Source organism: Phlebotomus papatasi, chromosome 2 (genome assembly GCF_024763615.1).
Source record: "Phlebotomus papatasi isolate M1 chromosome 2, Ppap_2.1, whole genome shotgun sequence".
NCBI lineage: Eukaryota > Metazoa > Arthropoda > Insecta > Diptera > Psychodidae > Phlebotomus > Phlebotomus papatasi.
The window spans coordinates 78,047,329-78,335,686 of NC_077223.1; the positions used below are offsets into that span (position 1 = coordinate 78,047,329).

Genomic DNA, 288,358 nt, shown 5'->3' on the forward strand with positions numbered 1-288,358 from the left:
TATATACTATCATGAACAAAAAATCCTATTTTATGGAAGGAATATTTTTAAAATTAAATATTTTAAAGTCATACTAGACATCTTTAGAAAAACTACGCAGATCAATCACAAAACGGTAAAAAGTATATTTAAGACATGCACAGTTCAAGCATAAAACGATTAACCCTGTGGTACAAATAGCTCAAGTATAAAAATTGTAAAAAAAAACGCTAAAAATACGCTCTGCTCAATCATAAAACAGTAAATGCGTTTCAAATCACGCACAACTCCATCGTAAAACGGTAATGTGCTTAAAATCACGCAAAACTCTATCTCAAAACGTTAAATTCGCTTAAAATCTGCACAGCTGAATCACAAAACATTAATATGCTTAAAATCACGCACAATTCCATTATAAAACGAATAATGCGCATAAAATTACCCATAGCTTAAACGTAAAACGGTAAATGCGCTTAAAATCACACACTGGTGAATCATAAAACGGTAAATGTGCTTAAAATCACGCACAGCTGAATCATGAAACGGTAAATACGCTTAAAATCACGAGCTTGATCATAAAACGGTAAATTCGCTTAAAATCACGCACAGCTGAATGATAAGACGGTAAATGTGCTTAAAATCACGCACATCTTGATCATGAAACAGTAAATACGCTTAAAATTACACACAGATCAATCATAAAACAGTTAAGAATGCGCTTTTTTATGCGCAATCCCAAGCGTTTCGTGATTGATCTGTATGTAATGACAAGTACATTAAAAAGTACCGTTTTATGATTGAGCTGTGCGTGATTGTAATATTTTTAATTAAACCTTTTTAATATTGAGCTATGCATGATTTTAAGCGCATTTACGGTTTTATGATTCAACTGTTCGTGATTTTAAGCGTATTTACCATTTTATGATTCAGCTGTGCGTGATTTTAAGCACATTTACCGTTTTATGATTCAGCAGTGCGTAATTTTAAGCGCATATACCTTTTTATTATTGAGCTATGCATGATTTTAAGCGCATTTACCGTTTTATGATTCAACTGTTCGTGATTTTAAGCGTATTTACCATTTTATGATTCAGCTGTGCGTGATTTTAAGCACATTTACCGTTTTATGATTCAGCAGTGCGTAATTTTAAGCGCATATACCTTTTTATTATTGAGCTATGCATGATTTTAAGCGCATTTACCGTTTTATGATTCAGCTGTGCGTGATTTTAAGCGTATTTACCGTTTTATAATGGTGTTGTGCGTGATTTCAAGCGCATTTATTCCTTTATGATTCAGCTGTGCGTGATTTTAAGCGTATTTACCGTTTTGTCATTGAGCTATGCGTGGTTTTAAGCGCATTCACCGTTTTATGATTCAGTTGTTCGTGATTTTAAGTGTATTTACCGTTTTATAATGGTGTTGTGCGTGATTTCAAGCGCATTTATCGTTTTATGATTCAGCTGTGCGTGATTTTAAGCGCCATTACCGTTTTATGATTCAGCAATGCGTAATCTTATGCGCTCGATAACCAAAAGGTCACAATTAAATTTCGTGGGAATGCTCTATAATCTCTGACACGTAGTGTGATGTCATCATACCGTAAATTCTTTGCTACCAATCTTCTTTTGCCAACACTGTTTCTTTTTTCTTAAGTAGTGCGTGTTTTATACTAATTCTGGAGCATTTTCATTAATGTTTGAGGAATTCTATTCAATCCAGCTGAGTTTTTTTACACTTTAAAGTACCAGAGGCTTTATATTGTTTAAACATAGTTTTTGTTTGGTAATTGTTTCAAAATAAGACATTCTTTTACTAAAGCTAGAGAAGTACGAGAAAAAAATCCCTAGACTCGTTTTTCTATTTTTACGATTATTCCGGTTGCCGCATAGCTGCAATTCTATTGGAGTGATAGCGACAGAGAAGAAAAAGTAAGATCACACCGATACACATTCGGCTGTTCAATTTTCTTTACTACATAGGTTATGGAAAATTTTATCTGATACATTTTACAATGTTAGGTGAGATTTTTACTATCTACTTTCGGCTCCACTGTCTATGGGGTTTGAACATATAAAAAAAATGCCAGGTATAGTCACCATGTGGTTGAACTCAGAACTGATCATTTCTGTTAGAAAAATCAAGAAAAAGCAGAAGAATTTCCTGTCTAAAACAATTTTGGTGATGGTCATCATGTGGATGGACCTAGAATCCGAACAGTTCTGGAAGAAAAGTCAGGAGAAGCAAAAGAATGTTCTGTCCAGAACAATTCTGGGGATAGTCATCATGTGGATAAAGAAGATCTGAATTTTAGAAAAATTATGAAAATGTTGTATTATCTTAAAAAATCAGAAATCGCTTTTCGATTCAAAATTGAACTCAGTTACAGTCTGAGAAATTCGTGTTGAATGGTTTTTTTTACTGCCCAATTTTATGTAGCCGCGTTTTGCTGTCTAAATTTCTGGGGAGGTGTTTTGATGTCACCACTGGACATACAGGGCTTTTGCTATGAGTGACTCATATATCCGTCAGGACAACGTCGAAAGCATGTGACAATGAAAACTATTTGATGAGTAGTTTTCGAAACCGAAAAACACGTTTTTAAGAGAAGAGAAGGGGTGGAGGGAAAATGAAAGTCACAGTTAGATTTCCAAAATCAACATATAGGGGGATCACTCGAAGACCCCATGGTTCTATTTCCAACCTTCTGTCTGCTATGGCCAAAATTATAAATTTTGAACCCCAACTTCACCCCCTATAGCGGGGGATACGAGTTTTTTCGAAGTTTTTTACTATCATCATTGAGCCCTCCAATTCCCTTCAGACTTTTCGACTTATGATGACTTATGATATGGGTTGATTTTGAATCCTAAAAAGTCTCAAACTATTGTAATTTCTAAAAAAGGAGTTTCCCTTGATTTCTATCCATTACACCTTTATGGTGAAATTATTCCTTTTTCTGATCAGGTGGAAAACATGGGCATAATCTTCAATGCAACTCTCTAATGGTCTGATCAGGCCATATCTATTTGCCGAAAGATCAACTATTCTCTGTATACCCTTAGAGCTTCCGGGACATCACGCCCTATAACACTCGTTTGATTCTCGAGCCAGCGCTTCATCTTCCTTTTTTTAATTACGGAGTAGAGCTATTTTTACGACGGATAGTGACACAATTCTTCGGCTGACGGTTTCCTTTAATGATTGAGTCAGGTATATTTGCGGCATAAACCGCCGGGATCACATCACTCCATACCGAAACGTTTTCAGTGGATGTGATTTAACATCCCTTTTGGAAATGAGAGCTGTACTGTTTCTGTTTCATCTATTGATTTCTGGATGTCCCGAGTACCTGCCGAGTCTTCTGGTTAAGGGCGTCACTGCTTTTAATAGTGTCCCGAATGACAGGCGCTCTTCTGCAGCTGCCATTCGAAATTTTTTCCAAGACAAAGCCAAAGGAGCTTAGGAATTTTTCTTTACTTTCTTTTTCTTTTATTTTTCTTTACATTTTCTTTTCATTCGTATCTTAATTTAAACTCCTGAATTTGTTAATTTCTTTTTTTTCTCATTTTTTTTCCTTTTTTTTCTTTCACAATTGTAAAAGGGATGATCCTATTTTTGTGAATAAATATATTATTATTATTATTATTATTATTAACTTGGCATGCCAAAATTATTATTAACTTGGCATGCCAAAATTAGGTAATTTGTAAAGTTGCATCAATGAATTCAGTAATGTGTCTGAGAACCCCGAGAACCTCTAAGCGTATGACAGAAAAAATATTCTCCAAATGTGTGAATTTATAATTTTATTCTGACTCTCTTGATCGAAGGAAAATATTTTAGATTATTAACATACGTATATGAGAATATTTTATATTTTTGTGCTCTAACCCTTTAACGACGAGACAGTTTTTGCGGACCGAAAATCAGCAATAAAAATGAAACCGATAAACAAAATTAGTAAAAAGGCTTACATCTAACCTTAGAAAATGCATCAGAATCTGATTCGGTGTATTTCTGACCTCTATGAGCGATAGGGACAAAAATAGCCAAAAAATTTAAGTAAATTTTCTGACAATACCAATGGCAGATAATTTTCACTCTAACGAAAAATATTATGTTTGATATTGTAGTTTCTTTTTCCCAAACGGTTTCGCTTAAAAAAATTGAAAGTATAAAAGAAATTTAAAATTAATTTTCATTATGAGAATATAAAAATTCGTCATTTTTACATTAAAAATTTACTATAATTGCAAATAGCTGGAGACTTGCAAAAAATATTCTAGATTCTTTCAACCTTGTACTTTGCAATTACGTACTAACATAATAAAAATAACTTTAAGTAGTCAGGAAAAATTATTTTCTTTATGGGACACCGGTGTTCCAATCGTTCTTAAAGGGTTAAAGTGTGACAAACATAATAAACATGTTTTGTAATCTTCTAAAGAGATATTTGTGATCTTTAATTAAGAAAATTTTTATAGTTAATCTGAGAACTTTTCCTGTTCTCAAATTACCATAATAATCTTCCCAACTAAAAGGAACCTCACTAAAAATAATTGACGAATACATGTTTATTACGAGTATCACAATTAAAAGGACAAATATTACAAAATAATAACATACGTATCGCTCCTTGGAAATTACAAGGAGCCAACTCACTTTTTTGCGATTTTGAGATTTTAATACACTTAGAAAGAGAATTTAATAAATTTTCGGATGATATAAGTCATTAAATTTCGTTATTAGAAAAGTTTTTCAAAATTTTAAACTTTCTGATTGCTTGCGCAATTTCGTTTGAAGTAAAGGGGCACAAAATAGATTTATCGTTCAATTTTTTGTGAAACAAAGGACTAACTCAAGCAAGTTGATCCTTCCTTGTTCTAATTTCAGCAAAATTTGTGGATCATTTAGAATCACAAGGACCTAACTCGTAAAAATACATATTTTAAAAGCTGAAAATTTATATGTTTCGATGTTTATATTAATGCTCATACAAATAGAAAAGAAATAAATTGTTTTTGGTCGGTCATTGAACTGAGATAATTACTTACACAAAGTTAAATCTTTCATGCTGGCTTCTGAAAAATTGCCGAAAGTGAGTTAACCCCTTGTAATTTCCAAAGAGCGATATGGAAATATTCTCTAATGGTTTTTAATAAATTTATTTATTTACTTTATTGAATTATTTTTAATCGGTTACTTTTCCCTTTCCCTTTTACCATGTATTTTTTTTTACTTTTGTATTATCTGTTTGCTTATCCAGTATATAATAATTCTAATACGAAAATTACACTACAAGAAACCAAATGATATAATTTCTCTAACATTTCACCATTTTCAGCACTATTTAGACTGGTTCTAAAAGCTTTACATATTAGATGGGTTTTATTTTTATTCAATTCAATTAAGATTTAAGTGAGAAAGATAAAAATTTTGAGGTATTAGAAAATCAATGGATTACATTATTTTTCTTCCACACTGTAGAGATCGAGCAATTCACAAGATGTACTGTGTGAGTGGTGAGAGTGTTATTTTTTCCTTTCGCACTGCCGTTTGATACTTGCGAGTGCGAGCGAGTAAACTTGAGCGGCGGAATTTGATTTAAGTGTATGTGTTGCTGTGTGAACTGCGCGCGCCAGAGTATTTTTCTCTCCTCTTTCGATCTCCCGCTTTGAACTCGCAGGAGTGATGGAGAGAAAAAGTATCGCGCGCAGTTAATGTTTCGTTGTGTGGCGTGGCTGAAAGGCACGCTGAGACAACTTTTTGCATTTTTCTATTGGAGCGACGGAGAAAAATATACATGAGAGGATGAAATGAAATAACATTGGGTGGGAACATTATTCATTCATAAAAACTTATTCTGGACACAAAGTGAAACTGCTGTCATCTACTGCGATTATGACCAAGTAGGTCATTACTTGACTGTTGTTTTTTAGACTGTGCTAATATCCATACTGAAATATTTTTGCCGCAAGATGACTCTAGCTGCACTCGTCTAAAATGAGTTTCTTTAGAAAACATCCACTGGTAAAAAATAATCGCATTGAATTTCAAATAATTTTCATTAAAATTGATAAATAATGAATAAAACAGCAAATCTTAAAGTAGTGGAAGTTCTTAGGACTAAAAAAAATGAACTATGACATTATTTCATGCGAAAATCATTCAAAAACCTCTTGATAAATTAGTTTCCCAATGCTATTTTAAGTGTAGAAACGGTTAATTAGAAAGTGGTACAAAAGAACTTGCCAATGCAAACTTCAGTGTGGTGGATGAGTTGTGTGTGGAAAAATATCAGGAAATTAATTAAATTAGAGAGTTGACAAGTTGCAGAGGGAAATACGCAGAGAAAAGTGACCACGGAGTGACCATCCGCGGTGGCAGTGTCGTGAGTGGACGTGAAAAGCGGAAAATGTTGGTGGATTGTTGTGTGTGACCTAAAAAAAAAGAGCCAAAGTGTATTTTGTGTTGCTGAGAGGCAGCAAAAGAAAATACGCCTTTTTCTCTTTTGGCGTTTTTTTTTCTTCTCACCGCCTTCCTCTTTCATCGCCCCTTGGCTCACTAGGCGGATGAGATTTGTGATCGTGTGAAGGTGATTCCCTGTCCCATTCGAAGAGGACCCCCAAAGTGACTTCAGTGGGCATAAAAAGACGCGGATAGAGTGAGAGTTCTTGCAATTTTGCACCCCGAGGTGTGTTGCTGTCAATGGTGTTTACAAATTTTCCCATTTGTGTATTTATGTCATCCACCGAGGAAGGTGGAAGAGCGGGACGCGCACATCTTGGGCATCGGGGAGGGCAGTGAGTGTGAAAGAGAACCAGGAGGTCTCAGAGTGGAAGATTTTCGGAGCAATTGCAGGAGACTCCGCGAGGCTTTTTTTCTCGCCTTGTGGGAGAATATTTTGCGTGGAAAATTCGCTCTCGCTACACTGCTAAAAAGGCGTCATGTGAGGCAGTGTAGTAGTTTTCCAAGGAGCAACAGACGCCCAATTGGAATTACAGTGGGAGACAAAAGTAAGTGGACAGTTAATTTTCCAAACAATATTGAAGAATTCAGAAAATAAGTCGTCTTTTTAAAATATTTGTTAAAATGATAGAAATACTATTATAAATATTTAAATTTTAAAATATCATTAATTCTTTATTTAGAAAAAAGTTTCTAAATGAGCTTTGAAAAATAAAATAAAGAAATTTCTATCTTTAAATACAACTGGAATTTACCGTAGAATTATTTAGCCTTAGAAACCGAATATAAAGCAAAATTACATGATAAGGCTTAGGGCCCAAATAGATTCAGTCTGATCCTCGAGAATATTTAGCCTGCAAAATTCGACAGTAGAGATTTATCCGAAACTGATATATAGGGGGAGGCTTTGATCGTTCGCACATACGCTACCTTCAAACACTTCATATTTCTCCCATATTCCTTTATGAATCTCACATATGACTATATATTGTAATAACTAGCCTTAAATCCCATATTTCCTGAAATCTAATCTAATCTTTTTTCCTAGTTTCAGGAAGCAAAAAATAAAAACAGGTCCAAAACTGTAATTTTGCTGTGCAATACTTCATACGATTGTGCACAAATAATATCACTTTTCTTAAAAACTACTACAGTGACTACAGTAGAGTCTCCTAAGTTCGAACGCTCGGGGGGTATTTTTGACATTTCTCACCTCCCAAATTCGAACGATTTGTTCAAAACCAACGAAATTTACCTGAGATTAAATTGTACTTTGAATCAAATTCTCGTACTTTCTCGCAAATTTTAGTGATAACATACTTCCTTTTCATTTTATACGATAATTATGTATGTAAACATTCGGGAAAAAGCACATAAATATGATTTTCATTCACCGAGAATACGAACTTTCCAACATAACCTCACAATTGACATTTTGAATCCAAACGGCGTTCGAATTTTAGAGATTCAGATTTGAGAGACTCTACTGTATCACAGAGGGTAGAAGGGTTATTAGGGTTCAGATTTATGTGAAAATCTTTTAGGCTGAAGAGGCACTTTTTGTGGGTGGAAGAAAATTCACAAACTTGACTCACATTCATCGATCGCACATAGAAGACATTGCTTTTTCAGACAATTTCCAGGAAACTTCATTATAGATACGATCCCTCATATTCACATCTATTGTAATCTACCGATTTAATCCATCATTATAAAGTAAAACTTAAAAATCTTAAAGTTGATAAACAAGAAATGATTTGTCTCAAATAGATCGCAGTTGAGTATTTTTTAATCAATTTTGCATTCAATTTTTTACAAGCAATTTTTGCACGTCTACAATAAGCTCACACAGTTTACAACTGGTTTTTTGACAATCTTTGACATAACCTCACTTTTGTGTTGTTTTTCATGTCAAAGAAAAAAAATTGTCCGTGAGAAGCTGTTTTGTGAAAATTTTAGCCTGTTCACCTGCTGAAGCTCAATATCTGTGCTAAATCCCGATTCCTGCAGCTGCAGGAACAGATAAATCTTCAATGATGCGCATTCAAACGTTTTTGAGCATATCCGGGAGGAATGGTGGAATCTTGTGTGGTCTTCTCACTTGCAGAGTTTTAGTCAATTTTTAGCTTTAAAAACTTATTGATTCGTGTAAATTTGGTGATATTTGGACTTTTCAAGAAAATAATTCATTAGATTCAACCGTTTCCGGAGTGAAATTCTCATAGAATCGAGCAAAAAATGGTTTTTAGTGTCAATAAAACATCTCTCAGAAAAGTTCCAAAAATGTGATATTAAAATGTTTTATTCCTTGTACAAACGGTTTAATCAAGTAGATTAGAGTTCCTTTTAAACAATGATGTGCAACTTTTAGTGTCCGGTGCAAAATTTGCGGTGAAAATGGGGTGTTCAATGATGGCGTGAATCGTGTGCGATGATAGAAACTTGATTGATCTATCGGACAAATCGCCATTAAATTTTCATTTTCTTCTGGAGGAAAATCTAAGGATTTCCGAGGATTTTGTGGGGTGGGATTATGAACCTTATAAGTAAGACATTTTTTGGCATAGTTGGAGAATCCATACGGTTTCCATGGTAGTCAGAAAAAATCACTGAACTTGAACATCATTTTTGTGTGCGAAAGTTCAAAGCCTCCCCCTACTGTGGGCTTGGGATCATCGACTAGAAGTACTTTGCATAAATTTCCTCTACTTAATCCTTTACTGCTAAATTTTACAGGCTAAATATTCTCAAGGATCAGCCTGAGTATTTAGCCCCTTATGTCCTGGACACACTTACGACCAAAGTCTAGAAACGACTAATTTCGTTCATAGAACATAATTTTCGTGGGTCTTTATGCAGATATTTCTACTGAAATGTACTAGTAATCCTTTGAAAATGAAACTACTTTTAAATTTACTTCACAATTCACGTATAACAAGAAGAATTATTCACTAGAATCACCAAAATTGGCTTAAGTCGCGAGTTAAATTCTACCTTACAAATAATTGTATTTAACAATAATTATTGCACGTGTACTGAGACATGAATTCACAAATGTTTCATTTTCAGAGGAGTATTAGTGCATTTCAGTAGAAATATCCGCATAAAAACCCAGGAAAGTTATGTTTTGTGGATACCAGTAAATACTACGCCTCATTTGAAGTGTGTCAGGAACTGAATTGGGTATGAACTAGCTTAGTCGTCTCTGGACTTTAGTCGTAAGTGTGTCTAGGGCATTAGATTAATTTAAAAATAGAAAGAAAAAGCCTATTTAAAGGTACCCCAATTCAACCTCTCCAAAAGTTAGGCCCCGCCTACTTTATAATTTAAAGGCAAATAGTATTTAAAACAGTTATACGTAATATACAAATTCTCTAATAATATTTTTAACACTAAATCTACCGAGATTTTTATATACCTTACTCCTACCATAACCGGTCAAATTCACCGGTACTGAAAAATTTTATTAGTATTGGTGTATAAGGAAGAATTGTGTGCCTTGACTACCTCTAAAACATATCCAAAAATTAAAGGAATCGATAAATTAGTTTTTGAGATATTTCCAAAAGAGTAGTTCCTGGAGGTCAAAGAGTGCGATGAGAAAAAAATCCATATGATATTTGGATTCCTTGTATTAACTTTAGGGGAGGTTGTCAGAACATTCTAAGCTCTATTACTTTAGTCAAAAAATAAATTAGAAGAAATTCTACCCTTCTGAACAAATTGTTACCATCTGGAGGAAGGAGGGGTTGGTCTTCTTTGCTGCAAATGGATGAAATGGCCTCTAGGAGACTCTCTAAACTATCCAAGACTGAAAGTAGGTGATAGTATATAGTCTTTGATTATCTATTTCAATTTCGGTCAAATTGACCGGTCGTGGTAGATAAAGCACATGAAAAAAATTTCTCGATAAAGACAAAACAAAATAGAAAACAAATAATCAAAAATATATCACATGGACATATTGAGAAAAACCATGCACTTAGGTAGTGGCAATTGAACGTTTAAGTCTACGCAAATATTGGAAATATGTCCAAAAGGTCAATTTAACCGAGCTCGGTAGGTTTAGTGTTAAAGAAACAGTTAATTGTTTACAGTAAAGGGTTTAGCAATTTATGCTTTTAAAGAATTAATTTGAAAAGCACTTGGTTTACGATGTAATAGGTTTTGTTTTAAGTTAAATCCCCTGATTACATAAAAGATAACCCAAAATAGCTTAAGAGTAATGCATTCGATTTTCGAAAAAAAATGCATAACAATTCATTATCAGTTTATAACTTTATTTATAACGGTTTATAACCGATTGAGACCGTGTTAGTCATATTAGGAATTCAAAGACCTTTCCTCGGTTGAGGAATAGGCTGTTTAGAGTCATTTTAATCTTTGATCTTGAAAAACCGTTTGTTAAGAACGATTCAATAATATTTTCATATAACGATGAAATTTTCGTCTCGGTAACCTCTAAAATAGATCCAAAAATAAAAAAAATCCACAACGCGTTTTCGAGCAATTCTAAAGAAAATCATGGTTTTTGGCGAGGAATGGGAGGGATGGGAGAAAATGAGGGGCATGTAAACGGTCCTTGGTTCGACTTAGAGGGTTCCTCACAACAACCAAGTCGTTATTCTTAACTGTTTGGTTTTTAAAGCTAGTCGCGCTGATGAGAGACAAACCACGTGACGCCATTTCTCATAAATCATTTAAAATACAAAGATATGCTGACAAAAGTGAGCATTTTTGAACAGACTTCAGTTCACTTAATATGTAATCCCCAGAATTTTTGTGCTTTTGCACAAAGAGAGGCAACAATCAGGACTAGTGATGCTCAACTCCACAAATTTCACTCAAATAAAGAGAAGAAAAAATCCTGCCTCCACCCAGGCTGGAACGGGTGGTCTTTCATGTTAACAAAAGTACTCTTTGAAAGGGGAAGGGTGGAAGGTTGAAATTGGGGGGGGGGGTAAGATTAAGATTTGTCTATGGTTCGGTTAAAACCTTTATCGGTTCCGCTGCATCCAGACCACTAATTTGGGCCCATTATGCACTCCCCATTTCCATTCTATCTTCACCCCCAAGGCGGTCCTCCAACTCCATATCTCGGCTTCTGTATGCCTGAGGTACACACACAGTGGCGTTTTTATATTATGGAAGACCAGCCTTGGTTGAATCAGTTGCAGTGAATGTGTATTTGTACCGAAAGATCTCTTTATGCCGAACTGGTTTTTGTACCAGCCTTTCTTGTTTAGGCGGTTCATTGTCAATGCATAAAAATTACTTTTTCATCCATTCACTGGACTAATTCGATACGGCTGCTGAAAAATCTGCAGCTTCCGAGTTTCGAATTCGAGACCTCACAATCAGGCTACTCTACTAACTGATCCACTGAGGCTCTCCCTTAAAAAAATGGGTTAAAAAATCAAGAATATACAGCTCCCTCTGTAGAACTCGAGTAGTAAAAAATTACATGCAGGGAAAATGAGGCATCTTTCAAAAATATCCCTTTTTTCCTAAAGCTAATTTTGATCTTATAAACATGCTGACTTCACCATTTCCGCTCCTTTGATTTACCAATCGTATCAAGATTTTTATTACACTGTATGACTTGTGGCTATAAGTTTCAAAAATCTTTCTCAGCTGCATGTGGATCTTTAGAATACCTTTCCAAAAATCAGAGAGGGATTCTTTTGTATTTTGCGAATAAAATCAATTACAGTGATATTCTCTGCGTTTAAATCACACATCTTTAAGACCTCAAAAATTTTTGGTGAATTAAAAAGGATTTGAACTCAAGATACTTACATCACTATACCCCTCAAACCATTCTCAACGCTTCAAATTTTGAAGTGCTTAGAGTAATGAAAAAAAAATGTTATTTTTTTAAATTTCCCCTATTATTGTAAGCAGAAGCGTCAATTTTTTTAAAGGGCAATTTTTGACGAAAATTGCTTCTAGTGTGTAGGCCCCATAAGAGAAAATGTAGAGTTCGATGTGCTAATACACTGAGAAAAAAAGAGGGTGCGATTAACTTTTTTTCCTCATAATTTTAACACTTTTTGGGTGTAAACATATCGTCGGTTGCGTCTACCTCTGTCGTATCTGCGTTTCTTTTGTGTCAGCATTTCACGCAAGAGGGGACGTCTGTATTGTAGTTGCTCCGAATGCAGATACAAAACAAATGCAGATACGACAGAGGTAGCCGCAACCAACGATATATCAACATTTTTTAATGTTAATTTTACACCTTTTCAAGGGTAAAATTAACATGAAAAAGGGTACATTTAACCCCTAATACACCTAAAAAGCATAATATTTACACCGATTTCGGATCAATAATGCAGGGTAAAATTAACATTTCCGGAATGTTATTTTAACGTTTTCGGATTTCTCTCAGTGTATATAAACTGTCGTGACTTCATGTGTTATTATCGTGACTTCACAAAATTTTCCTTACACAGCATTTCTAATGATCTCAAAGGAAAATGCTACATATTCAAATTTGTATTGCACGAAGGAAGAAACTGATATTCTTGATAGGTTATAGGTTATACTTTCAAGTCATTTTTATAAATAAAAGTTCCGATTTTATTTTATGAAAAAAAATAACCTGTTAGATATTTCTTTGTTTGAACATGACAAATGAAAAATAAAGTGTAATTCACTCAGTTTACAGATATTCGGATGATATTGGGACTGAAAATGACAGTCCCAATTTGTCAGTTTGACAGGTGTCATTCAAATATCCAAAAGCTTTGTAAAGGAAAAATTTAAACTATTTTAAATCCTTGTAGATTTTTTTATTGCAAATTTGGTTCTCCTTTAATGTTAAAAATGTATTTAAAGATAAAGTATATTACAAAGACGATTTTTTTCTGAACTTCAAATTAAACTGTCCTGATACTTTTGTGCCTCACTGTCTTTCTCCCAAATGGATCATCTCAGAGCAAAGTGAGTGTGAGTGTTATAAATCTCTCTTGGATTCTCTCACAGTTGACAGATTACGCGCGCAAAGTGAGACAGTTTTTTGCATCTCCCTCCCACATCATTGGACAATGTAAATCATCTGCACAGAAGTCGGTGTGTGCGTGGTGAATTCCCAAAGTGTTTGTTTATTTTGTCAATGGAGCAGGACTCAAAAGTAGAATCCCGAATGGCTGTGCCATCGTCTTTGACCACGGATGTCGTGGTGCCAGTAAAAGAGGAGGAAAATCTCCTGAACAAATCTCCAGTTTCCCAATTATCTGATCCCCAACCATCCTCGTCCAGTCAGCTGGACGAAGCGATGGATGTGAAACAGGAGATCGATCGAGTTGATTTTATGCCTCAGCCATCCTCAAGCACATCCCCATCTACGGGCGAGGGAAGTGTCAGAGAGGAGAAAGACATTAAAGTGAAGACGTCCAAGGACAGTGGACAACAAAGGAATAGTGCTAAGTCGAAGGGTCCCACGTCCGGGAAAGGAGACAGTGTGAGGTCATATGCTAATGGAAGTCTTCAGCCACCAACGGGTGGGAAACCTCTCATGGCTGCCCTCACTAAGAAGCTTTCAAAGCCTCGTGGTAGACCAAAGCGGAAGGCTCTTGTAAAAATGTATCAGAGTGAGGTGAGTTGTTTTTTAATTTCATACTCTCCATAAAATTATTTCCTTATTTATTATTATAAAATTAATATATAATATTTCATTAAGAAGAAATATTCCAGTTTTTTAATCGTTTTTGATGCCCTCGTAAAAGAGCTTTCATAAAATATATTTGTCCGATAAATTATTGAGTCCTTTATTTTATTAAATTTAAAAGTTTAAACTTTAAAGGTTGTTTTAGATCCATTATCTGCAAGTCCTAATCTGGCTTTATAGGCTTACATTTTCTTTATTTATTAAAATCTAATATATTGAAATAATTTTATAAAAACTCCTTGAAATACTTGAAAAAAAAGTAGGAAAGTCGATTAAAGACCGCTTAAGAACTAACTAGGGGAAAGTACTCTCCCTTCGAACGTTCATGCCTCCCAATAAAGTGAATTTTCTTTTAGTTTTCCTAAGAGACTTACACGTTTCTATTAAATATTTGTTGGCTTATCATCAATTGTTGATAATTCCATGGTAATTTAGTTGCAAATCTTACAAAAAACAGAAGAAATTCACATTATTCGAAAGGCATGAACGTTCGAAGGGAGAGCACTTTCCCCTACTATACTGCAGTTACTACTGTTTCTGCGTGTAATTAAAGATCTTTCTTTTCTACGTTGACATAATTTTATAAATAAATCTACAAATTATGGCGAAAATACAAGAAAACGAGAAGCTGACAACCCCTGTCTTAAGATTACGAATCGATGTGTTTTCCAAGCTCTTTTTAAAATACACTCTTTAATCGTAAGTTAACGGCTAACTTAACTTCTTAAAAATAATCACAAAATAAGAATTAATAAACTTTTGATTGAAAATTAATTTAGTTGAATTTTGATCAAGTTTTGAGTGAGGTGTCCCATATTTCACACTGGTTGGTCCCTTTCAGAGCTGTCCCATGCCCCATACCTTCCAAATTTTATCCTTAGTTGGATAAATAATAAGTTCGAACAATATAACGTGTGTTTGAATTGAATGCTTGTAAAAGAAATATGGCCAAAAGAAAAAATGTTTAGCCCAGTTTAAGAAGGCTTCAAGGTCCTAATTAACAACCAATTTTATTCGTTTATCATAATCTAATATATCATTTGGAGCACTCAATGGGTCAACTGGTAGAGTTATCGCTCAATGACGCAAGTGTCCTGGGTTCGAATTCTCATTAGGTTCCCAGGAATTTTTCTGGCATTAAAGGTGTCCGAATTACATCCAGTTAGCTTCATTGCACTTGAATCCACAGGGCATGGGACTGACAACCCCATCGTTGTATAAGAAAAAATAATAATATAAGGCTTAAGCTCCTCTATGGAACCACCATTATTGTTGTGCCACCATTATTAATTAATAATAGATCATTTGCTCTTAATAATCCAATCTTAAATCAAAATTTTCCAAAAAATCTTGACTGATAAGAATTTAAAGATGTTAATCCATGTGGCTTAACATTAGGTCTGAAGCCCCTATAAGGGTCCAAAAAGACTCGGTTTGATCCTCAAGAATATTTAGTCTGTAAAATTTGGAAGTAAAGATTTATTAGATTTATTCCAAACCATCATACACTAAGGGGTTAATATCATCAATTAGATGTCCTTTGGTCCTTTGCGAAAAATTTTCTTCATCTGATCCTTTACTACTAAATTTTACAGGCTAAACATTCTCAAGATTCAACCTGGGTGTATTTTTGTCCTAATGTCCTGGACACACTTAATAAGGTTGATTCAACATTTTTGGTGAGGAGAGAAAATAAAAGATCACTCCAGCACCAGTTCAGGATATCGAATGCCGTTCTTTATTGAATACAATTTCAAAGAGACTGTGTGGTACAAATAATGATCAATGATTGATTTACGGTCATGTCCCAAAAAATGTTTCACAACACAATTACATCTTAAGCTTAGAGACGGTTTAACGTAATTATAATCAAAATAATGATTAGATTACTGAGAAACGGCTTAGTTAGTAGAAAACTGATGGGAATTTGCCAAATTACTATTTTGATTTACACAGTAAAAAATTGTGTGAGAAATAAAGTTGTGTATGGGAAAAGTTGTGTAAATTCACAAGCACTATGGTTGTAAATTGTAAAATTACTATCATATTGGTGGTACGATACTAACATAATGCTAGTAAAATTATGCATTGTGTAATGAAATTTGTGTATGGGAAAATTTGTGTGAGAACTGTCAAAATTTCATTGTTTACTATTGCAATTTTTCTAAGATTTCAGATAGATTTTGCATTTTTAACTGCCTAATTGTCTTCTGGAATCATTCATTGGATTCTTAAAATGTGCCTCAGTCGTGAAAAATTAGGAATAATTATGTAATAACAGAAAACAGAGGAAGCATCATGTAAATTAGAAAAATTGACGATGCAACTCTTGGCCATTTGCTGAAGAGAAGTAAGCAAGTCGGTAGCGCAGGCAGAAAACACGAGACCATCAACGCAAAGATTATGGGTTCAAGTCTCAGACACTCTCTTATTTTTTTTCCTTTTTTTATTCTTTTTTCTTTTTTTTTCTTAGTTTAATACCGAGACATATCACAGATAATACAAATAAACCGAACAAAATTGCTCTACAATCAAAATTGTAGACAGGAAGCCATTTTATAAAATTTAAAATACACAACTTTGCCAATACACAACATTGCCAATACACAAAACTTACAACCATAGCGCTCGTACAAAAATTACCAATCGTAGTGGTTGTAAAATTTTTTACTGTGTACATTAACTCTTTCGCGTCCCACTTTTATTCAGCAGATGAATTCATGCAAAATTGAGTTTTTCCTAATGCTTTATGATCAAATATAATAGTTCAGAGAGGAAAAAAAAATTCCATTGCGTGAAAACTCGGAAAAACCCCGGGTCATATATGACCCTGTTGTCCTCAAGGGAAGTGTATTTACCATTTTCAAAATCTATATCACGGGCTTTTTAAGAGTTTTTTTGCTTGAAATTGTTAATTTGGCCAAAACCTTGGCAAACTGGATTGTTTTGATGAACACTGTACTCCTGGTGTTCAAGGAATCTTCCTGGAAATCCCTTGAACAGTCACTGTCACAATATTTTGAGTGGTATTTGGCAAGAATAAACTTATCCACATATTTATTCACACACAATACAATTGCACAATATGAGACGCTTGCAGAATACTCTAAAATATTGCAAAATATGTTATAATTCATCAGATATAAGATGAAATGTCCAGGAGCAAGATGTCCCACCTGCATTTCACAAAGAAAAACAATGTCCCAACTACATTTCGCTGCAGGTTTGGGACGAAAACACTGTTACCCTTGGGGACTATAGGGTCATATATGACCCGGAAAATTCTACACGCTTTTCTGGAAAATTGAGAGTAGTTTACTATATCAAAATATGCAATATACAATCTTTGGATATTCTATTTTGTATTTCTAAAGAACTTTTTGCTGAAAAAAATAAATGAATATAAAAAATTTTGAAAAAGAAAAGTCATTTCACAAAGTTCGAAATTCGTGATTTTTGATCTTAAATATTTTCTTTTCCTGAATATCTGGAGTCTTGAGAAAATTAGGCAAGAATCTCACATCCTTCTATAATGATGTCGTGCACAAACCGATAGATTTCAATTAATGTAAATAGTCAAAAGAAATTGTTTTTTCCCCGGGTCATATATGACCCTAATGACGCGAAAGAGTTAAGCCATCTCTCGACTTAAGTTGTAAGCGTGTCCAACACATAAGGGTTCGTAAAAATCTGAGGATTAAAGAAAGACGGCTTAGGCGTTTGTAAGGGCCTATATAGATTCAGGCTGATCTTCGAGAATATTTAACATTTAAAATTTCGTAGTTGCAGATTAAGTAAAGCAAATTTGTGCAAAGGACCTCTAATCGATGATCAAGAGCCCAGTGTATGTGACACTGTGGGATAAATCTTTCCTGCCAATTTTTACAGGCTAAATATTTTCGCCTCCACATTAGAGAAATGTATGCCCATATTGAAGCAAATTTCCTACGCTTGGGTAGTAAAAACTCTTCAATATGGACACAAATTTCTCTAGCGTGTAGACGCCATTAGTCTATTTGGACCCTAACATCACAAAGACAGAAAAACGAACAAGAATTGTTTTCTTTTTCTTTTTTTTTTGAAAAATATTCTGCTGTACATAATCAATCAAAAACCTAACCCTTTGGGAATAGAAAAAGATATACAGTAGACTCTTGCTCAATCGGCACTTTTTCAATCGGGAGCAAAATTTTGTTGACAATTTTCACGCTGGATTTTAAATAAAATTTGTTTAAATTCACTGTAGTTCCTCTTATTTTATCATGATTCTTTATAATCGAGCGCTTTTTGTGTAAGTTACAATGACTGATGCCCGAATCTCTCGGTAATTTAGATGACATTTTGCCCCATTTGCCCGATTGAGAGAGAGTCTACTGTCTTGAAAGTTGAAAGTATTGAGGTAAAGGGTAAATGGTGGAAAGCGAGACACTTAAGAAAAAAATTCAATTTCAAATGCATTTTTAAACTGAATAAATAATTATTTTTTACCATTTTTTTGTATTATGGGATTCTTTGACAAACATTTTAACAGAATCTTAACAGTTGTTTTTAAATATTGCAACCGAATAATTGGAAAATTCACGGAAATTAAAAAAAATAACACATTTTGAAAAGATGGACAAAATTTTGGAAAGTTGGACAAAAACTTTTAGAAAGTTGGACATAATGATATTAATGACAAAATATCATACAAAATATGTAGAAAATCAAATGTTGAGGGTTTTCTCTGTATACTTGCACATTTGATGGTTATTCTAATCTCTCCTTTATGTCCGAGTAACGCTAAGTCCGAGGAGCGCTAATTACCAAGAACTTTCTCGACGTCCAAACAAAAAGGGGTTCTGTAAATTTCACAGACGCCTCGCGCTGTCCAGCAGTTATAGCTTTAAAACGGATGCAATTTTTAGCCCATTTCAATTCCCCATCCGATTAAATCCTTTTCCACTTGCTTTGAGAGTTCTGTAGAGGCTCCTATTTGTCTTTCTTCAGGAGTTTTTGCGATATTTACTATCCATTTTGTCAGAAAAAGTGGTCTTTGGAATCTGGAAATCTTTGCAGCCTTTTCCAGATTTTCTCCTTATCAGCTGCTAACTGCTGTTGCAATTATTTTTCCGGATACTTAAGGATCTTTGTCGTTCCTGTTAATATGATTTCAGTGCACAAAACCACCAAATTCATTCACAAAATGAACTTGTCCAAGATTTCATAAAACTTGTTTTGAAAGCAACACGAAATTAAATCACTTTTCTCTCCTTTTTAAATGTAATATTTCACAAATATTTTTTATTCACCTTTTAAATGGATGTATGTCCTTCGATTTTCACTGCGGACTTAACAATATTTCACAAATTATGCCGAAAAATCAAACAAAACACTTTGATATTTTCCCAGCAATTTCTATATGAAACGGAGATAATTTCAATGGGTCCCGGTCAAAATCCCGAAAGCCAAAATCCCGAATAGGCCAAAATCTCGAAAGCCAAAATCCCGAATTCTTAAAAGTATCATAGCTACTCCCACGATTGCACTCGCGCTTGCTGGAGGCAAAGGGAAATCTTCTGTGCCTTGGGAAATTATTCTAAACATTTTCCTCCATATAATTTCATTCCCTTTCAGGATTTTAAAAATTCGGGATTTTGGCTTTCGCGATTTTGGCTTTCGGGATTTTGGCCTTTTCGGGATTTTGGCTTTCGGGATTTTGGCTGCCACCGAATTTCAATTCAATTTTTTCAATTCAATTCAATTTATTTTCATCTCATTACGTCTTTTTACCCCCCTTCCCATGCGTCCATCGCCGTCTTAGCGTTGATTCCAGTCTCCAGGACTAAACGATGGAAACGTCCTTTCACAGACTGTATGTTATTTGTTACAAAGTCATTGTTACAATTACATTGGAAATAGGCCAGACATAAGAGAGAGTAGTAAAACCACTTCCGAGCCAAAAGGCTGTTTGGAAAAGTGGGTGTTTTTTATACTAAAAAAAACTACAAAAAAAAATTAACAAAAAATATCAATAACTATTAACTAAAATAGCTAATCACCGTAAAGCTGGGTCAAAAAAAGAGCCGGGAGTGAGGCACCACAAAAGTTCAAAAAGTCAAAAAATTTCAAAAGTTCAGAAATCAGCACTTCACTAGAGAAACACCTCCTAATGCACATATCTAGAGTATAAAATGTCATTCAGAACTGGAACCCCACCATCTAGAAAATGTCTAACAGCTTTTAAGTTCATTGGGTTCACTAATCTCCGGAGATTGTTGATAATGACAACTACCGTGTCAAAAGGTTATAAATATCACGCATGCAATACATTTTTTAAATTCTTCTTGCAAGTCACCCTTTGATTGTTTTATAATGATTTTTGCATTTTTAACTTCTCAAATAATCATAAAATTAAGTTTAATAATCTTTTTATCGAAAATTTAAATATTTAATTGATTTATTATCAAGTTTTTAAGGATGTGTCTCACATTCCACACTGCTTTGTCCAACTTTCCAAACTGTCTCGTTTTAGGCAAACGACCCTAATATTGAAAAATCGGAAGATGGTGCAATTTGCATACTAAGCATAGTCTAAGAAAAAAAAAATTCAGAATTCTATTGCAATTATCATAGTTTTCATACATTTCAGGGTCCGTTAGTGCAATTTTTGATTTTTTTGATCAATAATATGTGCAATTAAACTGTTTTACCTAATTTATTATATAATTTGTGGTTCCGAGAATAGCAGAAATAGGAAACAATAAGTACCTAAGTCTGTAAGTGACATGTGTTAATTATCATTTTTAGATAAGTGACAACAAGTTGGGCATCAAGTTGTGCATCAAGAAATCCGATGCGCCAACAATCAAGCAAAAGAGCAGCCGAAAACGTTCGCGAAAGTCCAAAGCACGGAGGGCGTCAGACAGTGATGATTCGGATTATGAGAAAAAGAGGCGGAAGGAATTGATTAAGCAACGAGCAAATAATAACACGGACAAGGATAAGAAGGATGCAGATGAATTTGTGGAACCAGAAGAGCAGAGTTGCTGGGGTTCAACGCTGCCCAAAAATGTCCTGCATACCATTTTCCTCTATGCCGTCCAGGAGGAGGGTTGCCTGCCCACGCTCATTAATTTGGGCAAGGTGTGTTCGCTGTGGTATGAAGTGTCCCTAAATTCAGCCCTCTGGCATACGTTGGATTTGAGTGCGTGGGTGAAGGATCGTTTCAAGACTGAGCTGAAGCTCAAGTGGTTCATTGAGAATCGGTTCAGAGGTTGTCAGGATGTCAATGTGTCCAATTGGAAGGTGACAAATGTTCAGTGTGTGCTGGAGAAGATGGTGGATGCATGTCCGAATTTGGTGGGAATTACTCTGGCTGGATGGAAGTTTCTGCTGTGTGACCATCTTAGCTATATTGTTGAGAACTTCAAGAAACTCCAGCGACTGGATCTGAGCTCGATTAATCTCGAGGCAAATGCCAATAAAACTGCCGTTGGTTTCACATCCCTATGCAATGCCATACAAGGACTCAATGAACGGCTGACGCATTTACTGTTGGCACACAATAAATTGGGTGGACTTCCGCAAATTATTTCGGCACTTTCCGTAAGTAGCATTACACGGTAAAAAATTTCGGCACGTATTTGTTCCAAAAATTAGCTCGTCCACGGACACCATAATTTTTGGCATAATCTTGTTCATTTTATGAGACTCAAAAAGATACCCAATATTAGTAACGAATTTGTTCCAAATTGTAGCTCGTCCACGGACACCATAATTTTTGGAACAAATTTGTACCTTCTAGGAGGAACAAAAAGATACCCAATATTAGTTATGAATTTGTTCCAATAAATAGCTCCCTCCTCTCACGCTCAGTCACCCGTCACCGAAGTGAAGAGGACGCCAAATCTGTGGCAATTTTCGTGCTACATGGTTTCACTTTTTTAATTCGCGATTCCCTTCCCCTCTTGCTGCCAGCACTCGCATATGATGTCGTCATGCACGCGTCTGTATAAAACACTCTTAAGTTGATTCTTATTTGATGTTCCTTATGAACTTTCGCCACCTAAATCCATCTCGACTGAAGTATAGGCCTTAATTGTAAGACGAAATCACTTACACGGATTTATTCCCGACAATTGGAACAAAAAGATTCCCCATATGAGTAACAATTTTGTTCCAAAAATTACCTCGTCCACGGACATCGAAAATTTTTGGAACAAATATGTTACAGATGTAGGAATAATATTGTTATAAAAAATATGTACCAATTTGTGCCAGAGAGTGGGAACAAAACAGCCGAGTGCAACAAATTCTGTTCCAAATTTCGGGAACAAATTTGTATAAAACGAAATCAACTTAAATTTGTAGACATTCCACTGTATCAAAACGGTTCCAAAAACAACTCTAACAAAATTGTAACTGTATTTTGTAACGAAACTGTAAAGAAAACTTCTTGGAACAAACAAATATCTTCTCTAGGTACAAATTGATTCCAAAAAAATTTGTTCCAAGGAAAACTTGTTCCAATATTTTGGTCAGTGTCCAAAAGTTTTTACCGTGTACTTTGCCTTCACTGAGAAAAAAAAAACGGGGGTTCGATCAACTTTTTTTCTCTCATAACTTTAACACTTTTTAAGTGTAAAAATATATCAACAATTTTTAATGTTAATTTTACACCTTTTTAAGGGTAAAATTAACATGAAAAAGGGTAAATTTAATCCCTATTACATCTAAAAAGGGTAATATTTACACCGATTTCGGATCAATACTGCAGGATAAAATAAAAATTTCCGGAATGTTATTTTAACTCTTTCGGATTTCTCTCTCAGTCAGTGTTAAAGCTTTGTGTAGGGGAAAAGTTTTTGAGAAAAAAATGTTTTTGTCGTTTGCAGACTCATTGTCCAAATTTGGTTCTCCTGGACTTTTCCAACATCTGTACTCTGGCCATGTCTCATGCCATCCTGCATATTGAGAAATTGCAGCACGGTTGTCCCAAGCTCAAGGTGCTTCGGATAACAAATGCCCAAATTACTCTCAGTCAAATATCTCTGCAAGAGCAGGTAAGAATTTTGCAAGAAGATGGATGTTGTATGATCAGAGAATCATGATATCTGTGACTTTCAGATGGACTCACCAGGATTCCCGGAATTGGAAGAACTGAGTGTGGCCTCTCTGGCAGAATCTCGTCTTATCAATGACGAATTTGTCCAGAGAATCCTGAAGACAAGTACAAAACTGAAGTTACTGGACGTTCGCGGTTGTGCAAGACTCACCCATGACAGTCTCATCAGACTTCCGGCATGGGATCTCAAGCATCTGTTCCTCTCGGGTTGCTGTGTAACAAGGGATTTGGGGTGAGTAATTATATGCCTTGTTTAACCCTTCAACGACGAGACACTTCTTACGGACTGAAAATCAACAATAAAAATTAAACTGAGAAACATAATCAATGATAAATCTTACATCTAACCTTTGAAAGTCCAACAGAGTCTGATTTTGTGCTTTTTTAACCTGTATGAGCGATAGGGACAAAAATAGCCCAAAAATTTAAGTAATTTTTCTGACAATACCAATGAATAATAATTTTCAGTCTAACTAAAAATATTATGTATGAGTATCGTAGTTTCTTTTTCCAAAACGGGTTTGTTTAAAAAAGAAAATTGAAAGTATAAAAAATAATTAAAATAATTTTTCAATATGGGAATTTAAAAATTCGTCATTTTTAACCCTTTAAGGATGAGAAGATTTGCGCAAAGCGTAATTAAATGAAATCAATTTTCCCTCGATATTTTAGCCTAAATAACAGATTTATGGTTAGAAAAAAAAATTTCCTATCCCTAGAAGTCCTAGAAAAATATGGCTCATATATAACCCAATCGTCCATAAAGGCAAAAAAGCAGAAAATTTTCCAAACGACTAGTTTACTCGTTTGCTCTGTTATTTTTGTAGGAGGAATAACTTGAATATATTTGTGATAATAAAAAGAGTTATTTAGAGTACGAGTAAAAATTAAAACGATCAAAAATTAATTTAAAAAAATATCTCATTCAATTTTTGGTCTCAAAGAATCTTGAATAGTGGTACACTAAAACAATAATTTTTATTATAAAAATGTATTAATGTTTACTTCATTTTTTATTTTTATGATATTCATCGAAACAATTTCGAGTACTGGTAACACAGAGATAAATGTCGCATGCCTCACAAATACAATTGGTCTTATAATCCTTTTTTCTAATAGCACCATGTGCACCTGCGCCTTTCCTCAGTTTTCTTCAAAACATGTTTCATGGTAATGGGTAGATGCAATGCGTGCAATGTTAGTTGTATCTGCGGATTTCAGACGTAGTTGCACATTGCTGTAAATCCGGGAGTTCTTCCGGCGTTGATGCGTTCTCGATGAAGACTTCAAAGTCCACTTCATCCACGTCTTGTTCCAAGTATATTGTGTCGCTTTCGTTCAGGATAAAATTGTCGTCTAGGCATTATGATTTCGTGGTCATTGATCTTGAAAATCTTTTTTCCATTTTTGAAGTCATCTACAAGAGTAAAAATATATGAATTTACAACATTTACGTAGAAGTAGTCTATAAATTATCAAAATATTACCTGCTTCAGTCAGTATTTCACTGGGAAATCTCAGCTAAATGATATTATCACACAATATTACACGAATAATTGACTATTTTGCGCATACATAAACAAAAACATGAAACATTCTGATCTCAAAACTTGGAAAATCCATTCGGTATTTTTTACCTTTATGGACGATTGGGTCATATATGACCCATGAAAATTATAAAGCTTTCCTAAAAATACCAATAAACTATAATTTTTACTTTGTTGAGAAATATTATGTATAGTTATTACAATTTCTAGTCCCAAGAGGTTTTTGCTTTTAAAAAATTAGAAATATTAAAAATATTAAAATTCAAGCACCAATGTGAAAATTTGAAAATTCGTCATTTTTGAGCTTAAATATTTTTTATATAGCAAGTAGCTGGAGATTTGCAAAAAATATCCTAGATTCCTACATCTTTCTACTTTGTGATTAGGCATAAACATTAGAAAGATATAGAGGAAAGGCTCATAATTTTGTCCAGTTTCTTATTTTGGACACTTTGAGGATAACATTGGACACTAAAAATAAATTGATTAAAATGATGGATTTTTATTCCAATATTTGATGAATAATGAATTCTATCTAAATATTTGTTCTTTTTGGAAGATTTAAACACTAAATACGTTAAATTGTCAAGTTGGACAAATTAATAAACAAGTTGTCCAAAATAAGAGCCAAAGTCACCTCTACATATCAATTCTTTTTTAAACGTATTAAAACTAATTTTAATAAAAATAAGACGATAAATAGCTTTCCAAGTTTCTAAACAACCCTTCTGAAAAGAGAGTAACAAGAACTGTCAATTAGTATTGAAAATATCGCACTTCAAACTTGGAACTTCGATGCTTATAAGCAGACTGTCCAAAATTATGAGCCCTTACCCTAAATACAAAATTTGTATAATTTCACGAATTTGATTCAAAATAACTGAATGGCGTCCCCCAACTTCAGCTCTAAATCGAATTTGCATGCATTTCGAGTTAGCTCACGTTAAGAATCTCACCTACATAAGCCGGTTAGGATTATCTGTCCCTTTTTTCGAAATAATTGAAAGACCAAAGTAGCGAAAAATCTATTCTCGACAGAAATTCGGACATCAATTGCGCAGAAATGATAAAAAATTGTCTATTTTTTGATTAATATATTAATCGATGGGTACGAATGGGTTAAGTAAACTCACCAATAATTTTTTTAATTTCAGTTCTGGTTTGGAGTTGATCGCCTCAAAGTGGGCACACAGTTTGACTGAGATTGATCTGGCTTGGGCAAATGTCCAAGGACCTCTGGACAATGCCTTGAAAGCGTTGGCCGAGAAGAAGTCTGAATCTCCTCTCAGGTAATTAAGGCGTGGACTGTTGTCTTTCTAATTCACAGGAAAGTTTCTGTATTGAATAATTTATTTCTCTGTAGCCACTTGAATTTGTGCGGTTCATCAGTTTCTTTGGAGGCTGTTAAGGAGATTCTGAGTAATTGTCCTCAGTTGAGTTCTATCAATTTGTCCTCTTGCCGTGGACTTCCGCGTGGTTTTAAGCGACTTCTCCAGGGACCAACGGAGATATCGGAATTGCGTGAGAATCTCGGTGCACCGTTGCAAGTGGTTAAAAAGGATGAAAGTACATTGGAATAAAAAAATTGACAAAGTGCAAAGTAAGTGAATTCAATGGCAATTTTAGTGTGTGAATCACTTTAAAAAGTTTAATTCTGGAGCCGAGTGATCAAATGGGTTTGAAAGGTGAAACAGAATGTGTCTGGGACAGAAAAGAAAACAGACTATTTGGTGTGTGCATGAGAGAATTGTAATACTTTCTTCTATAACTACGTAAATATGAATTAAAAATGAGATAAAAATACAATTTTATTTGGGGTGAAATGATTATTAACACAGAGAATTAAGAAATTAAAAGAAAACACATTTTTACACAAATTGTAGTAAATAAAATATAAATAATAAAAGAGAAGAGAAATCACACAAATAAGAGAATTTTGTGATAAAGATAAAAAAAGAACAAGATTTATTTGTTGAATGCAATTGAGGAACAATTATTGTGTCGCATGAGATACACTATTTTAGAATTTTTAAGGAACAAAAAAGAAACACCTTAGAATTAAGAATTGTGTATAGTTTTTTTCATTTGGTGTTGCAAAAGAATTATTAACAAAGGAGAAATTAACAAAATTTTAATCGTATGTGATAAAAAAAAAATTGAACAGCAAATAAGGCTTCTTTTGATCACACTCAGCTTTTTGATAAGTTGACAATTTGGTACAAATTTTTTATTGATTCTCGTTTTCTTGTGAATCAAAATCGAATAACAGCTCTGTCGAAAAAAAAATGAAGAAACTTCCGAATGATCTTTTCTGTGAAGCAGCATTTTCTTGATCTCAATCTCAAATAGAATTGTTTATGAGAAAAGCAATAGAAAGGTTCTAATGTTCTAAATTCTTTTATTTTTCTATTTTTTCGCAAAAAAAACACTCGGTTTATTTAGAGATTATTTTATTAGAAGGTTTGGATCAACTTGATTTTATGAGACCTTTTTTTACATTGGATATTTGCAAATATGTACACTGAACTCTTCGATTTTCGGGTGATTGGGACCGAAAATGACAGACAGAAACCCATGCGAGAAGGAAGCGTTTGACAGCTGTCATCCGAAGTGTAGGCTCTATAGAACAGAGGTGTGCAAGAACCGTTTGAAACCGAATAAACGTCAAAATAAGTTTGTTCAAGTAGTGTTTTGACCATTGACGTACAAGTTTCTTTTGACGTTTATTCGGTTTCAAACCGTTCTTGCACTCCTCTGCATAGAAGCAAAAATCTTAAGTTCTTTTCGAGTCGGTTATATCTACCTTTATCCTATCTTCCTTTTCTATTTTACTAGAATTTGATACCATAAGCGATTTTTGTATCGTCGTTTGCGTCATATGCAAATACTATACCAGTCGATGCAACTGACGATATTTCAGCGTCTCTTGAAGACAATTAACTATAGGGTAAATGTCCTAATTCAAAACCATTTCCAGACGCTTTAATTTTGACAGAAGATTCAACACTAAGTTCATATTTTTTCTGAAGAGAATTACATAAATTTGCTCCTTGACTCTTCTAGAATATTACTGTTTAGTGAAAATTCTTTAGATATAATTTGAAAACATCTTAAATACAAGAAAAATACGCGAGCGTAAAATGCTTCTATTGGAAACAAATTAATCCAAATGGAGGCAAGGGAAAGTTTCTAATTGGAGACAAACAGTGTAATGGCCTCTACACATTGGGAGCAATTTTTGTCAAAAATTGCTTTTTTGAAGGAAATTCCCTGCAGCGTTGCAGGGGGAAACGTCAAATTTCTGTCAAAAACGCAATTTTTGACGAAAATTGCTCCCAATGTGTAGACGCCTTAAGTGAAACCACGACGAAAGGCTTCCAAAACCTTGTTGAGTTGCTCCTGAGTGCAAGATTTGTTCTTATTCCTGATCTTTTCTCCTTTCTCATCTAAAACAATAAGAAAATCTCCCCAAAAAATCATATTTCCGGGGTTTCCTATTGAAGCATTTGCAGGCACTTCAGAAAAACCCTTTTTGTTCACGAAATAAGGTAATTATTTCATTTGTAAACTTCACGTACCGTTACCAATGAAGATTAGCACTTAATTTAACTAAAATTAGCCAGAAATATGACATAAATGTTAAACAAAACGAATAAACAAAAGCCACCTTATTGTGTTTTTCATTGGAAAACATGGTCGATCTATCAAAAATTCGATGGTGAAAAGGTACACTTTCAATTTTTCTGAGAAATTAACAAATTAAAATTTGTGAATATGAATGGATTTTCGCTTTATTTGAAGCAAAATTAACTAAATAATGAAACTGAGGTATGGAAAATATATAAATATAATAATTTAGTGCTGTTTTTATCATGAAAACAGTGATGTTTCCTTTTGGAATAGCGAAAAATTTCCATTTGGAGCAGGTTTTGAATTAGCTTAATTTACCCTATCGGAACTATCGTTCGACAAAGCTAATTAAAAAGAAGTAAAGACGAATAAAAAGAATCAAATATTGAGGGATTGTGGCAAATCTCAGACAGCTTGCAATATCGGACATTTCTTTTATTTCTCAAAAATCCACAAATGTTTAGTTTTTATATTTTTTAGAAGTTGTAAAATGTTAAAGAAACGAAAGAAAATCCTTTCAAGAGTTCCGGAAGGATAAGAAAATTTGATAAACTTGATGTCCGATATTACACACAAATTAATATCTGTATTTTTTATTCAATTTCAAATGAATTGCAGTAGACTCTCGCTAATTCGGTTCCTTTAACATCGGGCTACTTTTGAATTCGGGCAGCAGTTAAATTTGAAAAAAGTTTGTTGACATTTTTCAAGTTCGATTATGATTACCGAACGAACCAAATTTGCCATGTTTTGTCTCAGTTGTGATGGGATTTTGCATTATAAAGGGGCTTTCATGAAATTTATAATTAATATGAGTATGTAAACATAATATGAGTATGCAGGTAAACAAAAGATCGTTGTATTTCAAACACTGTGATGCCCGAATTTCTCTCTAGTTCGGGTGACATTTCTGTCCCAAATGGCTGAATTTGAAAGAGTCTACTGTATAATAATTTAGTGATTCTGTAGATCTTTATGATATTCTATTGTGGATCTTTTTCATTAGGACCCAAACACAATTCGCTATCATTTTTGGATTTCCCCTTCCTTGATAGCGCTTTTTCTTCTTTTTGCAAGGTGAAATCTTTCACCGTGCTCATTGCTTTGTGCACTAAGGTTGTCTGGGAATATTTTGAGATGAAAATGCAAAAAAGTGCATTTTCAAGGGCTTTTTACATCTCATCTCCTCAGAAAGTAAATTATATCATATCAGACAAAATTCTACTTTAAAACTGATCACTAGATGCTTATCAAGAGATTTTTTTTTAATTTCCAATTTGAAATTTTGGTATTTCCCCACTGTACTTCATGGGCTTTTTCTCTTTTGCCAATTTAAAAAAATTAATAAAATCTCAAAATTACAAATTGGAAAAGATTTCAAAATACCTAAATTTATCCTTTGCAATTATATTATATAATTATTAAACAAATTAATAATAGTGTCCAATATTGCAAACTGTCCGAAATTTGACACAGTTCCCCTAAATAAGATTAAAATGATGTCTCCTTGTTAAAAATCAAGAAATTTAAAGTATAGTCATACCACTTGACCCATTGAGTGCCCAGACCGAGAGTTACCGAAACCCAAGTCAAAAAGAACTCAGTCCTTGGGAAATTAACGATATCCTTCTGAAAATTCACAAATTCGCTGCAATACAGCCCTGATGGCTCAATGTTTATTAGGCAAATGTATTCTCCCTTTGAACGTTCATGCCTTCGAATAATGTGAATTTCTTTTATTTTTCCTAAGAGACTTATATATAATTATCAATGTATTGATAAATCTAACTAATGTTTATTAGAAATATATCAGTCTCCTAGGAAAAATAAAAGAAAATTTACATTATTCGAAGGCATAAACTGAACGTTCGAAGGGAGAGTACTCTTTCCGTATAAGTTCAAAATTTTTGTTCGCATATTATAGATATACAGATTTATTTCTCACCGTTTTTCCCATTAAAATTAAGAAATAACACTTCTATTTCTTTAATTAGAACGAATTTAGTGAAATTCTTGAACAGAAAGTGAACCCTATTGAAAGAGACGACGAGACTTCCCGCACACACGTCCATATAAAATGAATGGAATATCGAGTCCTAAGTTTACAGGATATAGGTTTCTGGCTAAATCATTTATCTCACGCTGATCAGGAGATGTGATTTATCGATGTCAGTTGTGCAAGTAAATTCCGTGCCCGTGACGTTCCTTTTCTTATATACAAAATCGATCTACTCAGGGGGGTGACATTAGCTCTGAAAAATGCGACCAGTTTTAGTGTAATTTTTTTCCTATTTTCGTTCACATTTCACGAGATATCTCCGAAACTACGTGGGTTGCCAATTTGGGGTTTTCGGTTGTCCATTCTATATTAAATTGGCTTTTATTTTGTATTTGTATTTTTTGCTAATTAATTCCACAATGATAGAAAACACCGAATAAACTCCAAAGTTTTTTCGGCACGCTAGAAACATATGGCAAACATAGGAAACGTCATGCCCCTGGATCTACTTATGTTTGTGAACTGCTTGTATTCAATGCTTGAGCATCTCTTAACCCTTTAAGGACAATTGGGTCACCGGTGACTCAAAAATGAAATGTTTTCTATGACCTTCTAAAGTTCGGTTTTGCACTTAAAAGTCAGAAAAAGTAATTTTTTCTGACCCCTAATTATTGACCCTCTCGTCCTTAAAGGGTTAAGGCCTCTACACATTCTCAAAAATTTTGATCAAAAGGGCATTTTGACCCATTTTAATACGGTACGCACATGTACAAACTATTTACCTCAAAATGCTCCATTTTGTGGAAAATTTTCCACAATGTTTTGACTTCTTTCAAAATTTAGAATAAAAAAAGGTCTCATAAAACAAAAGCGTTCAAATTCAGAGTTTTTAAAGAGATATTCTTAATAAATACGTCAATATTTCCTTATTCAATATTGACCAATAAAAGAAAACAAACAAAAAATAATAATTTGACATATTTTGTACAAAAACGTGTACAGAAAGTACATAGGATTAAATTTAAATAAAAAAAATGATTGAATTATATTTAGCGAGTAAAATTGTGTTACAAGTAGAAAAAAATAACTTTTTCCTAACTGTTGTGTGCTTCTTAATTTCCTCGCCTGATAAAAAAAAATTGGTAGCTGATAAAATGCCTCTTGTAGCTTTTTAAAACGCCAGAAAAGGAAATTTTAATAACAAAACAACCTGAAATCGTCCTTTTCAAATTGGTGTGTTTTGTAAGAAAAAGAAAATTACTAAAGTTTCTATATTATATTGCTTAATTCTTAAAAAGAAAATAAATACTATACATTCACATCTAACCCATTGAGCGCGCACTTGTTTTCGTTGCAGAACCGAAAGAAAAAAAATTGGAATAAAATAAACTCAAATTTTACCAAGAGAAAATCTTCACCATTGAAAATAAGATTTTTGTGGTACAAAAGTGTCAAATTATTTACCACATAATTGTTGACCTTCCAATGATGTTTTAATGTAAAATAAAAGATATAAGAAAATTAATGTACAAAAATATTTCACTATCAAATAGGTTTTTTTTAACAACTTTCAAAGCAATTTCACTACCTTTTTTTGTTTTAAGCTGATAAAAAAGTTCATCATGCAAAACTCATTCTAAAAAAAAACAATCTCACTCGTATCTGCAAAAATTTGCTTAAACGGAAGAAATTGAAAGTTATACAGAATAAGATAAATGTATAAAAAAAGAGGAAAACGTAATTTGTGCACAAATAGAAAGTGAAAAAATACAGTATAGAAAGGATAGTGTTAAAGAAAAACTAATAAATTAATGAGGAAATTTGAGAAATAATCAATATTATTAGTAAGAAATACAGAAAAAAATCACACAATTTTAAATAAAATGAAAAATTATATAAGATCTAGTATTTAATACTTAAAAAAATAAAAAAAAACATTATATTTAAGAATTGTATAGAAACATTATACACGTTAATGAGACAGAAAAGAATAAAAAAAATCCCGAGTTAATTTTAATTTCTGCTTTGTTTTAATATTTCAAACGTTTCTATTTTTATCCTCAGAATCAATTTTTTCGATGAATGTACTTTACGATGAATTCGAATCGGAAGCAGAGTATTTTCCTAACTTTATAAAATTTCAGAATTTAATGCTATTTGAATTTTTTTCTCCAAAAAAAAATAGTGAAAAAAATTAGTAGGGCATAATTAAATAATAAGGTAAATTTAAATAAATTAGTAAACTATAAATAAGCAAAAGTGTGCCTCTTACTAGGGTTCTTTTACATAGACTCTCAGTTAGTAATTTTCATTTAGGTAAGGCTAGAGAAAAATTTGCCAAATCGAAAATTTCAAAATTCAATAATAGCTATACCGTAAGAGAGAACGAAGGCTTCAAAATTTTTCCAAAGATAGTCTTCATGAACCTTCTTAATCTTACAATGTTTTAAGAGATTCGAAAAAGAACTAGCGTAAAGTGATACAAGTTGGACATAGTGTTACAAGTTGGACAATTCGCCGGTACAAGTTGGACAGGGATTTTTTCTTGATAAATACAGTACAAAATTTGTGTTTAAGCACAAGGAACCAAATTATAAAAATAAAGCATTGAAAATTTACAAATAAAAATGAAGTACTAAATTTATTAAGAAGAAACCCTGTCCAACTTATAGCACTTTACGCACTTTACGCTATAAGGAATAAAAGAAAAAGATTGATATTTTGGGCCCTAGTCGTAGAGTCCGTAGAGTAGTTTCCTTTCAGGAAGTATCAGTGGTATCAGTAGTCATGAGATACTTTGACTAAAAAGTATAATGCATTACGCACAACATCCCATATAAGGCAATAGAGAATACCCTGATGGTTTTACCGTACATCAAAATTTAACTTATTTAGGGTAAGTGTACCAAATTCCGTCCAGCTTGCAATTCCGGCCACATTGTTTGTTCCTCAAATTCCCATGATTTTTTAGGTTTTGCATACTATAGAGATAATACAATGCAAAAGAATAACAAAAAATGTAGCTTCGACAAACGAGATGACGTGAAAAAGATATTGGAAGAATTCCCGAAGGGCAAGGAACTATGAGAATGAAGGTGGCCGGAATAGACCACCAATGCTACATCAACATTTTTATTCATTTTAAAATGTATTAAGAATGATTTTAGAGAAAATAAAGACGATAAACTGTTTATAAGGTTTGGAGTAATACACTCCTTAAAAAGAAGTAATAAAGAAATCAATTTGTATTAATAACATTACATTTCAAACTTGAGGCTTTGGCGCTTGCATGCAACTATGCCGAAATTTGGCACACTTACCCTTAGGTGGCTGCAACGTTCTTTTAAGGAGCTCGCACTTATCTCCTCTGATCCTGGCGTAAAGTCCGTCCTATAGGAGGTTTCTTGCAAATTTTCATAACAATCTTGCTTTTACGGGGAAGAGTTGTTAGCCCCTCGTCCAATCCTCTCTAGAAGAAGGACCAGATCTCAGATCCTTTGTTCGTTAGCCTCAGGTTTGTGACTTCCCACTGGGATTTGTTACCCAATCTCCTATTACTCACCGGAGCCTACCAGGCATCTAGCCCGCTTGGAAGTGTACGTATGAATTTATGGGAAGAAGCTACCCAACTAACATTTTCTTCTCTATAATGATCTTGAAGCAAGGAGTAACTCATTTCCATTTTTCTGACAAGGGTTTCTGATTTCTCGGATTTCGCGATGCAAAGAGTGGGTTTCTCGGGTTTCGCGATGAAGAAATTGGGTTTCTCGGGTCTCGCGATCCAAAAATTGAGTTTCTCACAAGGGAACTACTCGAGTCATCAAATTCATATAAATCTGAGGCTTTGCTCAACTACGCAGAAAGGCATCAAATTAAATGTAGTATATTCAAAATGTGCGAAATTTGGTTAATTTTTTTGTTAAATTCCCCAAAGTTGAAAATATGCAGCACATAATAAAGAAAATTCGAATGAGACTGCATGCAGTGGTGGATCAGCGGTACAGCGCAGGACATTCAACGGGAGTGCCGCGGGTTCGATCCCTGGCTCCGTCTTTTTTTTTCATTTTAATATCTTTTTTTTTTCATTTTAATATCTTTTTCAATAAAAAATTCTATTCTTTAGTAAGTAGTATTATTGTTGTGTAAATTGCTTATAGTTCCGAATGAAAATCCTCAACAAATTTTGAAAAGCGATGAAAGTGCATCGCATAATTTATCGAATTATCAAAATTGGCTTTTTTAAAAAATCCTGACGTTTCTGCCTACAAGGATAGGGGAAATTTTCTTTAAAAAGGCATTTTTTAAAGAAATTTCTTCTAGTGTGTAGAGGCCATAAGACTATACAGAAAAAATCACTACTATTATGAGAATTCTATAACATATTTTCAATATTGTCTCAAATTCTACTCATAGAGTTCTTCTGTGATAATTATAAAAGTACTGACATGAGAAATGGTAATGGAAATAGGAAGATGAAAACTTCCTCCGATTGCGTCAGGGTTATTTATCCTTTCAGGACAAGAAAAACACGTAGAGATCTTTGTCATCTGACGCAACCGCGGGAAGTTTTCATCTTCCTATTTCCATTACTTCTGTGATAATGCAGAATTCTCAATATATTTTTATTTGACACGTTTCATGTGTTTTGGGCTATTATAGGGGTCTAATTTCAAATAATGGGTGCATAAAATATTGAAGCCAATCAGCTTAATTTGTAAAGTTGAATATCATTTAACATATTTTTTGAGAAATATTTTCTTATAAAGAGCGTTTTATAGAATCATGTTATGCTTTTCATGAGACTTTTAAATCTTTATTCCATAATTCCCGCTATCATCTTCGTATGAGGTCACTAAAAGTCTTTTGGTTTTATAATGCAGTTAATTTGTTAGTTTTGTGGTAATTATACCGTTTTTTTTTGCTTCAAAGTTTTAAGAATCCTTCAAGCACTTAAAAAATATATTTAAAACTCTTTTCCTCGTTTACTTGTAGAATTTCGTAAAAGTTTCCTTATCAAACCTTATATCAATATCAGGATTCAGGATCAGGATCTTTGTCAATAATGCTACATCTGAATCTGTTGTAAATGAAGAGAAAAATGTTTCTTGGGTATTGAATTCGGGTAGGAGTTGCAGCCAACTTCAAGTCCCAATTTAACGGTAAGAATTTCAAATTGCCCGAATTGCCACTCCATGTAGTTGTACTCCATGAAGCCAAAGGTAATTTCATCATCTCTCATCGTGATGTATTAATTAAATATTTTTATTGTGATAATTCTGCATGTAGTGACACTGTGAGATGGCAAAAACGGGTCTCCTCATCACATCCAGTTTATCTCGAGTACCTAGTGTCCTCCAGGCAGCTCGGAAGCATGTTTTCAAGACCCTGTACATTCAGATTGAACCCAAAAACACCAACATCCAGAGCATTCCTGTCTACTGCTCAGCCATAAATCGCATCTATGCCTCATCTAGTGTCCACTGCAACAATCTGGATGTTCGGGTATTGATCAGCAACCTCCGAGGACAGCGAGTACAGAAGCTGAGCGAGCAGGTAGATGTGCTAATGTTTGATGCTGCTGTTCCCCAATCTGAGGCCACTCTGCTGGCTGAGGGTCTCCGAGCACCCAGTGTGGTTCAACTGGGACAGCTGGACAGTGTTCCGGACACGGGGGTATTTGAGGAAGTTGACGCAAAAGACAATTTTAAGATGCATGACAATGTTGTTCTGGGAGGAACTTTCGATCGTCTCCATTTAGGCCACAAAATCCTCCTGTCCAATGCTGTTTTGCGCACCAAGAAGCGCCTTGTGGTGGGAGTGACTGATGTCAATATGGTTAAATGTGAGAAAATTGCCCAAAGATAAGTTTCCGGTAGATTGAGATTCCTAACCTCACTTCTTTTTTTGTTCAGCAAAGAAACTTCCTGAATTGATTCTGTCCGTGGATCAGAGAATAGACGATGTTACCAATTTCCTGAAAGACATTGATCACTCCCTGAAGTACGAAGTGGTACCCATTGCTGATCCTTTTGGTCCAACGGCAAGTGATCCTGACTTGGATTTGATTGTAGTGAGCCAGGAGACTCTCCGGGGAGGTGAGAAGGTCAATGAGCTGAGACAGAAGAATAATTTGAATATTCTCGATATCTACTGCCTCAAGTTGTTAGAATTGGAGCCGGATGTTGGGGATAAAGAGACCAAGATCAGTTCCAGCAATCAGAGGATGGATATTCTGGGAACACGAATCAGAGATCCAGAGCCGAGACCAAATCTGCATCAACGTCCGTATCTCATTGGGCTAGTGGGAGGGATTGCATCAGGCAAGAGCATAATGTGTGAGCGTCTGAAGAGATTTGGGGCCACTGTGATTGATTGCGATAAACTTGCCCATTCGCTCTATGAGCCAGGAACTGACTGCTTCAATGCCCTGAAGTCGCACTTTGGGATTGGGATTGTGGGTGGTGATGGGAAAATTGATAGAAAAGTCCTTGGATCTATTGTGTTCAAGCACAAGGATAAATTGGAGGAACTCAATGGGATTGTCTGGCCGAGATTGCTGGAGGCTGTCAGGGAGAAAGTGGCAGATATTCGGCAAAAGGGAGAGTACCAAGTGGTTGTCATTGAGGCAGCAGTCCTGATCAAGGCAGGCTGGCAGAAGGAAGTACACGAAGTATGGTCACTAATTATCCCACCAGAAGAAGCAATCCGGAGGCTCAGAGAGCGCAATAATTTGACTGAGGACGAGGCCAAGATGCGTATTGAATCCCAACTGAGCAATCAGGCCATCGTGGAGCATTCCAATGTTGTATTCTCCTCGCTCTGGAGCTACGAGTTCACTGAGAAGCAGGCCATCAAGGCCTGGAATATCCTCCAGAAGGATCTCAACACCGAAGTCACATCGAAGATTTGATGAATTCATTGGGATTTACAGGTATCACAGAACATTTATTGTTACCTTTATTGATTGTTGAAAAGAAAAGTTTTTATTTAAAAAAAGGTCGTTTTGATGCATCCAGAACTCCGTAAACATTTAACCTTGCAAGAATCTAGAACAGCAATCTTGGTAAAAATTTAAAAATGAAGCAGATAACAAATGATTATTTATAGATTAGAACATTTCAAGCCTGTGCTGATTAGATATTTCTGGAGAGATATTTAATTGCAAAGATAATTAGCAAAACTTTGACCTTTGATAACAAAGAACGCTTCTTAAATTTATTTAAGAATGCCCTGTAGCTTCTTAAAAAAATATTTTAATTTTCTCTGAGGTCAGTAGGGAAATTTTCTAAAAGTCGGACAGCGCAGAAAGTCGGACACCGAAAACTAAATGGGGACTAAGCGAAAGATTCATCGAAAAAAATATTAAAATATCTCTGAAAATGCGTTAAAAATTAATATTTTTATTTATTTTTAGTACTTAAATAGGGTAAGTGTGCCAAATTCCGCCCAACTTGCAATTTCGGGCACCTTTTTTGTTCCTCGAATTTCCATGACTTTTTAGTTTTTGCATACTCTAGAGATCATTGCAAAAGAAGAACAAAAAATATCGCTTCGACGAGCAAGATGGTCTAAAAAGGCATTGGAAGAATTCCTGAAGGGCAAGGAACTATGAGAATTAAGGTGGCCGAAATAGGGCACCAAAGCTATGTCTACATTTTTATTCATTTTAAAATGTATTAAAAATGATTTTAGAGAAAAAAAACGATAAACTGTCTACAAGGTTCTAAGCAACACTCCTTAGAAAGAAGTAATTAAAAAAAAATCAATTTGTATTAAAAATATTATACATTTCAAACTTGAGACTTTGGCGCTTGCATGCAACTATGCCGAAATTTGGCACACTTAGGGTGGAATTGAATTGAATTGAATTGAATTTTATTATCATCTCTGTTTTTCCCACCCCCCATGCGGCCATCGCCGTCTTAGTGTCGATTCCAACCTCCGGGATGAAAACGATGGAAAATCCCTTCATTGGTTGTATATTTCGGGACCGTACATATGCACGTAGGTCACTTATATGGGAGATGGGTATGCTCACAGAGAGAGGTTTGAAAAACCTAGCCAATAAGGCTGTTTGGTTTTCTATCTGACTAAAATAAAATAAATAACTAAGTATATAAAGGAATCACCAGTTCTCGCCAGTGCCCCACTTCTCGCCACTTACATTGAAATCGCTATTTTTCGCAATTTATGAAATAAATGAGTCGCATTTTTTTTGTATTGTTTCTGCTTCTACGCATAGAATCGAAAAATAATAATTATTCGTTTTGGATTCACGATTTTGATTACTTTTTAGAGCAATATTTTAAGCAAGTGCATCGAATTCAACATCTCTTACCAAATGTACTAAGTGTCATCAAATTTTCATCAGGCCAAAAATACCTATTTGGGTAAATAATTTGTTTATTGAATATTTAATTGCACTTGTGGAATGCATAAAATTTGTATTTAGTCAATTAATATTTCATTTTATATTATTTTTGTATAAAAATGAGGCATGGCGAGAAGTGGTAATATTCTGGAATTGATTTTACCACCTGTCGCCATATCTTTTCAATAGGCGACGCTAACTTCACTTCGTACATTCTCAGTTGTCAAATCTGCATTGTTTATTTTCTGCAAAAGCCCCATACAGTAGACTCTCACTCAATCGGCTCTTTTTCAATCGGGCGACAAATTTTGTTAACAATTTTCACGTTTAATTATGAAGCTAATTCGCTCAAATTCTCTGTAGTTCTTCCTATTTTATCGATATTCTTTATAATTGAGCGCTTTTTGTGGAATTTACAAAGGCTTTGACGCTCAATTCTATCGCTAAACCGGATGACATTTTGCCCCATATTCCCGATTGAGAGAGAGTCTACTGTAATTTGATTTCTCAAAGAAAAGTGAAGAAAAATCATTTAAAGAGAGTAATAATAAAGTGATCACAAGGAAAGAGAAATGGTGAATGTATTCTTTTCATAGCATTGCCTAAAATAAACGAGTGTGGTTCTTTTCAAGTGGGTGGCGAGAAGTGGTTACAAATTTTACAAAACTGGCGAAAAGTGGTAAAAAGTGGCGACGAAATGGTTATTTTTGCATTATTAATAAAAATCAGTTTTTTAAGTAGTCCAGCGTTATGTTCTAGGATTATTGTTTTCACGTATCTAGAGCCAATACATCTAAGTAACTTTGTGTCAAATTTGACTTATCTTGTAACAAGGATTCAAAAGTTATGATTAAATGAATTTAATTTTTTCCTAAACATGGCGATAGCCGATTATTCCACCCTACCCTATATTTATATGAAGTTGAATTGTTTCTTAAATAATCCGCCTTTTCAAAATTAGTCTATGAAGTAATGCCTTAGACACCTAGACACTTACGACTTAAGCCGAGAGACGGTTTAACGTAATTATAATCAAAATAGTGATAATCAAAATAATAATGTGAACTGATTTATAAATTACTAAGAACATTGCCCGAAACACCTTAGAAATACCGTAAATATTTAGAATCCATAAATATTTTATGGATTCTGACTGTACTGAAATAGATGGCTGAAAATCTGGTCTCAGCATTACGGAGTGCTCGAACTCACGAAAAAGAACTCTCCGTGTAATTATCTTTTCGAAAGATTTTCGGGTGCTGCATACCGATTTACTATCGATTTAATTGATTTATAGATTTAAAAAACCCGCGAGTGTATCCGAGAAAGGTATAACCTTTAGAGGTACATTACCAGTCCAATTTAACCGGGATTTTTCAAAAAAAATCTAAATTTTAAGCAAATTAGTTGAAAAATAGGCCCTTCAATTGAAAGTGGTTAAATTAAACCGGTTAAACTTTGATCTTAGAAAATTTTGAAACATTTTTCGAACATAGGTGTCTAAGCACGATATATTCACGAAAAAACCTAAGTGCCGTTTTTGAAATGAACCAAAAATAATGTTCACTTATGGGAGGGGGGGTCGTCGAAAACCGCAAGTTGATATCTTCAATCGTTTAGCCTCTAGTCGTATTTTTTTTCAGAAAGTAATGTATGTGTACACCGCCGTCCAACCAAAAGGAAGAAAAGCACTTTTCGGCTTGAAATCTCTTCACTGAGAGAAATCCGAAAAAGTTAAAATAACATTCCGGAAATGTTTATTTTACCTTGCAGTATTGATCCAAAATTCGTGTAAATATTTTGATTTTTAGGTGTATTAGGTGTTAAAGTTACACTTTTTCATGTTAATTTTACCCTTAAAAAGGTGTAAAATTACCATAAAAAAATGTTGATATATTTTTACACCTAAAAAGTGTTAAAGTTATGGGGAAAAAAAGTTAATCGCAACCTCATTTTTTTTCTCAGTTTTGTACTCTTTTTCAAGTGTTAAGAGTTGTCCGTCTTTTCGAATTGATTAGGTTGCCTTTTTGTCTGACTAAAGCAGACCTGTGCTCGTTAAAAGTTGTGTAATATCGGAAATTTTTTTGTTGATAATTTTAATAGAAATTACAGATAGCCATACTGGTAACACTAATCCCGTTCATTCACGGTGCCATGATAAATATTTTTGCGCCAAAAAGACATAACAGACATAAAAACTCATATAGAAAAAATTATCTTCTTGATATCTTTGTCGGAAGACGGATAGCTGTTCACTACAAACCCTTTTACTCCTTTTACTTGAATCTTCCAGAAATACAAAGAAATTAAATGCAAATAACCCAAATAACACTTCAAATGGAAAGTTCTTAAATCGCACGCAATTCAACAGTGAGAGAGAGATAGAGATACAAATAACTCACTTGACAAATGTCTGGCGGCGCTGCGGTTGCAAAAACTCTGAAATGCGACAAAATATTTTCTTCTCTATTTTATCCTTATTAGCAGGGTGTGTTCCTTCTTGTAATATGTACTTTTGCATTCCTTATTAACCAAAATAGTGTTGTACAAAAGGATTTTTCTCAAACCTATCCTGAATTTTGAGACAGCTCAAAAGAATATGAGTCTTCCAGCTCAAAATTTCATCCCAGTGTTTTTGTTGTAATATAGACAAGTATTTACAATTAACCCAAATAGCTGTATATTCAATTAAATTATAAAAAGGATTTTCTTGTGAAAATGACTTAACTCTAAGGAATTAAGCAATTTTCACATTAAAAAAAACCTCTCATTTTCTCTACGTGAATTTTCGCGGCATTTCGAAGAATGCCAACAGGCACCACCAAATTCACTTCGGTTTTCTTGCTCAGGGCTGGACTAAAGCAAAAATATTTTGTTGTTTTTGTTTCTTTAATGCGGTTTATGTTGCAGGTTTATCAATAATGGTTTAACTTTTCTAATTTTATATTGTAAAATTAAACTTTTGGAAAAATACCTATTTATTATGGTAAGATCAAATGAATTATCAGATGATGTTACTTGTAGATTAATTTTTTTTTTAGTAAACGCTCGAAAACTACTGGGCTAATCCGGGCTAAACCGGGCTAAACCCTAGTCTAGCCTAAATCGAAGGTGTGAAAACTGTCTAAGAGAGTTTTTATTTTATTTTCAGATGTTTTAGGTTACACCGTTCCACTTTTATTCTTTAACTGGTTAATTTGTATAATCTATTTTACTTTAAATCTGTTTAAAATGGTTTTATAATTTTTTATTATGTTTTTTTCAGTTTTCTTTTAACCTTTAAACGTCGAATTCAAATACTTACAGTGCTGCCTGCCTTTCTATGCTTTTTATCTCCATGGTCTTTGCACACGACCCGTTGGTTTCTCTGCGTTTTTGTCGATTAGGATCCCTCAAAAAAGCTTTCATCCGGTCCATTAATTAATTCGTGGTGTAATAGTCCAACGGAATCAGTTCTACCGATTGAATAATGTCAAGCACTGCAGGAAAAGTGAGTAAAACACCTGAATTTTTCATTTGAATCTTCCAATGAAGCACTGAAATCTTCCCCAAGGTCATCAAATGCCGGGCAGCTGTGTCATGGGCTGCGAAGAAACCACTGGTCATCGAGGAGATTGAGGTAGATCCACCCAAGGCTCATGAAGTGCGCATAAAGATTGTGTCCACGGGAGTCTGTCACACAGACGCCTACACTCTTGGGGGCTTTGATTCCGAGGGTGTGTTTCCGGTGATTCTGGGTCATGAGGGTGCTGGAATTGTGGAGAGTGTTGGTGAGGGAGTAACGGGATTCAAGGAGGGTGATCATGTCATTCCTCTGTACGTTCCCCAGTGCAACGAGTGCAAGTTCTGCAAATCTGGGAAGACCAATCTTTGTCAGAAGATTCGGGCTACTCAGGGGCGTGGCGTGATGCCTGACGGTTCTACCCGTTTCCGTTGCCGTGGTGAGAAACTCTTTCACTTCATGGGAACGTCTACTTTCTCCGAATACACCGTGGTGGCTGATATTTCTCTGTGCCGAGTAGATCGCGCAGCTCCTCTGGATAAGGTTTGTCTGCTGGGCTGTGGCATTCCCACGGGCTACGGAGCTGCTCTCAATACCGCCAGAGTGGAACAGGGCTCTACATGTGCTGTCTTTGGGCTGGGCTGTGTAGGACTGGCCGTAGCAATGGGCTGCAAAAAGGCTGGAGCCAGCAGGATTATTGGAGTGGACATAAATCCAGCTAAATTCGATGTAGCTCGTACTTTTGGGTGCACAGAATTCGTCAATCCCAAAGATCATGCTCGTCCAATTCAAGATGTCTTGGTGGAACTCACCGATGGGGGCTTGGATTACACCTTTGAGTGCATTGGGAATGTTACTACGATGCGGGCTGCCCTGGAGTCATGTTGCAAAGGCTGGGGCACTTCGGTGATTATTGGTGTGGCTGCTGCAGGAACAGAGATCAGCACTAAGCCATTTATGTTGGTCACCGGAAGAACTTGGAAGGGCAGTGCCTTTGGTGGATGGAAGAGTATCGACAGTGTGCCAATGCTCGTGGGAGAGTATCTCAACAAGGAGTTGCTAATTGATGAATTTGTAACGCACACAATGGGTTTGGACAAGATCAATGAAGCATTCGATCTCATGCATGAAGGAAAGAGCATCAGAAGCGTTATCAATTTCTAAAAAAAAGTTACTTTTGAAAATGTTACCCAGTTTTTGTACTCTTCTTTTGCTAAACCAATCTTAAATACACTCGAAAGTTTTTGGAATATCTTTTGACTTTTTTTCTGATAAGCTAATCTGATTTTTCTGATTAGCAAGTCCAGCAGCAGCGAGCGTAAATTTATTTTTAGATGAAAATGGATTCAATATAATCAATGGAACTGTAATTATGCCACTGAAGTCAATAATATAGCAATTCATCTCTAAAAGAAACTGTTATCGAGCTGATAATACATTGCTAACAATGAAGAATTGTTGAATGATAATTGCTGATAGAAAGGACGATGTCGGTTGTAGTGAATAAAATGTCGCAAAAATTTACTTAAAAGTGGCTGCAGGCAGATGCAACGTCCCTTTAACTCTTCGCGTCACACTTTTATTCAGCAAGTGAATTCATGTAAAATTGAGTTTTTCCTAATGCTTTATGATCAAATATAATAGTTCAGAGAGGAAAAAAAAAATTCCAGTACGTGAAAACTCGGAAAAACCCCGGGTCACATATGACCCTATTGTCCTCAAGGGAAGTGTACATACAATTTTCAAAATCTATATCACGGGCTTTCTAAGAGTTTTTTTGCTTGAAGTTACTAATTTAGTCAAAACCATGGCAAATTGGATTGTCTTGATGAACACTGTACTCCTGGTGTTCAAGGAATCTTCCTGGTAATCCCTTAAACAGTCACTGTCACAATATTTTGAGTGGTACAGTAGACTCTCTCTCAATCGTGAATATGGGGCAAAATGTCATCCGGTTTAGCGATTGAATTTAGCGTCAAAGCCTTTGTAAATTCCACAAAAAGTGCTCAATTATAAAGAATCACGATAAAATAGGAAGAACTACAGCGAATTTGAGCAAATTAGCTTCATAATTAAGCGTGAAAACTGTCAACAAAATTTGACGCCCGATTGAGAAAGAGTCGATTGAGTGAGAGTCTACTGTACTTGGCAAAAATAAACTTACAGTAGACTCTCGCTAATTCGGCTCTTTTAAGATCGGGCTACACACGGCTCTTCGTTATCCGGCACTTCATTATCCGGGTGACAGCTGCCAAACACTGGCAGTTGATTATTCAAAATGATTTTTTACGAAACAATGCAGTTTGTCCAGAGTGAATTAATGTGTTATTTTCATTTTATCAAAGTTTTTGACACACAATCGTGCTACAAAATGAAACATGAACACACCACAAAGAAAATTCTATTGTTTTTTCGACAGAATACAAATTCTCACAGCAGAAATTATAAAAACGTTGACCAGATTCAAAAAAACCAAAATGTCATTTTGTCCCCACGTCAGCCGGATAACGAGTGTACTTCATAATTCGGGCAGCAGTTGAATTTGAAAAAAGTTTGTTGACAGTTTTCAAGCTTAATTATGATTATCAAATGAAGCAAATATTTTCAAATTTGACACGGTTTGTCTTAGTTTTGATGAGATATTGCATTATTAAGAGGTTTTCATGAAATTTATAATACCAATGAGCATATAAACTCAATATGAGTATGCAGGAACAAAAAATCTTGCATTTTAACCATTTTAAACAATTTGTTGCCCGAATTTCTCTCTACTTCAGTTGACATTTCGGTCCCAAATGCCCGAATTTGAGAACTGTATCTACAGTAGAGTCTTCTAAATTCGAACGCTCGGGGGGTATTTTTGACATTTCTCACCTCCCAAATTCGAACGATTTTTTCAATACTAACGATATTTGTGTGAAATTAAATTGTACTTTGAATCAAAATCTCGTACTTTCTCGCAAGTTTCATTGATAACATACTTCCTTTTCATTTTATACGATAATAATGTATGTAAACATTCAGGAAGAAGCACATAAATATGATTTTCATTTACCGAGAATACGAATTTTCCAACATAACCTCACAATTGACATTTTGAATCCAAACGGCGTTCGAATTTGAGAGATTCAGATTTGAGAGACTCTACTGTACATATTTATTCACACACAATACAATTGCACAATATGGGATGTTTGCAGAATACTTTAAAACAGAGGCGTGCAAGAACCGTTGAAACCGAATAAATGTCAAATGAAACATGTGTACGTCAATGGTGAAAACGATACCGGAACAAACTTATTTTGACATTTATTCGGTTTCAACGGTTCTTGCACACCTCTGCGTCTAAAATATTGCAAAATATGTTATAATTCATCAGATACAAGATGAAATGTCCAGGAGCAAGATATTTTCCTTCTGGATTTCACAAAGAAAAACAATGTCCCAACTGTCTCAACCACATTGTTGGCACTGTTGGCACGAAAATACTTTCATAAAATTTTACCCTTGCCGACAATAGGGTCATATATGACCCGGAAAATTCTACGCGCTTTTCTGGAAAATTGAGAGTAGTTTATTATTATCAAAATATGCAATATACAATCTTTGGATATTCTATTTTGTGTTTCTAAAGAACTTTTTGCTGAAAAAAATAAATTAATATAAAAAAATTTGAAAAAGAAAGTCATTACACAAAGTTCGAAATTAGTGATTTTTGATCTCAAATATTTTCTTTTCCTGAATATCTGGAGTCTTGAGAAAATTATCCAAAAATCTTACATCCTTCTATTATGATGTTGTGTACAAACCAATAGATTTCAATTAATGTAAATAGTCAAAAAAAATTGTTTTTTCCCCGGGTCATATATGACCCTAATGACGTGAAAGAGTTAACTCTTTCGTCTGCTTTGGGACTCTGGGTACCCATGGAAAAAAGAATTTTTTTGTACTATTTAGAATCGATAAAATTCCGTTTCTTGTGGATAATTACAAATTATAAGGATGTCCAAATCTAGGATATTTTTTGCAGGATCCTAATTAACTCCTGAGCTTAGATATTTTTGGTCAAAAATTGTGAATTTTCGATTTTCTGCTTCCTTGCAGATATTGTGACTTTTTTGATATTTCTTGACTCGAATAAGGAAAAACCTCTCGGGGACAATAAGTATGATAACTAACAATTACAGATTACATAAATTCGAAAAATAATTTCTTTTTAAATTTTCAAAAAACTTGTTCAAATTTTATGGGAACTCTCGTCCGCAAAAATCCCCGTCAAATAATTTCGTCAGATATCTTTAAGATTTCTGCAGAAAATATCTACACCTCTGCCGAAAATCTGCCGAGAAATCTGTAGATATTCCTACGAATTTTATTTGGGCTTGGGACAAAATTCGTCAGAATTTTTTGCAGATTTTCTGACGAATCCTGATGCATACTCTGACGAATTATTGTAGATATTTTGCCGGTTTTCTGTAGATTTTTCTACATTCCAGACTTTCCAGACAGTTGTGCCAGAAAAGATGGAATATTTTTCACTGAAGTTTGCAAAATTCAATAGAGTTATTCTTGGTGATATCACAGTGTTTATATAAAATAAAGAATTCTGCAACGTCGTGTTATAAGTAGAGAATAGAGAAGTGAAAACTTTAAGCAGAGTGTTTACCTAAATTTCGTGTTTTTGTATCATTCCATGGGTGATTTTTAAGAGATTAGTATTTTTGCTCGCATCTTTTTAGTTATCTAAAATGTGTACTCGGTAATGCTTGTTAAGCAGAGCATACCATTTTCTTTATAACTTCTACAGCTTCTTGATAAATCAACAATATTTTTGTGAAGTAGAGATGGTAAAATTTCAGAAATTTCACAGCAGTCGCCACCACCTACTTTAGGCGGAAATTCATGAAATTTCTTGAAATTTACCAACTCTATTGTGAAGTTATGGAGGTTATGTAGATTTTCTAGGGAGAAATTCTGCCGAAAATCTGCAGATTTTCGGAAGAATTTCTGCCAAAAATCTGCAGATTTTCTATGCAGAAATTCTGCCGAAAATCTACAGATTTTCTCTGAATGTACTAGAATATACCGTTACAATTCAAAAAACCTCAGAGTAAAATCGGCAGGTAGAGCAATGATTTGACGCGGGTCTATAAGGTTATCCCGCCAATGTCCGCCATTTGCTTTTTGACACCAACCTTGCAAGAAAATTCCAAGCGGGAGCGAAATTTTTGCCAATATGGCCGATAATTTTGACATTTAACAGCGAGGGAGATTGTTTTCAGGAAAGTTTTTCCTATTCTTCCAGATTTTGGTTAATTCTGATTGTCCAGGAAGTGTTTTTTTGGCTCTTGAGAAAGCTTAATGTGTCTGCAATAACATCGTGTTGAGAGAAATGTGTGTTAAAGTATTATTGTGTGAAATATTTTGAAGAATCTGTTGGCAAGCAGGAATTTGGTGTCTTCTTGACCACTTCCTGGACATCCCACAAGATACTGGTCAATAATTCTTCTGGTTTTAGTGATCAACATTGTAAAGGAGTCATTTGACACGCAAAAGTAATCCACAAAATTGATATTATTGGCTTTTGAGAAATTGAAGTTTGTCTCCTTTTCGTTCTTTTGTGGACGATAGTACCCATGAGTTTTCCAATTTCCCAGAGGCGGAAAAAATTCTTTCTCTGCAAAAGTATCATATTAGACCACTAAGACTTACAATAAAGTGAGTTTTACTGAAATTCGTTCGCTGGATATGTTGTGGTCCGGAAAGAGTTAAAAGAAAATTCAATAATTCTTTGATATTGTCGTAGTTCGTCTAAAACAAATTAATTGAATTATCTCGGCTACCGGGCAATCGATAAGATCAAGTTTTGGGGCAAAATTGTAGAGGAGATTCTGGTCTATATTCCACAATCATTTTTCTGACAGTTCATTTACATCCTAGATAATTTTGATTTAAATAAAAAGTTCGGAATTTTTCAGAATTTGATTCCAAATTGCTGTTATCTCATCTTTAGTTTCAAATCGAATTTGCATGCAATCCGAGTTTGCTTATGCAGGTTTCAGACTGGAGGTTTAGCCCAGTTTCCGAAGGTCTTATAAATCTAAATAGCAAGCAATTTTATTGATTTTTTATAATTTTATAATTTTTTTTAATTAATAAGAAAAGGAATTAGAGGAACTAAGCCATATGGCTAAACCGGCTAAACCTCGGGTCTGAAGTCTGAAGCCCATATTACGTTAAGACTCTCACCTATAATAAGCTTATCTGGGCTTATCACTGATTTTTTCTGTGCATAAGAAACTTACCGTTGTCCTACCAAACGTAAAAATATAATGCTTCTCTGAAGACTACAATCTCCTCTCAAATACTTATCTTCATCATTCCAACCAAGGCCAAGTTCACTTTTTTTTCCTTTATCGCTCTCCATGACTGGCAAGAAAAACAATGATTATGTAACCCGATTCCATAAGAAAAAATACCGTATTTATTGAAGAATGAATATTTATTGGCTTTCGATGCACAAAATTTTTTCAAGCATTTATTTTTTTTCTTTTTAAGCTTTCCTAAATTGCAATTGTTTTTCTTTTTGCGGAAAATTGTGCCTTACATCAAGCCATTTAATATTGTGAATACGATTAAATGCCATATACTTTAGGAAAGTGTTTAAAACAAACATATATATGGGGATTTATTTCTTATAAAATATAGAATTCTAACACACACTACGAAAATACGATGAAATTTTTGGGAAATGCAATCGAAGAAAAATAATAAGAAAAAAAAATTGACACTCACTTTTTGTGGCTTCTTCCTTCTTGATAAATTCAACATCGCACAATTTCATGTGCGATCGGACAGAAGGGTGAGTGGTTAAAGTTGCATTCCCAAGTGCAAAAAAATATATAATAATTTACCAAAAGACAATTTTTAGCCCCAGAAGATTTTCTTTTTGGCGAGGCGGAAAAACTAGCGGCAGAGCAGGGATGTTTTTGCTGGTTTTTTGAAGTTTGGAAGCTCTTTTAATTCTGGAAGAGCGTCCTTGTGAAATCTATATAATCCAGGGCACCAGCTACTGCATGTCCGGACTTGGGATCAATGTAGGGCTTCATTCTGTTGACACAGTAATCAGCCATGTCCTTGGTGAGGTTCTGCAAAGTAATTTTTTTTAAAAAAAAAAGAGGATTTTAAGCAATAAATTTCAGAAAAAAATTCCCATAATTCCTTTCTTACGCAATAGAGTTCTTCCTTGGTGACATATGGTCTATCGGAAGCTGTAATAGCTCTAAAGGCATTCTCAATTTCCTCATAACTCTGAACATTCTCCGTCTCTTTGGATATCATGAAGGCAATGTATTCCTGCAGTGAAACATATCCATCCCTATTTGGATCCACTACACTCAAAATATCCTCAAATTCTGGATCAGGTTGTCCCTCCTCCACCATCGGCAAATCATACCCCAGAGCCCTCAAGCACGACTTGAATTCCTGATGATTCAACTTGCCACTCTTGTCCTTGTCAAAGTGCTTGAACATCATGCTGAATTCCTTGAGTGAATCCTCAGACACTCCCGAATGATTGCGTGCCTGAATCTGTTGCTCCAAATTGTGCTGCATCCTCATGGACAACTGATCCAACTGATCCCATTGCTGTGCCAAACCCACAGTTGAGTGTTCCGTATAGCGATTGTCCAGGATCAGATGCTCCTCGAGCAGAGCACCCAATTCCTCAATCTTCTTCAAGTCCACTCGACGAGCACGCACTTCAATAGCCTTCACACGCAATGCCTCCAATTGTTGCTCCAAAGATCCCGATCCTTCCATCATTGAAGTCCTGCAAAATTGATTATTATTTTTTTTGTGGTTGATGTCCCCAAGAATAATGACCAAAATATTTATTTATTAGGAGAACTTGCACATCAGCATTAGGATTTACTTTTTGCTTTTTGGTTAATAAACATCAATGTGAAATTAAATGCTGAAACAGGGACATTTTATAAAGTATAATTCCATAAAAGTTTAGGTTAGTAAAACAAGGTCTATGGCCCTTATTTTACTGCTCGAGTTCAAAGAGAGAGCAGTTATATAATCTACTTTTTTTCAACTTGTGACACGGCTAGAGACCAAACGGTAAGAGATATCGACTTCCGGTCTTCGACGACCCTGCGCACCCATAGGTCAACATTAACTAGGACAGTCTTTTATTCCCCCATCCCCCTCTTACCCCTTCAAAACCATGTTTTTTTGGTTTTTATCGAAAACCGCTCATACGATTTTTTTCATTTTCGAATATGTTTTAGAGGTACTCTCATCATTCACAAGTAGATCCTGAAAAATTTCGAAGATCTATTTGAAAAGCCAAAAAAGAGACATTCTTACTTGTTACTTTCTCAAGATAGTTGAACTATACATACTGTTCGAATTTCGAAGTGCTCGAGTGTCAAAATTTGATGGTCTTCTTGTCGTGAAGACCACACACAAAGCAACTACGTTTATTCTTTCTGTCCCATTATTTAATCATTCTATAATCACTGAGTAATTCTTTTGCGAGCTTTTTCATTTCATAAATAAAGTGTTGATGCTCGAAGAATTCAAATTCAATTTCGAATTTTCATACTAAATTTTCGAACAAAGCGGGGAAAATTTATTTAATATCATACTAGAAAGCTGGCAAGAATTACTCAGTGATTTTGGAGTGATTAAATAATGGAACAAAAACAGTAAATGTCGTTGTTCTGTTTTTTTCGTCACATCAATAATGTGAAGACCGACAGATTTTGACACTTGAGCACTTTGAAATTCGAACAGGATGCATCTTAGTCAACTTGCGGAATTATCAAGAAGACCGTCTCTTTTTTTTTGCTATTCATCCTTGGACACATCTATGTTCGAAAACCATTTCAATATCAAATTTTCGAAGATCAAAGTTAAAATATTTTGGAGGGTATATTTTAGCTGGGATTCTTTACAATCTCAGTTTTGAGGTCCTAGGTGAAATTCGACCTCGTCAGATCGGGCCCAAGTTTTGGTTTTACACGTCTTGGCACCCATAGATCACGAATATTATATGCGCTAAAAACCGATTTTCGTAAACTTCTCATCCCATTCAACTGTACGTCATATAACCATTTCTGGAGAGAGAACGGAGAGATATCGACAAGCGGTTTTCGGCAAAGGTTAAATATAAATGGGCCGCTAGAAGTAGATGATGTTAGATCCACCCCACCTCTTCCTGCCGCCATTTCAGAACACCCCCAAATTTTGTTTTCTCAATAACTCAGACCCTATAGCATTGATCCATCTCAAATTCTAGTATGTTATATAGCTGGGCCTAAGAGCTTTCAATCAGTACCAAACTTAAGAGCCTCCGCACCCTTTACCCGAGCTATAAGGGGTCAAAAATTGAATTTTAAAATGGTCATATCTCCGGTTTTAATTATCGGAATTTGAAAAATTTTGGTGTTTTGAAAAGCTCTCGTGGAGATCTCGAGATCTTTCTAATGATGGGTCCCATCCGTCTCTACACCAACCCACTGTACTTCGATCCTTACTACACTGGTGAGAGAAATCCGAAAAAGTCAAAATAACATTCCGGAAATGTTGATTTTACCCTGCAATATTGATCCGAAATCGGTGTAAATATTACCCTTTTTAGGTGTATTATGGATTAAAGTTACCCTTTTTTCGTGTTGATTTTACCCTCAAAAGGTGTAAAATTAACACAAAAAATTTTGATATATTTTTACACCCGAAAAGTGTTAAATTTATGACGAAAAAAAGTTAATCGTATCCTCTTTTTTCTCAGTGTATATTCAAATGGACCGGACTCTATCTTTAATGTTTATTAACCCATTTCAATGAACTTTTTTTTCTTTTGTTGGCCTTCCCCACTCGGACTATTGAAAATAGAAAATGACCAGTGATAGGCCCAGATAAGCTTATGGTAGCTGCACTGAGAAAAAAATGGGGGTGCGATTAATTTTTTTCCTCATAACTTTAACACTTTTAAGGTGTAAAAATATATCAACATCTTTAATGTTAATTTTACATCTTTTTAAGGGTAAAATTAACATGAAAAAGGGTAACTTTAACCTCTAATACACCTAAAAAACATAATATTTACACCGATTTCGGATCAATACTGTAGGGTAAAATAAACATTTCCGGAATGTTATTTTAACTTTTTCGGATTTCTCATAGTAGTGGTTCTCTTACCTAGACGCTAAGAATTGCACGGGATCTCAGTGAAACGAAACTGTACTTCGAAAAGCATTGTTGATGAATAAATTTATCTATCTATCTATCTATCTTTATTCCGCGATTCATGCATTCCGAGTTGCACGCATTTCCAGATCACCTGTATATGAATAATGGGCCCTGTGGGCTATGAATAATGATCTTCTCAATCCGGGTAAATCTCAAGCATTGTTAATCACAAGTGTGAGACACCGTTCTTATGCATTTCCTCTTTACCTCAATGGTGAGGTTATACCTTACGTCCATAAAGCCCAAAATCTTGGAATTATTTTCAATGATTCTTTGGATTGGGACGACCATATTTCCTACATAAATAAAAGAGTTAACTTTTCCCTTTATACTTTATACCCTTAAACTTTAAGGCTTAAAGGCATCAATACTTCATTCCTCAAGATATTCGACTGCTATTAGTTCGTGCCCTGCTCCTTCCCCTTTTTTCCCATGGTGCTGAACTCTTTTTTTTTTCTTGTGAGGAATAGGGGATTTGATGTCAGTAAGTCCGCTTGCCATTGACGCGGCCCGTTTTTGGGGAAAACATGTGTAAATTTTATGTCTCGACACGATTAATAATACGGACATCCCGATATTGCTGCCTCCATCTGGGCCAAACAGTTGTGCTGGCTCGGTTATGTGAACCGAATGCCATATGATAAAATACCCAAGAGTCTACTGAAAGCGAAACCGGAAGAAATTCGTTCTAGAGGACGCCCCCGAAGTTAGTAAATTCTTAAACTTATATTTCCCATTAGTTCAAAGTTATTAATTTTAAAAGATCTATAAAAAAAATTACACTCCCCAAGAAACTCCTATTTTTTTTAATCATTCTTGCTTAAAAAATATAATAAAATAGAATTTATAATATATTCAAGTAGAATGAAAAATATTTTAAAAGATTCTTTTGGGTCATTATTGCAGTTTGAATAGTTGCATAATAATTTACATTCTTGCAAATACTAAATTGTTAGAAGCATTCACTTCTCAGAAAAGTTATTGCACTGTTCAGCCTACAACACCAATCACATCGTCAAAATAATTTTGCAATGCATTCCCTAAATTGCAGAAAGTTAAATTTTTAGATGTGATTTATCCGCTCTAGTTAAACTCTAGGCTAGAGCGTGATTAGAGTGCGCTTTAGAGCATTAGACAAAGCTAATGATAAATTCACAGCAATTTTTCTCTCATTTTACCCATTATTATCCCAGCCGAGAATAATATATCTATAAAAAATGAATCATGGGACAAAGTATTTATAAAATGACAAGAATAAGGAAAAATTATATGGTAGAAAATAAAGACCGTACCTTGTTTCTGTGAGCCACTGATGGAACAAATTGGCATGCTTGGCAAATTCTTTGCGCAATTTGTCATTTTCCTCCTGACGATGAGCCTCCTTGGCCAATTCACCGTCTCTCTCCTCAATAATCTTCTGCAAATTGCGCCAAGTATCCTCGAGAGCCTCCATTGTGAACCATGTGTATGGATTTGGTCCCACATTGAAGCTCTTAATCTTCTGATCAAGAGCTGCTAGTGCCTTGAAGTCAGCTTCAGCTGATGACAGTGATGCTTGGAACTGAGCATGAGCCTCGCGGAGAGCCTTAATCTCCTCAATGGAATTGCATCGGACGGGATCTGTGAGATCTTCTTCAGCATTCTCAAACCACGAATTGAAGGCAGATGCTTTCTTGGCAAAAGTCAAGTACAGCTCCTCAATTTGCCTGAATTGATCTTGCATGGAGAGAAGGCGGAATTTGCGAGCATCAGATGCTTCACGCAACTTCTGCCAACGAGCCAAAACATCCTCATGGCGCTTAATAATTGATGGTGATTGTGCGTGATTGGCGCCAATCAGTTGATCTTTGAGAGCTGTTATATTGTGAATTCCCTCCTGCTCAAAAGCCGTAAGACCTTAAATTATAACATTTAATCATTTTATTACTTCCAAAGGCAAAGACAGGTGAAACGCAGGATGATTTTTGCATCTGTGCCAAATTTCGGACAGCTGCTTTCAATATCGGACATTCAATTTCGAGACTTTTTTTAAAAAATTACTGAGAAGAGAAATAAAAGAATCTCGCCTCTACGAACTATAAACTAGATTTCGTAGAAAAAATTCTTGAGAGAGCTCCATAAAGACAAGGGCTGAAAAACTGTGTGTCCGATATAATAACACACAAAACATTATCTTCAAATTTAATTTGAAATGAATTGAGATTAATTTTAGAGAAAACAAACATGATAAACTATTATTTTTTTTAAAAATAAAAAAATAGTAACAAAAAAATAAAATTTGTATTAAAAAATTATTATACATTTGGAGAGAGCTTTGAGCATGTTATTCAATTATGTCCGAAATTTGGCGCAGTCCCCTACTTGGATAAGATCCACTCTCTTAAAAACTTTAGAATACGCCCTCACTGAAAACTACAGCTTAGTAAAACTCAAAAAGTTTTGAATATTACATGCTGACCAAAAAAAATAATAAATAAAAAAAATAAACCTAAACTAGGTTTTCGAGGTATTCCAAGTAAATATTGACCACGCCCCCTATGTTATTTGATAACTGTCTTCATACTAAGACAAAATATTTTCCCTGGGTTATCATGGGTTATTCCCTGGGCAACATATGGTTAGCATACACAGAAAAAAATATATTTTTTTTTAATTGTTCGTAAATGTTTGTGAATTCCTATGAGGGAGTTACAAAATGCTCGTGAATCGTATAACTCACAAACAAGTTCGTAAAATTTTGTATTTTTTCACAAACATTGTTCGTAAAATGATCATTTGACGAACATTTTTTGTACCTTTACAAACATTTGTTCGTAAATTTTCGTAAACACACAAAAAAAATTTTCGTAAAATTTTGTCATTTGTTCGTATTTGTTGTCTGGCAAATCGTATAACCCACAAACAAGTTCGTAAAAGTTTGTACTTTTTTAACAAACATTGTTCGTAACATTATCACTTGACGAGCATTTTTTGTACTTTTACAGACAAATGTCGTAAATGTTCGTAGACAAACAAAAAAATGTTCGTAAAACTTTGTCATTTGTTCGTAAAATGTTCGTAAGGCAAACAAAAATTTACGAATAAATGTTTGTAAAAGTACAAAAAATGCTCGTCAAGTGATGATGTTACGAACAATGTTTGTGAAAAAAGTACAAACTTTTACGAACTTGTTTGTGGGTTATACGATTCACGAGAATCTCGCAACTCCCCCATAGGAATTCACAAACATTTACGAACAATTTTATAAAACATTTTTTTCTGTGTAACGAAATATTTATTTCGCAATTTCAAATAAATCGCGAAATATAATTTTGCGGTTGTCCGAATAAAACTATTGAATTTCGAAATTCAAAAAAAGCTGGATGGTTGTAGTAATTTATATAGAAATTGTGAGTAACTTCAAAATAGAACTGACATACTCTAAATGAAAAGGTTTGTCATTTTTTGTGAAAAGTTTGTCAAAAGGATGTTGTTTCATATAAAATATGAAAAATTATCAAATCGATCGAGTCTCGAATCAATTGATTGAGTCTCGTTAAATTTGTTAAAAAAATGTTCTGTCCATGAAAAAGAAAGTTTTGTAAAATCGAAGAATAAAAATTCGTTTGACAAACTTTTTACAGTTTTAAGCCACTTTACAAACCTTTTCTTTCAGAATAGATTTCAATGATTTCATGCAAGAGCACTTTTAGTTAGACTCTCTCTCTCAATCGGGCAGTTGGGGCAAAATGTATCGATAGATTTGGGCGTAAAAATCATTGTAAATTCTAGAAAAAGCGATCAATTATAAAGAATCACGATAAATCAAGGGAAACTACAGCGAATTTGAACAAATTTGCTTCATAATTAAACGTGAAAATTGCCAACAAAATTTGTCGTCCGATTGAAAAAGAGCCGATTGAGCGAGAGTCTACTGTATAAGCTAAAAATGAACTGACTTGGAATTCGGCGACACTTCAGAAATGAACCTAGAATACTCTGAATGAAAAGGTTTGTCATTTTTTGTTAAAACTTTGCCAAAAGTCTATTCCACCATTGAAAAAAAGAAGTTTTGTAAAATTCAAGAATAAAATTCTTTTGACAAACTTTGAGCTGGAATTGGGCGTGACTTTAAAATGAAACTGGCATTACGCTTAAAGGTTCGTCAGTTTTTGTTAAAAGTTTGTCACACGAATATTTTCCCACATGGAATATGAACAAATCTGTGACCAATTGGATTTGGTTGTATTTGTCAAAAGGGGCTGTTGCTGTTCTTCAATTTAACAAAACTGTTTCGTTAGCCTCGTTTTGACAAACTTTTTGCAAAATCAAGTTAGCTACTTCACAAACTTTTCGTTCATAGTAAATTTTATTAGCATTGTTATAAAGGGTCCCGGTCAAAATCCCGAAAGCGAAAATCCCGAATTCTTAAAAATGTCATAGCTACTCTCACGATTGCACCTGCGCTTGCTGGAGGCAAAGGGAAATCTTCTGTATCTTAGGAAATTATTCTAAACATTTTCTTCCATATAATTTCAGCACTTTCACAATTTTGAACATTTGGGATTTTGGCTTTCGGGATTTTGGCCTTGGATTTTGGCTGCCACCGGTTTTAAAATATCTAAAAGTGAGCGTGTCTTCTAAAGGGCGTGTCATCTTCAAATTCCCCGTAAACCTTGGAATTTCAATTACTCTTTTACTGTCTTTTTGCTCTCTTCAAATATCTTTGATCAATTGAATTTGAATTTGAATGTTGCGACCGTGTATTGAAAGGAGCATTCTTTATCTTTTATTTCGGGATTTTTGGCCACGCCTACCATTTAAATGGCTATTGATTTTTCCTACTTACCAGCATCAAAGGTCTCCTGTTTTGTGAGCAGTGTCTGAACAGTGGATAAATCTCGTCCATATTCTTCGGATCTCACATAACTCTCCTTGTCGGCAATCCAACTTTCCACAACATCCGCCTTCCACATAAACTGCAAGTACGCAGAATTGTCCAGGAGAGCTGCCTTGCGCCTTGTAGCCAAGCTCGACAGATTGTCCAGTTTATTTTTCAACTGAGCACATCTCTGCTTAATGCTATCCTGATGGTGATTATTGTTGGCCACCAGTTTAGCACCATGCTCACAGATATCTGAGCATCTATCCCGATGGGCAGCAAAGTCCGTCTCGAAGGCATCGTGCTTCTTCAGTAATCCCTGAACAGCTGCCATGGAATCACCATAATCCTCAACGGACAGCAGTTGTTGCTTCTCCGTGATCCAGGCCTCCTCTTCCTCCACCTTGGCCAGGAATTGCTGATAGATGAGAGATTCATCGAGTTTCTGTCCACGCGTAGCTGCCAGACCTTTGAGTTCAGCCCAGGCTTGATTGAGTGCCTTGAGGCGTTGTTCAATTTCTGGTACTCCCAAATTCGAGACATCCATCAATTTCTCACCAGCCTCCTGAACAGCCTGAATTGCCGGCTCATGGGATGCCAATTCAGCCTCGAGACGCTTGTGCTTCTTCTTGAGATTTTGGACACCAGTCAAATCTCTGCCATAGTCGTCGCTGCCCACAAGAAGCTTCTTCTCCTTGATCCAACTCTCCTCATCGGCAATGTCACGGAAGAACTGATGCAGTGTCAGTGCTTCATTGAGACGAGCCTGACGATGAGCTGCCAAATTTCGGATTCTCTCATAGCGCTCATTGATCGATTGACGTTTCTCCTGGATTCCAGCACTGTCAAATTGTCCACTGTCAACAAGAGAATCTGCCTGTTGATTCATATCCTTGATACGATCCTCATGAGCTTGAATGTCAGCCTCCACGAGTTGCTGCTTTTTCATCAGATTCTGCACTGAGGCCAAATCCTTTCCGGCATCCTCAGATGTCAGTAGACTCTCAACTTCTCCAAGCCAAAAGTCCAAATCCTTAACAGCTGCAATGTAAGTCCTCTGTTTGTTGGCTTCCTTCAACTTCAGCGACTTCTCCGTGGTCTTCTGCGTCAGATATTCCCATTGATCGGCAATTGATGACAAACGCTTCTGTACGGCATCTTCAGAACCACTGCATTGTTTCTTATTAATCAAATTACCCCCCATGGCCAGGACACTCTGAATCCTATCTGCATTTGCAGCCAATTCAGCCTCGAAAGCCTGATGCTTCTGGTGCTTAGATTGAATGTTAGCTGGATCTTTGTAACTCTCTTCCGTGGCCAATTGCAACTTCTCAGCAATCCAATTTTCAATTTCATCAGCATCTCGACTGAATTGCTGAAGTGTCTGCTCATCTCCCAATCGGGATCTCTTTTCAATGAGTCCCTCCTTGAGATGGCGCCACCTCTCCAGGACCTGCTGCCTCTTGTCATCAATCTCCTTACTGGCATAGTGCTCCTGAGCTGTCAATTGATCAGCCAACACCTGAAGAGCTGCAATCTTCTCCTCATGCCCATTGATTGCCTTATCAAAGTCCTCATGCTTCTTAATCAAAGCCTCAACATTGTCTCCCTTCGAATCCACTTCTTCAGCATTGAGGAAAGCCTCACGAGCCGACATCCAATTCTCAGCCTGCTCACAATCCCTCAAGTACAGCTGCAAATCCAAATTCTGATCCAACTGCAAACGTCTAAGGGTCCATGCATTCTCCAATTCATCTCGTGCCTTGGCCAATCCATCGATCTTCTCCTGAATCTCCGGTGATGCATAGTGATTGGCCTGCAGCAATTCCGTTCCAAATTGCTCAAAAGCCGCAAATGTTCCAGCACGTGCATCAATTTCCGTGCGATGTTCCTACATTTCACGCAACATTAGACATTTTTGTTGTTGTTGATTGCTTTTTATCATTTTTTAATTGTTAGCAAATGAGCGTGTAAGAAGAATTTTGCTCGCAGAAAACAAACACAGTGAAAACATGCCAAATAATTTCACCAAGTGACAGTGAGTCAATGGAAAAAAATTGTTATTTTGCATTTCTTGCATTTTTTTTATATTAAAAACATTTCAAGAAATGCAAAATCACAGGATTATGATTAAAAAAATTTGAAGAAAAAAAGGAGTTATGAAAATCACACGAAGCTTTTGCACTGTTTTTTTTCTTGTTAATTATTCAATATAGAAATCTTCACTAGAATCCACGATTTCTATTTAAATCTGCTTGATTTTTTAAGAAAAGAAATTTTAATTACTAAAGAATAAAAAAAGTTTAGCTAATACAGAGAAATCCGAAAAAGTCAAAATAACATTCCGGAAATGTTAATTTTACCCTGCAGTATTGATCCGAAATCGGTATAAATATTATATTAACCTTTTTAGGTGTATTAGAGGTTAAAGTCACCCTTTTTCATGTTAATTTTACCCTTAAAAAGGTGTAAAATTAACATTAATAAATGTTGATATATTTTTACACCTAAACAGTGTTAAAGTTATGAGGAAAAAAATTAATGGCACACTTTTTTTCTCAGTGAAAGAATAAAAAAAGTTTAGCTCACACTGAGAGAAATCCGAAAAAGTCAAAATAATATTCCGGCAAAGTTAATTTTATCCTGCAGTATTGATCCAAAATCGGTGTAAATATTACCCTTTTTAGGTGTATTATGGGTTAAAGTTACCCTCTTTCATGTTAATTTTACCCTTAAAAAGGTGTAAAATTAACATTAAAAAATGTTGATATATTTTTACACCTAAACAGTGTTAAAGTTATGAGGAAAAAAATTAATGGCACCCTTTTTTTTCTCAGTGAAAGAATAAAAAAAGTTTAGCTCACACTGAGAGAAATCCGAAAAAGTCAAAATAATATTCCGGCAAAGTTAATTTTATCCTGCAGTATTGATCCAAAATCGGTGTAAATATTACCCTTTTTAGGTGTATTATGGGTTAAAGTTACCCTCTTTCATGTTAATTTTACACTTAAAAAGGTGTAAAATCAACATTAAATTTTATTATGATTTATTTTGATATACCGGGCTTTTTTTTGCCATTTTTTTTACATTTATCGGTTTACCGAAAAATGTAAAATGTAAAAAATGTAAAAACCGAAAAAACATAGTTTTGAAGGGCATAGAGGGATGGCGGGTGGAAAAAAACGTTTAGATATTGTTTTTTTATTGGGGGTTATCGAAGACCGGAAGTCGATAACTCTTACTGTATAAGCTCAAGGACCGTGGCAAGTTGATAAAAAGACGATTATATTATATAACTGCTCTCTCTTTGAGTTCGACCAGTAAAAAGGTTCCATGACGTCTTTTCAGGATTGAATGGGGTAAAAATTAGTCGAAAATGTGGTCCCGGTCAATATTCCGAAAAGCCAAAATCTCGAATGTCAAAACCCCAAAAAGTTAAAATACTAAATGGTATCAACAAAACGGATATCATAAATTGTAAATACCTATAACTTGTGTAACATTCTTGGCAAAGGGAAAACTAATGTTATCAATTTTATCAACCACCTTGGCACTTTTGGTATGATTTAAAGGTATGGCCAAAATTTAGTCTTTTTACTAATCATTTCAAATCAATTTAATTTTTTTACAAACTATCAACGAAAAGATATGGTTGATGAAAACTGACGATTTTAAAGTTTAGAATTTGAAATTAGATTTATTTAAATAACTGATTTTGATCCATATTCGGAATTTTGATCCTTTCGGGATTTCGAATTTCGACCCATTTGGGATTTTGGTTATCATTGTCAAAAGTTAAAAAACGTTAAGCGAAAAAATCACCCTGTTATAATCGTATAGTTTAGCCGAGACACTAACTTAACTGAATGCTTTAAAAATTTGTTTTTTGATGTAGTAAAATTTGCCATTTAGGGTAAGTGTACAAAATTCCGGCCAACTTGCAAATCCGGCCACATTTTTTGTTCCTCAAATTTCTATGAATTTTTAGTTTTTGCATACTCTAGAGATTATACAGTGTAAAAAAAAATAACAAAAAATATCGCTTCGACGAGCAAGATGATCTGGAAAAGGCATTGGAAGAATTCCGGAAGGAGAAAGAAAGTGGCCGGAATAGGCCACCAATGCTATGTCTACATTTTTATTCATTTCAAAATGTATTAAAAATGATTTGAGAGAAAATAAAGACCATAAACTGTCTACAAGGTTCCAAGCAACACTCCTTATAAAAAAGTAACAAAAAAAATCAATTTGTATTGAAATATTACATTTCAAACTTGAGACTTTGGCACTTGCATGTAACTGTGCCAAAATTTGTCACGCTTACCATATCTGGGAATTAAAATAAAAATCCGTAAATTATAAAGATTGAATTGGAATATAAATAATAGAGGCCGTATAGAAGCCTTCAACAAAATGGTAACTTCTTCCGGAATTCCGAAAATCCCGGGATCCTGAAAATCTCGAGACTTAGATAATCCCGGGACTTTAAAAATCCCAGTATTTCGAAAATGCCATGATCCGAAAAATTCCGAGATTATGAAAATCTCGATATCCTGAAAATCCCGGGATTTTGAAAAAAGCCGACTTCCGAAAATCTTGGGATTCTGAAAATCCTGAAACCCCGAATATCCCGGGATCCCGAAATTTCAGGATCTTAGTAATTAGGAATTTTCAATATTTGGTCTCGGGATTAATGGTGATTCCAAATTGTCGAAACCTTGGTATTTCGGGATTTCCGAAATAGCAACTGAGAGAAATCCGAAAAAGTTAAAACAACATTCCGGAAATGTTAATTTTACCCTGCAGTATTTATCCGAAAACAGTGTAAATATTACCCTTTTTAGGTGTATTGGGGGTTAAAGTTACCCTTTTTTCATGTTAATTTTACACTTAAAAAGGTGTAAAATTAACATTAAAAAATGTTGATATATTTTTACACCTAAAAAGTGTTAAAGTAATGACGGAAAAAAGTTAATCGCAGCCTCTTTTTTTTCTCAGTGTGGAAACCCTAATGGTAAGTATTTAATGGACACTATGATTATAACCTCTAAGCTCCTTTTATTTTAGAACTTTTTTCATCAGTAATCTAATTTTTGTAAAGCAGATAAATTGAAAATAACTGTAGATTTCTCTAGTGAAGCTTTCTAATGTGCGTAGCTCTCAGATCGTCTCACTGATCATCTTTTGCAGGCATTTCACAAAAAAAATCCACAAAGATTTTGCAGAAAAAATTTTGATGTCAAACAATAGAAGAAAATCGAATATTTAAATTTTGAAAATAAAGAAAAAACTGGTATTATGTCAAAAATTCCACAAGAACATTTAAAATTTAAGAAAAATTGTGTAAAAATGAAAAGGTAATAAGTCACAAATATCACGACACTGAAAATTATAAATTAAGGAAAAGAAAAAACCAATAAAGCCAGGACAATATGCTTTTTTTGCCCGATTGTGTATACCTGCGGGATACCGTAACGGAAATCAAATTCGGCTCGTTGATTCTATACACAGAGGACACAAGGAGGGACAAAATCAATGTGATCATGAAAGAAGAAAGAATGATTTTTTTTGATGAGAAAAAATAAGATGGGGGATGAATGAATTTTTCTCCTTCAAGATATCGTCGGTTGTCTCAGCAACTGTGCTAACTGCATTTGCTTTGTGTCAGCATTCGTTGTAAGCAACGCATCGCTGTGCGACGTTTGCAATGAATGCAGACACAAAGCAGATGCAGTTAGGACAGTTGCTGAGGCAATCGACGATATTGAAATTTTTTTTTGACACACTTACCTGATGACGCTCAATAAGAGCTTCAGCTCCAGTCACATCATTGGCCAATTCCTCAGATGTCACAAGACCCATCATTGAGCTGATCCACGCCATAAGATCACGGTAGTCACTGAGGAAGCGTTGCAGATCGTACGAATCCAAGAGTTTCTCTTTGCGTGCCGTTGCTTTTGTTGTGATCTGATCCCACATTTCGTTGATCTCCTTCTGCTTGGCATAAGTTTGCTCAGCACTTTCCGGATGACTCTGCATTAAGCGATTAGCTGTCTCGTCCAATTGACGGATTTTATCCCGAAGTGCTGCCAGATCTCTCTCCAAGCCCTCATGTTTGCGCTGGAGAGTTTGAACACTTCTCAAATCCTTTCCAAGATCATCATTATTGAGGGCATTTTCCTTCTCGGCAATCCAATCTTTCGTCTCATCAATATCCCGATGGAATCGTTGGACTTCATGAGCTGATCCAAGTTGAGAAGCCCTTTCTGTTGTCACTTGCTGAAGTGTAGCCCATTTCTCATTGAGATCTTGCATTTGAGTTTGAATTTTCAGAGCAGCTTCAGTTTGACCGAGTGAAGTTAGCTGAACTGCAATCTCATTCATATTGGCCAGACGAACTTCATTTGCTTTGAGGTCATCATTGAAATCATCAAATTTCTTCTGCATCACTTCGACTTCTTCGAGATCTTCTCCGACATCCTTGATCTGAGCATGATTTTCTTTGTCCTTGATCCAAGCAGCTAGATCTGCAGCTTCTCTTACTAGGACGTAAGCTTTTACCGTCTCATTCAACTTATTCTGCCGTTCCCTTGCCAATGCCAGAAGATTATCGTACTGAGCATTGATCTGTGCTTGTCTCTTGCCAATTGAATAGCCATCTACTAAATTCTGCTGACTTGCACTCAATCCAGCATCGATTTTCTTGATGTAGGCTGCTGGAACAAATCCCTGCCTGTCGTTCACTTCAACCTTCCACCAATCTTTGTTGTTGCTGTTGAGAAGGGTAAGAACATCTCCCTTCTTCATGGACACTTCCCTCGGAGACTTCTCTGTGTAGTCATAGAGAGCAACAACGCATTCCTTTCCTGTAATATCAACCACTGGAGTCTCCTGTTGACGACAATTCTTTGCTTGCTCCTGAAGTGACTGAATGGTATTACCGAATGCCTCAAGATCAGACACCAGAGCTTCATGCTTCTTCAGCAGAGCTTCTGAACTATCTTCATCTTTGCCATAGTCAGTACTGGAGACAATTGGTTCCTTCTCCTTCATCCACGATTCTGCCTCATTGGCATCGGCAAAGTATTGATGAGCCTGAAGTGAATCCTCTAGATCTTGTTTTCTCTGAAGTGCCTTCTCTTTCAAGTTACTCCATTGATCTTTCAATGCATCCAGCCTCTGTTTGATCCCCTCTCCGGCAAATGGCTGCTCGTTGACCATCACTTCACCATTTTTCACAACAGCTGCCAAACGACTTTCATGATTATTGATCTCAGCCAAAACAGCATGATGTTTTTTAATCAAATTCTGCACACCAATTAAATCCCTTCCACGATTAGTTGATCCAGCAATTGGTTCCTTCTCCCTAATCCATGCAGCTTCATCTTCGAGATCTCTGAACAACTGTTGCACTTGAAGTGAATCAAGCAGACGCTTCCTACGATCTCCCATTGGAGCTGCCAGGGCTGAATACCTCTTTGACAGAGCATTTTCCTTATTGTCAATATTCTCTGCGTCAAAATGTCCACTCTCAATGAACTTTCCTGCTGCCACTTTGATACTTTCAATCCGATCCTGATGCGCTTGAACGTCGGATTCCAACAGAGCATGCTTCTTCTGCAAATTCTGCACACTCGTCAAATCCTTCCCATAATCCTCCGACATCAATTGCCCCTCAATTTCACTCAACCAAAGTTCAATATCTTCAATGGTTCGATTGAATTGTTGCTGTTGCGATGCCTCCTGCAGTTTGCATCCCTTCTTATCTGAAGCCTGAATCAGTGTTTCCCACAGCGTTATGATCTCCTGCATGCGTGAATTAATCTGATCCGATGCATAGTGATTGCGATCAATCAATTCTGATCCAATTGTCGTGATATCTTCAATTCGGGATTTATTGGCATTGAGTTCTTGCTCAAAATTCTGATGTTTCTGCACTTTCCCATTGAGATTTGTTGGATCCAAGTAGCTATCATCAGTGGCAAATTTCAATTTTTCACTGATCCAACCTTTTGTCTCATCGCAATCCCTTTCAAATTGCTGCAATTTATTGGAATCCTCAAGCAACAGGCGTCGAGCACTTGACTTCTCCAGCAGGGCCGATCGTCTGGCCAGGAGCATTGCACGCCTCTGAGCTACATCATCAGCAGCATAGTGCTGCCCATCGATGAGTTTCGTCGCAAAGATATCCAGTGCTTTGATTTTTTCCTCCTGAGCTGCCAGACTCTTCTCAAAATCCTCATGCTTCTTGATCAGAGCCTCAACGGAATCCAATGAATCACCCAAATCTTCATTTGCCAGGAAAGCTTCCTGCTTAGCCATCCAAGTGTCAGCTTGCTCGGTATCGCGATAGAATAGCTGCAAATCCATGCATTGCTCATAGAGAATTCGACGATCTTCCCAGAGATTGTGCAGAGCTGTCTTTTCATTCTCCAACACTGTCAGCTTTTCCAGGACTTCCGATTCGGCATAGTGCTTTCGTTCTAGCAGTGAATTACCAGCCCTGGCTGTTAGCTTGAAGCTATCTTCACGTGCATCAATTTCCCCCTTGTGCTCCTGATGACGCTCCAACAGAGCTTCAGCACCAGCCACATCCTTAGCCAACTCATCTGCCGAAATGATAGCCTTCATGCCATTGATCCAGGAAATGAGATCGCGGAAATCAGCCAAAAACCGATGCAAAGAGTGTGATTCATCGAGTTTCTCCTTGCGATCCTTCGCCTTCGCCTTCAGTGATTCCCACGTTGCGGCAATTTCTGCCTGTTTCTCCCTAATCTGACCATCATGATCATCATGTGTACTACACAGACGTTGTGCCTCATCACTCAGTGTAGCTACTTTATCCTCAAGAGCTGCCAAATCACGCTCAACACCCTCATGCTTACGCTGAAGTGCCTGAACACTGGCTAAATCCCGTCCATGATCATCCGATGAAAGTACAACGTCTTTCTCAGCGATCCACGCAACAGTCTCATCGGCATCTCGATTGAAGCGCTGAATCTCATGAGCTCCAAAGAGCTTTTCCTGCCTCAAAATTGCCAATTGTTTTAGCCTCTGCCATGCCTCATTGAGTTCTTCCTTCTTCTTCGTGATAATATCACGCTCCGGATGACCATCCTGAATCAATTTATCCGCCATTTGATTCACCTCCGTCACACGATACTCCTGCGAAGCCATATCCTTCTGGAATTCATCAAATTTTCTCTGAAGAACCTCCACATGCTCCAAATCATGCCCAAACTCATCAGCTGTCACAAATGCCTCCTTGTCCTTAATCCAGAACATAACCTCCTCGCAATGACGAAGAAATTGCACCAACACCAAAGCCTGCTGCAATTTCATTCCCTTCTCAGCCAAACGCGACAGCAACAATTCCCAGAGACGATGCAACTCATCCAATCTCCTCTGAATTGTCTCAGATGCAAAATGCTGTTGATTGATCATCTCCTGTCCGGTATTATCCAGCGTCACAATGGCATTGCTATGCGCCGATACTTCAGCCTCAAAAGCCTGATGCTTCTGAATCTTGGCCTGAAGATTCGTCGGATCACGGTAGCTCTCTTCACTGGCAGCCTGAAGCTTCTCATGAATCCAACTCTCCAGTTCATCGGCATCGCGCTTGAAGTACTGAAAACGTCGAGAATCCTCGAGTTTCTCCCTCTTCTGACGCGTCTCAAGCTTAAAGTCATTGTAACGACCAAGCACTTGCTCACGACGTTCCTGGATATCCTCCACTGTCTCTAGAATTCTCACTTCTTTCGGTGTAAATTGCTCCATGATTTACTCTTTTCTTTCCCTTTTTTTCTTCTGTCACTGGGAATACTTTTTCCTCACTATAGAAATTCCTACACAACAAAAAAAAGAATCATAATGTAATGGATATTTTTAGATAATGTGGATTTTGCAAATATTTCAACATTGTATGCTTGTGCGATTAGATAAGGCCTTCCCCACTTCCCTTGATTTCTCACGTAACACGGCAAAAAAAAATTGCTTTATCAACATATTTTTTTGCGGGAAATCTTTAAAGCCAACAGAAATGCAAAAATAATACATATTTTTATTATGTTAGATTTAGATATCATAAAATATCACATTTCTTATTGGAATTTTTCAAGTTAGACTTATACAATTTCTGACCTCAATGTCAATCACTCTCAATGTCTCACTCAACGACACTCAATGGTACAAAATTATATCCTGTAGTGTAGAAGCAATAAAATTCGCCATAAGCAACAAAGGATCAGATATAGCAAAATTCCTGTTCTTTCGAGACAATATTCTCCAAGGGGGAGATATTAGGGTCGGAAGTGGTGTACAGCTAAAAATGAATTGCTTGGAAGTCTTTGGAAGTGGGAGTACTAGAATATAAAGTCTTTTCGGTCTAATTCTGTATTTTTCAGACTACGTTACTTTTAGTTGAGATTTTTAATTCTGGCGGCAGTATAAAATTTGAAAATGTTTTTTTTTTGAAATTTTCAAATTCGGCTTAGAGCAAATACGCTCAAATTTTTTATAGTTTAATTTGTGTCATAATTTTTCCGAGGAAAATATTCAGTTGAATAATAATTTTCCTTAATTTTCACAAGAATTTCAAATACATGTAGTGGCTCGCAAATAATGACATAGCTATTGCAGTTGACTTTAAATCAATTTGATATATATTTTTTTCTAATTTATCGTATTCGTGCGACTTTTTCGCGAATGTCGTTAAGCGGTATCCCATAGGTTACCTTTACCATTTTTTGTTTACCTGTTTGCATTTACTGGAAAGGTTTTAGTGTATTACATCTCATCAATGCCAAAAGTATTTGTCAAAAAAGTAGATTTGTGCTTTTGAGGACTATTACAAAATTAGAAACGAAAAGGTACATTTGTAATATTTAATATTATCCTAATAATTCGTGCCACATTCTTTCACTAAAAGGAATAAGGGGAACTTTGTGAATGTGGTCAGTTTTCTGGTGATAATATGTTGCGATAAAAAATCTTTTCTGGATCGATTGGCGACAGATGATGAGGAATTGATCTAATGCAACAATAGCGAAAAATGTCTTGGAAAAATAGCCAAACTTACTGCAAAAGTTGACTAATAATAATAATAATAATAATAATAATAATAATGCTGGCACAACATTCCATGAAGGAACTAGGCCTTCACACAAGGGGTTTTCTAGACATGCATTATTATTTTTTCTTGTACGGGATGAGGTTGTCAGTCCCATGCCCGTGGAATCAAGTGCAGTGAAGCTCACTGGATGCAATCCGAACACCTTTAATGCCAGAAAAATTCATGGTGACCTAAAAGGGATTCGAATCCGGAACACTTGCATCATAGAGCGAGTGCTCTACCACTTGACCCATTGAGTGCCCGCAAAAGTTGATTAAAAATCATAAAAAACCTTTCCCAAGAGTACAAAATGTTTTAATTTTAAAGGATTTTGAAAGTAGGGAAAGAATCAAGCTTAATAAAAGGTGAAGATACGTGTGAAGTACTGAATTACTTGTTGCACTCGTACTTTTAAACTCTTACAGGCTTTCCAGTACAGTTTCAATAATTATTACAAATGACAATACATTTTTTTTTGATATTCTATTTTCCAAAAGTAGCTTCACTGGTCTCTTATGAAAATTCAAAATATGTTGATAGCCCTTCGTAAAACGCAGATAATATTAAAATATTGAAAGTATGCAAGAATATCTGGCGCTAGAAATTCAAAATATTAGCAAAATGTTAAAAATATGTGTAAAAATAAATTTCTTGAGATTCTTTAAGAATATTTCTTATTAAATTTTTCATTCATATATTACCTCGGGCCAGGGAAGACCGAGGGCAAAGTGCGACCCGCCGTGGGAAAGCTCTTGACCTCAACTATAACTGTTATAAACATATTAAAATTTTATTAAAATTGAAAATGGAATTTCCGAAATATTCGACATCGGACCTTCGATTAAATCGGATGAAAATGGGACGTTAACATGGGCATTGAATAAACGAGCAGTAAAAAGTCAAATTTGGTCAGCAAAAAATTCAAAATGACCAGTAAAAAATAAAAAAGGGCAACAAAAAGGTAAAAAAGAGCAGTCAAAAAATTAAAAAATAGCAGTATTTTGTTAAAAGCTTACTGACCAAGTGAAACATGATCAGAAAAGATAAAAAGTGATCAGCAAAAAATAAAACATGATCAGTAAAAAGTAAAAAATGAAAAGTGGTCAGTAAAAAATTAAAAACGAGCAGTAAAAAATAAAAAAATGATCAGCAAAAAATTAAAAGTGAGCAGTAAAATATAAATGTGGCTAGTAAAAATAAAAATTGGTCAGCAAAATAATTAAAAATGAGCAGTAAAAATAAAATGTGGTCAGTAAAAAATAAAAAGTGGTCAATAAAAAATGAAAAGTTTTCAATAAAAAATTAAAAACGAGCAGTAAAAATATTCCAGGATCAATAAAAAATTAAAAAAATGATCAGCAAAGACTTAAAAACGAGCAGTAAAAAATAAAGTGGTCAGTAAAATATAAAAATTTTTCAGCGAAAAATTTAAAATGAGCAGTAAAAAATAAAATGTGGTCAGTAAAAAATTAAAAATGAACAGAAAAAATAAAAATTGGCTGCGGATTTTCGCGGACTGCGGAATTTTCCGCCGATTTTCGCGGATTTTCGCGAACCTTCAAATATTTCGAGGGTTTTCACGCACTGCATTTTCTTGCATTTTCACCTAATTTTCTTAATTTTCAAGTGAAATTTCGCACATCTTGAGCCTAAAGGAGACTCTGATGTGATGTAAAATTTGAGGCCTTTATCTCTCATAGATTCCGACATAATTGACTTCAAAGATTTCCAGACATTTTTGATCGTTTCTCACTTAATTTTCCTCATTCTCAAGTGAAATTTTATAGACGATTTCTAAAAGAAAGTCCTCACGTTGTTTGTCTGTCTGTCCGTCCGGCTATCACCAGCTCAGAGGCAAAAGGGTTACTGTGTTATCACACTTGCACATTAAAATTTTAATATGATTCACATTAATTGTCGCTGGTGAAAGTCCAAATGTGTAATTTGTGTGTTTGAATCATTTTATATTCAAAATTTGATCTATTTGTTGATAAAAAGGTAGACTTGGCCCGCAAAATTTGATATAAATTTATTTATAGCATTAATGCGAAAAATTAATGTGATTTTCTCTTTAATTTTTTAATGTGAAAAATATTTATGCTTTAGATAAATTTAAATTTATTTTTGCAGGCCAAGTCCACTTTTTTATCATTAAATAGAAAAACCCCAAATATTAAGTGACTCAAAGACACAAATAACATATTTGGACGCTCACAAGCGACAATTAATGTGAATCACATTAAAATTTTAATGTGTAACGGCGTTATCACACTTGCACATTAAAATTTTAATGTGATTCACATTAATTGTCGCTTGTGAGCGTCCAAATATGTTATTTGTGTCTTTGAGTCACTTAATATTTGGGGTTTTTCTATTTATTGATAAAGAAGTAGACTTGGCCTGCAAAAATAAGTTTAAATTCACCTAAAGCATAAATATTTTTCACATTAAAAAATTAAAGAGAAAATCGCATTAATTTTTCGCATTAATGCTATAAATCAATTTATATCAAATTTTACGGGCCAAGTCTACCTTTTTATCAACAAATAGATCAAATTTTGAATATAAAATGATTCAAATACAAAAATTACACATTTGGACTCTCACCAGCGACAATTAATGTGAATCATATTAAAATTTTAATGTGCAAGTGTGATAACACAGTAAGTGTGATAACGCCGTAGAGTTCAAAAATATCTTGCTCTAAAATCTCTAACAAGAATTCACGAACAATTTCCCTCAGCCCTCAAGCAGGTAGATAATTTCATCAGGATGATGCTAATTTGAAAAATGACTTCATTCTAATTACACATGCTTGCCTTATCAGCTTCCAATTCGAATGTCTCCGATTGAATCACATCATGAGAAATTATTCTACTGAGCTCCTTCATTGCAGAAATATTGATTTCTTGCCAAGGTCTTTATGCTAATTTGGTTCTCTCAGTCATTGGAGTAAAATTCAAACTTCCTTTTACTCCTAAACACCCTGAAATATTTACTTTCCTCACTTTCCTGCTGTTTATTGTTCTTAAATTCCCTCATAAATTCTTCGGTATCCAGTTTCATAAAACTAAAGGACTTTCTTATCGAACTTCAGAAGCGATATAGATTAACTTCCAGCTATGCTGGGTCTATAAATTACTCCCCTAATTCCCTATTTTATAAATAAAATGAATAAGTTATTGAGAAGAATTGGCACACCCTGAATTTATTTACTTTTTTTTAGAGTTGGAAAATTAACAAACATCGACCAAAAGTCACACACAGAAATTTCAATTGAAGAAGAGACTTCTCAATGTCAATTGGAATGTTTCAAGCATGAGTGTGAATCATGATTTTCTAGGCATTTAGCCTACAATTTGGAGCAGTGACTATTGCCTCTTTAGATGCTATTTCGAGTGGTACAATTAACAGAAAAAAAATCGGTGCTCTGGAACGTTTTAGAGAAATGCCGCGGTGCGGAGAATTAATTGATTTTTCCGGTCAAACACTCTCTGCAAGAACACACACATTCTCATGTCCCTGGAATCTTCACTCACACACATATGCCGCAAATTCAATTAATCGTGCTATCTTAAAATAGTCATGACGTAACACATCGGCAAAGATATCAAGGAAACCGGCTGAATTTCATGTTTTCTGCGGTTTTCCATGCACATTCTGCATTTTGAGAGTAGAAAGATGAAAGAAAGTAGAGCAATTTATGCTAAAAAGCCATTTGTTTTGGGAGAAATTGGGCCGTGGGTGTGGCAAAAAACACCAAAGAATTAAAGTAATTTTTCCCCATAAATTGGACAAATTCCCAATGAATTTTATTAAAAGTCCATACCTTGGGTTGTAATCTTCGCAATAGCACACAATTTCGCACTTTTCCGTGACTTTTTTCTCGATTTTTTGCACTTTTTCACGGATCAAATTTTTCTCGGTACTTTTTCGATAAATGGCGTCGTCAGTGGTGCCAGCTGTGAATTTTAGTTCATTGTTCAATGCCCCAGAGGGCCAATTGATCAGCTGTTTTTGTTGTCATCAGCTGTCACTTTGTTTTCCTTTGAGATTTCTGGGAATTTATTTTTAAGTTCTTATAATTTTATCACTAAACATGTTGAATTTGGAGAGGATTCCTGATCAAATAGGATACTTGGTCCTCACGGAGGATGGTGCAGTACAGGCATCCGGAGGAGATCTCGAGAACAATGAAGCAAAGGCAAATATAATCTCCGGAATGGTGAATCTCACTGAAAAGTAGGTTTTTTATTGCGTATTTCTCGTATTTCTCCAAGGAATTTAATAAAATTTTGGTTTTCAGCATTGATCCCAAGGTATTCAAGAAGAATGGATGCAAGAGAATATCAATTGTGTATGATGACTTCAGCTATACTATTTGCCTGTCCAATAAAAAGATCTACGTGGTAAAGAGGCGATTCCCATCAAACAATTAATTTCCTGTAATATTTACAATACTTTGCTTTATTATCAGTTATATTTGCTTATCAAAGAATACATTCTTTATATGTTGATCACACATCTTGCTGGTTTCCTCTGTAAAAGAAAAAGAAGTCTTGGTTTCTTGTGATTCTTTTTCGAGCAATTTGGGACTTACCAGCAATCTCCAGGAGGGTCGCATTTTTGTTGACTATGGCTATAAAATGCCTGGCATTGGATTTCTTGTGAGTTATCCAGAAATCACTGCACATTTTAACAACAGTCTCCTCACTAACATTGCTCCCATTGCGTTCTTCATAGAGATCAGCGATAACATTCATGATATCGCGGGAAACATTGGGATTTTTGTGCACATTTCGTCCCTCAGAAAAAAATGTCGTATCGTGCTGTAAACTGAATTCATTAAAATACAGGAATCTCGAAGAGAATCCATCTGAGAAGTCATTAATTTTCACAGAATTGCTTCCAGTGAAACTTTCGCTGATTTCCGATGAGATCGTTGTAAGTTGTGGCCCTATAAATGACTGGAGTTCACCGTACAGATCCTCCGAGAGAGTTGTGGAGTCTGAAAATTAAAAGCCAGTGATAAGCCTAGATCAGCTTATAGAGGTGCGATTCCTTCATTGCAAATTTGGATTGTGGCAAACCCGAACGATATTTATACACTTTATACATAAATAATGCAAATTTCGTTTAATAATTCTTAAACTGTATGTTAACATATTATCGTTATTAATAAGGAAAATTGGATGAGAAATTCATAAAAGTGTCTGAAAATCTTTAAAGTCGATTATCTCAGAAACTATGAGAGATAGAGGCCTCAACTTTACATTAATTGAGAACCTTTGTCAGCGACCCGAGAAAATCGCGCCTCGCGAAAATTAGCGAAAAAATTCGCGCACCGCGAAAATCCGCGAACAAAATTCGCTCCCTGCGAAAATCCGCGAAAAATTTCACGCCCCGCAAAAATCCGAGAAAAAATTCGCGCCGCGTCCCCCGAAAATTTGAGAAAAAAATTCGCGCCCTGCGAAAATTCGCGAAAAAATACCCGACCCGCGAAAATTCATGAAAAATACGCGACCCGCGAAAATCCGCGAAAAATTTCACAAATTTTCTTAAAATTGAAATATTTAATCCTTTAAGGACGACTAGGTCACCCGTGACGCCCGTGACCCATAGAAAAAATAATTTTTCCTGACTACCTGAAGTTATTTCTTTCTAATGTTTGTACATAATCACGAAGTAAAAAGATGTAGGAATCTAGGATATTTTTTGCAAATCTCCAGCTACTTGCAATATAAAAAATATTTAAGCTCAAAAATGACGAATTTTCAAATTTTCACATTGGTAGGGGAAAGTCGTCTGCCTTCAAACGAAAAATGGAGTTCGAAATTTAAGATTTTTTCTGAAGAATCCACAAAATGGATTTTATTTTCTACTACACCAAAAAATTCTCTTGTTCATTCGGCGTATATGATTACCTCATTCTGAGGAAATTAAAAAAGTGATGTCGATTTGTATGAAGGCAGCTGGCATAGTCAGCCTTTAAACGCGAGGCAGCTGCCTTTAAATGTTTTTTTTTCATTGAGAATATTGAATCAATAAAACTAAATGGGCTATAAATGATTAGGTTGAAGCCTAACGCACTCACTAAAATCATCACTGCAGTCAAAAGACATTACACAATAACTTTTCTTCACATTTTTCTGAAGCACTGTTTTGCACTTGAAAATTTGGAAGAAAAAGCCATTGAAGTTGACAATTGTCAACTTGAAACATCCCGGCCGGAGCAAGATAGCAGGTTATAAGTATTTATATGACACAGAGAGCGACAATCAGAACAAGTGATTCCCAACCACAATTTTAACCCAAGTAGAGACTGGAAACGTACCAAGCGAACAGAATTCTGTTCAATCACTTTCAAAAAAAATATTTATATGACGTTCGTCAGAGAAAAGTAGGAGTTCGATTTCACATGTTTTGATGTATGGAAAGATAGGATTTAAAGGCACACGACATTAGCATTTAAAGGCTGCTGCAGGGTGATATTTGCAAATTTTTGCCACCCACAAAAATTGTGTCATCTGAACCAAAATGTATTAACAGAAATATTAAGCCTGATTAACCTTCTATGTGTCACAATGGAAGATTTATTTGTAAAATGATTTTTACTATGAAAAATCACATGATTTGTGGAACATCAAAATTACAGTTTAGAGCTCATTTTCATTTTTTTTGATCTAGCATCTAGGAAATAGGAGCTAGGCTCTCCATTTTTTGATGATTTGTGAGGATGATGGATAGCTACCTAATAGTTAATACAATATAATTTATGCTTTTGAGAACAACGAAAAAATCGCAACCTTTGAAGGCTGCTGCATTTAAAGGCAGACGACTTTCCCCTACTTGAATTTTAATATTTCTTAATATTTCTAATTTTTTTTAAGCAAAAACCTCTTGGGAATAGAAATTGTAAAACTATACATAATATTTCTCAACAAAGTAAAAATTATAGTTTATTGGTATTTTCAGGAAAGCATTATAATTTTCATGGGTCATATATGACCCAATCGTCCATAAAAGTAAAAAAGTACCGAATGGATTTTCCAAGTTTTGAGGTCAGAATGTTTCATGTTTTTGTTTATGTGTGCGCAAAATAGTCAATTATTCGTGTGAAATTGTGTGATAATATCAATAAGCTGAGATTTCCCTGTGCAATACTGACTGAAGCAGGTAATATTTTGATAATTTATAAAATACTTCTACGTAAATGTTGTAAATTCATAACTTTTTACTCTTGTAGATGACTTCAAAAATGGAAAAAAAAATTTCAAGGTGAATTGCCGCGAAATCATCCACATAATGCCCAGACGACAATTTTGTCCTGAGCGAAAGCGATAAAATATACTTGGAACAAGACGTGGATGAAGTGGACTTTGAAGTCTTCATCGAGAACGCATCAACGCCGAAAGAACTCCCGGATTCACAGCAATGTGCAACTACGTCTGAAATCCGCAGATACAACTAACATTGCACCTACCAATTACCTTGAAACATGTTTTGAAGAAAACTGAGGAAAGGCGCAGGTGCACATAGTGCTATTAGAAAAAAGGATTATAAGACCAATTGTATTTGTGAGGCATGCGACATTTATCTCTGTGTAACCAGTACTCGAAATCGTTTCGATTAATATCATAAAAATAAAAAATGAAGTAAACATTAATACATTTTTATGATAAAAATTATTGTTTTTGAGTACCACTCTTCAAGATTCTTTGAGACCAAAAATTGAATGAGGTATTTTTTTAAATTAATTTTTGATCGTTTTAATTTTTACTCGTACTCTAAATAACTCTTTTTATTATCACAAATATATTCCAGTTATTCTTCCTACAAAAATAACAGTGCAAACGAGTAAACTAGTCGTCTGGAAAATTTTGGGTTTTTTGCCTTTATGGACGATTGGGTCATATATGACCCATATTTTTCTAGGACTTCTAGGGATAGGAAAATTTTTTTCTAACCATAAATCTGTTATTTAGGCTAAAATATCGAGGGAAAATTGATTTCATTGAATTTCGCTCAGCGGAAAGCTTCTCGTCCTTAAAGGGTTAAAGTGAAATATCTCGAGAACCGTGCGACGAATATCTTAAATTTTTTTTAGATTGGTCTAAATTTTCTGGACTACAACATAAACATAAAATTTTCAAAATCGCATGCTTAGATTTCGAGATAAACTACAAAACGTGATTTTTAACCGGTTTTTCAAAAAACTAATAGCACAGAAATCGTCGTACGCGCGCGTGGATATATTTTTTAAAAAAAATTATGAAGATATCTCTATCCAAACCAGAGTCATTGCGTACTACGGACGGCCGGACCCGAAATTGCCGGCTTATGATTTTCGGCATTAGAGATGTTCAAAACATATACCCTGTGAATTTCAGCTCGATCGGAGCACTTTGAGAAAATCCGATGATTACAATAGGTGTGACTAGAAGGAATCACATCTAATACTGAGGTTCTGGAAACTTTTTTATCTAGGTTTAAAGTTCCTACCGTCAACGAAAAGGCAAATGATTGCACCAAATGCTCGATAGATCACCAAAAAGTAACCTGATCTCCCTGCTGAGCCACCTTCTGAGTCGTAGAGATACATCTTCGGTGACTTTCTGGAAGTATCTTCTGTGCCAAAGATAAAAACTCGAGGTGGCTTCACAGCATCCTGTCCAGAACCTCCAGTTAGGAAATTTCCTCGCTGACTTAGAGTAAAATTCCGGGAGACTGAGCCTCCCTGGAGGTCCGATTGCAGCATTTTCGGGAAGATTGTCCCACTCAAATACTCAAAAATACAGTAAAGATCCCGAGGATTGACTCCACTCCTGGAAACAAGTTTCTAAATGAACATAAAAGCTCAGCTTCAATCAGCCAAACCCTTCCCTTTTCTCACCAGACAATTTGTTCATTGTACAGGAAGATGCACCTTTTAACACAATCAAATGTTGACTCTATCATATTGATAAAATTGTGAACTCGCAGGAAAAGTGTCTGATTGAGCGGAAGATACTGAATTGTTCGTGTAACATCGATGATATCACCATTTGCTATTCTCAGTGTCAGAACGTACTGGAATTATTTTAGGGATTAATTCCTAGCCCCTAATCAACCCCACAAAGCCACTGTACCTTGCTAAAGAATTGCAGGAGCTGCTGAGAGAGATTTTCTGACTGTTCCTCCAGGGAATCTCCTAAGAAATTCTCCCCAAATGTTCCCACAAAGAGCCTAAACATGCTGTAAGATTGCTCAAGAAGAGCACCATAAATGGAATCATGGACATCATCTCCACGATATTCATTGTACTCCATACCATCCTTGACTTTCACAAGGAAGGGGACATTTATTGTCTACAAAGAAAAAGCCATGGAATGCCCTAAACTGGCCCCAAATCCCAACCATGCACACACTCACCATAACCATCCAGAAATCCGGCTCCGGCTCAAAGTATACCTGACATGTCTTCTGTGTCCTGAAGGATTTACACTCCTCGAATGGATTGAATGTATTTGTGAACTTAATAATAGCCTCACTGAGTCCAACATCCTTAATTTTCTGATCCTTGTCCGTGTCCTGAGGGTGGTAGAAGAGGATCTTTTTCTCCTCCTGAAAAATCATACAACTCCATCAATTTGTATTAATCTAACAATTGAGTCACATCGGCAGTTACCTCTCCTTCCTCTGTGGCTAGATTGGAATTAAAAATGAAGAAATTCTTAAGTGTAATCTCTGATTTTCTAGCCATGGTCTGAATGTTTTGATTTTTCTTGCATCCGCCACAAAAAATTTCTCGACACTGATCACAGCGCCCTCAGTTTCTCAACGTCAAAGTACTTTTACACACGCAAAGTGTTTTTCTCCGGTTTGTGAGATTTTTTTTTTAGAATTTTACCAAAAATTTGTGTATTTTTCTCATCGTAGTGTCTCCAAAAGTGATCAGAAATGTTAGATCTCTTGTTTTCCATCCACAAAAAGGTCCCTACAGTGCTCCCAATTGATACAAGCAAGTGAGTTCCTAAAACTGCCCTTCCAATGGCGATTGTTTGCATGTTTGTTGCTTGTTTTTCCAGCTCAAAGAATTTTGTTACTGTCTCTTCTGGCAATATCATCGCTTTTACGTCCAATTTTGATCTGACCACGGGAGCCTATGGATACCATTCCTATGTCTGCGACGTGAACACCCCGTGGAATGTGTACAAGTATGAGAAAAAATATCTTTGCTGCCTCTTTGGCTACATTCTTCTCCTCTGCCTTTCAGAGTCACATCCAACAAGTACCCAATCTCAATCCTGGCCTGGGATGTTCTCGGAAAGTATCTCTTAGTCGGGGATACCTTTGGTTCAATCTGTATTTGGATGCAAAAAGATAATTTCTTGTCGGAATGGAGTCACGTTTATACAGCCAATTTCCCTGGAGAGTGTATCATCAAGGCGGTATTCTTCCACAATGGCAGGAAGATTGCATTCAACAGTGAGAAGAAGGAAGCCTCATCGTACTCAGATAAATTTCAGAAAGTCAAGTTTTTTCCCAGCGTGAGGCAATTTGGGTAAAAAGCGATTTTCTATGGAAAAGGAGGATTTTTTTTTGTAAAATCGGGAATTTTTTTTCAGTGGGGTTCCTACTGAGGGATTCCTGGTTATCACAGCTAGCGGCCTAATTGGGGCTGTGGCAATTCCGCCGGAACAACCAACACCGCCCTCCCCGGTAGCTCCGGCAAATCCTCCAGCTCAGCCGGCAACTACTCAGGCACAGGCTCCTCCGCTGCCTCCCCCTGCTCCTCCAACTCCTCTGACTCCACACATCTTGACCACAGTCACTGAGAGCCTGGGGCAGACGAGAAGTTTCTACACGACTGCTGATGTCTGCTATGGAAAAAGTAAGTCCAATTTTTATTAAAAAAAAAGCAGGATAATATCCCCAAATATTGCGATCATGACCGCGCAGGCATTCCCGAACGGCTCAAAATTTGTCTACTCCCACAATTTGCACCCTGAATATGTTATTTAGAACATTCTATAATGTACCGGGAACCTTGAAAATAAAAATCCTGATCATGACAATAATTCATACAGTAGGCTCTCTCTCAATTGGGCATTTGGGGCAAAATGTCATCCAGTTTATCGATATATTTGGGCGTCAAAGCCTTTATAAATTCCACAAAAAGCGCTCAATTATAAAGAATCACGATAAAATAGGAATAACTACAGCGAATTTGAGCAAATTAGCTTCATAATTAGACGTGAAAATTGTCAGTAAAATTTTTCGCCCGATTGAAAAAAGAGCCGATTGAGGGAGAGTCTACTGTATATCTTTTTCACATCTTTTTGTTTCTCGAAACTACATTTTTTTGTTATTTTTTGCATTAAAGTATGCAAAAACTAAAAATTTATGGAAATCCGAGGAATAAAAAGGTGTCCGGAATTGCAAGCGGCCGGAATTTGGTACACTTACCCTAATTATAATCAAAATAATGATTTGACTAAATTTTTAAAAATTATTCGTTTTAAGAGTTAAAATAACTCCTCTCAAGAGTTAAAAAAAATCTTTTAGAGTTAATATAACTCTTTCAAATCCTAAAATGGATAGATTTTGCAATTTTATGTTTTTTTTTTTAATTTTATAATTCTCTTTATTAATATTTTCTTGACCTCAAGTTCCCTATGTTCCGAGCGAAATATCATACATGATGTACGCACATGACTTCATGAAACACTGTACTCTTAGAAAAATTTTGTCCCAACTACTTCATATACAGTTATGGAAACTATAAAATATAGTACGCATAGACCCATTCATATATTTAGGTAGGGTAACTAAATGAAATAGTTGACCAATACTAGTTACAGTATCTTTTTCATTTAGTTATTATAACTAAATTAGATTAGTAGCGAGTACTATAACATATTAGTTCCAATAACTAAATAAATATGGTTGATACCCATCTTATTTGCTGTAATAACTATACCATATTAGTTGTGGTTACTATATAGCTCGAAATAAGTAAAAAACCACTCTTTACTATTAAAAAAGTTGTCAGAACTTTATGAAAATATAAGCCCATTTATTTGCATTAGTTGTGAGAACTAAAAGGAATTAGTGACCAATATTAGTTGGGATATCGATTTCATTTAATTAACACAAGCAAATATAATTGTATGAAAGCATTACGAAATAATTGCCGCAACTTATCCACGTAAATATTGTCTTATATTCTCACTACTAATAAATTTATTATGAGTAAAATGTTTTAAGATTATAATAACTATTTTTAATAGATTTGATAATAATCACTCGATCAACTAATTTTCATTAGTTAATGATGTCTAAACTTTTCTAAGAGTGTGTTAGGCATATTTCTAGTTGATGTTCCATATGAACTTTGTCACACGAAAATCTTCTTGACTGAAGTATATTCTTAAAACGAAAACACTTAAGCATATACTTCAGTCGAGATGAAATTTTACATCGAAAAAGAGTAATAAGTACATCGATATTCGTAGAAGTAATTCAACTCTGCTATAGAGTTGTTTTAACTTTTTAGGTTTTTAATTAATTCTTATTAAAAATCTCATTCACCCTGAGATGATTTACCAACTCTTATTGAGGGTTTGAATTTGAAACAGATGGTCACTTCCTGATTGCTGCTTCCAACAATGAATGTCGGAATAAAACCTTAATTGTCCAATGCTTCAGAGTGATTGTCAAGAAGACGGATGAGAAATTGACTATAACGAGTCACTCTCTGCCCAGTTTCTTCATTGATGAAGGAATTGGGCGAGATTTGCCTGATTTGGATCTACTGAAGGTCAAATGGACCTTCCAGGAGGACACAGACACTCTTATTGTGGCAATGAATTCCAGTATTGGGGGTTTTATTGAGGTTTGGGGCCTTGTGGAAAAATCCACTCCCATCCACAAACTCTTCCAGGCCAATAAATCTGAGGTCTTCAAGGCTTTTGTGAGTCTTTTTTTTCTTATTGTGATATTAGAGCAAAAGAAATTATTGGTTTATTGGGCATTTATTGGGATTTTCAGGTTTGGACTCCTCAGAGTCACTTTAGGTACTCTTCGAAGATTTTGAATATCTGTACCAGTAAACTTCAGCTGGGATCTTCTGGGTATATTTCTGTGGTGATGGCAGATAATTCTGTATTTTGTCTGCATCGAGATACTCTCAGTAAAGCAGCAACGGGTAGTTTGAATGTAACGCATCGAATGGATATGAATGATAGCTCAAAACAGGTGAAGCTAAGTGCTACTCCGAGGGATATTGATGCTTCCTGGATGGGGCATTTGTTGGTGTGCCTGGACAATTTGGGACAGTTGTTTGTGTTCAAGAGCAACAACATGCCAGAACAACTTGGAATGCCATCAACAATCCAACATACTGTCTCCCTTCTGGAGTATTGCATTGTGGCTGGATATGACTACCTGGATATTCTTCTGGCCATCAGATCCAGTACCATTGACAATATTGTTGAGAGATTGTCTGAGAACTTCAATAGACAAGTCAATCCCATTCAGCAATTTTACTATGTGAACTTTCTCACCATGAAGACGAATCTCTACAGATTGTCTCCTTCTGGGCAGAATAAATCACAAGATCTGGCATGTTTGCTAATGCTTCATTCCATTTTGATAGCTTTCAAGAGTCTTCTGAGACCTTCAGATCTTACCTGCCATGACAAGGGTCCTGCAGAATATCTCGCCAGTGAGTCTCAATCTTCAGACAATTTATTTTTCTATTTGTAGAAAAAATATTTTGTAATTTCAGTGGGTTTATCAGAGTCCAACACTGACGTTGACAAGGTCCTGCTCAATCTCGAGGCAAAAGACTTTACTGTGGAACCATCGACTCTTCAGAGTCTTCAGCAATTGATTCAGTGGGTCTCTGACTTGGCCCTCAATATCCTTGCTCGACTTCCAGAAACGAGGTCAAGTGGAGGCAATATGAAAAATACAGGGGTAAGTTTTCAAACTATTTTTTTAAATTGAAATTATCTTCATAATTTTGGTTCCAAAGTACTGAATTTTTTTTCACAAGGTTTAGCTACAATTTTAACATTTTGATATTTTAGGTTTTTGTAAATATTTTTCAGAAAATTTTCTAATTTCGCATAATTTATCGTTTATCGATTCTAAACCGATTCATAAATCACTCAAAAGATCCCACGAAATAGTTTTAAGAGTAGCAAAATATTTCAGGTAAAAAATTATTTATCGATTATGAAACGGTAATGAACGGATTCATAACCGATGGAAATCGGTTCAGGTTTGTCAGGAATTCCAAGACCATTCCAACGACCGCAAACGTGATATCATTCGGTTGAGGAATGCGCTTTCCAGAGGGTTTTAATGGTTTTAATCCTTCGAAGTAATCAGAAGAATGGCAAAATGTTGCAAACGCTGATACATTTTTAATTTTTTAGAAGCATTTCTTCCCTCTGATTAAAACTCAATTTCTTATCAACTAATTAATTATTAATAATTTAATGAATGAATGAATTAATTATTTAATTGATAAATTTTTAAAAAAGTTTTAATTAATCAATTAATTTATTTATTAAGAGGGAGTAATGGAAATTAAGGAGAAAACGACTTCAAATAATATTGCCTGATATGGGGGTCATCGAAGACTAGAAATCGATATGTATTACCGTTTGAATTCTATGCCAGTACCAAACTTTCGGATAAATAAAAATAAAATATTAAGGATAAGTCAATTTACGAGTTTAATGCCACTTCCCTATTGATATCGTAAGTTCGTAAAACCACCGCTATATAACCGCTATAGTTAAATAACTCAAAAACTCAATCTGCACTGGGCTCAAATTTTAGTATATTGTATCTGCATATTATACTTATCAAACAAAAAAAATTAAGTTACACGATAAGTCCTGAGCCGAGTCGTAAGGGGTGAAATTTCGAAAGATTATCGGCCTCTATCTCCTGTTCTAATTAACATTTTGACCTAAATTTTGTTTTTTTTTTGGTTTCGTCTCGATGAGCACTTTCGCTTTTGTGCAAGTTGAGCAAATTTTAGATTGTTGTAGTCTAGCTATTCTGCTGCTTCAGGACCAAATTGTTCTTGCGGTGAGCGTCGGTGAGGTGGTTTAATCCAAAACACTCAATACACTCAAAGTTCCAACGATCAAACGACGCTCACCGGAAGGACAATTTTGTCCTGAAACAGCAGAATAGAAGTCTCACCGTCGGTTTCACCTACCAGAAAGTAGTCTAGCTAGGCGAAGTTTCCAAAAAGTGGCGTGGGTTTGCTGTGGTTAAAATAAAACCGGAGGTATGAGGTATATGAGAAGTCAAAGTTCACGAAATTCAAATCGTATTTCCAGTTCTATTTGATTGATTTTGATAAATGAGGGCCGCAAATTAAAGGTTTCGCAAAGCGCTACAACTTTATAGAACATTTGAACTTAATAGGACCAACACCAGGGTCGCCACATTCGAAAAACCAATTTTCATATTACATAAACTCAATTATCTCGAATCTTGCTCGGAAACCGTTACAGGTTTGCGAAATCTTCGTTTTTACACTTTTGTTTTTCCTAGTTTATTTTTCACTGAGAAAAAAAAAGAGGCTACGATTAGCTTTTTTTCGCCATAACTTTAACACTTTTCGGGTGTAAAAATATATCAAAATTTTGAAAATGGTAATTTTACACCTTTTGAGGGTAAAATCAACATGAAAAAGGGTAACTTCAACCCATAATACACCTAAAAAGGGTAATATTTACACCGATTTCGGATTAATACTGCAGGGTAAAATTAACATTTCCAGAATGTTATATTGACTTTTTCGAATTTCTCTCAGTCTTGGAATCTTTGTCTTCGGTAATATTTATTTTTGGATACTTTGTCTTTGCAAATCTCGTCTCTTATACGTTTTGCACAAGTAATTTTATAAAATAAAATAATGAAATGACAAAGGGCTTTATACGCCTTAGGTCTAAAAGAGTTTAGAGTCAAACTTCAAAAGCTCTAATTATCAATATCGCCTATTGGGGCAAAGGAAAATATTCTGTACTTTGGGAAGTTATAAGTGAAAAATATATAAAAGACAAGATTTCCCGAGATGAAGTGTCCAAAAAAACAAAGATTAGGGTAAGTGTGCTAAATTTCGGCATAGTTGCATGCAAGCGCCAAAGTCTCAAGTTTGAAATGTATAATATTTTTAATACAAATCGATCTTTTTAAATTACTTCTTTCTAAGGAGTGTTGTTTGGAACGTTTGGAACCTTGTAGACAGTTTATGGTCTTTATTTTTTCTAAAATCATTCCTAATACATTTTAAAATTAATAAAAATGTAGACATAGCTTTAAAGGCCTATTTCGGCCACCTTCATTTTTATAATTCCTTGCCCTTCCGGAATTTTTCCAATGTCTTTTTCACATCATCTCGTTTGTCGAAGCGACCATTTATTATTATTTTTTTGCATTGTATAATCTCCAGAAAATGAAAAAACTAAAAATTCATTGAAATTAGAAGAAGAAAAAATGTGGCCGGAATTGCAAGCTGGCCGAAATTTGGTACATTTACCCTATCGAAGACAAAGATTCCAAAGTCTAACTGGGAAAGCAAGTGTAAAAAACAGAATGGAAAAACGAAGACTCCTGATCCCTCTATAAGTGTATCTGTTCATTTTAAAATCTGTGATATAAAAATCAATTTGAAACACTTTGGCTGTCTACTGTTCATTGAATTTGGCATTTGTCTCTTTTATAACGATAAATTTGGTTAAGGACAATACTAATTTATCTCACACATCATTTTTCTTTATCTAACTGTGTTATCACACTTGCACATTAAAATTTTAATATGATTCACATTAATTGTCGCTGGTGAGAGTCCAAATGTGTAATTTGTGTGCTTGAATCATTTTATATTCAAAATTTGATCTATTTGTTGATAAAAAGGTAGACTTGGTCCGCAAAATTTGATATAAATTGATTTATAGCATTAATGCGATTTTCTCTTTTATTTTTTAATGTGAAAAATATTTATGCTTTAGGTAAATTTAAACTTATTTTTGCAGGCCAAGTCCACTTCTTTATCAATAAATAGAAAAACTCCAAATATTAAGTGACTCAAAGACACAAATAACATATTTGGATCCTCACAAGCGACAATTAATATGATTCACATTAAAATTTTAATGGGCAAGTGCCGTTAGATTTAGTAATTTTTTTTGAGTCTGTCGGATCTAGTAAATTGAAATTAAATTTATTAAAGCGTTTGCTACACTGAGAAAAAAACGGGAGTGCGAGTAACTTTTTTTCCTCATAACTTTAACACTTTTTAGGTGTAAAAATATATCAACATTTTTTAATGTTAATTTTACCCCTTTTTAAGGGTAAAATTAACATGAAAAAGGGTAACATTAAACCCTAATACACCTAAAAAGCATAATATTTACACCGATTTCGGATCAATACTGCAGGGTACAATAAACATTTCCGGAATGTTATTTTAACTTTTACAAATTTCTCTCAGTGTATGACTGATAACACTATGAAAAATTATATCTGTTTTTTAGTACGAAATCAGCCATGATGTTGTTGCCCTTAACAGTATCCGGGAGCTTTTGGTGATGATCAGAATTTGGGGCTTATTGAAGGAACAATGTCTCCCAATATTTGCCCGAGCAGATAATCTTGATATTCTCTCGACACTCTTTAGACTTCTGACCCGTTTAGCGTTCAATCCCAATGAACCAGATGATATGCTTTTGGGTAGGTTTTGCAAAGATCATCGGTTTCTTTCTGGAAAATTTAGAGAAAAAAAACTTACTTGCAGACGAATGCTGTTTATTGCCGAGTCAAGTGATGATTCCGCAGATGCCTTTTGTCAGCATGAGAGTCTGTGTAGCTTCTCCACTTCTGCCGAATCTCAATCTTCCACTCTACGTGAGTTAATTTGACATTTTTGTTTGTAACTGAAAAAAATGGTTTACTGAGTTTTATTGAATTGATAGTTCGAGTATCACGTTGAGCCGGAGTGTCTGAAATTCTCAGCCGATAACAGTCCTCTGGAGAATGGTGGATTGTCCAATGACAGTGTCGTGGACTCTGTGCGTCATCTGCAACTGGGTAAAATGCCCAACTGTACACGATGCTGCACCCGTTGTTTCGCAGCGACAGCCATGAACAGTGTGGCCAGGACGGCTGCAATGAAAGCATGGGAACAACGATGGTCCAGTGGATGTCGCTGTGGTGGCTTCTGGCGCCTACAATCCTACGTTTAAATAAACAGAACTTTGTGTATGTAGAAAAAAATATTTATTTCACAATTAAACTGCAATGATTTTTCCTAAATAATTTTTATGAGTTGATGTGCGATTTAACATAGTGCCGTCTCTCCAATTCCTTCTCTTGCTCCAACTTCTCCAATCGCACTTTATACTCTTCATTCTGCTTCTGTGATATTTCAAGTTGTCGCCTCAGTTCCTCTGTCTGCTTCTTGAGATCCAGCAATTGTTTCTCGATCTCCGATAGACCCATTGTGGTGGGCAGGGAAGATTTGGGCGTTACGGCAGATTCCATATCTGACGTCCTCTTCGAGATTGTATTTGACGTACCGGCTGGATATACATCCAAATGTGTGTATTCATCCGGATCTGTGTCATTTTCCAGGGCATCCACAGCATGGATGTCCAGCAAATTTGGCACTTGAGGGGGTCTCACCTTACAGCTCTCACTCTGAAAATAAGTTTTTTTTTGTCCATCAAACCACAAGTTATTAAGTCTTTGATATATGCGTTCTGAAAGATTTATGGAATTAACTTGAAAATCAATTTTCTGAAGGACATTTATTGTCTTGGATTTAAGGAGGGCATGGTAGTCATAAATTTGAGGACACGCTTCCTCTTCCGCTCATAAGGTAAGCTACAGGGAGTTCCGCTTTGAAAGAATTTTTCGAGACCGAAAAAAGACCCGCGAACTAACTCCAGTGACACAGTAAAATTGCATATCTACAGGGGATATCTTTGGAATAAGTTACAGAAACGCCGTTATGTATGCAAGTCATTTAGAAGGAAACGAAGTTAGCCGACTGACAGATTCTGGAAAGATTGTCATTAATGTCCTCGAAGGTATGAAGAGAATGGCATACAACTCCGTAACAATACACTTGAAAATTATTATCATCGGCATACAAACGATACCCACAATCTCTAAAGACACGCAGGAGATCATTAAAAAAAATTCCGAAGACTTACGAAAAATTTACATTGTCATAACGTTAGTTTTGAAAAAATGCTTTCCGAGCTTTAGAGCTCGAATAGACTCAGGCTGATCCTCAAGAAGATTTAGCTTGTAAAATTTGGCAGTAATGTAGGTAAGGTTTGTAGGGGCCTAAATAGATTCAGGGTGATCTTCGAGAATATTTAGCATTTAAAATTTGGTAGTATCGGATTATGTAAAGAAAATTTATACAAATGACCTCTGATCGATGATCCTACGCATCCAGTGTATGACAGTTTGAGACAAATATTTACTGCCAAATTTTACAGGCTACATTAATATTCTCAAAGATTATCCTGAGTCTATTTGGGTTCTTAACGGGCATCTGACCTAAGGATTATTTATATGGCCTAGATTGTTTAATACTAAGTCAATGACGCAATGTCCTCCCAGACAGACTTACGGCTTAAGCCGAGAGATGGCTTAGTAAGAAACTAATGGGAATAGTCTAATCATTATATTGATTATAATTATATTAAGCCGCTCCTCGACTAAACGTGTCTGTCCATCACATAAAAAATGAAAAATAGACTAGGGGAGACTGGGGCAAAAAGTCACAAAACGGATATTTTATTTTTTTTTCAAAAATTTCTAATTAACGCAGTTTTATAAGAAATTTACCGCTCTACAACTTTGTGAAATTAATTTTCCTCTATTTTATAAGGAAATACGTTTATCGAGGCGATTTCTAAAAGGTAATTTTGTGACTATTCTCAAAAATGCTGGGGCAAATAGTACCAGACATAAGATACTATCACATTTTGATTCGCTTTATTACGGGCTTCCGTAAATTTGAAAAAAATACCTAGAGGACATATTTTCATAGAAAATTTATTCATCTACACCTTTGTAAAACACCGTTGTCTCTGCGAAAAAAGTGAGAAAACGAGAAAAGCGCTTTTCAAGCTATTTTAGAAAAAAAAACAAAAGACTACAAATCGTTTGACCAATGCAAACAACAAGCGGCGAGACATGATAATGACGTTTCTTTTCGCCATGAGACATCAGAAATTGCTTCGCTTTTTGTTACTTTTTGCTCTATACCTTTTGTTACTTTTTACCCTAAGTGGCCATTTTTAATAAAAGGATTTCTGGAGAAAAGAACTTTTGTGAAATTCTAAAATAGGGGAGGGTGGGGCAGTTTCAATTTTTGCATATTCTTCTTATCCCTTTGAATGGAATGGGATAAAACCTTTATGTTATTGAAGAGATAACTGAAACCCATGTTCATAAAAACAATTAATTTCGTGACGCTTCTCGTTTGAATTCTGTAATTGATTTTGTAAAAGTGCATCAAAATGAAACTTTTTGTAATGTTTTATTTTCAACATTTTCTGAACTATTGCACTTAGCCATCGAAGTAACATAATTTTAATAAATTATCAGTGGTTTTATGATTATTATACGGCATTTAGCGTTGAATGAAATCTAAGATGGTTCTGATAATTTTCGTTTGAGTTCCGAAAGTTCGTGAGGGGCAGTTTCATGTAAGCACACGGAGAAGTTTCCAGTGTCTAACAAGTTACTTTTTTAATCAAAATTAACTTAAAACGATAATTGAAAACGTTTTGTAGCTGTTTTGTCGATAAAGTTCGAAATTATGGAAAGTAGTATTTCATAAAAGTTCATAAAAAAATTAAAAAAAAAAATCTTTCAGTGTTTTTTAAGTGCTTAAAAATGATGAATATAATTGTTATAATATATTTTCTGAATGTTTTCAGCGAGAAATTGTAATTTTTTTTTTATTTATTATAAAAATTCAAGACTTTAAAATACTATTATAAAACTGTTATACTAAAAAGAACATGTTCTAAGGCGATATAATGATCCAACAATATACAGAATTTGATTAGCACTACAAAAGACATTTCTTTTGTATAAAAATTCAAAGAAAATTGCTCAATTAATGAGAAATAGGCTTGGAAATCTTTGGCGATATTTCATTTTCTCTGTATGATCAATTAGTATTCAAATTCTGTTATAAAGTTCTTGTTCGATTATATTTTTAAGTTTTAGAGTCTCAGAAGACTTCAAAATAGTAATTTTAATCAATTCTGGTATCTCAAGTTTCCTATAAACACGTTTTATCTTTCTCAAAAATTGCCTCATATTCATCTTGAAATTGCCCCGTAATGGGGGACTTTCACACATTCAGCCTTTTAAGTGAAATAAATTTTTCCATAATAGACTAATGAACTTAAAAGATTATTGTTATTATTTTTATTAACCCTAAACCCAACTGTAATTCACAGAATATACAAAGTTTTACTTCTGTTTATCTTCTTTTTGCAAAATGGGCCCAAAATCCATTTTGCAATTTAGGGGTGAAACTGCCCCACCCTCCCCTAGATAGTGGATTCGTATTCAAAGAATCCAAGTTATTTAGAAAATATTCACCAGTGCATCAATTTTGGAAAATAAGTAGGTAATAATTGTTATCTTCTGCAAGGAAAATATTTCAAAAATAGGGCTAAAAATTTCGATATTTTTTTTATTTTCTAAATTCCTTGTTCGAATTTTAAGAAACTTACGACATTGAAGAAGGTCTATGGAGGCTATCTATAGAAAAAAAATTGAGCCGTTATCTTTTTTACCTTGGAAGATATTGAATTTTGAATTTTTCGATTTGTGACTTTGCCCCAATCTCCCCTACTAATTGAACAGTATTTTCAAATTTGTGAATTATTTTAAAATAGTTAAGTCAATTAATTTTTTTCTATGATTTTGAATAAATTCAATTACTTTAACTTTTCTAAGTGCTTAAAATTCAAAATTGAACAGTTTATGAAATTCGAAATCGCAAAATATCAATTTCTGTGAAATTTGTTAAAAACCAAAATTCAAACTTACCTCAGCGAAAATATCAGTTGCCGCGGGTAAAAGTTCCGGTCTTTTGCTGACCATGACATTCTTTCTGTGCTTGGCCGGCAACACCGATCCATTGGACTTTAATTGCACTTTTTTCGTGGCACTGAGATCTCCCGCTAGCAACCTCTTAAACTCCTCCGCCGTTACGATCTTAACGATCTTATTTGGCGTTTTAAGGGGTTTAACTGACGTTGTAGCTATACTCATCATATTTACATTCCTCGGCGGTTGGACACTTGGTGATCCAGCTGATACAATTTGTGATGTGGCCTTCTTTGTCTTGGTCTCATTCAACATCAACTTCCCGGCCTCCGACAGGACAATCTTTCGACCACCCTGAAGGGCTGACGAAATAAATGCATTCTCATTATCCTCCGTGGGTAGCATTGATATTCCATGGTCTTTCAGCATCTGCAGTGTTGGATTTATACTTTTCGTGTCTGCAATTGTGAATTTTTAATTGACTCAATGAGATATCCATTGAAAGTTAATGAGATTGAAAGAATAAGCAATGGGGACTCTCATCAAATGCATTTTCTGCTGCAAATTTTTATTGAGAGCAAGAAATGTGTCACTATTTTAAGCTTTTCTTGGTCACAAGCTCCATCAATTTGCTGGTTCATTGAGAAGCGTGCGTGGGAGAGATAATAATGTAGAGAAGGTGTTCTTGCAAATATTCCTCATAACTATTAGGTAAGTGATGGAAATCCCATGCTAATCAGTTAATTTATTTTAGAGATAAGCTGAGATTGAGATTTCAAGAAATTTTACATTTTAAAAGATCTTAGTCAGAGTACATGAGTCAGTCTTTTTAAATTGGTTTAAAGATTATCTCAGAATTGAACACTTGAAATGTTAATTTTACCCTGCAGTGTATTGATCCAAAATCGGTGTAAATATTACCCTTTTCGGGTATATTAAGGGTTAAAATTACCCTTTTTCATGTAAATTTTACTCTTAAAAATGTGTAAAATCAACATTAAAAAATGTTGATATATTTTTACACCTAAAAAGTGTTAAAGTTCTGAGGAAAAAAAGTTAATCGCACCCTCTTTTTTTCTCAATGAAGGAGCAAATTTTATTTTTTTAAAAATTAAGTGCTAAAAAACACTAGCCGTACTCACTATAGCGTTGTTATCTCGTAATCTCCGTAATCTGTTATCTTGTTATAATTTTTCATTTATAAAATACATTACGAGAACATAACGAGTAACGAAATAACGATATTACAAGATAACAGCGCCATAGTGAGTACGGCTACTACAAATATATTTTTGATAAGAAAAATCTTGTTAGAAAAATTAATCTACAAGACAACATGACAGATACTGCCCACCGCACAATAACTTTTGTTTTGTAAACATGTTTTCTAGACTTCAGAGATATTTTGAAACCTCAATAAAAAGCCAGAATTTCGAATGTGTCAAATTCTCGTATAAGTTGAAATCTTAAATGGTCCAAAATCTCGAAAAGCCAAAATCCCAAATGATGCAAAAATCCGGAGAAGTCAGAATTCGATTAAATCGCCTAAAACCCGAATTGGTTATAAGGCCGCAAAAAGCCCTTGTAGGTTGAAATCCTGAATGAGTTAACCCTTTAAGGACGATTGGGTCACCAGTGACAAAAAAGTGAAAGTTTTCCTACGTTCATCTAAAGTCGTGTTTTTCTTTAAAAAGTTAGAAAAAGTGATTTTTCTGACCCCTCAAATTTTCACCCTACGTCCTTAAAAAAAATTCGGAATAACCCGATTTTGTAGAAGTAGTGAGGGGATAAAAAAAGGTATTTAGATAATATTGATTTATCAAAGGACGTTGGGAGGGTTCACCACGGACTTTAAATTGAAATCTCTTACCGTTTGACCGGCAAAAAGCTTTCAGACAATTAAATTAATATTCGAAATACGGAAACCAATAATTGGTACATTCTCAATTCATTTTCAATTAGGACCACTGTTACCGATTAAAATTTTTAAGACCTTTCAAGGAAAACAAAAAAAAACAATTTTGATCAAATCGATTGAGAAATAGGCCCTGCAGAATGGTTTAACTTTGACCTTAAAAATCCTACGTCAACAATTTTTTCGGGCATATGTATCTACCGACGAAACATTTGCATTGACTGCTTCCAAAACATATTCAAAAATAAAAGAAATCATTGGAGTCGTGGGGGGGGGTCGCCGTAGACCAGAAGTTAATATCTCTTACCGTTTGAGATCCAGGTCGGTGACAAATCTCAAAAAAGGAATTGCATTACCATTGATCGCTCTCTTTGACTTATCGCCTCTACATATTGGAAGCAATTTTCTTCAAAAATTGTTTTTTTGTTTTTTTTAAATTTTTGTTAGGGAAATTTTCTTCAAAAAAGCCTTGTCTTCGAGAATTGCTGTCAGTACGTAGAGGTCTTTAGAGCAATAATAATAATCTGGATTCTCTTTTCTAATTCAAAAATTAGAAAAAATGCTTCAAATTCACTAAAATAAAATTAATTTTAAGAAAATTGATCGAAAAGTGCATTACATTTCGCGGTGCCGGAAAAAAATACCAAATATAGGTCGAAACCTTAAATAGCTGGAAATATCGAAAAGTTAAAGTCCTGGAAGGTCAAAATACGAAAAGGAACTGAATTACACGGAAGATAATGTGTGGAATAATTTCTCAAAACATAGAAAATATAATATCTTTTTGCATCCAGCAAAGAGTGAGTTGAATCGTGAAAGTAGCTATGATATTATTAAGAAATCGGGGCTTTGACTCATTCAGGATTTCGACCTGCGGCATTATAACCCATTCGGGTTTTAGGCGACTCAATCGAATTCTGACTTCTCCGGTTTTTTGCATGATTCGGAATTTTGGCTTTTCGAGATTTTGGCGTTCAGGATTTCGACACATTCGGGATTTTGACTCGTTTGGGATTTTGGCTTATTCGGAATTTTGACCCATTAGGGATTTTGGCTTTTCGGGATTTTGACCTATTCACCATTCAAGACTTGAGAGACTTCAATTTAGGGCAGAATTACATTGACAGTAAAATGCTCACCGTATTTCGTTAATTCACACATTTTCATTCCAATTCTTACGCAAATTCTCGATTACACGGTGGCACTAGGTGAAAATAATATAAGAAAATTGAAGAAATAAAACGAAATTGCGATAAACGATGAGAAAATAATATGTACGATTAATTTCTCGTACATTTTTCTGCTCGTTGTTTATCGAATTTTGGTTTTATTTCTTCAATTTTCTTATATTATTTTCACCTAGTGCCACAGAGTATGAGATAAGTAATATGGTAATGAAAAATTTGCGTAAGAATTACAATGAAAATGCGTAAAATAACGAAATACGGTGAGATTACGACGAGCATTTTATTAGCAATATCAATGTGATTCTGCCCTTATCTGGGATTTTGGCATATTTGGAATTCTGGGCTTTTCGAGATTATGTCATTCAGGATTATGACCCATTCGGGATTTTGGCTTTTCGGAACTTTGACCCGTTTGGGATTTCGACTTATTCAGGATTTTGGCGTATTCTAGATTTTAACTTTCCGAGATTTTGGACTATTTGAGATTGCGATTTTTTCGGGATTTTGGCCCATGCGGGATTTTAGATTTTCGGGATTGAGGCGTTCAGGATTTTGGTCTATTTGGAATTTTGACCCGTCTGAGATTTCGACTTATGAGGGATTTTGACTTTCCGAGATTTTGGACCATTTAAAATTTCAACTTATCCGGGATTTTGGCACATTCGGAACTCTGTCTTTTCGAGATTTTGTCGTTCAAGATTTTGGCTTTTCGGAATTTTGATCCGCTTGGGATTTCGACTTATTGAGGATTTTGGCGTATTCTAGATTTTGACTTTCCGAGATTTTGGACTATTTGAGATTTCGATTTTTTTTGGGATTTTGGCCCATTAGGGATTTTAGCTTTTTGGGATTGAGACATTCAGGATTTTGGTCTATTCGAAATTTTGGCCCATTCGGGATTTCGACTTATGAGGGATTTTGGCTTTCCGAGATTTCGATTTATTCGGCATTTTGGCTTCTTGAGATTTTGTCCTATTCAAGGTTTTGGCTTTCTGAGATTATGGACCATTTAAGATTTCAACTTATCCGGTATTTTAGGTTTTCGGAATTTTGGCGTATTCGAGATTTTGTCCTATTCAGGATTTTGGCTTTCCGAGATTTTGGTCCATTTGAAATTTCGACTAATTCGGGCTATTGGTTTATCAGGATTTTAATCCATTCGAAATTCTGGGCTTTCGGAACTTTGACTTTTATTTTAGATTTTGTTCAGTGAGGTTTTTTGGGTTTTCAGGATTTTGGCTCATTGGCGTTCGGGATATTGACCCGGATCTGCATCTCGAAATAGAGATCCCGAAGAATTATCTTCGGGAAAGGGATGAAATGGGAAATTTTTTAAAAATGAATGGCCCAAAAATCTGTTAAATCTACTGATATTTATCCGTTGTTAAAACTTTCCAAGGTCAAATGTGAAGTTTTCTAGAAGTATTTCCAACTGATTCGAACAAAATTAATAATCTTTGAATTGTCAGTCTGACTCAAACAAAATTTGTGCAGTCCGAATCTTTTTCTACTAATTTTCTTCATATTTTTTTTTAAATATTTTTTTTTTTGTAGGGTAAGTGTACCAAATTTCGGCATAGTTGCATGCAAGAGCCAAAGTCTGAAGTTTGAAATGTAATATCTTTAATAGAAATTGATTTTTTTTTCATTCCTTCTACTTAAGGAGTGTTGCTCAGAATCTTGTAGACAGTTTATCGTCTTTATTTACTTTAAAATCATTCTTAATACATTTAAAAATGAATAAAAATGTAGACATAGCTTTGGTGCTCTATTTCGGTCACCTTCATTCTCATTGTTCCTTGCCCTTCGGGAATTCTTCCAATGCCTTTTTCACGTCATCTCGTTTGTCGAAGCTACATTTTTTGTTATTATTTTGCATTGTATAATCTCTAAAGTATGTAAGGTAAGGGAAGTATGTATCGGCCAGTTAAGAAAAATACTCCATAATTCGCTTAAAATAAATTATCTAAACCAGTTTTTGACATTCTAAAATATGCCAATTGGAACTCCAGTATTACATTTATCTATATATCAACAGAATTATTAATTATTAAGAATTATTTATTATTCATAATTAGAATTAACAAATTAATTCTAATTATGCGTAGCGAGACAATTAAAAAGTGTTCTGATACTAAAAGTAGAATAATTGAGTAGTATTTTTTTTATTCAGACATTTTCGTAAATAATTTAAATAAGGTATAATTCCTTATTTTGTGTCACTGAAATTCTAGTATAAAATCATAAGAATTTGAGAAATGGCTACTTTTTGATTAAGACTCTGACACAGTGATTCAATTAATTAGATGAATAATTATATTTTGTTAAAAAGTCGACGAAAAACTTAATTCAGAAGATCATATATGAACAAACGTAATATATTTTGTATTAGATAATTGGTAAAACGTAGTTAGTAATTTTTAAATATTCATTTATCTTGGTGGCCGATATCTTCTGCAAGCTGGCCGATACAAGGTACATGGACGATATATACTTCTCTTACCTTAAAAACTAAAAATTCATGGAAATTTGAGGAACAAAAAAGGTGGTCGGAATTGCAAGCTGGCCGGAATTTGGCACACTTAAAAATGCTGAAAAAAACTGAGAAAGACTTACCATCGATTGTTTGTAGACGGATTATGGCATCACTGAGAGTCATCCCGTTGTCCTCGTCAATGGAGCTGGAGTTGATGGGCGGCGAAGGAGTATCTACAATCTCTTCAATATCATTCGTCTTGGCAAATTTCCCTCCTGCAATTGGAGCCTTCACAACATCCTCGGAGCCCTGTCCCATCCCAACTGTGATGCTGTTAGTGGCTCGCTGAAGCTGCTCTGGGTTTTCCAGACGTAGCCTGTAGGCAGCATCGAGCATCAGGTAGATCTCGTTGTAGCCATTCTCCAAGGCCATACTGATGGGTGTTTTGCGGAACTTGGAGTCAGCATTGGGATCGGCACCATGCCTCAGGAGGATCTCCACAATTTTGTTGTGCCTCTTCTCAACAGCCCAGTGAAGTGGAGTCATTCGTAGCATATCCCTGGCATCCACGTCGCATTGTGTGCTGACTAGGAGATCAACAATCTGCTCATGGCCTTCGTACACGGCAAAATGGAGCGGTGTTCTGTCAACTTTGGTGCGAGCATCTTTGTTCAGGCCCGCCCGGATGAGCACTTCGCATGTCTCCAGGTGATTGTTCATGGCAGCAAGATGGAGAGGAGATGTACCCAACCAGTCTGTACTGAAAGGTGCTCCCTTGGTCATTAATTCCCTCACTTGGGCAGTATTGCCCTCCTTGGCACTGATCAGGAGCATTTTCCCCAGGTCCACCACGGTAAATACGGGCTTTGTGGGATCATCCATGGGCAGCAGACTGCCCACGATCTTGTCTACAGCTCCAGCAAATGCCATTCCAGGCTCACCCTTCTTTGTATTCCCAAACAAACTGTCTGTTATCATTGTGCCTTGAGATATTCTGTGTTGAGGTTCTGCGGAGAGATGAAGAAAGAAATTGCCGTGACAGCTTTGTCCGCCATCATCCCATTTCCGCTCGCCGAGCGGAAATGAGCAATTTATCAAGAAATTCCAGGAAATGGACTTCAACAAACTACTCCAGAGCCATTGATGCGATAAAGTACCCACTAACTCACCTTATTTACAGAGGAAATGTGTGGGATTTTCCCGTAAAACGGAAGAAAACAGGAAAAATATTGCTCCTCAGCTACACCTTCCGAAGATCCTGCCTCACATTTGTCACCCCGTCTGTAGGGCAAAATTCCGACTTGTGTTTCAATGAATCTAGCACACGTGCCCACAGATGTCCACTCATTAGCGATTAAACAATTCTTCATACACCAGAATTCTCCGCAAAAGCAAGTTTTTGAGAAATTCCAAGAAAAAACCCAAACACAATTTGGAACTGACACCGTCAAAAAATACTTCTTCTCTATACCGCTTGGCGCTGCAGGCGGAAAAATTAAAAATTTTCGGTAACAATCGGCTTACTTTTTAAATAATTTTTTTCTTAAATTTTGTTTTCTCACAAGACAAAATTTCTTTTCCTACAAATCATTTTATTTCTCTAAAATATAATGAACAAATTTTACGAGAAAAAAGAATTTTTGCCTTTTTAAGAAGAAAATGTCCGAAGTTACCCGAAGTCTCTCAATATCAGACCCCGCCACTAGAGGCGCTAGTGCAGTTAGTTCAGTGAAAAATGACAGACTCGGCGTCGAGTTCTGTGAAAAACTCTGCTTCGCGAGTTCAAAATACTGGGATGCCTGCCAAAAAGTCCGCCAATGACTTTGTTTTTGGGAAAACCATCGGTGAAGGCAGCTTTAGCACCGTTTATTTAGCTAAGGATATTCACACACGTAACGAATATGCAAGTGAGTTGTCAATGCTGCAGCAGTCTGTTGCCATTTTGGCTCTCCTCTCAAAAAGTCACAGCTATAGCAATTACGCTGGAAAGTGAATGTGGTCGATAAGGACGAGGAGAGAAAGTGTTGCAAGGCGCGAACGTTGTTTCCATTTTAGTTTCGTAATAATTTATGAGAAGCCTATTTAGCAATATTCTATATTCTTCTAAGTGACGTAAAATAATCAATTTCCTGTTTTTTTTTTTTTCAAAGAATGCCTAATGCCCAGCGCACAATAACTTTTATTTAGTAAACATGTTTTAGACGTTTCAATGAGAGTGAATGAGATCTAGATCTAGTTATCTCGCTCACTCTCATGGGGAATTTTGAAAACATGTTTACAAACAAAAGCTAATATACGCTGGGAATAATATTTTGCGCTCTACAAAAGGTGTAGTTTGCATATCTTAAAAAAAAGTAACATAATTGAAGGAAAAATTTTAGCGATAATTTTCATGTTTTTACTATTACTTCGCAAAAAACTATATCGCCCCTTGGAAATTACAAGGGACCAACTCAATCTGAGCCATTTTTCAGGAGACAGCATGAAAGATTCAACTATGTGTATAAATAATTATCTCAATTAAGTATGTTAATAAAAACAATTTAATTTTTTTCTATTTGTATGAGCATTATTATAAACATCGGAACATACATATTTTTACCTTTCAAAATATGTTTTTTATGAGTTAGCTCTTTGTCATTCTAAATTATGCGCAAATTTTCATGAACTTAGAATGACACGGGATCAACTTGTTTGAGTTAGTCCCTTGTTTCACAAAAATTTGAATGATAAATCTATTTTGTGCCCCTTGACTTCAAACCAAACCGCGCATGCAATCATAAAGAGTAAAATTTTGAAAAACTTTAGTAATTACGAAATTTAATGATTCATATCATCTGAAATTTTATTAAATTCTCTGTCTGAGTGCATTAAAATCTCAAAATCGCCAAAAAGTGAGTTGGCCCCTTGTAATTTCCAAGGAGCGACGTTTTGAAATTCAACAAAAGAATAATAATTTTAAATTTGCAAATTTATAAAAAAAAAATATAACGGATTTTTTAGTAGACATTTGAGTTATTTATTTTTCTCATTTGTTTTGTAAACAAAAATTACATTTCAAATGGCTGCAAGCACGGATAACTCTACTATAAATAGTAGGTAGAAATTTTCGTGTTCCATAATAGTGCAAACAATTCAAATAACAGTAGAGCTGTGAAACTACATTTAAATACGATTTTTTCGTATATTTCTAAAGTAAACTGAGCTTACACGTAATGTAATTTAGAATTTAGACTGACAAAACAATTCTGAATCTCAATTAAATTATGGTAACACCCATCTTTTAGAAATCTGCGAAAAATTCGTATATCAATGTAGCTTCTCAGCTTAAAGTAGTCTCACTTTTTCAAAATGCAGAATTTGTATGATTTTCAGTCGCGAGAGTATCGAGACGAAGGGGGTGCAGCGTCTCTAAGAAGTATGAGTGAAATTCTCGCTAAGTAAAGTCTCTAAAACATACACGCTCAATTGGCTCTTTTTCAATCGGGCGAAAAATTTTGTTGACAATTTTCACGCTTGATTTTGAAGCAAATTTGCTCAAATTCTCTGTAGTTCCTCTTATTTTACGTGATTCTTTGTAATTGAGCACTTATTTTGGAATTTACAATGACTTAGACACCTAAATCACTCGATAATTCGAATGATATTTTGCCCCAAATGTCCTTTTTTTTGCACTATGGAACAAATATTTCTACCTACTGTCCACAGTATAATTTTCTGTGGTGCAAGTCCCTAAAAATATTAAAGTTCAAATTAACAGATATTGTAAAACGAGCGGTCGAAAATGATGATGATTCTAAGTTTTTTCCAAAAGGAGAAAATAATAAACACAAAAACTCCCTTTTTTAAAATATTTCTTGGGATTTACTCATGATGGATTCTTATGGCGAGCTCTTATTCCGAATCCCTAAGTTGGTTTGTTTTTAAGAAAATAACGATATGGCCAGTGAAGAACCTAAAATTTATTGTAAATATCAAATTGAGGGAGTAACAAAGTTTATGCTTTGCTTAATTCTTCTCATATCTTTACATATCGCTTAACATATTTTTTGATCAAAAATAAATTTGCTCAGAAATTATTCGGACTTCTGAAAAAAATGCGCATTACTAATTAATCCAAAAAAATATTTTCCCTAGACTCCTTATTTTCTAATCTTGTATTTTGTAATCTTGTAGGAAATTATAAGAGTGCAGAGGACGCATTTTAAACTAAGATTTTTCAAAAACGATTAATTTCGCATAGAAAGTTGATAATGAAAATTTTTGTAAAATTAGCCATGAGGAATGGGTTTGAGTAATTTGTGCGCTGAAGTCGTCTCTGATATAGTCCGATTTTCGGTGTGTCCGACTTTCGATATGTCCAACTTTCAAACCGTCTGCGTTTTCCTTTTAGCAAATTATCCTATTTATTTTTAATTTTCAAAATATACAAAAAAGAAATGTGAAATTCCTCTTTAAATTTGTGTTTATTAAAAAAAGTTTTTTAAAATCAAATTTTACCTTTACAAGCGCATTTTTTCCAAAAAGTTGTAGTTGGGAATTTTAAAAAAATTCTAGAAGAAAAATTAGATTTCATTTAGGCTTAAATTTAGACTTCAATTTATGACCTAGAGATGTTTTTATTGATATGGTCAACTTAAGAATCATGATCATCGCAATGCGATTTGGGCTTATCATGGCCAAAATGTTGACCATGCATATTAAATAACATTCTCATGCTGTGTTTTTCCTGATGATTCCCATCCCCAATCCATGCAGTAAAAGTATGCGATAAGCAGCATATTATCCGGGAGAAGAAGCAGGAGTACATCAAAAGGGAGCGCGAAGTGTTGTATAAGATGAGTGGCGTTCCCGGATTCGTCAGTCTCTACTGTAGCTTCCAGGATCCGAGGAGTCTGTATTTTGTGATGACTTATGCAGCTAATGGGGATCTCCTGCCCTACATTAATAAGGTGGGCTCCTTCGATATGGACTGTACACGTTTCTATGCAGCTGAACTCGTGATTGCACTGGAGGAAATGCACAAGCGTGGAGTGATTCATCGGGATCTCAAACCCGAAAATATTCTCCTGGATGAAAAAATGCACAGTTTAATTGCAGATTTTGGATCTGCAAAAATTATCACAGCTCAAGATACAAATGCTGTGGCTCCAGTGAGACCTCCGCCCGAGGATAGAGTAGCCCCGACATCGCGGAGTTTTAGACGCAATAGTTTTGTCGGAACGGCTCAGTACGTGTCTCCAGAGGTGCTCAAGGGTCAACCGGCCACGAAAGCGGTAGATTTATGGGCGTTGGGGTGTATTGTGTATCAAATGGTGTCAGGTTTGCCGCCATTTCGTGCTGGATCAGAATATTTGATCTTTCAGAAGATCCTCAAGCAGGATCTCACATTTCCCGATGGCTTTGACGTGGCGGCCAAGGATTTGGTGGAGAAACTTTTGGTGCTTGATCCAAATGCCCGTCTGGGTGCCGATAATCCCGATGATCGCTATGACAGTATACGAGATCATGTGTTCTTCAATGGCATTAATTGGTGCAATTTACGTGAGCAGACCCCACCGCAGATCTATCCTTATTTGCCGGGCAGGAGTCTCGAGAGTGAACTGAGGAGTCGCTACAGAGTGCCGGATAATCTGGAACCGGGGCTCGATGAGCGCCAATTGACAAGGCTACTGGGCCTGGAATTGGGCACCACTGGTACTAGTATACCAGACGAGGATGCAAGTGAGTAACATCAATTGATTTCTTAATTATCAAAATTTATACACTGTAAAAAAATTCTAGAAAAATTTATCAAACATTAGTAAAAGTCATTAAATTTTGGATTTGAAAGTCTGAATAAGAATTTCTTAACTTTCTCCAAAGGGTTTTTCAAAACATTCGTTTATTTTATTTTATTTTATTTTTATAAATATAGAAACTTTGAGAAAAATGAATTGTCAACTTTTTGATAGGTTTTTAATAAATTATTTAATACTTAAATAAAGCAGAATAAAGTAATTAATATTATTTAAAAATAAATTGTTTTTTTGTTTTACATAATATTTGGTGTTTTTTTTATAATTTCTGAACTTTTTGTTTGGAAATATATAGACTTGCCCAACGCACAGTAAATTTTGTTTTGTAAATATGTTTTTGACATTTCAATGAGAGTGAATGAAACAGAAATCTGGTCATCTCGTTCTCTCTTATAGGAAACATTGAAAACATGTTTACAAACAAAAGTTATTATGCGTTGATAATTAGTAATCCTGGGTAATATTTAATATTTTGTGTGTCTGCCTAATTTTTATGGGCCAAGTCCGGCATTTTCACTCAGAATATATCAAATATTTCAAAATGACATATTTCAAGGCATATTAGCAACAATTAATGTTGCTACAAAACTTTATTGTTAATTATTTTATTAAAACTTATTTTAATGTAAAATGCCAGTGCGATTTGGCGCCATCAGTGTTGGATTGATGAAGCTCTCATGTTGCTCATGCTTCAAAAAATTGCAATAATGCAAAAAAATTGAAATCATGTAGTAGCTATGCCACATCTTTGTACAAAAAGTATTACCTGACCTTTGAAAGGACAGGTAATATGTTTATTGGACTTATAATCAGGCAGAATTCAGGCTAAATATCAGGATCATTCCAATTGTTGAGTGTGCTCGCAATTTGGGGTTGATTTTCAACTCTTCCCTCTCTTGGTGTGACCATATTTCTCACATCAACCAAAGAGTTTATTGCACGCTAAGGACTCTGCGGCGCTTTTGTGAGGTAACCCCACAGAATACTCGCCTTATGCTCGTGAGAGCACTACTATTGCCCATTATCATATATAGAGCAGAACTTTTTTTGATGCCGACTGTGAAACAATCAGGAGGCTTTCTGTGACGTTCCACAACTGTGTCTGTGTTTGTGCTCTACGTGCTCGTGATTACATTTCACGGTATCGAAACATTCTGGTTGGTTGTGATCTGCCTTCCCTCCTCCGTCTGAGAGCTCTGTTATTCATGTTCCATCTGATTACTTCTCGGAGACCAGGATACTTAGCCTCGCTCCTGGCTTTGGGGGCTTCGGTCAGGCAGCGGGGACTCTTCGTTCCGAGAGCTCACTCGAGCCAGCTTTCGCGTACTCTTTTTGTCAGGGGTGTTGTTATTTACAACTCTTTTCCACCGCATGCTAGGACATCGCAGGCCGGCATTTCTAGTGCTTTTCAGTCGGGGTAGAGTGTTTTCTTTGTTTTTTCTCTTTCTCTTCTCTATTTAAATTTTCTGTCTTAATCTAATTTCATTTTCTTTCTTTTTCTTGTACTTTTTTTCCTATCTAATCAGACATTGTAAGAGGGACGGACCCTAATTATGTTTTATTTAACCCATTCAGTCAATGTACCAGAAATACTTGAGATAGAATGTTCATATTTTGGGATTAGTTTCCTACACATTAATAGATGAATTTTTTGAAAAGAATTTTTTTTAATCTCATATGGGGGCGCGGGGAGCCCCTGTCAAACAGACGTCTTAACGGTCACTGAATTTAAATTCTGTGCATTAATTCATCACAAACTCTATTGCTTTAGATAGAGTGACTATCCAAGAACACCAATTGGGAACTAGAATTCAAATCAGGAAAGAGGAAACAGGCCAATTTTAACAAATTCGGCGGGATGTCGCATTTTCCGTCCGCCATTTTGAGCAAAAATTTTGCATGACCTTCCGCGAAGCAAGAAAATAATAACAAAATCTATTTTCATCTCTGTCGGACTATTTTTCTCAAGTAATTGAATAACTAACGTTACTAAAAATCCATTCTCGACAGCAATTCGGATAAAAATTGCCCAGAAATAAATCATCAAAAAACACTCAATTTGCGTATGATGTATAATACCATGGTAAGGAATGGGTTAAAACAAATAAATAAATTCAAAGTAATCAGGCAGAGTTACCAACTTTGAGAATGGGGAATGACCAAACGTGGCTTCCGTAGGCTTGGATAGGAAAAGGAAGTGATAATGAAGTTAAGTGTGCTACTTAAGTTTGGAAAAATAACTGGGACAATAAGCCGCACAAACCAAGGAAACCTCATCATCGCCCTTTGTGAAAGATTTAACACGTGGTATGGCAAAAGTTCCTTCATGGGGCGTCACATACTGAAACATGAGCAACATGAGAGCTTCATCAATCCAACACTGGTGGCGCCAAATCGCACTGACATTTTACATTAATTAATAATAATAATAATAATGCTGGCACAACATTCCATGAAGGAACTAGACCTTCCCGCAAGGGGATTTCTAGATATGCATTATTAGTTTTTCTTGTACGGGATAAGGTTGTCAGTCTCATGTCCGTGGAATCAAGTAAAATGAAGCTCATCTGGGACGCAATTCGAACACCTTTAACGCCAGAAAAATTCCTGGTGACCTAAAGGGGATTCGAACCCGGGACACTTGTATCATAGAGCGAGTGCTTTACCACTTGTCTCATTGAGTGCCTAGGAACTTATTCCACATAAAATCGGTCGTGTGATTTCGCCCCTTTCAGGATTTCAATCATTCGGAATTTTGGCTGCCATCGCTTTTAGAGATCGCCTTGGTATAACCTGAGGCAGATCTGCAGAAACTTCAAGTTCTGGATTCTCAACTCTCAACTGGAGAATGAAATATTTCACTCGCTTTAGTTTTTCTTGAATTAGGGTAATTACCCTAATTCAAAACCATTTTCCGATGCTTTAACTTTGACAGAAGATTCAACACATTAAGTTCATATTTTTTCTAAAGAGAATTACACAAATTTGCTCCTTGACTCTTCTAGAATGCTACTTTTTAGTGAAAATACTTTAAACTTAATTTGAAAACTTCTTAAATACAAGGAAAATACGCGAGTGTAAAATGCTTCTATTGGAAACAAATCTATCCAAATGGAGACAAGGGAAATTTTCTAATTGGAGACAAAGAGTGTAAGTGAAACCGCGACGAAAGGCTTCCAAAACCTTGTGAAGTTGCTTTTGAGTGCAGGATTTGTACTTATTCCCTGGTCTCTTCTCCTTTTCCATCTAAAACAATAAGAAAATCTCTTCAAAAATATCATATTTCCGGGGTTTCCTATTGAAGCATGAACAGTCACCCGATTGTGTTTTTCATTACACTTTTAATTTTTCTGAGAAATTAACAAATTAAAATTTGTGAATATGAATGGATTTTCGCTTTATTTCGAGCAAAATTAACTAAATAATGAAACCAATGAAACTGAGGTATAGAAAATACATAAATATAGTAATTTAGTACTGTATTTATCATGAAAACAGTGACGTTTCCATTTGGAGTAGCGAAAAATTTCCATTTGAAGCAGGTTTTGAATTAGCTTAATTTACCCTATGCATTGCTCAAAAGAATTATAGCAAAAATGCACAAATCTCTTTTTTCATGGAAAAGCGCATATAAAATCGCAACGGTATTATTGAATTAAATTTATACACTGAATTGCTATTGTTTTTTGACAACTTAAAAAAATATTTCAACTTTTTTTCTAATATACAATGTTTTTAAAAAAATGAATAAATAAAAAAAATATTGATTAAAATAATTACGATTCTTTCTGATGGAAGCGAAAAATGTTTTTTTTGTTTATTTTGGTAGGAGCTCTGAAAATAATTTCAACATGGATGAGGATTGTGGGGCAGTTTTGGTCATTTGAAGAATTTTTTTTAATAAACTATGTTCAAGCTAGGTCTATCTAGTATTTCTTCTGTATACCTCTATTGATTTATTATTCCAAAATTTTATATTTTCGAAAATCATGCATGTCTGAAACTGCCCGACTCACCTCTATTTCATATTTTTTTTTTATTTGAGCAAACATTGATTTTACAAAATTTTGTAGAAATCTTAACTTTTTTATTACGTTTTTTACGGTGTATCTTCCAAAATATAACCGTGATGTGAGGTGTGAGATTCTTATTTTTTCTGTTTAGGTATCGGGAAGCTATCGGAAGCGGAGAAACAGCAACGTTTAGAATCACAGAAGACTGATAAATGGAATCAATTTGTCGAGGGTGAATTGATTCTGAAGAAGGGCTATGTGCATAAGCGAAAGGGTCTCTTTGCGAGGAAACGAATGCTACTGCTTACCACAGGACCTCGTCTCTTCTACATTGATCCCGTGCAGATGGTGAAGAAGGGCGAGATACCGTGGAGTGCTGAGCTTCGAGTTGAATCCAAAAACTTTAAAATTTTCTTCGTTCACACAGTAAGTAATTTTTTTTCTTCTTCCTTTAAATTTATTTCTAAACCAGATTGATGCGCATTGCAAGACTTTTTTTTCTCGTTGAAATTGATGGAATGCCATGAGAGAAAATTCTAATATTTATGTGATAATGGGTCTCTGCTTATAGTCGAAGTTAATGGAAAATTTCCAATTAATATAACTTTTGTTATTGGTCAATTTATTGATTTTCCGTGAATCATGTCAAACTCTGTTTATCGATCATTTTACTCGGGCGCCTTTTTCATTTGCCCCAATTCTCCCTTAATTGTCGCTGTTTTCGTTACAAATAATTTCGCGAAAATTGCGCTTTCTCAATTGGGTTTGCTGTCAACATGTTATTACGTTTTTTTGGTGTGTTTTTTTTCATTGAGAAACAATAAAAGTTGCATTAGATAAGCATTTCCTGCTTTAGAATTGGTGTATAGTCAAGGATGACATAAATTGGCGCGGGAAATTTTTGGAAGAATTTTATGCATTTTTTTAATTTTTTTTTGACAAAAAAAAACTATACCAGGAATTCCACTATCAGTGGGATCAGTTTTGTTGATTTAATGTACAAGGGATCACAATGAGAGATTGCAAAATGAATCATGCGTGTTGGTTTTTATTTTATCAATGTGTATAGAAGGCAAAACAACAATCATGCATTGAAATCGTGAAAATGTTGTTGAGAAAAGAAGAAGTATTAAAAAAAAAGATGAGTGTGTGTTTTTTTTGTTGCAATATTATTCACTTCTTGGCGCGTGTCTCTTTGAGCAAATTGTAAACAATTACGCGGCTAAATGGATATTTGTGCTGTCCTACAACACTCTTTTCTATTTCTGTCTTTTTTATTTTATCACGTGCAAGCAAAATGATTACAATCTTAAAGCTTTTTGTAGTAAATTCACTGCGAAGATAAAGAACGTAAAGAACATAGGGATAATCAGTTTGTAAGACCTAATTTCATATCAACCAGATTAGCAGGTAGTTTATTTAGCCTAATTATTAAGGGGAAAGTTGTATAGAGGAGTGTGGGGTAGTTTCAGGAAAGCATAACTTTCTAGAATTAAATTTTAATTATCCAATATTCAAAAGCAACTACCTGGAATTAGCTTCAATATTACTTATAAATACTAGGAAAATTATTGTTAAAAAAAGAAACCTTCAGGTGCTTGAAGGCCAGCCCCAACATCCCCTACAACGATAAATCATAAAATTGTAGAAATTATAAATTTTAAAATGTTCACTGATATTAATATAAAATGGGGAAAAATATTTTGTAGTCAAAATAAATTGAATTTTATCAGTGATTTTATTGTCACTAAGATTTGATTTTATTCTTAATAATTGAGAATAATTTCAGAAAAGGGGCGGTGAAGCGTCCCATGCTGCAAAGCTCGAACTTTTGAATTAAATGCTGCACATACCTTAAAAAGAGATGGCAAAGTGTCTCAGCTTTGTGAAGGTGCTCGATTTCACGAGAAAGAGCTATCCGTGTATAATTTTTTCGCATGTTTTTTTTTTAGTAAATAGGGTAAAATGAGGTAATTTGGAACCATTTACAATTTGGGACACTTGAGATTTTCTCACTATTTCAGATGAGCAAAGAGAAAACAAAGATTGCAAAATAGAAGAAAAAAGACGTTTTGAGAAGAAAAGGAACAGATTTCTTCCTTTTGAATCTCTAAAACACTGAGATAATCTCAATTGTCCCAAATTGTAAATGGTTCTAAATTACCCCATTTTACCCTATGTACCGCTTTACTACTGATTTCAATTGATTGATAAATTAAAAAAAAAACCATTCAGAAATAAGAAATTGCTTAAGAAAAGTTAGGTTTTATTTAGAATATTTTAGCATGAGTAACAAAGTTTTCGAACAAATAAAAAAGTAAATCTGTGAAAGGTAAAACTTGGTACTAATACCGACTTATGACCGATTAAGTCCTATGCAGTCGGGTTGGAAACTTCAAGATCTTTAAAAAAAATCCAAATTTAAACAAATCGGTTGAAAAATAAAATCTCCCAAGTGGTTAAGCTTTGATCTTCGAAAATTCGATATCGAAATGAGTTTCAAACATAAGTGTCCAAGGACGAAATAATCGCCTTACACTCAGTCCCGGCATTATCCACTTCGGGATTATGCATCTGACGAGATTAATTCAATTCAATTCAATTCAATTTATTTAAAAACCACTACAAACAGGGTACAACCCTCTTACAAATGCGTGGCAAGCAAATATAGAAAGAAAAGGAATTTTTAAACAAAAATAAGAAAAAATTCGTTCTATGGAGATTTATTCAAAAGAAATCTCCTGCGGGTAGGGTAACGTGATATAATTTGGAATTAGTGTTACAAGTTGGACAATTCGCCGGTACAAGTTGGACAATTCGCCGGTACAAGTTGGACATGGCTTTTTTCTTGATAAATACAGTACAAAATTTGTTTTTAAGCAAAAGGAACCAAATTATAAAACTAAAGCATTAAAAATATACAAATAAAAAGAAGTACTAAATTTATAAAGACAAAAAGCCCTGTCCAAATTGTACCATTGTCCAACTTGTACCACTGTCCAACTAGTACCACTTTACCCTATGCAAATTTTCTCGATGCATAATTCCATTTCGCGCGTTTTTTTTCGGTCCCGAAAATGTGCATAATCCCGGGACTGAATGTACCTCTAAAACATATTTGAAAATGAAAGAAATTGCAGGAGTCGTTTTCGAAATAAATGTTAACGGCTTTTCAGTCGACTTATGAGGGTGTCCCTCGAAGATCTCAAGACTATATCTCTAACCATTTGACTTTTAGAGCGGACGACAGCCTGACAGACAGATCAGACAGACAGCAACGTGATATCGTTTCTCAAAAATTGTCTTTTATTAATCGTATCGGAATATATCTGTTACAATTTAATCATGTTCTCGTATATCCCGTGTTGGAAGAATCTGCTGATCGTAGATTGCCCAGGAACGCCTTCCTCGTAATGTCGATGCTTCTTCCATGTTCCTTTTCTTGGAGTGTTTTTGGGCAGAGGCGGTGCATTTTTATGACCTTATATCACAGTGAAAATGTCTTTCTAGACCAGAGGCGTGCAAGAACCGTTGAAACCCAATAAACGTCAAATGAAACGTGCGTCAATGATCAAAACGCTACTAGAAAAAACTTATTTTGACGTTTATTCGGTTTCAACGGTTCTTACACACCTCTGTTCTAGACATTCAGACCGGGCGGGACTCAAACTCACAACACTGTGAGTCAAGCCGGGGATTTAGCCGCCCAAGAACCAACGGTCTTGCCTATTGCGCCACTTAGATCCCCATGAAATAGATAAATAGATGATTCTTAACCATGAAATAGATAATCATAAACTTCATGATATGAGATGAGAAGTGACGAATGAGATCTTTGTAAACAAAGAAAAAATAAGCATCGTTTGAAGCTTCACTGCGTGCGAACCATGCGTACATTCCCCTATAAATTGTTTTTTTTGTTACTTGTTTTTCAGAAGTTTTACTTGGAACCTTGTTGATAGTTTATCGTTTTCCTTTTATGTAAAATCATTATTAATATCCTTAACGGTGCTATTGTGCTATCACACCAGGATTTTCACAGTTTCACAGTTTGAGCCAATTGAGCAGTGAGATTTCTAGAATTTACTTGAAAATTCACAAAGCCAGGACACATTTTGCAAGAAATTTGCTCAATTTTACCGCGAGATTTTTGATTGTGGATGACTCCGGACTCATGAAGAGACTCTCATACAGTTTTGCTGAAAATCTGTATGAAGTCATCCCAACTGTGATTTCTTGACAGAACAATTTCCATCGAATTGCTTTGGAGGAACTCAGCAAATTACTCCCGAAGCTGAAGCTTCACTCTCGTACAAGTCTATCTCTAATCACTGTACTTATTTTATTTTTTTGACTACAAAAATAATAATTAATTACGAGTGAATAAATTTAATAAAAACAATTTGGTTCAAAAGGCTCCTTGTTTAACTGTAATAAAATTGAAATTAATGAGCAATTTTAACATTTTAATTTGCTGTATTAAAATTTAATTGAGCAACCACATTTATGCTATTTTAGCATGTTTAAACATGTTTTAGTGGGCCAAGAATTAGTTTATATCAATAAATAACCGAAAATCTATCGATTCAAATTTATTTTTAATGCAAAATACCGCATAGGAACAATTCATCTTAAAATTAATTTGAATTTACAAATTGAAAAATCCTAGTGTGATAGCACGGTAATACATTTCAAAAACAATAAAAATATAGACATAACCTTGGGTAATATTTTGGCCGCTTTGATTCACATAGTTCCTTGCCCTTCCGAAATTCTTCCAGTCTTTTTCACGTCACCTCGTACATCGAAGCGTCATTTTTTATTGTTTTTTTTTTTTGCATTGTATATTCTCGAAAGCAAGAAAAACTAAAAATATATGGAAATTTGAGAAACAAAGAAGTGGCCGAAATTGCAAGCTGGGCGAAATTGCAAGCTGTCCGAAATTTGATACAGTTACCCTAAAACAGTTGTAGGCAAATGCATGTTTGCTATGTGTCATATGTTAATAATATATTTCTCTATAAATTTGGAAGATATTTAAAAATTGCTATTGCTAAACTTGCTATACCTGCTACGCTCTTGCTAAATGATATTTTGAAACTCTTGCAAAAAATTGTGAACAATATATCCGGTTTATTTTAGATTTTTCGATAATCCAAAAAATGGGTTTCAAATTGTTGGATATTTTCATTCTATGATTTTTTTTCACTTGATGTTATTGTAGCCAAATCGAACGTACTATTTGGAAGATCCAGAGGGATATGCACTAGACTGGTGTAGCGCAATAGAAAATGTCCGAAATTCCACTTACAACAATTCGTCAACGTAAGAGAGAAGGATATGCTGCGGTGTAATTTATTGCAAAGAGACAGAGGAAAAGTTAGTAAATAAGTAAAAGGAATATTTAATTTAAATAAAAGAAAAGGAAAAGGAAGAAAAATATTTTCTAGATAGTTCCAATTATCTCACAGAGTTAATAAAAAAGAAAGAAAACAAAAGAATAAAAGAAAAAAAAAGATAGGTTTGTTCTCTCAGTTCAATTGCAAAAGAAAAAAAGAAGAAAAAAAAACAAAATCATAGAAGAGAAAAGAAACACGCGTAAAAATGTCTTTTTGTTGTGCATAATTAGTTTTTGTAGTTTAAACAATTTTTTTGTTGTTGAAAGATTAGGAAAAAAGAAAATAAACACAATTATAATGAAAAAAAAAGAAAAACTAATTATAGTCTCATTGACTCTTTTTTAATTTAAAATGAATTCTATTTAGCCCTTGATTTAGCCAAGATGGGAGAAAAAATGAGTGAAAAAAAGAGAAACATTGAAAAAATATATTATGCCATGTATTGTATTCCAAATAAAAAGTAAAAGTTGTATTATAAGTTTTAGAAAGAATTGTCCCACTTTTGTTTCTTCGTATATTTATCAAATAGATTTTTTTCTCCTTTTCTTTCCTCATGATTAACATGCTTAGAGAGTAAAGTATTTTTTAATTATTTATAATAATTATATATTTAAATTACTACACATAATAGTTATATAAAGATTTGAGGATGATAAAAATACAATAATAATTATGACAGAGAGTGGTTAATTTAATTTAGAACAGAAAAAGAGAAGAGGGAAGGATCACTACTGAGTGTATGTTGGAGAGTGTGTGGCGGGATTGGCCAAGAGATGAGTCGTGGCCAGCAGAGAGAGAGACAGGGCTCCTGGGGATGTCGCTTATCTTCCGCAGTATCTTTTCAATTCGGTCAAAGTACAGCTCTTCCGGCAACATTCCTCAATAATTCCCTCCCTGCGGAATCGTCTAAACTGTCCCGGTCGCATCGAATTGCTCAGGATTCTGCTGAGCAATGGGTAATGTGGCACTTTTACAGGCAAATCATCAATTGTTTGAGGTTCATCAGCGAAGGCGTAATCGTCATCGTCTGCAAGATAAAAAGAAATGGAGGAGGTAATGTTGAGTAAAAAAGTTCTCTTTTGATATTTTCTCTACAACAAAGCAAAAAAAAAAGAAAAGAAAAACAAGACAGAAGTTCACAAACAGTCCAAATTCCAAAGTAATTTTTACTATCAAAATAGTTGAATAGTAAAAAAAAACGTTATCAGTAGAATAAAAACACATTTTGAGATACTCAAGATCAAAAATATTTCAGCCACATTTCTATTCTATTTCTAGACTCGAGGCTTCTTCTTTCAGAAGTAATTTCATTAACTGATAAGAGAAGATACACAAGAGTTTGCATAAATAGATAATCATAATAATATTGATCGTTTAACATGAAGTTCAAGTTTAAGAATTGAAAAGGTCAGTAATTCCGACACTACCGCGTTTCATTCAAATGCATGTTAATTATTTTATATTGACTTTTCTGCAATTAATGAAAACATAATTAATATTTTATTTTCATTTTTTTTTAAAAGAAGATTATATGAAAATTTATCAGCACTTTAGCAATATTAACGCCGCACAGTGGTGCAGAATAACCAAAAACCTGGCAAAAAAATATTTTATGGTGTTTTTGCATTCTGAATGACTCTAGAATGATTTATTTTCTTAAAATAGTGCGGAATTAACACTTATTTGTTGAAATTTTTATCTTAGTATTAGAAGAAAAATATTCATTTTTAGTATGAAGACCTTCGAATTTTGTTTTGTAAAAATCTTGCTTTTGCAGTTTTATGATCTTTTCTAATCTTAGCTCTTTTTTTCAAGGAGAATATACTATAGTTAAAGCGGTAAATCTGATCACGTTATCCTTTTCGAGGCATTAATGATAAATTAAGGATTTTAGAGAAAAAATTGGAAAATTGAAAAATTATTCTAAAAAAATGGACCTTAAGTTTTCCTCTAAAAATTGTCTTTTGGCATTAAAACCACACAAACACCGTTAATTTGTGATAAATAAAGTTTTATATAACAGTTCCATACTTGTAATACAGAAGGAAAACATTCTTTTTAACAATTTTATTAAGGTAATATTATTCAGTCATATATTACTTTTTTAATTCCATAATAGCTATAGAATTAAAATCTTAAATTAAAATGTTACAAGCGACTTAAATTTAATTGCTTTTGTAAATTAATTGAAGAGTATAGTCATTCGAGGAAAGTTGGAACAGTGGGAGAGATGGACCACTTCACCTCCTGTCTACACCCTACACTGAGAGAAATCCGAAAAAGTTAAAATAACATTCCGGAAATGTTAATTTTACCCTGCAGTATTGATCCAAAATCGGTGTAAATATTACCCTTTTTAGGTGTATTGGGAGTTAAAGGTACCCTTTTTCATGTTGATTTTACCCTTAAAAGGTGTAAAATTAACATTCAAAAATGTTGATATATTTTTACACCCAAAAAGTGTTAAAGTTATGACGAAAAAAGTTAATCGCAGCCTCTTTTTTCTCTCAGTGTATGCACGATCTCCACCTCATTTGGTCTATTTGTGCCCTTCAACATTCTAATGAAAACCCCCAAGTTACAGCTTTCAACCTTTAAAATTGTACGAGAAAATTGAAATTGAATTTTTTGGATGTCTGAAAAATGGCTAAAAAATTTTATTTCGCCATAAGAATACGTGTATTTGGGGGTTGAGGAGAGATGGAACTTAATAGTTTTGGCAACACTTCCGGTGTGAATTTTGGTCAATGTTCTTCAAAATCTTTTCAAGTAAATCTTAGAAATTATTTTCACTAAATTTCTGGTAAGACTGACTCGATACACTCAGCGAAATTGCCATCGAAGTATTTGAGCCACATATTCCATAAAATAAATCATTTATACTGAAAAAATAAAATAAACTCCAATAAATTCAATGAAATAACGTTCATGTCTAAAATCACTTCTCTCATTAAATTAATAAAATAAACTATAAATATTTTACTAAAATTAGGGGTGTTCCATCTCACCCGAACTTTTTTTGAGTGCCCCAAAATGCAACTTTTTTTAAATCCCATTTTTCGAAGTGACTATTTTCATCTAGGCTTTTCTAATATTGATATCTTAAATATAATATTGATATCTTAAATGATAAACTAGTGAGATTCGTCTTTGTCTCGCATTCAAAACGTATCCGCAATTTTGAATATAAAAAAGGTGTTCCATCTCTCCTCGAATGACTATATATGGCTTAAAATATCTCTATAACCCAATATGAAAAAGATTTTTTTGTTTATTATGTATTTTATTTATAAGAGGAAGCTGCAAACATTGTGATTTTCTATTAGTTGTACGTCTCCTAAGAATGAGATCTAAATGTATAAATGGATACTGAAGAAGTGTTTATAGAAGAAGAATATAAATTTATTTCTGCAAATTAAATTAAAAAAAAAACATTGAGCACTTTGGACTGTATTGACGGTTTTGATACTTTTCCAAAAAAACAAAATTTAAGCGAAAAACATCAATTATTGCTACTTTATAAATTTATAATCGATTAGGACCTATGTATGTATATAGGTTGGAAATTTCAAGACCTTTCCAAAAAATCAAAATTTGATCAAATGCCGATTTCAGTCACAGGTGTTTAAGGACGGAATGTCCGCTAGGACACTATAAAATATATAAAAAAAATGAAGGTGCTTTATTTCTTTAAATATTCCAAAAAGAGTGGTTTCTGAAGGGGAAGGAGAGACGTTCGTAGGAATGGAATTGCAGTAACATTTAATAATAGTTAATTCGTCCAAGTAATCTTCATCAGGAGCTGAGATACACCATTAAAAACTTTAGACCCCTTCTACTAACATTATATGTGATCTCATGCAATATACTCGAAAGTCAATTTTCAGCAACTTCAATGTATCATAGCAAAAAAATCGCACTAAAGTAGCAAGGTTTCTCGATGGTTTTTGACAGAGCAGGACCTCTATTGATAAGTCCGTGATAATTTAGTGTAAATCTCTTACGAAAATCAAAAGAAATTCACATTATTCGAAAGCATGAACGTTCGAAGAGAGAGAACTTTTCCCTATAGTATCAAGGATGTACTCAGGATTTTAGTAAACAAGAAAGGAGCTAAATTGAGCTTATTTAAAAATATATAAAATTCTTATTAGGACTTTTAGGAAAAAGAAATCAACTTAGGAACTGTTTTTCGAGGAAATTCCGTTTTTTAATTCTATTTTTGCACCGATTTTCACGGATTTGGACAAGGGGTTCAAAAACGTTCTCATACATTAATAGATAGATTGCATTTTAAGCTTGAGAAAAATATCCCAAAAGAGTGTTCTTCTTACACAAAAAAGGTTTCATGTATTTGAAAAATCGACACGACGAGTATTTACTTGAATGTTTTCACTGGACCTTTTTTGTTTATCCGTTTTTAAATAGTTTGAAGCGATTTATAGTTTGCATAAATTAATTACTAGTTTATAATCCTATATGGAATCCGTTTAGACTTTTCAAGGATTAGGGGAGACTGAGGCAAAATTTGTCAAAACGAAAATTTCAATAATTACTATTTTTTAAAATAAAAGAGACTGAGGCTTGAAATTTTTATTACAGATAGCCTTCATGAACCTTCTTAAACTTACAAAGTTTCAAGGGATTCGAGGAAGGATTATGTAAAATAAAAAATAATGAAATTTTGAGCCCTATTTTTGGAATATTTGGCATAGAGAAAATATCAATACTGATTAGCTCAATTTAATCACATTTCTCGTTAAAATAGAGAAAAATTATCTTCGACAAAGTTGTAGAGGAATAAATTTCCTATAAAAACATGTCTATTTGATATTTTTAACGTTTGCGAGAGTAAAACGTCACAAAAAATATCCGAAGACTGACAAAATTTGCCCCAGCAATTTTGAGAATCTCCACAAAATCGGTTTTTAGAAAATGATTCAAAAATCACATTTCTTTCGAGATAGAGGAAAATAGTCTTCTGCAATGTTGTAGAGCAGTAAATTTCCTATAAGAATATGCTCATTATAAAACGTTTAAGTTTTCTCAGAGCTCGTGAAAAAATTAAATATACGTTTTGACAAGTTTTGCCCCAGTCTCCCCTATATGAGACCTTTTTAACAAATCTAAATTTGCCATAATCGGTTGATAAATACGACCTGTTTTGATTATAACCTCTGATTAATTTTAGAAAGTATATATTGATAAAAGATCGGTCTAGACAAGCTCCAAAACATATCCGACAAACATAAAAATGTGAAAAAAACGTCTACGAAATTGTTTTATTGTGAATATTTGAAAATTAAAAAGAAAACATTGTGATACTCCGGAGATAAAATAATTAAATAGACACTAAACTGATGATTATAATAAACTTGGAATAGTAATCTCCGAATGCACGAGCTTTTTACACACATCACAATTATTATTCAAATAATAGAATTAGTATAAAATAGATTGAATAGATTTTTAATTCTAAAGATTGGTGCGTCCAGATGCTGATCATTTTCCCATCCAAACGTTTTTAGTAATACATATATGAGAATTAAAGCTTACTTTTATATTTATAAAATAGATATTTTTTCTACTAGTGAATATATGATAAATTAGTTTATAATACTAATATTTTTGTCTAGCAAATTTCTTAACGATGAAACTCATTTAATCATATTTTGCATAATTAAAGTGCTTTATACAATTTTTAATATTTAAACATTTAAACTTAAAGAAGACCGGAATTTAATCAGTTACTAATTGAAGTTGTTCTTTGGTTTATAGTGAAAAAAAATTGGATATTACAATGAATATTTGAATATACTCTAATTTTGATAAAATAGAGGTTTGTTCAGATAAACTAGAATATCCTATTAATGCCTAACTTAGCTCTGATCCTCCTAGTCCTACATAAAATCTTTTAAGTTCACGAAGAGGAAACAGGGCAATTAGCAAATATATTGCTTTTGTTAGATATGCTATGAATTATTTTATAATAGACAGAGTATAAAGTGATTGGATTTGAATATTGACAAATCGTTACTTGCATTATAATTGAGAATGTGTTTGTTATTGGGCTTGAATAATAATTAATAAAATAATTATTGTGTCAATATTCAGACATAAGAAAATTATTGACCGTAATTTAGAAAGTAGGGGAGACTGGAGCACAAGTCACAAAACGGATATTTTATTTTTTTATAAGCTACCCGAAGACCTCCAAAATTTCTAATTAGCACAGTTTTATAGGAAATTTACCGCTCTACAACTCTGTGAAAGTTATTTTCTTCAATTTTGTAAGGAAATATATTTATCGAGCTGTTTTCTAAAAGGTAATTTTGTGATCATTCTGGAAAATGCTGGGGCAAATAGTATTAGGCATAAAATACTATCGCATTTTGATTCGCTTTTTACGGGATTCCGTAAATTTAAGTAAAATACCGAGATTACATATTTTCATAGGAAATTTATTCCTCTACATCTTTGTAAAACACCGTTTTCTCTATCTGAGCGAGAAAAGCGCATTTTAAGCTATTTTACAAAAAACACAAAAGATTGCAAATCGTTTGACCAATGCAAACAACAGCGGCGACACATAGCATTGACGTTTCTTTTCACAGTGGGACATCAGAAATTGTTTCGGTTTTTGTTACTTTTTGCTCCATAGCTTTTGCTACTTTTTACCCCAAGTGGTCGTTTTTAATAAAAGGATTTCTGGAGAAAAGAATCTTTGTAAAATTCTAAAATGGATAGCGGATTCGTATTCAAAGAATATCCAGATAATTTGAGAAATATTCACCAGTGCATCAAATTTAAAATAAGTAGCTAATAATTGATATCTTCTGCATGGAAAGTATTTCAAAATAGGGCTAAAAATTTCGATATTTTTTATTTTCTAAATTCCATGTTCAAATTCTAACAAACTTATGACATTGAAGAAGACCTATGGAGGCTATCTATAGAAAAAATTTAAGCCGCTATCTTATTTATCTTAGAAGATATTGAATTTTAAAATTTTCGATTTGTGACTTTTTGCCCCAGTTTTCCCTTTTCATAACTCGAGGTTCAAAGTAGGGTAAAGGAACACCTATAACACCCCTCGGTATGTGACCTGTGGAGTTGAAGCTCAAGCTCACTTTTACATGCAAACACGTATGGAAATTTCTCTGCATTCGTGATCGTTATGTGAAATAACTTAAAATTGGGAACCGTTCCCCTTTTGGAAGTTTCTGATTCCTGTGGAGGGATAAATATACTAAATTCCTGTCTAAATATCTTTTCCCGATCGGCCAAAAAAAGGAGAACTTGCCATGGAGGTGACCTATAACACTTTAAAAATTTGTGTCATAATCTATATTGACACCATTTCAGTATCAATTGGGATATAAAATTTGAACACTCCTCTTTATAGGAAAAGGTAAAAGAGAGAAAAACGCTATCCTAGTTGCACATTATTATATAGTTACGATAAATTAATTTCAATATTTTGACGAAAGTGTTAATAGGGGTTTCCTCTCGAAAAAGTGTTCCTCTGACTCTAAGCAAATGCTACGCGCTTAAATTAAGAATAAAATTGTATTCGTATTAATTACAGTGATAGTAATATAAAATAAGGTTCATCCCTCTTACAATTATGATAAAGAGAAATAAAAGAAAAAATAGCACCGAAAGATTAAGTCTAAATACCACGAATCACATTTATTTCAATAAATAAATCAAATTGTTTTACATGAGATTGAAAAGATTTAGGTGGTGTTTGATCCACCTACACCAATTTTTCATCAGTTCACAAACAAATTCTTTATACATTCTTTCAAGCAAATAAAATTTTCATATTATATACAACGTGACCCTATTAAAATTTTACACTGCACAAATAATCAAAAGATTTAAATTTGGTCAGAGAAAAAGTATGATAGACTGTACTTAGGGGAAACTGGGGCACCATCAAACACAAGGTAGCACCAAACACTGTGTTTTTTTAATAAGATATTCGCATTCAGAGGACAAGACTTATACAGCTTTATAGGCACAGGGATGCTTGTCCACTGAAGAAATGATCAAGATAGTCCAAGTAGTTTAGAAATAAAAAATTACTGTTTGGTGCTACCTCGTGTTTGGTGGTGCCTCAATTTCCCTTAATCTAGAACTTTAAGAGGAGTGAAATTATTATGTAGGTTTCGGCAAAGAGTAAATACAGAGGTTTTTGCTTTACCTGTAAACCTCTTAGATGGAAATTTTATAAATTAGGCCTATAGCCTCTACACATTTGGAAGAATTTTCGTTAAAAATTGCTTTTTGAGGGAAATCATCTGCACTGCTGAAAGTGGAAACGTCAAAATTCTGTCAAAAATACAATTTTTGACGAAAATTGTTTCCAAAGTGTAGAGGCCAAATTCAATATTTAATAAAATCACTTCAATAATTAAGCAAATAGGGGGAGGTGAGGCTACTTTGAGCTGTGGGGCTACATTTTTTATTTATTTTTATTTATTTATTATACAGTTCATGCCCCTGTCGGAGTACAATAATTTGGAACTATATCAAAAAATGTATTCTTATTGTTTTTTTTTAACATGCATAAGATCAGTAGAGAATAAGATACAATCAGATGTTACAAAGGAGAAAACAGGCGGTGCAAAAAGAGTCTTGAATATAAAATTAAAAACTTTTCAAATGAGCGACTGGTTTACAGAACAGAGTTTTAGTTGCTTAGTAAAAGTTTTTTGATTTAAATGTGGATTGGATGCTACGAACTCATTATATGATTTAATTGAGGAGTACGTTAGACCACGAATTTATACGATTGATTTATACCACATTGTTATACGAATTTTTCTCCCATTTCTAAAAATAAAGCTGCTCTTTACAAGCATTTTATTTAGATCATCAATTGTTTTGTCTATCCGAATTAGACCAAGTTAAAACCCAGTTTACTTTAGAAATATGCGAAAAAATCGTATAACAATGTAGCCCCATTGCTCAAAGTAGCCCCACCTCCCCCTACGTTGCATTGTATGAAATAACTAAATTTTGACTCCAAATATTTAACTTTACTGATAACTGAGGAAAAATTTGCAAGAGTCTTAGTTAAAAATTCTTGGATATTTTCAAAATAACAACAATTTAGAGATCACTAGGAATAATCCAAGTTCCCGAAAACAAAACGAATGGAAAGAGCCGAAAATCCAATGAAAAACATTATTATGCAAATTGATTGAATTTATGAAAATAATAGAGTCTTGTTTTGTGAGACTTTAAACCTTTGAAGATGGCCTTTAGCTCTGTGAGAGGCGTATCATCACAAATTTATTGCGTTACATGAAAATGAAAAAAATAAAATAAATTTAAATTTTTAACGATTCTAATTACGCTAGCCAACACACACGGCAAACACAAAAAAAAGGCCAATTTCGCAAGTTCAACAGTCTTTTGTGCGATGATGAATGTCACCAAATCATTTGATCTTCAAATTGATCACTCACCAAATGCCTTCTTCGTCATGGTGTTGTACTCATTTTCGCAGACGAGGGCTAGAGTCTGCGACAGCCTGGTGCCGCACAATTTGCGACGGGTGAGTTTGTGTAGAAATTCTGAATCCACATCTCTATCACGCTGGATATCTATTTCTCTGGCCATTGTCACGAGGATCACACTCGCCAGGATCACGCATACGCTCAAGTTGTTCATTGTCATCTGCGTGATTAAAGCTTTTTGTTTTGGTTTTCACAGATATTATCACTTAATTCTAAATTATCTAATTATAAGTTCTAAAGTTTTCCCGCGAAAAGAAAACTATAGAGAAGTAAATGCACAAACAGTCTTTAGATTAAGGATTCTTTTCTTTGGTTTGTAATCCGGTGACCCGATAAAATTTTCAGTGCACTTAAATTTTAGGGCTTGAGAGATCCTTTTTTATTTTGGTGAAGTCACTTGGGGACTTTAAAGGAAGTCACTGGGACGCACATGAAGATCCGAGGAGTAGTTCGAGAGGAATGAGATGTGAACGGTTCAGACGGAGATCGAGCACAACAATGAAATTCCATTGGGATTGTCTCACAAATATTAAATTCAAACTTAATACAAAGTTGAAGAGATGGTGTCTCTCGTGTCTGTTTGAACTACATCAACATTGGGGAGATGTACATAGAGGAAAATAAAAAAGTTCAGAGCGAAAGCAGAAGCTTTTCGGAGTGTGCTGAATCTATTATCAGAGAATCTCACAAGTTTTTTTTTATTTGATAATTTAATGGTTTCATGAATGAATTATCTGAAATTCTAAATTAGAGTATGATGCACGTAAACACATTAACATAGAACAACTATATTACTAAAAAGTAGTTTCATGATGAATATTGTTTAAATTTAAGCAGGCGCAAGAGGGGGTAGAATTTTTAGTAGAACCTAGAACGCTTGCTCTATTATCCAAGTGTTCTAGGTTTGAATCCTCTTTAATGAGGTCTACACACTAGAGAACTTTTATGTCCATAATGAAGCAAATTCCCTACGCTCGTGTAGGTAATATTCTTCAATATGGACATAAATTTTTCTAGTGTGTAGATGCCATAAGTCACTATTTTATGACACTTAAAGTTTGCATCCAGAAAGCTTCACTGTGCTTAATTCTTGAAGGCAACTCTAAGCCAGGAAGACTGTATGTTTAGATTTAGATCATTCATTTGAGAGAGGGTCTAGTTTCTCTAGGCATTGAATAAATGAGCAGTAAAAAGTTAAAATTGATCAGTAACAAAAAATTTTGAAACAGTGATATTATCGTCCAAATTTTGGCAAAGGGAAAATAAAGGGCTTTTCACTCTATATGGAACTATTTTAAATGTTAAATATATAAAATAGACCCATTTTTGTAAAGATTTAAGTTTTTTACTGACCATAATCAGATATTTTACTGCTCATTTCTAATTTTTTACTGCCCATTTTGAATTTTTTACTGCTCGTTTCTTTTTTGCCGTTTCTCTATGAGATTAATAGAATTATTTTTTTTAAACATATATCACTTATGTTTTATGTTTTTTGTCAAATTATTGCTGTATATGATCGCTAAATATATAATTCCTTAGGCAATTAGGAGGAATTGGGGCACCTTGAAATTCAAAAGCCTAGTAAGGAAATCAGTTAGCGGAGAGTACCATATCCTTACGAATCATACGCAGGAGTCCTCTATATGAGGAGCTAGATATGGCTATCATAAGAGCGCACTAAATTAGCTGTCTGGGACACATTCAACGAATGACAGCTGAAAGAATGCCCAGAAAGCTATTACATAGTCAGTCTGAAGGGACAAGGACGAGAAATGCTGAATGGAGCTGGCACAGAGTCGCCAGGACTGAAGGAGGTTAGTAGTAGAACCCCAGTCCCTTAAATATACGTTGCAGCCACCTAAGTAAGTAAAATTTTGAAATTAGGTTATTTTCTCCTATTTTTAAATAGATACTGGACCTCATCGTGATATAGTTTAGATTCATAAACCAATTGTAAAACTAAATTACATTATTATAGGTCTTAATTTCTTTCAAAAATAGGAGATCAAGCCCAATTTCAAAGGTACCCCATTTCAAAGAATCCCACTTTCTCCTAACTTCTTAATAAATTTCATATTTAGCGGTCATATACGACAATAATTTGCCAAAAACTTAAGGAATAGGTGATACATATTTAAAAAAATAAAATTATTAAAAACATAAATTGAGGGAAAAGGGGAACTTTTAAAATAGGATCAATAGGTCATGATACTAATTCTTAAAGTGTCAATAGGTGTTCCTTTGACCCTAATTCAAATAATGATTGTATCAGTTTCCCATACTAAGTCGTTTCTCGGCTTATACCGTAAGTTTGTCTAGGGCATTAGATAATCTCACAGTATTACTATTTACTGGATTTGATATTAAATAATTTTAATTTTGAAGTTATAATTAGTGCAAGAAATGATAAGCATAGACTTTAGAAAAAAAGTGAGTAGTAAAAATTTGCAATAAAAATTTTTGGTCAGTACATAATTCGAAAAACGATCATAAATTTCCTTTAAATTAAATCAAAAATAATATGCTTCATAACATCTTAATTTATCTTCTACCAAGAATACTTCACTACTTTTAGATATTTACAATTTATGATTTCCGTTCAGTAATATAAACTAAATTTTATTTTTACTGATAGTTATCAAATATAGAAATTGATATACGATTTTCTTTCGTATATTTCTAAAGGAAACTTGGCTTTAACGTAATATAATTTAGTGCTACAAAACACACAGAACAATTTTGACTCGAAATTTAAGAATATATAAGATCCTCGGAAACTTAAATTGGACGTGAATCTCCGAGGCGCTTAAGTTGTGAAGCTCTGAGCGAATGAAATGGGGTAGAATCTCTATCTATTTCCACGCTAAGAGATCGGGAACTAAGGTTCCCCCAATTTAATGATGAGGGAACTCTGTTTGAGATATTGGGGCTTAAGGTTAATGTGATAAGGTTTTTCAAGCTAAACATTTTGTAAATTTCAACTAAATTTTAAATAAATAACGGTAGAATTGGAAGGACATCATCCAAGTTACTGTCCAATGGCTAATTGCTCAATTCGGACCTCTACTGTCAACAATTGATCAGATTGAAGCAGGTAATCGATCAGAAGCGCCTAGAATTGGTCAATAGGAAGGGTGTTTTGTTCCATTAAGACAAGGTCAGGCCGCAAACATTTTTTAACAACGCTCCATAGAAGCTCCGAGAGCGAGAGGTTATATTGGAGGTTCTATCGCCGTATAGTTTAGACCTGGCATGCCTGGCATCAATCGATTATCACTTTTCAATCATTTGCAAAATATTTCTGATGGTGCAAAACTGTCTTCAAGAAAGGTTTGTAAAAATTAGCTAGTCAAGTTTTTAACCAGTAGGGAACGTGTTTTAATGCTCACTCAATTTAAATTCTAATGGCGCTGGCACACCTTTTCAATTTAGTGAAATTCAATCGATTGAAATTTTACCTTTTACTCTTTCAAACTGAGATCAGATACAGCTGTCCCTTTCGGTCAAATGAAATTTAAAATTGAAATTGAAAATTAAATTGAAATTTCAATTTTCATTTGACAGAAAGAGACAAACATATCTTATTTCAGTTTGAAAGAGTAAGAGGTTAAAATTTCAATCGATTGAATTTCACTAAATTGAAAAGGTGTGCCAGCGCCATAAATAAATTCATTCAAATACCATTTATCTAAGGTAAAGTACCCTTACTCGACCGGGTTCCTCTATTCGACCGGTGGGTCAATTTTTTAATATTTGATGGTGAATTTCATCTATTTCTATGAATTTGTCACTGATTCGTATTATTTAAAGAATAACTGACCTATTAATGTTAGATCATATACAAAATATTATAGCAAATATAATTAAATTGAATAAATAAATCTACCGGTCGAATAGAGGAACCGGTCGAATAAAGGGTACTTTACCTTATGTCGTTTAACCATCCAGGAAAATAATTTGCTTTCTAGAATTGAAATCAAAAAAGAGGATGAAGAAAAATATTATCAAAATCGACACAATGCAATGTCTAGCTTTCCGTGTGCAACTTCCTGCACAAACTTGCATAATATTCAGGAAAGGGAGAAAAGAATACCAATATGTATTTTTGCCTTTGTCGGGCTATTTTTCCCACGTCATTGAAGTACTAAAATTACTAAAGATCCTTTTTTGGCAATAAATAAATAGGATATCAATTATTTAGAAATAAAAATATCCAAAATCGTTTAGTTTACTTATGATTTGTAATGATATAGTCTATTGGAAAATTCCATAACAACTTCAGAAAATGTTCAAAAATATTCAAAGTCATAACGACGTAACTTATATCTTTTTAACCCTTTAACAACGAGACAGTTTTCGCTGACCGAAAATCAGCAATAAAAATAAAACCGATAAACAAAACTTGTGAAATGTCTTACATCTAACCTTTGAAAAGCCAACAGAGTCTGATTTGGTGTAATTTTTGCCTCAATGAAGGATAGGGACAAAAATAGCTCAAAAATTTAAGTAATTTTTCTGACGATACCAATGACTGATAATTTTCACTCTTGTGAAATATATTATGCTTGAGTATTGTAGTTTCTTGTTACAAAACGGTTTTGCTTAAAAAGACTTGGAAGTATCAAAAATAATTAAAATCAATTTTCAATATGAAAATTTAAAAATTCATCATATTTTATCTTAAAAATTTACTATATAGCAAATAGCTAGAGACTTGCAAAAAATATCCTAAATTCCTTCAACCTTCTACTTTGCAACTATACGTACAAGTAGGGGAAATGCTTCTAATTTTGTCCAGTTTCTTATTTTGGACACTTTGAGGATAACATTGGACACTAAAAATAAATTGATTAAAATGATGGATTTTTATTCCAATATTTGATGAATAATGAATTCTATCTAAATATTTGTTCTTTTTGGAATATTTTAACACTAAATACGTTAAAATTTGAATATGATTTGAGTTGAAATTGCTTTGTTGAAAATTCAGTGTGAGCAATTGCTTACGAGAAATATGACAGAACTTCGTGGCTTACTTCAGTCTTATTTAGTTTTGGTGAAGTACTAACAAAGTTTGTTCGCTGTTTTTGAGTGATATTATTGAATATTCATTGAATATTGTGTTGATTCACGTTACTGATGATTTGTACATTTGACCTGAAGTGAGATTTGCCTTGTGAATTATATTTTTCGTGTGAAAAATGGGAAATTTTTTAAGACATTCACCAGTGAGGTGATGATTCTTATTTTGGACAGGTGTTTTTCTCACGAAATTTCGTGAAGTTTTAGCTTTTGTGATGACTAGGTTGGACAAATGCCTGGAGAAATAAAGGAGCATCATCTCTACGAAAGAGATGCAGTGAGAAATGCCTTGAAAGGCTCCCGGAAAGGGCAGGGAATGAGCGAATCCGCACGTACTTGGAGTACCGAAGTCAACTCACTTTAATGAATGATATGGAAAGTTTCTGGGCTTCTTGTGACATTCCACGTTTCCCTTACATGAACAGGAAGAGGACTTGGTAAGATTGGTTCATAAAATGAAGAACAATGGGCATCCTGTTGAGGCGGATTATCTGTCCAAATTTACAGACAAGTTGTAAAAATTAATAACCAAGTTGTCCAAAATAAGAGTCAAATTCACCTCTACATATCAATTCATTTTTAAACGTATTAAAACTAATTTTAGTAAAAATGAGATGATAAATAGCTTGCCAAGTTTCTAAACAATCCTTCTGAAAAGAGAGTAACAAGAAAAGTCAATTAGTATTGAAAATATGGCACTTCAAACTTAGGATATCGATGCTTATATGCAGACTGTCCAAAATTATAAGCACTTCCCCTATAAGAAAAAAATAATTTTAGGTAGTCAGGAAAAATTATTTTTTTTATGGAACACCGGTGTTCCAATCGTCCTTAAAGGGTTAAGCGACAATAGTCACATATTTTAGAATTTGGCTCATAAAATTCTCTGTCGACCTATGTTAATGTGTTTCCATCCTAACATTGAATTATTTCTACATAATCGGGAAGTGCATTATATTTCTAGATAGTTAAATATATTTTATAAATTGTTCTTGAATGAAAAGATCCGGAAAAAGCATTGATTGCAGTATTTCATCTCCTCTATAGCAACACATCGTGATATATCAATTAAATATATAAATATTGTGTGTATTTTGAGAAATACATAGTATATTTATTTTTATTGTGGTGTGAGGCAGTGAGAGGGACATGTTGATGTGTTTACCACAAACTTTCGTCAACAAGCAATTAATGTTATCTTCGTCAAGGGTCAATTTTTTCGAGTCGGGACACCCATAAACTGCATTCCTCTCTCCTAGACTCGGAACGCCAGTTGTGGTGGGAGTGGGATACACTTGGGGATAATTTCACGGGTTCCAGTGTCGCAGAGTTGATTGAATTCTAATTTAGTTATAATGTGGTATGTCTAGCGCGATTGTTGATACGGTTGATATACCCCAAGTCCGTTGGAGGAATCAAAAAGCAAATTGGCGGGAAAACTTTGAACTTCTCTTTTCGGTTGATTTTCTCTCGACCCCATGGTACTTTCCCATCTCCTCCCAGTTGCCTCTTTTTTCCCACATTCCTATTTGGAATGTTGGAGAAAAAAAGCCTCAATGGAGCAAATAAACAACACCACAATCTTACCTCTTCTCCCTCTTCTGTGGGTGTAGTGTAATCAGTAGCCAGATAGTGTGTTTAATTTGTATTTGTGAGGCTAGATTGAATGCTTTCTCGGTTTCGGATTATTTTTATTTTTGTTCCTAGGGGCTAATATACCCAACAATCACCCCGGATCACACTGAGGCAGCACTTAAGTGATCACCACTTCACCAGTTTCTTTTGACACTGTCTTTCCGGGACCGTCTCCCACTGAACAATAATCAGTGCCAGGGAGATCTTCAAACCTTTTATACCCATCCAGATGCCTTCTATACCAAAAACTTACCGCCTTCTTCCCTCCTCAACACACGTCACTCCACATTATCCATCGTCCCTGATTAATTGTGCAATTCACACATAATTGCGCGCATAAAATTATTGGGCATCCCTTTGCGACACAACACATCTCTCCCTCTCGCATTCATCCTCCAGAGATTTTGTGAGTCAAATCTGAGATGACACAATGGGGGTTTATTGTGTGTCACAGTATTATTTTTGACTTTGGCGCGGGAGGCCATAAATCACATGTGAGGGTGGAAAATTATTCCAAAAGTGATCAATTTTAGCAATAAATAAATAGCATCTCGGGCAACACCTTAAAGAACGTTGCAAGAAAACAGTGATGGGCATGAAGTATTAAAGCCATATTGTTACCATTTAGAAGACTAGATATCCAAGTTGATTGCCGGATAAGAAGCGAAAAGAAAATCTACCTGTTTACCCACAATACTTCTACATACACTATCCTGCGGAATTTTGGATATTTTAATTGCACAGTTAAAAAAAACGATTTTCAGTTTGATAAGTCGATTTTGTGTGGTTTTCAATAGAAAGGATAAATGCACTCTTTAATTTTACCTTCAAATTGTTTAATCTTTTAAGGATGATTTGGTCATCGGTAATCTAAAAAAAAGAATCCTGCGACGCCTGCGACCATCTAACGTGTGTTGTTTCCCTTTAAATAGTCAGATAATTTTTTTCTGTCCCCCCTTTTTTGACTTCCTGATTCTTAAAGGTTTAAGGACTTTAGTATGAATTGCATGCTAATAGGTTCTTATTTCTTAGACTTCCTATAGAATATTTACAAGTAAAATAGTGATTTTGTGTTTAATTACCATAATGACTATAAACGGTAATTTTTTTTAATCTCATATTACTGTTTAAATCGTTTGTAACTATACTATTTTATTACTATAGCAAAGTTTGTTAGAAGTACCGTAGACGTAGATTTCTTTAGACTAACTTAATTTGAAAACTTTTAAATTATTTTACGTTCGAGTGATACATATTATTCATATTTTTTTCGTGGATTTGGGAATCAAAGAAATGATTTGTAACGGGCTTCAGACAAAAAGTTTATCAATGTAGTTAAACTTCAATAACTTCTCAGTAAGGAGGATTTTTGACATAATTTTAATTTGGAAGTACAGTGCTGTCTCGCTATATGCACAATTTCGGTACTTTTTTTGACAGTTCTCTCTCTGAATATGCACAACTTTTTTTGAAATTCCCAACGGTTTTTTTCTTTCTTTTAAAACATTATTATTTTTTTATTGTTCTAGAATTCCCCGTGTTATTTTAACTATAATATGAGACAGAAAAAATAAAATTAAGATAATTAAAAACGAGAAAAATTAGTTACCAAGAAAATAATTTTCTTTATTACTTTGTCAAAATGTAAACAAATTGATTTTGAATGCAACCGACACAAAAGCTGTGCATATAGAGAGTGTGCATATAAAGAGACAGAACTGTAGTAATTCCAACAACAGTTAACCGGTTTCGAAAACCGATTAACTGCCCTATTTTGAAAAAAACTATAGCGAATATTAGGTAGCAATAAATCTTCATACTATCTTTCCAATATTTTTTTTTTATATTTTTGCGAATATTATTTTTTTTCACGATTGAAATTTTCTAAACTTAAGTTTAATAAGATTTAAGTAGTTATAGGATTTTAAAAATAAAGAGGAAAACTCTCTCGGTCTGTTCGTTAGAAGGTTTCCTATATTTTTTTTCATTTTCCAAGATCTTAAGAATATAATTTTTAAGTACTTCCTCCTTAAAGATTGTCAAATATGACAACGTTTATAACCAATTTATTTTAAGAAAAATAAATTGTGTGAAAAATAGTTATTTTTACAGAAATCTACATTTCATTAGCTTCTCCACGGTACAATATTATTGGAAAAGCTCCCAGTAATTTTCCTTCATTCTGAAAGTTTCTGAATTATTTTAAATACAAAATAAAGCAAAACAATAAAATAAATAAGTTCTAAACTAACTGAGAAAAAGAATATATTTATGTGTTAAATATTACATCAAAGTTAAAGTTCTGAAAAATTGCTCAAAATTCCATATTCTAATCTTAAATTTGAAACCGTTTTCAGAGCCATCCAAACCGGTTAACCGTCAATCCTAAAAGCCCGGTTATTTGGAATAACTACTTGGAAGAATTGCCAATCAAAGAGAACAAAACCTATAGGATATAAAAATTCATTGCTATTGCTTGTATTTATTTTGAAAATCATTAGATCTTCGGAAAATGACCAAAAAAAGAATAGAAGATCGATTTAGCTTCAACTTGTGAGCCTTATAGGTTAAGGTGTCTATTTATTATGACAAAATTCTCCCAAAAATGCTCTTTAAAAGCATTTTTGAAAAAAAAAAATGTCTAGGTATTTTTGACTAAAGGCCTTTACACATTGGGAGCAATTTTCATCAAAAATTGCATTTTTGACAAAATTTTGACGTTTCCACGTACAGCAGTGTAAGCAACTTCCTTCAAAAAAGCAATTTTTGACGAAAATTGCTCCCAATGTGTAGACACCTTAAAAGATCAATTTTTGAAGAAAATTAGTCTAGTTTGTAGGCTATTTTTCCAAAATTTTGCTTCAAAAATGAATAGCTATATTGGAACAAAATACATCAAAATAATTTTTGATAGAATTTTTGGAAAAAATCAACACGAATCGAGTTTATTTCTCATGAAAATTTGTTGTTTGACTGCAGAAAAACAAAACGTTTGTTAAAGTTCCTTAGGATAGTGTATTTAGTGAATTTTCGTAGAAAATTTTTCAAAAATGCGAATAGAGTAATTTTCTGGAGATGTTGTTCTTAGTAGAATCCAATACAGTTTAGGAGGGAGGGACAAAGGGTGGGACTTTTCCTTGAATTTTCTCTTGAAATGTCCGGAAGTTATTCCCCATCTGTCTTTATTCTAGAAGAGTTTTTCAGTACAGTAGCTTTGTATTCCGTGTATTAAAACATGGACGGAAAGGAGGAAATTGACTTATTCTTTGGCATCTCTATAAACTTGATCATCAATGATTGAGAGTCACGAAAGAGATCCCAGTGTAAACGAGAGCTATCCTGAGCTACCATAACAAAAGCCATAACTTGAATCCTCAGAAGAGCCACAGAATCGTTTTTGGAAAGAATAATCTTTTTCAAAAACAAAATAATTAAATTACCATAGGCCTTCGACTCCTTCGTGAAACTTCAGTTTGGACAGTAGTGGAGTGGGAAAGTTAATATACATCAATAATAATTAAAAAAGTAGTAAGATTTCGAATCAGTCTATATTCTCTATATGGCAATAGATAGCAGAAAATTACCGGAAGGCATTAAAAGAGGATTGGAAATACTATAAATTGATGTTGATCGGTTGATCGTATAGAACTATACAATTTCCATCAGTAATAGAGACAGATTTGCGAAATTTTGCTCTTGATCTTTAAAATGGCTTTTATTAAATTCCATAAATTTGATTATTAAAATTATTAAAAAACTGGAAAATATAATAATTTTTTTTTCTTATCAGAGAATAAGAGAGTCTTCTTCAAAGATCTTTTAGATTCAGCACAAATTCGATTGATTGATTATATTGTTCGGCCTGAAACAAACATGACATGTAGTTTAATTAAATAGGATGCAAGGTATTGTAGAACTAATAGCACTTTTGGAATATACGTCTTTATAGGTAATTCTTTATTGTTCAACCGAAAAGGATAATATTTTGGTTAATCCTTAATTTATTTTACAGGAAAGGATTACTTAAGAAAAAAACAAATTTTCCATGTTATTATACATAGATATTTAATGATTTTCCGCTTATGATATCTAAATGATTTTCGGAGATGTAGGTACACAATTTAATAAGAACATAAAATATAAAAAAGATTTAAAATAAATTGAGATATTTATTCAATGTATCGACTTGTTATGCGTTGATTTTTCACAATCTTTTCTTCTTCGTTATTCTTTTGTTTTTGCTGATTTTGTCATGCGATTATATCAGTTTTTGCAATCCCAATTTATGTTTTTTTTTTACAAAAACTGGCCTAAAAACTACTCTATTTAGTTATCTGCAGTAATAGGCTTCTGCAGTAATGATGAAAATTTGCAGAAGTGTGATGAGGAGAGGAGAGCTTAATCGTTCTGCTAAAAGCTGTTATTCTTTCCAATCCTCACAATCATGAGATTTGGGTTGTGTTTGAAAGGTTAAGATTACGAGTGTAAGCTACCGAGATAAGGTTCCATCGGGTAGTAAGAGAAATCATATTCGCAAAGATCAAGTGAGAAATGTTGTCCTTTGCAAGCAGCTTTCGTATTCATAAATCGAGATTATGCTCGTAGGGGAGACTGAGGCAGAATTCGTTACGCATAGTATGATAGACTGCGGAATGTTATAGTTTTCCTTAGAAGGCATATTGAGGAAGTCGAGGAAATCACTATAGTAAAGTTCTTCAAATATGAACATCTGGGGGATATAGATAACATATTTCTCACTCCCCAAATCTAAAGAATATTTTCAAAAATGTAACGGATAAAGCTTGAAAAAATATTTCGACCGCTCAGTATAAGAAATGAACAACTCGCAGTAGGCAAATTTTGCAGGAGAGCGATTTGAAGAAGCTGAGATTTTAGATGCAGAGTAATAGGATTTTTGAGATATAAAATCTCTATAACTTTGAAAATAATTATCTTTTAAGTATAATATTCACAGGGGAGGTAGATGATATAAAGAAGTATCTAAAAAGCGAATAAAACGATTTTTGTTTAACTTATATTCTGAGTGGTCGATTTATTTTATTAATATAGCTAGAAAAATCAAGTATTTTGTTCCACGATATTATAAGAAAATTTATTTCTATATGAAGAAAATAATCCTTAAAAAAGAACAGTTAAGTAAACTTACAATGAACCTAAGAACGTTACTAAACGTGTGACGAAATCGTCTGAAACATCTGAAAATAATGACACAATGCTGATGGAGGGCAAGGCACAAGGTAAGGCATTAATTAAAAGGTGTTTCAACGTGAATATTTGATTTGGACAAATATTGACTGAGATGACTGAAATTGGAGGAGTCAGCAACCAAAAAAAATATACACAAGTTCAAACTCTTTCTGAATGAATTTTTCCTTTATTTTTGGTGATAATGTGTAGTGATTAAATAGCCACAAATTCTACAAAAATCGTTTCTCTACTCGGAAACAAGGAAATATAACACTGGGACTTTTACAAATACAAAATGTAACAATATTTAGGCAGCTAAAATGATATGGTACAGAAAAATTTTCAACATTCTTTAACAAAAAAAACTTAATCTCTCAAGAGTTCTATGTACAACATTTTTAAAATATTAATACTCAATGTTAATTAGTAGATAGAATTAATAATCATCTATAAATACACTTTCAATACAATTATGAACACATGATGAAAGTTATCTATTTTCTCGTTTTCAATTACATCTATTAAATATACAAAAATGTATTTCTTACGTATATAAAAGGGTAAAAAAAATCTCTACTTGTTTATTTTATATATAAAAAAGTTTTTTTTTTAGTAAAAAAGAGTTAATCTTGAAATTACTAACATATGTGTATAGTCAATGGGAAGAGCATTTTTGTATTTTTTTTGTCTTAGCTTGAGTATTAGTAGGAGAGATAGTCAAAATTTCTATATTTATGTAGAAAAATTCTAAAATGTTTGTTGGACACAATTTACATTGATATGGTTGAAGTGATATATTTACAGACACATTCCTCTCCACATTCTCCTCCCACTTTACTGGCCACCAAGTGATCCTCTACTTTGTCAGATCAATTAGATGAAAAAGTTCATGCACATTGTTGGAATATTAATGCTTCTTGGTGGGACATTTTTGGTGACATGCTAACAACCACTTACCTGAGTTTTTTTTATTCAATTTGAGCGCTTTTTTTTTGAAGTGGAAAAAAATGCCTCTTATACTTGGCACTTTTTAATCATTATGCGATAGAGCCTCGATGCACAAAACGGCTAATTTATTGTCACAGGAAATCCTTTCTTGATTGAGAAGTTTGTTACTTAAGAGCGTACTGGCCAGGCCAAAAGATGTGGATGCTGACGAATGCCAAGCTTCACAGTATGTTTCCATGGCTCGTTCACCATAGATATCTGATCCATGCCAAACAGCTTTCTGTGGCCTAAATAGACACCCGAAGATGATGGGTAAATAACACTTGTACCCAATGTACACAACTTGCCCAGTAAACAAGCCACTCCGCGAAAATAGAGACTCAGCCACTTACCATGAGGTATCTGTGAGAATATTCTTCCCATTGAAGCTGTAAATACGTGGTGTTTGAGCAAAGAAACCACCCTGGCCATTGAAGATTTCCTTCCAAGAATTGAATAGCACTTCACCCCGAATATTCACAACAGGGAGTTTATGGTCTGACTCCTGCACAATTGAATCTATATTCTGGATTCTAATATGATTTAAAAAAATAAATAAAAGAAATACTTTAACAATTCCGAAGAGATTGTACTCCTTTCACTTTACCTTTCTGATAAGAAAGCCCTAAAGGTCCCCACTAATCCTGCTCTTCGTGCTTGACGATAGCAATCGAAATCAGCTCCTCGCATTCCTTTTAGGTCACCTGTATAGGGCTCATTGAGTGCAGCTATCCTTAACTAAATAGATAAGAAGGACATTTCTAAAATGACCTTTAAGACCTTTTGAATATAACTTACAGAAGGTCCCACAACAGGTTCTAAATTGTTATGCAGCAAATTAGAAGCTTGAAGGTCAGATCGAATAGGTGCAACAGGTGCATGTTGTTGACTACTAATAGGACTTGATGGTGATGTGAGAGGAAGTAACGTTCCCAACTGCAAGGATTTAGGAAATAAAAGAATTTTATATAATTAAAAAATGTTCTAGTAATTTAAATTCGATATTAGAATAACATTGACAGTAAAATGCTCACCGTATTTCGCTAATTTACGCATTTTTATTGCAATTCTTACGCAAATTCTCGATTACCGTATTACCTTATCTCATACTCGGTGGCACTAGGTGAAAATAATAAAAGAAAATTGAAGAAATAAAACGAAAATGCGATAAAACGGTGAGCAAAAGAACTGTACGATTAATTTCTCTTACAGTTTTTTTTGTTCACTGTTTATCGAATTTTCGTTTTATTTCTTCAATTTTCTTATATTATTTTCACCTAGTGCCACCGAGTATGAGATGAGGTAATACGGTAATCGAGAACATGCATAAGAATTGCAATGAAAATGCGTAAATTAACGAAATACGGTGAGGCTACGGAGAGCATTTCATTGTCAATGTGATTCTGCCCTAAAATCTATTTTTAGACCTAACAAATTCAGATAGTCAATTTCACGGTTTTTTAATCAAAAACATATATCGGCTAAGAAAACTATCTGGTTAATACAAAAAATATCCTACATTTGGACATCCTCATGTTTGTAATCATCTACAAGAATCATATGAAAAAAAACTGTTTTTCCTAGAAAATCTTTATTTTCCTGCATGTTCTAGTCATTAGGTGCTTTCCAAAAAGGCTCAGCATTTTTGTTAGCCTGTTTACATTCTACTTGATCCAACATGATACTGAATTGCCTTCAAAATTTCATTATTTTTTATTTTACATAATCCTTCCTCGAATTCCTTGAAACTTTGTAAGTTTAAGAAGGTTCATGAAGGCTATCTATAATAAAAATTTCAAGCCTCAGTCTTTTTTATTTTAGAAAATAGTGAACATTGAAATTTTCGTTTTGACAAATTATTTTGCCCCAGTCTGCCCTATTTGTTTAAAATTAGGAATCAGGAAATGAGCTGGTGCTAATAAAGTATAGGATATTTTGCACAAAAAAAAGTAAAAGAAAATTAATCTTGAAGTTTAAAAGTAATTCTCAAGATTCGTAGGAAATTAAGCTGAGAGAACTTTTCTGCAAACGCACAAGTGTTAGCCAAATTAACATTATTTTGGAATTCTTTAATTTTACAATAAAATCTTGAATATATTAGAGGTGTCTTTGCAAGTCCTATATACCCCTATACGGGCGTCAGACCTAAGGTTTAGCCTTATGGTTTAACTGCTCTAATTTCTTATCAATCACAATTTTTTTGGAAAGATTTAATTTAGAATTGGATTATTAAGGAAAATTAACCTATTAGGATTTCAAGAAGCAATAAAATTGCTCGCTATACTACGCGCTCTGCTCCTACAAGCTGTTGACCAGCCTATCATCATACAGAAACTTTCAAAATACTTGTCATTCTAACCGCTCTAACATTTGTAACATTCATGGTTGTATATAGAGGCTCTGAGCCTAATTTACAAAGAAACCAATAAACATTATTATTATTATATAGGATTTGAAGATCTTCGGGAACTGGGCTAAACCTCTAGTCTGAAGCCCGTACTACCAGAGAATACTTTGCCTTTTAAAATGATAATTGAGCATTACTGAAGGTTTTTACCATTTAAGAAAAATTCAATTCAATTTATTCAATCATTAATAATAATAATAATGCTGGCACAACATTCCATGAAGGCCACAACATTCTCACTGGATACAATCCGAATACCTTTAACGCCAGAAAAATTCCTGTTGACCTAAAGGGGATTCGAACCCGGGTCACTTGCATCATAGAGCGAATGCTCTACCGCTTGACTCATTGAGTGCCCTTATTCGATCATTAGGAATATAAAATTCAAAAAAGTAGGGGAAAGTACACTCCCTTCGGATGTTCATGCCTTCGGATTATGTGAATTTTCTTTTATTTTTCCTAAGAGACTTATAATATAAAATAAAAGAAATTCACTTTACTTTCTATACTTACTATATACGTTTTCTGGTTCGATTACTTTCTATATACCTGCACTCAACTTGCGATCCGGAAGTGTAAGTTGTCAATAAGTGTCTAATATTCATTCAAATCATTCGTTTAGCTTGTGAACCGAGAGTTACCCATAAAATTCACAAATTTTGATAAATCCTCTCTATAGTTTCACCAGCATATAATTAGGGAGCGCAAGTCTCAAAGAAAGTCAAATTCTGATATACCGTTCCATTAATAACATAAAACAGTGTTCCGGGAGTCAAGACTTTACTAAATTTTCAATATAATTCAATTTCAACTATTTTTTTCCTATTGAGTTTTTTGTTTTACATATATATGGAACACTTCTTCAGAAGGATTTTAGGAACTCGTTCTGCAGCAGTTAGAATTACGTAAAAAGAACTTACGTGTAATAAACGTGGACTATGTAAGGCAATTGTTCTTTTTTTTTCTTTTTTTTTGAGAAATAAATAAAATGTGGATTTAAAAAAGTGTTTTATAGGCATAATAACTACTTAAAAAGTGATTATTTAAAAGTCCTTAATTAAGTACCTAGTGAGAAATAGCCTTATTGTACCCAAGATCAACTACTTAATTAAGGACTCTAACAAAGGCCTTAATTAAGTTTAGTGTTAAGGCTGAGTCATTCCATATTAGTTTAGCTATTCGTCATACAGCGCTGATGTTTACTTTTGGATTTTCTACAACTCCTTAAAATTAAGTTATGGAGTTAAGAACATATTAAGTTCTTATTAAGTATTTATGCGTTAGCCGGGTTATTAAAAACTATAACTTTCTCAACTGAAATTTTGAATTAAATTGGAATGGTACACTAACCAAATACTAAGCCAAAAATTTTCATACAACAAGTTTTGTTTTAATCTTACCGAAATGTACTGCCATCCTCGAGTAACTCGTAAAAGAAGAGCCTCTTCTGCCACAAGGAACACAATTGTACCAATTGTGCTATTCAGCTAATAAAAGTTAAAATTAATTTATTACAAAATTTGACAAATTAGATGCGAAGAGATATAAAACAAAAAATTACCTTTCTAAGTTCATCGATATTTTGTACAACACTCACTCCCATTTGATTATCCCCTTCAAATGATGTAATTTGGCTGATTTGTCCTCCTTCTACGCTTATCAAACCCGGTGGTCCAGCTTCACCTTTGGCACCTTTTTCTCCCTTCTCCCCAACAATCTACAAAGCCATAAAGAATATCCCACATTAAATGGCTCAAGTATCTTCTCATTACAAAATTTATGTGTTTATTTCTGCCGAAAAGATATTAAGCTCAGGGTATATTTAGTGACTCTCCTCTTTGTATACTTGTTTGATGTGATTATATCCAAGCATGTGTTCGCAGTTCGCAAAAGCCAATGTTTCTTTGTGAAAATGTGCAATTTGTTAGTGTCCCTTGTGTACTAATGATATTAAGATGATAATTCATTTTACTCACAACTTCACCCCTATCACCTTTGTCTCCAGGATCACCTTTGATTCCCTACAAAGAAAAGATCAGCATTTAGTGAAGTGTATTGAAGTTAATAATTTATGATTTATTGAGACGTGGAATACCTTTACACTCTTTGATATTGAGCATGTGAGATTTTCGAAAGCAATTATATTGTGATATAAAAATTAATGAAGTACAATGATTTACATACCGGCCATCCTGGATATCCAGTATCGCCTATTTCACCAGGTTTTCCCGGAGGACCCATCAAACCTGGTGGCCCTGGTTTTCCTCTTCGTCCTCTTTGGCCTCGTTCACCTTTGTCACCCTTTGAATTCAATGAGCTCAGCAATTTAATCATTTACAAAATCTCTATCTTACCTTTGTGATGTTGTAGATATTCAAGTCTGAGATGAGACCCGAAGATCCTTCAGCACCTTTTTCGCCTTTAAGGCCAGGATCACCAAAATCGCCTTTATCCCCTTTATCACCCGTACACTGACACTGACTGGAATTGACAGGATCACCATAGATAACTGCTCCAGGTGGCCCTGGATCACCTCTATCACCCTTAAGACCTGGCGGACCAACCGGACCCGGAGGACCTTCAGGACCAGAGGAACCCTAAAAAATAGCAATTAGATTTTTTACACTTTTCAGATGCTCAGACAGATTGATAAAAATACCTTTTCTCCTGAAACCCCGCGAGATCCTTCATCACCTTTATCACCTTTCATTCCTTTGTCTCCTGGAATACCAGTTTCACCTTTTTCTCCAGCATATCCTTTAATCCCCATCAGATTGTTATTCAGATTTTGCATAGTGTTGACGATTAAGGATTCCTGAAAAATTTGATAAGAGATATTCCAAACAATATTAATGATAATAATATTTCATATATCTCATATTTGAATTCAAAAGCCAGTGTTAAGCCTAGATCAGCTTATAGAGGTGCGATTCCTTCATTGCAAATTTGGATTGTGGCAAACCCGAACGATATTTATACATAAATAATGCAAATTTCGTTTAATAATTCTTAAAGTATATGAAGCATATTATCGTTTTTAATCAGGAAAATTGGATGAGAAATGCATAAAAGCATCTGAAAATCTTTAAAGTCGATTATCTCGGAAACTATGAGAGATAGAGGCCTCAATCTTTACATCCATTTGGAGCCTCCTTCAGGCTTGATATGTGCAAAATTTCACTTCAAAATGAAAAAAAATTGAATGAGAAATGCATAAAAGTGCCTGAAAATCTTTAAAGTCGATTATCTCGGAAACTATGAGAGATAGAGGCCTCAACTTTACATCTGTTTAGAACCTCTGTCAGCGACCCGTGAGAATCCGCGAAGTTATTCATTACCCACAAAAAAGACGCGCTCAGAGAAAATCCGCGAAAAAATAAGCGCCCCGCGAAAATCCGCGAAAAAGTACATGCCCCGTGAAAACCCGCGAAAAAAATCGCGCTCCGCGAAAAAATATACACCCCACGAAAATCCGTGAAAAATTCGCGCCCGCGAAAGTCCGCGAAAAAATACGCTCCCCGCGAAAAAATACGCGCCCCGCGAAAGTCCGCGAAAAATACGCGCCCCGCGAAAATCCGCGAAAAAAAACGCACCTCGCGAAACTCCGAGTAAGTCCGCGAAAAAATACGCGCCACGCGAAAATCCGAGAAAAAAATCGTGCCCTGCAAAAATCCGCGAAAAATTCGCGCTCCACAAAAATCCGCAAAAAACCGCGAAAAATTCGCGCCCCACAAAAATCCGCGAAAAAATACGCGCCCCGCGAAAATCCGCGAAAAAATACGCGCCCCGCGAAAATCCGCGAAGAAATTCGCGTCTCGCGAAGATCAGCGAAAAAAAATCGCGGATCGCTAATGGTATTATGTCACCTTACAAATCTTCGAATATAGACTCACTATATATAATATAGAGAGAGAGAGAGTGCTATACACTCACTCAGTCCCGGCATTATGCACTTCGGGATTATGCTCCTGACGGAATTATGCACGTACAATTATGCAAGTTTGTCTACCATTGGGAGTCAATTTATGAAATCATTTTTGAAATACGCCTGAATGTATACTGTTTTGTGACGCGGTAAATTTGAAAACAGTGTGCTTTTTTTTAGAATAAAACTTTAATTTCTTTTATTAAGGTAAAATTTTTAAATATCCTAACCATTTATTGAAGAACTCTGGCCAAAAAGTACTGTTTGTTGAATTTCTATTAAATAGTTGAATCTTTTGTTTTAACTACTTTTACTCCGCGCGAAATTCGTTCTACGGCAGATTTATTCAAAAGGAAGCCCCTGCGGTTATGCAAATTTTCTCAATGCATAATGCCATTTCGCGTGTTTTTTCGGTCCCGAAAATGTGCTTAATCCCGGGACTGAGTGTATATGGAAAAGCTTGTCCGACGCCACTTCTCCCGCTTTTTTCCCGCCTAACGCTATTAGCAAATTTTCTTGAAATTGAAATCTTTAAAGTAAAATATCTCGAGAATTGTTCGACGAATGTCTTAATCTTTTTTAAATTGGTCTAAATTTTCTGGGCTACAACATAAACATAAAATTTTCAAAATCGCATGCTTAGATTTCTAGATAACAAAACGTGATTTTTAACCGGTTTAGAACCGGTTTTTCAAAAAACTAATGGCACAGAAATCGTCGTACGCGCGAGTAGATATATTTGAAAAAAATTTATGAAGATATCTCTTTCCAAACCAGAGATATTGCGTACTACGGACGGCCGGACCCGAAATTGCCGACTTATGATTTTCGGCATGAGGGATGTTCAAACAATATACCCTGTGAATTTCAGCTCGATCGGAGCACTTTTAGAAAATCCGAGGATTACAATAGGTGTGACTAGAAGGAATCACACCTAAAAAAGAAAATAGACCATTAGAAGTAATGAAAGAAATATTTGTAATGTACAGTAGACTCTCTCTCAAATGGGTATTTGGGGCGAAATGTCAACCGGTTTATCGATAGATTTGGGCGTCAAAGCCTTTGTAAATTCCACAAAAAGCGCTTAATTATAAAGAATCACGATAAAATAGGAAGAACTACAGCGAATTTGAGCAAATTTGCTTCATAATTAAACGTGAAAATTGTCAACAAAATTTTTCGCCCGATTGAAAAACAGCCGATTGAGTGAGAGTCTACTGTATTACAGGTTAAACTCAATTTTAAGTGTCTCATATTAGTAATAAAATTGTAACAATTGTTTTTAAGTGATTTTCAAAAATATTCTTCCCAAAAATATTAATCTGCAGAAGATAATGCCCAAGTTAACTTGAGATACAAAAAAAAAACTTTCTGTAAAATTAAGCCACGCCTCCTATAAATATTAAAATGAACCAAAATTAGTGAATTCCATTAAGATTTGCTCGTGAAAAAGTTAAATAACTTATAAAAAGAATATTCTATGCAGAAAATTGCATTATTAAAATTTATAAATGCAAGGGCCAATTCAACATTTGGTGAAGCCCCGCCCATTTGTAGCGCATAATACCCTAATTTTTTAGGCAGTGTTTTAATTTTGATTATCTTTTGTTTTGAAAAGTTGTAGGCAAGTATACTGAAGTAAAACCCAAAGTACAGCTAAAATCAACAAGATACTCTACAGAAAAATGTGGGTTGTCTTAAGGTTTTTCCATGGCAGTTTTTGTGGTGGGCGTGTCCTAAATTTTTGTAAGCGGGATTATAGAGACACATATTTTCTACAATAATTTTATGAATCTTGAAAAATATAGGAAGACTCCTACTTTAAGAGCTCAATCAAAAAGAGTAACAAAATATTCTTATAAACAAATCGAATAAGGTAATAGGCAAACCTTAAACATTCTTGAAGGATTCCAGTTGTTCTTAAGTGTAAGCACAAGTAAAAACAGATGTTAGAAAATAAATATTAATATTAAAAAAAACTCAAAGAAACTTACATAATTCTCTGGAAATCCTGGAGGTCCAGCTGGTCCAGGAGGTCCCTTCAAACCAGGAGCTCCATCGACGCCTGGTTCACCTTTTCGACCCTGTTCTCCTGGTTCTCCTCTACTTCCCTTTGAACCAGTTGCACCTCGCATTCCAGGTGATCCTGTTGCTCCCTGCAAAAATGAATCTTCTTTTGAAAAACATCTGACTCAATATGAAATTGTGAGTTATAGTACCTTAGTACCAGGAGGACCGGCACGACCCTCTTTCCCAGGCATTCCTGGAGGACCTTTGATCAAGTCTTGGAACAGTATATCATTTTTCAAAATATTTACTGCTGATGTAACATTGCAAGAGCAAGTTTCTTGAGGTTTTTTGGTAAGAAAAACAGTTTCTGCAATCTACAAAAAAATAGTTTATTTGATTTGAAGTCGCTAGAGTCATCTTGGATAATAAAAAATCTCACTTGTCTAATAGTTGTATGCAGTTCTGTATTATTTGTAATATCTATAGTTGTGCCAGGAAATCCAGGCGGTCCCGGTGGTCCAGGTGGTCCTCGAATACTGTCGCCAGGTGGTCCCTTTAAACACACCTCATAAATTAGCAACAATTTCTACAAAGATTTCCTGGTTTTACAAATTCCTCCTCATGTATTTACTCCTAGGGAAGAGTTATCTAATACCAATTAATTGACTTGATCATTGGGTGTTTATAAATAAACAAAATCCATTTCCATGAAGCAACTTTTTCTGATAAGATTGGCCTCATTTGAAAGGTCTTTTCATCCTCCACAATTCCCTCGCACATCAGCATTTCAAAATTCTAACAAGATTAACTCGCTGAGTGGTAAACAAAATTTTTAAAAGACGGAATTGACTTTTTTCTTTTGCCCTCTCAGTCTCAACTTAAACTGGAATAGTGCAATCTTTTTTTTTGTTTTATTTAGAGAATTGAATTCCAGACACTTTTTTATTGGTGTCGCATATTTAAATCAGATTAACTGGGTACAAGTTATTAATCAATTCAAAGAACTTACTCGCAGTCCCCGATCACCTTTTTCACCTTTGGACCCTAACTCGCTGTCCAATGAACCAAATGGATCCGATGGAATGGAAAATGTGTCTGTTGGAAATCCTAGGTCACCCTTCTTTTTCTGGAAAAAAAGTCAAGATATCACCAAAAAAATTGTAATTAGTCTGAGATCAAAAGTTGCAACGTGTTGTGACATGTGGAGAAGCATTAAACTAAACATATCCTAATATTATTTACAAAGTGATCATACCTATTTTGCATGATCAGGCAGCAAGATTGTAGGAAACATATTTACAATTTGTCAGCCCTAAGACTAATCAATACATATCTTCATGTAAAAGTTCTTCAATGTGGGGGGAAGAGGCCAGGAAGGGGTTTTCCTGGAATCAAGATTATGATACCTTTTTTTTATGAAATCGAGAGATTCCATAAACATTTCAAAGGAACTGTTGATTTAGTAAATTGCATTCCCACTTGAATTCAAAGCTTGTTTTAAATGAAACTCATAAATATTATATTTAGAAATTTAGGTTTTTTTTAAGAGTAGAGAGACATTAAGTAATATGGATCAAACAAAGGTTATCATTTTGAAAAAAAAATCTCTAACGTATTTTAATCGGCAAAACAATTTATAAGAACGACTCGATATCAATTATATTCTAAGTTGACTTGAAACGTTAATTTGGCTTCACTGCTAACAATAAAGCTGTCTACACACTAAGCAAATTATTGCAATAATAACATTTCAAAGTGACATTGAAATGAAACTTCAATATTGAAGAGAATATTGAAACCAATATTTCAATATTCGCCTACACACTAAACAAATTGACTTCAATATTAAAAATTCAATATCACAACTTATTAAAATACCATTTTAGTTAGAGATTGAGTTTCTTTCAAACATCGAAAAACTCTTGGAATTAGTATGTTTATGAACAGGAAGACATCTCAGAATATCATCGTAGACAGGACCAGAGATTCTGCTGTATATCCTGCTCAATTCATCCCAGAAACCCATCTTTGTCAGGACTTCTCCCTTACTTCCTCCAGAAAATCACAGATCTTCTGGGATTTTGTTGTATTTTATGTCAAGCACGCCCGAAATACTCATGTTGGTCAGAAGATTTTTCCTGGTTCCTACAGGAAATCATAGATCTTCTGGGATTTTCTTCTGTATTTTGCCAAGAATACCCAAAATACCCAAGTTGGTCAGAAGACAGAGGACTTCTCCTGGTTTCTCCAGATAGATCTTCTGGTATCTACGAAACCAAGAGAAATCTTCTGACCAACTTGAGTATTCTGGACGTAATTGACAAAAGATATAGGACAATCCCAGAAGATCTGTTGTTTCCTGGATAAACCAGGAAAAATTTTCTGACGAACAGAAGTATTCCGTGCGAACTTGACAAAATGCAGAAGAAAATTCCAGAAGTTCTGTGATTTCCTGGAGAAACCAGAAAAAATCTTATGATCAACTTCGGTATTTTGGGTGTTCTTGACAAAATACAGAAGAAAATCTCAGAAAATCTGTGATTTTCTAGAGAAATTAGGAGAAATCCTCTGACCAACTTGGGTATCTCGAGTGTCCTTGATAAAATGCAGAAGAAAATCCCAGAAGATCTGTAATTTCCTGGAAGAAGCTAGAGAAATCTTCTGGCCAATTTGAGTATTCTGGCTGTATTTGACCAAGTGCACAACAAAATTCCAGAGGAACTGTGATTTCTTGGAGGAAGCAGGTAAGAAGTGCTAACCAAGCTGGAATCTTGGGAAGATTTGTCAAAATGTACAGCGAAATTCCAATAATCTGGGATTTTCTAGAGGAAGCAGGAAGAGATGTGTCCTGACTTGGATTTTGATCTTGGATGTGTTTTCATTCATAAACAAGGAAATCCCAACAGTTCTGTGATGTTCTGAATGAAAAATATTCCAGACCATTAAAAAATATTGAAGAAAATATCAAATCAATTTGATATTTAGAATTTCTTTGAAATTTTATCTCAATATGACTTTGAAAATTTTTATTGACATTATTTGACAAGTAATGAAATAAAACATTGAAGAAAATGCTCCATATTGAAAGAAATATTGCAATAATTGCCTACACACTGGACAATTATCTTCAATATTGAAACTTTCATGTCAATAAATCTTTGCAATGTGGAGGCAATCCTTGTCAATATTGGATATTGAAAAGAAATATTGCAATAAATTTTGTCTAGTGTATAGCCAGCTTAAAAGGATCAAAGTTGATCCAGATTTGATCCTTTTTCAAAGGACGGATCAAATTTAAAACATTGAATTCACATTTATCGTAGTAGAACATGTTAATTTGATTCATCCTTTGCAAAAGGATGAAATTTGGATCAATTTGATCATTTTATTTTTACCATTGTTATCCTGAAAAGTTAGGAATTTTTGTGACAAAAATAGATTTTATTTTCCGTGAAAATCCTTGAAAAATTTTTCTGAAATTCAATTTATAAGAATTTTTTATTCCCCTCTTAGATTCCCCAAATGTTTCAGCTTAAAACCAAATGAAAGCCTTAATTCTTAACCCTTTAACGACGAGACAGCTTTCGCTGACCGAAAATCAGCAATAAAAGTGAAACTGATAAACAAAATCAGTATAAGGTCTTACATCTAGCCTTAGAAAAACCAACAAAGTTCCGATTCTGAAAAATTATTTTCTTTCTGGGACACCGGTGTTCCAATCGTCCTTAAGTAAAAGATCTAAGACCCTTCAAAACGTTAGAAGTCAAGAAATTTAGGAAGGTTTTCTTTTGAATTATTTAAGGCCAGCTTTTCAATAACTCAGCCCCTATGGCATCAAACGTCTTAAAGGTCTTAAATGTAAATACGTTATTTAGATACTTAACATCCGGATTTTCAACGGGGTAATTCTTAGAGCAGTGTCTGAGGAGGTTATCCGAAAACTTTGTGCCAGAACAATACTAAACTTTGACTCCGATCTGGCAAGGTAAGCTTTCACGTAGTAGGGGAGACCGGGGTACAATTAGCCAGCCAGGGGTAGAAGTAGACAGCGGATTTTTCTCGTTTCCCTTAAAATGTACATTGAGCAAAGTATTTTTTAATGAAAGCAGAAACATACATCTCCATATTCCCAAAAATATTTATAAGTCTGATCCTGGTTATCCTACAATTTAGTTAAGCATTTTTATAAAATGGGTATAAAATTGTAATTTTGATGTTACAACTTTTGGCCCAGCATTTAGTTTTCTAAGTTTTTAGTCAAAATCTCATAGTTTTACTTTGTTTCTGGTTTAATAAACTTAATTAAAAGATATTTTTCAGATGGATAATAATTATCTAATTTTTTATATAAGATAATAAACACTGAAACAGCCCTCGGGGAAGATGCAGCCACTCTTTCGTGGCGGGATAAAACTATTGATGATTTTTCACTAATACCTGGATAATTGTTAGATGAAAAAGTACTATTGATATTCCAAGCAATATTGCCATTTTGATGAGCAATTTGTGAAATAGATTTTTTCAAGATATTTTCATCAATTTTGCCGCAATTACAAAAATGTCATAAAAAGTCGGCTAAAGTCTTTTTCTTTAGCTTTAAGTGACATTTAGCATCAGTGGGATTCAGTGTATCAAGCGAAACAATATTTGGTATCCCCAGTTTAAAATTTCGTCTGGAAAACTGGTGGAAATTAGCACCCTGAAAGTGGCTATATCTACACAGGCCGGGGCAAGTGTAGCCAATGTGTCATACTTTTTTCATTATCCTCTCTAGAAAAAGTCAAGAATTTTAGAGCTTTGAACTTCATTGTTTCATATAGCCAATATCCTAATGCTACTTATGAAACATAAAAATATTAGACAAACCTTATCATTTTTTCACAAATCATGCGCGAAAAAAAGCCTCATTTGCTGGCTAATTCTACCCCGGTCTCCCCTACCGTGGAATGTTTTAAACCCGTCATTGATCTTTCTGAGTAAGGTGAGGCATTGATCTACTAAATTTTCCAAAAAAAAGACCTGATATTGCTAAAGAAAATGAAGTTTGTAGAGACAGATAAATAACAAGTAATAATATTCAAATAATAGATACAAAATTCAGTAAATATGAAATTGAGATATTTTATCAGGTGCACATGAATGAGACATCTATTACACAAGAATTAAAAAAATAAATACACTAACGTGAAGAAAGTATAAAAGCGAGTGATGATCAGTTGAGAATGTTAATAGTAACAACGAGTTCTAAAGATGCGTTTTATATTCATTACCGTTTTTGCCGCTTCGACATTTTTGTCAGGTTCTGGTAAGACCTTCGCTTAGCAAAAAGTCTGAAATCCTTTTCATTACCACAGAGAAGTTCATGAAATGGGTCCTGTTAAACTTAATGTGACAAGATTTAATATATTAATTGCCTATTTGTTCTGTGTCAAATGAAAAAAAAATATTGTTCGTTTTAGTCCTTTTGTAAAAATCTTCAAAAAGAAAGCTGAAATATTTTGATTTGCATTTAGCACTTCCCGAGGAACTGCCTGATCCGGTCGAAAGCATAACAGCGATACAAGATACAGATGAACTCAAAATTTTGGACAACGATGGTAAGTAGTGGTACCACGGGCTTTCTTTAATTTTTGGGAATATTGGAGTTGAGACAGGGAATGTCCTATCTCTTGATGTCCTTCATTCACGAAGGTAACTGAATGGCGTCCCTCAACTTTACCTCTAAATCGAATTTGCATATGCATCCCGAGTTAGCTTATGTTAAGAATCTCACCTAAAATAGGCTGATCTAGGCTTATTACTAGCTTTTGTCATAATAGTGTGACGTCAAAATAACATTTTATCATTTTCTATGTTTCCAGAACTCGTAAAGCTACTTGATGATTTCCTGGTTTATATTAAAGGCAAATTAGATTATTATAAGGAAGTATCAAAATACTTAATAGATAAAGCCGCGAAACTTATGAAAAAACTAAAAGAAATGAGAAAGAAACTATCTGAGAAAACCCGTGGACTATTCAAGAAAATTATGGATAGGCTCAAAGATATATTTGAAATGATTATCGATAAACCATAGGATTTGATAAAGAAATAACTCCAGTTACTGCAATCAGATTTGTATCACTTAATTGGCATAATAAAGCAGCAATTTAAAAAAATAAAAGGTTTTTATATTTAAGGCATTGCAACAAAGGTATATTGTCAGTGTCTATAATTTAAAATGACCAGTGATAAGCCCAGACAAGTAACTCGAGGTGCTTGCAACTTGAAATGCGTGAAAATTCGATTTTGAGTTAAATTTTGGGTGTAATGGGTCTAGCCCACCTTTTAGATCAGGAAAATTTCATAAAGTCGAAATTCGGATCCCTTTCTTTTTCACATATTTTGCATATGACTATCTCATTCTTTTGCATACCAAAGTCGATTAAGCTAAATTGAATTTAGAGTGATGTTTAAAGGAAGAAGAAGAGTGCGAGAGAATGAGATAAACATATTCAAAGCACGTGAGAAAGAAAGGGATTTGAATTTCGACTTCGTAAAATTTTCCTAATCTAAAAGGCGTGCTGGAGCCATAAGGAATCGCGTCGAGCAATTTGTTGACTCGAAGCGATTCTTTTCCTCCAAAACTTCAACTCACGATCGAATTTTCACGCATTCCGAGTTACAAACACCTAGAGTTATATGCATAACCAGATCGCCTGTAAAGAATCGCAACTACAATAAGCTTATCTGAGCTTTATCACTGATTTTCATTTAACTTTTAGGGCATAATCCAAAATGACGATACGTTTAGCTCTAAATCCCTAAATTAAATAATAAAAGGTGTATTTTGAGTGTTAGATTACTTATTTTTCCATTATATACCAATATTAATCACTTAAATTGAATATATAAGTAACAGAATTCAGGACTATTTATTATGCCTCCGGTACATACCTTGTAGATCGTGAAAAAATTATGAAATCAAAATTCGCACCCCTTTCTTTCTCAAATATTTTGTATGTGTATGCAGTCTTTCGCACTTCAAATTAGATTGAAATTGAACTAAATTGAATTTGGCGTGATGTTTAAAAGAAGAAGAAGAAGAGTATGAAAGAGTGGGAGAGACTTATGCAAAAGGATTGAGAAAGAAAGAGACACGAATTTTGATTTCTTGAAATTTTCCTAATCTAAAAGGTGTGCTGAAGCCATTAATATTTAATATGTTTTTAAAATATATCAGTTTCTATTATTTATCTGTAAGATTAAAAGGTAGGATTTGTTTAATTTTAGAGGTAACAAAAATGATAAAAAATAGCTAGGAAAACAACTGAAACTGACTACTTTTTCTACACAAAAAAGGGGGTGCGATTAACACTTTTTCCTCATAACTTTAACAATTTTTAGGTGTAAAAATATATCAACATTTTTTAATGTTAATTTTACACCTTTCTAAGGGAAAAATTAACATGAAAAAGGGTTAATTTAACCCCTAATACACCTAAAAAGGGTAATATTCACACCGATTTCGGATCAATATTGCAGGGTAAAATTAACATTTCCGGAATGTTATTTTAACTTTTTCGGATTTCTCTCAGTGTCCCAATTATCCTTTGTTAAATATATGCATTTTAATGCTATATTTAAGGTTTATAAAACTATAAATATACAAGAAAAATATCAACCACTTTAAGCTAAAACTTAAGCATAATATTCAATTGTACTCTGTGTCAAATAATGCAGAAGTTATAGCCAATGTTTTACTGGATTAAACACTTCATTGATCTTAATGGAAATCAATTCTGAATTAATTAAATACAACTTTTTGTGCTTTAGAAGAAGATAACGCAGAATTTATATCTTAATTTGTTGCAGCAAAAGATTTATTATGCGAAATCGCGTCCCGAACAATTTTAACATAGTGAATGATGTTAATTGAAATTCTAACTCCTTGCAACCATTGCACAATTTTATGTGGAAAAACTTGATCATGCGATAGAATCTCTCAATTTATCATAAACGCAATATGTAATCAAATTTATTTCTAATTGGCATTAAAATAGATAATAAAATATGCACTTAAGAGTAACTTACAAAATCCGGCTTAATGCATGATCTCATGAGATGACTGACGGGATTGCCATAGATTTTGAGAAATTGAAAGGATCCCTCAATGTTGCCCCTGAGCTTTGGTCCCGCCTGACCTACAAACAGAGTTGAGGCAGAATCGAAGGTCATGGCAGTAGGTTGACGCTTGATTTTCACCGTGCTGAACTCATCACAGTCCAAATAGAACACAAGAGTGTCGTGTAGAACTTTGAAAGCAAAATTGAACCATTCCTTCGTGTATGGAATTTCAAATGCGTACAATTCGCGCGATGAATCATACGATGGATCAGTGTAATAAAGTGTTATGTTCATGAACTCATTCAACACCGGTGAAAGGTGAACACCGAGTTGAACTATCGTTTCCAGAGGATTTACCACACTGAATATGTATCCACCTGAAATTGAGATAAAACATGTTTTGATTAAACATTTTTTTCTTGAAAATTTCACTGGGTAACTACAAATTGTCACAAATATCATTTGGCTTCTATACATTTATTTAATATTCCATTATATTTAAGTTTTATGTTCCTTTCTATCATAATTAGCGTATCGTGTGGAAGATTTGTATAAATTTTAAACATAACACAGATTTTTAATCTCGCACTTTCTTTTTAATCTGCATATTTATTCTTTTTGAACAGATTCCTCATTTCCGGAATCAGATTTTGTTCTTTACGAAAACTAGGTTTTAGTCTATTTATTGTAATGCATTTATTTCTGGTATATAATAATTAATTTGCACTGATTATAATAAATCATTGTCAAAAATTAAAAGTTACATTTACTACATAAGTATAACGTTCTATAAACATTAGCATAATTTTAGCAATTGTTTGGGTTTCCGTTTGAAGCTATTAAAATCAATTTTTGAATAGTTTTGAAATAATTAAAAGTATAGGGTAAGTGTGCCAAATTCCGGCCAGCTTGCAATTTCGGCCACCTTTTTTGTTCCTCAAATTTCCATGAACTTTTATATTTTACGTACTCTAGAGATTATACAATGCAAAAGAATAACAAAAAATGTAACTTCGATAAACGAGATGACGTGAAAAAGATATTGGAAGAACTCCGGAAGGACAAGGAATTGTGAGAATGATGGTGGCCGAAATAGGGTACCAAAGCTATGTCTATATTTTTATTCATTTTAAAATGTATTAAGAATGATTTTTAGAGTAAATAAAGACGGTAAACTCTTTACAAGGTTCCAAACAACACTCTTTCAGAAGAAAGAATAAAAAAAATCAATTTGGCACACTTACTCTAAACTGATCTCAATGTTCGTGATGCATTTCGTCGTGTAGGTTTGGCCAAATCCCGAAAGCCAACATCCTATGAAGAGATAAAATCCCGAATGGGTTTGAAATTCCGAAAGGCAAAATTCTGAAAAGCCAAAACCCTACGAAGATATAAAATCTCGAATTTGGCGTAATTCCGAAAATAAAAATCCCAAAAAGTCAAAATCCTTTGAAGAGAAACATCCAGAATGGGTTGTAATTTCGAAATCCAAAATCATATGAAGAGATAAAATCCTGAATGGGTCGAAGTCGCGAAAGCTAAAATCCCGAAAAGCAAAAATCTTACGAAGAAACAAAATACCGAATGGTTTGAAGTTCCGAAAACCAAAATCTCGCACGGGTCGAAGTCCTGAAAACCAAAATCCTTTGAATGGGTCAAAATACCGGAATCCAAAATACCGAATGGGTCAATATCCTTGAAGGGACAAAATTATACAGAGGATGTGTGGAATAACTTTCGAAGCCACAGAATATTTCGCTTTGCCTCCGAGAAGCGCAGGTGCAATCGCGGGTGCACCTATGACATTTTAAGGAATTCAAGATTTTAGCTTTTGGGGTTTCGACCTTTTCGAAATTTGGTTTTCAGAATTTTGGCCGGGAAAATAGGTTAATGGATTGTTACGGATCTAGTAAAGTGTTTGATAGGTCTTGCAATTTTGTATAACTTACGTTCAATTTTGAAATATCAAAATCAGACATAGGGTAAAGTGGTACAAGTTGGACAGGGTTTTTTGTCTTGATAAATTTAGTACTTCATTTTTATTTGTATATTTTTAATGCTTTAGTTTTATAATTTGGTTCCTTGTGCTTATGGCTCCGGCACACCTTTTAGATCAGGAAAATTTCATGGAATCGAAATTCGAAACCTTCTCTTTCTCACATGGTTTGCATATGACTATTTCATTCTTTCGCTACCAAATTCAATTGAGCTAAATTGAATTTGGAGTGATGTTTAAGAGAAGAAGAAGAGTGCGAGAGAATAAGATAGACATACTCAAAGCATTTGAGAAAGAAAGGGAACCGAATTTCGACTTCATGAAATTTTCCTGATCTAAAAGGTGTGCCGGAGGCATTAAAAACAAATTTTGTACTGTATTTATCAAGAAAAAAACCATGTCCAAATTGTACCGGCGAATTGTCCAACTTGCAACACTATGTCCAACTTGTATCACTTTACCCTTATTATAAAAAAATTTATCAAAAAGTTGTTTAAAGAATATTTTGGTATTGTATTTCGCATATTTTAATGTTCGATAAGGATTTACATATTATATGGTACTCTAAAAATCTTTTGTAATACTTTACAACTCATCTGAACATGTCGACTAAACTTACACGCTGAGAAGAAAACAGAAAACTGGGATTGGATCGCGAGTTTGAAAATTATTCAAAATCGTAGCTCACCGAAAGCTTTAGGAAGGAAAAAGAAAAGCTTTTACTCTATGCTGAACTATCTCCTGTCAGCTGATGATCACCGGACATAACTTCATATCTCTTTATTCTGATATTAACTGTTTTTAGCAATTTTATAATATTTTTTAATAATTTTATTTGAAGTAAGTTATTTTGAATTAGAAATAGCTAATTTGTGAGATAATTTAATTTATTTGTACACAATAAAAACCGAAGAAACATCACTAACTTATTCATATTGTTTTTGATCTCATTTCTAGTGTATTAAAAGAGTTATAACTCGGCCTTCGTATGATCACTGCACGTGGCACTAAAATGTTCTGCACGATATCACTAAACATTTTAGAAAAATCGTTTAAAAATATCAATAACCAATCCAAATGTTTTTTGCACTTCAAATAAATTATTTTGAAAATAACGATTTAAATTTACTGCATGCACTTTTCACTGAACTTCAGAACCTCACCTGAAAGCGACTCAAGCCTAATTAATCCATTTATGAGAAAATCATTCAGTCGTTCAGGTAAAATGAGCCGATAGGGCGTCTTAATGTCTGCCTCCTTTTGGATATTGAGCACGGGAAAATTATCGTTGTCTGTGATGAAAGCCACACCGTCATTTGGCAATGCAACAGCATCCAAGAGATTGTATTCCAGGAAAGGATCTGCGAGACAATTGTGCACAGAAATAGAATTAGCGATATTGCTGGTTTTTTTTTTTGGATGGGAAATAGTGCGGGCATACCTCTGGGTTCAGAGTCAGCAGCATCACCTCTGATGGCAGTCTCCTGGCCGAGAAGCAGTGGAATGATGATGAGTTGTGTGATGATGCCTCTCCTGCAAAATACGAGAGATTGAGGTGATGGTGGACGAGGTTGTTGCAGGTGAAAAGCAATTACATGATGCCCGCACACTCCCTCGCGAAATTCACTGAAGTCTCAACGTCTTCCCCCTGCTGCCTTTTGGCCACTTCACCGACACAATAGATGTACTCTCTAGGCTCTTTTCCTCACAACACCAACAGCCATGCCCAGTGAATGATGGTTGTATCAACACTGGGTGAGTAGTTTTGCATATAAGAGTTGCTTTGGAGAGCAAAATGTGCTTGGCGGTTTCGGATAAAAGGTGGAAAAATTCAAAAAACCGGTTGAACATTTAATACACGCCACCAATAGACATCATCACCATGGTGATCACTGACAAATCTAGATTTCCCCTGACCACAAATCCCCACTAAACGATAGTCTCCCTGGGAAGAATTCTTCAATTAAAATGGATTTAATATGAATTAATTATTGTTCCTCGTGCTGAACTAGCAATCTTTTGCATACATTATTACCAATTGTCCGCCCAAAATCATATGCTTCCCATTCAAATGGTGTACTGCCCATAAAATCCCTCACTCATTGAAAACACTTTGCAGCCCAAAAGAATCCCACCCAAAAAGCTCCGCACTCCCAAACTCTATATCAAACAATTTTTCCGGGAGGAGAGGAAGGGATATTAACCAATAAATCTTCTTCTCAACTCCTAACGCACCTTTCCATTCACAACTTCTCGTATTTCAGGCGCCTTTTTCAGCTCAAAATACAGAAATTAAAAAAGAGTCACGAATATCTTCCACCTCAAAATCTTCACTATCTCTGTTTATCTTTGCAAATTCTTCGCGAGGAGAGATTGATGGAAAAAAAATCCACGCAGGCGCCTATCTGCCATTCTCCCGAGATGACAGAGAATATCGCAAGAATTACCATCGAAATGGCACTTAAATTGTCGCCAGACTCTTTTTTGTACTCTCATGGTGCGCTCACCCATTAAATTAGCATATTTACTCCAATATTCTCCATAACTCATAAAATAATACCATATACACAATTTCCGCACAATTCCCCCTACAATGTTTGATGTTTAGTTTGGTGCGTTTTTCGAAAGGAATACCTCTCATCTCTTTAATAAGATCGTAAACCCAGGCGATATAAAAGCATATAGAGTTCAAATGGATCTGAGATTCTTAATTAACGCAAACATCTATCATCTGGTTTTTCTTGTTCCAAGATCCTGATTTCCTTGTGAGTAGACCTAATTTTGAAAGATATAATAAAAACTAATGATTCTATAGATTGGATTTTAAAATAATTATTCTACACAGCCGACTAATGCAGTAGGCCCTCAGGTTTACCCCCGTGATCCAATGTGTGCAATTTCATTATAGCATGCTATTATATGCCATTATAGAATTAGTAGGAGAAATTTTAGCTTAAGGGGTTATGTGGGCCACAAAACATAAAAAACAAGGCATTTTATTTAAATTAGTTTTTCTATTACAAAAAAAAAATATAAATTTTAAGGCATAATATTCTGAAATTTTCATTTAAAAAATTAGTCGTTGGGATCTGGTTAAAAAAAACCTTGCTTTACGGTATTAGACACGACTATTTAGAGCAGGTTCACCTGAAGTCAAAAAAAAAATTATTTCTTGTTAGCAGATGAGTTAAACTAGTCCTTAAGGCCTTAAACAAAGGATTTTTGTTTCCGTGATTAAGAGCACCAAAAATAGTTTTTTTCGTACAAAATTCTCATAAAAATTCAAAATAATTTTTTCCATAAATTACTTGTTAAAATACAAGTTTAACTAATCGGCTGGTAGGAAATATTAGTTTGCTGACTTCCAATGAATCTACTCTGACAAAGATTATAACTACAGTAAAATAAGCTTTATCAAAATAGGTCTCCGAAAGTCAGTTCTCAACGGCTGAATTTTTAAATTTTAAGAAAATATACTATAAATGTTGTACTTTTATATGTTAAGAGCTTAAATTAAATTCTTAATATTTTGCAAAAAATAGAAAAAATATGCTGTTTTTTTATTTTGTTAATATAGTGTAACCTCTTAATAGTGGAATATCAGCGCTGTAACATCCAGAGTTTTAAATTTAAGTGGTAGGTCTTACTTCCTTTTTTTCGAAATTTCAGGAACAAGAGATCTTAAGTTTGTAACCTGTATTAATATATATTACTTCTTACGTTAGAGAGATTTATTTTCTTATTTTTTGCAACTAAGTACAACATAAAAAAAATCAGATGAGATAGGTATTTATGAATTTTATGCTACAAAACGAAAATGGTTGACCTTACATACCTATGTAACGTTATTATGCAACGAGCTTTCTTTTGGGAAACATATTATTAGCAAAATTTCAATCAATTTGCTAAAAGCAGGAATATAAACGTAAGGAATATAAAAGCTACTTAAAGTGTAAGCAATGCAGAAGAATATTTTGGGAAATAATTTTAGGATCATAGAAGAGAACTTGATTGGTTGAACTAAAGTTTTAAATTGAATAAGGTTGAGCTTAAAATTATATTTTTAAGCAGAAGAAGTCATTAAATTTGAAGATTCATTTAGTTCATTTTTCTGTGATTTTATAAGACAATAATGAGATAGGGGATTGACTTTCCATTTTGGTATAATTTTTATCCTTTTATCATGAAATTGGACACATTTTTATTTAATTATAGAATAGAAAATGATGGCTTGGTAAAAATTGTAAGACCTTCCCAGTTGTTCCATTTTTATTTAAATCTATAGAGCAATTTTAATGAAAATAGTCAACATTGGGATCAGTCAGATTTGTGAAGTGTTAAAAATGTTCAAGACGTTTCATTATTATAACAAGCAAAAAAAGAAATAAAGCTTTAAAATCTTAACTTATATAAACATCATAAACACTGATTACTGAGTGGTTGATCCTTGTACCAAGTTCTGTGTAAACGTATTTTATAAAAGCTTCTATAAAAAGTAATTAGGAAAATAATTTTCAAAATTTTATTCAATTATGTTTGAGTTTTCCAAAATATAAATTTGAATAAAACTTTGAGAAACTTTATTTAAGTACCAGTTTACAAAAACTAGAGAATAGAAAACCGAAATGGCAGATATATTTATTATTTTGTATTTCTTTTTGCAGTTGGTGTAATTGTACCAAATGTCGGCCAGCTTTTAATTTCGGCTACTTCTTTGGGTTTTTAGTTTCTGCATACTCTAGAAATTATAAATGCAAAAAATAGTAAAAAATGTTGGTTCGACTCACGAGATGATGTGAAAAAGACTGGAAGAATTCTGGAAATGCAAAAACCATGAGGATCAAGGTGACCAAAATATTACCCAAAGCTATTTCTATATTATTATTCATTTTAAAACGTATTAAGAATAGAGAAAATAAAGATGATAAACTAATCTGTAGCTCCAAGCAACACTTTTTAAAAAGAATTAACAAAAATATCAATTTGTATTAAAAATATCACATATCAAACTTAAGACATTGACGATTGCATGCAACTTACCGAAATTTGGTACAATTACCCTACATCAAGCAAGACACCTCTAAATTCTGAGATGAAACTTTAAGCTTTAAATCTTTAAATTGCCTCGGATGAGATCTACATTTTTAAAACAAGATCATTTATTTTAGAGCTAGTTACGATGACCCTATTAACATTTAAATAAACTAATTTATGGGAACCTCGAATACATGAATAGCTTTTAACACGGAATTAAAAATCCTTAACTTTTACACCATAAATTAAATCTTTAGGATATCTAAGTCTTAGAATTGGTCGAATACTTTGAAAAACAAAAAAACTTTGAGCAATTTTTTTTCCATTTTCGTGGCTTAGTATTAGATGATTATATAACTCAATACCAGCTACAGAGAACTAGGCGGAAATGATAACTTTTCTATACTATCGAATCGATAGTATCGTTAAATTTATATCTGATAGATTCAGCAAATATCGACCTTTTACGCATTGTTGAGCCATTTATTGTGATATTTTTAAAAGAATGTGACCTTTGTAAAATATCTAAAATAGTTACAAAAAGTGCAGGTATCGTTTAAATTTTTCAGAATCGACAGTCGATACTATCGAAAAGAAGTTATCATGTCACCCTTGATTTCCTTCAAGAATAGTGATATAAAATGTTTTTTTTTGGGTATTATAAATTCAAACATTCGATTATCAAGAATTCTGTGATAGCTTCATATTTGTTTGAGTTATGCATGAATATCCTTTTGAATCAATTTTAAATTATACTTAAATCCGCTAAAAACTGGTCTATCATACTATTATGTCCTCTACAATTTGCACTGTTTCTTATTAAAATAAAATATATAGAGGAAAATATAAAATGAAATATAATAGAGCGCTACTTTTGGACGACTTAAGCTTCGAACAACACATTTTTAGGTGTGATTCCTTCTAATCACATCTATTGTAATTCTGGGATTTTCTCAAAGTGCTCCTATCGATCTGAAATTCACAGGGTATATCTTTTGAACATCCCTGATGCCGAAAATCATAAGTCGGCAATTTCGGGTCCGGCCGTCTGTCCGTCCGGCCGTACGTAGTACGCAATATCTGTGGTTTTTTCCTGTGTTCTTGATGGATTTTACACATAGCTCTTTTCTAAAAATTTGAGGCATTGTATCAGTAATTAAAATATAATATTATATTGGACCAAATTAATTTAAAACACATTGAAAAAAATTAAATGTGCGAAGCTTTAGTCGTTCGAAGGTAGCGCGCTTTCCCCTCTATATATATATTTTTGAACAGTCAATCAATCAACCATTTGACACGAAAACAGAATCTGTGAATTTTTTCAATACTATAAAATTTTCAGCCTGAAAACATTGGATCCCGTGGTGGATTTGAATTGGACTTTAGTTCGAGGAGAGATAATACCCACCAAAACAATGTATCATCCTCTTTGTCCCACACTCTGAGCCGGGTTTGGTGTGAAGAGTGAGACAAAAGCACGATGTAACATTTTCAGTACATTACAATTTGATGCATTTTCTATAAATAAAACAGCAATACATAAGAAATATTATTTACCCATTTGGAATAACAATCGAAAATAACGACATGTTTTGTCTGGCCTAAGGAGTTGCTTATATGTTAAACAATTACTCCATTCACCATCTTTATATACTCTTTTCAAATCAATTAGTTACTAAACACATTTCTTATCACGAAAAACCAAGAAATCGCGCTAAGCTAATCGCAAACGCACCGGATGAAGCAATCAATTATTTAATTTTTCACACCAAGACTTCATGCAAATTTATTAATTTTTAATTAACTTTTTGCACCTTCCGAGATATAAAATCTTCGTAACTTTTTAGGCGATCAACCACACAAATATGGCATTCTCCAGAGACTGAGATGCCAAACTATTTATGGAAATCGGATTCACAGTCAAAACTCTGGCATATTCTTGCCGATTCAGGAATTGCTGAGCAGAAAAAGCCATCTGTTTGGAGATTAAATTCAAGATCAAGATATTGTTTGATCACCAGTCTTTTTGCCATGGTGATTTTAGTCAAATCTGCAAAACGATTCGCTTTCCTTTATGTTTTGCTTTCTGCTCTTCCTGTAAAGTCATTCATTTTTCAATTTTTAAAAATCTCTAGAATGTGTGTAAATGATTTTATTAGGTCTCCGCCTAATAAATCAACAAACTTTATAGCGTTAGATTAAATGCTATTAATAAAACATTTTATTTTATTGTTTGTTTTGCTGGAAAAGAAACCTGTATCTTCTAGATTTTAACTGGTAATTTTATGTAAGATATTTCAACACTTTCTCGATGGTATAAAAAATTAAATATTAATGCAACATTTTCTTACAAATATTTTAGTAGATTTGTATCTTTGGTAGAATTTCGGGGAAATATAAAATCAATTTTCTTTATTAAAAATTTGTGAAAAATAAAATCGTGCCTCTTAATTCTGAGTGGTTGTGTGTTAAGTAGTGTTGTTTTTTTTTAATTTTAGTATGAAAAACTAAATACTTTTAATTTTAGAGCTTTATCATGATATAATTTACCTGCACAAACACTAAGAGAAATCCGAAAAAGTTAAAATAACATTCCGCAACAGTTAATTTTACCCTGCAATATTGATACAAAATCGGTGTAAGTATTACCCTTGTTAAGTGTATTATGGGTTAAAGTTATCCTTTTTCATGTTAATTTTATCCTTAAAAAGGTGTAAAATTAACATTAAAAAATCTTAATATATTTTTACGTCTAAAAAGTGTTAAAGTTATGAGGGAAAAGGTTGATCGCAGTCTCTTTTTTTCTCAGTGAAGAGATTGAGGAGCTAAATTACATTATGATATGGATCAGTTCCATTTAAACATAAGAGAAAAATCCGAATTTCAAAGGTGCTCCACTTTCAAAGGCGCAATACTTCCCCCTAAGGACTGATATCTTTTCCTAAATCTTTTTATTAAATAATTTTTTTTTGGAATAATTCAAACATTAGTTAAATGATACATCAGATAATGAGAAAATAACTGTCTTTTACTAAAAACCTCTTCTGGCAAATTGAGTTAAGTAGTTTCCTGAAAGTAGATTTAAAATGTAGGAAAAAATGCTTTGCAGAATAGCGGTAAATACTGGATTTATGTAGAACCCTTGATGAATTTTCAGAGTTTCAAATTTATGTCAAATATTGTACCTGATTTGAAGTCATAGAGAATCTTTATGAAGATAATTAAAAATGATCATTTTGCATTCGGTGGTTAATCTCCTGGATAAATATAATAGGGGAGACGGGTGAAAAGTCACAAATCGGAAATTTCAAAATGCAATATCTTTCAAGATAAAAAAGATTGCGGCTCAAAATTTTTTCTATAGATAGCCTCCATAGACCTTCTTCAATGTCGTAAGTTTCTTAGAATTCGAACAAGAAATTAAGAAAATAAAAAATATTGAAATTTTTAGGCCTAGTTTTGAAATATTTTCCTTAAAAGAGATATCAATTATTACTTACTTATTTTCCAAAATTGATATACTTGGGAATATTTCCTAAATGATTTGGATTCCCTGAGTACGAATCCACTATCCGTTTTAGCATTTTCCAAATATTTTTCTCTCCAGAAATACTTTTATTAAAAATGGCCACTTGGGGTAAAAAGTAACAAAAGGTATAGAGCAAAAAGTAACAAAAAGCGAAGCAATTTCTGATGTCTCACGGCGAAAAGAAACGTCATCACCATGTCTTACCGCTTGTTGTTTGCATTGATCAAACGATTTGCAGTCCCTTGTGTGTGTTTTTTTTCTAAAATAGATTGAAAAGCGTCCAGAAAGTCCAGATAGAGCAAACGGTGTTTTACAAAGGTGTAGAGGAATAAATTTCCTGTGAAAATATGTCATCTAGGTATTTTTTTTTAATTTACGGAAGCCCATAATAAAGCAAATCAAAATGTAATGATATCCCATGCCTGGTACTATTTGCCCCAGCATTTTTGAGAATGATCACAAAATTACCTTTCAGAAAACGGATTGATAAATGTATTTCCTTAGGAAAATGACTTTCACAAAGTTGTAGAGCAGTAAATTTCCTATAAAACTGCGCCAATTAGAAATTTCAGGGGCGCTCGGGTAGCTTGTAAAAAAATAAAATATCGGTTTTGTGACTTTTTGCCCCAGTCTCCCTTACATTAAAAAAAAATACACTCGGCTGTATCTTGGGTGTATGAATACGTGTCTAAAACGCCAAAAACCATCATAATCATTATCATCATTTGCAACCGCTTATCCTCACTTGACGATCCTCCGCCACTTCAAGAGGATGTTCGGGTTCGATTTCAAGGTTCTCCAAGGCAAGATTCTGAATTTTATGCAGCAACCTTGTCCTAGGTCTGCCCCAAGATCGACGCCTCCTCACAATGGCTTCCATAGCTTTTCTAGGGAATCTTTTACGCCAAAAATGACAAAAGAAATTCATGAAAGAGGTGACCTTAAGAATCCCTATAGGCCACAATTGTTAACCGACTATGAAAATTTGGAAAAGTGATCTTCTAATAAAGCCAAAAGAAGCAAATGAAATAAAAATATTTTTGGATCGATTAAACAAAGGTGAAAAAATAGGTTTTGGCCGTCTTGGCCCTACTGGTGCAGTCTGAAAACTGTACAAGATCAATCGTCCTGAAATCCAGAAGCTAAAGAAAATAATCGTTAGGTTGTTTAGAGACTTTTACTCCTTAAATTCATTGTATAACAATTGTGCTTTCTTGCAGTAAGAATTTTCGAAAACTTAAAATTTTTAACGTTGAATATTTTTTTATTTCTGACTAAAATGAAATTTTGTGGGGATGTTTTGAACTAGAGTCCTATTCACTGGTAAAAATGAATGGATCACCAGGGATCATTTCAAAAGAATCATGGCCTAAAAGGTTCATTTTCATCAAATCACTTGAATTGAATTGATTCTTCTTTAATGAATCACTTCAGTGATCCAAGTAAAGGATCACATTCAATGAAACATTGAAAGGTTCCTCGAATCGATCATTTCAGAAAGATCGATGTTCAAGAATATTTTTCTGCCAACTAATAAAAGGAAAACAGCGAAAATGAGTGTTTTTAGGTTTAATAGGAATATATAGTAAGGCAAAATGTGACATATTTGAGATAACTATTTTCAATCTTCAGGATATTACGCCAAGAAATATCGAAAATATGGGATACATTCAAATAGATCAAATTGAACATTTCAATTGGATCACTACTGCGATTATTTTCCATGAATTTTCTTACTAAATAAAACCATTAAAACAGTAAAAAATGTGTTTACTGTATTTGCTCATATAAGGGGAACGTGTCTAAACTAATAAATTGATAGCTTTAAGATTTTAACCGTGATATTTCAGCGATTGAAAATTTGGTACGATATGTCAAAAGTGATACATTTGAATGGATCACTTGGATAATCACGCCACTTTTAGTGACGTCAGTGACAGTTACTGAGACTCGCTGAGCGCATTAATAAACGGGGTGCTCTTGTCGTGGAATTTGTGTCCTTTTAGATATTCAGTGGCGCTTTTCTACAAATTATAATGTTATAGGTAAAAAAGGATTAAGTTTGGAGACTTGTGAAAACGTGAAAAAATTGCCAAAAGTGAGTAAAAAAAAGTGAAAAATAAAATAATCCACAGTTGCACGGATTTGTACAATTCTAAATAATTTTTTCAGTGTTCCACCCCCGGAAAGAGATCTCTTGAAAGAGCGAACTTTCTGTTGATTAAATAGTGAAAAAAATCCTTAGATTTTCATAGTGTAAAATGTGTTTTTTTGTCTACGTTCTCGCTTCGGAAGATTTAGAAGCGCATATCTAGAAATATTTCATAGTTTTTCTTTTTTTTTTAGGTATTACCGACGAATTTCTTGCGTCCTAAATCTATCAAAAAAAGAGAGAATGTACAGAATATCGGTTGAAAAAAATCTTTTGAAAAATGGTTATAATTTCCAGAATTTCTATTTAAACTAAAAATATACGTCAATTTGAATTAAAATTCATAAATAATTCAAATTTGCTTAATTAACTGAAAATATCAGTAACTTAATATTTAACAAAAAAAAATCTCTTAAAAAATGTACCATCAAGTAAAACAAATTGATGTAATAACTGTAAATGGTTAAATGATATAAGAATAAAAAATTCATTTGCAGGACAATAATAATATGTTCTTTTAATTTGTTTTGAAGGGCAAATGCATTACATAAAAAAAAACATTAAAAAGTCATCATTTTAAAAGTTCCATTTGATCTATTTTATAGTATCACTCATTGATCCATTGAAAGGCTCCTCAAAGTGAACCATTCAAAGTATCAAAATTTGATTCTTTTGCAATGGATTAAAATGATCTTTCAAAAAAGGATCGAAATGAAACATTTGAAATGATGGATCATATTTGATTCACCAAAAGGATCGCGAATGAATCAAAATGATCCACCTTTTTTTACCAGTGTTTAGGAAACTTTAAGAAATTTTTTATGTACTATAAGATCATTAAGAAAACCATTTTGCAATTTTTCCAGATTTCAAAATGTTTCAGCATTTTCTTCAACATAATTTAGAATACTTTTTATAATTACTAAGTACGAGACATAATAACTATTTAGGAACTAAATTAGAGTATAAGCCTTAAATAGACTCACGCTGATGCTTGAGAATATTTTTGTAACCCGTATACTTTTACGGTAAAAAATAAAATAAAAAAAAACATTTATGGCATTTATGCATTAGAACGGGTTCCAGTTCAAATCCGTAAAGCTAAAATCGGAATTTTTAAGAGTGTCACAGCTTGCTGAAGGCAAGTTCAAATTTTTTACCTTGAAAAATGATTCGACACATTATTCTTCGTATTATTTCGACTCTTTCAGGATATTGACCATTCGGGATTTTGGCTGTCATCGCACAGAACCTATGAATAATCCTAAACTCTTTATGTATGATAGTTTGGGGTGATTTTTAAAAGTTCTTACATGGTTAAAAGGGCTGACTCCAGCTTACAATGATTTTAACGGACCTAACGAAAGTGAATTATAGAAGTCGCATCTGATAATATTATTATGGTCAACAAGATGCAGAGTGTCAAAAGAATTATAAAAATGGAGTAATTAGAATAAAGGAAACAGATCTGCAAAGTTATGCTATAAGGGTCCCTGAATAAAGTTATTTTCGAGATTCTTTAGTTTTATTCCAATCCAAACCATATAGATTGTGATATTGTTAATCTAAAATCACTCTTCGTACGCAAACGAGAATGATCTTGAATTATGCCTCGTTTTTCAAGGTCGAAACTTCATTAGCTACAGAAAGCCTGTTTCTCAATCGATTGGGATAAGTGTAAATTCATCTGAAAGGTCTTGGAACCTCCTTTAGTACTGCTTCAACTAGTTCCAACTGGTACGGAATTAATTATGACCTCATAATTTATTTGTATCCAAAACTCATTGCGAATATATAAGTTGCGAATTGCGAATATTATTGTATATATAAGCCACGAGTTCGATCATTCTGCGAAGCTGGGACGCTTTGTCATCGCTTTATTGCTAATAAAATCTTTTTTTGCATCATTGTATTTTGGACAGGTTGTATTCAATGAGATCTAGAACATTTCCGAAACTTTGAGCTCAATATTGAGAGGCATAAAATTTTACACCGACTACAGTAAGATTGTTAAGAATCTCTTCCAATTCCCAATATAAAATCTGGCAACCAATAGGAAAGTTCATGCTATGCTTCCATCACACTTAAAATCCCATAAATTTATCAATGAAGTATTTTTTTGAGTTGAGAACAATTTATTGGTACTATGCTATAGGCAAGAGATTATAATTCTTTCAACGCTACACAAAATCACGCGAATAATTTGACTTTAAAGATGGGTGAAAAATGTTCAATGTTTTAGTAAGCAATATTTTACGAGCTCGATTATAAAATTTATCAAATTACATTTTCTTCAATTAAAACATCTCCCACAATGTTATGACTCGGTTTTTTATGCCAATATATTTTTTTAACACTGAATGAAGTGATTTTTTTTACTTTAGCGATAAATGTAACAAATTGTATTATATTTTTTTAATGAATGACTTAGCTCAAAAGTCTTATCAATTCAATGAAATTTCCCCTCGCAGATTACTCAATGAAAATTATCATAATTTTCCTATTGGCGTAGGAAGAATATTTTCTTGAGAATATGCTTCATTCTTAAAAGGCAAGTGTATTAATATTTTGTCATGTTACGAGCTACCAAAAAGGGGAATTATGGTAGGAAGAGCAAACACGTTGTATTCACCCAGAAACACAACATAATTATTGCTCAACATATTTCTTCGAGATGCCTGGGAGATTTTCACTGTTTGAAAACATTAAATGTTTAATAAATTTTTCTGTGTTCATCTGAGAAATAAATCAGTGGGACGTTAATTGCTGAATTGCTGTTTCGAGACATGTCGCTAATCACGGCATCTCTCTCGATCAAAGAACTCATAATTGGGATTTATAATTCTTTTTTTTTCTTCAAGATAACTCTTTCTCTCTTCTAAAAATAAAACTTACACCGATTATTGCTTGTACCATTTAAATTTATGATTTTCTAGACTGTTTGGCATTTGAATTTTTGTAGCGAGGGAAAAAGAAAATTAGTTGGACTTTTGTAATAAAGTATTTTCAATATAAAAATTAGGACTCACACTCTGTCCTACATTGAGGCATCATCTGGTCACTCGCGACTGCTGATTCATTGAAGCGATTCTTGCTCCGCAGAGAGTATCTCGTCGCAATAAAAATATTAAAATATGACGAGAACAATGTTGACATTAAATATTTACGATCTACACATAGATTTTCTTGGTGTATGGAATATTTAAACAAAGCATGACAAATTGACCAGAAATCTTTGCTTACACAATTTCCTCCCAACTCATTAAGAAACTTCCGTCCAATGGTTTTGGGCAAGAGAGGCAGGTGCCTCAGAGGATTCCCCCGGGATAGCATAGAACACGATGAAATTTGTACTTTATGTGGTACATTTCCTATTTGTACAAGATAAAAACCCCAGACAGTGCTCAATGATTCTGTAATGAACAATAAAATAAATAAATTACAACACAATGTTGATAATGTCAATCACTTTTTGAGTTCAAAGCAGATATTTACTCGTAAATATTTTTCCCAAAATAGATATAACCATTTATTTATAGAGTGTGGATGTACTTAATTCCTTATAAATTTAAATCTCAGCGAAAAATCAACGCATTACAGTCGCGTGTACAACGGTGCAAACACCTTTTGTTCAAACTTTGTGCTCAACTGTAAATTGAGATCTCAAAATTATTTATTAAATTGTTTCTCTGTTCGCGAAATAACCACATGAAATTTTGAGTAGCAAATAGCTTTTGATTTTTATGGCAGAAATGTGAGAAATACGATATAATCTATGTAAATAACCCCATTCTCTTGTGTCTCTTTTGCCGCCGATTGCCTTCTCAACAATCTTCAAATATTGCTGCGTATTGGCATTAGCAAGCACTTATGAATTGTAAATATTTTGAAAAGCAAAATATTTGCGAAATATTTGGAGGAAAAATTATTATTCAGGGTAACCCTTCAAAATTTTATCAAGATCATTAAATATAAATTCAAGAAAAAGAAAGTTTGAACTCAATATAATCTTAAATCTCAAATTAAGCGTAATTTTGTCAAAAAAAAAACTTTTTTTTTTTAAAAGAAACAGTTTAATGAATACAGTGGGACCTCGATAGAGTCAACTAATTATTTCCAGGCCCGTTGACTCTATTGGATTCGTTGACTCTATTGGAGTCCGAAAAAAATTAATTAAAATGTGGAATTTTGATAGAAAGGGGTATTGTTTTATGTTGTTCTAGACGTTCTAGATCACTGATAAATTCAAAACGATAGTCGAATATTCATTTAATTAAATATACCATAAATTCTACACTCTTTGGCCCAAGAAAGTCATATGTATGGCAAAAGTTGGAGGTTAATGACTGATTTTACGGAAAGTTTTTATTAATTAATAAATATCTTAAGTATAAATTACTCTCCATGTGGTAATATTGAGGTGCACCCACAATGTTAAAATAAGCAAATGGTGTCCTAAAGATTTCTTTTTCACATTTTTTTTTAAAGAGCTATCTCATCTCTTTAAGATAGTCAATATCTTTAACCATTCAGCATACTTTAATCTTAAATGTACAAAAGAAGGAAGTTTTAACCATTTTTTTGCGGACCAATTTTAATTTTCGGTCGGTTTTTTTTTGTTTTTGATCCAAATTTTCGTAAATTAAAAATGTAACTTTGAATTAATATAGGGGAAAGGCTCATAATTTTGTCCAGTTTCTTATTTTGGACACTTTGAGGATAAAATTGGACACTAAAAATAAATTGATTAAAATGATGGATTTTTATTCCAATATTTGATGAATAATGAATTCTATCTAAATATTTGTTCTTTTTGGAAGATTTTAACACTAAATCCGTTTAATTTTGAATATGATTTGAGTTAAAATTGCTTTGTTGAAAATTCAGTGTGAGCAAGTGCTTACGAGAAATATGACAGAACTTCGTGTTTACTTCAGTCTTATTTAGCTGTGGTGAAGTACTAACAATGTTTCTTCGCTTTTTTTTGAGTGTAAATTTGTAAATTTGACCTGAAGTGAGATTTGCCTTGTGAATTAGATTTTTCGTGTGAAAAATGGGACATTTTTAAAGACATTTACCAGTGAGGTGATACTCCTTATTTTGAACAGGTGTTTTTCTCACGAAATTTCGTGAAGTTTTAGCTTTTGTGATGACTAGGTTGGACAAATGCCTGGAGAAACAAAGGAGCATCATCTCTACGAAAGAGATGTAGTGAGAATAGCCTTGAAAGGCTCCCGGAAAGGCCAGGGAATGCGCGAATCCACACGTACTTGGAGTACCGAAGTCAACTTACTTTAATGAATGATATGGAAAGTCTCCGGGCTTCTTGTGACATTCTACGTTTCCCTTACATGAACAGGAAGAGGACTTGATAAGATTGGTTCATGAAATGAAGAACAATGGGCATCCTGTTGAGGCGGATTAGCTGTCCATATTTACAGCCAAGTTGTCCAAATTAATAACCAAGTTGTCCAAAATAAGAGTCAAATTCACCTCTACATATCAATTCATTTTTAAACGTATTAAGACTAATTTTAGTAAAAATAAGACGATAAATAGCTTTCCAAGTTTCTAAACAACCCTTCTGAAAAGAGAGTAACAAAAAAGTCAATTAGTATCGAAAATATCGCACTTCAAACTTGGAACATCGATGCTTATAAGCACACTGGGCAAAATTATGACCTCTTACCCTACACGTTTTCTTTAAATAGTTGTTGACTCTATTGGAGATTGACTCTATCGAGGGTTGAATCTATAGAGGTCCCACTGTATTTTTTATGTCAAAAATATCATAAAATTATTCGACCAAAAGCTTTTTATTTACAAAGAGAGGTTATGCTTTATCTAACCTAAAAATCAATTCACGGTTATGTGTCATGAAATCCGTAAACTTTTTCAATTATATTAAATGTTTATAGCGAATTTATTGGAAAAAAATTTACAGCTTGTAAAGCTATTTATTTACACTTTTATTGCTATCGTTATTAATTTAATTGTTGTTTAAACCTTTTGAATTATTTAAATTATTTTTGATGACAAATAATGGTTTAAAATGACAAAAGGAACTTGATAATTTGCATTTTAAATTACCAAATTGGCAATGAAATTTTATTTTATTGCATGAATTTTGGAATTTTTGTCATAAGAAATATATCCTAATTTTAGATTGATTTACCATCAAAGGCTCTCAACCAAAAACAATAAGAAAATAAGAGAGCTTAACAAGTCATAATGCACTACATAATTTATTGCAATACACTGCGATGCAGTACAAGAGAATGCGGCACATTAATTCTTTTTTCATTTATTGAATTTCATATTTTAAGTTCGTGGAATAATTTAGTTAGTTTGTGTACCTATGGTCTTTAGTTTATAGTTCATGTTGATATTTTTTTTTATATCTTTTAGGTTTTGCAACTCTATGACTACAAGAATAAATCAAATCAAGCTTTCGAGACAATTGAAATTGTTTTGTCATATTCTCCAGTGGTTTAGCCTTTTAAAAGCGATTTCAGCACCGTTATCCCATAGAGAATATGAATTTATCTACTATATTTTATTTTATTTTATTTTTTATTTTTTATTTCCACCTTTTTAAAGCAAAAACTTCCCGGCACTAGGAAATACTGGTTATGAATTACCTGTTTAGAAATAAACTGTTTATGTAGAACGTCCTGTGATCTGTCCCAGAGACAATAAACCCAAGTACCTGTTTAGAAATAAACTGTTTATGTAGAATGTCCTGTGATCTGTCCCAGAGACAATAAACCCAAGTAGGGTCGGAGGAACGTCTGTTCGACAGGGAACCCCTATTGACACTTTTGCCAAAATCTTGAAAATTATTTAATGTATCTTGTAAAACATAAGTAATATAACGTTTTTTCTGTAATATACCTTTTACTATAAACAGAGATGTTCAAAATTCGTATCCCAAATGGTACAGAGTAGGGTGTCAATAGGTGCTGACACGAGTTCTTAAAGTGTCAATAGACGTTCCTTTCACCCTACCTGAATGTAAAGACAAGAAATAAATCCGGCGAAAAGGATCCAATTTCCGATATCACTTCTTTTATTTTTGGATAATATAATATACTTTCTATTACAAACTTTCAACGGCTAAATAAATATCAGATTAAACGGATAACTTTAGAATCTTAAATTTCACTTCAATTATTTTTGTTTCCACGAGGTTTTGACAAATAGGAAAAATCATGACTTCTTATTGACAATCGGTACTTGTTCTAAAATCCTGGTTCTAAAAATTACTTCGTAGAATTTCCGCCAGAGCGTATGGTGTTCCTCACCAAATACAATAACCACCTAATATATTTCACAAGAACGGAATTTATTATTCATTGAATTCATTGGATTTTCGGGAAATTTCTTGTAATTGGCTATAAGTTTCAATAATCTATAGGGAAAACCGGGGTAGAATTGGACAGTGCAATTTTCTAGTCTATCATAAACAGAACTACTTGCGATTATACTCAAAGTTTGAATTCTCAAGTAATCTGTAAGGATAATAATTGAAATAATTCCTTAAGAAAAAAGTCAGGAATATCAAAAAGTAAGTCATTAATTTGATGAAAAATTGCGAATTTTTATTTAAGAAAAAAGAAATACCGTCGTTGCGGGTGACTTTGCACGTTTTTTCGCTATTTTTCAACTTTGCTCTCTAAAAGTGGATAGTTAAAGTGAAGGGAGGGGGGTTTTTGAGTAAAATTATTTGTATTCATTTGTTAATGAATGGATTTTGTGCCACTAGCATTAATTTTATAAAATTTTACTATGTTTAAAAAAATCAAGAAAAAAGGCTTGCACTGGGGATAAGGTGCGGGTGACTTTGCACTTTTTAATAAATACTAAAAAATCAACAATTTCTGATAATAAACGACAATGAAGATCTTTACATCTAAGGGTAATATGCATGAGATCTACAAGATGACATGATCGCCATCTTGATTTGACGTTTCTGTCCGCCATTTTGAATAACTGTCAAAACCTAAAACTGGTCCGATTGCGTTGAAATTTTAGTATGTTATAGCTGATGTCAAGACCTTTTTAGAACGTATCTATGTCCCAGTCTACGTCAAGTATTTACCTAGATACAGAGGCTCAAATTTTAAAATTTTGAAATCATCATATTTTGGCGATCTTTATTTACTAATCCTTAATTTTAAAATCTAAATGAAATGCCTCAGTAACCATTAAAAATGGTTGAGGCTTTTATTTTATATATTTATTTACTCTTACATAATTAAAAAAAAATAAATGAAAAGTGCATTTATTAATTTTTTTATTTTTTCATTTTTGCAAAAACAGTTTTTCAGATCTTCAAATAATATGCTGTTATAAAGAAAAACATTACTTTTCTTTTTGTTTATTATTTAGATCTCATCGCCTAACGATAGGTAACAATCAGAAAATAATTTTTATTTGTGGATAAAATTTATTTCGAGAAAAAAAGCAACGACGAACCCGAACCCCCTATCGTGTGAACGCTGCCTCCGGGGGCAAGAATCACACGAATCGTCATATTTTTTTCATTTTCCTGTCCAGGAAAAACCAACAATTCTGTGGTAATGTACTAAACATGCATGGAAACCTAAAAGATCAGGGAACTTTTTCGTGTAGTACAATTCACTGCCCATATTAGAGTTTAGTCAGAAAAAAATCCTAAATATGAAGCACGAAAAAATGTGCGAAGGCTGCCTACATTCCCCTAGTACTGTCTTTTTTGTGATGATTTCGATAAAAGAAGCTCTCCGTAGTTCTGTATTCATGAAAATGTCAAAATTTTGAACTTGGAGCTCCTGTATCCAGGCAATCGCTTGACCTAGATGGGATGTTATATATGTTCTGAAAAGGTTTTGACATCAGCTAGAACATACTAAAATTTCAGCTCAATCGGACCAGTTTTAGGTTTTGACAGTTATTCAAAATGGCGGACAGAAACGTCAAACCAAGATGGCGACCACAACATCTTGTAGATCTCGGTCACTTTATCTTAAATTATCAAAAAATTGGATAATTTTTAGCTAAATACTTTTATAATAAAGCTTTAGAAAGACCATTACATGCAATTTTATAACATAAATCATGCGTTCTTAGAAAGATAATAGGGAAAAAAAATATTTTAATAAAAATAATCAACAAAATCGAAGTGGATTATTCTAGCCAGATAAATTTAGAATAGATTTGGGCAATTTACTACTCTGAAATCGATTTTAAAATTGCACCTTCAGATAACTTTTTCACGGAGCCGTTTTTTGACAAAATACCTATATTAGCATTTCATTGACTATTACTGAAACCACAAGAATCCTTTTGAGGATCATTGTACCTTACTTGGTACTTAACATATCCCTATATACTTTGACATGGTAGACCGGATCGGCGAAGACTATCAATAAGTGCTAGAATTGTTCAAAGTCTCACGAACAGCAGAGTGCAAAGTCACCCCCCGAGTGCAAAGTCACCCGCAACGACGGTACTTTAACGCTTCATCTTTTTATGATTTTAACTGCTCTAACTCCAATCGTGTTTTTTCTCTACTTCTCTCCATCCTGGCTGCCAAACGGTAAGAGATATTGACTTCCGGTCTTCGGCGATCCCCCCACAAGTTAACATTCTCTTTCGAACTAACTTACCCAAATTATCCCCCACCCCTTTTAACCCCTCCAAAAACATGTTTTTTTTGACTTTACAAAAAATTGGCACTGGCTATTTCTTTCATTTTTGGATATGTTTTGGAGGTAGTCTAGCTGAACATTTCGTCCTTAGACATCTATTACCGGAAAATTCGCCATCTTGAATTATTCAAGGTTAAAGGTCAACCACTCTAGAGGGCCTAATTTTCAACGGATTTGGTTAAATTTGGAGTTTTTTGAAAATCTTTTAATTCTGAACCCGACGGCATCGGTCACAATCGGTGATGGATCGGGAAAGTTACGGTAATAGCTCTATTTTAAAAATACTGTTTTTCGCATTTTTTCAGTCTTTTGACCCATATAAAATTCAAACGGTAAGAGATATCAACTTCCGGTCTTCGATGACCCCTCCTCAAATGGCATTATCTCGAACCCAACCTCTTTAGTTTTTCCCCTCCCCTTTCGTGCGTTCCCTAACCCCCAAAAATTGGTCAAAACTGAGATTTTTCTAACTTTGCAAAAAATTGGCCCTGGCGAATTCGTTAATTTTTGTAAATGTTTTGAAGGTAATCCAGCTGAACATTTCGTCCTTACACATCTATCACCAGAAAAATCGCAATCTTGAATTATTGAAGGTTAAAAGCCTAATTTTCACCCGATTCGATTTGTTCAATAAATTATTTAAAAGATTAATGATTTTTTTGAAAGCCTCTTTTTGAAAAAATTTCAACTTCAAGATGGTTTTGTGGTGATTTATAGACAAATTAAATTCTACCATAATTTTATATACACCAGAAAAACTTGCGAGAAGGTATGTAAGACAGAGCTCTTTCTCGGGAGTTCGAGCAGTTCGCAAAGCTTCGGACGCTTTGCCACCCCTTTTCAGTGTTATATGGTCAATTACTATGATATTTTCACTGATTTGAATTAATTATGAGATATTTGACCCTGTGATGTCAAAACATTCGCTAAATATTATTGTAAATGTAAATAAATTCAATAAATATTTCCACCGGTCGACTTGAGGAACCCAGGGTGGTCGAGTCGAAGATACTTTTACCTTACTGCCTGCGGCAATCATGCGGTAAATTATTTCATGATTTTGGCAAAATTCAAGGAGCACGTCCGTCATTTCTTAGCCGGAATGTCCAACTCCTGGCACAAATGTTACAAATCATTCAATTGGACGAATATTTTCAATGTATCGTATAGTAATTGTGAGCTGGAGGGGAATTCTGTAACGCTCTGGCAATGCCATATGACAAATTGAGTCCGAATCTTAGGAAAGCTTTTTCGAAAATGCGATTCTGTAGCCAGGAAATTGCCATTTCAGCTCACGTGACATTGTCAGAAGTCACATACAGTGCCCGCTCTCTAATCCGGATCGCCGTAATCCGGACGAGTTATCGACGGTTACCTTTAAAATCATTTTGAGGTTATGTATGCATGTGTGTTCAGCAATGAGAATGAATTATCCTGTGAAGTTTTTGTTCAATAAATGAAGTATAATAGCATAGAATTCTCTAAATTTGTCCTTTTAAACTTCTTTAAAACTTTTATTCTAATTCTCGGAAAAAAACCTTGTATTATATTTTCAAGACGTTGAACAAATTCAAAAAATCCATCCGGATTACGAAGCGGACATCTGTCAAATTGTCTCCCAATCATCCGGATTACGAAGCGGGCACTGTATTTGAGATTTCTGGCAATTCAAATGACAATGAATTTTCTTAAACAAATCAACCCAAGACGTACTGTATTTTCATAAAATCATCAAGTAAAGGGATTTCATTAAAAATTTAATGAATTGCATTTTCGAACTCATATGATATGACAAAAAAAAGTTCGAATGGCATTGTCAGGTTTCGAACTCACGCGTGATGCCACGAAAATTACAGAATTCCCCTACAGTAGTCAATATGACCATTGCCTGGAAAAGAATCAAGAGACAGAGAAATATTTCAATACTTTGAATCGTCTTATGATCAATCTTCTTCAGGACTTCTTTTGGCCATTACTTCCAGCAATTCTTCACAAACATACTAAGACTATGACAATTAATTATAGCATCAGAGATTTCTTGTTAAGAGAAAAATGCTTTTCTACAAAAGGTATCAATTTCCTATAAAACTATATTAATTGAATTTTTTTTCATTTATGGGAGCAAAATTCGATAACTCAACAATTTATACCTTAACTGACAAAATTTGTCCTACCAGAGAATATCCACGATATATATCAGCTTTCAGAAAATAGCTGATAAACAGGCTGTATAATTATTGATATCTTGGGATGGAATGGATGGAATAGCCAAAGAAAACACAAAAGTTTCTGAAAAAACGTTAATATTCAAAATATTGAATTCCACAGCCTGGAAAAGCCCACGGAGTATGAAAGTCTCCACAAAATACGAATGGTCGGAGTCTTGGATGTGAAGAATACTCTTCTCTGAATGGCAGCGTCTCTGCTGGGAGAAGTGGTCAGGGAACAGATGACTTTGACGCTCGTGAGTTTACATTCAAAGTTTTAAAAAAAAAAAAGTGATTTCTTGCGGAAACCATGCCCTCAGAATCTGCAAAGTTGATTCCTCGACCATCAAGCTTCACCACCCATGTCTTCTCCGCCAGTGCCAGTGGTCAGGAGTTCACATATCGTGTCCTGAAGATGGAAGATTCAACACTAATCTACATTTGCGAGAAGGGCAATGAAGTGTTTGATGAGATGGCTCTGGCCATGGTCTCTGCTTCTGGGGATGCCATTTCAACCACAATTATGGGCCCTTTGCTGGGCTGTGATTCACAGCAGCTGGCAGAGAAAGTGGCCAAACGCCTCAAGAAGCAAATCTACATTAGTTGCAATGTTCCTGCCGAAAGACTAAGCCGTCCCTTCATTGAGAAGCACCTCGTGGATGAGATCAAAAATCGACCAGAGATGTTTTGAATTGAAGGCAATACCCGAAGAGAGAGAGAGAGAGTCAATGATTGGAGCGAGGAAATGAATGTGCAAATCGCAGAACTTGAACTTCAGCCACAAATAGCGATGAATTGCAACTTCCTACCGCTGAAGAAATCTTCAAGAGTCAGTGAACATGGGCTGCAGTTCCATGACAGAATTGCTGAAGCAGCGTGAAATAAACCAATAATGAAACGGTTTTAATTAACCCAAAAGCATTATAATTTGAATTTAAAAATAGATTGCAAATTTTCTAAACTTGAAAATTTCTTGTTTTTCTTTTATTTTTATTAATTCAGAAAAATCACAATACTGCAAAATTGGTTACTGTATTTTTCTTCCATGTTTTCACCAGACTTTTCTCCTCTAGCCATCTCTTGAGCAGTATCACCTCAGTGAACAAGGTTGGATGACCTTTCTCAGCATCTCGCACCAATTTGCATGGATTTTTCACCTCACCCGCCAATTCGCTCTCAATTGTAACAAATCAAGATCAAGTTTAAATAATAGTGCATATAAGAAGGGAAAAGTGAAATGAAAATTAATTCTCATGGTAAGGCTAAACGTAATAATCATTAGAGATGCCAAATTGCAAAGCGAAAGAGGTGGAAAAACTCGTAAAAAATATAAAGAACGGTAGCACTTTTTGCCATCATAAATTTAAATTGCACTTCGAACATGCATTTTTAAGACAATCTAACAATTGTGTGAAGTCAAGAAAACACTGAAACTTTCCCATTTTTGCTTTACTTATATTTCTTTTATTCTCTTATTCACGGTTCTCTCATTAATATTCTGTAGACATGGAGAGGCGTGTAAGTGGTTAAAAATTATCTAATCCAACGATCTTATCACAGCAAAGTCAAAATTTATCACACCTTCACTTGAGTAATTTGGTAAATTTTGAATTTAAAAAGTCAAATGCTTCAACAAAAATACTTTTATAGCACAATGTAGGTACGTAATTAAACAGAAGAAGATGATTAAAATATTCTACAACTTTTCTGGACATGTGAACTTTGAAAGACCACCGATAGTGGCGTCTAAATCGCTATTTAATTTTTCATTCAAATTAAAATTTCAGTAAGTTTGCAATTTCGGACTCTCATTTTGTTCCCAAAAGTATCGTTTCTACTATTGAGATGATATGGAAAAGACCTTAGAAGAGTTCCGGAAGGGCAAGGAACTACGAGGAACAGGTTGACCGAAATATTGTTATTATTAACAGGTAAGCTCAAATAATGTTTATATTTTTATTCATTTTAAAATATATTAAGTATAATTTTAGAGAAAACAAATGACTAAAGGCAGAATCACATTGACAGTAAAATGCTCACCGTATTTCGTTAATTTACGCACTTTCATTGCAATTCTTACGCAAATTCTCGATTACCGTATTACCTTATCTCATACTCGGTGGCACTAGGTGAAAATAATATAAGAAAATTGAAGAAATAAAACGAAAATACGTTAAACGGTGAGCAAAAAAAAAACTGTATGATACAGTTTATTTTGCTCACCGTTTATCGCATTTTCTTTTAATTTCTTCAATTTTCTTATATTATTTTCACCTAGTGCCACCGAGTATGAGATAAGGTAATACGGTAATGGACAATTTCCGTAAGAATTGCAATGAAAATGCACAAATTAACGAAATACGGTAAGGCTAGGACGAGTATTTTATTGCCAATGTGATTCTGCCCTAACTCTATCGACAAACTACCAAATAACACTCCTGAAATTAACTTTATTAAATGTATTACATTTTGAACCTAAAATTTTGTTATTTACATGCAACTATGACGAAATTTGGTACAGTTTCCCTAGATTTACCTTTGCAATTTGAGCTCTCTTTAAAAATATTCACAAAACTTTGTGAGTAGGGTAAAGTGGTACAAGTTGGACAGCAATGGTACAATTTGGACAGGGTTTTCTGTCTTGATAAATTTAGTACTTCATTTTTATTTGTATATTTTTAATGCTTTAGTTTTATAATTTGGTTCCCTGTGCATAAAAACAAATTTTGTACTGTATTTATCAAGAAAAAAGCCATGTCCAAGTCTTACCGGCGAATTGTCCAACTTGTAACACTGATTCCAAATTATATATCTTTACCCTATCAGAATAAATGTAATACGCTCAATACAAATCCGTTGCACCCTTTATGGTTTTATGAAGTGTTTTCTCCACAGATTTTTTTTTTTATAAAAAATATTTAAAGAGGTCAAAAGTGACAAAAGATGTAGAGGGAATAAGGCTAATAAATTGCAAAAATTTGCACTGTTTCATATGCTAATCTAAGTTGTCTCTAGTTCTCCTTTTCTGATTTACCTAAAATAGCGAAGAGCCTTTTTCAACAAAAATTTTCTTAGAAAATGACTTCAGAAGAACATATCACATTATGATAGAGAAAAATTGTTTATGATATAATACACTTTCGTTAATTCTTTTCTTTTAAGATCGGGCCACTCTTTAATTTGGGCGGCAGTTTAATGAAAATAAAAGAAGTTTTTGGCATTTTTCACGTTTGATTATGCTTGTAACATGAAGCAAGTATGATAAAAATTTCTTATTCAGAAAATTATTTGATTTCATGGATTTTTTAATAATAATTTTATATTCTTACTGATTAAACTATTATACTTGTGGGGGGGCCAAGCCTCTGGGAGAAGGGTGTCAATAATATTAAACACTTGTGTTATAGTCTTATTATCCCTTTATTAATCTTCTTCCACTCTGCACTCACTCTCACTCTCACTGTCACTGTCCTCACCGGCCGTCCGTCATATATCACTCTCATTCCCCGTCATGAGAGGGCGCCACATCCTCCTTCTTCTTTCAAACTACTTCTCAATTCATGATGAAGTCCTGGAACCGTGTTGGTTTCCGAGAACTTCGATTCGGTCTCTGATGATCGGCATTCTCGTGGTCAGAGGCCGCTTGGGTATTGTCTTCTGCCTCATCCAGGTCCAGGTTTAAGTCACTGTCGTTTCCACTCCCTGCAGTTCCAGTCTGTTCCACATCTGGATTGTTGACCTCCAGTACTTTCTTGAAGTGGGAAGAGTTGCGACTATAAGTCTTGCCAGTGTTTATCTCTTTCACTTTAACCGTCGACCCTGCCTTCTCGATAACGATGAATTTATTTCTTCCAAAGGTAGTCGATAACTTGTTGTCAGGAAGAACATTTTTCATCAACACCGTATCACCAATCTGGACTCCTGACTTCTTGGCTCCTCTCTTCTTGTTCTCCGCCATTCTCCCTCTTTCTTTCAAAATTTTATCGCGGTCACGGTAATCGGTGCTAGGAGGTGTTGTCTCCACATCACTTAGCGAGGGGATTTTGCTGCGAATCGTCCGCCCAAAGCATAGCTCGGTAGGTGTCTTCCCCGTGGTAGTATGAGGAGTTGTGTAGTACATTAGAAGATATTTCTGCAGATCTTGTTTCCAGTTCCTATTTAGGGCATGGCTGATTTTCAATCTTTTCAAAAGAGAACGGTTTTGACGTTCAACTTCCCCATTCATCTGAGGCCAATACGGGGTCGTTCGATTGATACAAATTCCTCGCTCTTGGCAGAACAAATCAAATTCTTCACTAGTAAACTGTCGGCCATTATCGACTGTGATAGTCCGGGGATAGCCCATGCGAGTGAAAATTCTCTCCAGACGGTTTGTTGTCCCTCTAGCAGTTATGCAGTTCATCACTTCCACTTCCTTATATCGACTGAAGTAATCCACAATAACCAATAGATGTTCTCCGGAGGGAAGTGGACCCATAAAGTCAATAGCTACGTCCACCCAAGGAGCACTTGGAAGTTCCCGACGCGTCATTGGTTCAGGATGGTCTGGACGACTCACCAATCGACATCCCTCACAAGACTTAACAGTCTTCACAACATCGTTGTCCATTCCAGGCCACCACACACGACTCCTTAGTCTTTGTTTCATGGCAGTTTCCCCCGGATGGCCTTCATGTCCGAGAGCTAGCATTCGTGGCCGGAGTAGAGATGGTACGACAATTTTAGATCCTCGAATTACCAGATTACCCGAAGTACTGAACTCATCCTTAAATGCCTGGAACTCTTTGAGGGATGAAGACCACTTGCCGGACAATACACACGTCCGGAGTTCTTTCATGACAGGATCTCGCTCTGCGGCATTGTCCAACTCCGTAACATCTATGGCAGCTGATTCCACTATAGCTCTCACCAGATGTTCGTCCTCCTCATCAAATGACTCCTGCTCTTTATGAGTTGGCAATCTTGAAAGGCAATCAGCAATGTTATCTGATCCCTTTTTGTAGATCACCTTGAACTGGAAGGATTGCAGGCGCAAAAGCCACCTTTCAATCCGGGCACATGTCTTAGATGTTGGTCTAAAAATGACTTCTAGCGCTTTATGGTCCGTTTCCAGTTCGAAAACCCTTCCAAGAAGATACGTTGAAAATTTTTCCACTGCCCATACTAGAGCCAAAGCCTCTTTTTCCGTCTGGCAATATCTTTGTTCAGTCGGGGAGAGGCTTTTACTGGCAAAGGCAATTATAATGGGTTTCACTTCTTCATCGTCCTCGTACTGTACTAGGACTGCACCCAGTCCTACAGGAGATGCGTCAGCAATTACGCGAGTACGTCTATTATTGTCAAAATACCCCAATGTTTCGCAACCCATTATCATTTCCTTCAGAGTCTGGAAGGCTTTGTCATGTACTGATTCCCACTTGAAAGGTTCCTTGTCATGAGTTAGCAGACGGAGTGGATGTGTAATTGTAGCGCAGTCTTCTAGGAACCTACTCATATAATTGACAAGACCCAGGAAGCTGCGTAGCTCTTCTTTAGTAGTAGGTGCCCTAAAAGATCTGATGCTCTCAATTTTATCCTTAGCTGGGCGGATTCCTTCCGCTGAGATGCGGTGTCCAAGAAATATAATTTCATGTACTTTGAAAATGCACTTCTTGTGATTAAGAAGAACATTATGCTCTCTGAGTCGCTGTAGTACTCTCTGAACAGCTTCATCATGTTCCTGATTGTTTTCCCCAAAAATTACAAGGTCGTCAATATAGATGATTGTGTTGGGACATTTCGCCAACATCTGCTCCATGGTGCGTTGAAATAATTCAGGTGCGCAAGATATTCCAAACATTAAGCGCTTGTACCGAAATGCACCCTGATGTGTAATGAACGTGGTAATATTCCGACATCGTTCGTCAATCTCCACTTGGTGAAATGCATCCTTAATGTCTAGTCTGCTGAATATCTTGGCATTCTTCAATTGTGGCAAGAAATCGTCAAAGGTTGGCATCAGTCTGTGTTCTCTCTTAATAGCCTTGTTCGCTACCCTCATGTCCACACAAAGTCTAATATCATCGAGCCCCTTTGGAACAATCACCAATGGTGAAGCCCAAGGGCTATGGCCCGTCACTTCCTCGATGATATCCAAACGGAGCAGTTCCTTAAGTTTTTCTTCTACGCGCCCCAGTAGTGCAATCGGGGGTCTTCGTGGATGCTGACATACTGGAGTGATACTTTCATCTATCGGAATACGTAACTTGACTCCCTTAATCTTGGGAAATGGCGTTTTCTTGTTTTCCATGGGAATCACATTCAAGTTTGTGTCGCGCGTACTTGGTAATCCCAAAATGAGCAAATTCAGTTCTTTTGCTGTAGTTTTTCCCAATAGCGGCTGTGACCCATTTTTGACTACCAAAAAAATTGGCGTATGCCTCGTATTCCGTTCCATTGTCATCAACAGATACAGCTGCGTCAAATCCTCCAAGAATATGAAGGTGAGAATCTTGACCGTATGCTTTTAGTTTTTGATCACACTGAGTGGTAGCATTTGTAATTCTCACTCCATTCTTCTTTAGGTATTCCCATGTCTTTTCATCAAGTACATTGTGGGTTGATCCAGAGTCTATCAGCATTTCTACTAGCACACCTCCAATTTTGCACCAAACGTACTCGTCCCCTTCACCAATGTTGAATATGAAACTGTTTTCAGAATCTTCATTTTTGTCATCTTCCACCACCCGGATTCGTCTCTTTTTGTTATCACTCGAGTCTTTAGCATCATTGTGGTTGTCCTTCCTTGAATCATCATTCTTCCTCTTTAGGTTCTTCTTCTGATTTTCCCGACTTTTGCACTCTGCCGCAAAATGGTTCATTTTGTGACATTTATTGCATTCCTTCCCAAAAGCTGGACAATCTTCTTGCTTTGAGAAATTGTGCTGTCTTCCACAACGGAAGCATTTCGACAGGCCGGATTTCCAGGGTTTTAGTCCTTTTATTGCATTCACATCAGTTCCAGCATCATCCTTTGAGTCGGAGAAATCTTTCATTTGCCCTTCAACTGTTTGGTAAGTGATCACTATTCTTAACACTGATTCGACTGTCAAATTGTTCCGTGCCAACATTTTCTTCCTAAGATCATCTGGAACCAACATCATGATTTTATCAATTATAGCTGCAGAACGACTAGCTTCCTTTGAGTCTCCAAAGTCGCATTTGTCAGCCTGTTCGATTACTCTCATCGCTCTCTGGTGGAGAGTTTCTTCCGGACGTGGCTTCAGTGTCCAGAACATATGCCGTTCATATGAATCATGTCGTTTCGGTGTGAAATATGCATCTAATTTCTGCACAGCTATCTTATATGGATCTATTCCTAACTCTGGATCAGCACTAACATCAGCTCCGCGAATCCGATAGAAAACGCGTTGTAATTCAATACCTCCTAGAGTTAGGAGGGTGCTTTTCATCTTTGTCGGGTCTGTTATCCCAATAGTTACAATATAATTGTCAAACGCTCGCTTCCATTCAACCCATTGTTCTCTTAGGGTGTGCTCTGGGAGTCCCTGGCACTTGAACGGTGGAAAGTTTAGGAATTTTTCCATTGTAACACTTCCTTCAAGCTAAAATTAAATTATAATACGAAAACACACAATAGAAATAAAGTGTTTTTTTTTTTATTTTTATTTTCTCTCTTGCCTTGGCGGAGTCTCTCTCCCTTACTTGTAAGCTCAATGCCCAGTATTAATTTTATTCTGATTTCTCTCTCTCTCTTTTAAAGTTGTCTTGTTTCAGTTCTTCTCTTCCGGAAGATGTGTAGTGTAGCCTTTCTCTCTGGAAAGAAATAAATTTCCTTTGTTTTTTCTTTTCTCTCAATGTTTCGACCTGTTTATTTCTCAGGCTCTAATGAAATTTTATAACATGAGGTCTAACTGACCCTCTCCCTGATGTCTCTTCTCTCCGGAGACAGAATACATCCAGGGCTTTAGAATTGTTTAACACCCAGTCTAACTGACCAGTTCCCTGATGTATTTCCTCTCCGGAGGCAGATTACATCCAGGGCTGCCTCACTGGGCACTTATTTTTGGGGTTCTCAGTCTCCCAATTATTATTCTACACTCAACTGGTGTTTCTTCTCTTAGTTGAGAATAGTATTTAATATCATCCTGACTCTTTGTGGAGCCCCCATTTCTTGTTTTTTCTTGTCCATTCTTGACATCAAGATGGAATTATAACCTCACTTTTACATCGTGTTATAAACGTTTGCTAATTTTCACTTTTCACTCTTACCTCACAGATTCTCCCGTCGTCGCCAATGTGGGGGGGCCAAGCCTCTGGGAGAAGGGTGTCAATAATATTAAACACTTGTGTTATAGTCTTATTATCCCTTTATTAATCTTCTTCCACTCTGCACTCACTCTCACTCTCACTGTCACTGTCCTCACCGGCCGTCCGTCATATATCACTCTCATTCCCCGTCATGAGAGGGCGCCACAATACTGATAAAAAAGATTATATTTTATTTAACACCGTTCAATTCTAGGGAAAAAACAACAAGTATATCTCAATAGGCAATTCCGGAAGTTGTCGGGAAACATCAAACCATCAGAGAAAGCACATCGACTGATTCCAGAGTTTTCGGCTCGGTATCCAAACCTTCATCAGTGGTCAAGTCTTGTAAATTTTTTTCTGAGACTTGTTCAGAGTTTTTATCAGGATTACAACAGGGCATAAGAAAGATCAGGGGCACTACACAATGGAAAACTCCCACACTGAGAGAAATCCGAAAAAGTTAAAATAACATTCCGGAAATGTTTATTTTACCCTGCAGTATTGATCCGAAATTGGTGTAAATATTATGCTTTTTAAGAGTATTAGAGGTTAAAGTTACCCTTTTCCGTCTTAATTTTACCCTTAAAAAGGTGTAAAAATAACATTAAAAAATGTTGATATATTTTTACACCTAAAAGGTGTTAAAGTATGAGGAAAAAAAGTTAATCATGCCCCCGTTTTTTCGCAGTGCAGTAAAATCCAAGAAGACAGAGACTAAATTTGTGTTAGACTCCTAAAAATAGAAGAAAAGTGTAAAAAAGTGTTTCTCTTTCCCCTTATGCCCTTGCTATGTTTCTGACAAAAATCCTGAACGAGTCTCAAAAGGACGTTCGTGAAGTACAAGTATTGACCAGAAGTGTATTGACCATTGGTGAAGGCTTGGAGACCGAGTCGAGATCTCTGAATGCTCAGAAATAAGTTGATGTGCTTTCTTTCCCTGAGTTGATGTTTCCCAACAACTTTCAGAATTCCCTTTTGAGATAAAATTATCCAATTTTCCAAGTGATTATTGTGGGGGAATTGCCGTTTAGCTTCAGTGGAAATTTTCGGAGGGAAGCTCTGTCCGGACGCGGCAACACAAGCTGTGGAGTCTTCAACACAAAAGATCAAAAAAAACTCACTCTTCTCCAGAGCTTTCGTCATTTTCGAGTAAGTTCAAAATTGATACACTGTTAAAAACAATGAAATGGTTTCTTAATAAAACCTTCTTCCCCAGCCACTGAGGAAGACACGGAGCGTGTCGAAAGCTCTGGAGAAGAGTGAGTTTTTTTAATCTTTTGAGTTGTAGACTCCACAGCTTGTGTTGCCGCGTCCGGACGGAGCTTCCCTCCGGAAATTTCCACTCAAGTATTCCCACTAATTTATACTTGCACATTGAACAAAATATCTAATAATTCAATTTGAAATAAAATTGTTTGATATTCTGAAAAAAAAAAAAATGTTTGAAAGCTTTAAAAAACCAAGTTCTATTCTCTGATAAAAGTTTTAAATTTTAGTATCAAATATCTGTAAAACTTTCAATGCCAAAATAAAATAGGGTATAGTGCCCATGCTTCGTACGATCCCAAGCTTCGTAATGAATACATAAATTAAAATCATGAAAATAACTTAAGCATATTCTTTAATTCTAAAGACGATTGATAAAGACGATTCTAAAGACAGGCTGTAATTCCACCACCCCACTTTTATTTTGAGAATTTTAAAGTAAACTTGTTATAAGGGAAGATCACCAGCGATCGGCAGTGTTCCTCGGATCGTCAATTTATTGTCATATTATTGCACCAATTAAAATAAACTTTTAAAAATTATTAGCTACTTTTCACCATTTGATTTTTACAAGAATACAGTGCATTACTGTAGATTTAATTTATAAAACCAATTTTCCGTGAGACACCTGATTAAATTCGTGACGATCCGAGGTACAGAGTACACAGTAGCAAGTTCATCTATTTTTTATTATTTTATTGTAAAATTTTAAAGTTTAAATGCACAGATATAGTTAAATGGATCACTAATATACCGATTACCATACACAAAAATACCAAATAGTATATTTTATTTTTATATTTTAAACTAAATATCGAGCATGTCTCTTAAGTCTTTACATTCCAATCCGGGGTACTTTTCCCTTATTAGGCATTGTATTTAGAAATAGTAATGGCTCAGGCACACATCTTTTAGGTCAGAAAAATTTACTGAAATCAAAATTCACGACCCTTTCTTTCTAAAAAGTTTTGCACACATTTTTTCTTCTTTTGAACGTTACAAAAAAAATCAATTTAGTTCAATCTAATTTTGATTGAGAAAAAGGATTCAGATGTAAAACGCTTTTGAGTAGGAAAGGAATGTAAATTTGGTTTTATAAAATTTTTCTGATCTTAAAGGTTTTCCGGAGTTACATAAACCAAAGTTACATAAACCATAGACCAAAATTTAAATTTTTACTACTCTTTCTTCGCAGTAATAAATAGGAAACCATATTAATAATTAATTTAGATTTGAAAATTTTTAATTTTATTTCGGAAAATTTCATAAAATCTAAATTTTCACCTAATTTTCTCAAATTTTTAGCGAATGTCTTTTCCACTGTTGGTATTATTCTTTTTCTTTTGAGCATCACAACAAATTCAATTCTTGGAATTAACCCTTTAAGGACGATTGGAACACTGGGTCTCATAAAGAAAATAATTTTTCCTGACTACCTAAAGTTATTTTTTTCTTATGTCTGTACATAATTGTAAAGTAGAAGGTTGACGGAATCTAGAATATTTTTTGCAAGTCTCCAGCTATTTGCTATGTAGTAAATATTTAAGCTAAAAAATGGCGAATTTTTAAATTCTCAAATTCATAATTGATTTTTTTTTATTTTTTATACTTCTATTTTTTAAGCAAAACCTTTTCAGCAACGTAATATTTCTCATTAAAGCGAAAAATTAAGACCCTTAAGAAGGATAACATGATTATATACAGTTTGAAGCCTTCAAAATATTTTATATAAACTCAAAAAATCATAAAATTTTATAAATTTTGTAATTTAGAGAAATTGCAAACCTCTGTAGAAGCAAATCAATAGAAAAGAGTTAAGCATGTTACTCTAAATGTAAATCAAATGTGTGCAATTGTCTGTCCCATTTTTATTGCTTTTCTTTAAGAAGGTAAAAAAAGGTAAAAAGACCACCTTGATGGACATGAATAATGTGAAAAGGAGCAAATCACTCAGCAGAAAAAGAAATAACAAGAGAATTTAATTAAATTTGCCACCTCTTTAAGTAACTGTTTATAACTCTTGTTCCAGACTGTTGACAAAAAGGCGTGAATTTTTATTGTATATCACTTCGTCAACTTACCACATTTATACCTTTACCTTCAATTTTCAGCGGAAATCTACGCTCAATTGACTTTGAAGTAACAATTGAGATTGCGAGACTCTCATTCACTTTCACTGTGGGGATTCTCAAGAGATACAATTCATACCAAATATTTTTCTGCACAAATGCTAAATGCAAGAAATGCCTTTTCCCGGTCCTTGACTTTGTGAGGAAAAATTTTCTGGTTTGGTGTAATTATATATAGGGTAAGTGTGCCAAATTCCGGCCAGCTTGCAATTTCGGCCACCTTTTTTGTTCCTAGAATTTCCATGAACTTTTAGATTTTACGTACTCTAGAGATTATAAAATGCAAAAGAATAACAAAAAATGTAGCTTCGACAAACGAGAGGACGTGAAAAAAATATTGGAAGAATTCCCGTAAGGCAAGGAACTATGAAAATGAAGGTGGCCGAAATAGGGCACCAGAGCTATGTCTATATTTTTATTTATTTTAAAGTGTATTAATGATTTTAGAGTAAATAAAGACGATAAACGGTTTACAAGGTTCCAACCAACACTCCTTAAGAAGAAAGAATAAAAAAATCAATTTGTATTTAACATATTACATTTCAAACTTGAGACTTTGACGCTTGCATGCAACTATGCCGAAATTTGGCACAGTTACCCTATTAAATTGATATTGAAAGTCTCAATTATCAATTGAATTCAAATGATGTTGCGCACAAAATTGATGGATTTTTAATCTCATCTGCCACAATCTCTTTGTATTCTGCTCTGATTAGCATATTTTTTTTAATGGATCAGGTAGAAGAACAAGGCAATCAGAAGTGACGAATCAAAACAGGAAATTCATGATTATTCCACCGACAATAGATTATAATCTTCACGACATGATTTTCTCTAACGATAGAGTCAAGAAAATGGAATACACATTGACATAAATCTCACGATAAGGTGTACAATACGAGAATTGCAGTAAATACATTACCATAATTAAAATCAAGGTAGGATGATCATCTTCAATTACAAAAGGTGTTGAAATCACGAATTGTTTTCATTTATCGCGTCTAATTTGAAAAGTAATTCTCCTTTTTACAATTAAAATATCATTAGGATTTTTTTGTAAAATGCCATTTCTGGTTTTAGAATAACCTACAAAGACTTTGTAAATATCTAAAATAATTTTACTTTAAAATCTAAAAATAATTAATGTAACAGCTTAGATCACTTTGGCATTTAACTAGCGATCGTAATCCAATTTTAAAAAACCTTTTAAGAAACGGTCAAATGGCTCTGCTCTTCATTGTCGTTATCATTACTTAATGATATAGGCATTTATATAACCGAAAACCTACTTAATAATCAAATTTGGTATTGAGTGTTAATTTATGTAGAGAGAAACAATTTGAAAAATGCTGTAAATTTAATCATTCCCCCTTAAAATGTAACACATTATGCAAAGTCTGTGCCAATAATAACACAAATTATAATAAAAGATGTTCTTTGCATTGATACACTTCCAAATCAATAATATCCGATACGGTAAATTAGTTGCATTTTTTTACGCATCCATAGCCTCACTAATTGTATTTGTTGTGTAAATTCAAGTGCGATATTTGATTCAACAAAAAAAAAGAAACATTTAAGTTCATATAAGAGATTTCCTTCCTTTTACAAAAACCTTCGAAATAGTTTATGTTTCCCTCCAGAAATCTATTGAATTGATATGAGATCGCAAAGATCAGGGTAAGTGTGATTCTCCTGTGTCTTTTGTATTCTTGAGTGATAAATCTCACTTTTTATGTGATCTCTAAAATCACATCACGTCGTCGCTTCAATTAACAATTGAATAATACATTTGGTGGAATTTGATGAGTCTGCATTTTTTCCTGCAAATTCATTCATTAATTTTCGGCAAAAACTAGAGGTCAAGTTTAATGGAATTAATGATCAAGTGTGGAAAAAAATCGAGAGTAAGTGGCTAGAAAATAATTTTCGCGTAAGAGTTATGGAGAAAAAAGACGTACCAGAAGCACCAGAGACTTCCTATAAAAGCCTCTTTCGCACTGCTGAACACACTGTGAAATGCGAATAAAACCACCACATTTATGCTCATGGAAATTTAGTGGGAAATATTTTCCAGAAAATTTTAAACTGAATGAATGAATGAATTATTTAGTTCTGCAAAATTATATATATTCCAATCACGTTTTCTTCTTATGAGCAAAGTTTGAAAGAATTAAAAGTTAAATGCTTTCATTTACTGCGTAATCCACAAAGTTAAAAGACTAAGATATTTTATGAGCATTAATATTAAATTACATGTGGATACAGCTGATTGTTTAAATTCAATATAGAAATCTCATTCTAGGCCTAGGGTAAGGTCAAATTCACGAGCATCTAGTTTCTAAGGGAAGCCTTTCAGGCTTCGCACACACTCTGGCTTTGAACATTTCACATTTTTCAATGTTCTTTAATGAATTTGATCGAAGGTAACATAAATTGATACCTAGTATCCCTAGTATAATTTCTTGAACAACTTAGGTCATATTGTTTAAAGGAATATGGGAAGAATAAGTGTTCGAAGCCAGAGTGTGTGCGAAGTCTGAAAGCCTTACCCTATAAAAATAATGCTGGCACCACATTCCTCGAAGGAACAAGGCCTTCTTCCCACAAGGGGATTTCTAGATATGCATTATTATTTACCTTTAACGCCAGAAAAATTCCTGGTGACCTAAAGGGGATTCGAACCCGGGACACTTGCATCATAGAGCGAGTGCTCTACCACTTGACCCATTGAATACCCAGCCTTACCCTATAGACATCATTTATTTAGCGCAACACTTCTCTGATTGTACGCATAAATTTATTCATGGGTAACACCAATTATCTTGTATAACACACTAATTCCTCTTAATCCGAGACACTTAACTTTCTTCTGAACAGAATAGTGAAACAAGCATTATACGTTCAAATAATAAGCAGCCAAATTCTGTTTGCAGTCATGCTCCTAAATTTTACCTCTGTTTATACAACATGAATGGTTTTACTATTCAGTAGGGATGGGACAGTTTTATGAATGCATAACTTTAAAAAATATTAAATAAAAAAAAATAATTATAAGAAATGTGCATTCAGTTGCCTAAATTGCTCCATCTTTCATAATCTCCTCATAATCTTCTATTTTTAGCTTTACATTTGGTTTATAGAGCTAAATTACATTGTAGTAGAGTCCAGTTCCTTTTAAAAATAGGTGAAAATATCGTATTTTAAAGATGCTCCACCCCACTACTTTTTATTATTTTGGTGCATTTTGATGAATAAAAAAAAATATTTTGACAAAAAAATAAACGGTTTTATTTTATGAGAATGATATATGATTGTTACTCTTTGGGTTAGAGTAGTACGTAATAATAAATTTATAAATTATAATAGCTTTGACTTTTGCTATTATATGGCGAAGATTACAACATCAATAAAAAGACTTATATTTGACTATTTACAAGAATTTTATTAGACGCGATGTGACTTCAATGCGTGCGTTTATTACACTGAATTCAATGATTAAAAACCTGACCTTAACAATTTCATACTATCTCTTTTATTGATATATATCTATCTCAATCTCAATACACTACATAAATAAAAAATAATAAATTTAGGAAATATTTCTTCAATAATAAATAAATTTCTCGAAACGAAGTAAAAATTGTTTTTAATTGTTTTCTTATAGTTTTTGCACAGTAGAGAAATTTATGTTCTTATTGAAGAGTTTTTCCTACACAAACATAGGCAATTTGCTTCAATATGGACATAAATTTCTCTAGTGTGTAGAGGATCTTTACTCAGGATTGAAAATTAGGGATATAAGATCCATTGAATTTTGAGAAGCCAATAATATTGTTTGCTGTCTAAAACCTTCTGTCTGAAATCATAATTACAGAAAATGCCGGAAAAATTGTTAAAAATATAATGGATAACGTTTTTTTTTACAGTTTTAAAAGTTTTTCTGTAAGATTCATTGAAAGATTCTCACCAAAAAAATCATTCAGAGTTGTGAAACCCTCCTCAAAAGTACGTAGAGATGGAGCAAAATGGCCCGCAAACAACTTAAAAAAGGTTGAAATCTTCTGAAGAACTTTAGTTTTGGCATTCTAGCAAAAGCTCTCCATGAATGCTGTCAGTCACTTTTCACTCACAATCTGAGAATCGCAATTCTAGCAGCTGTGAAAAATCTGCCGTGATATCTTCATTTTGATTTTCTCACTGGTGAGAGTACAGTAGACTCTCTCAAATTCGGGCATATGGGACCGAAATGTCAGCCTAATTAGACAGAAATTCGGGCGACAAACTTTTTGAAATGCAACGATTTTTTATTCATGTGCATATAGATATTGAGTTTACACACTCAAATATAACGTAAATTGCATGAAAATCCCTCAAAAATGAGAAATCACATCAAAACTAAGACAAACCATGCCAAATTTGAGCATATTTGATTCATTTGATAATCATAATCAAACTTGAAAAATGACAACAAACTTTTTTCAAATGTAAGCGCTGCCCGAAATAAAAAGTACCCCGATCTTAACGAGAGTCTACTGTATCACCAAATCTTAGAATTCACCCCCAGCTGTCATTAGCGAAAATATCACTGCTAGAAAATTTTTTAGTGCAGGACCCAGCTGGCACAAGATTGAAATGAGTCGATTACACTCACTTATTTAATGGATAAAATTTATTTTTTTGCTTTTTCTCAAACTTGAATAGTTATATTATGTTACTGTAGTGACTATATTGCCCAACGCACAATAAATTTTGTTTAGTAAACATGTTTTCAAAATTTCAGTGAGAGTGAGTGAGATCTAGAACTAGTCATCTCGCTCATTCTCATGGGAAATTTTGAAAACATGTTTACAAACAAAAGTTATTGTGCGTTAGTCATATTACGGAAATAAAAATAAAAATATTTTTTTAAGTGGATTATCTAGTTAGCGTAGTCATAAACGATCCAGATAGCGAAGCGCCCGGATTAGCACACTTGACTATACATATAAACCTGTAATTTGTTTAGTTTGCTTAGTAAATTTAGTAAATTTATTATTTATTATTTCAAGACCTCAAGTTTAGGAAAACATTGACACAAAACCGTAATTTTGGTGAGTGATAAATTGTTAAATGGTGGCACTTGAGAGTGTTAAGAGTAGACAAGGAAGAAATAATCTATTTTTATTTGCCGGAAAATGTACTGCAAGCTTCAAATCCCAGGTCTTTGTGGGACTGGAAAATTGGATCGTTTTGTTACAGCACCACAAAAAATTGTATATTTTGCAAGAATATGATTTTCTTTTATCCACATTGTGTGTTTTCATTATAAAACGCAAAGTCACTCGAGCGATGTGTAAAGAAACAAATATTGTTGTAATTTTTTGGATTTTCTTTTTATAGCACCATGATTACATTTGTCCCACGGACCGGATACTAATTTATTCTTTTTAGTCCTCAAAAAAAAAAAGAAGTAAATATCATTATAGTCTGAGATTTTTTCTTGAACGTATAGTTTTGTAAAATAAATTAGTGCGAGGGGGAAGTTTTGTTTTTGGGGGAAGGAGATGCTGGATCAGGGACCACCGTGAGAAATTTTCTGTGTACCCTGGGGAAGGTGAGACAATTGATTAAGAGTGTGAAAATTGAGTGCAAGTGGTAAACTCTCGATTCTGGCGTGTGTCTCTCTTTTGTGGAGCAGCCACGCAAAGAAATGAAAAGTGTAGCATAAACAAAACCCGCCCATATAGGATAAAAGAGGCGCGCAGTGAAGAAATTGAAAGTGTGGCGGGTAGTCGATATAAGTAACGGCCTTCGCCACTGAAAAACTATTCTGCTGGTGAATTTCAACGTGAGTGGTTGGATCTAAAAGATTTTCTTGTTGTTTTCCGCGTAAATATTTTTCCGCATTTTGAACTGCGCAGTGCTTAAATTTTACATTAAAGAAGACAGTGTTTTGTTGTGCTAAAGAAGTTCAATAGTGGAAGAAGCATAATAGAGAATTTGTAAAGATGTGGATTAAAGTGGTAAGTTTTTTTTTGCAAAAGAAATGCTTTAAGTGGACCATCCAAAAAAAAAAGATGAGGCACCAAAAGTGAAAAGTGGTACAAGGAGTCAATAAATGGGCAATTTAGCAATATAAAGAAATTGTTGGCGTACGTAATTGTAAACCACACCTCAAAATACTCTATAAATATGTTTTGAGGAGATGATGATGTGTTCTCGACCAATTTTGACCAACAAAGTGAAATGATTTCACTTGCGCAACCATTTCACTGTTACATTAGGCTCTTTTTTTTAATGCTCAAAAAAAAACTCTCCTTTATCCACGCACGTCTTTCTGGTTTAATGAACTTTGACGATTTTGGCGTTGGAAGCCTTGCATAACACGTCTTTCGTATATAAAACCTAAATTGCACTTCTATTGCAAAACCCTCGTCGATATGATTGATGCACAAATTTCCGCATTTTTTAAAAATAATTTTTATGGAGCTCTAGTAACTTCCTTAATATCTTGGCGTTACTTCCCGCAGACCTTTTTCCTCTCGACCCTCACGTTGATTGCGGGCCTCCCGGTGAGGAATAAACCCCTACCAATTACCCAAGAGAGCATCGATGGACTCAAATACCTGCTAAAATTGCGACAAATGCACCTACAAGAGCAACTCCAGCAACCACAAGAATTCCTCTTCAGCTATCGCATCCCCTCTCAAGATGAGCTCAGTGCTCCTGTAGATCCTGAGGCGGCAGCTCTGCAGCAAATGTTGCCACCTCAGGTATCAAATGAGCCCAACTACTACACCATGAAGCCCCGCAAGGGCACAAAGAAATACCAGCCCGAACAGAAACAAGTTCACCTGAGAAATCCCCCACAGAATCCCATTGTCGTGGAAGATGAGAAGCCCCTAAGGCACGATTATCCCTTTGAGGATGTCAATTACGATCTCGGGGAGCAATTCTATTTGCCCGAAGCGGGAAATCCCGAAGCTGTGGTTGTGGAATCACCCAATCAGACCCAACCCAAAGAATTAAATACAGGAGAGACCTACAGTGCCATCCGCAGGAAGACAGAGCCCCAAGAGGCTGTACAGGATCGTGTGGAATTCCAAATGCACGGACATGCTGGACCCAAAAGCTACAAATTCGGCTACGACACGGGTAAAGGGTAATTCTTGCTTTGAACATCCTACACTCATTCAAACATTTTTATTTATCTCTGGATTTCTTCCACTTTTTTGCCTTCTCATTTTTCACAAGCATTTACAACTTTTTGCAATGTGACTAGAAATTTTATTATGCAAAATTATTATTTACTGGCTTTTGAGCAATTCATTAATTTACACATTTGTTGAGTATTATACAAACACGACTCAAGTATATTTGAAGTTAGCGAATCATTTAAATTATTTCTTTATTTATTTTCGGGCAGTAATTCCTAAGTTTTATTCAATATACAACTTATCTTCGTTTAATAAAATATTTTATTATTTTGATATTTCTATAGTTATAAATCCGAGGGAGAATTATTAAGGACCTTTAGGTTTCCTTGAAAAACTTTTTCTTAGGAAGTTGAGTTTAGATAGCGTTTGATCAGGCGTTGAGATTTAGCAAATTTATTCTACCGATTAGGAAGGATAACAAGTATGATATTCTAAAAATCTCCAAAAATCACGTCTTAATGGCTTTTAATTTGAAAGTGTTAAATTTTGTAAGGAAATGCTAAACTTCTGAAGTTTCGCTGATCTTTGAATTATTTCCGGACCACGGTATTTCTAGCAAGCAAGCAGGTGAATTTCACGATTTTTGATCAGAAATATTTTAGTGCAGAAATTAATCAAGGTCCTACAGAAAATATCTTCACCGCTCGAAAACACGTCGTGCGATTTCTTTTTTTCAATTCTGGATATGTTTTAGAGAAACGGTTCCAGGGTCAACTTATGGGGGGGGGGGGTCCGCTGAAGGTCCCAAGTCCCTATCTCTCACCATTTTGCATCCAGATATTCGAATACATTTTTTTTTTATTGCTCATTCTGCAAAATTTGAGATATAAAAAATGTCATATCGGTAATAACTGTTGATTTCTACTTGTGCATACTAAAAATTTAGAACAAATTCTAGCCTGTAATGTTAATCACAGTCCATCTTGTAGTAATTAACTATCTACCGGACCTCTTTGAAAAATACGCGAAAAATGGACAACTTCAACATAAGGATTCCTCAACTTACCATCGTGATAGGATCCCCATATTATCCCTGAACATTAGGGCGTTTCAACTAGGAAAAAAATTTTTTGCCACTACTCTCACGGTGCTGTATTTGATGAGACAAGAAAGTTTTTCTTCTATGACCATATGATCAGACGCTGTTTAGAGGTGGCTGGACGACCCTCTCTGTAGAACAAATTTCTGATTTTACCGGATTTTACACTACAGAGAGGGTCGTTCAGCCACCTCTAAACAGCGTCTGATCATATGGTCGTAGAAGAAAAACTTTCTTGTCTCATCAAATACAGCACCGTGAGAATAATGCCAAAAAAAATTTTTCCTAATTGAAACGCCCTACTGAACATGGGGGATAGTTCATACACAAGATATTTGCGAATCATTCTCTGAAACCATTCCTTAATCCCTAATTCTTCGCCAAACGTACGACTTATTTCGGAACGGAGGGAGTATTATTTTATGAAATTTCCATATTAAAATTTTAAAATTCTGCCATTTTGACTTGAGGAGGAATGATAACTTTTCGACACCATCGAATCGATAGTATCGATAAATCTATATCTGTTAAATTAAGTGAATGTCAGCTTTTTACGGATTGTTGGGCCATTCATTAGGACGTTCTTAAAAGAATGAGACTGTTGATAAACATATATTAGTTAGAGGAAGTGCACCTATCATTTAAAGTTTTCAGAATCGACAGTCGATAGTATCGAAAATAAGATATCATATCAACCCTGATTTTTGAAGACGGTTTTTGAAAAACACTTACTTTTGAGTTAAGCTCGTACTTGGACGGTACATTTTTTTTGACTTGATCACAACTTTTTTATTATAAAAAAATCAAAAAAATCTTTAAAAAAATGTACTATTCAAGTACAAGTTTAACTCAACCGGAAATTATTTATAGTAAGGTGGGGTAACTGGATTGCTTTCCGTAGAGTTCTACTTAAACGCTGGTTCTTGGACTGATGAAATTCTTTTTTACTTCTAAATCTATAGAATTATTCACTGTTTCATTCAGAAACATAATATAAAAAAAATTATCAAAAATATTAAAGAAAATTTATAAAATAATGATAATACTGAAATAAGTTAGCATGCACTAACTGGGTTGCCTTTTCGCTAATTGGATGAAATGGTCTTTTAATTGGATCACTCAATTTACAAGCATATGAAAACCAGAAAATGATTTTTTATTACATTTTTAAAATTTTTATTTGATTATTTGATTTAACATTTAATGTGAAAGGCTGGATTTAAATTACTTTTCACAAGGAAAAAACAATAAATGTTTTTAATCAACCAGCTGTCATTAGCGAAAATATCACTGCTAGAAAATTTTCAGTGCAGCATCTGGTACAAGTTTTAAATGAGTCGATTGCACTCACTTATTTAATGGATAAAAATATTATTTTTGCTTTTTCTCAAAGTTGAATAGGTATATTATGTTCCTGTAGTGACTATAGTACGGAAATAAAAATAAAAATATTATTTTAAATGAATTAGTCATAAACGATCCAGATAGCGAAGCGCTCGGATTAGCACACTTGACTGTAAATGATTAACTGAAAATATTTAGTTTAACACAGGAAATATTTAATTGTTTGATCTCTTTTCAAAAATATTTTTGAAAATCAGTAAAGCTGAATTTTTACGAATATTAAATGAAAATTTTACAAAATATATTTAAAATGTTGTAAAGAATTTGAATTAAAAGAAAAAAATATCATGCTGAAAAAAATTAGAGAAAATATGTTGATTTCCAGTGTTTTTTGACCCACGTAAACCCTTACTAGGCAACAATATCCTAAAATATAATATTATTTTCGATTTCTATTGATTTTGCTAAAAATATAAATTGATAACGTTCTTTTACTGACTACCTAAATATCTCAAAAACATGTTTACAAAATAAAAGCTATTGTGCCAAGGGGTAACTCATTTCCATTTTTTCTGACAAGGGTTTCTGGTATCTCGGGTTTCGCGATGCAATTTTTGAGTTTCTCGGGTTTCGCGATGCAAAAAGTCGGTTTCTCGGGTTTCGCGATGCACAGAGTGGGTTTCTTGGGTTTCGCGATGCAAAAAGTGTGTTTCCCGGGTTTCGCGAAGCGTTTCTTGGACAATTGACGAAGGTTTCTCAATATGAGTTACCCCTTGTATTGTGCGCAAACCATTATACGAGCTTGAGACCTAATGCCGGCTTCAGACTGGAGGATGAGTCCAGTTCCCGAAGGTCTGAAAAATCTAAATAACAAGCAATTTTATTGATTTTTCAAAATCTAATGGATCATTTGCCTTTAATATCCAATTCTAAACAACAATTTCCTAAAAAATTATGCCTGATAAGGAATTAGAGGAGTTAAGCCAGATGGCTAAGCCTTAGGTCTGAAGCCCGTATAAGGCTTAGCTATCTGGCTTAACTCCTCTAATTCCTTATCAAGCACAATTTTTTAGGAAATTGTTGTTTAGAATTGAATATTGAGGGCAAATGATTCATTAGATTTTGAAAAATCAATAAAATTGCTTATTATTTAGATTTTTGAGACCTTCGCGAACTGGGCTAAACCTTCAGTCTGAAGCCGGCATTATTCTCAGAATTTCAGCCGGGAATTCGGAAGTTGCAAATATTGAAATTCTGTAGCTTTTTCACGCGAAACTGATGACCCTAAAAACATTTTCCAGATAATTTCCAACTAATTGCAATTTTTAATTATATTCACAATGTCTAACTGTATAATTAGAATGCTAAATATTCACGAATTGCTTGTAAATATACAGAAAAAAAATGTTTGTGGACAGCAAACATAAATGACTCCGATTGAAGAATTACGTAAAGAAGTCAAGGCGAGAATATCACGATGTATTTACTTAATTAGAGAGATCTTGAATTTTGCTGTGAATGAAGAGAAACTGGAAGAAATTGAGAGGGATTCCTGAACTGGCAGGAAATCAAAATTTACCATCTCAAGACTTGAGATTTTCCTTTTTCTTTTCAGAAAAGTTTATTAAATATTTTATTTTATTTTTGCTGTTTTTGCAGCAAAAACCGCCAGTTCCGATTTGAGGAAGTCGACAACGAGGGAAAACTAAAGGGCCATTATGGGTACATTGACAAGAGGGGTAAAGTTCATATTATCAAATACACATCGAGTCCCGAGGAAGGATTCAAAGCGGAGAAAGCCAGCTAGTTTTACACCAAAATCTCTCCAAAAAATGAATCTAAATTATTCCTCAAGTGAAAAAATACCCGCCTCTTTGTACCTTCTGACTCCAGAAAGAAAAGACGCAGAAATTCCATGAATTTGTTGTCTCACTGTAAGAAAATCTCCCACAAATAACATTCACACCACACTGGTTTTATATATTTATAGTGATAAAAAAAGTGAACAATAAAAGAAATTGGTAAATAGAAAAATTGTTCGACACTTACATTGAGAGTTGAAAAGAGAGATGAAGTCCAAGAGTAAGTGAACGAGTTTAGGACAAGACCACTTTCTCTACATCTCCTAACAATCCGGAAGCACCAAAGCGAAACAGGTGAGGCTGCAACCATTCATTTCCCAGAGTTTCCTTGATCAAACTCATCCAGGCAATGGCCTCTTTTACCGTCCTAACACCTCCGGCAGGTTTAAGACCAATCTGCAAATGATAAATTAAATATCTAGGAAATTCCCATCAAACTGATTGACTTTGCGTGAAAAAAGTTTATGATTTAAAAAAAAGATCATAACTTTTGCATTTTCGTAGCAAAACGAAAATTAATAAAGTTTAAAGAAGCGTGAACACAATCGGAAGTTTTCAAAATTAATGAGGAAAAACAATTTATTTGCCAAAAACATTGCATTTTGCTCAAAATTGGACATTGAATGTGGTAACAAGAAATCATTTTACTTCTGTTTTTCAATCACGCACTTTTTTCTTCATTAGCTTTGAACTTGAAAGTGAGAAAAGCAAGAGAGAAAATGCATGTGACGCTAAGTGAATCGATGCAGAGAGAAGTTAGTCTTTTTGTTGCACCATCGTACTTTCATGGGAATAACGCGGTGAAGTAATGTTGAACACTTCTTATAGATATATAACAAATATTTGATTGAGACGTTTTAAAGAGAGATTTCCGGCTTTGCCCTCCTCGCAAATCATTTGAAATAACTCGTTAGTGATAAGAAATCAAGTTTACTTGCAAAGAAACATGGGTAAAGTCGAAGGAGAGAGTTGGAGGATAGACTAATTTGTTGGATATTTCTCAAGATTAATTGCAAAAGGTGTGTTATATCTGTATCATTTCAAGATAAATTTGACTCTTTGTTTTCTAATTTATCATTTTTCATCTTGATTTGGTTGAAATTTCAACAAAAAATAGCTATGAATGAATATGTAATTAACGATTTAGAGTGAATGGTGTTAAAATGGTCATTAGTTTATGCAATAAAAGAGAGATTATAATTTTTTGAATTAATTTATTGCCCTTAACAAAAGTTTTATTGTCATTTTTTCTGTAAAATAATAAGAGAATCAATTACTTTCAGTTTAACTCCTTTGAAAAAAAGCATAATTAAAGCAGATTACAGTTTTTTATCTGGCAGAAGGGTCAGAGCTCTAACTACTTGAGTAATACACTGAGTCGTTACTGTTGTTCATTTTACTGTGAGAGCTTCTAATAAAATTTAATTATGGCTCTTTTATTATGATGTCTAGAAATAACTTATCCCATTAAGTGATATTCTTTGTCATTTCTTTTACTTTAAAAATTTCAGATTCTTAAAGAACCCTCTAGGGCCTCTAGGTCTAGGGGTTAGTGGAGCAGTTGAAAAAATAGCCGTTTCATTTTTTGTATATTTTTATTTCTTTCAAATGAATGGGATAAAATCTTTATGTTACTAAAGCAGTACCTAAGCTCCATGTTCACAAAAACTATTAATTTCGCACCGCTTGTCGTTAGAGTTCTACAATTGATTTTATAAAACTTCGTCTTTTAATGCGTTTTTTTTCGTGAATTTTATGAATGCGCTTTTTGAGCGAAATCTTAATCCTTTTGTGATTGAGCTGTGCGTATTTTTAAGCGCATTTACTGTTTTACGATTGAACTGTACGTGATTTTAAGCGTATTTACCGTTGTATCATTGAGCTGTGCGTGATTTTAAGCACAATCTTAAGTGTTTTATGATCGATCTGTGCGTGATTTTAGGCGCATTTACCGTTTTACGATTGAGCTGTGCGTGATTTTATGCGCATTTACCGTTGTATCATTGAGCTGTGCGTAATTTTAAGCCCATTCTTAACCGTTTTACGATTGAGCTGTGCGTGATTTTAAGCGCATTCACCGTTTTATGATCGATCTGTGCGTGATTTTAGGCGCATTTACCATTTTACGATTGATGTGTGCGTATTTTTAAGCGCATTTAGCGTTGTATCATTGAGCTGTGCGTAATTTTAAGCGTATTCTTAACCGTTTTACGATTGAGCTGTGCGTGATTTTAAGCGCATTCATCGTTTTATGATTGAGCTGTGCGTGATTTTAAGCGCAATTTTAACCCGTTTTATTACTAAGCCGTGCGTAAGCGCAATTTCATCCGCTTTTTGTTTGAGCTGTGCGTATTTTTAAACGTTATCTTAACAGTTTTCTGATCGAGCTGTTCGTGTTTTTCGGCGCAATCGTTTTATATTTGTTCTGTGCGAATGCGAATGCGAGTTTACTACAACAAAGTTGAGAGCGTTTTATGCTGAAGTATTGCGAGGGTTGAACACTTTAGCGGCTAAGAACGTTTTACGCAATATCTCAATTATTTCACATTAATTGAGCGCGAGTTTTATCGACGCGTCATAGCAAAAATCGAATAATAATTTAATCGATCTTGAAATTTCTATATTTGCGTGTATTTTACAACATATATTGTTGCTCTTATACCACGACATTTGTAATCTTGGAGTACTTAGTAAATAGCAATAAATCGAAATTTTTCAAATTGGTATTTCCGAAAATAAAGAAATAACAATAATTATTTTAATACCATACTCTACTTTAAGATTTTTTTGCGATTATATAGTGTTTTGGTTATAAATTGGTTATAAATTGATTTAAAAATCTGTAACAAAACTACAATTCTTAAACACTAGTAATAGAATTTCACTTTTCAGTTCATTCATTTAGTGAAAATGTAGTTTAATTATGTTAAAAGAAATTAAAAGCAAAAGTAAAAGCTGTCCTGTCATGGAGTATGGCATTCAATATTACTGATTAATACTTATTTTTTTTCTTTCTTTATTTTAAAACTTTTTAATTTATTCCAAACAAAATTCAGAAGGTTCTTAGTTCTTACGAAAATTTTCTTTCAAATAAAAGAAATCTAGAAGAATCTTTACACGTTTCCGAGATATGTGACTTTAATTTTTGTCATAAATCGCAATTAAAAAACGAATCTCGAGACGTCATCTACGGCATTCCTTATTTCAGGCTAGAATTCTTTCCGATATCTTACTTTTTTTTTTAGAAATAATATTAATTTCAAAAACACCTGAAAATATTAAGGTTAGGAGAAAGTGCCCAGCCCATACTTTGTACGATCCTAAGCTTTATAATGATTAAATTTTTCCTGTGATTTCGCTTGAATCGCTTTCATCCCACCTGACAAAAAATCTTTTTAAACTTTTTTTTCTAGTGAGTTGCTTTACCAAGTAAATAGGTTAAATGTGAGCTGAAAATTATTCATGAATCTTACAGAATTTTGTTTGAGCTTGAAAAATTAAAAAAAAATATTTTGAAAAAAATAATTTCGAGATGATAAATTGCAAATGTACTGCTCTAATATTACTGTATATGTTTGCTATTGTGATTAAAAAACAAATTTGGCAGATCAACCAAAAAAATAATCAAAATATTGTAAATAGACAAAAGTTTTTTTTGTTCCTGTCTGATAAAAAAAAGCGAAATTTATGTTCTGGAAGTTATCACACTACGAAACTTGACATTCAATTATTAATAGTTCTAGAATTACTTATATTGATCACTTTAATTTAATTATACCTTAATTTAAATGGTGTGTGAGGAATTCGATTGGGTTAATAATTTTAGAGTTAATATCGTTCGAGACGGGTAAATTTAATATTTTTTGCGGGTCGGGTTGGGTACGGGTATTAAATTTTTTTTGCGGGCTGAGTCGGGGCGGGCAGCACTAAATTTAAACGGGTCGGGTCGGGTACGGGTGAAATCCATTTCGGATGCACGTTGGGAAAAAGCCCTATAACCCGACCCGTGCAAGACTCTAACACTAAACATATAACGCTTCATTTTGCGGAAGAACATTTTTTCATAGCGGCCACGGTGGTTGGACATTTAAAAAGAATATTCAAGATGTACTCACTAAAAGAAACCTTCAGATTCGAGCTTTTCACTAATCACGAAAATTCATTTATTCACTCCCTAGAACTGTACTTCATCACTAAACACTATCCACTCCAGTTCTTGGCCAAAAAGGTCATCCTGGCCTTAAGAACTATTCATCAAATTTTATTTAAACACTGAAGAACAATTAAAAAAAACTTGAATTCATTTCTTGATCAAGGAAACTTGATTTCATTTCAATTTTTAAAGTCCCTGCACTTTCTCCTTAAAAAATGTTCTAGCGTGACCTATTGATAAGTTTAGCTCTATGGATCCAATACAGTTATCTATCCTATCTATCCAAGCATTATAACTATGTACTAATTTACTAATGGTTTCATGATTATAAAAGATTAAATTTTCTCTTTTTTCTGATGTCCTTTACGTGAGATTTATTTTTGTTCTCTCTTTATTGTGGTTTTTTGGTTCTTTTTCTTTTCTTAGTTTGTTTTATCTGGGGGGTTAAAATTTCACTCTATAGTATAATTTATATATAATCCCTCGATTTTTTCACCCCCCAAAATTTCCACCTTCCACCCCCCGGAGACCACTTTTTTCAACAAATCTTCACATTTCAGACGATTTCTGAGAAATGTCACGCTGTTTGTCCGTCTGTCTGTCCGGCTGTCATCAGTTATTGAGGTCAAGCGGTTAGAGATAGCAACTTGGGACCTTCGGAGGACCCCCCCCCCCATAAGTCGACCAAGGATCGTTAACATGCCCCTCATTTTCCCCCACCCTCCCCTTCCCCTCCAAAACCGTTTTTTTGGGATTGCTCAAAAACGCGTCGTGCGATTTTTTTTCCATTTTTGGATATGTTTTAGAGCAGAGGTGTGCAAAAACCGTTGAAACCGAATTAACGTCAAAATAAGTTTGTTATAGTAGCGTTTTGACCACTGACGTACATGTTTCATTTGACGTTTATTCGGTTTCAACGGTTCTTGCACGCTTCTGTTTTAGAGATTATCCAGGCGGACATTTCGTCCTTGGACGAAAATAGCGTTGAATAATTTCTAATAACGGTTTTTCGAGTTCAAAGGTTAAGATTAAGATTTGTCTGTGGGTCGGTTATATTCCTTGCGGAACCGCTGCACCCAGGCCACTTATTTTGGGCCCATTATGCACTCCCCATTCTCCTGTTCTATCTTAACCCCCAAGGCGAGTAAATTCCTGCTTCATATCACAGTGCTCTGTGTGCGTTCTGATACACACAGTACCGCTTTATATCACGGTAAACCAACCTTGGTTTGTGGATCTGGGCAGTGAATGGGTATTTGTATTCGACTGAACTCTGCATGTCGAAACTTATTTCCTATACCAACCTCTCTTTTTTAGGCGGTACATTGTCAATGTATTGGCATTACTTTTCCATTCATTCACTGGACGAATTCGAGACTATTACAGCAGCTGAAAAATCTGCAGCTACCCAGTCTCGAACCCTAGACCTCACAGTCATAGAGCCACTGCTCTATCCACTGATCCACTGAGGCCCCCGAGGTCAAAGGTTAAAAAGACACTAGAGGGTGCATTTACCAAGCGAATGGGGTCATGTTTGGGCTCATTGGAAAGGTTTTGGAATTTCCTATAAAACTGAACCGGTTCCAATCGGTTTTTAATCGGTTCGAAACCGATAAATAATTTTTGTACGAAATTCAACTAAATTACTCCTGAGGTGTATTTTGGGAAATATTTTGAGTGATTTATAAATCTGTTCAAATCGGTTGTGAACCGGTTATTTACCGATAAGTAATTTTTGTTAGAATATAATTTTTATTATACTCTTTAAATTATTTTGTGGAATCTATTGAGTGATTTATGAATCGATTCAAATCGGTTGAGTACCGGTAAACGGTAAATGATGCGGAAGTACTTTTGAGGTATAGCATCTAAGTTACGAGGAGTTCGAGCATTTCGCAAAGCCTGGGACGCTTTGCCACCCCTTTTAACCTGAATTTATCTTATCTAAAACTGAATGAATTCAGTTCAGTTCAATGATGAATTATTTTTTTATTTTTCTCTCTGCAAACTAGTGCTTAGGGACAGTTCAATTCAAGATAAAGTTTTTAAATCAGTAAATTGCATTCCAATCAATAAAATAGCATTTTTTTGGTCATAAATTCACCAAGCCTGAGATGCCAAAATGATTTGTAAATTATTATTGTTCCCTGTGCCATGTACAGCCAAAAAACCATTCATTTTAAAAATGGGACAAAAAGGCGAATTTTAAAGCTGCCCCAATTCAAATGTGCCCCACTTCTCCCTATGATGAGAAATTAATGTAACTTTTTTTCGTTTTGTGAATTACTGAAGTTTTTGAAGTTCAAGCTTATGAATAATGAGATATTTAGAGTTATTTAAGAAAATCTCACTTACCTTCTGGCCAGTCTTCTTGTGAAAGTCCTGGATTGCCCTGATCATTACCAAGCCCACTGGAAGCGTTGCATTTACACTTTCCTTCCCCGTGGAAGTTTTTATAAAGTCAGCTCCAGCCATCATCGCTACCATGGAAGCCATATAAACATTCTTCATGGTGCCCAATTCCCCAATGCCCAGAATGGCTTTGAGATGCGCCAAATTGCCACAAGTACGTCTCATGGCCAGGATCTCATTATAGAGATCCTGCCAGTGACCCTGCAGAGCCAATCCTCTGTCTATTACAATGTCAATCTCTGTGGCTCCACTAGCTATAGCACTTTTGATCTCATCTAGTCGAGTGGACAGGGGATATTGGCCAGATGGGAATCCCGTGGCAACAGCAGCAATTGGGATGTCGTTCAATTTGCCAAGTTGATAGAGTGTTTCTCTGGCATCTGGCACTCTACTGGGGTAGACACACACTGCAGCAGTGTGGATTTTCTCTTTGGTAGCCTCATCCAAGCCAAGATTGTTGAGAACATGTTCCGGAAAGGGAAAAGCCGCCCGGAGGCATAAACTCCGCACATTGGCTTTGGTATCGTCTCCTGCGAGTGTTGTGAGGTCAGTGAGCGTGAGGGCTTTCAGTGCCCATGCCTTGACATTCAGGGGATTAGTCACGGAGTTCCTGGCCAGAAGCAGCTCCACAGAATCCTCAACCGAGCGCAAGTTGACTTGATTTTGCTCGAACCAGAAGGTTTCTGAAGGGGATTTATTTTATTTTAGGGCGACTTTGATTGCTTGATGTATTTGTATTATTTACCGAATGGAATTGGTTTCTGAACTTCCATAATGTCCATAATTCCTCAGGAAAATGCCTTTAAACTTAATTTTTGTTGAAAATAAACACGTGTGAAGGTCGTACAGAACAGCTGATAAGAGAGGGGAAATGTCGCTCAGTTGGGTTCCCCTTCTCCAGTGCAAAATCGATTATTCGATGAGAGGAGAAAAAGGCGGGAAAATCAAAAGCCAAAGTGAAATATTTTTTACTATTTTTCCAAAAAGCAATTTTCACCCTGATTGATTTTATGATTCTGGGTTTTTACAAACCAGAAAGGTGACAAGACATTGAAATAAACATATTTATTGCTCGGTAAACATCACTTTTATTTATTTCTCTCACCTAAAAAAACAATTGTTCACATCAGAAAAATACTGTGGTTAATTTTTTTCTATTAGATTTGTAAAAGTGGACTAAAAAAATAAATATTTCCATATTAACAGCGAATAAATAAATTTACGAAGAGAGAAAAAATCTTTGATTTACCTTTAAAAAAAATATCGGTTCAAATAAGTACAATTTTGAGCCTAAAATATTTTTTTCTACACATTATCTGTGCTTCTCCCATTGATTCCAATATTCTGGAGTTTGCATCTCTGCCAGACGAGACATTGTCCTGTCGAAGGCAAACAGTTCCTCTTCACCTGTAAAGATATTCGATGCAGCATTTTCTGATCCAATTTTGATGTTCAAATCATCCATGAGCACTCTATGCTCATCTAAACTATCATCATGAGACTCTTCAACAGAAAAGAGTTTTTTGTAGGGCACATCCGATGATACCACAACTCTCACGCGATTGTCATAGAGAGTATCTATGAGGGTGATAAATCTCCTTGCCGGGGATTTTTTCTTAATATTCAACTGAGGCACATCGCGAATGAGAATTGTGTGGAAAAACTGCGCAATTTGCAGGTAATCACTCGCAGCCAGAGCCTAAAAAAAATTCCACACATGAGACTATCACTATCAATTTTGATTTAAGCAGAGGAAATGCGATAAAAAACTCACGCTTTCGCAGATTTCCTCAAAGGTCGTGTCGAGAATTTGACCACATGTCTTTGCAAAAGTCAAATTCCTGCCTAAATGGGTAAATGTTTTCGGCCTGATGATGTCATTTTCCTGTGAACAGAGAATCTTGAACATGCGATCCATGGCCTTCGATGCATCATCATTGTCTGGAGATTTGCTAAAATAGGCCAACGAAAGATAGCAAAATAAATTCGTCCGATTCAGTTTATCATACAAAAGCAAGGGGGAAATGGTACGAAATGTGGTGTACATTTTTTTTTTAAACCACTACATTTCGATAAATTAAGAGGTTACGTAAGTCACACAGATTTAAAAAACCGTATATTCATTTTCTTACCATTTTTTTTTTAATTAATGGGTGTTCAAAAAAGTTCTCGCTGTTTTTTTTTTTGTGAAAATTCAAGTTTTATTAAAGAAAATTAGAAAATATTGGCCTCAATTCTGAGACCAAGATCAAGATCGAGATCAAGAAAATTTCAAGATCTTGGTATTCTGAAATCAAAAAATCAAGATCAAGATGTCAAATCTGTCAAATGTCTTAGAATCTTGAAATCCAAGACACAAACCGTGTAACTCAGTCAGGATATATCTGAGGACCTTTTCAACTTTATTTGTCCCATAGAATACCTTGCCAAAAAATGTTAGGTTGATTTTACTACATTGAACAATTCAAAAATCCTGAATTGCTGTTTTCTCAATACCATTGGAACGTGGAACTGATAGCAACCAGAATTCCGAGTCTTATGTTTACGTAAATACTATTGTGTTATGAATTATTGATTTTCGTAATTAATGTGGTCAGCTATGACTTGTACGATCATTCCATGTCTTCGTAGCCTCAAAAATCTAATAGAGCCTCTAATGAGAAAGTTTTACATTTTCTCCAATTTCTCGTAGCTTCCTTGATCCAAATCTGATAAATTTATTGTCAAGACACTAAATAATTACTGACATTACACTAAAATTCTGTTATTTTTGAAATACTCCAAATGAATTTCAGTTTATGACTATAAATGAAAGTAATTCTATTTTTTGTACCAGCACAATATCACTATTGACGCATCCTGTGTCAAAAGGTAGACTTTTTGCGGCCAGTACTGTACTTTTTTTTGATGAAAATCAATCACTTTAACATTTCTAAATTATTTTTTTTTTAATATACTAGAAAAAAGTTAACAAAAGTTAAGAAAGTCAAGTTTTCAGGAGTGATTCTATTTTATTGGCCGCCACTGTATATACATAAATGTATATATATGTAAGTTTTTTTTGAAGCGTCTAAACCAATTTCTGCATATTTTTTCTGATGGAGCATGGTCGCCGTAATTCTCTACAAGATTTCTATGTGCTTCTGCCGCAGATTTCTTTTGGCGAAAGCAGAACAACAGAAGTTCCCGCAAATTAGCCTTTTTCGTCCCGTCACTCATCATTTTAAACTTTATAAAGAAATGTCTTATTTACACTTTTCCAAAACAAAATGTACTACCAATTACAATCTATTGATAAAGAATCATTATAATGCTGCATACAAATACCGCCAGGTCGAACAGACTTTGACAGTATCATCTATCGGTGAACAGTGAGAACTTATTTTTACCCCTAATAGATTTTAATTTGAACCTCAAGATAGAAATAGGATTTTGCCAGGGATCAGTTCTAAATTTCGGATTACCGATCCATCCATGCCACAATTTGGGCCCCTTATGCTTCCTCACTCCTATTCTATCTTATCACCCGATACGGGTAGCCGCTCTATATCACAGCTCTGTATACACCCAGTGTCGCTACTATATCACAGCATCCCATCTCGATGTGTCTTTGGATCAGTGACAGTTTAGACGGTTCACTTTTTTTGTCAATGTGCACCATTGGTTTTACTATTCATTTATTCACTGGACGAATTCAAAGCCGATATGGCATGAGAAATCTTTATTTGCTGCTGCTCGGCTTTGAACCCGAGACCTCACAGTCATAGAGACACTACTCTATTTACTGAGCCACTGAGGCTCTATTTTGAAGCTCAATATCCGGATTAAAAAATAATGTGAGATACGGACAAATTTTGTAGCTAACAAAATCCTCTATAAAACCCATAAAACAGATCTTCAAGGACAGTTTTGGTTTTACAGATATTGATTAAATTTGCCAAAAAATTCGACTTTTTCATGTTTTCTGAAAAATATGAAACTATAGCGCTTCTGATGTTGGTTTTAAAAAATTTAACTATTATTAAGAAAGATTTGTCTGACATCTAAAAGGGAACCCTTATCAAGAATTAAATCGGTTAAGTAGAATAGGAGCTATAATCGGTGAAGAACTAAAAAAAAAAACAGCATGAGAGCCCAAGAACAAAATCACTGTTGCACAGTGTAATAAATGACTAGAATAATTATCAAATGATGTTATTCATTCTTTTGCGGGACAAGCATGCCTGTAATATCTATGAATTTATATAAACCTCGTCCTATGAAGTCTAATACCTAATTAAAAAATCGCAGTGTTCGGAAATACCCCTTTTTGGTGGTGCCCAGGTTTTATTTTTTTTTGGTGTCATTTTTTTTTAATACTTTTTGTAACTTTTTCTCCATGTTGTTTTCACATTTACGGCTTCTACATATTGGGAGTAATGTTGGTTAAGGAATCATTTGAAGGAATTTGATTTATTATGCCTCTACACACTAAATAAATTTATGTTCATATTAAATAGTTTTTCCTACACAAGCGTAGGGAATTTGCTTCAATATAAATATAAATTTCTGTAGTGTATAGAAGCCATAGTGCACACAATGCAAAATTTTTATTATTAATTTTTAATAAAAAAATTCAAAAGTGTCATTTATACAATAAATATTGGTTTAGAAAATTTACAATTGAGAAAAACTAGATGAAAACCCCTGTTAAGACAACACATGATATATAAAGAACATCAACATAATTCTCCATTACCGTTTGTGGATTTTTAATGTCATTTTAAGATGTTTTATTTTACAGTGTGATGTATTTTTTCGACAAATAAACAACAGAAATAACAATTAGACAATTTTCGAAGTGTTCGTGATAATTTACTTCTGGACATTGTGAAAAAATGTTTATACGCTTGAGAAACCTGAAAGATATTCCCGGTAATAAGTTTAAGTCCGATCAGCAAATAAATTACGCTCTATGCTTTTATAAGCATTTATATTTGTATCACTTAAAAATGTCGATTTATTTTCAATTATTTTTGTGTTTTGGGGGTAAATGAAGGGCCTTAAAATTAACTCAGATCTAGTGGGAATATTTTTTATTCGATTTAGACAAAATTGCATTTAGAGAAAGTTTGAGATTTCAATAAGTAGCAAATTGTTTTAAGTGGTAAAATAATTTTGCGCACGGGTTTTGAGGTTTATAAAAAATGTACACCATCCTACTTAATGACTTCCCCTTGCTTGGTTTACTTACATGTAGTAATTTTCTCCATCTCCTTTGAGAGCCATGGCACGGTAGTCAATTCCGCTGTCTAAAGAAATGACTCCACAGTGTGTTTTGAGGATGCCAATGAATGGCAAGAAATTGCTCCTCTGCAGCCCATTCTTGTATAAATCATCAGGAGCTCTGTTGCTAGTAGCAATCATCACGATGCCATCGTTGAAGAGATGCGTGAAGAGTCTCTTAAGGATCATTGCATCAGCAATGTCGGTAACTTGAAACTCATCGAAGCAGATGAGCCAGGAGTTCTGGGCAATGTGATCAGCTACGGGTTTGGTGGGATCGAAGGGCTTTGGCTTATCATCTCTGCTGTACACGACTTGCTGGCTTTTCTTCACTGCATGAATCCGGGAGTGAACTTCGGTCATGAAGGAGTTAAAATGAACTCTTCTCTTCTTCTCCACGCCAGTACAGCAATCGTAAAAAAGGTCCATCAGGGTTGTTTTTCCACCACCAACACTTCCGTGGACGTACAATCCCTTTGGACCATCGGAGGTTTTCTCTTGTTTCTGAAAGAATCGGAAAAACCCTCCAGAACTAGCATTAGCTGGGCTATATGACTGTATTTCGTCATAGATATTCTGAAGGGCTTCCGTCACTTGCAATTGATGCTTATCCGGAGATAATTCTCCGGCCTGGATCCTCCTTTCGAGCTCCTGAAGTGGACCTACACTAGGATTATTTTCACTCAATTGTTTCGCGAGGTTTTGGGGGATGGCACAAACGTGAAACAAGCGTTTCACTCCACTCACGGGAATATTTGGAAATCTACGAACTATAAACATTGTGCTTCACACGATTTTAGTCACAATAATTTGGAAAATAATCCTTGAGATTGGAGGACGAACATCATTACATAATTTAGGTTAGAACATCTGACTTGGCAGGCATGTTGTCATTTTGGCGCTTCGTCGACTGAGCGATTTTTCCCCTCTCGACTCGACAATAACTGAGCGACTTCTGTCCCATAGTCCCAATTTGGCCCAAAATTTTAAATTTAAAAATTTAACGATATCGCTTACCCGAAGATCTTTTTTATTTTTAAATTACTTTTTATTAAATTATTTTACTTTTTATTAAATATTGAATGAAAAGAAATCTTATGAATTTATTAGATAATGCAAATAACCAGAAAATCATTTTTTTGTCAAAATATCTCTGCGAAAGGACAGTCTTTTCTAAAGCGATCTTCACACGGTTTTTACACGGTTCACAGAGGTTTAGCCCAGTTCACGAAGATCTCAAAATCCTAAATAGCGAGCAATTTTATTGCTTTTTGAGAGTCTAATAGGTCATTCATCTTAAATAATCCAATCCTAAGTTAAATTTTTTCCAAAAAATCGTGATTGATAAAAAATTAGAGCAGCTAAGCCATATGACTAAAGGCCTTGACTGATCTGAGAATTAGCCGAGAGACGGCTTAGCGCAGTTATATTAGAAATAATGGTCAAACCGGTCAAACTACATTTCCATCTTCCACTAAGTCGTCTCTCAGCTTAAGTCGTAAGTGTGTCTAGGGCATAAGTCTTAGATCTGAAGCCCGTACAACCAGAAAAATAAGAAAATGAGAAAATAAGAAAATAAGTCAATTTTTCTCAATTGATTCTTGGGGTCTCAGTGGCGCAATAGGCAAGACCGTTTGGTTCTTGGGCGGATGAGATCTCTGGCTCGACTCTCACAGTTGTGAGTTCGAGTCCCGGCCGGTGCAAAGATCTGAATGTTTAGAAAAAGACATTTTCACTGTGATATAACGTAATGAAAATGCACTGCCTCTGCCCAAAAAACTCCGGGAGCATGGAAGAAGCATTCCACATCACGGGGAAGGCCGCTCCTGGGCGGTCTATACATGGACTTAGCGGATTCTTCCAACACGGGATACAACAGCAGCAATATAACATGATTACATTGTAACAAGTATTCCGACACGATTAATTGATTCTTCATACGAAAAGCAATATTTTTTGTGTAAGATTTTTTAGGTGTGAAAGTTGACTATTCAGTTAATTAATTTAATAGCCTGTTTTAATATTAATCAAAGATGTTTTTTATTACTACATTTTTCTGAGAGTTTTCAGTTTATAGGTAAAGCGTTAATCTTTGGGTTGGGAGGACTAATTTCTGATCTTGGATCGAGCCGGGTCTGTGAATAAATGTTATAAGTTTTTCACTACCTAAGTAAATTAAAAGTCGAATTAATTTAAATTTTAAGCTCTATCTAAACAGGTGTGGTGCACCTACAGCGTCAAGAGGGAGGAAAGTTCAAAAAGTAGAGGATGTAATATAAAGTGATAATGCTAGATTTGTGGCTTCCTAAGAAATTAAAGTACAATTATACAGAAGGTCCTGAGAGATTAATACATCGGTATAAGGAATACAAAAAAACCATCAGTTTTACTACTATTTTTGAGGTACTTTGTAGAATATTTTCTAAAATATGCGTCTCAATTAAAAAAACGCATTAATTTTGAACATTTGAAAACAATTCATGGTGATAATGGTGTTACTCCAATGAAAAGTGAACATTTTTTAGCACTTTAGTGTTTTCAAGTTTTTCTACAAAATCAAGTTTTCGTATAGGTTTCTGTCACGCCTGTCGGTGTTTTTAGAACACAGCGAAGACTGGGGAAAATACTCGAGACAGAAACCAAGACAATTAAAAGGTGATAATGCAGAAACACGTTAGAATAGTAAAAGTGCCAAATAAATGTTTAGGAGAAAGATTTACTTGTTTCATTTTTCCCTAAAAATTAGGGGGGTGACATTAGCTTTGAAAAATGCGACCAGTTTTAGTGTAATTTTTTCCCTGTTTTCGTACACATCTCACGAGATATCTCCAAAACTACGTAGATTGCCAATTTAGGGTTTTCGGTTACCTTTTCGTTATTAAATTGGCTTTTATTTTGTATTAGTATTTTTTTTGTTACTAATTCGTTCTACAATGACAGAAAACAGCTAATAAACTTAAAAATTTTTTCGGCTCGCTAGAAACATATGGCAAACATAGGAAATGTCATGCCCCTGCTAAAAATATTTATTTTAGCACTTTACGACGGTTTTCGACCGTTTTTTTTTCAGTCTTTGCCATGTTCTAAAAGTTCTAAAACCACCAAACAGTCGTGATAGGAACCAACACAAAAAAAGTTGATTATGTTGAAGCATTTGAAAACAATAAGGGTTTTAGGGTAAAATTTTTAAACTTTTTATTTATTGGAAAATTCAGAGAAAAAAAGTATATTTTATTATTTTCACATTTATAGAACTTATACATCTTTAACAAAAAACAAAATATGTCTTGAGTTAGTATACCAAAACTGTTTTGCTTTTCGAAAAATCTCTAACGTTTCCTTTCGCCATGAGACATCAGAAATTGCTTTGGTTTTTGTTATATTTTGCTCCATACCTTTTGTTACTTCTTACCCCAAGTGGTCGTTTTCAATAAAAGGATTAAAAAAAAAAGAATCTTTGAAAAATGCTAAAACGGATAGAGGCTTCGTATTCAATGAGTCCAAATCATTTAGGAAATATTCACCAGTGCATAAATTTTGGAAAATAAATAGATGAAAATTCATATCTGCTGTAATGAAAATATTTCAAAAATAGGGTTAAAAATTTCAATATTTTTTATTTTCTAAATTCCTTGTTCGAATTCCAAGAAACTTACGACATTGAAGAAGGTCTATGGATGTTATCTATGGAAAAAAATTTAAGCCTTTAATTCTTTTATCTTGGAGGACACTGAATTTTGGAATTTTCGATTTGTGACTTTTTGCCCCAGTCTCCCTGTTGTGAACAGAACGCCATCTGACGGAAATTTTATGAATTAATATTTTCTGGCATTGTAATTTAGGCCCTTCCGGCATTCTGTCTTTTCATTTTATTTATTTTTATTTTATTTATTTATTTATTTAAACCAAACTGCCTTTGAAACATTGCGTCTCTTAGAGGCATAATAACAGAGGCTTATGCGTCCACCGCCGTCTTAGCGTTGGTGCCCAACCTACTCCGGAGCCAAACGATGGAAATGCACCTTCTCAGGTTGTATAAGCCAGGGAGGGGACAGTACAATATAAATAAAAAAAAACGAAAAAAATATGACTAAAGAAAGAAAAGAAAGGCTGTCAAGGCATTACAAAAGCTTGGATCAATTGCTGTTTTCTCTCTCTGGGTAGTGAATTCCAGGTCCATTTTGTGACTTTAGTGGCGAGACAGGACACGCGTGACGACGACGACTATAGAATTTTGGTTATTTCTCGAGTAAGTTGTGAAAATGGTGTAAAATTATGTTATCTATTGAATCTAAGAGGGTATTTCTTTTCTTTGCGATAGGTTGATTAAATAGAGACTGACGGATTCAATAGATATTAGGTGATATCCAGAACAAGATTGAAGTCTTATTAGGTAAAGACAAAGACGATTTATTTAGTAATTAGGACGACTTTTAATCAATTATCTTATTAGCTCTACTAGATCCTCTCGGGAATTACCCGTGTCTCGCCGACTGTAAGACGACGACAAATAAAAGCATTTACAAAAAAATACAGTCCACTCGATTTGACGACGACCCCAACACTCCCCTACGCTCTTTAGGTGGATTTGAATTTTTCTTTGTAAAGTCCTAAAAAAAAAAAATAATTATCCGAATCGAGGTCGACATCTCTTACCGTTTAGCCTTATGCCCTAGACAAACTTACGACTTAAAGCGAGAGACGACTTAGTGGAGAATGATGGAAATGTAGTTTAACCATTATTTCTAATATAATTACGCTAAGCCATCTCTCGGCTAATCCTCAGGTCTGTCAAGGCCCTTACACAATTAGCTGAGTTTTATATTTGAATTGAATAGGTCCAACATAAGGAAGGTTCCCTCCTGAAAGCAAGGACTTGATTAAAGTTAAGGTATTTTTTTATTGAAATTTTGTAATTATTAAGATAATGAATATTGATTGATTAGGTTACGGCACACCCCCAAATCAAATTTATAGTAGTCAACAAACACCTTTAATGCGCTAAGATTTTGATAATTTTTTGATGATGTTGCTCTTGACATTGACACTGTTGTAGATTTGTTCACGTAAAATCTAATCTTGAATAAAGTGATACCAGAAAGAGTAGATAAGAATTTTTCTTTATTCATTACCGTATTTACGTAAAAATTGAGACAGAGAGACGCTGTTTCTAATCCTGATTTTTTCCAGTAGATAAGAAAGTATAAGCAATGAAAGAAAAATCTCCTATAAAAATTACTTCATTGAGGTTTCCGACTATAAACAATTTAGTACTTTGGAATGATCTGCATAACAGTATATTCCGGGGATTTATTTTTCTTAGTGCTCTTTGTACCTGAGATGATTTGATTGTGATGAATGAGTGTAATTAATTACAGACCCCCCTATCCTTATCGGTACTGATTAGGATATCTTGGTAAGATGTTTTGATGCAGGTTCGAGGGTGGGTATAAAAGTCCAGGAAGACTTTGGAAGTGCTTAGTTGTTGAGTGAAAATGTTAAAATTGGTGTTTGGTACCGTGTGTCTATTGGCTCTGGTAGTGGCCGGGCCAACTACAAGAGATGTATCATTTGACGTGAGTTTTTGGATATAAAATTGAAGTGAATTTTATATTAGTAGTGCTTAATTTTAGGATCGTCCGACAATCAATACCAACTTAGGATGGGTTCAGGGTACCGTTGAATCATGCGGTTTGTTCTGCAATTACTACAATTTTAGAGGAATTCCCTATGCTGCTCCTCCTGTTGGAGATAATCGCTTTAGGGCACCTAGACCACATCCTGGATGGTCTGGCGTAAGAGATGCTGCTCAACACGGTGCTACTTGCCAGACTAGAACAGGTGGTAGTGAAGATTGCCTCTTTCTCAATGTAAGTAAAGAAATAACTTTTTTTTATGAATTTCCATAATTTGATCAGCGATACTATGGGTAGTGTTATAAAATCTACAAACAGGATCCTAAAAATTGTAAATCAATTGTAAGAAATTAATTGAATTTAAGAGGGACGTCCAGTAATATCGGAAATTAAACTTCAATATCGTGAACTGTTTTTCAATACATTTTCATTGGTCCAGGTTTTGATTTCTGATTAGAATATTTTTAGGGTATCAAGAACTAAGAGAAGATTTTTTGATCCTCTTGATCTCCACCTAATGCAAGATAGTTTGATAACTGTTATCTCAGTTATTGATGTCCTGAAGATGGTCCAAAATTCCAATTTGATGCCCCTAGATTCAGTTAAAACTTAGTAAAAAATAAGTTTTCTACGTTGTCGATAACTTTTTTGTAGGTCTATACTCAGCATCTGGTAGGACTTCGTCCTGTCATGGTATGGATTCACGGAGGTGCTTTCAGCGCCGGCGATGGAGGTGTTGGTACAGCCGGTCCTGACCACATTGTACAAGAGGATGTCGTAATGGTTAGTTTCAACTACCGTTTGGGTGTACTTGGATTCTTAAGTACTGAGGATCAGCAATCTACTGGTAACTTCGGTCTGAAGGATGCTATTATGGCTCTTCGTTGGGTTCGTCAAAATATTCAGAATTTTGGTGGTGATCCTAACAACATCACAATCTTTGGGCTTAGTGCTGGTGGCGCAATGGTTCATTGTGAGTTATTAAATATTTGACCGTGAATTACCTGAGAATGATAAACTGATTAGATAATGACTTTTTTATATTCTCACTTTTGAACTACAGATCTCTTGCTATCCCCAAGTGCACGTGGTCTTTTCGACAAAGCGATCTCCATGAGTGGGTCGGCACTTGATCCATGGGCTTTCCAGCCTCGTGTAAGCTTACTATAACTTAAAGCTTTTGATGAATTGCAATATATTTACAAAACATTTTTTCGCCTATTAGCCTCGGGATATTGCCTTCCAACTGGCTAGAGATTTAGGATTCGATAATATTCAAACTACTGAGCAGTTGATTAACACTTTGAGAAGTGTTGATTCTGCAACACTTGCTAGTGCTATGACCGGACCATTGGATCAAGTAAGTAATTCCTTCTGGGTTCTTAGAGAATCAGTTCAATTAATTTTGGCTGTTTGGTTTTGGTTAGTAAAAAAATGATTTAGGGTAAATTAAGCTAATTGAAAACCTGCTCAAATGGAAATTTTTCTCTATTCCAAATGGAAACGTCATTGTTTTCATGATAAATACAGTACTAAATTATTATATTTATATATTTTCTATGTGCACCTTTTCACCATTGAATTTTTCATAGATCGACCATGTTTTCCAATGAAAAACACAATAAAGTGACTGTTGTTTATTCGTTTTGTTTAATATTTATGTCATATTTCTGGCTAATTTTAGTTAAATTAAGTGCTAATCTTTATTGTTAACGGTACGTGAACTTTTCAAATGAAATAATTACCTATTTCGTGAACAAAAAGATTTTTTTCTGAAGTGTCTGCAAATGCTTCAATAGGAAACCCCGGAAATATGATTTTTTTTGGAGAGATTTCCTTATTGTTTTAGATGGGAAAAGAGAAAAGACCAAGAATAAGAACAAATTCTGCACTCAAGAGCAACTCAACAAGGTTTTGGAAGCCTTTCGTCGCGGTTTCACTTACACTGTTTGTTTCCAATTAGAAAATTTCCCTTGTTTCCATTTGGATTAATTTGTTTCCAACAGAAGCATTTTCCACTTGTGTGTTTTTCTTGTTTTTAAGAAGTTTTAAAATTATACTTAAAGAATTTTCACTAAACAGTAACATTCTAGAAGAGTCAAGGAGCAAATTTATGTAATTCTCTTCAGAAAAGATATGAACTTAATGTGTTGAATCTTCTGTCAAAGTTAAAGCGTCTGGAAATGGTTTTGAATTAGGATATTTGCCCTAGTCAGTGGCCTCTCAACATTTCATTTTTCCATACATTTTTGTATAGAAGCACTGAAGACTATTGGCAAGTTTTTTCCTAAAGAGAATTGACTTATAAGTCTGATATATTTCGAAATCGTGCACTAAAAGCTATCTAAAAATACATATTTCATAATGCTCGCCAAAATAATACAAGAACTACGAGCAAATGTGTTTCAGTCGCGGTGCAATAGCTGCAAAATTTTTACAAGGAAAAGTGAAAAATATCTTCACTTTTTATTAGGCTTAATGGGCCCCTGCCCTAGTTAAAAAATTTCAACTTTGATCGAAAGCTCCATAGAATTTTTAAGACAGTAGCGGCTTTATAAAATTATTTTCTTTTACAATAATATTATTTGTTTATTAAGATTTATAATTTAGATTTGAAATTTTTTCCTGACCAAATTTGTTTTTTTTTGCTGGTCAAACATTTTTTATTTGATATAAAAAACATAATTCTTACCTTTCAGGTAACCCCTAGAGGACTCCAGCCACTGCCTTTCGTGCCAAGTCTCGATCCTCCAGGCACCACTGGTGATGAAGTTTTCCTGCCACGGCTTCCCATTGACATCTTGCGTGACGGCTCCTTCTATCACGTTCCATACATCACTGGTTACGTATCTGCAGAGAGTCTCTTGATGATTCGTGAATTGCTATTGGATCCTAGTGTCTTCCCCACAATGAATGCCAATCCCGAACTCTTGGTGCCACCATGGTGGAATGTTCCTGCTGGAAGTGCAGCTTCTCAATCAATTGCCACGCAGATTGCCAACTTTTACTGGGGCGGTGGACCCCTCCATAACGATATCCGTGAACAATGGACTCACTATCTTTCTGACATGATGTTCCTCTGGAGTATCGATCGAACAGCCCGTTTCCATGCCAGCGGTCAGTCTGAACCAGTATACTACTATCGCTTCAGCTTCGACGGTAGTCTCAACATGATGAAGAGACTCATGCTTCTCACAGCCTATCCAGGAGCTGCTCATGGTGATTGCATGTTCTATCTGTTCAATACTGCCATGACACCACCACTTCTGCCCGGAAATCATGCTAATGTGGTTAGAAATCGAATGGTTAGACTGTGGACCAACTTTGCTCGAACTGGCAATCCTACAGTCACTCACGATGAACTTGTTCAAGTCAACTGGCAACGCATGGGCAACAATAAGGAATTCCTCGACATTGATGCCGATCTCATCCCTGATACCCAACCCAATCAGGCTCGTATGGAATTGTGGGACCGCTTGGAGGCTCAATACGCGCAATAAGACTTTGTTTTTCTTGAACTCTTAATAAATCTGATTGAAAATTTTCGCTCTGAGACTGTGTTAATTTAGTTTCTTTTGATTTATTGTGGGCATTCAGATTTGAAATTAGATTTAAAACTTCCATAATATCTGCGTTGTTATCAATGAGAGTAATTAACAAAAGACTCCTCTATCCTTATCAGTACTGACTAGTATATCTTGGTAAGGTGTTTTAAAACAAGTTCGTGGGTGAGTATAAAAGTTCAAGAAGGTTTTGAAAGTGTTTAGTTGTTGAGTGAAACTGGTTCATGATCGTATGGAATTGTGGGATCCCTTGAAAGCTCAATACATCCAACAAGACTTTGATTTTTGTACTCTTAATATTTTTTTTAGTAAGCAGTATTAATTGTATTAATTTAGTTTCTTCTGGTAATTCGCAACTATGACAATTTATTACTCGAAAACCCTTAACCTTTCTTAATGAAATTCGGGTCAAAGTCCATATATGACTTATGCTTTAAATAAATATTTTCAGATTTTCCATCTGACTGCTTCATCTGGTAGCTCCCATACACACAGAAAAATGGAAAATTCTTAAACAGAAACACCCAGGAATTTACTTTCAAATCCCATCCAATGAATGCCAATGCCCTAATTTTAAATCCTTGATCATTTAGTTTTAGTTGCAATTTGCAAATCTGTAGACATTTTTCACTTTCCAGCTAATGCTGAACTTAAGTTCCCGATCTCTTAACTTGAAAGAGCTAAGGATTCTAGCCCATATTTTCGCTCAGAGCTTCTGAACTTAAACGCCTCGGGGATTCAAGTCCAATTTAAGTTCCCAGGATCTTATATATTCTTAAATTTAGAGTCAAAATTTTTCTGTGTGTACAAACTATAGCCATGTTTTAAAGTCATCGCACATTGTTGAGCAAAAAAACGGAAACTTATTTTATTTAATGACAAATAACAGGTATTTTTGGAGTCTTTGGTGTATCTTGAACATATCACCCGAAGAAACTTATAGTCCATCACGTCACCTTTTTCAGATATCTTAAAGTAAGTGTTTTTAAGAAATGGGTAGAACTATTTTTATGAAACTTGTTTTTTTTTTTAAATAACGGCATATCGTAAGTTGTTAACGCCAAAGAACGTTTTCTAAAAGAGAATTAAACTCAAGGAACATTTTCCTAAAAGAAACCGTATCCCTAATCCTTCCATTTTTCTTGTATCCAGATTTTCCTCAAATATACTCGATTATTTTTTAATTCCGTTAAAAGTATTGCCTCGATTGCATGCTTTTATCGTTTTTAGAGAAATATTCTCCTTAAACATGATCTAGGATTGCTTAAGTTCATAGGGTTGCAAGGGTACCGTTACTAAAGAATTTTAACAAAAGGTTCTCAGTATAGTTAATTAATATATTTTGTTCTCTGAATTTATTGCTCAAAGTATTTAAATAACGGTATCATTTAGGACCCTGCGATATTTAGAGGTTTTAATTCTTTTTTCAAGAAGAATATCACTGCATAAGAGACATTTCTCTAGATACAATCCTTTGTTTATGAATTTGAAGGATGGTAAAAGATTTATAAGGGAGATTTGAAAAATTGCAGGGAAAATGAAGAGAAAAGATATGGTTTGTTCCAGGTAAATTTTCTTTGAGTCCTTATTTACTAATTAACGACCAATATACGATAAACCGTTATTGGTATAAAAGGTGTTTTGCCAAAAAAAATCATTACAATTCTTATACATATGTTTTAAGCTTTTTAGTGCTCTTCCTACATATTTCTTGGGGTTGGTCCCAGAACAAAAGATGTTACCTTTGCCAATACCAATTCGATGGTATAGGTCTCATTCGTGGCGAAAGGTTGGACCGTTTTGCCCATCGTCCTTTAAAGGAATAGATTCGTTAGATTGTATGCTCTATTTCAAGGATTAACGCGGTTTCTATATAAGCCTTAAAATTCATTCATTCATTTTCAACCGCTTATCCCTATTTGGGTCGCGGGCCCATGACATCCAAATTAGCAGCCCACGCTTGTCGATCCTCCGCCACTTCAGGAAGATGTTCGGGTTCGATCCCAAGGCGCTTCCACGCAAGATCCTGAATTTTATTCAGCCACCTTGTCCTAGGTCTGCCTCGATGTCGACGCCTTCTCACAATGGCTTGCATAGCTTTTCTGGGGAATCTTTCTTCATTCATGCATTGAACATGTCCATACCATCGAAGTTGTGATCTCTCGACCCGAAGAAGCAGTTCCTCGACTCTTAGTTCCTCACGAACGGCTACATTCCTCACTCGATCTCGACGAGTGATTCCCTTAACCGTCCGGAGGTATCTCATCTCGGCCGATTGCACTCGCGCGCGATCTTACCCTTTCGGCCATTAGCCTTAAAATCTTCAATATAACTGCTACATCCTGATTCGTCCTCTTCTTCAGAACATTTTGAACTAAAACAACTTTTTTCACTTTTCAAAGGTACATTTTATTTCTCACCGAGTTATCCAGAATGGCATTCAAATTCATTGTGTAAAATCACAGTCTTTAATAGAAACGATTTGCATTAATCTATTGCTGGGGGATTAGCGAACAGAGTATCGCAACGGAAGAAAGTGGCGGGAAAAGATGGTAAGTGGAAGGTAATGTTGGGAATTTCTCTAGTTGGGATAGTATTGCCCATTGTAGTTAAGTCGGGCTCGCTCCTCTTGTTTCTTGGCATATTCAGCTGGATTCTCCTTGGCCTCTTTAGCTTCTCGTTCCTGATTCAGGCGAATGCCTTCGTAGATCTGCTCCAGACCCTTTTGGATCTCCTCAGGGATTGGGGGTGGTGTGGGAATATGTTCACCAGTGGCTCTGAATCCACCTTCATCAGCTGTGTATTCCACATTCACAACCTAGAAATGGCAGATCAAATAATTGGTTAATTATGGGATATAATACAGAATATTTAGTAAAAATTAAAAACTAAAGAAATAACTCTAGCTTCGAACACTTCTTATTTATCCGATATTCTTTATTTAATCTGACTTAAGTTTTTCAGGGAAATATGTGAATTAATACTAGCTATTAATACTGGCATAGGGGGCATAGAGCAAATGCATTTAAGGAATATGGGCAATATGGGTAAAAATATGAAGTGTTCAAAACCACAGTGTGTGCGAAGCTTGAACACCTTTCCCAAAAGTTTAAGTTGTTATAAACTTTATAGTTTATTTAAAGTGCTACATAATAAAAGCTGTAAAGTTGAAGGTCTCATGTTACTTTTCTATTTGGAAAGAGTTCAATATAGTTTGAATGATTCATACAATGACATTTAAAATTGCAAAACTTTGGAAATCAAGCGTATTTACCGGATTAAATCAAAATTTATTCAGTCACTTCTTGGAAAAGTTTGCACTTGAGAGGTCAATAAATAAAATATTGCAAAGTTGTTTCTTTGCCATTAATTCACCATTAAATCCGAAGCCAATTTAATTATCATTGCTTTCTCACCTGGCCATCGGGAGCTGTGTAGCTGTAGCTTCCGTGCTGAACAAGAACACCATTTGGCGTATTCTCATTGAAATCTTTGAGGTATCCTGTCTCTTCGGCTACGATGTTATTGCCAGTCTCGTATTGGGTTTTATAACTGCCATCATTGCCCTGTTCTTTGTTGTACTTGAGGATGGGGATCCACGTGGTGGTTTCTTGACGAAGAAGTTGATTTTGCTGAGGTTGCTGGCTGTATTCACGGGCTGCCCTCTCCTCAGGCAATGGCTGCTGTGGCTGATTTTGGCGGGATGCTCGCTGCTGCTGCTGCTGCTGGAATGCTTGAGGTTGAGGCTGTCCGAAAGGGGCTTGGCGAACAAATCGTCGTTCACCGGCTGAGAGTGCCACCAGACATAGAGCAAAAACGATCTGCAATGAAAGACAGGAGGTGAGAAAAAACGTTGATGACTGTCGTGGATTTGCTCATATATTACAAATGATAGACTGTGGGCTTGCAATGTTAATTAAAGGTTTGCAAAGTTTCGCGAAGTATGTTAATTGTTGCGTTGAAATAGTAACTGAAGAAATAAATGAAATAAATAAAAAAAACAAAATTTTAATTTAATCTTCACTGAGAGAAATCCGAAAAAGTTAAAGTAACATTCCGGAAATGTTAATTTTACCCTGCAATATTGATCTAAAATCGGTGTAAATATTACCCTTTTTAGGTGTATTGGGGGTTAAAGTTACCCTTTTTCATGCTAATTTTACCCTTTCAAATATGTAAAATTAACATAAAAAAATGTTGATATATTTTTACACCTAAAAAGTGTTAAAGTTATCAGGAAAAAAAGTTAATCGCACCCTCTTTTTTTTCTCAGTGTTTTAAGGACGATTGGAACACCGGTGTCCCATAAAGAAAATAATTTTTCCTGACAATCTAAAGTTATTTTTTTTCTTATGTTTTTACATAATTGCAAAGTAGAAGGTTGAAGGAATTAAGGATATTTTTTGTATGTCTCCAGCTATTTGCTATTTAGTAAATATTTAAGCTTAAAAATGACGAATTTTTAAATTCTCATATTCAAAAATGATTTTAATTATTTTTTATACTTCCAATTTTTTTTTAAGCAAAACCGTTTTGGAAAAAGAAACTACAATACTTATACAAAATAATTTTCATTAGACTGAAAATTATTATTCATTGGTATTGTCAGAAAGTTGATTTAAATTTTTGGGCTATTTTTGTCCCTATCGCTCGCAGAGGTAAAAAAACGCGCCGAATCAGACTCTGTCGGATTTTCCAAAGTCAGATGTAAAACGTTTCATTGATTTTGTTTATCGATTTAATTTTTATAGTTGATTTTCGGTCCGTAAAAAGTGTCTCGTCGTTAAAGGGTTAAAAAAAATGAACTTCAACGGCAACTACATTTTGAAAAACTTGGATTATGGTTTTTTTTTTGGTTTTTTTCTTATTATTGGACAAAATGTAGGAGAAAATGCAATAGTTTTAAAAATAGGGGTGCGATGAGTCGCATTTATTGAGAAACTTAGAAAAATTTAGTCATTACGATGCTTGGGATCGTACGAAGAATGGGCACTTTCCCCTACCAGAGTTTGATTTTTTTCAGATTTTTCGACCACAAAAACAACCATTATTTAAAGAATACATAATTTTGAATTTTTTTTAAGAAGTGTTATGCCTAATGCACAATAACTTTTGTTTTTTAAACATCTTTTTGACGTTTCAATAAGAGTGAATGAAATCTAGATCTAGTCATCTCGCTCACTCTCATAAGAAATTTTGAAAACATGTTTACAAACAAAAGTTATTGTGCGCTGTTCATTATGCCGAACGCACGATAACTTATGCTTGTCAACATGTTTTCAAAATTTTCCATGAGAATGAGCGAGGTGACTAGATCTAGATCTCAGTCATTCTCATTGAAATGTCAAAAATATGTTTACAAAACAAAAGTTATTGTGCGTTGGGTATTATGATTTTTGGAAACGAAATTCAGAAATTCTTAAATATAATTGATAGCTTTTGTGGATTTGATTCTGTTGTAAAAGCAATGAAATTACATTTCTACAACAATACTCTTGACTTTAGAATTCATTCTTAAAACTTTATAAATTAACTAAATGAATTTAATTCAATGTAGGAATAATTGATTATAATTATATTGGTTAAGGTTGGTAGGAAAAATGTTTTTTTTTTAAATAAATCTTGTAACTTCATGAATTCACGTAATTATCGTGATATAATTTATTTGACATGGCAATATGCTTCAAGTTTATTAACTTTTATGTATTTCAAGAGAAATTGGAGTTATTTAAAAGAAAAAAAGTGCAATTTTGATCTTGATCTTGATCTAGTTTTAGTGTTGAAGCAAATAAAAAATCAAATTAAGTTTGATAAGTTTATTTTTAATTTTTGCAGTGTCAAAATTTCACGAACTTTTCACACCTTGAATGTCTATCGCGGCGAGATAAGTGAAGGAAATTGAGCAATTTAGCACAATTAATTTGATCAACAAATGGATTAATAAATGTTACAGACTTGCACAGATCGTCACAATCATTAATAAAACTTTTAATGTTTCCTATTATGCAAGCGTTTGTACTAGAAAATTTTGTGTTTGCCTTTTCACATTTTGCCACACACACAATCACAAATGGTCGATTCGGTTTTAACTTGTTTTCTTGCTCACCAATATATTGGTGAATTTGCAAAGTTGGAGAAAATTATAGCACACGCATAAATCACACTAAAATTAATAAAAAAAATTAATAGTTCTTACCAAGACTTTCATTGTGCGCCTCGGATTGAGATTCAGAACAAAGAAAAATCCACTAAAATTAATATCCAGATGGTATGTGCAGGAATAGCGAAAAGCTCTCGTATGATCGCTTTGGGAAGTGATCAAGCACTTTCGTCTTTACACGAAAAATATTGCGATTGGAAGAAAGTAAAATCTAGACTGTGCACAGTTCATCTCAATTCGCTGCTATTTATATGCTCTGCGATATTTCCACTTTGAGACAACCCAAGAGAAGAGAAGACAGATGGAAGGGGTCCCAAATGGGATGGGATCGGCTGTGGAGTGAGGATCTGATCACCAAACACAGCTAGCAACACAAACGGATTGTGTGGTATAATATTTTTGTTTCAAAACTCCATTTTCGTGATTAACATAATTCTGAATACAGATCATTAAATTACTATAACTTTCGATCATCGTATCTATTTTTTTCTGCCTTCATCCATCAATAAGTTTCCTTGTGATATTCAGTGGATCGCTAAGCGATCATCAAACGTCTCCCTATCATCGCCGATTAAACAATTTACAATGGAGTAGGAGCATTAGAGGTGATACTTTAAACTTTTCTTTTGTGAAGTTCCCCACCTCGAGAAATGCAACTACAACACTTTTAATTGTTCTTCTTTAATAGCTCTTTTTCCGATACCCATGCAAAATGATGGGTTTCCATACGTTGTGTGAACATAAATGAACAATTTCCCCTCTAATTTGAGGTTCGTCGCTCGATGACCGTTGAAGTCTTTCGTTTCCTTTTCTTTTCTAAGAGGCGAAGACAATTCATAGTGGAAGTGTACACCATAATGGATTTACACTTAAACAATGAAGGTGGGAAAATAGTTACAGAGTTTGAGTTTTGGAATAAAATGGTCTAATTAGGAAAGTTTTCTTGGACAAAATTCAAATCAGTTTCTCATCTATCAGTATTAAAAGTGATAGTGTTTGCTTTTTCTCCACAACAATAAGAATCAATACCATTTTAAATAAGATAATTTCACAGTGAGAAATTGAATATTAATCATATTAATACACTCAATATCTTAAAAAAAATGTCCTTTGTGAATTGAATTGAGACAAAATTGTCTAATTAAAAAAGTTTAAAGGAGGAATTCAAATAAGGGAAAGAGTCAGGAGGCAAAACCAATTGCACAATAATTTTGTAATTCTCATGGAGAAGAGAACACTTAAGGTAAAGTATCCTAAAAGTTGACCGGCTCCTCAATTCGACCAGTGAGTGGAGTTATTTATTCAATTAATTTACATTTTTCATAATATTTAGCATACGGTATTTGTCATAATATTTAACAAAAATTGAATAAATAATTTCACCAGTCGACTTTATGACACTTTACGTTATATGCGTATATCATCCATTTCTGTAGTTGAAAAACAATTCTTGAGCTAGGTTTTTCGGTTTAGAACCTTAAATATAAAGACTAAGCTACAACTGCATAGGACTATGATCTTGCCAGCCATAATGTATTCATCTAAAACATGGGTTCTCAGCAAACAGAATTGGGAACTCTTAGACGCGCTTTGAGAGAAAGATTCTGTTGAAAGGTAACTCTTGTCAAGCAATTACAACTCAATAGGCTCCGGTAAACTGGTCGGTCATTTAGTTTGCAAGGATAAGGACGACTCAGCCTAGGAAGTCTTTAGGAGCGGGCTCTATAGGTTTAAACAACCCCCTGGCAAGTTGCCTGAAATTTGAAGTCACTTTCTCATACTTCGATTTAAATTTATATGGGAATTTTTTGCACTCGCTACCGTTATGCTAAATATTTAAAAAGTGAGAAGTTTTTCCGTATTATAATATACCTTTCTGTATGGAGGGATAAATATACTAAATTTTTGTTTAAATACACTTTTTCCTCGGAACACTGTGAGCTAAGTCTGAGATCAATTTAGGAATTGGCTTCAAATAGCTCCATATAAAAAGGCCAACTTGCCAGGGGGTTGGGTTTAAACATTACAAAGTTATTTTAAAACATTTATCACTGAGATCTGAGATGCCCATGCAGTTGAGGTAGGGGAGACTGGGGCAAAAAGTAACAAAACGGATATTTTATTTTTTTACAAGCTACTCGAGCGCTTCAAAAATTTCTAATTTGCGCAGTTTTATAGGAAATTTACCGCTCTACAACTTTGTGAAAGTCATTTTCCTCTATTTTGTAAGGAAATACGTTTATCAAGCCAATTTCTAAAAGGTAATTTTGTGACTATTCTCAAAAATGCTGGGGCAAATTGTACCAGACATTGGGTATTATCATATTTTGATTCGCTTCATTACAGGCTTCCGTAAATTTGAAAAAATACCTAGAGGACATATTTTCATAGAAAATTTATTCATCTACACCTTTGTAAAACACCGTTTTCTCTGCGAAAAAGTGAGAAAACGAGAAGAGCGCTTTTCAAGTTATTTTAGAAAAAAAACACACAAAAGACTGCAAATCGTTTGATCAATGCAAACAACAAGCGGCGAGACATGATAATGACGTTTCTTTTCGCCGTGAGACATCAGAAATTGCTTCGCTTTTTTGTTACTTTTTGCTCTATACCTTTTGTTACTTTTTACCCCAAGTGGCCATTTTTAATAAAAGGATTTCTGAAGAAAAGAACTTTTTTGATATTCTAAAATAGATAGCGGATTCGTATTCAAAAAATCCAAATTATTTAGAAAATATTCACCAGTGCATCAATTTTAGAAAATAAGTAGGCAATAATTGTTATCTTCTGCATAGAAAATATTTCAAAAATAGGGCTAAAAATTTCGATATTTTTTATTTTCTAAATTCCTTGTTCGAATTCTAAGAAACTTACAACATTGAAGAAGGTCTAAGGAGGCTATCTATAGAAAAAATTAAGCCGCTATCTTTTTGACCTGGGAAGATATTGAATTTTTAATTTTTTGAGTTGTGACTTTTTGCCCCAGCCCCCCCCCTACCCATTGGGCGTGTACCGAGTGGCGGATAAGAATTGTCTGTAATTATCCTAGAGTCGGTTACAGTTTTTCTTTTTTTTTGGAACAAACTACAGACAGGTATCGGTATTTTTGCATCTACGGGAAGTTCTTAATGAATACTAAACCGCAGACCACCCCAAAACCCGTGTCTTTTGGGTAAGCAGACCTGTGTCTGTGACCCTAGACACACTTACGACTTAAGCCGAGAGACGACTTAGTGGAAAATGATGATAATGTACTTTAAACAATATTTCTAATATAATTATGCTAAGCCGTCTCTCGGTTAATCCTCATGTCTGTCAAGGCCCTAATACCCTGGTTCACAAGCTTTTGCTTCAAACGCTGGTCCCGGTGTCGGGGACACTGGGACACCAGATCGCCGATTTCTGGTGTGTCATCAGGTTTAGAAAACCTACCACGACGACAACGACGCTGCAAAAGGAGTACAACGGGTGTTTTAAGTCCGCGAACCTCATAGGAATAAGCAGTTGAAAATGTATGAACAGATGAAGAACTGAGATGTTGAAAATATTATACATGATTTACGAGCATTTATTTTATTTGCGGGTTTTTTTTAAAGAAATATTAATTTGTATGAGAAAATATACAATTATATTCTGTAACAAGTGTAACCACTAGGAATTTTCTCTATTAAAATTAGGAGAAAAATCTTAATAGTTGCAAAATATGGTAAGGCAAGATCAGAATCCATGAAGAATTTTAAACTATTTATTAATCGAAATAATGGTTAAATAATTTGGTAGATACGAACCATTGAGTAATGGCCAACAAAAGATTGAAATCATTGAAATAAATAAAATGAGTGTAAGTATAAGTTAACGATATTTTATGAAAGCTTCCAGTCATTCAGATTTAAACTCTAGAAAACGGAGTCTTTAGAAATTTGTGCGATCGGCCAGTAAGTAAGAAGCGTTGATTTTAATTGTTTTCTTTTCTCAAAACTATTTTTTTGGAATCAATACTTAAGATTTTTCGAAAACTAATTTGCCATAATTTCTTAGGATTGCACATTTCTTTTAAATTGGAGAATTTATAGGGGAAACTGGGAAAATTTTGAATTGAGGCAGGTTTAAAATTCGACTTTTCTTTTATTTTTAAATTTTGAGCTTTATTTTTATGTAATTTATCTTTGCAATTGGTTTATAGAGCTAAATTATATCACGGTAAGACCCAGTTCCATTTAAAAATAAGAGAAAAAGCCCTCAAAGATACTCCAATTCAAAGCTGCCCTTCTTCTCCCTATCATGAAAGAAGAATTTTTTGTTTCATTCATGCGTCAAGACAAAAAGTGGTATAAAATGTACGCCGAAGTTATATCTATTTGTGTAAAATTATCGTAAATCAGGTTCCATCAGTTTAAATGTTTTTAATATTTTCTATATTATGTTAAAAAAGAGAAAAAAATCTTTTTAGTGTTCGAGACTCAAGTAAGCCCTTAAATGAAGCATTGAAAACTTTATAGGTGAGACTGGAGCAGTAGTAAGCAAGCATAGGCTAGCACAAAACATTGATATTTATGTCTACACTATTTGGAATGTTTACCGTTCCTTCAGTGAACAAGGATACCTATGGTATCTATCAATTCATATAGGGCTCATTCTCTGAAGCCTTATATCTAATTAACTACGCCTCTGGCAAGTTGCCTGAAATTTGAATCCACTTTCTCATACTTCGATTTAAATTTATATGGGATTTTTTTGCACTCGCGACCATTACACTAAATAACAAAAAAGTGAGAAGTTTTTCTGTATTATAAGATACCTTTCCGTATGGAGGGATAAATATACTAAATTTTTGTTTAAATATTTTTTTTCCTCGGAGCACTGTGAGCTAAGTCCGAGATCAATTTAGGAATTGGCTTCAAATAGCTCCATATAAAATAATTAACTTGCCACATGCTTGTAATTAACCCTTTGAGGACAATTGGGTCACCCGTAACCCAAAAATGAAATTTTTCTTACGGCCTTCTAAAGCTGTATTTTGCTCTAAAAAGTTAGAAAGAATTATTTTTTCTGACCCTTGATTTTAGACCTTCTCGTCCTTAAAGGGTTAAAAATTCAGTGTTCACTGTTATTCCGTGTGTGCCTTTGCCCCAGTTTCCCCTAAACCGACAAGAAATTATGGAACGGAATAATGTATGCCATATTTATGCTATTTATAACGTTGATGATTTTTGTCATCAGTCATGAAGCTCATTGCTAAATGATAGCCCCTCTGAAACTCTAATAATTGTTAGAGAGAGAGTGGAAGAGAAGACAATAAAAAATGAAGATCATAACATTGAAAATAGCCCAAAGCACAAACTGTTCTACAATAATTTGATTGCTTTTTAATATAATTCATTTTGCAATCATTTGATTAATTTATCTGTAATTCCATACACAGCATCTTGCGACTGAAATAGCTGGTACATCACTGAAAGATGAATTTCTTCACCTTGTAATTCTCCTTCCTCTGCAACTCCCCGGTAATGCTATGTGATGCAATTAAATCGATAAACCGGTATGTGGGTGGATACATAATTTCACTCTCTTTTGTATTATTATGCCAATATTACAAGAGACGCGAGATATAATACAAAATGAAGCAAAAAGGGACACACCTGAATGCGACACACAAAATGTAAATCAAAGAGTTTCATCAGCACAATGTGATGAATTCGCATATCTCATGGAAATTATTTATTTAATAAATGCCTCAGACGTGGTGTCATTGATCTCTTCCTCATAGTGTGATCCATGACTTTTCCTCCATGAAGAGATCACTTTCTTCGGTGTACGACCCAAAAGTCTCTTGTGTGTCCATCTTTTAGTTTTTTTTTCTTCAATCTTCATAAAAATTCTGCAGTCGCTCTCGTGCGTCAAAATTATAATTTTTCATTCACTTCTTTTGTTAGTCTCACCTCTTCGGACCACTCTTGGGAGTTTTGCCTCTCCTCTTGCCGATCGTCAAATTAAAATGATAGATTTACGAAACGCAACGCCGAAGAGTTGGTGATTTGATCTCAAAACTTGCGACTTCACCAGTCTAACCTCATTTTCTGTTATATAAACAATATAAATCATTGATTCTTCCACTGTGGATGGAACTTATGATGGAATTCGATGGTGTGCGTTGGCTTGTTTGTAATTTGATCAATTTGTATAAATGCATAAATAAATTTTAAAACACGACAGTAGGTTAATTGCATGGAGTTGTCGCTCACCAAGAGAGGTTCTGCCATCGAAAAATCTTACAATTAAAGTTCATATCGTTAAATTGTAAAATATTATGGAAGTTGCCCCTCTGCATCTTTGCAATAAATGGCATTTTATGGACAGTATTCCGCTTTTGATGTGAAATTTAATTATTTCACATACTCCGGTGGACACATTAACAGTTCGTGCATGGCGGGGAGAAAAATGAGTCTCGTGCAGAGATGCAAAAATCGCACATGAAATCAAGCGGCATTTCTTGTAAATGGCTATACAAAATAAGATATGTAAGATGACGAAGAAGCAGATGAACTGGCAACCGGTTTAAAACAGTGCACAATAAACAAGAATTCCAATTGATTTATACAGCAACTTTTACTCTCCATCAATTGAAATGTGTGTCTCTAGAGTGTATTGATCTTCTAAATCGTTTACCACTATACACAGATGATCAAACATACCATCATCTTAGTCAACATTTTGCAAAATTAAAGAATGAATTACTATTTTTAGGTAAATTGTAAAATTTTATGCCATTTGCGGATATGAATGACCCTGGAATAATAGATTTTTTCCACTTTTCCACTGACATTCAAAGATATTTCAAATTCATTTGAATAATATCGCATTTAAAATTAACGTATGATCCATAAATTTTCACTAAGTATCATAAATACAGGGAAATACATGCATAATTAAGTACTATGTTGCTTCTATCGCATATTGGTTACAATATGATGCTTTGTATCAAGAAGAAATTGGGAAATCAATTAGCAATGTCTAAATTTAGAAATATTTGAAGAAGATTTTACACTGATAAAATACCTTTGTAATTTTTACTATTTTTTTTTTGTTAAAACTTGTGGCGCGGATTTTATTTCATAATCGCAAATTGTAATATTGTTCCTATGGTTTAGGTATATTGTTTTCTCGTGCTATCCATTCTACCTCATTATACATATTAATCCAATTGGCTTGGATCAATTGCCATTTTCTCTCTCTCTAGGTAATCCATTCCATAGTGTAAGCTCAAATGGGGCTCACTTAAATAAAATTACAAACTTAGAAGGAAATTGGAGAACTGAAGGTGCCATCCATTTTTTACATCATGAGAGTGAACCGTCCACGGCGACTGATGCTCACTTACTGAAGACTGAGTACATTTACCTAACAATAAAAGCCCCAAAGCAACCTTTCAGCACCCATACGGATGGTAGGAGTGGGCGTGTCAAAGGAATAAAGGATTAAAATTGGTGGGTCATGTCTGTCGACTGGGTTGACATGTGTCGAATAGGCCATACCCCTGGCAAGTTGCCTGAAATTTGAAGTCACTTTCTCATACTTCGATTTAAATTTATATGGGAATTTTGTTGCACTCGCTGCCGTTATGCTAAATATTTAATAAGTGAGAAGCTTTTCCGTATTATAAGATACCTTTCCGTATGGAGGGATAAATGTACTAAATTTTTGTTTAAATAAATTTTTTCCTTGGAGCACTGTGAGCTGAGTGCGAGATCAATTTAGGCTTCATCATCATCAATTTAGGCATGATCATGATCATCAATTGATCATGATTCATGATCATCAATTTAGGCTTCAAATATGTAGCTTCATATAAAAAGGCCAACTTACCAGGGGGTTGCGCTCTACAATAGAGATAGACCTAATACACAAAGTGAATTGTGGTGAGTTTGGCTCAACGATCTGGGCACGACGAAACAAGAAGACCTGGTGAATGAGCCAGGTACGAGTAACTCGGCTAAATACTCAGGCTATTTAGTTAATAAAATACGGTAAATGAATTCTACGGCTCGTGACTCCAGAAAGTGTGGTAAGGATGTTTGCCCTTAAATAGAATTAGTAAAAGGGGGGATATGATTATAAGGACGAAGATTGAAAATATAACGTAAGGAGTTGTTGAAAGTAACTTGGAGAAGTCTCAAAGAAGCTTTATTACATGAAAAGAACAGTTCAGCTTGCACTAAAAGAAGTCGCACTCTGAGGAGTGTAGAAACGAGAGTGAAAAGTGAGAAGTTCACACTTTTACAAATGTAAGAAATGCGATTGTCGTAAGTTAGGGTATCATTGAAAATTATTCCAAAATTCCTGACTTTATGGACGCAAGGAATTTCCTTGCTATTGTGAAAAATGGGGATTGGGGTAGGACGAAGACAATTACTTGACACAATCATAACCTCTTCGGGTTAAGGAGAAGATCGTAAGATGATGCCCACCGTGAAACGGAATACAGGATGTAATTTTATGTAGTTCTCAGGAGCCCGGATATCTAAAAAAAATTGTAAGTCGTCAGTATATAAGTAGAAACTATGATTAACTAAAGTTGAGGAGAGGTCGTTAACGTACAGTGGTGGCCATAATAATAGGACCACCCCTTCAAAAACAATTTTTTTTTCTTTTGTATTTTTTTTATTCCAATTTGTTCCAATAATTTTGATGTAGAAATGTTCAAATAATTACCTTACGTCGTATACAAATTGTTTTGGCCGCAAGATGTCTCTATTTTTCACAGAATATGTCAATAGTGATATTCTGTTTTAATAACGTAATACGACCACTTTCATTTAAATAAATGAATGTGACCTATAAATCGAATAAGTGGGACTAAAGCTATATTTTGAAACTATAAATGACAATTTTCCTATTTTATTGTCCGAATTGAATTTCAGTATTTATGTGTTCTGCGCAATATAGAGACCTCTAGCGGACAAAACAACTTTTATTCTACGATGTTAATAATTTGAAGATTTATACATCAAAGTTATGGCAACAAGTTGGGAAAAGATATAAAAATTAAAACAAAAATAAGCTGTACAAAGTGGTCCTATTATTTTGGCCACCACTGTATATAGGAACAAAGGAGAGGTTCAAGTACCGAACCCTGGTCAATTCCCCTAGAAAGAGGCAAGGGGGATGAAATAATATCGTCAATTTTAACGGATTAAGTTCTGCCAGGTAAATACGATTTGAGCAGTTTTATGGTGGAAGAAGAAAATGAGTATAAGGTTTCCAATTTATTTAGGACATTTGTGGTTGATATTATCAAAAGCCTTAGAAAAATCTAAAAGAATGACATTTTATCAAGAATGACATAAATGTCGTGATATTTATGCAACAGCGCACTGATCGTGCTGTGATTTTGACGGAATCCGGTTTTAAACTGAGTAAGTCATTTTGGTTCAAATATACTTCAATTTGGTCTTTTAATAGTATCTCAATTGGTTTTGACAAGCATTGTAAAATACTTATTGGTCGATAGTAAATTATTTTTATTATTATTATTTTATTATATATTTATTATTTTTAAGCATACACAATTGTAACAAAAAGTATGTAGCAATAAAGAATGAATCAGGCCTTATATAGGACATTAATATTTTGGTGATAATATTGATTTTAAAGTACTTTTTCTCCATCTGCCGTAGAAAGAGTACAGAGTACTATATTAATTTTGTTATAGCAATAATTTTCAAAGTCTTTTATCAAAACAATTTTTAAAAACTAAAAAATAAAAGGAGTGGAAAAAATCCCATACTTTGTGAAATACTCGAACACATGAATTATATGCTATACCGCAAAGTACTTTCGTATAATTTACCGTTTACGGGTTCATCACCGATTTATTAATCAGGTAATACAGTAATACAGTTGACTTTCTGATAAAAATTAGTTATCGGTAATGAATCGGTTTATTACCAGCTCATTACTAATTGGAATATGTTCAGTCGGTTCAGTATTATCAGAAATTCTAAGACCTTTCCAACAAGGCCAAACATAATACCATTCGGTTGAGTAATGCGATCTCTAGAACCTTTTTAACTTTTGACCTTGAAAAACTCTTATTAGGAATAATTCTACGATCTTTTCGTATAACGTACAGTTGCCTAGGCAACCTCTACAACATACCCAAAAATGAAAAACAATAGTATGATGCGTTTTCGTGCAATCCCAAAAAACACGGTTTTGGAAGGAAAAGAAAGTGATGGGGAGTAAATAAGGGGCATGTTAATGGTCGCAGTAGGGGCGACTTATGGAGGGGTCCTCCGAATTTCCCAAGTCTCTATCTCGAATTTTTTCGCTTCTAGGGATTGTAACTACCGGACGGACGGACAAACAGCGTGACGTCAAAAAAATTGACACTTCAGATTCCCAAACCTCTACCAAAATACGACCCTATGGGAGTAAGGACCCTAAATATATACATAACTCAAAATCGAAGGATTGTACTGTTTTCTCTGTGGAGTTAGAGCAGTAAAAAACTCTTTATTTAATGAAACTAATGGAACCATTATTCTTAAAAAAAATGGAAAAAATATTAAAAATTGAAAATCCTGAAAATCCTCGTGGTCCATCTGCGTCTAAAATACTGAACGAAATGGAACTGTGGTGTGACAAAATAAGACGAACTTTTCTCCCTGCCAAATATAAAAAAATAAAACTCGAGAAAAAATCGGTAAAAGTTTATAGGAAATCTAAGTTTTGTTGAAGCAAATAAGCAAATTTAATCTTTGTTTTTGCTATTTTAAGACCTTGTAAGCATAAAATGTTTGTGGAATAAAAAAAGTGTCATCTTCAAATTTTTTTTTAAGATGAATGTAACGGTGTAGTCGTTCAGAGAAAAACTTGCAATGTGCCAGATGGGTGATTTGACTTTATCTTCATGGCAATTTAGTGGTGAGTGCAAATTCTCAAAATCCGATTTAAATCATTCGATATATTGGTGTGACTATCGAGTGTGCAAATGAGAAATTTCCACATAGCCATTGGTGACATTGTGCTTTTGCAATTTTGCCACCTTTTGCAGAAATTCTTCATGTGCACGGCCGGGCACAAATGGCAGATGAACACGCAGCCTCACATCAAAATGTGTACGTGAGGAAAAAGATTATGCAATCGCGGTGTAGATTGAATTTCTTCGATGATCGAATATACACATACATATGGCCCCAAAAACTGCCTAAATAGTTGTTGGAGGAAGATGATCTTCTATACACATTTGGTATAGGCCATTACATAAATTGCATGCAATCGCATTTGCGTAGGGCAGTTAATTCAATATTTTTCTTCTCACAATTTAATCATGTTTGGTGCCACTTGAACAAGATCAACAAGCTTTCTAATTCTTTAACATGAACTTTTAATCTAATTGTGTGAATTGATTTTTTGTATTTTGATGAGATATGGACTATCACAATTTCTCTTTACACTCTATAGTCTTCCAATTACGGCTTAAAAACACCTATTTTGGCAATTAACTTCTCTACTCAAATAGGAATTGTTTGTTTTTTTTACCATCATATAAATTGTTTTAATGTTTTCATTTAAGATATTCAAGTGCAAAATTATATTTTTCGATTGAGTCATTTGTGCTGAAGATGTTGGAAGAAATGGATTTAAATTAGTGAAGATGTGCGATTTTCGTTACGAAATTTTAAGAGCAGTGTATGTAACCTCTATTCAAGAGAAAATTTCTCGATCTGCATTCAAATAAATTTATTTCAGGCACTCAAAAATTTTAGTAATAATTAACGTAAGAAATACTGAATTATGTGTAGGAGGAACATTTAGATGTATAGACCAAAGTTTACCTCTTTAAGGACAATAAGTAGTCAGGTAAGCCAATTTCAGAAAAATGTGTTTTATCCTGTTGGTTAGATTTAAAAACATTATGTAATTAGAATTTAATTTTTGCTATAATATTTGAGGAGGGAAAGTTCAAATTTCAATTTTCACAAACTTATTGCATTTGTACATAAAGTTTCACAGGATATTACAAAGCTTCTATCTGTAAATTAAGTTTTTTCAACAATTAAAAATAAAACATATCTTATGGAAACAGATTTTTCGAACACTTCATATTTTTTCCATATTCTTTTCATAAATGTGACCCTGTGCCAATATATTTTAATAGGGCATTGCAGTAAAAAGTTAAAATTGAGCAGTAACAAAAAAAATTGAAAAAGTGATATTATCGTCCATATTTTGGCAAAGGGAAAATAAAGTTCTTTTCATTCTATCTGCAACAATTTTAAAAGTTAAATATATAAATAGACCTATTTTTGTAAAGATTTAAGTTTTTTACTGACCAACTAAATATTTTACTGCTCATTTTAAATTTTTTACTGACCATTTTGAATTTTTTACTGCTCGTTTGTTTTTTGCTGTTTAATAGGTAGTTTTATAAAATATATTACAACAGATTAATCCCTTTAACGACGAATGGGACACTGGGGTCCCAAAAATTAAAAGTATTTTTTCGGAATATTTAGAGGACAAAATAACTTCCAATATAGTCAAAAATTTGTTTTTGTCAAGGGGAAGATATTTGGGTGAAAATGTGTACACCACTTCCAGGCACTTCCACGATTTGTATGGAAGAGGCCTTCACACTTTCAGAACTTCGCAACACTCTCGAAAATAATCCAATACTTCCAGCACTTCTTGCACTTCTTGCACTTCATGCACATCTTATACTTAGAAATGAATAATTTATTTATTATGATGAAAAATCTAATTAAGGAAATTCTAAAAAAAATCTCAAGAATTTTATTTTTACACATATTTTTTTTTAATTTTGCTTATATTTTGAATTTCTTGCGCCAGATATTCTTGCATACTTTCAATATTTTAATATTATATGCGTTTTACGAAGGGGTGTATCAACATATTTTGAATTTTCCTAAAAAGCTGTGAAGCTACTTTTGGAAAAATACGTATTGTCGTTTGTAATTATTGAAACTATGCTGGAAAGTCTGTAAGAGTTCAAAAAATTAGTCTAGCATTACATATTACAAATGCACCTTTTCGTTCCTCATTTTGTAATAGTCCTCAAAAACACAAATATACTTTTTTGAAGAATACTTTTGGAATCGAAGAGATGTAATACACTAAAACCTTTCCAGTAAATGCAAACAGGTAAACAAAAAATGGTAGAGGTAACCTATGGGATACCGCTTAACGACATTCGCAAAAAAGTCCCACGAATACGATAAATTAGAAAAAAATTATATCAAATTGATTGAAAGTCAATTGCAATGCTATGTCATTATTTGCGAGACACTTCATGAATTTATATTTCCTGCAAAAATTAAGGAAAATTATTGTTCAACTGAATATTTTCCTGGGAAAATTACGACACAAATTAAGCTATAATAAGATTGAGCGTATTTGCTCCATTTAATTGTAATAGCTGAACTTGAAAATTTCTACAAACTTCTTCAAATTATACTGTCGCTCGAATTAAAAATCTCAACTAAAACTAACGTAGTCTGAAAAATTCGTAATTAGGGTAAATGTCCTAATTCAAAACCATTTCCAGACGCTTTAACTTCGACAGAAGATTCAACACATTAGGTTCATTTTTTTCTGAAGAAAATTACATAAATTCGGTCCTCAACTCTTCTAGAATGTTACTGTTTAGTAAAAATTCTTTAAATATAATTTGAAAACTTCTTAAATACAAGAAAAATACACTAGTGCAAAATGCTTCTATTGGAAACAAATTAATACAAATGGAGACAAGGAAAAGTTTCTAATTGGAGATAAACAGCGTAAAAGAAACCGCGACGAAAGGCTTCCAAAACCTTGTTGAGTTGCTCTTGAGTGCAGGATTTATTCTTATTCTTGGTCTTTTCTCTTTTCTCTTTTCCCATCTAAAACAATAAGGAAATCTCTCCAAAAAAATTATATTTCCGGGGTTTCCTATTGAAGCATTTGCAGACACTTCAGAAAAACCCTTTTTACTCACGAAATAAGGTAATTATTTTATTTGAAAAGTTCACGTACCGTTAACAATAAAGATTAGCACTTAATTTAACTAAAATTATCCAGAAATATAACAAAAATATTAAAAAAAAAAAAACGAATAAACAACAGTCACCTCATTCTGTTTTTCATTGGAAAACATGGTCGATCGATGAAAAATTCGATGGTGAAAAGGTACACTTTTAATTTTTATGAGAAATTTATAAATCAAAATTTGTGAATATGAATGGATTTTTACTTTATTTAGAACAAAATTAACCAAATATTGAAGCTGAGGTATAAAAAATATATAAATAAAAATTTAATACTGTATTTATCATGGAAAAATATGATGTTTCCATTTGGAGTAGCGAAAAGTTTCCATTTGGAGCAGGTGTTGAATTAGCTTAATTTACCCTAGGCGAAGTAAAACTTTATATTTGAACACTCCCACTTCCAAAGACTTCCAAACACTTCATTTTCACCTGTACACAATTCCCGACCCTATAATATCTCCCCCTTGATCTATTCCATCCTGAAAATACGCCAACAAAACTTGAGCAAAATATGAAAGAATAATTTACTAAAAGTTCAGATTTAGAATTTTTCGTAGTTAAATTTAATATTGTGCATTTTTGGAAATAAAATTTTGATGGCATTGCTTTTAAAGCTAAAGACTTCAACTGAAATTTTGAGCTAAATTTGAATAGTGAAGGATTTTTATCTAAATATGCTTATCACAACAGAAATCTTATTACCTTACTGAAATTGGAGCACTATGGTAATCAGTAAAATTCTAATTTTTACTCGACACTTGGTGGTGTACATAAACTTAATGTCAGTATCTACCTTGATCGTATAAGATTTCTTGAGTAGGTTTGTACAAGCACCAAAATGACAGTGATTCTGCAAGATATTGTACAGTCAAAATTCGTAAATTGAGAAATCAAAGCGTGTTCTCGGAAATACCATTACAGAAGAAATTCAAAGAAATTGCCCACACGTCATCATTGAGAGTGCAGAAAGTCCATTTTGTGAAAGCTATAAATCTCTCAGACAATCGATCTGCAAATATTGCCAATTCACTGATCTTATTGCGAATCTCAATGTCAATTGAAAGTGAATTATGAGGAAAATGTATTTTATTGATGAAGGAACTTATTGTACTACATCAAAGACTAATTTTTTCCTCATTGATATAAATATAGTGACTGGTAAAAAATGTCAGCAGGATTCATTTTCAGGATTGCTTAAGGAACAGTTGAAGCTATATACACATTTTAAAGTGATTGACCCTTTTTGCTCAGGGATGATACTTTAGACGACAATTTGGAAGGGTGCGAATTGCTGAGGGAAAGCATGAACTCGCTGGATGTTTGATGGTGCAGCTTCAGGTTGCTGGGTGGCATCTGCAACTAAAATAATTTTTAGTTATAACTGCATATTCATTTGGGTGAGAAAATTAATAGAAACCTTGAACTGGTTGAGGTTGTTCAAATTGTCTGGCTTCAGGCTGTGCTTGAGGAGCTTGTTGCAGCTGGGCTTGTTGCTGCTGAGCTTGTTGGCTAAGGGAGTTGGCAATTGCGTCTGGCAGTGGTGGTGGCTGAGGAAGATGATCACCCACGGGTTGGAAACCATTCTCATCGGCAATGTACTGAACATGAATGGGCGTTCCATCGGGAGCTGTGTAGGAGAAGGAACCTGTCTGCACTAGGATGTCCTGTTCTTCTAATGCACCTTCAGCTCCTGTTTCAGGATCAATTCTCGGTACTTGAGCACGTTTTGTGAATCCAGCTCCTTCCACATTAATTCCATTTCCAGCCTCGTAACTGAGGTTCGAGAAAAATATTTAATTTTGCCCAATATTTTGGGGTGATCCTCACAACATCTTTTCACTGCTTACCTGTAGTTGAAGCTTCCGTCCTGTCCGACAGATTCTGTGAATCGAAGAATTGGAACAGGAGTCACATATTCACTATCTGCGGGTTGGGCAGGTGCTTGAGGTTGTCCCTGAGGAGCAGCACCAACCATCAGAATGGCAGCACAGAATGTCACCACAAATTTCCACATTGTAGCTTTCAACTCTGTTATAAATCCAAAGAAAAATCAAACCCTCAAACAATTTCACTCAAATCACACAAGAACTTTAAGTTTAAGATACTAACAGTTTGTTTATGGGTGTCAAATAGTATTCCAAACTAATGTTCCTCCTGAACAGGTGGGTGGTAAAATTAAGACTGATTCTGGAACACAATGGGACATGGTATTTATAGTGATGGATAAAACTATGGTGGTGGATCTATTTGCACGAAGCCACAAATTATACAATTAATGTGTGAGTTGTCCAAAAAATCTCAATGTCCCCGGCACAAAATATTTTCAGTCAATATTTAGTAATAAGTACTATTTGCTTTTTCAATAATAAATTATGCCATAACAGATGAGTGCGTTCAAGAGGAGCATTTTGAGGCTCTCTGACTCTTTTTTTGCTGCTTCTTTTGGGCTTTTTTTTTGTTAACCCACGATTTTTTTCCCAAATTGTTCACTATACTGAAAAAATCGCAGTTGCATTCAACAGCTAACGGTTTTGAGACTCTGTGCATAGGCAAAAAATCCGCCTGTTTTCTTAATTGATTAAATTTCCAACCGTTTGGCGATAATTAGTTCTTCATACATTTTTCACTTTTACTATCGAAAATAGCACGGTACTTTTGATTTTCACACACACCTTACCAGACATTCAAGCAAGGAGCAAAAAGCCGTGATTGAGAAAAAGATGGGAGTTCAGACACACAGGTGAGAAAATCGCATTTTTGCACTCTTCAACCTCTAATTATGTCATACGTTTTATGCCAATTTATTTATAGATTTCATACCAAGATCGACGATGCTAAAGATTTTATCAAGCAATGCTGAAGGTTCAAAATAGGAAATGCTCATTTATGGGATCACAAAAAGTAGAAGAAATAGAAAAGACCGTGGACGTTTCTGATCTTCTGTTGTGTGTAGCAAAACATCTTAGCTTCGCGGTATGCTCCAGCTTTTGATTTTGTTTCTATGCCTTAAATGGTTGCGTATTAAGCGGTTACGTGGGTCAGAAATACTGGAAAACAATATTTTTTCTCCTTGAGTATTTTCCGATGAATAATTTAAATAATAGAGAACCGGTGAGTGTCGGGAAATGGGGTAGCTTAGAAAAAGACGATTCTTCAAAAAGCTTTCTCTCGAACTCCAAGCCTTTCTCATTGGTGAAATCCAGAATTTTCTTGCTTTGGTAATTGGTCTGGGGTTTCACAGTGCATGGGATTTGGGGCTCTGCATTTTGAATTATTGACATTTTCTTAATTATAATTTTTAAAGATTTTTCTTGCTGTCTTTGATATAGATTTCTTTCTGAGACTCACAAAGAAGTCCATATCAAAGACTGCAAGAAAAATCTTTAAAAACTTTAATTAAGGAAAATGTCAATAATTCAAAGTACAGAGCCCCAAATTTCATGACCTGTGAAACCCCAGCCCAATTGATAAAGCAATAAAATTCTATATTTGACCACTGAGGAAGGCTTGGAGTTCGAGCCGAAAGCTTTGGGAACAATCGTCTTTTTCCATGCTACCCGATCCCTCAACGCTCACCGGTTCTTTAATTTTTTTTCTAATTTTTTTTCAAGTAATAAATTTTAATTTTAATTTAAGTTACGCATACAGAAGTGCGACATTTGGTATATTGCTGCGACTTTTTGGTCAGTAAAAAAATAAAATTTGGTCAGTAAGAAATCAAATTCGGTTGGAGAAAAGTCAAACTTGGTCGTCAAAATTTCCCTTTGCCTCAACAGGCGATACAGATAACTTCCCGAAGCATAAAAAATTGATTTTTTACTGACCAGTAGCCGAATTTTACAATATCAAATTTGAGAATGGGATTTTCAAATTTGAGAATCCTATTCTCAAACTCACACTACTCAGAATACTCACATTGATTTGAGAACGTTTTGTTTGAAAAATCGCACGCAAATCGCACAATAAGATGCTCAATCATATTGCAATATTCATAAAAAATAATAAATAGTATCATTTTAGATGTTTTTGAACATATTTGTTTTTAGTAAATGTGAAAGATGAAAAGGTTGAGTTTCCCCAATTATCAAATTCAAACTTTTTTGCTCAAACTCACACAATTTTACTCACATTGAGTTGAAACTCAACTCACATTGGAGACGCTCAGAGAAAGAGTGGTCTCCATTGTATGCCATTCCCTATTAAAACGGTCTACTTTTGCTCTGAGCATCTCATTGTGCAAGTTGCATGCGATTTTTCGAACAAAACGTTCTCAAATCAATGTGAGTATTCTTAGTGTGAGTTTGAGAATAGGATTCTCAAATTTGAAAATCTCATTCTCAAATTTGATATTGTAAAATTCGGCTACAGGTTCTCAATTTTTTACTGACAATTTTTTATATCTTACCGATCAAATTTCATTTTTACTGATCAATTTTGATTTTTCACTGACCAAATTTGATTTTTTACTGACCAAATTTGACTTTTTATCGACCAAATTTGACTTTTCTCCGACCGAATTTTAATTTTAATGACCAAATTTTATTTATTACTGACCAAATTTTATTTTTTACTGACCAAATTTTATTTTTTACTGACCAAAATAATTTTTTTCCGATTTCTTTAAAAGTTTTTTACTGACCATATTTAATTTTTGACTGACCAAATTTGATTTTTTACTGATTTTTTAAGTTTTTAACTGACCATATTTATTCTTTTAGTGATTATATTTTATTTTTTACTGACCGAATTTGATTTTTTACTGACCAATATTTTATTTTTTACTGACCAATTTGAATTTTTTACTGACCAGTTTGAGTTTTTTACTGACCAAAAAGATTTTGCCTTTGGTATATTATCTGAATTTTTCATTTAAAAATCTTAAAAATTCAGCCTTTGGAACCTGATTTTCGGAAACTTTTCTTGAAAAAACACACTTATCGGTGAACAAGATTTCTCTGAGTATATTTATCTGAAGTGCACTCAATGGGTTAAGTGGTAGAGCACTCGCACTATGATGCAAATGTCCCGGGTTCGAAGTTCGAATCCCCTTTAGGTCACCAGGAATTTTTCTGGCGTTAAAGGTGTTCGAATTGCATCCAGTGAGCTTCACTGCACTTGATTCAACGGGGCATGGGACTGACAATCTCATTCCGTACAAGAAAAAATAATAATGCATGTCTAGAAATCCCCTTGCGGGAAGGCCTTGTTCCTTCATGGAATGTTGTGCCAGCATTATTATTATTTATTTGTTCTTCACTTACTTGGGAAAAATGGTCCAACAGAGATGAAAATACATTTTGTTATTGCTTTCTTGCTTCGCGGAAGATCATGCAAAATTTTTGCTCAAAATGGCGGACGGAAAATTCGACAACCCGTCGAATTTGATAAAATTGGCCTTCATCTGCCTTCATCATCTTTCCTGGTTTGAATTCTAGTTGCCAATTTGTTTTATTGGATAGTTACTCTATCTAAATCAATAGAGTTTGCAATGAATTAAGGCACAGAATTTAAATTCAGCGACCGTTGAGACGTGTGCTTGATAGGGGCTCCCCGCGCCCCCATAATAGATAAAAATTTTTTCTTTTTAAAAAATTCATCCCGTAATATGAACAATCTATCTCAAGTATTTCTGGTACATTGACTAAATGGGTTAATGTAGTTTTGGATTTTTGGCAGAATTTTATACAAAAAATACAATTTTTGGAATATTTTACAACACGTTTTGTCTTTCTAAAATAAGTTGTGATCAAGGTAAAAAAAAATTCTACCATTCAAGTAAATAAATAGATGAAAATTCATATCTGCTGTAATGAAAATATTTCAAAAACAGGGATAAAAATTTCAATATTTTTTATTTTCTAAATTCCTTGTTCGAATTCTAACAAACTTACGACATTGAAGAAGATCAACGGAGGCTAGGGGAATGTTGGCATGGTTCGCACAGAATGAACCTTCAAACAACGCAAATTTTCTCTTTGTTTACAAAGAGCTAGTTCATCACTTCTTATCCATAAGATAGATAATTATTAATCTCATGAATCGAGATGAAAAATGGTAAGTCAGGTCTTTGCAAACAAAGAGGAAATTCACATCGTTTGAAGGTTCACTCTGTGCGAACCATGTCTACATTCCCCTATCTGTGGAAAAAAAATACGTTGCTATCTTTTTTATCTTTGATGATATTGCATTTTGAAATTTTAGATTAGTGACTTTTAGCCCCAGTCTCCCCTACACTGTCTCTACAGACTTAAATAGGCATATGATAGCACAGATTCTTTTTAGGTAAAACTCATGTCTGTACTTCGGATTGTAAATTATGGGGACAAACTTAACTTAAAATTTTTACTTTCAGTGTTACTTAGATAAAATTTTCTTTCGAGTTCTACTCAATACGTTATATTATGTTAATTTAATTTGAGTAACTCCTCCTTTCCTTGAATAAAAAGATTTTTTTCCAAAATATGAAAAAAACGATAAAAAATTTAAATTATAAAAACTAAAAAAAAAAGAAATAAAATAGATGAAGGATATTGGATGATGGAAGTGACGATACATAGCTTTTAAAAAGGTTTAAGGTTAAGGGAGTGTTGGGGTACTTTCAAGCATGAATTACTTTCTAAAATAAAAATTCTTACAAAGAAAAAAATATATTTTTTTGGAATTGTCTTGTATATTTTCAGATAGTCAATATTCAAGAGAAACCAAAGGAACATAAGGTGAAGTGTTCTGTCGGCCGGTTCCTCAACTTAGCCAGTAGGGTTTATTCAATTCATTTAGATTTGTTATAATATGGTCTAACATTATAAGGACTATTGCATTATGCATAATGAAAATCAGTAAAAATTTTAGAGAAATTACCCACAAAATGTTAAAAAATTGCTTAAATAAGTACACCGTCCAAGTTGAGGAACGGCCGACTTAAGGGCACTTTATCTTGGTTAGTTTGAATATGGTTTATATTCGCTCCGCAAGTGAAGTCCTGAAGAAAGGGTTCAGCTGTGTGAACCTCCCATCTTCCCCTAAAGTTACTTCAATAGTAATTTAGCCCTAATCGTTATACGGGCTTATATTGGATTATTAAAGATAATGATCTTATTAGGTTCTCTAAAACGTCTAAAACCAATATAATTGCTCGCTATTTAAGATTTTGAGACCTCCAGGAACTGGGCTAAACCTCTAGTCTGAAGACCAATTTAGAGCTGCCCTCCAAGATGATACGTTGATAGTTTGTGTTTATTTTTCTGTGTCAATTTCTTCATATGAATGACACTTTTCTGCTCTAACACCGATTGAGCATCGTCTTACACATTTCGAGATTAGCCACATTATTTTTCACAAAGAATTCTCACGCTCAAGGCAGACTAACACTTAACGTGATTAATTGAAAAGATAGACCATTTTGGAGCAAACATTCTTATTCATTAAGTAATTCACAGCATCTGAGTATTTGTATGGTACATCTTGTTTAAATTACGCCTTTGTGTCTGTTGGAGGTGGTGCTGTAGCAAGGTAAGCCAGAGCTTTCTGGATGGCCTCAGGAATTGGAGGTGCGACTGGAAGATGGTCACCCACTGGGACATATCCATTTTCATCAGCAACATAGCTAACGCTGTAGGTATTGCCATCGTCACCAGTAAAGCTGTAGGAACCCTTAACGCTCTCACCAGCGTTCTCAGCATCCACTTGCTTCAGCTCACCATCCTGCTCGGCTTTGGTTCCATCCCCTAGTTCAAAACTGTTTATAAAAATAAAATAAAACATTAAATTCTTGAAAATGTTGTAATTTTAATGAAGAATTGTAATCGTAAGTTGCAATTGTTTTTTTAATTTATTCAACAAGATATTTTAAGTATCATTTACTTCCTTTAAAATATCACCAAGTCAATATTAAAGTAACGGGTGATATCTAGTTTCTGATTTATGAGCAAAGCTTATTTATTAAATTATTATTGGCATTTATTCTAAATTTAAACTGAACTCACAAGGTCCTGACGCAATACAGATTTATTATTCATTCTTGATTTATTTGTATAAGAGCAGAAACACCTTGACTGGTAAATCTTTATTGTCAAGAATTTGCTCATTTTTTACTACTAGAAATAATACAGATTCAAATATGCATGATTTTAATATAATTATTAATTTTTAGATCCTAAAAAATCTGGGTTCTATATTATTTTTTTTGAGATAGTTGCAATTAGTTATTATAACAGTACTAATAATACTACTGAGATGTTACTATTTTGAGAAAATCCTGCCGATCACCTAATGATTTTAAACAATATTTTAAAATGGCAGCAGTCTTAAAAAAACTTGTTCACAAAATATATGTCATTATATTTTCACGTTAATCATAGTATTTGTTTTTCACTTTTTTAATATATATTAATTTGGATTTGAAGTAGTTTATTAAGAAGCTAAAAAATCCGACCTCGTTTTACATATCTGTTTGTTTGGTTTGTTTTAAAATAAGATTTAATAGAAATGCCAGGGGAGGGATACTCAAATTAAAATTAAGGAATTTTTTGAACAAATATTGAATTAAATACTTTTAATTTAAGGAATTTTGAAACACAAAGTTTCTCAAATAATAAGGGGTAAGGATGTACTTACGCATAGTGAAATTTTCCATCGTGTTCCACAACGTTCTCCTGTCTGAGAATAGGCACTTCTTCCCTGATTTCTGCTGCAAGAACACAGGCCAAGAGTGACAGTACCACAAAAGCTGTCTTCATTCTGAATTGTGCAATATGGCTTTATCCGTATGAGATTGAACACAAAATGCTACTGATGCCCGACCCAACTTCGGTGGTGGCTTTTATATCTGATGGAGCAAGATGATTCTCAGGTGAGAAAAACCATTCATAGAACATGCAAAAGTCTTGGCGAGTTTTTTTTATTGTTGTTTTGCGAGGAATGGTCCACTCCCACCAAGCACCGCCACATATTTTCGGCAATCAAGGCGAGATCATCATCGCCCAAGAATATCTTCATGATCGTGAACTGCATTACAGCTGATTGGATACCACCTCTTGTGGACTATGTTGATTGAATTTTGCCCACTATTGAGAAAGGTAAGACGCTAAAGTGCATCAACAATGACCTTCTGCCTTGTGTATGTTATTGTTATTAATGTTACTAAATTTTTTTTGGGGACGCACCTCGCCAACACTTCATCATCAGACTTTTCTCCCACAGTTTAATGCGCAAAATAGCATCACAATTAATACACATGGTTTTAAATGAATGATAGACATCTCTTTTGTGACCCTAAGCGATTTAATGTTCTCCATTACTTTGAGAAAGATAATCAATGAACCACAGGCGCATTTGGGGAATTTTTAGCAATATAGAGATTTGGATAAAGATGTTTTCAGGGTTATTAACAGATTCCTCTGTGGATTTGTTGCTCGAACTCTGAAGAGAGAGCTATAATCGCTTAATTCTCTATTCTGACACTGCAACTACGTTTTCCAAAGGTTTAGTTAATAGTTAATATTGTATTTTTGAAGAATCAGAACATTCATATCTATTAGATATATTAGATACAATTAAAAAAAAACATCTCCCTAACTCATTCCCTATACTATAGTATAACACGTATAACACATCGTACGTAAATTGAGTGATTCTGAATAATTTATTTCTACTTAATTGCTGTCAGGATTGGTTATTTTACTCCATCAACTACTTGGAAAAAATAGCGCGATAAAGATGGAAATACATTTTGCTATTCCTTTTTCAATTCCGGGAAAGTAATGCAATGACTTGAATTCTGGTTGCCAATTTGTTTTCTTGGATAGTTACTTTATTAATAACAATAAAAATTGTAGTGAATTAATGTAAAGAATTTAAATTTAGTGACCATTAAGAACATTAACTGAATGGGTTGGGATTCTGATAGGCAGTAAAATTTATAAGACTGAGATATATTTTGGAAAGAAAACAGAATTCTAGCGGAGAGAGATCATCTAGAGAAATCAAGCACAAATCTTGCGGAGCTCGTAGTTCCTGGATCCTTTGCTAGGTCTTCGTGTCTCCGTGTGCCTAGTTCAGAGAGTCGCAATTTTCGCTATTCTTTCGTTGTGCAATGTGTCATTCTTTGGAATTCCCTTCCTAGGGAGCGAAAGAGGAGGCTTATCTTGAATCATGTGGCTTCCACTCATTCCTCAAGTCCACCAACATCACAATCATAATGTTTAGGGCTGACTTTTGTATAGAGGACATACTGTCCTATTTATTCTAAATAAATTGAAATTGTAATTGAAATTGAAATCTCTTACGTCTATAGAATTATTGATGAGATTAGTTAATTTGAATCAGGGATGCCTTAAAATGTGAACCTATTTTTGAACTATACCAATGGATGAAAATCAATAGTGTTACAACTTCCATTGATTGAAGGTAGATATATGTATGTAGATGTCGGGAGAAAAAAGTATGATAATATCTCTTCCCAGTGCTGTGACCCTAGATCCCACCAAAACGCACATGTTCGCTCAAAACGTTGATCTTTGGAAAATAAAATAGCGAACACAATGAATTGTATACTAAACAATCCCTAAGCTTGAGCAACAAATCAGTCGAGCTCCTTTATCGTATTTAAGAGAATGATTTTAAGGGCCCCAATATCTCAGGCTGAATCTCGAGAATATTTAGCTTGAGAAACCACGCAGTGGCCTAAGATTGAGTAATTTGGGATCATGTCTATTTTGGAATTTTGAGATTTTTTCACTGTTTGAGATGGTCAAAGAGAAAAGGAAAACCTCAAAGAAGTACAAGACTTTACATTCGAAAGTACTTTATTGTTTTTTCCTTATGCCATCTAAAACTGTTATGAAAAATTAGACAATGATTCCAAATCCTATAGAATTTGGTAAAGAAAATGTATGTAAAGGATATCTAATGGATGATCCTAAGTCCACAGTAAGGTAAAGTACCCTCGAGTCGACCGGTTCCTCGACTCGACCGGTGGTCAATATTTAAATGTTTTAATGGTGAATTTCTATAAAATTGTCACTGATTCGTATTTATTTATGGAATAATTGACCTATTAATGTTAGATCATACGCCAAATATTAATGCAACTATAAATAAACTACCTCAACTCTCGACTTGAGGGCACTTTACCTTATATGACAATTTGGGATAAATCTTTACTGCCAAATTTACAGGCTGAGTAAGTATTTGCCCTTAGTCAATTAAAAGATTTTTGAAGAAAAAAAAACGATCAACATTAAAATTTTATCGTGTTATGCAAAGTCCTATATTAAAATATTTAGACAATTCGCAATAAAGTTGTTTACATATGAAGAAAAGGTAAATTAGTGGTAAACTAAAAGCGATATCTGTAAAGGCTTGTGTAGACAATATTAGTTTTTTTTTAATTAAAAAAAATTACTGATGCTTATCAAAAAAATGCATGTTCTTAAATGATATATTTCATAAACATAAATCTTTCGTAAATGTACCTATCTATCACTTCCATGATTTTAAATGTAAAAATATTTTGAAAGCTTTCGTAATTTGATCCTTTTAAAGCAAGCGACACCAAGTTGTGTACTTGTGGACGGAAAGACGTGAAGAATTAACTAAATAGAACACCTTAATAGGTTGTTTTTTTTAGCTTGCTAATTTTTAGGATTGAAATTAAGACCATGAAAAAATCCCTTTGAAGCACAGTGTCATTTTAAGATATTTTTGTGGCAGAGGAAAATCCTTAGTTCAATATTAAATGTTTTTTCCGGAGTTATTTGTGTTTTTTTTTTTGGAAGAAGATCCATCACTTTTAGTCGCATTTGCAATGTACTGGATAGACCTACGGCTTAAGGCGAGGGACGATTTAAAGTGATTGCAATAAAAATAATGATCAGACTACATTCTTATCAGTTTTCCACTAAGCCGTTAGTCTGTCAAGGGCATAAGTAGCCTTCTAAGGGAAGAATACTTTCCCAGAATATTGTACAGCTTCAGGAGTCTTGATGTACAAAAATGGAGAAACATCGAACTATTATTATTAAGGAAAGTTATACTCTTGACTTATTAAGAACCAGTGGGTAACCAATTATTCACAGAGAAAATTATTATTATTTTTTATTGATTACGTTCTTTATTCTTCTAAACAGTTAGAAAAAAAACAATTCTTTTACATAAGGGTGACCAATTAATCCTCAACGAATTTGAAAAGTTCTTTAATAGCCTAAAAGTGAGATTGTAAAGAATCTCAGCTAAAAGGTATCAAAATTAGCCTTTAATTTTTATTTATTTTTGCAAATATATTTAAGAATAGAAATGAATGTGTAAATTTGAAGAAAAAAATGTAATGACGGGAATAACTTTCACAATGATGATTAGTAGTTCAGTCGATGTGATTTAAATGCTGGGACAATATTCCACAAAGAAATTAGCCCTTCACGCAAGGCGAGTTCAGTACATGCATTAAGATTTTTTTCTTTTTGGTAGGTATAGAGGTTGTCTCACACTGGTAAAAATAAAAGGGTCAAATTGATCCTTTTCAAAAAAAATGGATCATATTTGACCCTTTGAAAGGTTCGCTTGAATCTTTTGAAATTTTGTATGCATATCTATCACGATAGATTGTGTTTTATCGTAAATTTATTACTCTTATCGTATTTCTCTCATCTAAGCGACCACTAAAAATGCCTTTTTCATTGTTTTTGTTCGTTTATTCCAGAGTTAAATAGGTGTCAAAACAGTGACCCTTTCAAAGGGTCATCGGCGACCTTTTTTTATCAGTGCATGCTGCATGTGATAAAGCGCGTAAAGCGCATAATGAAGCTCATTGGATGTCTTTCATATACTTTTAACGCCAGAAAAATGTCTGATAATCTAAGGGCGATTCTAATCTGGGACACTTGAATCATATAGAGAGTATTCTGCCACTTGCCACTCCATAGAGTGTCCTTGAGATATGATTTAATCCTAAAGTTTTTTTCAAAGATTCAACTAATTTATTTTAAAACAACTTGATGTAAAAGTGCAAATATTTAATGATTTAAGAAAGTCCGCTGCTTGCTCAAACTTGGAGGAATTCGAGCACTCTACGAATGAGCCTTACCCATTATTTTTGCTCACTTTTTCTGAGAATCATCCATGTCACGATATCTTGTCACAAATATCCAATAAGAGCTCTAGAAAAAAAAAGAGTCAAGAGGTTCAGTTGAGAAAAAAAAGTGAAGAAATTGCATTGAGAGAATGAAAAAATGTTAGTGTGTCACGATCGTTTGATGCTTTAAATTTGTAATTATCTTCAATTCACAGGGGAGTGATTTTTTTCTCTGAATCCATTTGCTATTTACATATATTGTACCCCCTTGACAAAAAGTCTTTCCTAATGTTTGTGCAAATATTGCATTGATTGAGATTGAAGAACTTTGAAGATGGTTTAAAGTGATTTTTCGTTAAAGTTGGAAGCAATATTGGGCTTATTTTGGAGATGATACATTGGAAGAATGCCATCTAGCTAATCTAAGCATTAAAGATGAACATAAATTTTAATGTTTATCCGAAGAAAAAACACTTAATTAATTATAAGAAAAATATTTAGATTCTCCAGATTGAAACCTTGACCTTTGAGAAAAAAATAACAAAGCTAAAAGTGCCACTTTACAATGTGTTACTCTGGTGAGAGATTGTCGTATAAAGTTGTCGATTTGCCAGCTAATTAATTTGTTGGACGTGAATTTTTTGGACAAAAATTTATGTAATGTTCCAGCAGCAGGAAAAAAGTCAGCATCATCATAAAGTGTTACTCATTCTGTGTTATCTGACCATCTTTTCTCGCAACGACCAAGTTGCGCAACATGTAATATTATTTATTTCTTTTTACTTCATCTTTTTTTTTCACCGATGATCCCAAATTACATATAACATCTCTCTTTAGACACTGTGCTACATAGTTTGTGTAGGAGAAAGTTCTCTCTGTTTTTCCACTGAAACATCTGTCGATATTGATTTTCCTCAACGTGAGTGACAATATTTGATTCCATAATAATGCCCAATTACACCGTCCACTGCTACACCTTAGCACGAAAATTCACAAGATGACACTGGGTTATTTCTTATAAAACATTTTATGTATTTTTTTTCATTTCATTTTCTTGCGATATTTCTTTTTGTATGGCAACAGAAAAAAAATTTAAATTTTTTACATCATCATCATCGTAGCAAAATTTGGTATCGCATCTGCACAGAGTATTAATTTCATATCTATAAATCTGTAAGACGTGTGTAAGATGGGTGGCGACTTGGCAGTTAATCGTCTACTTCCGTGTCTTTGCCTGGGAAGCAATGTACTGCAGGGCTTTCTCAATTGCAGGAGGAATTGGTGGACTTGTAGGCAAATGATCACCCTTTAAGGAAAAAGAGCAATCTCAATTTTTATTGTATAATATCACTATCAATCGTCAGTTTAAAATGAAAATGTTCTAAGTGCATTTGCTTAGTATCAGCATTTGTAGCTAACAACGACACCATTGCAGATGAAAAAAAAATGCACTCAGATTATTTTCATTTTGAAGAGACGATATCTAAGAGGTTTATCGTTCTTCGATAAATATCTTCGAGCAATTTGGATTGCAAATAACTGCATTACCTGAGGCACAAATCCATTCTCATCGTCAGCAGAGTAGTTTAATGTGATCACTTGTCCTTCCGGAGATGTATATGTCACTGATCCTTGCGCAATGATCACATCGGTAGCGTCAGGACTCGTAGCACGTTTAAGGGTACCCGTCTCTTGACCCTTGATTCCATTGGCAGTTTCATAACTGATCACAAAAATCAATCAATTAATTTAAATGCACTCGAACATCTTGGAAAATCGCCTGAAGATCGACAAAACTATACGAAGATCACATAAAGATCATTCATGATCTTCAGAATTGTTTATGCAAATTGAATGAGAATGAGAGGAGAAAAAAAAATCCAAGAAATTTTATGATACGCTATAAATGATTAAACACTCGATCAATCACTCGATTAGTTGAAATATGCTCTCCTCACCTGTACTGATATGATCCATCAGGTTCAATATTTGTGTCCTGACTAACAATGGCAATTGGCTCATCACGGGGTCCCTGAGGTGCTCCCAGTGCTGTCCAAATGGCCATCAGCAGAATAGTACTGCACACGATCATCTGCCCACCAGAAAGTCATCATCAATTTCACGATCAATTACATTTAAAAGAATTAATTTCAAGCTATTTAAATTTTCATGGTTAGCAATTATAATACAATCCTCCATGGATCTTGAATTGGTTTTTCAAATACGCATGTGGGAATCTCTTAACCAATAAGGTATTTTGTTTTGTTTTTCCTCTTTTCTTTCACCATGAGAATAAGAATTATTTTTTACTCTTGAACAGGTTGTAGACAAAGCACGAAACAAATTTTTAATGTTAGAAATAACCTTTATGAATTACTCACAAACTTCATTTTCCTATTTAACCAAAATATTTTTGGTGTTGAAACAAAGTGAAACTAAAGTTATGATCACACAAGATCACTGATCTTCCTTAACCCAAAATATCTACAGCTAAATTGGTGTGTATTCCAGAAAATCACGGTTTCACAGCTCAATTTACACAGAAGCACTTCACACAAAGTTCTAATGAGGGAAATGGACTTGGTGGCTCTATTTATATGATCAGCAGCATCTTGGAGGGAATTTCCATTGTACGAGAGATTCCTCCCGCCACTCAGCTATTGCACATGAATGCAATTTTTATCGGCGCAAATCCGCGCCAAGATGCAAAAGACACTCAAAACCATTTACATAGTCGTTTGTGAATAATGTTGACTAATTAACATTTGATAGAAGATAGTAAGTATGGTGCATTTTAACACTTTATGCGTGAAAATTGGTGGTGATTTTGGACAGCAATAAATCACAATATTAAGCAGATTCATTATTTATGATGCATGTCTAATTCCTTGTTGCATCAAAATGTTGCTATCATGAATTTTTAAGGTAAAGAAATTTACTTGGAATTGTTAATTGCAAATATTTCCACACCTTCACATACTCTGCATCACTGACTTTTTCTCCTCATATTGTGCTTTTTTTCCTTACCTCCCCCAAAAGTGTCTCCTTCACGATTGAGGTGAACCTCACCAATATTGAGGTGCTTATCGGAAGATTAAATACGGTAGTGTTGTTATAAATTGTAAATAGCAGAGTCACTGCTACCAATCGTGCTGAATTTCACTGAGGAATAAAATGTTTGAGACATGGCCATAAGGGGGAAATTTGTCTGCAACATTTCCTTGCATTGGTTCTCTAGATAAAAATACCATAAAAGCTTTTTAGTTCAGTTATTAACTTACTGAAGAACAAGAAATTTTAATCAATTTTTTCTATTACAAAACAAACACTAATTTATCGTGAAAATATTTCCCCCTTGGGATGAAAATGAAAATTGGAAGGTGATCTCCATCGTGGCCACCACCCGTCATGACTCCTTCAAGATGGGTGCGCGAAAAACGATCCGAATGTGGCATAAAGTGACCCAGTGACCTTCTCATTTGCCCCACACTGAAATTCTCCGGAGCAATTTAATGGCCTGGAATAATGAACTGAATGGTGCTAAATTGAGAACAAGTAAATCGTGAGTGAGATTGATCTTCGGATTCTAGCAACGGCTCAAGAGGAAGAATATTTTTGCTCACACAAAAGATTATATAATAGGTGCATTTTGTGGTAGTTTATCACAATTTGCTAAATTTTCATCCATTGTCTCATACGAATCGAGCTTTTACGTTTATACTATATTAATATAAAGTCTTAATAGAGAGTTGAGCTTCGACGGGGAATATTAAATATCTCTTTACTCACGTGGTCAGCAAAAATGTATCAATATTGTGAAATTCCTTATGAAGGACTTTATAAATCACGATCTAATTCTTTTATCAATCCTAACATTTTTCTTGAAAAGCCTTATTACGAAGTTCACAAATCTGCGGTATTACTTTTTTTTTAAAGGACAATTGTATTTTATGGCTTTAAAACAGTATCAATTTCAACAAATTTTTGTCTCAATTGTAAACCCTGATGGGGATCATCTAAATAAAATTAAAAACTTAGGGGAAAGCACGCTACCTTCGGACGACTCTAGCTTCGAACAACTTAATCTTCCTTCTATGTTCCTAATGGATTTGCCAGATTTGCCCCATGTCTTTTTCAGAACATTTGAACTGACTAGCTTAGCTATTAAAATAAAATATTATTTATAAATAAAATAGTGGCTTAAATTCATTAAAAACATATTGAGAAAAAAGAATTGTTCGAAGCTTGAGTCGTCCGAAGGTAAAGCGCTTTCCCCTATAGAGAAAAATGTGGTACTGGGGTTGCCACCCTCATTTCAATTTTTTGAGTGTGAACTGTACACGGCGATTGATGCTAACTCACTGAAGTACTGATGTTAATTTCCCAAAAGCGCGATATAACAATCTTTAGCACCCGCTTTGGGATGGTAGGAGTTGGACGTGTGAAAGGAATAAAGGATTTGGATCGGTGGGTTACAACCGTCGACAAGGTTGACATGTGTCGAATAGGTCGTACGCTCTACACAATGATTTTCCCAAAAGGTTGTAATGTAAACATATATTCATCCTTTCCAAGAAGACACGTAAAGGGTCACCTATAGTATCATTGAGGAAGCTTTTTAGGGAAAAAAGTAGAAGATGAATTAAGAATTAGATTCATGAGATCTTAAAGTTTTTTTTATGATGAATCTTCTAAAATTAAGCTATTTTCAATCACATTTGTGGATAAAAATATGGGGATTTTCACCCTTAAAAAAAGGGAAAAAATATTTCGTAAAATTATATGTAATCTTTGTGAATTCCTACTGGAGACTTACGAAATGTTCATAAATCGTATGACTCACTGAAAAGTTCGAAAAATGTTAGTACTTTTTCATAAACATTGTTCGTAACACGATCACTTAACGAGCGTTTTTTGTTCTCATACGAACATTTGTTCGTAAATGTTCGAAAAGACACAAATTTTGTAAAAATTTTTTTTGTTTGTAAAGTTTTGTCACAGAACAAAAAATGATCGTCAAGAGTTATCATGTTACGAACAGTGTTCGTAAAAAATGTACAAACTTTTCCGAATTTTTTACAAGTATTTCGTAAGTCTTCAATAGGAATTCACAAACATTTGCGAACAATTTTACAACATATTCTCTTTCGTGTAAAAATTCCAAAAAAATGCCTCGGAATGTAGTTTTGATAAATCAGATCAAGCAAACTAGACCAGATATTTGGGTAAGTGCTCTCTTCGCGGAAGAATAATATACTTAATAAGACTATATTACTCCTTGGAAATTACAAGGGGATAACTTAGTTTTTTACGATTTCGAGATTTTATTGGACTTAAAAGGAATTTTTTAGATCATATGAGCACTATGAGTCACTAAATATTAATATAATATTAGAAATATTCTTTCTAAATTTTTCAATTTGTGATTTCTTACGCAATTTTTTTTTGAAGTAGGGGGCACAAAATAGATTTATCGTTCACACATATGTAAAGCAAGGAAGTAACTCAAGCAAGTTGATACCTTGTCATTTTTATTTCAGGAACATTTGCCCATCACTTCGAATTACAAGAAGCCCATCCAGAAAAGGCATATTTTGAAGGGCAAAAATACGTAAGTGTTAATGTTTATATTAATGCTCAGACAAATAGAAAAGAAATAAATTGTTAAATTTTACCTATTGCATTTTAGGATTCATTAATAATTTTGAACGTTTAAGGAAGTTCATGAAAACATTGTATAATAATAAGTTGAAGCCCAATCAATATGTATCTTAAAAAGATCTTCATTTACAAAATACTAGACTTTGTAACTTTGGAATCAATTGAATTTTGAATAAACTCTTTTAAATTTGGGTTAAGAAACTGAGCACTGAGCAGAGTTGAACGATTTACTTACCGTATATGCGGGTGACTTATGGTTTTCAGGGGTGACCTTACTTATCCCCCTGTTGTTCGACGCACATTTTTATTTCTGGCACTTAAGGATGGTCTTCTCCGATCAAACATATTAATCGAAGCGGAGAAAACCATCCCTATGCTAGAATTAAAGAAAAGCTTACAAACAACAGAGGGCAAAGTCACCCTTGAAGGCTATAATCCGAATCCCTATACGGTAAGTAAATTGTTCAATCTTGTTTAGTTTATTAAACCATAATTGGACATGGGAGGTTGGATCAGTGAAGACCTTCTCCATTAAAGAAAAGTCTACGAACAGGAAGGGAACAAAATCACCCTCCGAGGCGTAACGCGTTTGCATCTACACTTAAGATTACTTCTTTCAAGAATTATGCACGCAGTATTGCGATATACCATTGGATCATCGTTTTCAAGTAAAAGATAGTCTCTTATTTTCTTCACGTATTTTGATAAATATTTTCAAGATTTTACTGATTTCTACTAATATTTATATGTGATTTATTGAACTGCTTTTAAGTTATCCATAAAGTTGTTTGATATTCAACACTTCTATGATGAAATCAAAGTTAAGAGTTTATTTAATTCTTGATTATTATACCATCCCGCATAGAAATAATTTTCTGGTTTTCCATATTCGTTATTTCCAGCAATTCAAAAGACCATCGAATGTTGACGCGAGGCAATTGTTGACGCTGGAGGAATGGTTGAGAAAGAAAATGTTGTCAAAAGATGAAGAAAATGCAGTGAGATGTGCAAATGTTGAAGTATTGGGTGGAAAATAAAGTACGGCAGAAGAAGCGAAAGTATAGATTTCAAATTTACGAGCAACATTACTGGGTAAATGTGAAGGTTAAATTGCATTCCATGTGGCGTCTGATGCGCTCTATGAGTCCAACTTAAGATGCAGATAACTTCAATTATGGTGCGATCAAATTGATGCTAATACTATCAGTTGCAAATTTGATATTTTACCAGCAGACACATATTAGCATGCAACTATTTAATTTTTAAAATAAATGTCTCTTGCCTTTGGATATCTCAAAATATTATTTGTATAGGGGAACCTGGGGAAAAAAGCGTGACAAATGGAAAATTAAAGAATATAATATAAAAGCTAAAGGTTATTTATTGGTTTATAAAGTAAAGAGCCCTCGCTCGACCGGTTCCTCGTCTCGACCGGCAGATTTTATTTATTCATTTTATTTATATTATATTTACTATAATAGCCGTACTCACTATGGCGTTGTTATCTCGTAATCTCCGTAATCTGTTATCTTGTTATAATTTTTCATTTATAAAAGCCGTACTCACTATGGCGTTGTTATCTCGTAATCTCCGTAATCTGTTATCTTGTTATAATTTTTCATTTATAAAAGCCGTACTCACTATGGCGTTGTTATCTCGTAATCTCCGTAATCTGTTATCTTGTTATAATTTTTCATTTATAAAAGCCGTACTCACTATGGCGTTGTTATCTCGTAATCTCCGTAATCTGTTATCTTGTTATAATTTTTCATTTATAAAATACATTACGAGAACATAACGAGATAACGAGATAACGATATTACAAGATAACAGCGCCATAGTGAGTACGGCTAATATTTTGCGTATGATCTAACAGTAATAGATTAAATTATTCCATGAATAATACGAACCAGTGACAAATTTATAAAAATTGACGAACTTGACCATCATTCAAAAATTGACCCACCGGCACTGGTCGAATCGAAGAACCCGGTCGAGTGAGGGTACTATACCTTAATTGTTTGTTTAATTACACTTTGTAAGATATGATAAAGCCTTCTTCTGGGAGTATGATCTTTTTGCACCGGTCGAGACTTGAAGTAATAATCGAGAAAGTCGAGCAGGCAACAATCTATAGATTATAGATAATTTAAAAATGAAATATTTTTCAAGATAAAAGAGACCAAGAAATTTAATTTTAATAATAGATTTGTTTTATTAACACTTTTAAAAGTCCAAAGTTTTATATGGAACTCAAATAAAGAATATAGAAAATATAAAATTGAAATTTTGAGTTTTAAAAATATTTTAGTTAAATGGTTTTAGATATCAGTTTTCAACAAAATCATTTTTGAAATTTAATGTTGATGAGGTATATTAACTAGATCCATTGAAATCCTAAACATTTTCCATTTTAGGATTTTTTGAAAGCTTTTCCTTTAAAAGGGATTGAACTTGTGACTTAGGTGATATATAATTACCTCAAAAGATTTTCTCAACATTTACGGATTCCTGTTTCACAACCGATTTGAACCAATTTATAAATCACTCAAAACATTACCCAAAATACTTTATGAGTGATATAGCGTAAGTGTGCCAAATTCCGACCAGCTTGCAATTTCGACCACCTTTTTCGTTCCTCGAATTTCCATGCACTTTTAGATTGTACGTACTCTAGAGATTATACAATGCAAAAGAATAACAAAAAATGTAGATTCGATAAACGAGATGACGTGAAAAAGATATTGAAAGAATTCTCGAAGGGCAAGGAACTACGAAAATGAAGGTGGCCGAAATAGGGCACCAAAGCTATGTCTATATTTTTATTCATTTTAAAGTGTATTAAGAATGATTTTAGAGTAAATAAAGACGGTAAACTCTTTACAAGGTTCTTATTACAACACTCCTTAAGAAGAAAGAATAAAAAAATCAATTCAAATTTAAAATATTACTTCAAATATTATTTTTATTACTTTAAAATATTATTTCAAACTTGAGACTTTGACGCTTGCATGCAACTATGCCGAAATTTGGCACACTTACCCTAATTGAATTTCGGATAAAAATTAGTTATCGGTTTTGAACCAATTGATTACCGGCTTCCAATAGGAATATTCTACTTCGTAATTTTTTTGATGTTTACTGTGGACTAGTCAAAGAATGAAATATCAGTTTTGTCACATTTTGCCCCACGTGCCCCTAATTATTGATGTGATTTTTTCAAATTGATCACTGGTGTCTCTTTGGATGTTTCAGTTAGAGGACAATTTGTATGCGAGTGGATGCCTCAAGTGGACAAGATCTGCGAATTCTTGCCATAATCGGTATCTCATTGGATATTTATTGCTGATTTATCATCCTTCTGAACATCTTTAATCGTCACTCATAGTGGGGGGATATTGGGTCAAATAAATTCTCTGTCACGAATCCATATGGTGGGTATCTCAGGAAAGATAAATACATCTCTGTTTTCTTCAATTTATTTGCTTTGAGACGAGTGGGAATTTTTTTTTATTTTATCTTACTGCGAAAGATAATCATACTGCAAATTAATATAATTTGGCATATGCTACTAATTAGCCTTATCTGCATTCTTACAAAACGTCACACGTTCTCACTGGGTCTGGGCTTTGGACTGAAGGTACTTGAGGGCACGGGCAATGGGTTCAGGAATAGCTGGAATATGACTTCCCACTGGACGATAGCCAAACTCATCGGCAACATATTTTACAGATATCACTTGACCATCGGGTGCTGTGTAGGAATATCCTCCATTGACATTCTGTCCTGAGAATTCGGATGTTTGTCCTGGCTGTAGACTTCCTTCTTCTTCACGATGAATGCCAGTCTCCAGGTTATAGCTAAACTTATATGATCCATCTGAAAGAGCGGGACTGTTGTGGAAATTATTTGGAGAGATGCTCTCAAAAGTTTGCTGCCTTGGAAGAGATTTCTGATTCTCCTGTTTAATGAAACAAAACGTTATAAATATTTGAGAATGTGAAGAAATGGTGTCAATTTTCAAAAGCAAAATACCTTTTGAGTCGCTACCACGAAGGGTTTCTCTGCAACCTGACGACTTGAGAATTTTGGTGCGGTCGACTTTATTTCAACAGGTTCAAGTGAAAATGATGAAACCTCTTTGGGTGTAGCCTGATGTTTTGTAATGCAAACCCAGAGAAAGAAAAAAGACAAATTAATTAAATAGATTTGTTCAACTCCAAGTCTCAGAAAATTACCTCAGAAGTTACTGTTGGCGTCTCAGTTGTGGATTGAAGGGCAGCTTGAGTGTTGGACCGCGATCTGGGTGAGTCCGGAAAGGGAGGAAGTTCTGATGTTGCAATTGATTCCACGGATATTGCACGTGGTTTGACTTCTTCCTCAAATGGCGGTAAAAGATCAATAGCTGGACTATCCGGAGTGGATTGTCCCAAACAACCGCACAAAATAGACACAAAAATCAGCTGCTAAAATCCACATAAGAAATCACTGGTAAATCCTTGAGGGAACTTTCCATCTGTTCACACTTACCACACAATGCTTCATCGTAGAATATTTAGCACAGACTGGTAAGATTCACAAAAATTCCCACCATTTTATACTGGCTAAAGATTTTTTTGTCTTGTAAGAAAATGTCACACTGTGAGTGTGTTAAGAAAAAATGTTGTTCAAGTAGGAAGTTGTCCTCCGATGAAGACGCACCCCAATCCACTTATAAATCTCTCAATTTCCATTCAATAAAATCCCTCAGAATTTCTCTCATATCCATCTTCTACCCAAAAATTCACCCACTTCTTTTATTTGCCACAAAGCAATGGCCACAGTACTGCTCCAAAATCTTGAACTTGAATAGAAAAAAAAACCGATACAGTTTGGAATAACACGAGTGTCAAAGGCCAACATGAAGCATCTTCAAGGCTGATATTTCAAGTCTCAATAATTTCAGTATTGGTCCAGGCTTTAAATACACCAAGAAAAATCAATAGAAAATCGTGGGATAAATGTCTTTCAACTGGTTTTCAGCGTTTTTCTGCAATACTAATTTTGGCGGGAAAATAAGACAGAGAGCTTTGGCGCACGCCACTGCACGCTAAAAGCTTCTATTTTAAACTTTCAAAGTCAAAGTGAAGATCGATAGTTTATTTCATGTTGAAATCATCTTCTCTTCCAGTTGTAGCATAAACATTTAGAGGCTCTTAAGTAATTTAAACAGCGCACAATCTTAATTTGAATTAGGGGAAGGTTTTCAGGCTATGTTTTGCATGCAGTTCATATTGCAAAAAGGGGTGGCAAAGCGTCTCATACTTTGCGAATTGTTCGAATTGCTCGTGAACGGGATTTTAATACAGTGATACTACCTTTGCATCACTTATCGTTTATCTCTTTACAACCGATTCGAAAGTCTCTCAAAAGATTGTTCAAAATTAGTGATTCCAACAACGGTTAACCGGTTTCGAAAACCCGGTTAACCGGCCAATTTTGAAGACGGTTTTAAAACCGGTTTTTAGAGATGAAACTGGTTTAAAACCGTATCTTTACAAAAAATTTAAAATTTTTCTTAAGCTTTAGTTTATTTTTTAAAAATTAAGGTACACTGTAAAATATTTCCTGAATTAGAAGGAAACCTGAAGTGCAATATAATTCTAAGTATAATCTATAGTACGGTAGTATGTTAATAATATATAAAGAATAGTAGTAATGGGTTTCTTGTACGTTTCTTCCACTCTTGAAAAGAATTATTTGCTTAAAAGTTATCGGAAATTAATTCAGGACTTCTACAGTTAAAAAATTTAAATATTTACAAGCCTAAAAAACAATTGTGTACTGAGAAAAAAGTTGTAAAACATTTAGTACAATCTTGTAAAATATTGTATTATGTGGAAAAGTAACAAGACGTTTACATTTGCCTGTCTTCATAGAGATTTTTATTAAATCTTACTATATTTTAACTACATGTCTTATTAGTCCCAAATTCACCAAGACTGTTACACAAGATTCTTGTAAGTTTTTTGTCAAAATCTGGTATTTATTAGTTACTCAACCAATAGAATAAAAAACAACACGGGTTTCCTTTTATTTTATTTCTTTTTTTTTTAAATGCCTATGGAACTTTTTCTATGAAATAATTTTAGAATTTTGTGTATATTATAATCATGATTTTCATGATATTATAACACCAAAAATTATGCACTGGTATGTTTTGTGTAGAGAATGATCTAAAAAATTGACTCTAGAAACCATTTCCGATCGAAAAATCTCCATTTTTTTGTTGAAAAAAAGAATAATTTTGACAATACTTTTGCAAGATTTTACAAAAAAAAACTTTAAAGCGAATATAGGAGACGAAAAATCTTGGTACAATCCTTCCAATATTCTTTTTTTATATTTTTGCAAATATTATTTTTCTTCTACGATTCAAATTTTCTAAACTTAAGTTTAACAAGATTTAACTAGTCAGAGGATTTTAAAACTAAAGAGGAAAACTCTTTCGGTTTGTTTGTTAAAACATTTTCTATATATTTTTTTTTTTATTTTCCAAGATCTAGAATAAAATTTTTGAGTATTTCCTCAATAAAGACTGTAAAAACTGACAACGTTTGTAACCCATTTTTTCTAAGAAAAATAAATTGTATGAAAAAATAGTTATTTTTACGGAAATATAGATTTCATTACCTTTTTTACGGTACAATTGGGTACAATATTATTGTAAAAAAGTTCTAGTAATTTTCTTGTACTCCGAATTTTCTGAACTCTTTTAAATACAAAATAAAGCAATAAATAAGTTCTCAACTTTCTCAACTAACAGAGAAAAAGAATATATTTATGTGTTAAATATTACATCAAACTACAAGTTCTGAAAAATTGCTCAAAATTCCATATCAAATTCTAAATTAGAAACCGGTTTTAAATTTAAACCGATTAACAGATTTCAGAGCCATCCAAAACCGGTTAACCGTCTATCCTAAAAACCCGGTTATTTGGAATTACTATTCAAAATGGCTTGGGAGTAATAAAAATCATTTTCGAATAAAAATTACGAATCGATTTATAACCCGTTTATTATCGGTCCACAACATATAGACTCAGTTAGACATGACGTCATGCTAAATATGTTGGGACACATTGGATTTCGCGGCCCTACGTTTTGCTGATTGGGTTTCTACTCGACAGGTCGCGACCAGAGGGTTAGGATGGGACGGAGTTATGTAAATCGGCCTCGTCTGTGCAGGTATGGCGTTTCTCAGGGATCAGTGTTGGGCCCTCTACTGCAGACCTGTGCTCGTTAAAAGTCGTATAATATCGGAAATTTTGTGTTGATAATTTTAATGGAAATTACAGATAGCCATACTGGTAATACTAATCCCGCTCATTTACGGTACCATGATAAATATTTTTGCGCCAAAAAGACATAACAGACATAAAAACTCATATAGAAAGAAATTGTTTTCTTGATATCTTTGTCGGAAGACGGATAGCTGTTCACTACACACCCTTTTATTGAATCTTGCAGAAATACAAAGAAATGAAATGCAAATATCACTTCAAATGGAAAGTTCTTAAATCGCGGGCAATTCAACTGTGAGAGAGAGATAGAAACACAAATAACTCACTTGACAAACGTCTGGCGGCACTGCGTTTGCAAAAAATCTCTGAAATGCGACAAAATATTTTCTTCTCTATTTAATCTTTATTAGCAGGTTATGTCCCTTCTTGTAATATGTATTTTTGCGTTCCTTATTAACCAAAATAGTGTTGTACAAAAGGGTTTTTCTCAGACCTATCCCAAATTTTGGGACAGCTCAAAAGAATATGAGTCTTCCAGCTCAAAATTTCATCCCATTTATTGTAATATCGACAATTATTCACAAATAACCCAAATAACTGTATTCAACTAAAATAATTAAAAGGATATTCTTGTGAAAATGACGTAACTCTAAGGAATTAAACAATTTTCGCATTAAAAAACATCTAATTTTCTTTACGTGAATTTTCGCGGCATTTCGAAGAATGCCAACAGGCACCACCAAATTCACTTCGGCTTTTCTTTTGGCTCAGGCCTGCTCTACTGTTCCTGATTTATCAGTGACCTCTTGGGGTTAAACTTGGATGGAGGTGACTCAAAAAGAAAAAATCTTTTGGCACTCACTTCAGGGTGTTTTACATCATGAGACAAGAAAGTTATTCTTCGACAACCATATGATCGAACGCTGGTTAGAGGTGCCTCAACGACCCTATACGTAAAACTATTTTCTGATTTTACACTACAAAGTGGGTCGTTGAGCTTACCTTTAAACAGCGTCCGATCATATGGTCGTCGAAGTAAAACTTTCTTGTCTTATCATGTAGAACACCCTGAGTTTAATGCTTAAAGATTTTTTTTTCTTTAAGTCACTGTTTATGCTGGTGATGTATTCAATTTGTATGTTGATGCACTTCTGAGGGGCAGAAGCTCCTTGGGATGAGAGACAAAATAAGGAGTGATCTGGCATGATAGTGAGCTCTAAAAGACGGTGGTAATGGATTTTGGGCGGGAATCGCATCACAGTAGCGCTCTGGTGTGCTACTCCTCATCGTGTTTGGGTTTGCCTAGTACCTGTCTCGATAATATTGCCTTAATATAGTCAGCGTAACTCCTTTTAAGTATATCTAGCGTTGACGTTTGATACGCATTTGACTTGGAGAGTTCTTATAAATCGCACCAAAAACGTCCTCAGATGCATTGCAAGACTATTATTACGTTTGGAGTAACGCATTTTCGTCCCATCTGACCCCCTTGGTCGTTGCTAAAAAAATTGATAAGAGTAATGTCCTTCAGTGGCAAACGAGATCACACGCGACCTGCTTTATAATTAAAGGCTAAAAATTTTTGTTAAATAAATTAAAAAATTGGTAAGTAAAAAAATTCAATTTCGGTTAGGAAAATTAGGAAAACGGTTCACAATTCCATAATTTCCCCTATTTTACTACTTACCATTTTGTATTTTTACTCACCATTTTTCCAATTAAACTGCGATAATTTTATTTATCGTTCTAACTTACTCCGCAGTTATTTTACTGTTCGCTATTTCTTTTTATTTACCATATTCCAGATTTTACTATTTTATTTATATTTCAATATCTTTTTTTTTAAAAATAGGATCATTCACTGAGAAAAAAAGAGGGTGCGATTAACATTTTTTCCTCAGAAATTTAACACTTTTTTGGTGTAAAAATATAACAACATTTTTGAATGTTAATTTTACACCTTATTAAGGGTAAAATTAACATGAAAAAGGGTATCTTTAACCCCTAATACACCTAAAAAGGGCAATATTTACACCGGTTTTGGATCAATAATGCAGGATAAAATTAACATTTCCGGAATGTTATTTTAACTTTTTCGGATTTCTTTCAGTGTTTATAGTGCTTAAAGTTAATTTTGAAAGAGAAATTTTATTTAACTATATTTGATTTTGATAATTTAAAGCAAAATGGGGTTAGTTTCACGAAGTTGAAGTAATCTTTAAGACTCATTTGCCAAACATTTTTTAACTTTGCTAAATGATAGTAGTTTCTCATTGGGATTTCTCGTTTGTAAATATGCAGAACATTTTTCATAATAATTTAAATTTTATTATCTCAAATTTTTATATTTTGAAAAGTTATGCATGTCTGAAACTATCCCTTTCCTAAAAATTCATAATTTAACATTCAACTTTTCTACTGTAAATAGACCCTTCTGGCCAAAATAATGGAAAAGTTTTATGAAAGGTTCTACACATAAATTAATTTTATTACTGTTCGAACTCAAAGAGACAGTATATAGTGCTTTTTTCTAACTTATTATATCTATAATTTTACTGTTTTATGACAACATTATCCTCTGTTCAATAAATTAATCTCAGAAATTGACTACTGAATCTAGAATTACCAATATATAAATATCCATGCTCGTAAATTTCCAAATTCCAGATAATGAAAGTGAAACTCAAAACCTCCACCTCAAATACATTAAAACGACTGACGAGTTTTGGTGACAAGCATTTATATTTGGCGACTGATTGGTTTTGAAAATAAATAAATACCTTTTAAGTCTTAGCTGTTAGCCCCTGGGTAAAAGAGATATAGATTTTTTTTTTAAATATTTCGTTTCGGATTTTATAGCTCATTTTTATGACCACAATAAATATAAAGCATAAACGCTCATCTCCAATATAAACTAATAAATATTTTAAAGTATTATTCAATGACAATAAAAAGTTCAAAAGGTCAAAATTTATAATAATATATTTTCTTTTAGAATGATTAAAAAATGTGGTTCTTCGCCCTCTTACTTGAGCAATCAAGATTAAACAATACTTAATGGGAGATGGGAGCAAGTTTCAAATATTATTCAGAAATTCGATTAATAACTGAAATTTGCATAAATTACAAATTCAATAGAATGAACTAAATATTTCAGCACCTCGATATTTTATTGTTGCCTCTCTTGAGCCTATTGTCCAAATAATTGCTGACAAAACAGTGAAACAAAAGGAGGATGCTGCCGCGTGGATTATGTCATAAGAGGTGTGCACGATCATGCAGACGACCTTGTCGGATTGACTTTTATGTCGAAAAGTGGTTCACATTTTTCCCATAAACGTAGAATGAGTGGTTGTATCTGGGAGGCGCCTCCAGAAAGTGAAAACGAAGAAGACATTAGACAAATTTAAATTAGGTTTAATTTATTCAATCGGGAAGAATTTTTTGTTGTTGCTGAAACACATAAATCCAAAAGTTGAGAACACATTTGATAAGGGGTTCAAGAAACGGGTCTTGCAGAATGAGTTTTATGTCCTCCTGAGGTTAGCCACGTAGTTAAGGGCACGCTGGATGAGCTCTGGTACTGGTGGGGCAACTGGTAGGTGAGCACCAACAGGCTGGAAGCCACCCTCATCGGCAACATAGTCCACGCGGTACTTAAGACCATCATCGCCGACGTATTCGTAGAAACCGTTGGCCCTAAGAGCTTCAGCATCAGTGTACTTATTATCAACGCGTCCAGATTCCTCAGCAAGGATCTTGTTCTCAGTCTCGTAGAGGTAGTGGTAACCATCATCATCACCAGTGCGCTCATGTTGGATAATCCTCCAACCACCCTCACCTTGGCCGTAGTTGGATACACGACGGTATGTTTCTTCGGGAGTTACGAAGGCGGGGGGAGCAACAACAGGGGTTGTAACAACGGGTCTAACCGGTGTCAAAACAGTTTTGTCCTGCACATATCGACCATCGTTGAAAGATCTGTGAAACGGGAAAAATTTTTGAATTTGAGTTTATATATCCACTTAATTCGCAATTTTATTGTTAGACTTACACATGGCGGTAGGGATTGTCTTGGTGAACGTATTTACCAGCATCACGATCATCATGAACATACTGCCGTGCATCGTGAACGTATTTACCACTGTCATCATGGACGTACTGTCCTTCTTTCACGTATCTTCCGCTATTGTCGTGAACATAACGTCCATCGAGGGCTCCAAAGTATCTATTGGTATTTACTGTACGGAGGGTAGTAGGGTTGAAAGTGAACGGACGAAGAGTCTGGGCTGTGGCAACGCCCACGAAGAGAGCAATCTTTTTTTTTTATAAAGCAATGAAAAAAAAAATTACACTGTAACTTCACAATAATCCAATAAATCCAATTACGGGACACTTACCAAAAAGATTTTCATTTTGATGTATAATCTAACCACCTGTAGCACCCAATGAGAAAGTGAGACTGGTGTCTTCTGCTCTGCGTGAGTTATTTATATATGGGCCACCAGCCACACAAAGATTATATCAAAGTCTGCACGGATGATCTGTATCTGTCTGTCTTCGTTAGAAAAGTCCAAAATAGAAAAAGCTCACTATAGAGTCTTCACTCCTAAAATTCTTCACAAATATCATCCAGTGAAGAAGGACACATTTAACAGACCAAATACGATCAAGTTTTGACTAAAATTTATGCTTTTTCACATACGTCGAAGCGATACAATCAATTATACTAGTTTTAACGTAGATCACCTTACATCAATTTGTGCATCCGCTTACGTATGGAAACTCATCTTGCTCTCTCAGCCTAATTTATATTCCTTAACACACCCACAATATTAAAATTAATTCCCCCCAAAACTCAAAGTGGTTTAGTTTTTAAAAATTCTTTTGTGTTGAATATATTGATTTATTCACTAGATTTTATCGCACAATGTCATAATGTCGAGGTGCAATGAAGAGCTTTTTCAATTACTTGCACTTTTCATCGGGTTCGTTGTCTAAGTCATTTAAGTCTTTCGTTTATTTATTTAGTATTCTATGATATTTTTAGGCGGGTGAAATATTGGGAATATTTCACATCAGTTTCAACTGCTTAAGGAATACTTTACCTTTACAGAGGTTTATGAAGAAACCATAGCAAATAATTACCGTAAAAGGTGGAAAATGAAGAAAAGATCATTCATGAGTTTAATACAATGTCATAAGAATTGATTTTTTAAGACAACCCTGATGACTCAATTAAACTATGAAACAAATTTTAAAGGGAAAAAGAATTAAATTACAAGCTTTAGAGCATTTACAATTATTTTAACAATATTTACAATTTTGTGAGAGAAATATAATATTTATTTTAATCAATAAATTTTTGCTATTTTTAATGTTTGAGCATTACAACTTTTGAGATAGTTACATACACTTTTTGACTAGTCAAAAGGGAATCGCTCTGTATTTTTTTTATTTTTAAATGTAAAGTATATATTAGATGAGATCATATATTCTGTCAGTAGAAGAGGTAAAAAGTTTGGAGTGGTATATCTCAGCTCCTGATGAACATAATTGGATGAGTGAACTATTGTTGGAAAGCTTGGTTCATTAGCTTTCAGAATCTGGTATATGTAATTGGCTATGGGTAAATCATGGTCATCCAGAACCATTTATGTCGAAGAAAACACATTTTGCAGCGTCATTTTTGACCATCTACTGCTGGGACCAGGAGTGACCCACAATTCTCGCACTTGGACTGTTCGTTAGAGGAACTCAAAGGGTATAATTTGTAGAAGAAACTTTTTTTTTGGACATCTTACTTTTTTTTATTCATCGACTTTTGCAAGAATTTTAAAATGTTAAACGCAAGGAAAAAATTACAGAAATCCTTCTATCCCATTTTCTGGACAAACTAATGAAGATATCGGCTTGGAATGTTCTGAGTACCCCCCCATAAGTTGATCCAAGGAATCCAAATGTCACTTCAATTTCATCCCCACGTCTATCCTTCCCCTCCAGAAATCACTCCTTTAGGAATATCTCAAGAACCAGACCATCGATGCATTTCATTTTGGGATATGTTTTAGAGAGTGTCCTAGCGGACATTTCATCCATACATCTCAACGATGTCCGACCTCTTCTTCTTGCACTTGCTAATAATCTGGTTAGAAGAGCAGAATTTCTTCTGATCCATTTTCTGACCAAAGAGACAAAGTTAGCGACTTTTATTGTTCTGAGTACCCCCCAAAAGTCAATCTAAGGAATCGAAATAACACATGCAATTGCCTCTCATCCCACTCCTTCTCCTCCAGAAACCACTCTTTTGAGAATATCTCAAGAACCAAATCATCGATCCTTTTCATTTTTGGATATGTTTTTGACATGGCCAAGGCGGACATTTTGTCCTCAGACACCAATATTGTACAGAAATTTCTTCTTGGAATTTAGAAGATAATTTTTTAAATTCTTGTACCAACGAATTTCAGCATAAAAAAAATATTTAAGCAAGTAAGAGTTGATTAGGCTTGTGAAAAATTTCGAGATTGATTAAATAAACCACATTCTGTGTTAATCCGTTAAAAATATACTCTCTTACGCTGTCTATTTATTGGCCTTGGAAATTCCAAGAAGAAATTTCTGGATGATATTGGTGTCTGAGGACAAAATGTCCGCCTTGGCCATGTCAAAAACATATCCAAAAATGAAAAGGATCGATGATTTGGTTCTTGAGATATTCTCAAAAAAGTGGTTTCTGGAGGACAAAGAGTGGGATGAGAGGCAATTGCATATGTTATTTCGATTCCTTAGATTGACTTTTGGGGGGTACTCAGAACAATAAAAGTCGCTAACTTTGTCTCTTTGGTCAGAAAATTGATCAGAAGAAATTCTGCTCTTCTAACCAGATTATTAGCAAGTGCAAGAAGAAGAGGTCGGACGTCTTTGAGATGTATGAATGAAATGTCCGCCAGGATACTCTCTAAAACATATCCCAAAATGAAATGCATCGATGGTCTGGTTCTTGAGATATTCCTAAAGGAGTGATTTCTGGAGGGGAAGGATAGACGTGGGGATGAAATTGAAGTGACATTTGGATTCCTTGGATCAACTTATCGGGGGGTACTCAGAACATTCCAAGCCGATATCTTCATTAGTTTGTCCAGAAAATGGAATAGAAGGATTTCTGCAATTTTTTCCTTGCGTTTAACATTTTAAAATTCTTGCAAAAGTCGATGAATAAAAAAAAGTAAGATGTCCAAAAAAAAAGTTTCTTCTACAAATTATACCCTTTGAGTTCCTCTAACGAACAGTCCAAGTGCGAGAATTGTGGGTCACTCCTGGTCCCAGCAGTAGATGGTCAAAAATGACGCTGCAAAAAGTGTCTTCTTCGACATAAATGGTTCTGGATGACCATGATTTACCCATAGCCAATTACATATACCAGATTCTGAAAGCTAATGAACCAAGCTTTCCAACAATAGTTCACTCATCCAATTATGTTCATCAGGAGCTGAGATATACCACTCCAAACTTTTTACCTCTTCTACTGACAGAATATATGATCTCATCTAATATTATGCAATTCAAAGTTCAGCAGAGATTAATTTATCCTAGTTTAAAATATTAAAATTTGTTATTTTTGGAACGTATTTAATGATTCACTCTGTCAAAACTTCCATATTAAGTACCCATTTTAGCTGTTTCTGTTCTAATTTTATGATTAATTTAATGATTTATAACATTTTATAAAATATTCAATATAATAAGATTTTAATTGATTTAAGTGAAGCATTTATAGACCATGAAGGTTGGATTATCGTCTCAAAATAAAATGATTTTTTGAAATATTATTATTATTTATTTATTTTGATGTACCGGGCTTTTTTGCCATTTTGTACATTTTTTGTTGTACAAAGTTTTATTCAGATTACATTGTGTATGAGAAATATGTCCATTCAGACGCTTCAATCACTTGCACCGGGCGGGACTCGAACTCACACGAACTGTGACAGTCGAGCCGGGAGTCACACCGCCCAAGAACCGAACGCCCTTACCAATTGCACCACAAACCCTCTATTTTTTTTTAAATATTCATCGCTTTTTTGAAAATATTTCGCATTACTTACAAATGCAACACATGTTGCAATAGATAATTCGTTAAAAGCGATGAGTAATTTAAAAAAACAATTATTTTATTTTTAGATGACGATCCAACCTTCAAGATCGATATCGACGGCTCAGAATGAGACTCGAACAACTCGATTTTTTACTAAATATTTTTGGATTACTCTTCAATGCCCTCTACTTTCCTGTGAATATTATACATGAAAGTTAATTAAATATTGTTAAAGTTACAGGTTTTTTAATTTTTAAAAACTAAAAACCTTATAGTCAGCACGCAAAATCTCTGATTACAATAGCTCTCTTATAAAGTTGACAATTTGCGAGTTGTTCGAGTCTTAATTTGAGCAATCGATATGATTCATTTACCTCATGTGCTTTGAAAACAAATTTTATTTTATAGAAAATTCAAAATAATAAGTGGAATTATCCGTTATGATTGATAAGTAGCTAAAATTTTTTAAGCATGTTTTTGAAATGGATATTTAGTGTAGAACAGTTAGGTGAAGATTTTAAAGGTGCAAATGAAGAAAGTTTCGTACTATTCTATTTTTCTTATTCCCAAATGAATTTGACCCCTGGCCCTTTTAAGAAAATACGAAGTAGGGAAGACCGGGGGAAGAATTAGCCACGTATAGTATTAGATAGTGGTATATTATAGTTTGTCTTCGAAAGAATATTGAGGAAATCACTCTTTAGTCTAAATATATACTTCCCTTACTATTCATTGATAAACATTTTTTGTACAAAATCTGCGCAATGAAAGACTTCATTTGGTGGCTAATTTCTACCCCGGTCTCCCCTATACGCGATTAGATATTAAAATATGTATTGCCTTTGGTAAAAGGTTCATTAATTTATCATAAGAAAAAAATGAATGGTAGGGCGGAATTACCACTTTTAGCCACTCATATTGAAATCGCTATTTTTATATTATTTATGAATTAAATAAACTGAAAATTCTGCTACTAGGGGGAAGTGGGGCACCTTTGAAAGTGGGGTACCTTTGAAATTGGGATTTTTCACCTATTTTTAAATAAAATTGAGGCCTATCGTGACATAATTTAGCTGCACAAACAGATTAGGAAGCTAAATTACATTTTGATATGGCTCAGTTCCACATAAATATAGGAGAAAAATCCCAATTTCAAAGGTGCCCCACTTTCAAAGGAACCCAACTTCCCCCTATAGAGTCGAGAAATAATTATTATTTATTTGGGATTTAAGATTTTGAGCATTTTTAGAGCAATATTTTATACAACTGCATCAAATCCAATATATCTTATCAAATATGCCAAGTGTCTTGAAAATTTCATCGAATAAAACTTATGTTTTTGAATAAATAATTTGTATATTGAATATTTAATTACATTCGTAGAATACATAAAATTTGAATTTAGTTTCTTAATATTTCATTTTCATTATTTTTATGTAAAAATGAGGCATGGCGAAAAGTGGTAATATTCTGCAATGATTTTACCACTTATCGTCATTGCATTTCAATAGACGACGCTAATTTCACTTCGTAAATTCTCAGTTAACAAATCTGCATTGTTTACTTTCCGCAATAATCTAAAAATTTAATTTCTCAAGTAAAAGTCAAGAAAAGTCATTTAAAAGGACTAATAAAAATGTGATCATGAGATAAAAGAAATTCATAACATTACTGCCCAAAATAATCGAGTTTGGACAGTTTGGCTTTTTTCAAGTGAATGGTAATAAGTCGTTACAAAACTGGAGAAAAGTTTTAAAAGATGGCGACGAAGTGGTATTTTTGTATTGTTAATAAAAATGTGTTTTTTTTTTTAAATAGTCCAGCATTAAATTGGAGGAGTATTGGATTAAAGAATCTAGAGCCAATGCATCTCAGTGAATTTGTGTCAAATTTGAGTTACTTTATAATAAGGGTACAAAAGTTATAATTAAATTTCACTTTATCCTAAAAATGGTGATAAGTGGTTACTGCACTTTACGAAAGTATCGTTATCCGAAACTTTAAAAATTTCTTCTGTTTTGCTAAAATTATTCAGAAAAAAGCAAACGTAGACGTAGACAGTTAAACAGAAATAGGTAAAATAAAATAGTTTCAGGCAGTAAAATAATAGATTATACATAAACAACTTTATGGTTTTACAAGATGATTGCAGAACGAAATTCAATAGTGTAAACGCTTTAGTATTTCAAATAAGCTATGATTTTTAGTAACTTTTACCCAAAGTTAACTCTTAATGACTAAACTAATACGAATAAACTCTACAAAACCCCAAAATCTATAGATTTGAAAAATAGCTGTTAAGTGTTAAAGCCTTTTATTATTATTTAAGTGACACTGCAATTTAAATTCAATTTTCAAAAAACTGTTCTTTTTAGTTTCACTTACGTGCTCTTGGTCTTTTTTTTCTCATAAAGTTTTCCTTTTTAATGGATCTTAATTGCGATTTTTCTATGAAAACATTAATAAATTATTAATATTAAGGATTAATAACTGCATTTTTTTACATAAGTATTTTTTCCGCATTGTTAAGAATTCCATTAAAAGTGAGCGACCTTTGTTTTAAGAGTTACCAATATCACAGAAATCTATCAACTTTTTTTGCGTGAAATATTCAAAGTCTCATTCACAGCATGACGCTCATCATTAGCTCGTGATATAGTGACTTTTTTTATGAGTATGCGTCTGATTAATATTCAGAAGATAGAAGATCTCGCACTGTTTTACTTTGAATACTGTGTCAATTAAATTATACCGACTGAAGCACAGTCAAAGATCAAGGTAGTTCTATCCAAATTTTCAACACCCTCTATAAGTGGCAACGACATGCAAAAACTTGCCTACAGATGGAATATGCATATATATGAGTTAGTATATAATTTTAGCATTAAGATTACATTTTTCGCAATCTAATAGACTCAGAAGTGCCATAAAGTATCATGAGAAAAATTTGCGATTTTTGGAAACTTGACCAGAAATCATCCGTTCAAAGTGACTAAGAAGGTGTTCTAAATGCCACAAAATAAATCAACCATCGAGAAAGAAGAATATAAAAGTGAATGAGCCATTGTTGGGAAATATGCATGTGATTTCAATTGATCATTGTGTTATTGAACATTTCGTGGTAGAAAAAGATCAATGCTTTTAATTTTTCTATCGCACAATTTTTTTTATGCAAGGACTCTATCATGGCTTTTGTGAATATTTTTCCAAAGATGAAGATCGCATAGAAACTAGAGGAAATATATTGAATATTCATACCTCTTGAAAATCTTGTAAAGCATCTTTGACAAAAATTCTTCAAGGCTTTATGACGTAAATTTCAAAATATCAAAAAAAGTAGAAGAATATAGGGAGAATGACTTTTAAGAACAAATAAAAAACCACATTTTTGTTATCATGCAATAAAACAAAAATCATAAAACATTTTTCTCATAATTTGCTAACACATTTTTTTTTATTAGGGGTCCACGTAAAAGATGATTTTTCTCACAATTTGATTGGGGTATTTCACTGAAGATAGGACAATTTAAAATTCATCGATCAGAGGCCATAAAAAAAATTGAGAAAAATATCGCATACCTTTCGGAGATTTGAATGAAGAATTTAGAGTCGATGAATTCAATTTTGAAGCTTAATCTCTTTAAATAAAACACACAGACGTTTTTAAGATTTTCAAACAATTTTATTGGATGAAATAATCACAAATAAAGCTATATATTTAGTATGATTTAGGGGATTAACTTGCAAAGATTCTTCAGGCTTAAATTTTACGATTTTTCGCTATTCTTCTCCTGTTCATTGTTTCTTGGAATTTGGGATCTTCCTTCTCTGATAATTTCAACATTCCTCTTAGGGGGAAGCCTTTCAGTAGATGACGCTGCAAAAATTATATCTTTTGCTGATGGAGTACTCCTTCCCACAATTATTTTAACATCAGAATGGGGATCATGGTTAGGGAATCCATATTCTTGAGGAATTTTTGGTTTGTCAATGTTAAAGAAGTTGCTCCTGAACGGATCAATGTCATCTGAATTTGAATTCTTGAGACTTTCGCTTGAATCTTTATTTTTAAGGTTCAAGGTTTCAATTGTAGAGGAAGGACCTTTAATTGTGGAGGAATCAGTTTTTAGATTTGTGGGTCTTTCGCTCTGTGAATCCTTTTCGTCAAAGTTCAAGGATCCAATTGTGGAGGAAGAACCTTTGAGTCTGGAATCAATTTCTACTCTGGAGATAGGAGTTTTGAGATTACCAGAAGCAGTGTTTAGGTCTTGTGAATCCCTATGGTTGGTGTTCAAGGACCCAACTGTAGAGGAAGAACCTTTAAGTCTAGAATCAATTTCAAATCTTAAAGGAAGAGTTTTGGAAGTTTCTCTCTCTGAATCCTTTCTATTGGAGTTCAAGGATTCAATTGTGGAGGAAGAACCGTTTTGTCTGGAATTGATTTCAATTTCAGATGGGGAAGCTTTCAAGTTTGCAACTGAACTTCCAGATGTGGTTTTAAAATTTTCAGGGAATGTTATGGGATCATGATTAGGAAATCCATACTCTTGACTTATTTTTGGTCTTTCAATATGAAAAACGTTTGTTCCAAAAGGATCAATCTGACCTCCAGAACTAGTTGAAGCTTGAAGAAGTTTATCCTGTTGATTGTTATATTTGCCCTTTGATGAACTTTCTGTGGATGTTATCAAGATTGTTTCAGTTGCAGCAGGATCAATTGTTGTCTTCAAATTTCCTGTGGATATTTTAGAGTCTTTTTCATTGGAATTGGTGGTAAAGGGGTCATGGTGAGGAAATCCATATTCTTGATAAACATCTGGTCTGTCTATGTAATAGAAATCCGTTCCGAAGGGATCAAGTTGACTGGAAGGCAAACTTTACTTTTAACGGGTAAACTTTTAAAATAGAACAGATTGCAAGGTTTTCTACTGAAGCTGCACCACTGCACAAATTTCTACAGGATTATCTCCAAATTGTCGAAAATTTTGGATGTGTTTTTGCAAGTAAATAAGCATTTGTTCAATCGTACAATGTAACTTATATTAATAGATACATAATTTTATTACAAAACTAATTTAAGCTAAAGGTATTACAGACATTAGATAAGTTTCATAATTTAACATTTAGGGTAGCCAAAAAATTTTGATATATCGTCGCCAATTTTGCACCAAGAACTGCTGCTCTTGACCCGTGTTTGACCTTTCCACGGTTTTCACACTGCTCACGCCCGTCTTGAGGGGCGAACAATACTCGTTCGAATGCAACTAAATATGAAAATTAAGAAAAGAAGACTTGTGACCAGAGTGGATACTTAAGATTAACAACATTTTTGCCACCATTTTACCCCCAAAAACAAATGAGACAAGATCACAACACCACACCAAATCATCAATAAATGCACCTTTTCGGGATGGCATTTATGTAAATTTGATGGCAATTAGTAAAGCCAGAATGGTCAATAAAATAAATTAAGTGAGACATATGCCACGCGAATACAAATTACCAGTTAATTTTCTACCACACTTTTATCAGTTCTCCTTGTCCCTCAAGACCACACTTTTCCACAAATTTTATTACCTTTTTCCCAATATCCAATATGGATTTTGCTGAAGGAAATGTTTCAATTTAATTTCATTGTGAAATGCCGTTGCTCAACATTTTCTTCATCTTCTCACATTTATTATCTCATTGCCAATTTCGATGGAATTTGATGCTTTTTCATTTGCATTTTTGCGCATCAAATAAAATAATCTCAGGAATTTTTGGGTATCTTGTTGCGTCTTTTGGCGCCAGGACAGATAATATTTTGTGAGATTTATTAGTGCATGTATTAAGCTCATCATTAAAACGGTTCACACAGTATGTTTTTTTTTAAGCTCTTTCGACACCATTAATTTAAACATAATACTAAAGACCAGAAGCTCGAAGTGATGCTACTGAAATTTTTCGGAACAGCTTTGAGGAGTGAAATTGGATTTAAAGGGTTTGATCAATTTTACTTTAAAATTTACCGAAATTTATTACTGATACTTTTAAACGTGTCAAAACTTCTCGTTTTAAAGTGATTCACAGAAAAATTTTCTTTTTAATTATAAAAGAGATAAAGTAAGAATTGAAAACGGAAGTCAAATTCTAAATTGAAAAAATATGATTCATTATTAAAGAGTTTAGAAAAGTAAGTACAAATAATTGCAGAAAATTAAATTATCACAACTCCGACGCGAATCCGAAATAGTTAAGTTACAAATCTATAAAATGAGATCTGAATAATATCACTTGTACCTTTATAAACCATATTTAATCATTAAGAGAATATTTGAGATTTAAGATCTATTTTTTCTCTATCTTTTACTCTATCAGACAATGAATATTTTAATTTAATTTAAGATATGATTTTAGCTACTTTTCTTGCAAGATACTTTAGCTTTATAAAGGACTTTATAAAAGGCACCTGATGTTGTTTTAATAGATCACAAAACCTACACTGAAAGAAATCCGAAAAAGTTAAAATAACATTCCGGAAATGTTAATTTTATCTTGCAGTATTTATTTAAAATCGGTGTAAATATTACCATTTTTAGGTGTATTAGGGGTTAAAATTACCCTTTCTCAAGTTAATTTTACCCTTAATAAGGTGTAAAATTAACACTAAAAATGTTGATATATTTTTACACCTAAAAAGTGTTAAATTTCTGAGAAAAAAATGTTAATCGCACCCTCTTTTTTTCACAGTGTAAGACCTAGATAAGGGTAAAATAAATATTTATAAAATATAAACTTCTCAGAAATTTAAAAAAAAAATCCATAATGCTGTTCCGAAAAAATTCAATCATGCAAATAATTAAAATTAACATGAGGTTAAGTGATTTTGCGTGGTTCTAATGAAGAGTTAAGAGAATATCAATTACCTGTATTCGCCAAGGGGTTCGTAATCGTGCACGTAGGGATTATCGATGTGCTTGTAAGGATTATCGATGTGAGAATAAGGTCCATATCCACCGTCATATGGGATATGAACATGGATGTACTTCCCTTTCTCGCGTTGATCATGAACATGAACATAGCGCCATTTAGCAGCATTGTCCACATATTTTCCTTCATTGGGAAGACAAGCAATAAATTAAGGCTTAATAACTCTACAAATAATTTACATAAAGGCGAATGTAGTCGCTCTAAATTTTATGTGATCACTGCAGTTGGAAAAGTCAAGGATTACCAGAGATTGCCACCAAGTGGGTGATCTCAAATGACACAAATTAGCTAAAAATTAATTCAATTACCATCTTCAACGTGAACGTATTGTCCTTTCTTCACTTGCTGACTCGGCCTGTATTTACCATCATCGACACCCTGGGATGTTGTGGTTGCAACAACCAGTACCTGAAATTTGCATTAGATAGGGAAATTATTCACACATTTCACAATAACATTGTATGATTGACTGCAAATTCCAGCCTGGATGATTTGTACTCTCTATATACTCCAAGTTGTGATATTTTGAGGGAAAAAAATTCCATCCAGTTGTTTCCTATGCAAATGATCTAATTTGCATGCACAAGAATACTTTACACATTCAACTATTTGCAACTTCCGTTAAAAAAATATCACTTTGAAGATACTAAGCCATTTGGTAGAATACTTACGAGAATTGTAGCGAAAAGTATTCTCGATTCCATTATTTCGTTTAGATCGTGTTTTGAATAATTTCTTTTTAAAAAAAAATCACACACTTTACAAGTGAAAGTAGATAGCACTTAAGAACTTTTAAGAGTTGCACTGAAAGCTCTAACCGTCACTTTTTGCGCGCTCAAGAAGAAATGCGAGAAGCTGGAGCGGTAGCCTGATATTTATTTACAAGACCCATGGGGAGCTTTTGTGTGTATTGAGTGATCTTCGCACGAGATCATCCTCCACAGACGCATATCGTGATCTTCTTGGGAGGATGAGTAATCTCTCTGGCGTGTACGAGTCACCGAAAAATATTTTTTTTCTTCAGTTCATGGAAATAAGGATAGCGATTGTGACGATCTCTTTTATACGATCAATGCTGAAGGGAAATTATTTTGATCGCAAATGGAGCGATTGGGTTCGCACATGTTAACAAAATATTGTCACCTCAGTCAATATGGACATTTATTGGTGATTTCGTTGGGACAGTTATTGAATATTTTATATTAATATCAAGACATGTGGTGTATTTCTCATCATACAGCAAAAATTGCTGAGTCGCAAGTTGTTGATATTTTATGGCACGTTGATGAACTCTCAACACTTTAGCCGTCAATTTAAAGAGGCTTAAGACACCTATACTCGAGGTCAATATTTAACCGAAATATGAGGATTGGTACAATGCATTGAATGGCTTAAAGTCACTGCAAAGTATTATCATGTTAATTTTTTATGGCTTCAGGAAATTTAGCCATCCAGTTCCGGACTCCACCTTCTTTTGCTGCTTAAGAATTTCACACATTAAACGTATTTTTACCTCTAAAATGATCTTGAAGATGTTACCCTTCCTTCTTAAACGCAATTTTAACGGATCAACTTGGCAATTGAGCATGTATTTTTGGATCAATTCAATATTATTTCATTGACCTTTCCGATGGAATTTGGCGCAAGATGTATTCCAAATTGAAAGGTATATTTTGCAAGAATATATATTGAACTTCTCACCACCCACGCTTATCTTATTAAATAGCAATAAAAGCCACGAGTAGGAAATGATTGAGAAAAGCGAGCGCGCGCCCGCGAAAAATTCCACGTGCAATAAGCGATCTATGTCGTCAGAGATATTGGAATTAGTCTCGTTTTGCAGTTTTTTTCGGTTATTATATCTTTTGCATAAATTTCCTTGAGATGCTAATTGGGAAGACACAAATCTATGACGCATTCAGGCAGGATGTCACATTCTCTTCTTGAATGATAAATAAAAAATTCCAATGAATTTGGATCAAACGCATTTTAACGAATCAAAACAACTCAATAAATTGAAGAGTCATTTCAAAAATATCTGACCGAAAAAAAATATCCCCTGGCGACCTGGCGACACTTTATTTGTTGTTAAAGAATCGCTTAAAGACACGGCTGTCGCCCATGCAATCGATAAAATTGTCGCCTCACAATGGTCCCAGGCCACGAGGAATCTGGAGGTCAATGCTCAAGTGGCGCGTCTTTTCCTACCTCCCACCCTACTTCCCTCTTTCCAAATCCCAAAAAACCACGCACATCTTTTCAGCATATCTTATGGTAGCGTGATCTTTAATGTTCGTAAAAATTCCACAATCAAATAATTTCATCAAATTGAGCTCCCTGTGATAAAATTCAGCAGAATTCTTCACCCATAAATGTCTGATTGGGGCGTGAGGATCTCAGCTGGTGTGTCTTCCTTTTTGTGCCGGATCCACTGGAATCGTAAATTTTAGCACAATACAGACCACCAAAACAGCAGCAATCAATGCCAAAAATAAACCCGAGATGTTTTTTTTTAAACCTCGAAGAGATGCAACCTTCATCGGGAATTGCCATAAATCCCAGCCACTAGTGTCACACAGAAGATTCCAAAAATTCCAGCAAGGTTGTACTTGTATTTCTTATTAATCTCCTCTTCCTTCCACTTCCTCCCACAAGACACACTGTAACAGAGTAAAATTCCACTTATCTGGAAGATTCGCATTATCAATTGCACTTTATTGGGTGAACGGTAACAGAAATTATGTATCTTATACATATATTGATGGAGGCGCCAGGTGCATTATGAAGCGGGTGCGTTGGCTGCCAGGTAAGCAAGAAGTTTCTCGATTTCTGGGGGCATCTTCGGGATATGGTCTCCACGTGGAACAAAGCCCGCATTATCGGCTACATAGTCAACTCGATAAACTTGTCCATCATCTCCAGTGTACTGATAGAATCCTTGAGATCGTAGTCCCTCATCTTCACGTTCTACTCTACCAGATTCCTCTGCTAAGATTCCATTTTCCGTTTCATATCTGTAAGTTTAAGTATCATCATGAATATCAGCCCGAAGTTTGGCAAAATAGCAGATAAAGCAAATTTAAAACTGTTATACAAATAGTGGTAACCGTCCGCAGTGACATCATTCTCTTGGCGAATAGTCTTCCAGCCACCATTTGATCTTCCATCATTAGCTACTACTGATAACCTCTGCACTGGCGGAGATGGTGATGGGGGAGGTGGAGGAGGGGGAGGTGGTGGAGTTGATGGTCTCGTGGGAGCTGTTATCAGGACTGGGGTTGTCACAGGTCTGGGTGATGGTTCAGTTGTAACAGGAGTTACACGGAAACGATTAGCAGCTACTCCTCCAGATGGTCTACCAAAATCTCCTCTTGATGCAGTACCTGTATACTGCCCACCCGCGCCTGTATATAGTCCTCTAGAACCATCTCCCACGTGAGTATATCTTCCTGAATCATCAGGAATATATCTGGCAGCAGTAAAAAGCACAATCAAAATCTAATAGAGTTACAATATATTTCAGCACTAAATAAATCCAATTTAATTCTTTTATAAGCCTGATAATTGTACACTGAGAAAAAACGGGGGTGCGATTTACTTATTTTTACTCATAACTTTAACACTTTTTAGGTGTAAAAATATATAAACATTTTTTAATGTTAATTTTACACCTTTTTAAGGGTAAAGATAAGATGAAAAAGAGTAACTTTAACCCGTAATCAGGGGCATGACATTTCCTATGTTTCCAATTGGCAAAAAGCCAATTTAATAATGAACAGGCAACAACAAACCACAAATTGGCAATCTACGTAGTTTTGAAGGTATCTCGTGAAATGTGTACGAAAACAGGAAAAAATTTACACTAAAACTGGTCGCATTTTTCAGAGCTAATGTCACCCCCCTGCCCCTAATACAACTAAAAAGGGTAATATTTACACCGATTTTGGATCAATACTGCAGGGTAAAATGAACATTTCCGGAATGTTGTTTTAAATTTTTCGGATTTTTCTCAATGCATGAAGATTGTAGAAACTACTCTCGCTCTTTATTTCCTTTGCTTTTGCGTTAATAAAAAATCAAGCACTAAAAATATAGGTAAAATATTGATAAATATGTGAGGACACAAAGATTATTCTTCTATCAAGGACAGAATTAGTTTAATAAAAAATCGTTAATCTCTTTTTGAGAAGTCTCGAAATATAGAGCAACGAAAACAGGTTTAATTTTTCAAAATTTTTGTTATTAATCAGGGCTAAAATTTTATTGAAAAAACACTTTAATTTTTGGTAAGATTGCTGCATCACTGAAAAAAAAAGGGTGCGATTAACTTTTTTTCCTCAGAACTTTAACACTTTTTAGATGTAAAAATATATCAACATTTTTTAATGTTAATTTTACACCATTTTAAGGGTAAAATTAACATGAAAAAGGGAAATTTTAACCCCTAATACACCTGAAAAGGGTAATAGGGTCGAAGGAACACCTCTTCGACAGGGAACCCCTATTGACACTTTTGTCAAAATGTTGAAATTTATTTAACGGATCCAATAAAATCTCAGTAATAAGGGAAGAGCACCAGCGATCGACAGTGTTCCTCGGATCGTCAATTTATTGTCATATAATTGCACCAATTAAAATAAACTTTTAAAAATTATTAGCTACTTTTTACCATTTAATTCTTACAAGAATACAGTGCATTAGTGTAGATTTAATTTATAAAACCAATTTTCCGTGAGACACCTCATTAAATTCGTGACGATCCGAGGTACAGAGTACACAGTAGCAATTACATCTATTTTTTATTAATTTATTGTAAAATTTTAAAGTTCAAACGCACAGATATAGCTAAATGGGTCACTAATATACCGATTATCATACACAAAAATACCAAATAGTATATATTTTGAGGCTTATATTTTCTACTAAAATATCGAGCATGTCTCTTAACAATCCGATCCGGGGTACTTTTCCCTTATAACGTTTTTTCATTAATCTGCGTTTTTCGATAAGTATAAGTGTTCGAATTCTGTGTTCTAAATGGTATAGAGTAGGGTGTCAATAAGTCCTGATACGAGTCCTTAAAGTGTTAATAGGTGTTTCTTTCACTCTATTTACACCGATTTTGGATCAATACTGCAGGGTAAAATAAACATTTCCGGAATGTTATTTTAACTTTTTCGGATTTCTCTCAGTGATAGTACTTAGAAATGAATCACATTAAAACTAACCTTCCGTCATTTCCTCCTCTGTATCTCCCATCATTACTAGGTCGATATCTTCCATCATTGATCCTTGAAGTGGTAGCACTTTGGCCTCTGGCGGTATTCACCATCAGCAGAGCAGCCACGATCACTAACCACAAACCCTTAAAAGACATCACAAGACAATCACTAAGCTGATAATCGACTTACTGAACCAATTGCACCAACCGAAAATTGTCTCATCTCCTCCGGGAAAAAAATATCTGAAGCTAAGAATTGAACAGTACGGATGAAAGTCAGCATCTGTTCATCTGCACATCACTTTATATACAGCGATGGGTGGATGATTTGAGGTGATTAGACTGACAATTTACAATCCAGTTGCCAATATAAAATGCTCGATAAAATGCTCGATAAAATGCAACATTTTGATTATTCAAAAATCATTAGGTGCTCATGCGTTAAATGCCTCAAGTGCCACAGTTATGGTGAGACTCTGACATTAGAACCAAAGTGTGTCATTTTCACTATAATATCTTCAACGTGTCGTCATAATTAACTTCTCACTGTGAATTTATGTGACAAATGTAATTGTTTCACCGTCTCGGATGATGAATATGACTTAATCTTCGCATCATTTTGGCGACAGTATTATGCGATCATTATGCAAAAGCGCACCATCTCGGTCCATTCAGATTTGCTTCCTCAGTGTTTTTCTGCAAAGCAATGTCTATAAATTCAAGATCAAAAACAATTGTAGAGAAAATTTCACACATGCCCATTGAGTTGGTTGCCTGCAGTCATGAAAATGCACCACCAAAGCCACCAAATGGAATGTAATTGCCCTACAACTTGCATAATAATACCGCATTTCAGTTAATTCATTAAGTTTGTGAGAGAATGATCATGGTTTTTAATCGCCCACTATTTTGCAAATATTCCAGAGTGCTTTTTGTGAAAATTGGAAATTTTAATACTTAAAACAAAACAACTATAAGAAAAAATAATACTCGTTTATCTCTAAGACAACGAATTAAAAATTTTATTAGGTATTAAATTCATCTGTGCCGAGATGATTTTATGATCGTGATATCAAGTTTATTTTTTGTTGGTAATATCTAATGATTTATGAAACTGCTTATAGCTTTATTAAATATTTTTATTATTATACGGAATTTATTTTCCAAAAATGTTTATAGCGTTTATAGTTTATAAGCTTCGGATTGTTTTGCTAGAACCTGTAATTCGCACTTCCGCTATTTTAGTGCCACTTTTAGCATATGGGTGTTTTGAGATAGAAGCCCTTAAGATAATTAAACAATCATTTAGAGGTTTTATTATATCAATATTTAATATTTCAAGTCGAACTTTTTACAAGTGACACATGAAGTCGGATTAAACTTAAAGTACTCACACCACAAATTTCGCTTTCAAAATAATACCTTTTTTTTCGTTTTTAATTCCAAAGTGTCAGTATATCCTTGATTTGAGTCACACATTAAAACATAGAAACATAATTTGCTTAATTCATTTTGTAACTTTTCCCAAGTTCCTTATACGGGTTTCAGACCTATGAAACGAGTTTGAGACCTATTTTTTGGAAAGATTTAACTTAGGATTGGATTATTAAAGATAATTAACCTATTAGGCTCTTAAAAATCGATTAAATTGCTCGCTATAAAGGATTTGGAGACCTTCGGGAACTGGGCTAATCCTCTAATCTGAAGACCGCTTTATACGCTTTCAAATTAAAATAGTTTTAATTTATACAACTTTATGAAACAAAAATAAAGTAAATTTTCAGAGTTTTTAAAATAAATTGAATATTTTGAGGCAAAATATATTCTTTTAGCACAATACTCCACTTTTATTCTTAGAAAGCGCCACTAAAATACAGTATTAGCCAAAACTTTTTTTTTGACAAATCTATGTTTAAGAAATCAGGTGTAATAATGAAAGAAGAAAACACTTTTTAAAATTTTTCTTTTGCAAATAAGTTGCTAGTAATCCATAGAAGTTATCTTTATGTTAAAAAAAAATATTTATTTTAATTAATATGAAAAACATTGTTTTTCAAAATTTGATAATTTCTCATCGGCCAAAAGTTTCTTGACACATTTGTAAAAGTTACACAAAATGATCAAATACGTGCAACTAAATTCTGTTAATCCAATTATATTTAGAAGTTATAATCGGTTTAAATGCTTTTAAAGTTTGTAGTGGTGAATTTAAGCATACAAAAGTGATGATAAATATAGTAAGGCCATGTAACTCCGACGATTGCAAAACTCGGATGCCGCGACCGATTTAACTCGGATACATCCACTTAAAATATAATTTATATTTTTATTTCTGTAATTAATTACTGAAGTATCATAATATAACTATTCTACTTTAAGAAAAACCAAAAATTATATTTTTATCGGTTTAATAAGTGGGTAAAAGAAATATTTTTTAAGCTCGGGTCAGCTGGGTTGTGTACTAAAAATTTAATTTCTGAGAAAATTTTGCTGTTGACAGCTCGTCGCTGGAAAAAGTTTAGTGTTTTTTCTATATAATAAAACATTATTTGCAATCAAAATTATTAATAAAAGTTAGTGTAGTTATTGATCTACAAGGTGAGTAAGAGTTTATTGATAATATATTAATAATTCATACAGAAATAAGTGATTTTTGTGAATGTTTACATTTCGATGCATGTCGGATGCGGTGAAAGTCAATGTTTTGGTTAGGAATTTGCATTGTTCAGGACTCTTTTTCTGTTTCAGATGCCAAAGG

At 34.1% G+C, this 288,358-nt stretch overlaps 24 protein-coding genes across 36 annotated transcripts in view; 10 read left to right on the plus strand and 14 right to left on the minus strand.

Annotated features, from left to right (window-relative positions):
* Window positions 1-6,233: 6,233 nt before the first annotated feature.
* LOC129804513 (F-box/LRR-repeat protein 6) lies at window positions 6,234-32,079 on the plus strand. Of its 6 annotated transcripts, none has more exons than XM_055851859.1 (7): window positions 6,234-6,998; window positions 13,390-14,050; window positions 20,912-21,709; window positions 22,999-23,166; window positions 23,231-23,460; window positions 25,930-26,064; window positions 26,139-32,079. In XM_055851859.1, exons 2-7 carry the CDS (start codon window positions 13,568-13,570, stop codon window positions 26,353-26,355), a joined length of 2,031 nt encoding a protein of 676 aa, XP_055707834.1. In that variant the 5' UTR covers window positions 6,234-6,998; window positions 13,390-13,567; the 3' UTR covers window positions 26,356-32,079. The 6 variants fall into 6 exon arrangements, with proteins under 6 accessions (XP_055707834.1, XP_055707833.1, XP_055707835.1 ...); XM_055851858.1 differs by having other exon boundaries at window positions 13,438-14,050; XM_055851860.1 differs by having other exon boundaries at window positions 6,234-6,931; window positions 13,438-14,050.
* Window positions 32,080-35,562: 3,483 nt separating this feature from the next.
* Window positions 35,563-38,166, plus strand: LOC129804516 (bifunctional coenzyme A synthase). Of its 2 annotated transcripts, XM_055851869.1 has the most exons (3): window positions 35,563-35,623; window positions 35,691-36,246; window positions 36,317-38,166. In XM_055851869.1, exons 2-3 carry the CDS (start codon window positions 35,703-35,705, stop codon window positions 37,312-37,314), a joined length of 1,542 nt encoding a protein of 513 aa, XP_055707844.1. In that variant the 5' UTR covers window positions 35,563-35,623; window positions 35,691-35,702; the 3' UTR covers window positions 37,315-38,166. The 2 variants fall into 2 exon arrangements, with proteins under 2 accessions (XP_055707844.1, XP_055707843.1); XM_055851868.1 differs by having other exon boundaries at window positions 35,604-36,246; window positions 36,317-37,423.
* A 3,879-nt stretch (window positions 38,167-42,045) lies between these two features.
* On the plus strand, window positions 42,046-43,529 carry LOC129804521 (alcohol dehydrogenase class-3). Its single transcript, XM_055851875.1, has 2 exons — window positions 42,046-42,265; window positions 42,329-43,529. The coding sequence occupies exons 1-2, from the start codon at window positions 42,245-42,247 to the stop codon at window positions 43,439-43,441; spliced, it is 1,134 nt and encodes a 377-aa protein (XP_055707850.1). The 5' UTR covers window positions 42,046-42,244; the 3' UTR covers window positions 43,442-43,529.
* A 5,231-nt stretch (window positions 43,530-48,760) lies between these two features.
* Window positions 48,761-72,479, minus strand: LOC129804507 (spectrin alpha chain). Of its 3 annotated transcripts, XM_055851854.1 has the most exons (8): window positions 72,341-72,479; window positions 63,192-67,246; window positions 62,861-62,902; window positions 57,369-59,292; window positions 53,833-54,436; window positions 53,719-53,748; window positions 49,508-50,108; window positions 48,761-49,425 (listed from the first exon to the last, which is right to left on the minus strand). In XM_055851854.1, the coding sequence occupies exons 2-8, from the start codon at window positions 67,176-67,178 to the stop codon at window positions 49,297-49,299; spliced, it is 7,317 nt and encodes a 2,438-aa protein (XP_055707829.1). In that variant the 5' UTR covers window positions 67,179-67,246; window positions 72,341-72,479; the 3' UTR covers window positions 48,761-49,296. The 3 variants fall into 3 exon arrangements, with proteins under 3 accessions (XP_055707829.1, XP_055707827.1, XP_055707828.1); XM_055851852.1 differs by lacking the exon at window positions 62,861-62,902; XM_055851853.1 differs by lacking the exons at window positions 53,719-53,748; window positions 62,861-62,902.
* A 103-nt stretch (window positions 72,480-72,582) lies between these two features.
* LOC129804530 (ragulator complex protein LAMTOR4 homolog) lies at window positions 72,583-73,033 on the plus strand. The gene is made up of 2 exons (XM_055851889.1): window positions 72,583-72,753; window positions 72,818-73,033. Exons 1-2 carry the CDS (start codon window positions 72,611-72,613, stop codon window positions 72,948-72,950), a joined length of 276 nt encoding a protein of 91 aa, XP_055707864.1. The 5' UTR covers window positions 72,583-72,610; the 3' UTR covers window positions 72,951-73,033.
* Window positions 72,951-78,300, minus strand: LOC129804519 (vacuolar fusion protein CCZ1 homolog). Its single transcript, XM_055851873.1, has 7 exons — window positions 78,179-78,300; window positions 77,923-78,114; window positions 77,640-77,858; window positions 77,405-77,580; window positions 77,014-77,336; window positions 73,112-73,519; window positions 72,951-73,050 (listed from the first exon to the last, which is right to left on the minus strand). The coding sequence occupies exons 1-7, from the start codon at window positions 78,251-78,253 to the stop codon at window positions 72,989-72,991; spliced, it is 1,455 nt and encodes a 484-aa protein (XP_055707848.1). The 5' UTR covers window positions 78,254-78,300; the 3' UTR covers window positions 72,951-72,988.
* A 21-nt stretch (window positions 78,301-78,321) lies between these two features.
* Window positions 78,322-86,838, plus strand: LOC129804509 (mediator of RNA polymerase II transcription subunit 16). Its single transcript, XM_055851857.1, has 10 exons — window positions 78,322-78,515; window positions 78,579-78,707; window positions 78,767-79,054; window positions 79,119-79,384; window positions 81,132-81,466; window positions 81,544-82,219; window positions 82,283-82,473; window positions 86,061-86,256; window positions 86,321-86,430; window positions 86,499-86,838. Exons 1-10 carry the CDS (start codon window positions 78,451-78,453, stop codon window positions 86,766-86,768), a joined length of 2,526 nt encoding a protein of 841 aa, XP_055707832.1. The 5' UTR covers window positions 78,322-78,450; the 3' UTR covers window positions 86,769-86,838.
* Window positions 86,786-97,675, minus strand: LOC129804515 (ankyrin-2-like). Its single transcript, XM_055851867.1, has 4 exons — window positions 97,363-97,675; window positions 96,334-97,200; window positions 90,616-91,073; window positions 86,786-87,222 (listed from the first exon to the last, which is right to left on the minus strand). The coding sequence occupies exons 2-4, from the start codon at window positions 97,169-97,171 to the stop codon at window positions 86,845-86,847; spliced, it is 1,674 nt and encodes a 557-aa protein (XP_055707842.1). The 5' UTR covers window positions 97,172-97,200; window positions 97,363-97,675; the 3' UTR covers window positions 86,786-86,844.
* Window positions 97,676-97,879: 204 nt separating this feature from the next.
* Window positions 97,880-112,081, plus strand: LOC129804517 (3-phosphoinositide-dependent protein kinase 1). Its single transcript, XM_055851870.1, has 4 exons — window positions 97,880-98,100; window positions 100,952-101,917; window positions 106,156-106,430; window positions 111,229-112,081. The coding sequence occupies exons 1-4, from the start codon at window positions 97,929-97,931 to the stop codon at window positions 111,331-111,333; spliced, it is 1,518 nt and encodes a 505-aa protein (XP_055707845.1). The 5' UTR covers window positions 97,880-97,928; the 3' UTR covers window positions 111,334-112,081.
* LOC129804527 (LIRP-like) lies at window positions 111,827-127,851 on the minus strand. The gene is made up of 3 exons (XM_055851885.1): window positions 127,606-127,851; window positions 120,883-121,093; window positions 111,827-112,430 (listed from the first exon to the last, which is right to left on the minus strand). The coding sequence occupies exons 2-3, from the start codon at window positions 121,091-121,093 to the stop codon at window positions 112,225-112,227; spliced, it is 417 nt and encodes a 138-aa protein (XP_055707860.1). The 5' UTR covers window positions 127,606-127,851; the 3' UTR covers window positions 111,827-112,224.
* Window positions 127,852-133,025: 5,174 nt separating this feature from the next.
* Window positions 133,026-155,072, minus strand: LOC129804508 (collagen alpha-1(XV) chain). Of its 4 annotated transcripts, XR_008751996.1 has the most exons (20): window positions 153,888-155,072; window positions 153,734-153,825; window positions 153,456-153,653; window positions 150,264-150,673; window positions 143,200-143,316; window positions 142,630-142,743; window positions 142,400-142,564; window positions 142,175-142,336; window positions 142,070-142,099; window positions 138,915-139,070; window positions 138,610-138,852; window positions 138,440-138,556; window positions 138,232-138,276; window positions 137,817-137,972; window positions 137,656-137,742; window positions 134,647-134,784; window positions 134,456-134,586; window positions 134,202-134,381; window positions 133,819-134,096; window positions 133,026-133,717 (listed from the first exon to the last, which is right to left on the minus strand). XR_008751996.1 is itself a non-coding variant. In XM_055851855.1 (19 exons), coding segments are annotated over exons 1-19 (2,748 nt in total). In that variant the 5' UTR covers window positions 153,890-155,072; the 3' UTR covers window positions 133,026-133,891. The 4 variants fall into 4 exon arrangements, 2 of the variants coding, with proteins under 2 accessions (XP_055707830.1, XP_055707831.1); XR_008751997.1 differs by lacking the exon at window positions 142,070-142,099 and having other exon boundaries at window positions 153,888-155,071; XM_055851855.1 differs by having other exon boundaries at window positions 133,026-134,096.
* Window positions 155,073-175,119: 20,047 nt separating this feature from the next.
* LOC129804531 (uncharacterized) lies at window positions 175,120-175,878 on the plus strand. Its single transcript, XM_055851890.1, has one exon. It carries the CDS (start codon window positions 175,220-175,222, stop codon window positions 175,598-175,600), a length of 381 nt encoding a protein of 126 aa, XP_055707865.1. The 5' UTR covers window positions 175,120-175,219; the 3' UTR covers window positions 175,601-175,878.
* Window positions 175,879-178,462: 2,584 nt separating this feature from the next.
* On the minus strand, window positions 178,463-182,360 carry LOC129801047 (uncharacterized protein K02A2.6-like). The gene is made up of 2 exons (XM_055845805.1): window positions 181,458-182,360; window positions 178,463-181,411 (listed from the first exon to the last, which is right to left on the minus strand). The coding sequence occupies exons 1-2, from the start codon at window positions 182,358-182,360 to the stop codon at window positions 178,463-178,465; spliced, it is 3,852 nt and encodes a 1,283-aa protein (XP_055701780.1).
* A 10,003-nt stretch (window positions 182,361-192,363) lies between these two features.
* LOC129804534 (uncharacterized) lies at window positions 192,364-198,233 on the plus strand. Of its 2 annotated transcripts, none has more exons than XM_055851893.1 (3): window positions 192,364-192,622; window positions 193,130-193,754; window positions 197,859-198,233. In XM_055851893.1, the coding sequence occupies exons 1-3, from the start codon at window positions 192,608-192,610 to the stop codon at window positions 197,906-197,908; spliced, it is 690 nt and encodes a 229-aa protein (XP_055707868.1). In that variant the 5' UTR covers window positions 192,364-192,607; the 3' UTR covers window positions 197,909-198,233. The 2 variants fall into 2 exon arrangements, with proteins under 2 accessions (XP_055707868.1, XP_055707867.1); XM_055851892.1 differs by having other exon boundaries at window positions 192,381-192,622; window positions 193,130-193,761.
* LOC129804532 (deoxyribose-phosphate aldolase) lies at window positions 198,170-205,505 on the minus strand. The gene is made up of 3 exons (XM_055851891.1): window positions 205,372-205,505; window positions 204,570-205,309; window positions 198,170-198,457 (listed from the first exon to the last, which is right to left on the minus strand). The coding sequence occupies exons 1-3, from the start codon at window positions 205,406-205,408 to the stop codon at window positions 198,296-198,298; spliced, it is 939 nt and encodes a 312-aa protein (XP_055707866.1). The 5' UTR covers window positions 205,409-205,505; the 3' UTR covers window positions 198,170-198,295.
* Window positions 205,506-205,690: 185 nt separating this feature from the next.
* On the minus strand, window positions 205,691-210,803 carry LOC129804536 (putative ATPase N2B). Its single transcript, XM_055851896.1, has 3 exons — window positions 209,860-210,803; window positions 206,401-206,578; window positions 205,691-206,325 (listed from the first exon to the last, which is right to left on the minus strand). Exons 1-3 carry the CDS (start codon window positions 210,669-210,671, stop codon window positions 205,939-205,941), a joined length of 1,377 nt encoding a protein of 458 aa, XP_055707871.1. The 5' UTR covers window positions 210,672-210,803; the 3' UTR covers window positions 205,691-205,938.
* Window positions 210,804-215,367: 4,564 nt separating this feature from the next.
* Window positions 215,368-219,080, plus strand: LOC129804535 (juvenile hormone esterase-like). Its single transcript, XM_055851894.1, has 6 exons — window positions 215,368-215,467; window positions 215,525-215,761; window positions 216,182-216,500; window positions 216,591-216,682; window positions 216,753-216,887; window positions 218,227-219,080. The coding sequence occupies exons 1-6, from the start codon at window positions 215,387-215,389 to the stop codon at window positions 219,025-219,027; spliced, it is 1,665 nt and encodes a 554-aa protein (XP_055707869.1). The 5' UTR covers window positions 215,368-215,386; the 3' UTR covers window positions 219,028-219,080.
* A 2,394-nt stretch (window positions 219,081-221,474) lies between these two features.
* LOC129804537 (endocuticle structural glycoprotein SgAbd-2) lies at window positions 221,475-225,474 on the minus strand. The gene is made up of 3 exons (XM_055851897.1): window positions 225,287-225,474; window positions 222,507-222,911; window positions 221,475-221,908 (listed from the first exon to the last, which is right to left on the minus strand). Exons 1-3 carry the CDS (start codon window positions 225,296-225,298, stop codon window positions 221,672-221,674), a joined length of 654 nt encoding a protein of 217 aa, XP_055707872.1. The 5' UTR covers window positions 225,299-225,474; the 3' UTR covers window positions 221,475-221,671.
* Window positions 225,475-240,366: 14,892 nt separating this feature from the next.
* On the minus strand, window positions 240,367-241,481 carry LOC129804538 (endocuticle structural glycoprotein SgAbd-2-like). The gene is made up of 4 exons (XM_055851898.1): window positions 241,408-241,481; window positions 241,146-241,326; window positions 240,716-241,071; window positions 240,367-240,657 (listed from the first exon to the last, which is right to left on the minus strand). The coding sequence occupies exons 2-4, from the start codon at window positions 241,310-241,312 to the stop codon at window positions 240,560-240,562; spliced, it is 621 nt and encodes a 206-aa protein (XP_055707873.1). The 5' UTR covers window positions 241,313-241,326; window positions 241,408-241,481; the 3' UTR covers window positions 240,367-240,559.
* A 5,214-nt stretch (window positions 241,482-246,695) lies between these two features.
* LOC129804540 (endocuticle structural glycoprotein SgAbd-3) lies at window positions 246,696-248,346 on the minus strand. The gene is made up of 2 exons (XM_055851901.1): window positions 247,912-248,346; window positions 246,696-247,033 (listed from the first exon to the last, which is right to left on the minus strand). The coding sequence occupies exons 1-2, from the start codon at window positions 248,031-248,033 to the stop codon at window positions 246,769-246,771; spliced, it is 387 nt and encodes a 128-aa protein (XP_055707876.1). The 5' UTR covers window positions 248,034-248,346; the 3' UTR covers window positions 246,696-246,768.
* Window positions 248,347-253,375: 5,029 nt separating this feature from the next.
* On the minus strand, window positions 253,376-254,931 carry LOC129804539 (endocuticle structural glycoprotein ABD-4-like). The gene is made up of 4 exons (XM_055851900.1): window positions 254,746-254,931; window positions 254,323-254,456; window positions 253,913-254,087; window positions 253,376-253,670 (listed from the first exon to the last, which is right to left on the minus strand). The coding sequence occupies exons 1-4, from the start codon at window positions 254,752-254,754 to the stop codon at window positions 253,581-253,583; spliced, it is 408 nt and encodes a 135-aa protein (XP_055707875.1). The 5' UTR covers window positions 254,755-254,931; the 3' UTR covers window positions 253,376-253,580.
* A 6,517-nt stretch (window positions 254,932-261,448) lies between these two features.
* On the minus strand, window positions 261,449-262,570 carry LOC129801048 (endocuticle structural glycoprotein SgAbd-1-like). Its single transcript, XM_055845806.1, has 4 exons — window positions 262,556-262,570; window positions 262,264-262,491; window positions 262,061-262,177; window positions 261,449-261,986 (listed from the first exon to the last, which is right to left on the minus strand). Exons 1-4 carry the CDS (start codon window positions 262,568-262,570, stop codon window positions 261,639-261,641), a joined length of 708 nt encoding a protein of 235 aa, XP_055701781.1. The 3' UTR covers window positions 261,449-261,638.
* A 6,266-nt stretch (window positions 262,571-268,836) lies between these two features.
* Window positions 268,837-285,855, minus strand: LOC129801049 (uncharacterized). The gene is made up of 10 exons (XM_055845808.1): window positions 285,809-285,855; window positions 285,608-285,744; window positions 283,474-283,848; window positions 283,164-283,393; window positions 281,051-281,160; window positions 280,688-280,787; window positions 280,316-280,502; window positions 277,988-278,270; window positions 269,364-269,626; window positions 268,837-269,290 (listed from the first exon to the last, which is right to left on the minus strand). Exons 1-10 carry the CDS (start codon window positions 285,821-285,823, stop codon window positions 268,837-268,839), a joined length of 2,154 nt encoding a protein of 717 aa, XP_055701783.1. The 5' UTR covers window positions 285,824-285,855.
* A 1,983-nt stretch (window positions 285,856-287,838) lies between these two features.
* Window positions 287,839-288,358, plus strand: part of LOC129804541 (uncharacterized) — a 2,148-nt gene continuing 1,628 nt past the window's right edge. Inside the window, exons 1-2 of the mRNA XM_055851902.1 lie at window positions 287,839-288,198; window positions 288,349-288,358. The exon at window positions 288,349-288,358 is cut by the window's right edge and continues 1,628 nt beyond it. Coding sequence (XP_055707877.1) covers window positions 288,349-288,358 — 10 coding nt within the window. The 5' untranslated portion in view covers window positions 287,839-288,198. The remainder of the gene's footprint in view (window positions 288,199-288,348) is intronic.

Bases quoted from the DNA above. Each gene is read 5' to 3' on its own strand.
- LOC129804515 (XM_055851867.1), bottom strand. From the start codon at position 97,171: ATGATAACAGACAGTTTGTTTGGGAATACAAAGAAGGGTGAGCCTGGA. The intron at 91,074-96,333 runs GTAAGTCTTTCT...TCACAATTGCAG, and splicing joins CCGTCTACAAACAATCGATG to ACACGAAAAGTATAAATCCA. The intron at 87,223-90,615 runs GTAAGTTTGAAT...ACTTATTTTCAG, and splicing joins CAACTGATATTTTCGCTGAG to AGTGAGAGCTGTAAGGTGAG.
- LOC129804537 (XM_055851897.1), bottom strand. The intron at 221,909-222,506 runs GTGAGAAAGCAA...TGCCATTTCTAG, and splicing joins ACACAGCTCCCGATGGCCAG to GTTGTGAATGTGGAATACAC.
- LOC129804536 (XM_055851896.1), bottom strand. From the start codon at position 210,671: ATGTTTATAGTTCGTAGATTTCCAAATATTCCCGTGAGTGGAGTGAAA. The intron at 206,579-209,859 runs GTAAGTAAACCA...GGCCTATTTTAG, and splicing joins GATGGAGAAAATTACTACAT to CAAATCTCCAGACAATGATG. The intron at 206,326-206,400 runs GTGAGTTTTTTA...AATTTTTTTTAG, and splicing joins TTGAGGAAATCTGCGAAAGC to GCTCTGGCTGCGAGTGATTA.
- LOC129801047 (XM_055845805.1), bottom strand. From the start codon at position 182,360: ATGAAAAGCACCCTCCTAACTCTAGGAGGTATTGAATTACAACGCGTT. The intron at 181,412-181,457 runs GTGAGAATTACA...AAAAACTAAAAG, and splicing joins AATACCTAAAGAAGAATGGA to CATACGGTCAAGATTCTCAC.
- LOC129801049 (XM_055845808.1), bottom strand. The intron at 283,394-283,473 runs GTATAACAGTTT...TTAAACTTACAG, and splicing joins GCGGACGGTTACCACTATTT to ATATGAAACGGAAAATGGAA. The intron at 269,627-277,987 runs GTTTTTCATATT...TAAAAAAAAAAG, and splicing joins TTGATCCTTTTGGAACAAAC to ATTGCTCTCTTCGTGGGCGT.
- LOC129804530 (XM_055851889.1), top strand. From the start codon at position 72,611: ATGTTGAATTTGGAGAGGATTCCTGATCAAATAGGATACTTGGTCCTC. The intron at 72,754-72,817 runs GTAGGTTTTTTA...TTTGGTTTTCAG, and splicing joins ATGGTGAATCTCACTGAAAA to CATTGATCCCAAGGTATTCA.
- LOC129804507 (XM_055851854.1), bottom strand. From the start codon at position 67,178: ATGGAGCAATTTACACCGAAAGAAGTGAGAATTCTAGAGACAGTGGAG. The intron at 50,109-53,718 runs GTAAAATGAGAG...TCAATTTTGCAG, and splicing joins CTCGGCTGGGATAATAATGG to GACTTCAATGATGGAAGGAT. The intron at 49,426-49,507 runs GTAAGAAAGGAA...ATTACTTTGCAG, and splicing joins CCAAGGAAGAACTCTATTGC to AACCTCACCAAGGACATGGC.
- LOC129804535 (XM_055851894.1), top strand. From the start codon at position 215,387: ATGTTAAAATTGGTGTTTGGTACCGTGTGTCTATTGGCTCTGGTAGTG. The intron at 215,468-215,524 runs GTGAGTTTTTGG...GCTTAATTTTAG, and splicing joins CAAGAGATGTATCATTTGAC to GATCGTCCGACAATCAATAC. The intron at 215,762-216,181 runs GTAAGTAAAGAA...ACTTTTTTGTAG, and splicing joins AAGATTGCCTCTTTCTCAAT to GTCTATACTCAGCATCTGGT.
- LOC129804534 (XM_055851892.1), top strand. The intron at 193,762-197,858 runs GTAATTCTTGCT...CTGTTTTTGCAG, and splicing joins GGCTACGACACGGGTAAAGG to CAAAAACCGCCAGTTCCGAT.
- LOC129804519 (XM_055851873.1), bottom strand. From the start codon at position 78,253: ATGGCTAGAAAATCAGAGATTACACTTAAGAATTTCTTCATTTTTAAT. The intron at 77,337-77,404 runs GTGAGAAAAGGG...ACTTGTTTCCAG, and splicing joins TACAATGAACAAATTGTCTG to GAGTGGAGTCAATCCTCGGG. The intron at 73,051-73,111 runs GTAAGTCCCAAA...TTTCTTTTACAG, and splicing joins GACCCTCCTGGAGATTGCTG to AGGAAACCAGCAAGATGTGT.
- LOC129804509 (XM_055851857.1), top strand. From the start codon at position 78,451: ATGTTAGATCTCTTGTTTTCCATCCACAAAAAGGTCCCTACAGTGCTC. The intron at 79,385-81,131 runs GTAAGTCCAATT...AATTTGAAACAG, and splicing joins TGATGTCTGCTATGGAAAAA to ATGGTCACTTCCTGATTGCT. The intron at 86,431-86,498 runs GTGAGTTAATTT...TTGAATTGATAG, and splicing joins ATCTCAATCTTCCACTCTAC to TTCGAGTATCACGTTGAGCC.
- LOC129804516 (XM_055851869.1), top strand. From the start codon at position 35,703: ATGGCAAAAACGGGTCTCCTCATCACATCCAGTTTATCTCGAGTACCT. The intron at 36,247-36,316 runs GTGAGAAAATTG...TTTTTTGTTCAG, and splicing joins TGATGTCAATATGGTTAAAT to CAAAGAAACTTCCTGAATTG.
- LOC129804532 (XM_055851891.1), bottom strand. From the start codon at position 205,408: ATGGACATTATGGAAGTTCAGAAACCAATTCCATTCG. The intron at 205,310-205,371 runs GTAAATAATACA...AATCCCCTTCAG, and splicing joins TCAGAAACCAATTCCATTCG to AAACCTTCTGGTTCGAGCAA. The intron at 198,458-204,569 runs GTAAGTGAGATT...TATCATTTGCAG, and splicing joins ACAAGAAGACTGGCCAGAAG to ATTGGTCTTAAACCTGCCGG.
- LOC129804527 (XM_055851885.1), bottom strand. From the start codon at position 121,093: ATGACAATGAACAACTTGAGCGTATGCGTGATCCTGGCGAGTGTGATC. The intron at 112,431-120,882 runs GTGAGTGATCAA...TTTATCTTGCAG, and splicing joins CATGACGAAGAAGGCATTTG to ACGATGACGATTACGCCTTC.
- LOC129804539 (XM_055851900.1), bottom strand. The intron at 254,088-254,322 runs GTGAGGAGAGCA...TTTTGTGATCAG, and splicing joins GATGGATCATATCAGTACAG to TTATGAAACTGCCAATGGAA. The intron at 253,671-253,912 runs GTAATGCAGTTA...TTTTCCTTAAAG, and splicing joins AGAATGGATTTGTGCCTCAG to GGTGATCATTTGCCTACAAG.
- LOC129801048 (XM_055845806.1), bottom strand. The intron at 262,178-262,263 runs GTAATTTTCTGA...ACAAAACATCAG, and splicing joins CGCCAACAGTAACTTCTGAG to GCTACACCCAAAGAGGTTTC. The intron at 261,987-262,060 runs GTATTTTGCTTT...TTCATTAAACAG, and splicing joins TCGTGGTAGCGACTCAAAAG to GAGAATCAGAAATCTCTTCC.
- LOC129804540 (XM_055851901.1), bottom strand. From the start codon at position 248,033: ATGAAGACAGCTTTTGTGGTACTGTCACTCTTGGCCTGTGTTCTTGCA. The intron at 247,034-247,911 runs GTAAGTACATCC...TTTTATAAACAG, and splicing joins GATGGAAAATTTCACTATGC to TTTTGAACTAGGGGATGGAA.
- LOC129804538 (XM_055851898.1), bottom strand. From the start codon at position 241,312: ATGTGGAAATTTGTGGTGACATTCTGTGCTGCCATTCTGATGGTTGGT. The intron at 241,072-241,145 runs GTAAGCAGTGAA...CTCGAACCTCAG, and splicing joins GACGGAAGCTTCAACTACAG to TTACGAGGCTGGAAATGGAA. The intron at 240,658-240,715 runs GTTTCTATTAAT...AAATTATTTTAG, and splicing joins ACAACCTCAACCAGTTCAAG to TTGCAGATGCCACCCAGCAA.
- LOC129804517 (XM_055851870.1), top strand. From the start codon at position 97,929: ATGACAGACTCGGCGTCGAGTTCTGTGAAAAACTCTGCTTCGCGAGTT. The intron at 98,101-100,951 runs GTGAGTTGTCAA...CAATCCATGCAG, and splicing joins CACACGTAACGAATATGCAA to TAAAAGTATGCGATAAGCAG. The intron at 101,918-106,155 runs GTGAGTAACATC...TTTTCTGTTTAG, and splicing joins TATACCAGACGAGGATGCAA to GTATCGGGAAGCTATCGGAA.
- LOC129804508 (XM_055851855.1), bottom strand. The intron at 142,744-143,199 runs GTAAGTTCTTTG...GTGTGTTTAAAG, and splicing joins AAGGTGATCGGGGACTGCGA to GGACCACCTGGCGACAGTAT. The intron at 142,337-142,399 runs GTACTATAACTC...TCATTTTTGCAG, and splicing joins CCGGTCCTCCTGGTACTAAG to GGAGCAACAGGATCACCTGG.
- LOC129804513 (XM_055851859.1), top strand. From the start codon at position 13,568: ATGGAGCAGGACTCAAAAGTAGAATCCCGAATGGCTGTGCCATCGTCT. The intron at 14,051-20,911 runs GTGAGTTGTTTT...TATCATTTTTAG, and splicing joins TAAAAATGTATCAGAGTGAG to ATAAGTGACAACAAGTTGGG. The intron at 21,710-22,998 runs GTAAGTAGCATT...TGTCGTTTGCAG, and splicing joins AAATTATTTCGGCACTTTCC to ACTCATTGTCCAAATTTGGT.
- LOC129804531 (XM_055851890.1), top strand. From the start codon at position 175,220: ATGCCCTCAGAATCTGCAAAGTTGATTCCTCGACCATCAAGCTTCACC.
- LOC129804521 (XM_055851875.1), top strand. From the start codon at position 42,245: ATGTCAAGCACTGCAGGAAAA. The intron at 42,266-42,328 runs GTGAGTAAAACA...ATCTTCCCCAAG, and splicing joins TGTCAAGCACTGCAGGAAAA to GTCATCAAATGCCGGGCAGC.